This window comes from Typopeltis vanoorti, chromosome 16 (genome assembly GCF_054136105.1).
Source record: "Typopeltis vanoorti isolate ZY-2024b chromosome 16, IOZ_Tvanoo_1.0, whole genome shotgun sequence".
NCBI classification, from domain to species: domain Eukaryota; kingdom Metazoa; phylum Arthropoda; class Arachnida; order Uropygi; family Thelyphonidae; genus Typopeltis; species Typopeltis vanoorti.
The window spans coordinates 64,102,720-64,345,000 of NC_143564.1; the positions used below are offsets into that span (position 1 = coordinate 64,102,720).

Here is a 242,281-nt window from a genome sequence, read left to right on the forward strand (position 1 = left end):
ACTTACAATAAGACACTCCAAGTCTGATAAAATAAAGCGGATTACGAAAAGCATGCAATGGATGATTTTCAGAGAGAGAGAGATGAGAATTTGGCCATAGCAACAAAGTTTTCAGAAACATTGCGAAAACGCGTTGAAGATAATTATAATTGCGCGCTTTCACAAGTACTACAAAACAGAACTCTCATAGAATTCACATTAAATCTTATCTCTTAAGTATGTTACCAGCAGTCTCGCTATGCGAATAGCGCATCAGTAAAAGTCTTTCAGTCTTTCTTCTTTCATGTAAATTTTGTACCGAAGCGAACTGTACAACTACAGAAAAGAAATTCAGGTGGCAAGCGAGGATTTGGATTTAGATCCGTTTGTCATAAAAAGTGGAAAAATCAGTCAAAGAAACGTCATGAGAATAGTTGAGAAAACAGAAAAGGAATGATATTTTCTTAAACTTGATGCTTTCCGCTAGTAAACCAGCGTGAAGATTAAGAAAAACGTCGTTCACATTTCTAAATACAGGAAACGGCACCACCATCACACACACGCAAAAAAGTCAGTGACTTTTTTGTGTGTAATGAGCAGGTCATCGTTGATATGATGTGATCGCGGCTGATTTAACATTTTTGAATAATTCATGTGAGCTTTTGTCTTCATGAGCGCATGACGTACACACGTAGATGAATGTTAGTTTAATGGACAGTGATAATACAGGATATTGATTACATATTCATTTTCCTACCGAAAAGATCATTCACAACTTTTCATGAGTGGTAGTCACATAAAACTGTTCCCATTCTGGAGATGATCATATTTTAATATCGAAAGAATTATAAAACAAAACAAAAATGTTGAATCGTAAATGCAACATTTAAGATGTAAACAATCTAAACTCCCTGTGAACGTTTTACTTTCGCGCATATTATATTCACTCGATAAGTTTGAGTTCACTGACCTTTTGATTATAGTTTTCAGATAGTCGATAACAAGACTGCGATCATGTCTTCTAAATCCCAAGTCCCATAGGATATCGACCATATCAATCCTTCGGACGATGACACTGTTGGAAGCGAGAAAAACATGATATCAAAAGAAAATATCATTTCTGTATCCAGACAATAACATGAAAAGATAGCGTAGTTTTCAGAAGGACAAAATTATAATATTTTAAAAGAGATAAAACTAAACGTGACAGTTGTGTATTTGGAAAGTGAAACGCATTAACTAGCCTTTCACTTTCCGAAACTATTTAAAGCGATGTATTGAAAAATTTGGAACTGAAAAAAGTAGAAGCTTACTTGTATATTCACGGCTCGCACTCGATTTTATGAAACCATTTTGTGATTCAGACAGAAATGATGACTCTCGTTTCTAACTAAATCGAGCGAACAAGAAATAATGTTGAATGAAGATTTTTCATTGAAACTCATAAATTAACAAGATGTCTACGGAAGGGGAAAAAGCTTTTTTTTTTAGGGGAAGGGTTTTTCTATTTTTGAAATGTTCTAAAATTCACTCATTAATTTGATTCTAAATTCAATAATATTGAATTTAGAATCGGAGTTACAACAGATCAAATGACTGCAATGATGATCCTTGTAATAAGAGTATCAGTGATTCGCTACAGTACTTAAGAGTTCATTGCTAGAACTCCTGATCTGTGTAACTGTTGTACGTCGGGGCCTCATTAAATGCAGGGTTGCGATTTTGTTGCTAAACTATCATAGGACTAATTGTTGTGAAAGGAGTTCTGAATTCTTAATTACCAGTAGTTCAGAATTCAATGCGCTTATTTGGATTAGAATATCTCCAGAAATGCGAAGTTAATTAAGTAAATCTTCGAAGGATAAACCTGCCTCTTATATAAGTAAAATATAAACTTCTATCCGAGAAAAGGTATGGCAGAAAAATATTTTAAGCAATCAACTGCTTCTCGGAAAAGGGTTTATTTATTTATTTTTGCTTGGCTTATACTGAATAGGTTTCGTATTGATATCAGTAGTTACAACTATGTATCATTTCATCATTATTTATAACTTTGTTCGTATAAAACTATTCTATCATCTTTCTTATATGATATGCCATGAAGTTGTCTTAGAGTGTCCCCCTGGAGATTTTTGGCAAACGTTTCTGATTTCACAATGACAAACTAGCAGAAGAAAGACGGTCATGGATTCTAGTCACACACGAAAATAACTTTTTCGAGACTTTTCCAGCAGCTTTCAGAGTTGGTCGCTTTTAGCACAGGTAAATACGTTTTTTTTAACTCCAAAGCTGAGGTTTTAACCCAGAAACTCAGAAAAATTAACCACAGGTTAGCCAGCTTCAGACAATAATATACCAGTTAAGGTTTAGAAAAATGGCTGCAGTTGCTTGTAGCATTCCAACAGTTAGATAGAACTAAAACGACCTCGCCTACTCCCTGCAAGAGAATAAAAGGCATCACTAATTTTTCTTTTTCTTTTGTTTTCTTTCTTTCTTTTTTTGTTTTTTTCCCGGAATGCTTGAAATCATCTGCAACCACGATCTCAACTATTGGTGACGGCTAAGAATCGAGACCGGATGTTTGCTGATTTCCAAATATTTAGGACTAAAAGAGTGTAATTTAATCTACACCCTATGTCCAACAAGAAACTGAACTTTTCGAAAATAGACGAAACTAGTGGCGCCACCTGTTGTATCTTTTTGTTGTCGAAAGCGGCAACCTTCATTAGTGCTGTGTCAACTATTTATGACATTTGTTTCATTAGAAGCCGAGGTATAGTACCAAGAGTGACAGTGTGTTTTGACGAACGGTCGGCCGTCACGGTATTCATGCCGTACGCGTCGAATTCTCGCTATCAATCGCTTCAAAACTTCGAGAAAGAACTCATCATTGACCGTTTGGCCAGGCGGAACGAATTCTTTGTGAATAATGCCCTTGGAATCGTGAAACCAAATCAGCATTGTCTTTACTTTTGACTTCTCCAGCGACTTTTTTACGGATGACCCTCTTCTGGTGGTCTCCACTGAGCACTCTGGCGCTTTGTTTCGGACTCATACCAAACACCACGTTTCGTCACCAGTAACAATCGTTTCAAGGAAGTTTGCGTCCTTACGAGCGGTTTCAATGAGGTCCTGGCAGTGTTCAATCCGTTACATTTTTTGGTCGTAGGTCAACTTGTGGGGAACAAATCGCGAATTCAATTTACGAAGGCCCAAACTCGCGGTCACAATGTTGTGCACAGTTGATTTTGGAATCCCCGATTCATCTTCAATCAATCTCACGGACGATTTCGGGTATTTCTTTGATGAAATCACGCACGTTTTGGATGTTAACTTCGCACAGTCCAGTTTTTGGACGGCTAGGCTTTTTGTCGTCCTCAAGCGTCTCACGATCACTTTGAAATCGCTTAAACCACTCGTAAACTTGAGTACGGGATAAGCATTCATCACCGTATGCTTTTTGAAGCATTTGATGCGTCTCGTTAAAACGTTTACCAAGTTTAACACAAAAGGTCAATCGCAACTGTGTTTGAAACTCATTTTCCGATCGTTCGTCAAAGCACACTGTCATTCTTGCCACTACAACTCGGCTTCTAATGAAACAAATGTCATAAACAGTTGACACAACACTAACGAAGGTTGCAGCTTTCGACAACAAAAAGATACAACAGGTGGCGCCACTAGTTTCTTCCATTTTCGAGAGAAACAAAACACCTTCTGTCCAAAAAGAAACAGAACAGAAAAGTTCTGTTTCTTTTTGGACAGAAGGTGTACTACAGCTGGAAATTAAAAAAAAAAAAAACCATTAAAGGATATTTCCGTATGTCGTGTGACACTTGGAATATATGAGGTCACAGTTCTCGCAGTAATAAAGCTAGAGACTGGGTGTCTAATAAGAATTTCACCGTGCTGTTTGATTTTAATGAAATAAAATATAAATGTACGCTATCATAGAGATTGCAGAATACCTATGTACTGTGATGTCATTAAAACACTTAAAGTAATATTCTTTGTACTATCCAAGCTTGAACTTTATCAAGAGATTCCATATTTTATTTAATGAATATTGTTTGCTTTGAATAGTTATTGTTTATGAAGAAAAATTATAAATATTAAATAATATTCATTCAAGTTTGTATTTAGCTCTTCGTGAGATAGAAGAAAATGTAGACAAAATTAGACGCCCATATTATGTGCCGAAATAAATTGAAATTCGTAAGCCGATAAAAAGTAGAGACCAGTCCGATAAAAAAAGTAGTTCATTAAAAAAAAGTTTTTTTTTTTCTTTCAACAATGAACTTTAACTTCCATTTTTAAACTGCTCGCGCAGATTTATTTTTTATAACGGAGATGGTGCGATTCCATCAAAATTATGTTCGACAGCAAAATCCGAAGCCAACCTTTAAACATGCAACGATGAGGATAGATTCGTATCATTCTCCACCACTATCCAGCTAATCACTTCCGAACTGAAGCACCAGAACGATTCGCAGTTGACTACACCAGCAAGAACTCAGTGATGCGGAAGTGTGAAGATACTTTACGATAGCCCATCGGCTAACATAATCACGTTATCTGTTATAGTTGAAGGGCTTCCACCTAATTTGATTATTCTGTCTGATCAAATATATTCAGATCTTTGAGAGCAAGCGGCGTACAATTTACATTTAATATCTGTATTTGGTCGTAATGTTGAGAAGAACGCGCTCTTCAACGTTCGGCACGTTAGTTATGATCTGATGAGAGAAGTCAGGCCCTCCTCCCCCTCTTGCCCAACTAATAAGACAATGCCAGTCTAGGGAATATTTACTGCTAATGAACAGCTGGAAAATAACACTTACAAGGGCAATTAAACCTTTAATTAAATAACTCATACAAATGATAATCTCTCTCTATACAATAATATAGTTTCGTTTGTTTGTTAAGTTGAATGCGATGATATTCCTCCACGGCAATAATAAATTCTGCTTAAGCACTCTCCAACGTATGTCTCCACTCTCATCCGAAATATAAAATAAATAAATAAATAAATATAATCAGTTGTTTTTATTTAGTTGCTCACTATCTGATTTACTAAATAGGAGTAATTAATTCGGTTTGTTATTCTATCGAATAATATTATTCAAAAGTGTGTCAGTGCTTAAAAGAGATGTCCTTTCAGTGTGAGGGTCGCCTTTCGACTTCTTATACGTTGACTATGTCAGCAAAATAACTTTTAAAACAATGACTCACTCAAAATGCAAATATTAACGAAACTCATGCGAATGAGTCATCCAAAATATATTACTTTATTAATTAAGGTTTATACTTAATTAATAATATAATTAAGGGCGTTTAGGAATCCCCTTCTCAATGCAAGAACAACACTGGAATTTATAAGCTGATTAACACAAAAAAATCCACTTGCAAATAAAACCAACCAATTCATCTAAAGTAATAATACGTAAATATATATATCAGTTAAGTAAGTTTGGGCGCGGTTAGTAGTTGGAAGGTGACCAATCGTTCGATGCTGTTGGCACACTCTCCCTCGATGAGTCTTTGGACTCCCTGGAGGTGTCTAATAATAATAATAATAATAATATGGATTCTAGTCAAACATATGACTGCTTTTCTAAAATATCATCTAGTACCTTGACTGCGGAATAACACAATTCGACATTGACGCGGATAAGATCACCTCTTGTAATATTTTTTTCGTTCATCGTCAATGTCGAAGTGCATTATTACCACATGTTGTATTTTATGATACATGGTAATCACTAATCTCGTACACATCACTTTTTTATATAAAAATCAGGAAGCTTTAACCGAAATATGAATATAAATTAATGCAAATAAAGTTTCCGGATGATCAGAGCAGGATGGCACTTTCATAGTTTTAATGATGGAAGGACATAAACCTTTAGAACTTTTTATATTAATCACACGCACACACTCGAGTGGTTGCAAAACTTATAACACAAAGAGTGCCGTGTTGGCAAACAGTCAAGGAGAAAGAAGAAATCTAGTAATGTGATTCTCTAAACAACTAGGGCTCAAAAATCCTTGGGAAAATGCACCAAAGAAGAGGACGATAATGGAATGAAAGAGGAAGATGTAAAGTCAGTTTGAAGATGAATTATATATTGATGCTGAATAGCAACTACTCTGTTTTTGTGTATTTTATATTGAAGTAGAGGAATAATGGTGTACACGTCTGTGAATTAGTACAGACGTGTACTAATCCACAGACAGAAACAGGACGTCTATGAGAAAGGAATTGGGTGAATTTTTGAGATACGTCGTCCAATAATGGGATTACCTCTTCTGGATATCACCGAGCATGTGTATATAGAAGTTTTTGGTACATCAACCCAATGTGATATCATTATTTTTTCAAGGCCACTGAAATTTTATAGAGTGAGAAGCTGGTCATGTGAGAAATAGCATCGCAGAAAACGAAATACACAAAATTTTGTGATGTCGAAGAGGCTGCGTGTGTGATGTCTTAGTTCACTCAAGTGTGGAGATAACATCCCGAAAAGAGGAATCTGATCATGCTTAGGGCTGTCGCCGGATTTACGTAAGGAGGGATGGAACTTTTTCTGATGTATACCCTCAACGGATGTATAAAATATTATGACACTAATATAATAAATTACGTATTACCACATTCCGTCAGCAATCTCCGATTTCATGAACATTCATATTTTTTTCTTTTAAAACACTCCAAACTGAATCTATATTTTAATATTCCTTTCGCTATTTTTATAACCATTGCTTCAAACTCTTGTTCTGATAATCTTTTGCCTCTCATTCTGTCTCAGTGATTGCGCTATCATAGATTAAATCTGCTTAGATATTCTTCGATATTAATAATGTCCAATTCATAACCGATGTCTTCATTTTTCACGTTTCTGACGTTGATGCCATACGATATTCTTACGATTCTCGAAACAAAGATATTTAAATTTCTTCGTTTTTAATCGAATTTGTCGGGAAAAAGTTTAAATACCTTCAATGGTAGAATAAAAACATAGGGTATGTTGGAAATTTCATTTCAAATAGATGAGGGATCGGTTTTCATAGCTGTCTGAACTCACAACGCATCATTTACAAACAGATAGGAAAATATAACAAAAAAAAATAAAAGAAGGAATGAAATTTATAAAGGTAATCAGAAATGTAAAGCTGGTATAGACAGCATTCAAATCCATGGAGCGAAAAGGACGCAAAATATCAAAAGAGAGCTTTGAAGAACGGGAAGATGCATTTGAAAGGTGTCTTAGTAGAAGTAAGAATATTTGAATATGTGCAGAAGGCAACTTCTTCACCATTCATTCTCAGTGGATAACCAAAAAAATATAACGCAAACTAAAATACAACGAGTCTGCATTGATAATTTCATTTTTCAAACAATAGCCTAATGGAACTTAACATCGGTAGACTTTATTCCCTCAGAATAATAGCGGAGAAACCACCATTAACCTTGCAAGAGAAACACTAGTCATTCTATATATACAGATATTCGTTATTCCTCTGGAGTTGCAATATATGCACTGTGAATATATGCAGTACGTTTATAAAGTGTTTAGTCTACTATGATTGCCATGAATGATTGCGTCTCATCTGCATTAAAAATTAACTCACAACTAACTCCAGCAAAACTTATAAATCAAACAAAATTATCCTAAAATTATCCAAAAATATAAACTTTATGGGAAAAAAATCACTCTCATATTGGTTTTTAAATATCTGCGGAATAAATACCAATATAAATGACTTACATCATCACAGACGCACATCTAGACTAGATCCCTATTTTTGAGGTCGTATTTCAATATCTATATTGAATGATGATCAAAGAGAATGAGGTCATATCGAATTGAATTGAATATCCATATCTCAAAAAGTTTAGCTTATTTACACGGACTGAACCGGAAGAGATGTGTAATATTTGTTATAAATAATAATCTAATGCAATTTCAACCCAAAAGCTGACAACCATCTCTATTCTCCAAATACTCTTTATATTTACTTAAACAGTTTTTTTTTTCATCGTGGAGGTCATCCTTTGTCTCACTAACTCAGACCGCAATCTTATACAAGTTTCGTCTCCCACAGAAAGATCTCGTCACAATCCTACTTAACCAAGTGTCCTTTTGCATTATGAAAGCATCATGTGAGACCTATGGAGCTTTAGATCTTCGTTCCCGCGGTCAGATTAATGCTTCAACTCTTCTGATCAAAACACCTACTTCTAACAAGTTACAGAAATTCTTCTCATTCTTCATAAAGACCTTCATCTCTAAATCCGAACATAAGGTGAAGCATTGCGGCTTCATCCAAAATTCTAGTACATTTTCCAATCCATGGTTGGAAATCGTACTGCAGATAGCTTGTGAAAAGACCCGCGATAAAAGCGTGTAGCATGATAAAGCCGATTTCCGGCTTCATACTCAACCTGCAGTAAAAAACGCAACGAATGTAAAACAACCGTTAGCAAATACAAATTTGACTTTGAAAGGACATGAGCAAAGGTTATTGGATGCAATTTCTGCTAACCTGTGCTTCCACTTCTCTCTCTCTCTCTCTTTCATCTAGATGATATCAATGTTGCAGCACCTAAAGATAAATGTGATCTCCTTGGCATAATTCTTCCTATTAAATTTCTGAAGAGGTGAGCAACACAATCACCTCCTATCATACAAGAAACAGTGCTTATGCCTTCTGATATATCTTCAGGTAAAAAATCAGTAGAATCTTAAATAACATATATAACCAATAAAGGTCAATGATTCTGATGGTATCTTCCAGTTGTATTCATATCCAACCTAATTCAAACAGGGCTATTAAAATCTGCAGTCAAATCTGCCCGATCTCCCTCATTTCAGCCTTTAGTAGATAAACTTCTTTCCAACTTCGATGCTTATTAGTTAGTCATTGGACGCCATTATGGATTTCGTCTAAATCCATGGAGAACCCTTAGCCTGCATTATTCGCCACTGGGTGCATGTCATGAAATGGTTTGGAGAAACAGGTTTCGTTGCTCTTGACATTTCTGGAGCATGTATCATATCTGATTCACAACATGCTCACTAAATCGCCATCTTTCGGTCAAACTTCCATCCCTCTGCTATTGGGTGGCAAGTTTTCTCTCTGGTCGATCACTGCGTATCATGGTGGACGACTTTCTCTCCTTCAGCTTCTTCACTAATGCAGTAATAAAATAATCCTATCGACAGTTTAGTAGCTGATGATGTGCACTCCATTTATTCAACACGTTCGACAAACCACAATGCACGAACATCCCATTTTAAGGTCTTCAACTACCAGCACATTAAACAGCGATACTCACACATTCTTCAAAGGGGTAAGAACAACCTAGTCACCTTCAATGCTATCAGAAGGCAGACTTGTTGCCAATTAAAAATAATAAAAATAAAATAAGAAACCTTCTCAGATCGCCTTACCTTCCATAATACACAAATCACCAGATAAAATTATTTCTCCCTTTCCTTGGATTGACATTTACCTCCAGCCTCTCGTATGAATCCCGAATCCATCGCATCGATCTTTCTCGGACACCCTAAAATACTGTCTCTTTTCACACTCATCCAGCTGCTGACTTTAAATAAATCCGAAATCCGATCACCCTTAAAACACTCTTTACATGTTTAGGATAAAGCTCCATAAACTAAAAATTCTTTCATTAAATATTTCACTAAATATTTCAGTCTCCCTCATGAACCTCGACGAGTGAAATCTGTAACTTTTCCAGAAAACTAACAATAGCCTCCTTCTTTGCCAAACCTCGCGTGCACACTGCAAATGTGCTGAACGTTTTTCTTACCTCGCGAGTGCGTAAATGATATTTTAAAAAGGCGTTTATTTATCAGTCACTAATAAATTAAGAGAAAATTAACGAAATAATGGTTAAGTATTAATCCATGCTCCTAGCTTTCTCAAAAAAAATCCCTTTTTGACTAAAACAAATTGAAAAACCACAATATATAATTTCTTTTCACAAATTCGTAATTTTTAATTTTTTGCACACAAATTTAAATTAAGAAACAAAGTTGAATAACATTGAAAATTTTGATTAATAGAAGCATAGGGGTCTTTAAATTTAAATTCACTGCTCAGTTTTATTATGAACGTGCTTCGCCAGAAGGATGTTATCTTCAAGTTCAGATTGTTTGTTACGGTTGGAAGAATCAGTAACGTAACAAGCAGGTTAGGGAGGCATAATGGCAGATATTGTAGCTTAAGGGGATCGCGAGCCGAGCGTGTTAGCGATGAATTTTCATCCATTCGCGTGTTCAGCTGTTAGCACACAAACCTGTTCCATTAAAGGCCTTTCCAAGTTTCCAGGAAGTTTTCACTTTAGAACTGAATTCCGTTTGGATAAAAGTGGATGTCGCTCTTGAAGGACATTTGCGTCATGGATTTGACTCTGAGCAGATTTTCACTATTTCTTTTCAACTGGATGAATTATAGTTTTTCTATAAAAGAACTTGTAAGACGTCATATGCTTAAGAGGTCTATTTACACAGAAGCCATTAGTCACACAATACCGATCATACTTCTTCTTAAACTCATTCATAGACGAAGAAAATATCTTATTTGTATTTATTTGTAATCATAATCACCAATAGTATACTTACATTTTCCCCTTTTTTCAATTAGGATTAGGATTTCGATTCGAATTTTCATTTACAGGCAAACCTACCACAAGTTCACGCACAATTATCATCAACGATAATGCAGGAATTATATACTAGGCTCATAATTTTAGTTAGTTCGGCCGAAATTTGAAATAATCCAACTCATGGCATTCTGTACAACTGAAGTGTTGCTAAAATATGCATTTAATCTGATATTTCAAAAGATGATTTGATTACTTCACTTTATTGCAACTAATACTTTTCCAGTGGTGGTATTACTATCGTAGTCCATACTTACGAACAACCGTTCACTGAGCTTCAAGCATAATCGTAATTATTTTTAAGTTATCCTTATCTAAGAAAATATTCTAATCATAGCAAGCAAACGATGAAAGATCCAGAGAATTTTTTAGGGATAATGAACCATAATATTTTAATAGTGTCTTGAAAATTATAAAGGAAATCATTTATTATTAAAGAAGAGTAGCTCGATTTTATAGAAAGAGGAAAATATATTTTAAATTGCTTGCAATATCATTAAAAGTTTTACTTTGATTTTTCGGGAGGTAACTGCTCTCGTGTGAGTATACCTGTGGATATCAGAGTAGACAATTTTAATATACGAACACAGAATAATGAAAAGAATCCGAACGATTTTAAACGACTACTGTGTGATATTCGTTAATTTTCAATTAAACATCTGTAGACAAAAAATTAAAGGAAAGTGATAGATCATTCTCGTTGAGATATTTCTTCCTTTGCCTCTGTGGTTCAGAAGAGCCATATAAGAAGAACGAGGAGAAGCAAACCCCACAAGAAGAAGAGTTACCAGAAGAAAAGGAAGAAATGCACAAGAAGAAGAAGAAGAAGAAGAAAAACAGGAAGTGGGAGAAGAAGAGAAAGAAGAAAGAAGGGAAGAGGAAGTGTACTATATTAGATGAAGAATTATGCAAGAAGTCTGTATTACTTTCAATCAATCACCCCCTTCCACTAAACCCTAGATCCGCCTCTTTGCCCTTGCAATAACACAAGAGACAGACGAACATGAATCTAGCTAACTGTGCAGCTTTACGGAAGGGTTCAGCGAAACACGCATCGGCTGAATACTCCGTCTAGCGTGCAACCACGTACACTTACTGATCAATATTCCTCATTAGCATAAGCTACCTGCTGTTATGAATTCACCTTCGGTGTTACCTTGAACAAAAATGTGTTGTTATGGTTATCGGAAGCTTCAAAATGCTGAACTATTAAGAGAAATAAAACAGAACGGAACTGCATGTATTGTGTAATGTCTTCAGGAAAACAAGAACGGACAAGGTAGCAACTATTTACGAACTGAGAGAATTTGTAGATGTAATGTTTTAAAGAACGAAATTCTGTTTATTTAGTCTAATAATAATTTTTTTACTGACTCGTAAATCTTTCTTTCTTATAAACATGTGCATTTTGTTTCATGATTCGAGTGCACACTCTCAAAAATAATCTAAATAATCATCAATACAAATATAGCATCAAGAAGTATTTATAATATTTATAATTAAAAAATACGAATATTTTTAAATATTTATAATCATTGACCTATTCCCATGATAATTAAGATCTATAGCGTATGCTTAAAGTTTAAAGAAAGGTATCTCCCTCCTTATACGTATATTAGGCCTAATGGCCTGTTACGTTCGTATTAGCCACAGTCTAATACGATTTGAAACCGCGACCACCTCGAGGATAAGGTGGTTAGTCCTATGCCTCTCGGTGTGTTCTACGTCTGTAGATGAGGGTGTTCACGAGGCCGGTTTGCATGTTCTGAGGGACGGAAAACCCAAGTTTCCGGGTGAAAAAACCTGAGGCCGGTTAACTCACCTTTGGTCGAAAGATACTCGTAAAGTTTCTCACGTCACTGACGGGAATCGAACCCAGGCCTTTCATTCCAAAGGGCTTCATCTTACCGACTGAGCTACGGAAGTTAACATTTATGTTCTCGGATTTCAATTCATGAAAGATTAGTATTTATTTCAGGAGGGCTAAAAGAACAGCGATATAACATTGCAATTGTCAATTTTGAGTAAGTGTGCCCTAGAATGCTATGATTTGAATCTGAAATGATCAACATGATCTGTCCAAGATTTATGTCAATCTTCTTATATGTCCTGTTAACTTCAAGAGAACTTGCTCATCCATATGGAAAATGACTGAACAAGCATTTTAAGTACAAATTGCGATTTGTATTAAAATTAAAGCAAGTCGAGATTTTCTTCATAATTCTATCGTGCAAATTATGTAATTTGCCAAGGGTGTTTTTATGTGCTCCTTAGCTGCAAATTCAAACCGAATCCTTGAATATACCATTGTATTATATAGTGTATAAAATTTATGTGATACTAGACGTTTAATATTGTGCAAGCTATACAGTATGTACTTTAGTTTGTTTGTAACCAACCAGATGTGAGTTTTCCGTTTCAGATTATGTTCCGCGTAGCAAGCTAAGGGTAGGCGAAGATTCTCTGAATGATATTAATAACTGTAGAACGTAGAACGTATTTAATTGATAACTCTGTTTCTTCATTCTTCAGTTCAGTTAGGATACATTTAATTTTCTGAATGTTTATTTTATCTTTTTTACTTTTTACTGAACCATCTCTGAAAGCGTAAAACCCAGAATATACATAGAGATTACTGGAGGAGAAAACTACAGCTGTATCATCAGAATGGCTGATTAGATTTGCTTTCAGGTCATTGAGCAGAGGTCTTTTATGTACATTAGAAATAAGATAGTTTCGGCAACTGCGCCTTGAAGAACACCCGTTTTCACGAGTTGGTTATTTCCACAAGTGCTATTTTTTTAATTGCTTTCTGCCTATTTTATAAGACTAAAACGATTAGTTACCTTCCCCCCTTATTCCTGTCGTTCGTAATACAAATTCATTGATAAAAATTTTCATGGCTTGGCTCTGTTACTTATAGTGTTTCCCAGTCTCCTTTATCAGAAGCATAAGCTGAGTTTTTTTGAAGCATTAAAATTTTCTCTCTTTTTTTTCTTCAAATACTTGAGAGAATATAAATAAATCCGTTAACGCCTCTTATACCTTAAAGGTAGTAAGCGAGGCCATTTAAAGCTAATCAACTTTTGGAAGCGGGAGGGCAGCCAATTTCTACCCTTAGTCGATCACAGGTAGTTTGTCCAAGAGTATCAATGATTTTAATTCGCATCCGGGGAAGAAAGTATGGCAGACAACTACCGCCATCTAGTCGTATTTAATCCTAAAACTATATGTTATTGTTTGAAAGAGCGTGAGTTCTATAGTCTGTTTTCTTGAGTTGCGAGATTAAAAACCAGAATAAAGGCAAAGAGAAGAGAATTAGTTTCAAGTGTCACGTGGGTATTTTTATATAGCTCTACCCACAGATGATTATTTCGGAAAGCTACAGTGCATTCATATTGTGGGTGGGGATTTTTTCCCCTATTTTTATTATATATATATATATATATATATATATATATATATATTAAATTCGTGTTTTACATAGTCCAGAAATTTCTAGAGACCACAAATGGAAAAATTAAATTAATTAACTTCTGAGCTTAGATATTCAATAATAGAAGCAGAAATCGGTCTTTATAAATGAAGAGTACAGTACTAATGTAGATGAATATGCTGAAATCATTATAAATATTTATTTTCTTACTTTATTTGACGGTTTTGTGATTCCTTTTTATTTTAAAAGTAATTTTACTGAATTAGGTGAAGATGTTGGCATTTTATATTCAACGTTTTATTAGGCAATTATTTTTAATAACTATATTCATATGTTATGAATATCGGGTATACAAGGCGGGGATTCTGTAGTTCTGTAGTCTGGGAAGTTCAGATATATATCTAGAATAAAAAACATTGTTTTAAAAATGTTTTTTCAGAAAATATCTTTTCTTTTAAGATATACAAAAAGACGTAAAATAAATTAATTTTGTTTTACATGTTCATCAGAACTTTGCAGATCCTTCCTCGTATACATTATTCATTTTCAAACTCAACTTTTCAAGTTATAATTTCAACATACAGAAGACGTAATCTGCATAAATCAAGAAGAAAACAGCTAAGGATTACACGAAATGTGTCAAGGGAAGAATGTGTTACAGGAAGCAAAGAAAATGTTAATACAAAAGGTGTTTAAGGAAGTAGCGAAGTGTTAAAGCCCTGTTGTTTACGCATTATGTCGCGATGTGCAAATGTAGCCAGCATACGTACTGTGTGATCAAAGAGATACTGTCTGTCTAATCTATTTTCTTCTTTCTTTCTTTTTGGCCCGCATTGCTCTCGGCATTCTCTGTCCGAACTTCAGACATGCTACGGAAGTGGCGCTTCATTTGTAACAGCATTAAACGCGTTGCCATGGAACTGTTAACTGAGTATTTTGGAATCTACACGCTGATTTTGTTCGCTTAACTCCACAAATATGATCGTCGATAATGAAATCTGCCACCTTTTCTGTGTGAGCGCCAAGCTACAGCTTCAGCTGAAACCTTTTTACAAGTATAAAAGGAATTGCAGTAGCTTTTTTATGACGATTTTTAATCTTTCCATAGAATAATGCGCTTTGTGTGCCACGACAGGATAACGTTTTGCATACTGAAGTTTGTGAGCGAAGAGAGGAATCACAGTGTTTTTTTTTTTTTTTTTAGCTGTTCACGATTTTATATCCTTGAAATGAGTAAGAATTTTAGTGTAATGGTAATAAAAATATACTTATTTATTTTTTTTTTTTTTATAGATTTAGAATATGGCTACATAGGGATGATTTTTTCATGATGACTTTCGTGAAAAAAAATAAAATAAAAAGCAGTAACTGGAAGCCTAGACTTCAAAAAGGTTAAGATTAAAACAACGCCGACTAAAATTTCGCTTGTGATGTGAAAATTGTTACATTTTGTATTTCGAATTTCTAATTCCTAACATGACGTTATATGAAACACTGTACCCTAAAGGTTGTGCCAGAAAAAGAGAAAGAATGGCTTTTCTAGATCTTTCTTTCAGGAACGAACTGTAAGAAAGGCATTCGGTTTTTAACCTCGCTTTTCCGAAAAAATAGACTTCAGAAATCGTACTATTTTCAGACATCAGTACCAGTAAGAAGGTTTAGGATTACATATTGACAATAAGTGTCTTCTGTACTCTCTAATACGTCTCTTTGATGCCTCTAAAATTATCAATATATCTATATGGATTAGTTTTCAGCGGCAACTAAGGATGAAGATTAGATGCTTTTCGATTTTCAATAGTTAGAGCTACTTACTAGCTTTGGGAAATATACAGAGCTATTTGGCTTAATAATACAATGATTATTATTCGTATTATTAAATTGCATTTATTATTCCCACTTTTTTGGTATTTTCTGTTTTAAATGGGCAGAGATTTTCGAAGGATTCAGAGTAACATTTTGTGAAGTCTCTTTTGAATTGGTGGTGAGATAACTTCTTTACTCTAGCTAAGTCCGTGAGTTTAATTAAAAACAAAAACAGGTTAAATAAAAGAAAAACAGAGTTTTAAAGAATAGCGAGCAGATCGGAAAAAGAAAAAGGTTCGAATTCCGTCTAAGATTCAGAAACTTTTGTAGGAACTTTTATTTTTTTTATAGATATATATTTATATATATATTCGTTCGTATTTCTTTCTTAAGTGAAATCTTAGAACCCATATTGATTAGGAAGCAGGCTTATTAATTCTTCACTTCTCTTATTTATTGGAAGATAACGGCTCTGAGGAAAGGGATGGCGACAAAGAAGAGTAGTCTGTCTACTTTGATTAAAAAAAAAACTTGCTTAATTCAATTCACCTTTGAAAGGTTTTATAGGCAGATAATGTTACGTGTATAACCACAAAGTTAATATCTTCAAACCGTATTTTACGGTTTTAGCTAAATTTCCACTTTCACGTGATAGCGAAGGACGACTGTACAGAGTTTTCTCATTCTCTCTCTCTCTCTTTCTTTCTTTCGCCGTGTGCCTCGTCAAAACATCTTTTCTTTTTATTTTTCATTTTGTAGTTAAGAGGAAGGAAACCAATTTCGGAAGCTTCAAAGCAAACATCGTTGATCTGCATTTCTAACTGTTCTCTCTCTCTCTCTCTCTTGTAGAAGATCTCGTAATCCGTAAAGAATTTGTTTAGGTGCTGCTCTTGTCGGAAATAAAGATTCCAGTGATTTCCGCCTCCGCCTCGTTTGTTTTTCACGAAACACATGCAAATGAATTGTCTTCAGCTTTTCATCTCAAACCCGCCGCATTCATTCAAGGTCGATTTTCGGTATGTGTGTGTGTGTGTGGGGGGGAATGAATCCGTTTATATTTATTCATTAAGATAAAGCGATTTCTTTCTCTCAGTCACTCTCTCCGGGCAGAGTTCAAGGCTATTTCTAAGTTTTTTTATTCCCCTAAGCCATTATTGGCATGTGCCATTAGTCTCTCTCTCTCTCTGCTTCATCGTTCACATTCGCAATGAAAGACATCCAATAATAATCAACATAAAATACTAACTGCTTAATCGTTAAGGATTCTCGATCATTTCAATTAGACACGTTCTGAAAAAGCTCTGATATTGTTTCTTTTTTTTTTAAGCACAACGCATGGAATCGTTTGGGGCAAAGACAGCTCTAATTAAACCTCCTTAACTTCCTTTTGAAAGGTTATTCTACAATGAAAACGATATTTCATTTAAATCTTTATTTAGCACACACGTTGTGATATTTGAAAAGTATTTATTAGGCACTAAGTCATGAAATGTAAAGAAGAAGATAGGACTGATTTAGTAAATTATGCGAAACGATACTATGTTTTCACAGAAGACAAAATATTTTTCTAGGTACTCTTAAGTAAATTTTAAAAAATGGGTTTTCTTCTTTATAAACTTTAGAATTAAAAACATACCTTTTTCAATTACTCATACAAAAAGTTTTTTTTTTTTAATTTTAGTTCAGTTGAAAATCATTCATGAATTGGTTAACTGTCACAAAAAATAGCTCAAGTGTTCAGTGTCCATTAACGTAAAATAAAATTAATAAGGAATACATCCGCTAGCGGCTTTCTAAATGAATATGAATGTCTTTAATGCATTTAGATGTCTGAAAACGTGCAGAAGTTTACAGGAAACGTTTTTGTTTCCTACATGATTCATGCACCAAATTAGTTTTTACTCTCAATATAAAATATCTATCTACGGATTAAGAGTAAACTAATTTAACTAATTTTAAAACAATAAGTAACTATATTTTGTTCTTTTTATTCATTGACTAGCGGGAACTAAAATAGAAATGTTCTACATGATCCATTTGTCCAAATAAAGCCGATGCAAAAATTCGTTTCCGTTTTATTCTCTATGATACGTTCAATATAATGGTTTCCTGAAAATGGTAAAGACATCAATGGTAGAGTTGTTGGCAAAAATAAGAGTTCAACATGGAAAGAATAATATGATAGAAAAGTATTTAAAGTGAAGACGTATGCGCTCATACAGGAAAACATAATTAAGTATTCTTTCTTGTAAAGGTCTTATAGATTGTACGAATCGCATCACACACGAAAATGCATCCATTAATTCACGTAATTAATTAAAACAGAAACAAAATATTAAATACCTTCCCCATTTTCGTGCATTTTAATTTCACTAAAATCAGCACCTTTCATCTTGACGAACAACAACTTCCGGAAGTTTTTCATTAAACAAAGCCGATGCTGATGAGATTCCATCAAAACAGGCAAGCGAAGTAAAATTAATTCGAGCATTGTTTTTGTTTATTTATTCACGAGACACCATAGCTAATCATCTTTGAGTAGCATGAGTGAGCCTGTGTGTGTGTGAGAGAGAGAGAGAGAGAGAGAGAGAAAGAGAGAGAGAGAGAGAGAGAGAGAGAGAAAGAGAGAGAGAGAGAGAGAGAGAGAAAGAGAGAGAGAGAGAGAGAGAGCTGATGGGAAATTTCGTTCGTTCAGCTGCCAACTAATGTAACACTAGAGAATATTCCATCAGTTTTTTAGCTCTGTTTGGACTCATGAACTCCGCGTTCGCGTGTCACAAGACTACAGGTGCGTGACTTAATGTATTTTATGGTCCAAACAATCATCCCACTCCTTTTGATATTACGATCATCGAATGATACCATCAGTGCAGTCACGCTATATTCTTATCAGAGACCAGGGAGTTATTATTATTTTCTTTTTTTTCTCTTATTTTCCTCCCTCCTCTTCGTGCAACCTTTGCTTTTAGCTTTTAGTGAATAGTCCGTATTTCTTCAACTGTGCCCGAAGGTATCACTAAAAGCTCGTGGTTTACGACTCATTTATAGTTAAGGACGGTTTAGAAATGAAAAACTCAGCACTTTTTCCTATCCGAGAAAGACTACGTGTTTGTTTTTTATTTGTAACTTGATATACTTTTATAACAGAAAGTAACATTTGCGATTTCGGAAATCCCTACAGAAAGTTCTAGATTCCACATTTCTTTATAAGGCTCTCATAGGAATAAGAAAGAAAGACCGAAATGGCACTAGCAACACTTGAAAGATTTTTTTTACCTTCTTATACCTTTAGTTAAGTCCTTTGCATCACTGCGTAAAAGCGAAATGTTTAAAATATGTTTTAACTTATGCGTTCTGCGGTCTTGATTCCAGAAAGTGCAAATATATGCTACACGTAGCTGCTTTCCTAAAACATGCACTTGAGAACATATATCACAACAAGCACTTCTCACATGTATTGCTATATGGGAAATGCACGTAGGACTTCTCATATGTGGCATCATTCAAGCCATTAAGATATTAGATTCTAACTCTTGCTTCTGTATAACGATAAATAACAGGCTTACAATACCAATATCTAAACAGCAGAGGTATAAAAGAAAATTGTCCACATATTGATTCTCTTCACACAATTGCTATGGAGTCCTTTCTGTGTCGAGTGAACATGTTATTTAAGGCAACCTTTCCATCAAAACAGGCAAGCGAAGTGAAATTAATTCAGGCTTTATAGTTTTCTAACTGAGCTATAATATTGAAAGCATACGTTGATGATGTACTAAATGATGGGTGACAAATGGAGAGGCCTGAATGAAGCCACTGGTCTGCAGAGAGGAAACTGCTTGGAAATTCACCTAAGAAACACACTCTTTTATGTAAATGAGAACTGGGTGTACTACATTAGTTCAACGCTTGAAGCAAGCACTAGGAAAATAAGCCGCCTAAGAGTCTTGCTGTCCTTTTCCAAATATCCTTTGGAATACAGTAAAGAATATTTTTACTCTCCCCTCCAAGTTCACTTTATCAAGCGAATACAAATCTTCACATGGATCCATTACTCCAAGTATGTTATTATCTTGAAGAAGGATGCCAAAACTTGAAATTAACTAGTATTAATCACAGAATAACAACATTTTCCCCCTGTTCTTCCTCAATACCCAACAAAAAAACGGGCACATAAACATAATACAATATATATGTTCAACTCTGTCACTAGAGCTTTTTATCTCCAGAATTTTAAGGATGAAATTTATCAAGGAATCTAATTTTATGTTCTTTAAAGACAGAAAAACATAAATCTACAGCACAAAGTGAAGACAGTTCTGTGATCCTTCTGGAACCACTTTTGTCCGCAACAAATCGTAAGAAACCCCAAAATGGTGAGGCATAAGAGTCTCGAGAATATTCTTTTTTCGAGGTTCCCGTGATAGTTTCCTACATTTACTCGCAAATTCGGAATTTGGGAATCAGGTAGAACAGATAGTCCTCACTAAATCTGATATCATGCATTTCAGAGGGTTAGACCTGAGAAAGAACACCGACCTCCTATGGTAGAGGACGCAGTGCCGATCCTTTCCACACAAACTCTTTAGTCTATCCAATGGGACAGTGAGAGTCATTCGCATAAACGAATTAAATATTCAGTATTAAATTTTAACTTTACTCGATCAAAATCTATTCAGTATTCTTTCAGTTTGATGATGTTGTTTGGAATTATATCAAAAGTAACTAAGGCTGTGAGATGTTACGTCTTTCAACTGCTTGTGATCTTCGGTTGTGATTTCAATTGTGCCGGTTTGGGGTACGAGCCATTCAAGTTTTTTCTGTTCTAAGCTGCTAATGTTTATATTATCCCAATCTTGCTAACATAGTAATAAGTTGAGAAATAGAAAAATTGATCAATGTGAAGAACATTTCGCCGATATAACCCCTTTTTTTATCTTTTAAGGATAGTTTTTAAACATTATCAGAAATCTAACTTACTGAAATATTTTAGTTAATTTTATTTAAAAAAATAAAATATTATTTTCTATTAAAAATCTATTAAATGCAGTGATTAAAGACGGAGTTACTTTTTAATTTTTTTTTAGTATTTTTAAATTTTGTTTATTTATTTTCATCAATACAATATTTATTTGTTCTGCGGCTTCCTTCCTTGTCTCTGTTTTTTTTCCCTCTGCATTAAAATGGATTGGTTCAGTATGAGAGCTACTTTAAAAAAGTAATGAAGAACAACATTGATTTCTATTGTCTGAGTATGTGGGCTTACAAGACAAAGGGAAGAAAAATAAGATTTGCAGTACGTCAGAGTAGAGGTGAATGGACCGTTTACCGCCCGCAGCGTTTCACGGCTGTCTAAACTCAACCGAGATTCATTACAATTCTCTTCAGGTAACTGACGGTCCTGACTGCTTTTGCCTTGTAAAGCCTGAGTGAATTTGTAACTCCGTATCCTTTTACTAAGTTAAAGTGATGACATCAAAGGAGAGAAACAGAATACCGTGGTTTATTAATAAAATCTTGGTATCAACTTCCTGTGTAGAAGGCTGTAGATCGCAATATGAATAAATTAAAATCTGATTGCAGATATCCGATATTCAACGCATGCATCTTCTTTGTTTTATATTTCATGTATTAAGCATGTTTATATGATGAGCGTTTTCTCATCTCTTTGAAATATGATTGTAACTTAAAAAGCCATTTTAATTTTTTGTCAACAGCAACATAAAACATTTCCATGTTTTTTATTTTATTTTCGTTATTGTTACTTTACTATCAACTAGAGATTTGAAAAAAAAAGTAATTATTTTTCGTAGCATAGGATGGCAGATATTGGAATTGGAAATATCGAATTAAAATATAGTCACATAAAAATACTGCAGCAGCGATAAACAAGTGGCGACCCCTGTGATAGTCCGGCCTGTGGAATGATCAATCAGATATTCATATAATAATAAAGCAGAGATAAACAAGTGGCGGCCTCTATGCCGGTCTTGCCTAAGGAATATTCTGTGTTCTATTGTATGATTAATTTTTTTTGGAAATTTTTCGATCTGTTTCGTTCATTCAAATATTACTGAACAAAATATTACAAGCACAGCAATAATTTATATATGTGAATGAAAGAAAAACTCACAATAAATTTTCTCGAAGGAAAAAATTATGTGAAAATTTGGTCATTCCAGCCGTTCTGAATTAGTAGGTTTCACTTTCACTTTTAAAATACTGCAATCTTCTGTCTATTTCAATTAAATTACGTGAATCTGTTTAAAACGTTAGACGTCGCTGATATCTAATAAATATACTACAGCATCTGATTGAATAAACCTCTATTATATTACAAGTCTGCTTTGTATCCACTTCCATTCGTGCATACTCATGTAAAAATAAATAACCCAGTAGTAAAATGTGCATGTTCTATAACTAAGATTCTATTTCACTTCTTCTCCTGTGCAATTATTTCGATCCAATGAGACATCAACGTAGAGTGGAGGAATTAGCTTTTCGGCAGGCATAAATAACGCCAGGATCGAGTTTTTACTATTATATTTCCAAACGAATAACATCGGAATAACCATAGTAACGTCAGTAATGATAATGTGTCTCAAAAATGAAACTTGGACTCGAATTCCATCCAGAATAAGAAGAAAATTTGCAATGGCCTTTCAACTTCAGAAGAGTTAGCATCATATGGGGTGGTAGAATTCTTCTATCAGAAACTTGGGTTTTTCATCCATTGAAACAGACAACGGATGAAAATCAATATCATTAACAAAATAATAAACCGACCGCATATCATTAACAAAAATATCTAACAAAATAATATACTGACCTCATATCATTAACAAAATAATAAACTGACCTCATATCATTAACAAAATAATAAACTCACCTCATATCACTAACAAAATAATAAACTGACCTCATGTCATTAACAAAATAATACACGCACCTCATATCATTAACAAAATAATACACACAACTCGTATTATTAACAAAATAATAAACCGACCTCATATCATTAACAAAATAATACACTGACCTCATATTATTAACAAAATAATACACCAACATCATATCATTAACAAAATAATAAACCAACCTCATATCTTTAACAAAATAATAAACCGACCTCATATCCTTAACAAAATAATAAACCGACCTCATATCATTAACAAATTAATACACTCACCTCATATCATTAATAAAATAATACACCGACATCATATCATTAACAAAATAATAAACCGATCTCATATCATTAACAAAATAATACACTGACCTCATATCATTAACAAATTAATACACTCACCTCATATCATTAATAAAATAATACACCGACATCATATCATTAACAAAATAATAAACCGATCTCATATCATTAACAAAATAATACACTGACCTCATATCTTTAACAAAATAATAAACCGACTTCACATCCTTAACAAAATAATAAACCGACCTCATATCATTAACAAAATAATACACCAACTTCATATCAGTAACAAAATAATAAACCGACCTCATATCTTTAACAAAATAATAAACCGACTTCATATCCTTAACAAAATAATAAACCGACCTCATATTATTAACAAAATAATAAACCGACTTCATATCCTTAACAAAATAATAAACCGACCTCATATTATTAACAAAATAATACACCGACATCATATCATTAACAAAATAATAAACCGACCTCATATCTTTAAAAAAATAATAAACCAACCTCATATTATTAACAAAATAATAAACCGACCTCATATCTTTAACAAAATAATAAAGCAACCTCATATCCTTAACAAAATAATAAACCGACCTCATATCATTAACAAATTAATACACTCACCTCATATCATTAATAAAATAATACACCGACATCATATCATTAACAAAATAATAAACCGATCTCATATCATTAACAAAATAATACACTGACCTCATATCTTTAACAAAATAATAAACCGACTTCACATCCTTAACAAAATAATAAACCGACCTCATATCATTAACAAAATAATACACCAACTTCATATCAGTAACAAAATAATAAACCGACCTCATATCTTTAACAAAATAATAAACCGACTTCATATCCTTAACAAAATAATAAACCGACCTCATATTATTAACAAAATAATAAACCGACTTCATATCCTTAACAAAATAATAAACCGACCTCATATTATTAACAAAATAATACACCGACATCATATCATTAACAAAATAATAAACCGACCTCATATCTTTAAAAAAATAATAAACCAACCTCATATTATTAACAAAATAATAAACCGACCTCATATCTTTAACAAAATAATAAAGCAACCTCATATCCTTAACAAAATAATAAACCGACCTCATATCATTAACAAATTAATACACTCACCTCATATCATTAATAAAATAATACACCGACATCATATCATTAACAAAATAATAAACCGATCTCATATCATTAACAAAATAATACACTGACCTCATATTATTAACAAAATAATACACCGACCTCATATCTTTAAAAAAATAATAAACCAACCTCATATTATTAACAAAATAATAAACCGACCTCATATCTTTAACAAAATAATAAAGCAACCTCATATCATTAACAAATTAATACACTCACCTCATATCATTAACCAAATAATACACCGACCTCATATCATTAACAAAATAATAAACCGACCTCATATCATTAACAAAATAATGCACCGACCTCATATCGTTAACAAATTAATACACCGACCTCATATCATTAACAAAATAATACACACAACTCGTATTATTAACAAAATAATGCACCGACCTCATATCATTAACAAAATAATACACGGACCTCATATCATTAACAAAATAATACACACAACTCGTATTATTAACAAAATAATGCACCGACCTCATATCATTAACAAAATAATACACGGACATCATATCATTAACAAAATAATAAACTGATCTGATATCATTAAAAAATAATACACTGACCTCAACAGCATTACACCTCTAGTAATGATTGTCCTACCCATAATTTATTTATAAAATTTTGATTTTTATTACGAAGCTTTGAATTACTGTATGTTATAATTAACAGTAGTGTAACGTTCTTGCATAATAACGCTAATAAATAGCGCTACAATTTAAAAACTTTCGGAGTCGCATTAGTGTTTTAGTGTGGGATACAAACTAGTCGCAGCATTGTGCATCGCTTCGCATAACGGAAGTACTAAATGGCACAGTTTTACAAAAATAATCAGAGAACTTGTAGTAGAAATTCCGAATATCAGTTTCATAGAATGCTTTCCAACCAGAACACAATATAAATAGTTACGTGTATTAAACAGACGTTACTCAGAATCTTATAATCATATAAGTAAAATTATAAAAATGGTTGAATTAACACATATTTCAAATGCAGGACCAAATATCAAATAAGGATATTAAATCAAGTAATCAAGGCAGTGTTTTTGTAACAGCACTTCTAAAAATGTTTACAAACTTATTGATAGCTTACAGAACTGAGTGAGCATCGGTGGGTGCATATTTACTCTACTTAAAGCACACAGTATCAGAAAAGAAAGATACAGATTTGCCTATTATTTGTAGCTTTGAATTATGATTTGATGTTTCGAATTTATTAGGTCTCCTCAAAACTCACGAAGAAACTCAAAACATCTTATGATGTTTGGAAAGTCATGTGATCTGCAAGCGAAATTTCGGCGAACTTGTTGGGAGGGATTCACTTTTATGTGAATCCCTCCCAACCGCTCACGAAGCGCTGTTTGACTATCATGGTAGGCTAATGGTTATATAATCCAAAGTCAGTTTATGTCACCAATAAACAGGGTAGTGTCACATTGGACTACGAAAATCATCTACTCTCTGGAAAACTTTATAAACCTTTGCCTACTGAGAAATTGTAATCCTCAGATTTGAGATCACTCACCCTACCAGACTTTAAACTTGGAAGAGAAATCATAATTATCCAGGAAAGAGCTTCAACCTTAATGTAAAAGTTATTAAACGAACTTATTAAAATATGAAAATATCCTTATTTTCAATCGAACGACACATACCAAAAGCACTAATAAAAGAAAAATACACTGGCTTCCGATATCATCGATTAGTGCAATAAAAGCAACGAATTCTCCGAAATTCATCGATCACTGTCTAGTTTACTTGGTGGTTAGAGGGATAGGTTGGTAATTGTTTTCTTTCGAATAGAATCTTTTCCTGGTCTTGGGATGGCAATGGCAATTGACGTATGCCACGAATACGGAAACTCCTCCTTGATAAGTATTCTCTTACATAACAAGAGAAGGAAATCCATAGAAGATGATGAATTACTTTACCTACCTGGTATGAAACATTAATTATTTATATTTTATTCTTCAGTTTAAATATGTGTAAATGTAAGAAGTTTTTAAATTTAATATTTAAAAATTCTGCTCTACCTAAAGAGATTTTAATAGATCATCTACCATCTCAGTTTTGTTTTAAATCGGATCATTTTGGTAAAAAATTATGTGAAGCGAAGCAAAATTATATCTTATAAATGACAGTAAATGAACTATCTGCATGATATACTCTACAAACGATTGTACATTCCTGTCGTAGTAATTAATGATGTAACTAAAAACGAATATTATTGTTGCAAAATGCATCTGAATAAGATAGTCTCGAATCATTATCTCATTCTTATCATTTCTGATGCTTCAAAGATAATTGTGGAAATTTCTTGTTGGATATATTTATTACACTGATACATACTAAGAAAAAAGCATGCTCGATATTATCAAGTAGTTTTATCATTTTCTTCATTAGCATCCGAATAGATGAATGATTTAATGTTGTTGATGCAGCAGACCTGGATAGCAGCGGATTTCTACGAGCTGATCAACAACAGCCTTCTGAAAGCTTAACTGGTTGCTTTATGTTTAGTTGACACAAATTGCAAGACACCTGCTCAATCTATCTTCTCAATGTTATCACTCCCTCGATAGACGAATGTGGATTTTGCTTCCCTATCGCCTTATCATAAAAACCAGTCAACTATTTAACTAACTGGTGTGTGTGTGTGTGTGTTGAGACACTTAAATGATGGACGAGTAATGATATTCAAACATCTTAATTCTGACTACACCATTACCATACGAGTATATACTCTGTGGATTTATTGATATCGATTCAGTATAAGAATTACTGGTCGATTCATTTTTAACGATGCTTGCATGACTGACTGGGTTCATTAAGCAGCACTGACTATGTTCAAAATTTGTCCTTTACCAAAGAATATTATGGTCGTATTGACGTAATGATAAGATAGATCTAAGAGGTGAAAAGAATTTATCTCTAGGAAATTTCAGTTTCCTATCTTGGAAAACAACACAGTCTTGGATCACTCCTTATCTAACACACCATAGTACCAGATCAATTCCACTTACCAACATTGGTAACGTTTTGTGGATGGGATTGCCATAAAAAAATTCTTGCTTCATGGCTTAACTGTATCCGTCTAATTTTATAATTATATCAGCTGAAAAGGTTATAATTACATTGAGTTGTATTCTGAATGCATCCATGTTATCATGAATTAAACATGGATAACATGGTCTATTTCTAGCCCATCCATATCTTCAATAAGCAAGATGATGATGCTGTCTCATCGTGAAGCCTAATCTGCAATCTGTCTTGTTCGGAATTTTGATTTTGGGAGAAATACACTAGATTGAGACTATAAAATTGAAAATATTTTCTGTTAGATGGAGTTAGGTAGACTCTACTTTCTTTCCAAGAAAGGTAGCAGTTAGCTGTTATAAATATTGATCACTACTCCTCTCTTTCATCTGAGAGGACGGAGAGGAGAAGTGCTCAATATAGTTCTGCGTGAATAATCTTAAATATTCACCCAGAACTATATCAACTTAAATTTTACGGAAGGAATTTCAAGCAACGTAAAATGTTAATAATAATCAGGAAGCCATTATAAACGAATATAGCAAAAAATGCAATATTCGTGTATAATGATAATAGAGTAATCGTGTATTTAAATTGTTTGATTGCTCTATTATCCACTCTGACCAGCAGATGATCAATAGATGACGCACTTCTGGAGTGAGATACACATTTGTTTTTTATTCTGTTATCTTTCATGATAATTTTTAGAAATAACCTTGTCTTGATGACGTATATACGTTGGACGTATACAGAGTGGTTCAAAATTACACGTACAAACTTTGAGGGGGGGGGTAGAGAACATCAAAATCAACCATATTCACATAGGAAAGCATGACCGGAAACGCTACCCGAAAGTGATGGGTGACGCTGTTCGCCAGCGCTCCAGGTGAGCAATTGGAGCTTCCTCATTCAAGCTTTGACGTCGTAAGAACATGCATCGTTTTACGAACGCTGAGATGACAAACATGCACCTCGTTTACGGGTTAACTGACGGTAATGCTCGAGCCGTTGTACGAATGTATCGCGAAAGGTACCCAAACAAACGTGTACCATATCAGCAAATATTTGCGCATTTGCATCATAATTTGTGTGACTATGGATCATTCAGGGATCACAGGCATGATAGTGGGCAGCCAAGATTGACGCAAAATCCCGTCATGAAAGAGGAGGTGTTGCATGCGATGGACAATAATCCAGAGACAAGCACACGTGCCGTTGCCTCTGCTATAGGAGTATCTCGATCCAAGGTAGTGCGCGTTTTGCACTCTGGTTCCTTACATCCATTTCATTTGCAAAGGGTCCAGTTACTGATGACCGAAAATTATCCTCGACGTGTGGAATTCGCGCAGTGGTTTCTGCAGAAAAGTGCCGTAGACCCGGATTTTCCAACTTGTGTATTGTTCACGGGTGAAGCTTCATTTACCCGAGAAGGGGAGGGGGGGTCTTAAATCATCACAATGCTCATGTGTGGGCCCATGAGAACCCACACACACTGTGCGATCACATGCTGCACAATAACGCATCGCAATTAATGTATGGGAAAGTATCGTCGCTGACTGTTTAATCGGTCCATACCGATTACCACTCCAACTGGACTCCCAGAAGTATCGGACCTTTCTGGAAGAAGTTCTGCCGGATTTACTGAACAATGTTCCAATGATTGTGCGTCAGCAGATGTGGTTCCAACACGACGGGGCCCCAGCCCATTTTGGCATTTCTGTGCGTCAGTATTTGGACAGGTCCTTTGGGGCTCGATGGATTGGGCGTGGTGGACTCGTCGCATGGCCTCCACGCTCACCTGATTTATCAAGCATTGATTTCTTTCTTTCTTAAAGCCACGGTGTACGAAACGCCTGTTGCCTCTCGCATGGACTTCGTAGCAAGAATCTCCATCGCCGCTGATAATATCCGGGAAACTCCAGGTATTTTCGAAAATGTAAGACAATCAGTGCATCGTCGGTGCCAGGCATGCATCGCTGCTAATGGTCGTAACTTTGAACACCTGATGTGAAACCATATTATGTATCCAACTACTATTGAACTGTTTAGTTACGTCTAATAAAGCTTTTTACACTACTTACTGCCTTGTGTTATTTTATGTTTTGTGTGCCTGTTAGTACCTTCCGGTGGCGTTTCCAGTAATGCTTTCCTATGTGAATATGGTTGATTTTGATGTTCTCTACCTCCCCTCAAAATTTGTACGTGGGATTTTGAACACCGCCCTGTATGTTATACATAACACAGTCTCTTTTCTGTGCTGATGTGTATTACTGATGGGTTATGCAGTGAAGTGTGTTGTACAGGGGTTTCTAAGTTCATTAACCTTGTTCGTAAGAGGAAAATAGAAAAGTTTTATGGACAGCGAACTAAGGCTGAGATAAACTATTTTTGGGATGAAGCGATGCATGATCATTAAATGTTAATATAATTTGATAATACAATGGCAGGAACTTTTTTTGTGGTGTTAACTTTATTTAAGAACCTGCTGGCTTTCTTACTTTGTTGATTTATGGCATTTGTTTTCATTGATTTTTTAGGTTTATGTTTAGTTTTCTGGTGATTGCCGTTAGCTCTAAAGCTTCTTATCGTTTTAACGCTCTATTGCCTGTAGGCGCGATTATGATATGAACTTCAGCAAGAGTTCGCATAAACTCTTGCAGCGGTAGTTAAAACATTCAACAAAACTATGCAGCAAGCAAATGCCAAGGAAATTCTAGAAAGGGTTTGATGATAACTACTTACTGTGCGAATTTTAGTATTCTCTTTGCTTCCAGAAAAGCAGCCACTAAAATTCATAAGAAAACATCAGTGGAATAATAAACTTGGGGAGATAATCTTTTCTAAAGAATATTTTTTTCTTTCGAAGAGTGCATTTGTGTCTCTCGTGTGCTTATACTTTGAGAAGGAAAAGAAGTTACTTACGGTGGGATACTTCTGCGCGTACTTGTGGATTATATTGTGCATGTTTTATTTAGATTTTCTTACTGAAATGGCACCGATTAAAAATGATCCATTAGAGAGAGAGAGAGAGAGAGAGAGAGAGAGAGATTAGTCCCCATTTATATGGCTGCTAGTCTCATTTTTTTCGATTAAAATACTTATGGTAACCATAGTAAATGAGTTTCATACTGTTTTATTAGGTAATTGGTAACTGATTTTCCAGTTTGTTTTTATTATTAACGTATCTTCAATATTGCTAGTAAAGAATGTTAATAATAAAATAAATAAAACAGATATTGACTTGATATATTGTGTAGATTCATGTCTTGTGTTAACTCCTGTTCTATAGCACATATCGCGAGTAACATTTACTACACAGAAATGTTTGAAAGGAAAATACCCATTAAGAAAGAAATATGTGCAAAATTGAAGCTGTATGGAGAGTACTTGATTTTAAATAACCGTAGTCATAAATATCAAATATTAGGTGCAGCGATTAAGTCATTTTCACTGTTCCAGTATTAACTGCTATGCAAACTTCTCCTTTGGACTTGAGGCCACCACAGTTTGCATGACCTCGCCATTTCACTGGAATTGGCAACGTCTGCATGCTTGATGACATTTTTTATGACGTTATTGAAGGTTTCTCTTCAAAAACGACTGGACTACGATCATTAGCTGTCAGAACAATACTTAAAAAGTTTGTTGTATTGTAGAAGGAGATATATTACAGCGAAGCAGTCGATTTTGTCGACTTCTTCATGAATCATGCGAACATTTTTACACTGACGTTATTATGAGCAACATACCTTGTGATGCTCCGACGAATTTCTGTTCCGCTTTCTCGATGATGGTGCTTAGAGCATGATATGGATCCCGATAGTAGCATGATAGTTCCATTTAATATGCAGGGTTGTGGTATAACACGAGTAATTTCCAATACCCAAAATTTTTCACAAAGATCCATTTGAACCCACAACCAGTTTGTTACCGAGCAGATAAGTGGAATACTTTGCCAACCACGATTCAGCTACTTCTACCGATAACCTCACTAGCATTTAATTTATAATTAATTTTAAAGTAAAAACGATAAGATTATGAAAAAAATGAGTAAAATAACTGAATAAAGCAAGCTTTGTTTTCCAACTGCTGTTTTCCGTGGATATTATTTTAAAAGCGATATCCCATATCGAAAATCAAAACGAAATCGCATTTTTATGATATATATATATATATATATATATATATATAGTGTGTGTGTGTGTGCGTGTGTGTTAGTACTCGAGTAGGCAAAAGCCTAAATAATTCCGAATTCTGCTGTAGTGAACAAACATGAAACCTTTTGAAGCCTTTTCAGGTCTTCGATAAGCAGGGTGGGAATCTCAGTTTCCAGAATTCTATAGCTTGAAATAAAAGAAATTATTATTTTCTGTTCAAGGAATTATATTAATTCAATACATATTAGAGTAGATTATTTTTTATTAATATAAAAAAAACGGTGATAAGCGTTTCGTGCAGGATATAGGATATTAATAACAGACATACATCATGAGAGGGTTATCCGATATGTTGCAAGCAGCTTGCTAAATCCTGTACATTGTGCACTGGCCTGTCCACTCTGATGAGTTATCTATCTAATGGATTGAAGATGGAGCAGTTGAACAAACCATGTCTTTATTGTTATTTCGGTATTCACTCACCTGGAAAATCAACATTATTACCTACTGTCCAACTGAAATGCCTCATTCGACAGGTCTTTAATCTATCTCATTTTTTTTTCCTTTATTGCGACCCACCTAGTCTTACTCAACGAACTTACAACCTATAAGACGTTTATTCTTCCCACGCATGCACTAGCTCTACTGATTGGTCGAATTCTTCCTAGCAGCGTACTATTTTTAGCTATGTACACTCCGTGAAGAGCACACTGGTAAAGCGCTTTCTCGATTATCTTAGTCCTCTTCTTCTTCTTCTTCTTCTTCCCCCAAGCGTACACCAAGGAGAATTTCCGCTCGATATGTGCGACACATTTAGCCTCTTCGAAACTAAACACTTCAATCTCGGCACTGCCCCCTTACACAATTCTCTATGCTCCGAAAACTGACACTGCCAGTGCATACAATTAAACCATCCAACAAGGGTTTGCCTCAGGTCCGAGATAATGAATCCATTTATTCACCCTTTCATGTTTTCCGTTTTATGGGAAGTAAATCTGAGTCTCTGATGTTCTTTCTCTTGCTCGAGGCATCTTTCAAAAATAGAACAATCTTTAAATAATCGATTGCAGTATCGTAGGACGTGATCATCCCCATTCTTCATAAATATACACATAGATTAAAAATACAAAATGGGTGTTCACAGTATATCCGATTAATATAAACACATACATATCATCACTAACACGTGAATCATTCAACACAATAAATTTTCACCTCATGTATCGCGATATTTAGAGTTTTACAGACTCAATAGCATTTTGTTTTTTGTTTATTATAAAAATATCGTTGGCAAAAGACTAATTGCGCTAACAATTGCAATCCTAAACTTGCTTAAAATGTATACACTCTAAATACGGTCATTTTAAAGACATATTCAGGCTCCTAAAGTACTTTTTCATATCAACATGAAGAACTGGATGTTGTCGGTTTACCCTTTTCAATTAATTTTGTTTAAAGTTATTTAATTTGTATACAGCATTTTGCTATTTCACATCCACCTCTTTCTCAGAAGCTAAAGTCTAATGAAGTAGTCCATTATGAATGTCACATGACTTATATATATAGGATTTAAATTAATTAAGATTACTCCTTAATGTGAAAACTTAATCTCTTAAGCTCAAATCACTAACGACACAAATGAAGGGAGTAAAAGATTAAAACATTCCTAATTCAAAACAAGCATAAAATTGGTCCGTCTGCTGACCACTGTCCTAATGTGAGGACTGTTCATAGAGAACAATATACGAAACAGATAGGGCCGCATACATCGAAGGGCCTTCAAGTGATTTCTACACTGAAAGAACGCGATTTAAATGATGGCACTTCTTCTACTAAGTATATAATTGCATAATTTAAATTTAAAGATAATCAGCAAATAACCAAATAAAAAGTATTGGTTACTAAAGATCATACTAAAAAGTATTATTTTATTTAAGTAATAAATTTCGAATATCAGCAGACAAATATATGCAGCTGATGTGTCACAAGCAGAACCTATTGTTGCTATGGGAACATTAAAGAATGACGTCACATCAGTTTTAGTTCACAAACGAAACCAGTTTATTTTACAGTGCGGCATATTTGATAATTTTTATACTGTATAACTGGATAATTAGTAACATATTTGTAAACAAACTAGGTTCAGAAGGATATCTGCTTCTGGGTGGGTGAAATTTAATAATATTATTATAAGGCATCGGTTCCCAACCGGTGGTACGCGTACCCCCCGGGGGGTAGGTGCTGGGCCGTTCAGGGTACACGAAAAATAATCAGTAAGGGTCGAAAAACAAGTAAAGTAAACTATTTTACATTAAGATAGGCACTGAACAAAAGCGTCAGTATTTAAAAACAACTATTTTAAAAACAAGGGGTATAATTTATAGAAATGGGTTTAAAAGGGGTACGCGAGTGGAAAAAGGTTGGGAACCACTGTTATAAGGTAATGATGCATGTATTCTTGTCGTCACAAGAGCCCTATACCGCTATGTAGAAAATATATAGGAATTAACAGACCTTAGAAATTCTAAAGGTATCACAATAGGAAGTCATATCAGTAGTCTATTTCGTGACACTGGTAAAAGGCTTGCGTCACTTAAAATCAATTCTTAGGAGCATTACCGATTAGAGGAAATGGGAGGTTGTCACTTAGCAGAGAAACGTACAGGATTATCACCGTATCACATCAAAGTACGGAAGGGCTGTATAGAAATCTTGGTAGTCCGATATGAAAACGAATCAGCAGAAGTCCAAGAGTGAACATTGTCGTGGTAAGGGAATAGCTTACTGATGACAGAAAATGGTGGAGAGTATACATGGAAGGTTAGAAATTGAAGCCAAGGGAGGACTGTGCAGTTTATGTCTCTCTGAAATATAGTGCTTTCCCACTACTCGTTTCAACACAAATTTTATATAAAATAATCGGATTAATTGTTTACGGTCTCTCCTGCAAGAAGATGTTACTGCTGGCTTAGCAGTATTTTTTTTTTTAAATGAAGACTTTTGTTTGCGAGCATGTTCATCGCATTTGCGCGCGCGCGCGTGTGTGTTAGAGTGTTGGAAATATTAGTTCTGGCTGGGTGAAGCAGAGTACGAGGATGTGCCACTAGAATTAATATTTGTACTTCTCTCTCCTCTCCCTTTCACAAATGCCGTGAACATGCTTATCAAATAAAACCGCGTATATATATTAAAGAAAATACCGCTAAATCAAGTTTGTCCGTTCTTTACTAGGCGTACGTATTCTCTTTGATCTGAAGCACGCAATTGTCATTCTTTCGCTATGCCTGCGGTCTCGTTACAGCAAGATATAAGGAAGAGAGAGAGAGAGAGAGAGAGAGAGAGAGAGAGAGGAATGCACATCTTGATGACAACAGGAACTGAATTTCTCCGGAGGGAAGAAGAAAATTATAGTCATAAAATGATGTGGAATTATGTAACAACTTGTTATGCGTGCATCTACACTTATGAATAAGGGACTGTGATTTTCATCTTATAATATTCTCGTTTATTATGAAGTAGGATAAAATTGGGGTTCCCTTTTAAATTGCATACTGGTGTATAAGGGGTCCTTTAATCTTAGCACCTTTATGGCTGTATGATTTATGTATGATTTTATTTATTTCCTCATCCTATTTTATTCCCACCCTCTTCAGCGTGCGTTATGAGTGAGCATTATCCCTTATTAAACTGTCGTTTATAAATGCTATAGTTTGGAATCGGCATTATAAAACAGTCGAAAGAAACAGGGTCGAAAACAAAAACTCTGTGAGATGGGGATAAATTTCGAAAAATATTAAATAAAAGAATATTTAATTAATACAAAAATAAAGTTATTTTATTTAAAACGTTAATATTATATTGCACACACGGACACACACATATGTATATTAATCCATCTCCAGAGCAAGAACCTATTGATGTCTTGCTCGATGTTATTGAAGCGAGCTTACCCAAAATTGATCCAGTAGCAGTTCAAATGTCTGGTTAGTGGTGTTACCAATATCCATGCTAATATCGAGATATTACCATTTACGGATGAAGTTACGTAAATATAATACTTTAAAACCAATAACTATGGATCGGTGAGTCTACTCTTTATTCTTAGAAAGAAAACTTTCTGAAAACAAAAATTATATTGCAACTATTTCTTTATATTTGAATTCATCATTTTAACTATTGTAACGAGCATATTATGCTTTCGTTTAAAGCCTTCATATTATATTAGAAATTGAGTGTAAAATTAGGATTAATCACAGTTGATGTCAGCGTGAAGAAGATCGATGATCTTGTTTAGAATGCTGTTGACAGTACAGACTGAAGTGTTTATCGAAGAAATCACACTGGGTAATTTAACAAGTTGTGGAACACCGCATCTCTCTCTCTCTCTCTTTCTTTCTTTCTTTATCTCTGTGTGTTTCCCCTTCAAGCAAGATCATTAGCGACTTTCCTTGTGCAGAGTATTTCAGATGTGCGAATGCGAAGAATGTTTTCGATCTGCGGTAGTCACTCATATTGGCAGGGAAGAGCGGAAATGGAGGATTACTGTTCATGATCAATGACTAGGGAGATCGACTAAAACCACAACAATAATTTTAAATTTTCTCTCAATTTATCGATTGACCAGGAGTTAAAGCAATGCAAATAATACTCCTATGTATAAGAATCGGAAGACTAAGAAATGATTAAACAAAGCATATTGAATAATAGTTGCAATTTGTGCAACTGATTCTAAGTTGAATTTAAATACTTTAAAAAGTCTAAAGAAGTTGATGAAAGCTTTATCCAATAGAGGATATTAGCAATGAACATTCAGGGAATTGCTGCTGCAGTAGGTAATGTACGAGTAAAAAGGTCATTTACTGGTACCATTGAGCATTGTCGGACAAGAAGTCACATGCTGTTAACATAGCTTGCTTTTGAGGTCCTTGATTAGCGTGACATGACTTCTACATTCTTCAAAAATGTGGTCTTATCTCGCGAATCGATTATTTTAATAAGTGGCAGAGAGCCCAAAACGTAGAACAACTGCTTCGAGGACTATATCACTCGAAGAGGATTAATTTGCAAGGCCAGAAATTTTTTATTTTAAATCGTCATATTCGGTTTTAAAACAATGTGGGATTTAATATCCCCTTAATTTAAATAAAGTCATAATAAGGATTTCGTAAAACGAAAAAATAAAGAAAATAAACATTCAATTTCCATAATCTTCATAGACTTTAGTATATTACCACGTGCATACGCTACACTTTCCATTGTGCCTGTGTTTCTCAAAAGCACGGTTTGAATCCTAGTCGGGGGTTGAGGGTCTTTTTGCAGATACTGAAGCGAATGAAATAATTTAGAATTTGAGAAATGAGTGTTACATATTATACTGCCGGGTTGTTTATGGAAGAGAGAAACTCAAAACGGTTATGTGAATATGATAATCATTACCATTATCCTATTTATATTTTTAAACATTTTTATATGTTTAAAAATACAAAGAAAATATGTATAAAACATATTTTCATATGTTAATGAATTATGTAAATACAAACCTTTTGGTAAAATGATATCCTTCGCCTAAAACTAAGTAAATAGTTTAGCGATAATGGACTTAACATTAATACCGATAAAACGAGATAGATGTACTTCACGTTAACAGAAAAGCTAGACCACGATATAACCATAAAATGTGTGAAAGGAAATGTAGTGACATCCTAAATTGTAACTGTAGCTTAATCAAAAAAACAAAATCAGTCAAGTATTTGGGCCTCCATATCGATAGCAATATGAAGTGGAACTCCCCCACACCACTTTCTTAACAAATAAGTTTAGGTTCATAATTATTAGAATATATTATGTTAAAAAAATTGTAAATGCAGCATTCTTAAGATGCTTGTGCAATATGGCATCATCTGTTGGGGTGGAGATTATTACAACAAACTGCTTCCATTAATAAAGAATAATTAGAGCCATAACCACTACTGATTTCGCACATTCAACCAACGATCTGTTTGTCATGCATAATATTCTACCACTACAGAAACTATATCTCTACGGTTGTCTATTATACGTAAAAAGGAACGCTGAAAGTTTTTTGGTATATAATGTAGACTAATGGATTAAGATGCGGCTGGAACATGCTGGTAGTAATATACCCAAGGCAAACAAAGAAAGTTTTCATAAATCCTTCGACCTAGCGACAAGCAGTTACAAATAAACTCCAAAATGAAATCAAATCTATAACCTCAACTTATGCATTTATAAAAACATTCAGAGACTAATTCATGGGACTAAACAATGTTTAGTCCTATGAATTGACAATTACTTTAAACGTATAGTATAAGAGATCATTATAACTCACATACAATATCCAATTAAGGTACCAATATACTAACTAGTTCATTCACTTAGGAGACTAATATATTAACATGTACATCAAATCAAACCGTGTAAGGTTAGCCCTAATAGATTCGGTCACTGGACTCGCAGTGACTGTTTCGAACTAATTTAATTCTCTAGTAACCAGTATGGCTACGGCCCTTGGTTACACATAAATACACAAACTAACTTACTTTATCACTAAAACCAGTAACTTATTATAAACTACGAAAACTATCCGAAATGTATTTTACTCTATTTGTATATATAAGGAAACATTTATTAACTGAAACAAAATAATAGCCAAAATAAGTGTAATTACCAACAGAAAATGACAGTAATACTTGAACTGTATTGTATAATATGCACATTGAATTGCAAAACTTGATTTTTATTGTATAATACAGCATAAATATCTTGTAAACGTGATGGGAATGATAATTATGGTAAAAATTAAATAAAAAAAAACACTCGAATGATTCGACCATCATTATCCTTCCTGAACTTAGCACAAAAAGCTCGAAACTATTCTGATGGTTGCCTTCGGGTAAGGAAAAATGCGTGTAGCACGCTTTCTACCTGAGTGTCATGTGGTTTAAAGATCGGAACATTGAAAGGGACAACACAGCAACCCAATAAAAGTGATAAAACGTCTGTGATAAGGAAAGCAGAAAGCCAAAAGAGGGTTAACTTCATTAGAGAAACTTTAAAGAAGAGTAGCACACAATCCTCCAACTTTCCATCAAAAATTAAGTTTTATATAATTCCTCTATAGTATTCTTTCTTAAGAATCTCTACTGTAATTGTAATTGCTGGACTAGTTTGACCGAGTGGTTTCCTATCCACGTGTTCGATTCCCTGGCCCTCGTGGGCACGGATGCTTGTGATTGTCTTTAGGTGGGAGATTAATTTCATCGCCCCTGTATGAGACAACCTTTCCGCTTAAGGGAAACCTGAAGTTCTGTGTTTGGTCTGCTTTCCTGATTATGTAAAAATAAATAAAAAATAAGAAAATCAAACAAAAAATCTTTAACCTTTTTCACGATACCAATGTAACCTTTCTTGGATGGGAGACACATCCAAGAAAATAAAATGAGACTTTAAAATAATTCTAAACTTCAAAGGCAAAGCGTTATTAATTTCCGACAGTAATTAGATGTTTTTTTTTTAATATCTGCATTGCACTCCGTGGCTTCTGGTAGGACAGTGTATATATCTCACATACAGAATAGTAAAGAATGTTAAATGACTAACCGACTTATAAGTAATGGACGTTATTATTCCAACGGAAAAAGTACAGCGTATCTATACATGTGCTCGCATTACACATGACAACATTGCAAAAAAGAGAAATATGAATTAATTGAGAAATAACTTATATAATTTATATATTTCATATAGAATATAAAAGAAAAATTATACTTAAATCTAATTTAAAAATAATAATAATTTATTCAAGATATAATGAATAATAAAATGAGTTTCATAAGTACACCTTTTATTTTTTTATTGATGCCATAATTATAAGATTTCCAAGTAGGTGTTAAGTAATTCAGAGATTGACAAGTAAGATGGCGGCTCGCGTGTTAGTGTTTCGTGTCGTGTATTTTTGATGGTGAATTGTGAATTTGACTGATAAGTTTTTAGAGATTTATGTTTATTCTTTAGTAATATCAGTTATTTGCTGCTGCCATAAACAGGTATTTTATTTTCCATACTGGTTTATCCAGGTAAGTCAACTGACTTCACAAAGGCGATACGCTAGGCCTACTACCATTAATGTCGCCATTGTTGTTGTACTTTAACATCTTATTGCTGGTTGACACGCCTATGCTTGATATTGCAGGCAGTCCTTTGCGGCTGCGGGATATTTTACAAAAATTTTGCTGGCAGGTCTTCAGACCTGCGGGATATTTTATTAACGCACATACGAAGTTAAAATCGATATGAGCGTACCTGACCTAGATGTATTCACTGATTTGCTCGATAAAGAGCCAGCTCTTGAACTCATTGATAAACTCCAAAAGAAGTTCAAGCTGACATGGCCTACTAATATGATTGACCCCGACACTATTATCGAGTCACTCGATAAAAAGCTAGCACTCAGTTTCATTAAAAAGCTCCTCAAAAAGTTTGAACGGGATTGGCCCGGCTACTTAAATTTGTATTCCTCACCTGAAGTCGATGCTGAGGAAAATGAAGACTCCCCTCAAATGGAGGAAAAACTCAATTTAGTTGTCTCTACCTCTAATCCTTCTGATCAAGAAGAAACCCAAGCACGTAAGAAGAGAAAAATTCTTGCTGCTGAGTCAACAAATGTTGTTGGTATGGACGAGGATGTTCCCATTTCAGATCCCTCTGTTTCCCCCAATGAAAAGGTGCCACCGATTATCCTAAGGGAAAAGCAGAGATGGTCATCACTCAGAACCATCATGGCTAATTCACAGATTCGTTACACGTCTGCTAAAAATTCAGACGAGGGAATACGTATCCAGTCCACCACGGTGGCTGACTATAGAAATCTTACAAAGGAACTGGACACTAGAGGAACCCAATATCACACATTTTCACTTGCCTCCGAAAAAAATCTGAAAGTAGTCTTACGTGGAGTCTCCGAGGATATTGACACAGATGAAATAGTTGCTGACCTTAACCTACAGGAACTACCCCCCATAAAGGTTACTAGAATGTTTAGATCAAATAAGACACCTATGCCTTTAGTTTTAGTAGAAATTCATAACATTTACAAAGACATTTATAATTTATAATCAATCTGTGGACTCAAAATCACCCAGAACCATTGAGAAAGAAATCATCTTCTGGGCAGTGCCACCGATGCCAAAAATTTGGCCATGCCCAGAAGCTATGCAAAGCTCAGTTCAAATGCCTAAAATGTGGCGAGAATCACCCCACAAACACCTGCGCCAAGGCAAAATCCACCCCGGCTAAGTGCGCTAATTGTGGGGGTCCTCACCCTGCTAATTATAGAGGGTGTATACATCACCCCAAAAACAGATGGAATGATACAAGTCATCAATCTACCTCGTCATCTAGTGCGAGAGTTCCTGAAGCTCAGGCTACTCAATTCTCCAAGAGTGAATACATGACAACAGGTTCTCGCCCATCATTAACTGAGCCCCTTAAGAAAACGAATCTTCAACATCAAGTAAGAATATATGCTGATGTGGCCCGCTCCAATCAGATAGTACAAACCCAGAACCGGAATAATCCACACTCAAATCTATCAGCTGTTATCACCTCTTCTCTTGCAAACATGCTGCAGGATTTCAGCAAGTCAAATCCATCCTTAAGTGTCACAAAAAGATTCCTACAGTAAACCCAATCCATATTATCGGCACTCTCTGATGCATAGGAAAAAAATCGTCCCAAACTCTCTTAGGATTATCGGTTGGAATGCCAACGGTATAAAAAACAAACTGTTAGAAATCCAGGAATTTAATAATAGATACAACCCAGATATACTGCTAATTAATGAAACTCACCTGAGGCCTGCTGACACCCTGAAAATCAGAGGGTATCAGATTTACAGAAACGACAGGCTTGGGTATAGAGGTGGAGGTACAGCCACCCTTATCAAAAACTATATCAATCATCACTCAATAACCAACCCTACTACCACCAACCTCGAAATCACAGGAATCAATGTTCTCACAAACTCAATTGGAAACCTCAAGATTTTTTCTGCATACAACCCTCCATTAAAGACATTATTGACCTCAGATCTGGATGCCATCCTTGGAGTAAAAGGACCGGTCATCATTGCTGGAGACCTCAATGCAAAGCATCCTGCTTGGAACAGTAAATCTACCAACAAAAATGGTCGCATCCTTTCTAGCTACACAGGATTAAACCATGCTTGTGGCTGGACCTACCGAACCAACTCATCTCAGTACATCTGGCACTGCTGATATCCTGGATATAGCCATCCTGCAAGACATTAATCTACAGTACAGCCTTACATCACTAAACGAGCTGTCGTCGGATCACAACCCAATTCTACTGCAATTGGGAGAACAAGAATGCCTGTCTCCTTCTCATTCAGGCATATCGTGGGAGAGATTGTCTAAAGAACTTCGGGATCAAATAGGACCCGTCCCTCACATATGCACACCAGAAGATGTGGAATCTGCAGTGACTAGCCTCACCCAACAGATTAAGTCCGCTATAATGGTTGCATCCTACCAGAAACCTGTTCCCAAGCCTGATCGTTTGCCTGAGGACATTATGGACCTGATCAGAGAGAAGAGCAGAGCTAGGAAGAGATTTCATAACACTCGCGCACCTCAGGATAAGACAGTGCTTAACAGATCGAATGGAGCGGTAAGAGATGCACTTAAAACACATAGAAACGAAGTTTGGGATAAAAAGTTAGCCTCTATCTCACCTATTGATCACTCTATCTGGGGCCTACTGAGAAATATCAAAAATAAAACTAGATCCCTCCCCCCTATAATCTCAAACCAGGGCCTAGTCCACACAGATGCAGATAAGGCAGAAGCCATACTTAAAAATCTTGAGGATCAGTGCAAACCTTCTTATAACAACATTGATTTCAATCATCTGTACAAAATCTACAGACAGGTTAGGCATGCACTAAACCTCCCGGACACCAGTGCCGATCATATTGCACCCGCATCACCTGTTGAATTATATGATATTATTAAAAAACTTAAGAACAATAAAGCTCCTGGACCAGACAGCATCTCAAACAGGGTGATCAAGCTGCAGCCTCGAAAAGCTATAGTGCATCTAACCAGTATAATAAATGCAATCTTAAGACTTCACTATTTTCCTTCCACCTGGAAAATGGCTGATGTGATTCCTATACATAAGCCAGGCAAAGACCCACACTTACTGCAGAATTATCGTCCAATCAGTCTCATCTCCAATCTGGGTAAGGTCGCAGAGAAGGTCATCCTCTCACGACTCCAAACCTCAGTAAATGACCTAAACATCCTCCCTAAAGAACAGTTTGGATTTCGACAACACCACAGTACTACCCAGCAAATCCACAGAATTGTGGAATATATCACCACCAGCTACAACTGGCGCCAGTGCACAGGAGCGTTATTCCTAGACCTATCTAAAGCATTTGACAAAATCTGGCATTTTGGACTCCTGCACAAACTTATCTCAGCCGGTATCTCACTAAAAATGGTTCATCTAATCCGTTCATATCTTCAGAATAGATCAATGCAAGTTAAAATAAACGGTACTACATCGTCCCAGCGCCATATCTTTGCTGGAGTGCTGCAGGGATCTCTACTGGCTCCATTGCTGTTTTCTGTATACATGTCAGACATCCCACACAATCCGATGACTTCCAATTTAGCACTGTATGCGGACGATACGGCAATACTAACCAGATCTCTCAAACCCCACTTCGTTACCAGAAAGCTTCAAGAAAATCTTCTAAAGCTGGAGGGTTGGTTCTCCAAGTGGAGATTGGAAGTCAACCCCCTGAAAAGCTCAGCGGTTCTCTTCTCAAAAAGGCCAATGTCTCCTGCAGGAGATGTATTACTATTCAATACTAAAATTCCCTGGCAGAAAGAAACAAATCACCTGGGTGTGATTCTCGACAAAAAGCTATCTTTCAACCAACATATCAAGTCTGCATGTGCAAAAGCATCTAAAGCCATAGCTCAGATCTACCCGCTAATTAATAGAAATAGCAAACTCAGCAACAGAATCAAATTGCAGCTATACCAGATGACGATTCGTCCTATAATCACCTATGCCTCTCCAGCCTGGAGCCACACCTCTAATACTAACATTATTAAGATACAGCGAGTGCAGAACAAGTGCTTGAGAATGATTTTGAACGCCCCGTGGTATGTTAGAAACAGCCAACTCCACAGAGACACAAATATTCCCTATATTCTCTCTTATCTACAATCCTTAGCTTCCAAATTTTTTCTAAAGACGTCCACACATCCCAACGATTTGGTTAAACAAGCTGCAGCATACGAGCCAACGGACATATTTAAATATAGAAGACCAAAAACTATATTAGCCTCCTATAGCGATACATAATCTCCATGCCCATTCAGGGCTAGCAAACTGCTCGTAAATTTTACCCTCACTGTGACCACGACAGATAGCTGGGAATATGAAAAGCATTTTGCTTCACCCTTAAAGAATAAATGTCAATTGTCAATTGTTAAGTAATTCAATTGAGAATGGTTGGAGTTGAAAAAATGGCGGCTCGCATTGTAGTCTCGCATGATGGTTGTTGTTGCGAAGAATGTTTTTTGATTTAAGTGGTGATTAGTGAGTTTTAGATATTGTGAATCTGCTTTGTTTGCGAAATACGAGGTAATACTTTGATTTTTGATACAATTTTCTGGCCCTAGCCTGTTCTCTTCGCCATTGTAAATATTTTATACCTATGCAAGAATGAAGAATGTAAACGATATCAAAGACTCCATTCAACAGTTATACAAAGATATGTCACTTGACATTCTCAAATTCCTCCTGAAGAAATTTGAAACAGATTATCCTGGTTGCTTGAATCTCTGCACTCAAGTAAATGACACCGAAGATGATGATTTGGACATTGAAGAGGACATTACACCTGTTCCACCTTCAAAGACTCCCCGACAGTTCGATTGTTCTCATGAAAAACATTCTAATAAAAGACGCAGAACATCGGCAGGTGGATTGGAAGTTGATGTAACAACTCAACAAAATCAGACCACCCAAGACAGAAAAGAAAAGGTCCCTCCAGTCATCCTTCGAGATAAAACAAATGGACCTCAGTCTCAAGATCCCTAGGAGAACAAAATATCAATTTTACCTGGGCAAGAAATACTGAAGAGGGTGTAAAGATTCACCCTACCACTGTCACTGATTATCGCTTGATGACGAAAATGCTTGACAACTCTAAATTGCCCTTCCACACATTTGCTCTAGCTAGCGAGAAGAACTTAAAAATAGTTCTAAGATGAGTTGCTGAGGGTATCACAACTGATGAGATCACAGCTGACCTCATCAATCAAGGATTGATGAGGTCAGCTGTGATGAGGCCAAAGTGAGTAGAATGTTGAGGTCAGATAAAACACCAATGCCACTGGTGTTGGTCGAAATCTCCAACACACAAAAAAACATCTATGAAGTTACGGACATTTGTGAGCTTAAAATTACAACCGAACCTCTAAGGAAGAAGGCATCGGCAGGGCAGTGCCACAGATGCCAGAGGTTCGGGCATGCCCAAAAACTGTGCAGAGCTGCATATAGATGCCTAAAATGCGGTGAGGGTCACCAAACTAACTCCTGCACCAAACCCAGATCCACACCTGCTTGTTGGGCCAACTGTAGAGGACCACATCCCTCTAATTACAAGGGTTGCCTTTTCCATCCAAAAAACCGTGGATCAACAAGAACTAACCACGTTCCTACAAGCAATGACACAACACACAACCGAGCAATTCGCCCTCCAGATCATAATATCTCACATTCGACAACACAGGAAGGCACTCGACCCTCATCCATGTCCAAATCATATGCGGAAGCGGTAAGAACCCAGACTTTTTCATCACAAGAGCGAACAAACTCTAATCTCTCATCAGCTTTAACCTCGTCACTTGCAACAATGCTGCATGAATTCAACAAAGCGAGCACCTCACCATCCTCCAGAAAATGATTCTACCTAGAAACCCAATCCATATTAACAGCTCTCTATAATGTTTAAAAAATTTAAACCAAATTCTCTCATGATAACAGCATGGAATGCCAATGGCTTAACAAATAAAATTCACGAGCTGCAAGAATTTGCAAAAAGATACAATCCAGACATAATCTTGATCAGTGAATCCCACCTCAGACCATCAAACAATCCAAAACTAAGAGGCTATATTTTATACAGGACAGACAAACTTAACTCTAGTGGAGGTGGCACAGCTATTTTTATCAAAAATTATTTAAGCCACAACGCACTGACTAACCCACTCTAAACCTTGAGGTGATGGGTGTGGAGGTGCACACTAATAACGCAGGCAAACTCAAAATCTACGCAGCATACAACCCTCCCAGTATTCCGTTATTGACAGCAGACTTAGACTCCATCCTCGGCTCCACTGATTCCATAATTATAGCAGGAGACCTAAACTCCAAACACACGGCCTGGTTCAGTTCGTCAATCAACTCCAAAGGCCGTACCTTATTCAACTATACGTTACTCAACTCATCAATAGTAGCTGGACCCACTGAGCCCACACACTACAGCCCATCAGGAAGTTCTGATGTATTAGACATAGTTATCCTCAGAAACATCAAATATCAATACCAGCTGGAGACAGTAGAAGAGCTTAACTCAGATCATAATCCCATCCTACTCAGGTTAGGACTTCAAGATCAGCTCTCTCGCCATCATTCTTTCATACCATGGGACAAGCTCTCTAAGGTTCTCCCGGTCCACATCGGTCCGCCTCCTGTCATTCGTAAAAAAGAAGATATAGATCAAGCTGTAAACAATTTAACTAGGCAAATTAACTCAGTAATAGCATCAGTCACTCAAACCACTGTCTTCCACGCTCCTAACTGGATCCCAGAAGAGATGATGGACCTGATCAGGCCAAAAATAAGGCCAGAAAGCGATATCACAATAATAAACGCTTTGAACAGACAGGTTCGAGAAGCCCTCCAGATCCACAGGAACTCCAAATGGGAAACCAAACTCACAGAAAGCAACCCAGAAGATAACTCCATGTGGAAGTTTGTAAAATCTCTTCGTACCAAAAGGCAACCACTTCTCCCTTTAAAGACCAATCTTGGAATTGCACACACAGATGAAGAAAAAGTAGAAGCCCTAATTGACAACCTGGAAAATCAATGCAGCCCATCTTACGCAAATTTAAATGTCAATCTTATTCACAAAGTTCATCGTAAAGTTAGAAATGCACTAAGTCAGCCTAAGGATGATTCAGAAAGCATCACCCCCACATCACCAACAGAAATAATAAATATCATTTCCCATCTGAAGAATAAAAAGGCCCCTAGCCCTGACAGCATTACCAATAGAATAATAAAGCTACTCCCACGGAAAGCCATAATTCATCTAGTTAATATTACCAATTCCATTTTAAGATTCCAGTACTTTCCCACAGATTGGAAAATCGCGGACATTATACCTCTGAAAAAGCCTGGCAATAACCCACAACTTCCCCAAAGCTACAGGCTCATCAGTCTTCTTTCCTGTCTTGGCAAAGTAACAGAAAAAGTCATCCTATGAAGACTACAATCAGCAGTGGACCAACAGAAAATAATCCCAAATGAGCAATTTGGGTTTCGCAAAGTTCACAGCACGGTGCAACAAATTCACCGACTAACAGAACATATCGCTCATGGTTTTTAACTGGCACCTTCACACTGCTGTTGTGTTTTTGGTTGTTGCCAAAGCCTTTGATAAGGTCTGGCATCGAGGCCTTATCTTCAAACTAATTGAAAACAATATCTCAATTAATCTAGTGAAACTCATATATTCATATATCAATGAAAGATACATGCAAGTAAAACTCAACGGAATTGTTTATTCAAGGTGCAAAATTCTGGCGGGAGTACCTCAAGGTTCTCTTCTGGCCCTAATACTTTTCACAACTTACATAGCAGATATTCCTCTCAATCCAAGAACAACTACTACTACCCTTTATGCCGACGACACTGCTATTCTAGCTAGATCACTTAGCCCTCGCCTAGCAATCACTAGACTCCAAGGAAGTATCAATGAGCTAGCAAACTGGTTCACCTACTGGAGGATTCAAGTGAACCCCCCCCCCCCCCTCAAAAGTTCAGCCATAATGTTTTAAAGAAGAAAAATATGACAAAGAAGACATCCTACTCTCTGGTCAAAAGATCCCATGGCAATCAGAGACCAAATATCTTGGAGTATTAATGGATAAGAAACTCATCATCGTCATCAAATTCCTGCCATGTACCCTCAAGGGGTGTACAGGATATGACAGTACTACATGAAAAAATTACATCATTACTAACTTCCTATCTACAATTTTCCTCCAAATCAGTCTGTTACTTGTCAAGACTCCAACATTATCAGATCTTATATTTCTATTCTCTAAGGCACTTTGTACCGTATCAATCCACCTAAATCTTGGTCTTCCTCTGGGTCGTTTTCCTGCCAAACTGGCAGAGACCACTTGTTTCGCTAATCTTTCTTCGCCCATTCTATTTAAGTGACCATGCCACCTGAGATTAGCTCTGCTAATGCATTCCTGGATGCTGACAAGGTCAAGTTCTTTCCTAATATCCTCATTTTTAATATGATATTGCCACTGATGCCATCTGTTCACGCCTCTAATCTTTCTCAGGACTCTCATATCTGCGGTCTCTAGTCTTTGGTGAAGTGTTTTACTTCTGACCCGGCTCTCAGATCCATAAGTTAAAAAGAAACTCCTTTTCAACAAACACATCAATCTTATTTGCTCCAAATCCTCCAAAGTCATAGCTCAGTTCTACCCATTGATCAACCGTAACAGCAAATTGAACCTACATAATAAATTGCTTCTATACCGGATGGTAATACATCCAGTCATTACCTACGCCTCACCAGCATGGAGTCACACTTCAAGATCAAACATTTCAAAATTACAGAGAATCCAAAATAAATGCCTTAGGATGATCCTGGACGCTCCGTGGTTGGTCAGAAATTCATAGATTCACCGAGAAACCGGCACTCCATACATCTCCTCCCTTCTTCGTGATCTTGCAGAAAAATTCTTCGTGAAGTCAAGTTCACATTCAAACCCACTAATAGTACAAGCTGTCAATTATAACGAGACTGATTACTACAAAAACAAAAGACCGAAGGCTATTCTTCTCTCAACCGATCATAGCTAACACAACTGCCCTCAGAGGGCGAGCTTAATTGCTCACAAATCTCCCACTCTCAAACAACTCTCATTACAGATAAAGGGGAATATGAAAAGCACTAATGCTTCACCCATCCTGCCATTAATGTTATTGGTATTGGTTAAGTAATTCGTAGTAGCGCCATTGCTGCACTGACTGCAAAGTATAAGTTCTCTTTTTTCAAAGTAGTTCAGTTACCATATAATTATAATTAGCACATGTTTTGTATCAATTTTGTATCAATATCACATAATTTGAGAAATTGGCAGTAACTTTATTCTTTATTCAGTAGTATAAAGCCACTCTACCATCGAAAGTCTACCAACTCAAATCCTGCAAGAGCGTTGATATTTGTAAAAATATTTAACGGATTTGAAAAGGTGTGAGAGTTTTCTTGAAATAAAATATTGCACTATTAGTCATAGATTTATAAAAAGAAAATATATCTTTAAATCTCAGATCATAAAATTCTATGGATTACTCCAGAGATTCCTCCTCAACTGAAATTACTTTTCGGTTTTATCAGTTCATATTGAAATCCACACGTGTCCTGGGTCAATGATAATAGGTTCAAGCTTTTCGGAATTTCATTAGTCATTAAAAATTCCCGTTACAAAGAAAGTATTGATGCAAAAATGAAAATACAGCTAATAGCATGATTCAATGCTAGTGGAACCGAATCTATGCGTGGTATATTGCACTAAAATGATGGAATTTTCTAAAATCTGTCAACGGTTCAGTTAAATGTTCCTAGAGCATTAAGATGTTCTGTCAGCTTAGATAACCTCGATTTTCGGATTAATCTTGACATTTCAACGTGACAACTTATGAATACAGAGTCTTTGTACTGCATTACCTATCTAAATGTACTTTTTATCGAGATGGAAATGGCTTCATATGGTATTTGTTCTGAAAATGTTTAATTATATGTATTGAACGTGAAGAGAATAAAATGAAATACCTGGTATCTGGTGGAACGTTTGTTCGTCATTGTCAACATAAAATATCGCGAGGTTGGCACCACTAGCATCTTAAATGATGTCTGACAGCTCTTACATAGAGGTATCGATCTACCATCAGAGGCGCATTACTGTGGCAAGGTATACTTGAATGAGTATAAAACATTTTCACTGTCATTTTTATTCCAAGATGAAGAAATGATGAATAGCTAAGGTAGTGCCATTGGAATCTTTCATCCGTGGTTTTCTCCTTTCTCCCGAAAATAAAATTTAAAAAAAAAAGATGAAAGAAGTTCACCTTTCTAGGAATTGAAGTGCAAATAACACGTTTCTCTTCACCATGTTAAAGTTTTCGAGTTTCCTTAAAGCTAATCCATCAAGTAACAGAATTTGTTTTATTACTAAAACATATTTAATCGCATATACAAAAACTTTCTTATCTTAAAGGGGCGAAGCAAGAATACTCTTCATATTCCCCGTTGTCTGTAGAGGACAGTGTAAGGATAAGGTGTTGTGGAGCTATAAAGCTCTGATCATGGCAAGAGGATAACAACAATAGCCGAGCCTCAGTTAGAACTTCATTGGCTACAGCATTGCCATCCATTACCCTCCGTGGGTACCCATTTTAGTCGCCTCGTACGACATGCATGAGCTGCATTGGTGCTATTCTTATCCCGGCAACCACACGGTACAAAAACTTTACTGCTTGTAGGATTATTTCTATTCCCAACTTTTTTTATATTTTATGGTGTGTTTTAAATTTCAAAATTTACTTAATTTAACTAAGAAATAACCATCAGCAATCATAACGTCACAAACTTACAAACAGTAACATAACAATTTTATAGAAATTTGATTGTGCTTTTAGTGTTTTACGAACAATCTGCTGTCTCTGGCAATCTCTAGAGAAATCTTGAGCGAGCTGGTAATTGACACTGACATGCTGTTCCTGACAACAGACGGAAAAGTAGTTTCAGGTTTATTAGGGAAAAAGAAGAAAGATCATGGGTTCTGTCGAAGGGATCGTTAAAGTGAGGAAAATAAAATCATCGCAACCGTTCGCGTTGTCAGAAACGGAGAGGTAACAGTCGAAAAGGAATTTGACAACGGATGGCGCTGCTAAACGTCATACTGCCTTCGAGGTTCTACTTTATGTACAGAGAGAAAGGTACGGGTGTTATCAGTGGTGGACAATCGACAAAACGCAATAGTTTTTTTCTATTTAACAAAGAAAGAGGAAAATTAATTTATACAAAATACAGTAAAAAGAGAACAAAAAAAAATACAGTGTAAGCTAAAACTTTGTTAACTGCTTGTGTTGCACAGTCCAAATAGACTGTTCTACTGGAGAAAATAGCCAACGTTTCGTCGAGATAAAAATCTCTGTTGCATCTGTGTTACTCTATAACTTTATAAAAATTATATAACTATATAAAAAGCCTTTATAAAGGTCTATCAAGACCTGGGCAGGATTAGAAACAGGTGTCATCCTTCCTACTGCATTTTGGAGGACATCGAATAAATAAGCAGATTTGGTCACTGACCTGAAACTTCTCACAGGCGGCAAAAAATAAATAAATAAATAAATAAATAATAATAATAATAATATAATAAAACTGAAAATTTGGTGTCGAATTTTGAGCACGTGGACAGGAGGTCATCATTAATTCTGTAATATATTTATTTTTTTTTAAGTATTTCAAAGTAATCGTTTTATTTTTTAATTTCACATTTGGTATTTTATATTTTATAAAATATATTTTATATTTTTAGAATTTATTTTTATTTTTTTTTTTTTAATTTCAAAATAGTATTACATGACTTTATGCGCAATTAATAAAGTTATGAAAATAGAAATAAATTTCTTTAAAAATGTTAAAAGTAAACAAGCGATGAATTTACGTTTTTAAATTACAACGTGACTTTGAAGGAAAGAGAAAATTTTAACAGAGGGAGAACAAACCGATCAATCCAGGAAAAAATGATTACCTAAGGATAAATTATAACTATATTTCCATTATACAGCACCATATTTAGAATCTTTAAATATATACAAGTTGCAAAGCTTATAATACGAATTTGTGTTAATAAACTTGTTAAAATATCACTTTAATTTTACAGGCCTTTATTGGTCAATTCCTGTTGTGACGTCATTGAGGCTGCTTCATCAACTGTTCTCTTAGCCCATTGAACCGGCTTAATGGGTTTGTTTATAATAAACACCTTGAGCGCAATGTTTGCTGTCGGAAGTTTCTGGCAGCTTCATTTATCGCGCTCTGTTTAGTAGACGTCATCACGCGAACAGGTAATGTCCTCGAGCAGATGTAAGGACCATCATTAGTGTTAGGAAAGTACAGTTGTTTATTCGAATGGGATTAGTACGGGCGATTATTCTCCATTAGCCAAAGCATTCGTCCGACCATAAAAGAGTTGATTTATAAAATGAGATACACTGTGGCGAAAACTTTCGTCATATCAACTGATGCTAGCATAAACGAAGGAAATATTCGTTTCTCTAGTTTAAAATGTTAAATTGTTGCTTCGGGGTTAGCAATTAATAGCGGAATCTCACCAGTATAAGCAGCTCTCAACTTCCAGTCTAGAAGTGAAGGCACAAGGGAATTCATTATCTTCACTAATCTTCCTCGCTAATCAACCAAGATATTAACCTCATGGTTGATATATCAAAGTCGATTTTGTGATTTGTGAAAAGGAGTCGTTGTTGTGACATGATCTGTACAGTAAATAAATAATCCTTCTCGCATAGGAAGACAAATGTAGAATTTTATTTTGCTTTATCATGGTATACACTGATAACCGAAAACATTATGCCCACCTAATCTGTTTCCGGAGAACTAGGCCGCACGGTTAGCCGAACAGGCAGATGGTGGTGGTGGTGGTAGTATCTTGGCATCGGGATTGTTTTCACGGACATCACAGAGTCCTCTCATTTCGCACTGAACAAACGACCACTATTCTTAATGTGAATTGTTTCGAACTATTGTCCTATGTGGTGCCTTACATTGTCTTGAATCACAAGGCTCGCATTGCACAAACACGGTTTGAAGAGCATATCCAAGCATTCCGTGTGCTCTCCTGTCTGACTAGTTCTCTTGATATGAATCTCATTGAACATTTGAAGGATCGTGTGAAACGCAACATCCAGTGATCGATTAGTACTTCGCTTTGTCGCTGAACTCCAGGATGCTAATCTGTCTAGTTGGTTCAAAATACCCCAGGACAGCTTTCTAGTTCTAGTAGAGTCAATACAATGATGGGTGCAAGGGGAGGCCCAACACTACTAGGTAGATGGTCATAATATTTTGGCTCATGATGTAAGAATTGCCTCAATATGATTTAACCTGAAGTCGGTAGTGAAGTAGTGGGGATGTCCAAATATTTGCTGTCCGGTTAAAAACATCTTACTCGAATTTCGTTAATGACGCGAAGAATTTTATAAAGGCTTTTTAATTACTTCTTCTCATGCACAGGCGGTAAATGTTTTTCGCCCGCAAAACAGTTAGACCAACCCAAAGAACACGCGCAATTAGCAGGCATAAGACACTAACTATATAGCGTTAGTTGCTTCTGATATAACGCAAAATTACTTCGTCCATAATTCTAGCGGGCGTACCTCAAAGACAGTTTATTTTATTTTATTTTTTTATGAATTTTCCCTACGAACGGTTGTAAACTCATCATACATTAGTAGTGTGGATGGGCTGAGAGTTAGACATCCGTAAACACTCTCTGGAAACCAAATATTGAAATTTTTCCAAGCCACTTCAGACATCCGGTAAGCAGGGCAATGGTCTCACATAGGATGACGAAATTTTTTTGCTACCCTGAGACATTCACAAACAGCCATTCCCCATAGTGATTCGAATGCATTCGTTCTATTAGCTTGAGAGTGGATGCATTCTCCACTAGAATAACTTGTCTGGCAAAGGTATATCTAGAAATTATATCTGTGGGGTATGCATCCACTCTCAACCATTTTACTCGGTCGATTTTCAAAATACTCATAAATGTAAGAATTATTTCATTTTATATTCATATTCTAACACTGAATTTATTCCATTGAATGCATGAAAACAGGCAAAGCCTCCTTGATACATTCAAAAAAGTAAAAATGTGCTCATCGGTTATAGAGGAAGTTTGAGCTTTGAAAGCTATTAGAGTTTAAAGGATTAAATTCCATTTACTTTATCTCAGCAGCAGGGGAAACTCTGCTTTCCAGTTATCAAAAGAAAAAAAAAGGTCAAAGGTGTACGTATTAGAGTGCATCGAGACAAGTAAGGATATTTATATTAAATCACTAGCTGGAATTCAATATAAATTCATAGAATTCAGCCTTGAGGAACTCCAGTTTTGATGAGCTAGTATCCGCTCAAGGTGCCGTTTATCTGAACTTATTACCATCTCTTTTTCTAAATAAGGTTGAAACCATAGCTGACACTTCCCTCTAATTCCGAGGATGTGCAGTTTTTTTTTTTTTATTTTTTTTATTTAATAGTATAGCATGATCGACAGAGTTAGGTATCTTCTGTACGTCTATGAACAAAAGTTTATACATGAGTTCAGACGCAAGCTTGTTCACTGTTACGTTTTTCAAGGAATTCGTACTAATTCTTACTGAAAAAGAAAAGCTTATTAAATTTAAAAACAGAATTCAAATACTATTTATGGAACATTCGGAAACAGATGCACTAAACCCAACAAGCAAGTTATAATCCATGATAACTGAATCGTTCTACAGCTTTATTTCGAAATTTCTGCCTTTAGAACAGTCCATTCTGGGGAACTCGTGGTTCATAAATTGCATGCCACCAATACTATGCAGGCTAAGGAATGACAAAGTTCAAATTTGTCTGGTGCTTCAATTTATTTACCTTTTGTAACTTCAGAACAGCAGATAATCCAATTTATAACGTAATGTCTCAAGAGGGTGGGGAAGTCCAATGAAACCTTAAACAGAGAAGTCCAACTAGGCGGGCTAGCATCGACTGTGTTCCTACCAAGGTATTAACCCTCCCCCACCTCTGCCCTCTTTCTTTAGGGAGAAGTATTGCAGACCATGGCAGTGCTTCTCTCGAAAGTAAGAGGTGGGAGGAGAGTTATATCAAGAAGGAGATATCAAGAGGTCAAAATTAACGCACGACTGAGGTCTTGGTTATAGACCTATGGTGTTTTTTTTTTTTTTTTTGAAAAAATTCAATTGCCTGCTCTGCAAGGATAACTAACCAATTTGGAACAGCAGTTAGGCCTTTGAAACCTTTATCAAAAGTACTAATAAAAGATACGAATAGGGAATACTAAAGTTTGCTTTATCTTGTAGAAATGCAAATGATTATCGTTTTGTCTTGATATTGTTACTTCATGTCGAGCCATTCAAGGTAACTCTCTTGAAACTCTCATTAGCTTTCATTCATTCCTTAGCATATCTAGAACAAAAATTGTGGGTTCGATTCCTTATGAATCACGCTGTATAATTTAGAATTGTATTATTAATTTTGCGCCTCCGCAGTTCAGTCAGTATAGACGAAGCCCTTTGGTAGGAAAGACCTGGGTTCGATTCCCGTCATTGTTGTGAGCTTTATCTGGTATCTTTCGACTAAAGGTGATTTATTTTTATTATTTTTATTATTATTAGATGTTTAAATTATAATAAAGCAATGGATACTTATTTACATTTCCAGAATGGATAAGATGTATTTTATACAGGAAAAGATTAAGAAATACTCATATCATACGAATAACCATCATCTGTTTTCATGCCAGAACAGAAAGCGGACCTAACCAAGGCTTTCAGAGATTAAACAATATTTTTACTCTCAAGCGTGTTGCGGATTGGTTTCAAAAACCGTAGTGATTGTTAATTCCTAGAAGTCCATAACGTATTGAATCGAGGAGCACACAGAATGTCCATTATGCTGTTCTATTCTGAAATCTATATGAGCAGCCAATAAAGTTTTGCATTTCCGTGTTTCGTTTAAAACTATCTTTTCAAACTGTAATGGCACAAAAGAACTGCGATGTAGAAACTCGAGTACTCCGAGACTTTCATCGATACGATCATTCTAAAGATTTCTTGTTCGTAGAAATGATTGATTACCTTAAAAAAGTCAATTCCAAGAAGTTTGTTCAGAGAAATGAATTGCATTTTTAATGGCGATATTATTGTAGAAAGGGTATTGACCAACTTGATCGGTAAAGAATCTGTTGAATGAGAAATAATTTCCTTCTTCTCCTCTCTCTCTCTCTCTCTCTCTCTCTCCATCTAGCAGCAAACATTTTCGCCTTCGGTATTTATACAAAAATTCTATTGCTATCCTTTGCCTACATTTGAGGTATAAATTTTTCCTGATAATCGGAAAGTTTATATTAAAAAAAAAGTGCATCGTAAGTGCATTATTGAGAGCTTTGAAAGGGAGATTCATATTTCCAATTCTTTTTAACTTTAGAGTTTTATAAATTTTATTCATTAATTTAATTCTAAAATCTGGATATACTCCCCTTGTAACTTAACATTAATACCCCACCTTAAATTCTCAATCTGACAACTAGCAGCGATCTTCACTTCTATAAAACTCTGCATGTAATTATACAAATCTCAAAAACTGAAACGTACCCTTTTTCGAAAAAGTTGAGCAAAAAGCGTCCCTCACTCAGTCTATTTCGATGATTGGAAATTAAGGTTGGAAAGGCGAGCGTTTGAGTCCCTTCTAGGACGTCAATAACCTTTATAACAGCATTTCAACTGAAAGTGAGGTAGTTCGTCTTATATGGTAGCAAAAGCGTTTTTTCTCCGTGAAACAGCCTTGTTGCTTCGGCCTAATTCCAAATACAGATAAAAATTCGTTCATGCTGCAATTTTTCTATATAGTTTTCAATGGGATGAGGATAACTCTCTTTTAGTATTATGATAGAAATTTAAAATATTTTCTCATTGAAAAAAAAAAATCTAATTTGTTGTCCAAATGTTTCTTTTGCAAATATTTTAAAATAATTAAATAACAGATTAAGTTATAACGGTTTAATGACAAAATCTTGTAGTTTGTTTCTGGTGCAGTGCAATTTAAGGAATGGATAAATATCTTATACAATACATTTAGAAATTATCGCAGACATTATTAAAAATGCGTAATACTTAAAAAAATACAAATACACAAATTATAGGTTATAAGTAGTAAAGAATTCTTAAATTGGTTCGGTATGTTTGGAAATGGGCAGTGAACGAATTTTGAAACAGTTGCTCGTGTTCATGAGCTGGAGTGGAGGGATGGTATCAATGAGTTCAGCGAAACTGCTCTTGAAAATAACAGTAAAGCAGGCATAAGGCATACAGAACGTCTGTCAGTAAAATGCGATATTGATGTGAACGATGGGTTATTATTTAACCGGATTGTGCCCTCTTGAGAATAGCGTTCAAATGAGATTCAATTTCATGCACTGTTTGGATATTGCATTGATTAGAATTTCTGCTGACGCAATTCGAATCCAGATCTCTCCATAAGTGCAGGCGGTCTAAATTGAAGTCTAATGCTTAATGTGTCATTTATAGTGTAAAGTTAGCAAATAAACTGATGAACACAACATAAAATATTTATTCATTAAACATGTTCTAAGAAAACTTCAGACTATTTAAGGAGATTTTTAGTTTGAGCTTGGGTAGCAGTCGTATTCTTTTAAGTAGTGCAAGCTAAGGCAACTCCGATGTCGAGGATTGTATTCTCGTAAGCTCTCAATAACTGAATCGTAATTAAACATTTAATATTTAAAATATTGCAGCAATAGTTGTGCAATAAATTTGTTCACATGCTCTGTAAAGTGTGTCCCTCGTTTCCCGAAAAGGCTAACAGGATTCGTATTGCAGGATCTGTGAACCTTTCCGCTTCACTGCTGGTTTTCCATACATCAGTCTTGTCTTCCTCATTGAAGTCAATAGGCCAACATGTAAACAGTTATTATATCATAATTAGGAAATGAGAGCAATGCTCACCGTTCTAACTCTTGAAGAAAAGCCGGAGTTCTGTGAGTTTTTAGAGGAAGTGATCAGTTATTCCCTACCAGCTTATTTGAAAAAATATCATTGAACATCGGATCAAATTAAACCTTGTCTAGTGGTTGAAATTATAATCAAAGCAACCATGTTGTGAGGCTGGTTTACAATGTCTATCATTTGCACGTATATTTCGTCTGTTGTCAGTTTTGCAATTGGAGAAATCTCAATCCGGTAAATTGCCGTATGCAGGAGACAAAACAATTTATCTTCTTCAGACAATTCATGCTCTTTAAGAAAGATAATACTTCAGAAGGTAATTCAATACATTCACTTGAAGTCGCTTTTAACAGCGCATGCTCGCAGAGTACTACTTAACATATTCTGGCACTAAAATAGTTAAACGTTCTATTTAAGTTTTGAAGTTTTTATCTCTGTATTTGGGCCAGTTAGGATTTCATGCAGACTAAATTAAAAGTTAAAAGGCGAGGACAGCTGAAGAGGAAATGGAGGCTTACCTGTGTTGTTTATCCTAGAATAAAAAGAACAGTGAGCATAATGAAGCTCATTATGTCGAACAATTAATAATTAAAATATCGACAGGTGAATTTCCTCGTTGGTTCCACAAAATTAAAAATGCACGACAAATGCTAACAACTCTTAATGCAACCTATTTGAATTATGTTACATCACAGAAAGGAAAAAATAAATAAAAAAATAACTGCTTCATCCAGCATCATGGTCAGGAATGTCAATGGTGAGGAGAATCCTCCAGGGAATATTATAGAAGAAGAGTTGTTGTAAGCATATACCTTACTTATAATAAAAGGCGATGGTTGTTCAACAATTTTGTCACTATTCTTTTTGGAATACTGTCAAGTGAAAATGCCATGGAAGATGGATGTTTGTTTCCATGCTCGAGAAACCAATCAGTGTCATGCGAATTGGGAGATTGTCGTATTGGAGGACAACTTTCTGACATGAAATAAACACTGCATTCTGGAATAAGAATGTTTGTTAAAACAGTTAACAAAGAGTATTGAGTCAATCTTGACATTTTCAGTAGCAATTATGCAGCCACCGTTGTAGATCTCATGTGACTCATTCATTCATAGAAAAACGTGAATGACACCTTTAATACTGTATGACAACCATCCACTATTTAGCAATTCGCTTCGCCACGAGACTCACAAATAGGCAGTAGAAGTAGTTAATTTTAATAGCAATCCCTTCATAATAGTCGTTTCTCCTTTGGTGCGTTCTGCATACAATTTTAGATGACACTTGAATTCTGTTTAGTAGTTGTAATTTATTGCTCTCTTTCATTGTAGACTTGAATGACGTTTTCGCAATACGCGATGTTCAGTGATCTAAAAGCACAAGTATATGCATTACATCAGAAAGTGTCAAAACTCAGCCAAAAATGATGTGAATAAATGAAAGATGCAGACAAGTTAGGAATGCCGATGAACAAGCCAATCTGTAATTAGGCGAGAAACGTTCATTTGGCTACAGTGGTAATTACTCGGCATACAATTCATCTGCTTTTAAATTTTTTTTTCCTTTAAGCATTCGCGTAGTCTCTTATTGGGACTTTGGGGTTGGTTTCTTCCGTGGACACCATTTTTCACCCACAAACATAAAACCGTTTTGAATTCATTTTGGGATCAGTTCATGTACTGTTCGGGTATAAATATAATTTAAATAACTACTGATTTTTATGCAGTTGCCGTCCTAGAATGGATTAAGGTGGAAAGACGATAATAATATTCCTCAAGTATTGGAAAGATAATCAGAATACATACACTTAACGTAAGGAAAAAACCATCAAAATTCTGAAACGTGGAAAGGCAGCTGGAATGGATAATACTCTAGCAGAGATGCTCGAATATGGGGGTATAAACGTTTTGCAGTGGTTGTGCTGCATATTTCAGAAAGCATGATCAGAAGGACTAATTACAGATTGGAGTAGAGCTCACATAGTTCTGATCTATAAAACTGAATACGAAGAATTTCACAGGAATTTTTCTACTTTGTATTCTAGGTAAGATTTAGGCAAGCACTATTGAAAAGAGACTAAGAAAAATTCTGGAAGAGAAACTTAGGAAAGAACATGCCCGATTCAGATTAAGGTGTCAGGATTAGAGATTAAGTTTAATAAATACGTAACACAACGGGGATTTGAATTTAAGATTTGAACATTTGGGGAAAGGTATACAATAAGGGGCTGAGAAAAGATCTTCAGAATTTTACAATTATAATGATGCACATGGGACATCACATCGACCAGTATATATCAAACTATTTGAGTTTATATTTGAGTAGTAAGTCAGCAGTTAGAATTAAAGGAGGTGGAGGAGGATGGCTTGATATTAAATCAGTTGCGATTTAATTATCTCCGCTGTTATTCGTCATCTGTATGGATCACATCATGAAGGAAAGTGGCATCAAACAGTTCCCCAAACGAGAAAATGGCAGTGGCGACTACTTTAGCTTCACGCAGACTCATTTATTTAAATATAGCATCAAGGGTAAGTACCTTTTGACTAAGAGGTCTCTGTTTCCTTTGAATACTATTCGGAACCTGAATATATACTGTATTGGCCATAGGTAAAGGTCACAAAATATGATTTCATAGGATATGCTCTGTATAAGAACACTGTTGAGTACAGTGGTGGTAACGGTTCGTAACCTTTTACGTCAATGACCATGAAAAATTAGTTTTCTTTCTTTCTTTTTTTTTTTTCCCATAGTCATTGACGTAAAAGGTTACGAACCGTTACCACCACTTTTCATTGAAAGAATACTATTAACATGCGCAACCTATTATTGACACAGAGAAAACACTATTTGCAATTTCTGAGATGCTTGCAAAAACTAGATTACATACATAGAGAAAAGGCATACGATTATTAAATTGTATATGTAAATTGTATAAGCCTATCCACGCGTATAAATTGTATATGAGATCTGTTCAAAATCTATCTGAATATATACGAAAATTATTTCTGCACTCTAACCCTCGATATTGTTTGAGACAAACTATACACCATATCAAGTCATAAATACAAAGGATTCCTTGTTGCACCCGTGAACTTATTTCCGTAATAATTGTGAATAATTTGTATGTTTTGGGTGAGCACAAGCCATTATTCAAAATATCTTCATATGAAAAAGGATAACATCCAAGATGGCTACACATTAACAATAGTAACAAAAAAAAAAGCAACAACAATAATGAAAAACATTATTCATTAATAAGAATAACATTCACAAAAATGAAATAATAGTATAAGTACTTTTTCAATAGCTAATATGATAATTTTACCTGATTCCTAACTTATATGTCTAGGCGCTGTGAGAAGAAATCCCCGACTAAAATTGAAATAAAAGCAAGAAAGCAGGATCCACGCTACGCATCTATTTTATCGCCCAGAACCAAATATACTGCTATAAAAACATGCTCTATGTTTTCATGCTGTATGGAACATGACTGGTAACGATGCTTTTATAGTGACAAAGTAGAAACCGAAACATTACTACTGCAATTTAGACTCTTTGACAAATAAAAATAAATTAATGCTGATTATATTTGGTCAAGTCAGATGATGCACAATGGCACAAGGAGAGGAAATGTCATATTCCACCATATCTAAGCTTATAGCAGTAAACAATGTAAGGCAAATCATAAACATTACTGGAGGGTGCTTTTTTATGTGTAATGAAAAATCTTTCTGATGTAATGAAAGGCATAAAGTGCAACTTTTAGATTTCTGCTCTATCACTTTACAGGACATCATTTTTTGGTTGGGGAGGGAAACAAGTACTGCGGCTACATAGACCTTCATATAGAATCAAAATGTATCTATAATACTTGGAGCAAAAATCTAAAAGTTGCACTTCAATTAGCACGACACTTTAGGCAAGTACAAAATATGTCTTGTAGACATACATTTCAGCATCGTAATCAGATAAATGGGAAAATTTTTAATGCGAAAATGCGTTTATTTTCGCATTTCATTATTTAGTAAATAGAAGAAATGATTCGTTAAGAGCTATTTTCTTTAGCAACAAGGTTTTGTGTGCAGTTTCTATTTGACTTCGAAACTTTGCATTTTCGCAGGAGAAGAGAAGAACGGCTACTCTGGACTTGCGCTTTTCAAATGGTGGTTTTGCGTTGTTATCTATACTTGTGTGTTGATTTCCTGAAGATTGAGATCCTTAAAGAATCAAATATCTTAGTAAGCTTCATGTCTAGAAATGAAAGAGAACCGTTTTCTTCAATATCGACTGTAAATTTTATCTTGGTGGAAGTTTTTAAATGATTTAGGAATATGTGAAGATTCTCTACACCATGCAACCAAATAAGGAATATATCGTCAACATAGCAGAGCCATGTTCTAGGTTCTAATGTTGCTTTAGAGATGGCTTTTTCCTCGAAATCCTCGAAGAAAATGTTGGCCAGTATTGGAGACAGGGGGCTACCCATATCCTTTGTTCTGTTTATACATAACAAAGTTTATACTTCCTACAGCAGATGCAAATTTACTTCGTAAGGCGGCAATATTTGCGATTAACAACGCAAAACCACCAGTAGACAACATTTCTCCTTGCCATCAAAAAACTTAAAAGAAATAGAGATATTATTATCCTCCAAGCAAAGGAAATGCAACGGTCGCGAAAAAATCCTGACGTCACTAATCAGATACCTACTCTGAACTAGACCGAGACCAACGAGAGAAATACATAAACGAACAATCTCCTAAAGACGACAACGGAACTTCCAAGAAACACGTCTTTCTCTTCGGTCCTTACATCCACTTATTCCAAGATTATATGACCTTTCAAAGGTGCATAAAGCAAATTGTCCGCTCAGGCCAATAGTTGATAGTATTGATTCACCGACATATAAATTATCAAAATATCTAGCATCCTCCTTAAAAGGTCTAGTAGGAAAATCTTCCTCTTACATTAAAAATTCAACGGACTTCGCTTCTAAAATCAAAGATATAAAGCTGAAGAATTCCGATATTATGGAGAGCTGTGATGTTGTGGCACAAATGTTCCAAAGCAAAATGTTCTCAACATCTTAAAAAACAAGATCTCTAAAAAGATTTTTGCTCTCCTCTCACACTGTCTTAGTTCGGGGTAGTTTAAGTTCGAAGAGAAAATTTATAAACAGAACAAAGGATTATACGGCCTTCCAAAGGTGCATAAAGCAAATTGTCCGCTCAGGCCAATAGTTGATTCACCGACATATAAATTATCAAAATATCTAGCATCCTCCTTAAAAGGTCTAGTAGGAAAAACTTCCTCTTACATTAAAAATTCAACTTTCAATTCAAAATTCAAATTCAACAATAGAACTATGGGTATCCCCCCCCCCTCCATCTCCAATACTGGCCAATATTTTCTTCGAGGAATTCGAGGCATCTCTAAAGCAACATTAAAACATAGAACATGGCTCCGCTATGTGCACGATATAGTCCTTATTTGGGAGCATGGTGTAGAGAAACTTCACATCTTCAAAATCATTAAACAACTTCCACCAAGACATAAAATTTACCGCCGAGATTGAAGAAAATAGAAGAAGATGCTAGATATCAAAATATCTAGCATCCTCCTTAAAAGGTCTAGTAGGAAAATCTTTCTCTTACATTAAAAATTCAACAATAGAACTATGTGTAGCCCCCCCCCCTCCATCTCCAATACTGGCCAATATTTTCTTCGTGGAAAGAGGCATCTCTAAAGCAACATTAAAACATAGAACATGGCTCCGCTATGTGGACGATATAGTCCTTATTTGGGAGCATGGTGTAGAGAATCTTCACATCTTCAAAATCATTAAACAACTTCCACCAAGACATAAAATTTACCGCTGAGATTGAAGAAAATGGTTCCCTTTCATTTCTAGACATGAAGCTTACTAAGATGTCTGATTCTTTAAGGATCTCAATCTTCACACACGGATAGATACCTACATGCATCCTCACATCATTATCCGGCACAAAAGTTGGGCATCATTTCCACATTGGCTCACCGTGTTCGCTCAGTATTGTCCGATGAAGAACTAAAAAATGAATCCAAATATCTATAAAAAACTTTCTTAAATAATGGATTCTCTTCCAAATACATTAAGAGGCAACTATACCAGCGCCCACGAAACAACACAGAGATCCATAACAACCCCAAGGGTTATATTTCTTTACCATACATCACCTCGCTCTCCCGGAAACTAGGAAGAAGTTTGAAAAAATTTTAATATAAAAACGTGTTTTTCAACTTTTCCAAAACTAAGGTCAGTTCTAAGCCACCCAAAACAAGCTCATAACCATCTTCAGTTCGCCGATGTATATAAAATAATATGTGATTATGGGAGGGCATGCTATGGCCAGACTGAGAAGTCAATCCTCCTATGGCTAGAGGAACATCAGAGAGACATTTCATAAAATGGAATCAGAGCAAACGCACTCTCAAGTCACGTCTTATTTTCAGTGAACACAAACGATGAAGGCCGCCAACACGGAGTAGATTGGAACGCAACATCAAACGTTAATATTTGTCACGATGAAGTGGAACGGCGCATAGTTGAATCCAAAGAAATTGTCCTAATCTTCTCACCTCAACAGCAATCTCAGTTACAGTCTACCTGACTCGCATAGTTCTGCCATACGAGTGAACTCATACGCTCTCATTGACACAACAATAGAACTACAGAACGGACTAGAATGACAATTGAAACTTAACTCCAGTTTACAAGTCTGTTATTATAATGACAGTGTTTTTTATGGTATTTTTAATTTGCTTTAAGTGTTACCACACCTGAAGAAGTCGTTTTGACGAAACATGTTGTGTGCTCCATTATATTAAATTATCTATTTTCTCGGTTTCAGTCACTCAAAAAAAAAAAAAAAAAAAAAAAAAAAAAAAAAAAAAAAAAAAAAAGATGAACATATCCAATCACCTAGTCAGTGTAACTAATGATCATATATATATATGATCATTAGTTACATTGACTAGATTACATCTCCTGTTCAGTGGAGAGCATATACAGTTACTGTATTTACTCGGCCACCCAAGCGAGCGTACCAAATATTGAACGTCCCATTTTATTTTTAATGTAATCTAAACTAATACAAAACAAACTGGCATGTTAATATTTTTATTATACCGGCATGCTAGGGACTCATCGAGGAAGGATCCTTGAAAATCATGGAACGCCCTGGTATCTATTATCTCTCTCTCTTTGAAATCATTCACCGGAGACGCACTCACAATATCCACTGACAGCTTATTCCATTCATTTATTTATTACTAATCATGAAAAGAAACTTGACATCGCATGCTTCTTCCAGGAAATTTCCGGGTTCTTCTGCACCTGCCATAAGCTGGTAGGAAAAGAAAATACTCGAGAAACTCTACACTGTCGAGTATAGAATTACGGAATCTAATATACAAAATCCACATCGAAATCTACCCTAAGATAAAGTACTGTAGAGTATCTTACAATATACAGTTCTCGGGGAGTACTTTACATTTCTTTAGTCTGTCTTCATATGCGAAGGCCTGCAGGCCAGATATTACCAGGTGTTAGATCTTTTCGACTGTTTTTTCATCTCCATGGAACTTAGATGAACATATCTGAGCACAGTAGGTCTAGATGAAGACTTATCAAGTCTATAATCTGCGAAAACAACTTCCTTATTCCGACAGGTGAGTATAGGTTTCAACCCTACAGTTGTCCCATGTGATGGCTTAACCAACTCAGCAGTGTGGCCTCAAACCATAACTGACTGCCCACCATCGTCCTTAAGTCACATTCTCGCCATAACATGCATAAAACCTAGTTTCGTATCCATTTCATTTCAAGTTGCCGTAGTATCCCATTGTGTTCAGTGCACTTCCTATTCAGGTGTGTGTAATATACTGCATATTTTATGCAAGTAGCTTAATCCTGAACGCAGCTTAGTCTTCGAAGACATCTGTTTCTTGAGACGCTTGGAAAAAATAAGGATGAAGGCAGTAATGTAATTTCCGCCAAGTGGGATTGGCTGTTCTTAGAGTAGAACAAAAGCGAAGTATTTGGACCAACTGGTAGGAAAGTAAAATCGGAATTACTCCGGTGGGGATTTCAGTTAGGGATTAGAAAGAGATAACACACTGATCACTTAGTGTATTTTTGAATTTCTTGCGTGATAACTGCTTTAGACAGATTGTGATACAAGCGATGAGGTTTTAGTGTAATAGATTTGGTGAGAACCTCAAAGGATGCAATTATGAATGAGACAATCACATTACTCCCGTCTGTGACTATGATTACAAAGTACCGGATTTAGTTAAAACAAGAATGAAACACTATATATCCCTACAATATTCCGGTAGAGAAATGAATTTGGCGAATGGATGAACATGAAGTCATGGAAGAACTGTAAAATGGGAAACATTAACCAGATGCATGTGAATAAGATGACTGAAAAAGTGAAGCGAATGATAAGGAACGAGAAAGTACAGTATGATAAATTTGCCAGTGATGCTAGAGAATATCCAAAAGATTTTTATTGATCGACTTTTGTGTGGTGAGCAGAAACAATCACAGCGCTGCTGTTATCTCTGCAGTGCTCCCTTTGCAAGTAACCACTGCAGGAAAAGTAGCAGAATTATTTGAACTCTTTCTCAGTGTATGTATTTCATATTGGGAGAATTGATGTGTTCATATTATTATTGGACGATATCATAAAAAAGGAGGAAAGTTCCAGATGAACAGAACTATACTGTATAAGAAGTTGAGAAAGCTAGACGTTTATAATGCTATATCAGTGTTTTCAGGAAACATGTGATGCTATCTGTAAACCAATGATGTTTTGCAGTAAGGAGGGTCTCATAGAAGTGAAATGAAAGCAAAATAGTACCACTACTCAGCCTCTCTCCACTATGGCTGAGTTCAGGGATACTGATGGTTTTTACACTTCAGTAGGAGACACTATCAGAATCATTATCTTAAACCTTAATTGTATATTCTTGTCTGAAGTAGTATGAGTTCGATTTTTCTGGGTTGCAAGGTTAAAATCTAGGGTTTCTGAGAGAAAACATCCTGCTGGCAAGTGCCCAAGAATCGATTCGTGGGATGAGCTGAAAAAGGTATAGAAAAAGTTTCTCTAACTAGCAACTAAAATCGAATTCATGTATTTCTTCTGGCAGTTTATCATTACAAATACAGAACACTTATTCACTGCAAAAATATCACTGCACACAAATTTTTCTGAAGAAAAAAAAGTCCAGGTGAGGATGAAGAATGCTTGTTCATGAAAAACTTCCAGATATGCAGGATGTCCTGTCGCTCATCTTGTGATGTAGAAACCATTCAAACTGTAATGGGGAAAAAATGAAATTATCCTGTCATGGCATGCTCCAGAATCAACTGGCTGAAGGTAGTCTTAAAATGACTAATCCCACTGGGCAAATTAATGCCTGATAAGCTCCCAGACTTATTGGGACTTAACTTAAAAGGTTGCAGCACAGTGGTTTTCTTCACTTAATATGGTGCTTTCAGGTCAAACTGAGCTGACCTGCATAATGACAACATATGTATTACACTGGGCTGTCAACAATGAAGATGGTAAACATTTAAGGGGTAGAGTTTGCTGCCTTGGTCAGATTATAAGCATTAGTCAGATCTGGCTATCAGAATCTCACATACTAACTGGTACTGAGTGTAAAGGGTACAGTATTTTAGGAAGGATAGACAAGCCATAGGAGAAGAGGAGCATGCCGCTAATGATTATCGGAAGACTTTTGTGCACTGATATTTTTGCAGTGATGCACTCTTCTGAATCCAGTTAGTGTTGAGACCTATAATTGTAGTACTAGTAACAGTATTTCATTTGGCAGTGATTTTGAAGCCATCTGGTGTGTGGTGGATTCATACAAGATCAAATACATCGTGGGGTGTTGTTACAAACTTGGTGGATCGGTTGCTAGTAATGAAGAAATGCATCACCAAATAAAGACTGTAAGTGCGAAAAGAGTAATCATAATAGGTTACTTTAATTATCCAAATATTGATTGGATATCAGTAAAATCTCATGAGAAAAATGAAACTGAATTTATTGAGCTGTTGTAAGACAACTTCCTGAAGCAGCATATGACCAAAGGAATTCGAGATTAAAGATTAATAGATTTGATTATAGTGTCAGAAGGCGTTTCGGTTTAAGATGTAACTATTCTGCCTCCAGTTGGTGACAGAGATCATGCAGTACTCACTTGGGAAATGACTAAGTTTATGAAATGTTCCATTCAGAAAAGGTCGCAAGCCGAATTAAAAGCAAGAAATTATGATCAACCGAGAAGTATACTGAGATCAGCGGAATTGTATCGGTTGCTGGATGGGAAAATGTCGACAGTGCATAGGAAGCATTTAAAAAATGCTTAAATGATACAATATATCAGATCAGAATGTGTCCTGAGAGTTCTAAGAATAAATAGAAGTCGAATGGATATGCAATATTATCAAGCAAGAAATTCGTAAGAAAAGGATGATGTGGAAGAAATGCTGTGTACATAAGGATGATATCCATTATGAAAATTATAAACAGCAAGCCAGAAGGTCACTGTTATATGGAAATCCAAGTATGAGTATGAAAAGAAACTGGCTCTAAAACTAAAGTGAACTCCAAAAAATTCTATCAATGTGCTATAAGTAAAATAAAAAAAGAAAGAATATGAAAGAATAAATCTACTGAATGAAGATAGTGTGAGAGTGATAGATGCAGAAGAGGTTGTTCAACTAATGAGTGCCTATTTTGAAAAACAATCAATTTGGTGCATGCAACATTCAGTTCACTGTTACCTCTTCACTGGATGAAGAGACATTCAGAAATGGGCTGACAGTGAATCTTTAGTTTGCAATGAACAACATGGGTTTACTAAGGGAAGGTCACGTTTTAGCAACTTGCACACATTCTATAACAATGTTACCATTGAACTAGACAAGGGGAATGGATACACCATGATACTGTGGGATTTTGCTAAGATTTTGACAAAATGCAGCATGGAAGGATGTCGCATAGATTGGAGAATATGGGTTTGGATTATAAAAGATTAATGTGGATAAGAGGATGGCTGACTGACAGATATTAAATAGCCATATATGAATCTGCAAGATTTAAGATAACGAGTGGTATACAAGGGTCATCAACTGTTACTCAATCTGTACATTAATTGAGAAGGATTTGACAGGTGACAAACAGCTATTTGCTGATGATGAAAAGATATGCTGGTTACATGCAGTACTTGCAGAATGATTTGAATAAGCTAGAATCAGAATAGGTTGGACATGGGAAATGGATATTAGCTCATTATTAATAAATATATAAAGTCATGCACTTTGGCATGATTAGAAATCCAATGTTGTATTATATATTGGTGTGATTATGCTAGAAGAAACTGATGAGACTAGGGATCTTGGAGTGTTAGCAGATAGCAAGTTGAAGTTCAAGGTTGGGGGGGGGGTGGATGTAGTAGCAAAGATTGCAAATACAACTCAAAAGGTAATTGCAATGCTGAAATGAAATTTCACATGTAAAGATAAAGATGTCATTTTGCCTCTTTACAAGGCCTTGATAAGACCTTGCAAAGAGGTAAAGACCTTGTAATCGAATACTGATTATGAAGACAAATCGAGAAATTGTTGACTGCAGACACTAACAAACAGGAAAAAAATGTGTGATATGATTGAAACTCACAAACTTCTGAAAAGGTCATACAGGATTTCAGTTGATGGATTTTTCAATTCATCAAGTGCAGAGAAAGGACATTCTTGAAGCTGAGAATGAATGCTGCTAAGAAGGGGGATGAAGACCAGATTTTTCTTCCATAGAGCAGTGTGATTGAATGGATTGCCATTGGATGTTGTGTGCAAGCAGTATGAATGAATTCAAGAAAAGTATGATAGCTGGTATGTGTAGTCTCTCTCGATGAGTCCTTGACTCCCTGGAGGTGTCTTAAGAATAATTTCCAGTTGTGTCAAAGGTTGAGTTTGTCTTCAGGAGAACAAATAAGGGTTGCTAATTTAAGTAAGTTTGTACAACTGTCCTCTTATCCAGAGTATTTAACAATAATGTGATGTACCCACTTTATTTTTTTGCTTGCATATAGAAAATATGACTTCTGTATTGATTTAACCTTGGATCTGGCTCTCACTGATAATATCTCAATAACGGCTGAAACCAGTCTGGATAGTGCCCTTACCCATAACACACAGCAATATATATCAAAGGACGTGTGTGCTTTGCATTATGAGATACTTAGGCAGATCGATGTGAAGTCGACAGCCTCTCTATATACAAGTAGACTAGTCATGAAGTTACTTTGTGCTTATGCATACACTAGGATATAGGATGAAAACAGGAATATAATTTCAAGTATACCTTGTAACCAAGTGTAAAAACTGTTCACAACTAATATGACATGCGGTTTCCAAGTAGTGTGAATATTGTACTTAACTAGTCTGATTCAGATAGACCCAAGATATGTCTTTTGAAGCTTTGCTATGCTGCTGCTGTAGGCCATAGAATGATTAATTTTATCAATTTTCAAGATATTGTGTTCACTGACTAATGAAGTTTAATATACATTGGGTTGAATAGTTTTGAATTAAAGGCAAACAAGTAATCTTATCAAGTTGATAAGTTAAGTGGCAAGAGTAGTATTATTAGTACAAACATCATAGCTAAATGAAAGTATAAAAATATCGGATAAATGGAAAGACTGTTTTCGAAATTTGTATACAGAAAACAAAGATAACATAACCAAAGAGGTTCAAGAAGAGAATGATTTGTAAATAATAGAAAAAGATGTTGAATAAACCATTAAAGATTAAAAAGTAAAAAAAAAATCAGTTGAAAATCATGTGATATTCTAGATACAGTACTTAAAAAAAAAAAAAAAAAAAAAAAAAAAAAAATGTGAGAAAAGCATAACATCAATTTTCAAGAAGACCAGAAAAATTCAGAGAACTACAGAGGAATAAATCTGCTTTGCACAAAATTAAAATTATGTACTAAAATAATTGGAAATAGAATGATTATCTGATGAACAAGAAATTAGGAAAAAAATACACTATCTGATCAAAAATATCCAGATAACACTTCATAGTGGCAGATATGACTCACACACAGGTATTATAAAAAGGAAGCGGATGGTCCTTGCAATCTTCATAGACAGTAACAGTAAGATGGACTGTACTAAAGAGCTCAGTGATTTTTGATCTGGCACTATTGCAGGATGTCACATTTGCAACAACTCCATTCAGAAATGTATGCCGTTGCTGCTGCTGCACTGAGCAACTGTAAGAGACGCTACTGTGAAGTTGAAATGCCTAACAGAAACAGCAGCAAAATCACAACCTGGAAAGTCACATTAAACAGATGACAGAGTGCTGAAGCACATGGTGCAAAAAAAAATCATCTGTTCTCAGGTGAAACACCAAGTTTTGAAATTTCAGTGAAACCACACATTACAAGCTGTTGTTTATTAATTTAAAAGATTACACTTAAGTTCAGTGTCTATGAGAAGCTTTTTGATTTATTTACAAAGGCAGATAAAATCATTTTATACATTTTTCATTATAAAATTAAAAGCATGACATCTTTAAATAATAAATTATACAAAAAAAACATCATTTGAAAGTTACAGTACAGTTCGTTAAATGAATAAAACACAATAGCATGCTTTATCTTTTAATATATTCATTTATAAATATTCTGTGAAAATTGGTCAGGTAATTGCAGCAGCTGCCACATTTTTTTTTCATTTTACAAAAATAATGTTACCTCATGTATCATATACTATGAAAATACATGTAAAGAAAACTATTTCTAATTCTGTAATAACTGTACTGAAAAGTTGATTAATTTGAAAACACAAAGCAAACAGATCATTGCATTAAGGCAGGTACTAATATCAAGATATGTTAAGTTTATTTCAAAGTGGTTTTGTAGGTCATGGGACATTGCTAAATGTCCAAGAGCCAACAGTGCATATGATTTGACATCACTTAGGTCCACAAGAATTTTCTTCTAAATGTAACAGCTATTTGTCATGGATTTAATCATTGTGACAATCCATATAAGTTTTATATTTTAATAGGTAGCAATTTTTCTTACTGCTCTTTAATTTTGGATGCTTTAATATGAATTTATTACTGTTATAATTTTAGTTGACATTACCCTTATTCTGCTATGTGATGATAATGCATATTTCCTAAATCAGTTACATGTGCAGGTATTCTTTATTTAATGAAGGTTCACTTAATGATATTTGTCACAAAATTTTTGAATTAGAATCCAATAGAACATGAAATTTAAAGTCAAAGATGTTTCATTTGTGAAGCATGCCATTACGAATTGCTTTCTCCCACCTCTAGATGTAATTAGCTATTTATTCATTTTAAAGTTAAGATTTACGTCTCTCTCTCTCTCTCTCTAGTTCATAAAACAGTTCTTCCTGAACATTCTTCATAAGGAAGTAAACCATAATCAAGAAATGGGAGAATCAAATCTGGTTTGAATTTCATCACAGATTTTAATTTCTGATTGGCTGTTATGGAAATGACAGTTAATGATAGGCTATGGCATTATTTAAAAATGTTAATACCCATTCATCTGTCTCATTCAGCAGTATAAAATGTTCTACATTTTGAACAATATTTTAGCCTTCCTACATTTTACAGTTTGTTATTTAGGACAAAACTTCATGATAATGTTAAGATGATATTTGGTAAAACATCATAATGGAACTTGTATATTATGAACATTATGATGGTGTAAAAGCATTGCTGTAAAACATATCAGCATATGAAATGCAAAATGCCTTAATTATGTTGTTTTTAAAATGGATCATTGAAATTACTGAAGTAAACTTCAGGTTTCAAATTATTGAGGCTACTTGAAAAGTTTCCATTCATTCATTTATAAGAGAGTTGGGAGATAGCTCTTGAACATTTTTTTGGATGAAATGGATGTGTTCATTTTAGAGCCACAAGATGGCAGCAGTTGTCTGTCATACTCTCTATCTCTCTCTTGAAAAGCCTTGATTCAATAACTTCAGCTCACTATAAGTGATGATAAAGGACGGAGACTGCTGCCTTCCTATCTTTAAAAATTTAGGGCTAACAAGCTATGCCATTTATACCCCTGAAAAGTATAAAGGAATAGTTCCTCTATTTATTTATTTTAAATTTAGGATTTGTTCTTGGGGATGATTTAAAATGAGCTCAAATAAATTATCACACAATAAAAGAAGCACTCAAACAGTGCTGCATTATGAAATCATTTGGAAAGCACAATTGTTTATGATTAGCATAAGGTCAAATAAGTTATAATACATGCTGAATTACATCTGTAAATTAGACATTCTACATATTATTTTGTCTAATAGGAAATGAAAGTCTAGTCTTTTATAGCTTAGCAGATCAGTTACTGCCATTAGTAATTTTGCATTCTAAATCACTCACAGTAAGCAAAACAACGTATTCACAAAAAATAAAAGCTATTTAAGACACATTCTAAATTCATGAGTTCATCTTAAAATGAACCAAACAAGTACAATGGCTGGCATAAAAATAAACCTTAAGCAGAAACTTATAGCTCTTCACATAATTAAATGCATGAGTACAAGGATACAGGTAAATAATAAGTTTGACCATATAAATATCAGTGTAAAATTGTTTCAAAGAGAAAGGTTTAAAGCCTAATAATTTAAGGCTGTTACACTTAGATATAAATGATACTGTCAAATCTATTCTATGGCATCACACGCACACACACTTTTTAAAACTTGCATTTCTGTATTAAAATATAATTTATACAAATGTTTGTTAGCTCAATATTTATGTTCTGCACAGCAGTAATGACAGTAACAGACTAAGAAGAATAATAATATCAAGATAATGACGGTTATATCATGTTATTTAAGTGTTATTAGGTATAAAATAAGTAGTAAAACATTTGCTTGAGTTGCAAGAGAATAACATGTTACAACAATGGTATGAGTAGGTGACATATAATTTATTATTAAATTCAAGAAAAACTTGCAGAATGAGAAGGCTTTTCTTTATGAGCCTACATTATCATGTTAAGAGCACAATTTATTCAGATTTTTTAGTTGTGTTCCTGGTTTTTCATTATTAAAAATGCCATCAAAAATATAAAGCTAATAAAGCAATAAATTATAGAAATATTTATAATTTCTGTATCATTTCTAAAGTATGAATTTACTAGAAGTCACTTAAAAACTCATTGCGAATTCATGTAAAACCAACAAATTTTTTTTTTTTTTTTTGAGATTTGCTGATATTTAATGCTTATGAGCCAGGTCAATAAAATTTACAGATGGTAGGAAATTAAAATGCAGCACAATTAAATTCATACAATTAAAATACTTATACTTGAATGCGTATTTTATTTGATATATTTAATTTTTCTTAAAATTAGCTAGTAAACTTTTTTTTTTGTTATAAATGGCTTATAATTATGGTATGTTAGTAGTCTGGGTACCTCAGAGGTTAGATAAACTGGGAACACTACTCTACAAATCAAGGCACACAAAGTAGTCAATTTTCATTCCTTCTGCAAGTCTATTAGCAAGGTGCTTTCACATTAGATAGTAAAAATTGTCCATCACCTAAACACTTATAGAAACATTTGTACTATGGTAGCAATTAAAAACACAGACTACTGACAGTTAAGGAAGAAAACTTTATCCACTCAACCACCTAAGCTAGAAAAATTCTTTGCATGATTCTGGTTCCAAACAAAGAGAATTATGAGTTATGCAATGTTGGAAGTTTTTTTCACTTGGTTAGACTATAATAAATTTATTTTAATCCTTTATCCAAGTGTAAGCAAACAAAGTTTGCACCTGAAGTATATTCAGGACTGAGGCAACTTGTGGTAAAGGTGGATCAAGCTCTCATCACGCCTTATCTCAGTATCTCCTATAATGCAAAGCACATCTCCTTGTGGACATGTATAATGCTATGCATTAAGGGAGGGGCCACTACCCAGACTGGTTTGACGTTTATTGAGGTCTCGTCAGCTTCTGCCTGAGTATCAACCACTTCTGGGTCTGGCTCCCACTGACGAGACCTCCATAAAGGTCGAAACCGGTCTGGGTAGTGGCCCTTCCCTCAATGCATAGCATCATACATGTCCACAAGGAGATGTGCTTTGCATTATGGAAGATACTGAGACAAGGAGTGATGAGAGCTTGGTCCACCTTTACCACTAGTTGCCTCAGTCCTGAAGATACTTCGGGCACAAACTCTGTTTGCTTACACTTGGATTAAGGATTAAACTAAATTTATTATAGTCTAACCAAGTGAAAAAACTTCCAACATCTTTCTCTAAATCCAGAGTAATTTAATAATAAGGTGGTACATCTTTTGGCAACTCGTATAGGTTAATATGACTTCGCCATTACTTCTGCCTTAGTATCACCACTTCTGGGTCTGGCTCCCACTGATGAGACCTCAATAAAGGTCGAAACCGGTCTGGGTAGTGACCCTTCCCTTAATGCATAGCAATATACATGTCTGCAAGGAGATGTGCTTTGCATTATGGGAGATACTGAGACAAGGAGTGATGAGAGCTTGGTCCACCTTTACCACGAGTTGCTTCAGTCCTGAAGATACTTCAGGTGCAAACTTTGTTTGCTTGCACTTGGATAAAGGATTAAACTAAATTTATTATAGTTATGCAACATTCAAGTAAAATTGTGCTAAGAGACTACTACATAATCTCAGATGAATTTTGTATTTCAGAAGAATTCATAATATTCTGCAATCTCATGCCACACAACCTTGTGTTTAAGATAATACAATTATCTGTTTACATAGTGATTTTTATAGTACTTATTAAATTCAAAAACTAGTCACAATTTGAAGAGTATGATCCACTTGACAGATACTATTGGAAATAACCATAAAATATGACAAATAGTATGGCTTCGTATTAAATCGAACCCCCATTATTCCCAAAAAACTTTGTTTATATAATATTTGGCATGCAATTATGATTAACAGTCACTTAAACTAATAATGGAAATCATTAAAATGAATTTCTAAAGGTTATATTGCATGAAAAGTTCAAATTCCATTCTAAGGAGTATAATTTTGTTTAAAGACTAGCCATTTTGCACATGTTAGGTTTGTTAAAGATATAAGTTTTTCCAATTTGAAAGAATATTTCTGAGGGGAGAAACTCAAATGTATTACATGAAAGAAATATGAGCATTTTGCCACTAATCTATGACACTTCATCCACAACTGAAAATAAAACATACACTGATTCCTGCAATGTAAGCAGAATCTATTGTTGCCATGGCTACATTGTCATGTCTTAATGGTTAGCTACCCCCCCCCTTTTTTTTTTACTCCACACTCTCATTAATTCAAAAATTAAAAAACTACTAAAAAACTACTCAGAAACTACTAAACTAATGAATAAATTAAACTAGTTATTCAATTATGTCAAACTAGCTCTACAGGAGTGAAACTCTGATACCTCCACATGAGAAGAGTTACTGAAACTCAGCTGGTACTGATCTCCTCTGGTTGGAAAAACCTGACTTATTATTGGCTTTTATAAAAGCTTTGCAAAAAAGTGAATTAGTCTGTCTTATACACAGGTGCCAGGGTTTTCCTCTGAGAAACTCGGGTCTTTCATCCTGCAATACAGTCTAAAATAGTCAGAGAATAACAGCAATTCACAGACACAGCAGATTGCATTAACCACTTTATCAGAGCATTAATCACATTTTTATAAAGCAATGTTATTTTATCTGTGACAGTGGGCCCAATACATTATGTGAATGATGAAATAACATGATAGTCAAAAAAGTCCATTTAGTCAAAAAAAAAAAAAAGTCCATAAAGATTCCATTAATTGAAGACTAGATTCAAGCTCAGGTATTTTTCGAGTCAGACAGAGGAAAGCTTTTATATCTGGATTTAAAATAAATATAATTGTTATTTTATTCATTTCTTTAATTTTTTTAATGAACAATCCCAAGCACGAAAAGTTGAAAACAATCAGAAAATTACATTTAGAAACTCAATTCTTACTGAATTTTACTTGATAACTGAAGGTATTTGCTCTATCAAAAATCAGCTATGCTAACTCATTAAAGGATTGCTTAATTGAAGGTTTGTTCATTTAAAGATTCAATAATTGCAAAATTACTGTACTAAAAATGTGCTAGCAATTATTTTGTCTAATAACACCACTAAAAATGGTCCAGGACATACATATTATAGTAAAAATCTTAAACATCAACTTTCACAGAATCCCATCTAGCTAGAGTAGAATTAGTATTATCTATCATTTTGCCAATAAAAACAGTCTTACTAAAACGAAAACTGATTAAGTTGACAAATTTTAGCATACATTCTAAATCCTAAATATAAACTTTAATTCCACAGAAATGAAGTAGTTTTTTTGTTTTTTTTTGTATAATTTCAAAGTGTTTGACAAATTTTTCATGTGCAAATCATCTGATTGCAACAAATACCGAGACAGTTCAACAAAATTTGGTAAGGATATTAAATAATAAAGTTCAATAAAATTGTGATGCCGGACCAAGGAATGTGTATATCAATGGACAGACAAATGAATCTAACAGGATCCAACTCATTTTGTCAAACATCTAAAAACTAAAGGAATCTTTCAGAGATAAATTCACAAGAAAATGCCAAGTATATTTTAGAAGCAGGCTTTCAGATCATCTTAAAACAACTATTGAGATTAAACACTTTAGGAAATCAAGGAAAGCTTATTTCTGAAATCAAACATGGTATTTTATTTTTTCCAAACTATTAGGTCTAATAAGTGAAATGGTCTCATATTTGAAAAATACTGTTATCTATGTTAGTTTCCTCAAATATTTTTAATACTGATTTAAGTTATGCAGTTTCTATTTATTTATAAATAATTTTCAATGAATATCATTAAAACAGGAAGACTGTTCAAAATTTTCCTGCTCACTGCTGCATGCATCTAGTTATATCAAAGAACAAAAATATTTAGTACAACTTTAAATATTAAGTGGCATAAAACAGGAGTTAATACAATGACTAGATCCTAAATCAGATTTCAGATGGATAGTAACATTTATAAAAATTTTACTAAACATTACTAATATAAAATTTTTTACATATTTTATTACTTTTTTTGAACCATATTAATAATGGATTTCATACAAATAATGAACAATGAGCTTTGAATAACTTAACAAAAAGAGCAAACTTCATTTCATTAACAGGTCCCCAAAATCCTTTGATAGTATTGCATTATATGTATACTAAGAATAATAAAGAATGGAGAAAGACAAAATAAGGGATAGATGGGTAGAGTATTCAAAGGAACTCTACAACCATGATAGAATAGATAGGCCATTGCAAGAAAATTTGGAGGGGCCTACTATTCTTACCTGGGAAGTAACAAATGCCATTAGGAAACTGAAACCAGGAGAAGCTCCAGGAATGGATGGAATTATGGCAGAATATCTGAAGGCTTTAAATGATAACTCTATAAAGATCACTGAGTGACATATGTAACAACATATACAAAACTGGACACCTGCCTAAAAGATTTTGAACACTCGCCATTCCTAACAATAGCTAAAAAAAAAAAAAATCTAAGGCAATCAAATGTGAAGAGTACAGAACAATCAGTCAGATAGCAAAAGTTATGTTATATATCATTCTAGAAAGAAATAAGCATAAAATCAAATTGGAAATTAATAAAACACAATCTGATTTTCAGGAAAATAAAGGTACTAGAGAAGGACTCTTTAACATTAGAACTATTATAAAAAGATATCTGGAGAAGAAGAAAGAAGTCTACTTATGTTTTATTGACTACACAAAGGCCTTTGACAATATACAATATGAACAACTAATAAAGATTAATCTGGTAAAGATATACCAGATTACTGATAAATCTATACTGGGAGCAAATTGCCTCAATAAAAATATCAGCAGAAACACCGAAACAATTCCCAGTAAAGAAGGTCAGACAAGGCTATATTCTTTCTCCTATACTGTTTAACCTCTATACCAAAAATATCTTTCAGTAATTAGCAGAATTTAAAGGAGTCAGCGTAGGAGGCAGAAATATAAACAACTTTAGATATGCAGACAATATGGTACTGCTGACTGAAAATAAAAAAGATCTTCAAACCTACTAGAAGAGAATGTTGAAACTAAGTGAAAAAAATATGGACTTAATTTCAACTTCAAAAAAAAAACCAAAACCATGCTGGTAACAAGAGAAAAAAAGGAAAATACCCAATATAAATATTAAGATTAGAGGAAACACATTACATCAGCAGAGTGTTAGATATATATATATATATATATATATATATATATATATATATATATATATATATATATATTTGGGCCAACTAATTACAGAGAATGGAAAGTGTGATAAGGAAATATTAAGAAGGATAGATATTGCTAGATTAACGTTCATTAACATGAAAAACATTCTGACCTCAAGGGAAATTCACACAAAAACAAGAATTAGGCTGTCCAAGTGCTACGTATGGTCAACACTGCTATATGGAGCAGAAACCTGGACAATATCAAAATATTGTGAAAATAAACTAAAAGCCTTTGAAATGTGGATCCTCAGAAGAATCCTTAGAGTCCCATGGACTGTCAAAAAAAACTAATTTAGAGATATTAGAGATGATTGGAGAAGATGGGACTCTGTTGAAAACCATTAAGAAAAGGAAAACTGCCTACCTTGGTCACATAGCAAGGCTTGAATCCCTACATTTTAGAAGGAATGATACAAGGAAAAAGAAGAAGAGGAAGACAAAGAACAGATTGGAAGGGAAATATTAAGGACTGGACCTTTTTGTCTTATGAAGAATGTATAAGAGAGAAGCACAAAACTGTACATGGTGGAAGCTCAGTAGTCAATCTCTTGGAAGGAGATGACACCTGACAAGACGAGAATAATAATAGCTGCCTCTTATTTATTTTCCTCCAAAATAGTAACATGGATAAATCATTATGCCTTGAATTAATTAACCATATATTATGATATTACTAAAAAATAATATTTCTGTTTGATAATGCTACAGTGCCTTAGAAGAAAGTCTGCTATAAGTTCAATTCCAGTAGCTGACTATAGGAATGTTTACAAAAGGACTATCTTGCCTTCTTTCCTCTTCTCTGGAACTCTGCCAGTGCAGAGTTCCAGAGAAGAGGAAACTTAAGCAGTTTGATCAGGAGAATTGTCAATGGGCTTGCTAATCACATTCTCTCTATATTCCCACCACAGATTTTTTTTCTTCTTCTCAGCTCTTGCATAATGACAATACTCATCCATTCTTCATTCACCCCTTGACTATTTACACACACATTACTTCACGCTATTTCTTCCATCATTTGTCATAAACAATGGATCTGCAGTAATTTTACATATCCCCCCCCCCTCAACTGAAAATTCTACATGTCACCCCCTTCCCACAAGTCAAGACTGCATGTACACTCTTCCCAAACAGAGGCAAAATGATCACCTTGATTATGGGCAAATCCTCTGATGCTATGACCTGATCCATTGCTCTTAAATTCTGAGTTCCTTTATTCACATACTTTTCAGATGATTAACTCACTTTATAGCTGCATGAATTTCATTTCCATCTCCCCATATGTCATTTTCTCCTTCCAATCTGTCCCCATAATAATTACTGGTCCTGTGCTGATCTGCTGATGCATGCTACATGCATCTTCCTGAATTTAGAATTCTACCTTATGAGCAGTAGCTAACTATATCCTGTTCTTGTCTTTTACTACTATTACCACTACTAGAAGTTCAGTAGTAAGACAAGAACAGTGGTAAAAGCTAACTATATACTGTTCTTGTCTTTTACTAGTGCACTTCTAATTCCTGATAGCCGTAATTATTCTGTCCTTATCAGCAACATTCCTCTCTCCCATCCTGTTTCCTCTGTCCTCCTTGAAAATACAGTATCCTATACATAAGCTAAATATTCTGTTGTTCATTAATAAGTAGCATAACGAGTATTGACTGGCATCATCAATCCACGATCTGAAAAACTATATTTGGAATTCTTTTATCACCACCATTCTCATACTCACTCATCATTAAGTGTCTCCCCCCCACACACACACATACTTGATTGCATTACTCACTAATAATTCTAGTTTCTCTGAGTCTGTACATTATACTCTATCATTGAAAAAACACTTACTCCAAAGACCTAACTCCAAAGCTATTTACGTGCAAGCCACCAATCATATGTAAATCCAATGAATGAATGAATCAATCAATTATATTAAGATTTAATTTATGAATTCAATTTTGGAACAGATTGATTTACCACTATACACAATCTTATTAGGTGAATAATATTTATATAAAAAACAGATTACTATAAGTTGTAAACATACAATTCTTTTGGCAAGTTAGCATTTAATTGTTACAATAACAGAACATACCTTTAGCATGATGCCAAAGTGCCTACTGCTACTCAACTTTTAGAATAATGCTGAAGTGGTTAGTTGAGTGTCACTTATATGCTTTTTCATATTTTCTATGTTTTATGTAAATAGTCTCAAACGTTATATGAGTGAAGAGTTTATTCTAGAGAAAGTTTTATATAATTACAACTATTAAAGAATACATAAATCAAAAAAATGTGGAAAGGCAGCAGGAGTAGATGATATTCGACAGAAATGCTGAAGTATGGTGGTATAAAAGTCTTACAGTGGCTACACTGCATAGTTCAGAAAGCCTGGACAGAGGGACAAATTCCCGATGATTGGAGTAGAGCTCTCATAGTACCCATATATAAAAAGGGAAATAAAACTGAATGTGAGAATTACAGAGGTATTTCCCTACTGAGTGTTCCTGGCAAGATCTATGCAAGCATACTTGAGAAACGGTTGAGAAGAATTGTGGAAGAAAAGCTTGGTGAAGAACAAGCTGGATTCAGGCCAAATAGAGGCTGTCAGGATCAGATCGTCACTTTAGGACAAATAGTTGAGAAAGCATGGATATATAACAAAGATCTGCATTTAAGTTTTGTCGATCTGGAAAAGGCATATGACAAGGTGTCAAGAGAGAAGCTATTCAATACGTTACAGTTATATGGTGTCAATGGGGCATTATATCAAGCAATACTTAGTCTTTATTTGAGTTGTAAGTCAGCAGTTAGAACTGAAGGAAGCACAGGAAGCTGGTTTAATGTTAAATCTGGTGTGAGACAAGGATGTACATTATACCCTCTGTTATTCATTATCTATATGGATCACATTATGAAGGAAAGTGGTATTAAACATGATATCAGAATTGGAGATGTTAATGTCAGCTCTTTGCTTTGTGCAGACAATATTATACTTTTAAATAAATCTGCTACAAGTTTGCAAGATTCCCTGACTAAATTGAATAACGGTTGTAATAGATATGGTATGAAGGTCAGCAATAAAAAGACCAAGACAATGAAAATAGGCAGAATCATTGAAAATATCAACTGCATTGTGAATGGAGAACCTGTGGAACAAGTAAAACATTTCAGCTACTTAGGCACGATTTTTACTGAAGATGGTAAATTAAATGTGGAAATATACAACAGAATCAACAAAGCTGGTATGGTAGGCAGTCAATTGAATAAATTCATATGGAATAAGAGAGAAATTAGTCGGAACACTAAATTAGCTGTATACAAGACAGTGTTCAAACCAGTTTTAACCTATGGATCTGAGAGCTGGGTCAGAAGTAAAACACTTGACCAAAGACTAGAGACTGCATATATGAGAGTCCTGAGAAAGATTAGAGGCATGAATAGATGGCATCAATGGCAATATCATATTAAAAATGAGGATATTAGGGAAGAACTTGACATTGTCAGCATCCAGGAATGCATTAGCAGAGCTAATCTCATGTGGTATGGTCACTTAAACAGAATGGGTGAGGAAAGATTAGCAAAACAAGTGTTTTCTGTCAGGTTGGCAGCAAAATGACCCAGAGGAAGACCAAGATATTGGTGGATTGATACGGTACAAAGTGCCTTAAATGATAGAAATATAAGATCTGATAATGTTGGAGTCTTGACAAGTAACAGACTGATTTGGAGGAAAATTGTAGATAGGAAGTTAGTAATGATGTAAATTTTTTATGTATTACTATCATATCCTGTACACCCCTTGAGGGTATATGTCAGGAATTTGATGATGATAAATCAAACAAGGTTATGTGAGCTTTATGATTTAAAGACATTTTTTCAAAGTACACCATGCTTTCCAGAGCATTGAGATTAGAATTTTTTTACTTTATATATAATCTCTGGGCAACTGAGTGTCACACATGCCAGAGTATTCTGTGAGTCAATCAACAGGTAAAAATTTATTTTCTTAAAGTTGGTAACACTTGGCTAAATGTCACAGGTTAACGTGGTTAGCTGAAAAGGATGACGAGGTAGACGGTTTTCGGATGTGGGTTTCAGTCCTTATGGATGAAAATCAGCAACTGAAAGAATCTTTTAAAGGTGACAAAGGAATTAAAAGCTCTTCATGCAAATCTTTTAAAGATGACAAAGGAATTAAAAGCTCTTCAGGCAAATCTTTTAAAGGTCAGAAAGGAATTAAAAGCTATTCGTACGAATCATGAGGCCCTCATATCTGTCATGACATTGATGCCAAAAAACACCGATCATTGTCTAGAAGAGACATTTACGACTAAATCATCTTCTCTGGTGCGCAGCGAAAGACCAATGCGATAGGTTGGATGACATTTCAATTGTGCCACTTCCACAGGCTAAGTTGTCAATAAGTGCAGAAAATGTGGGGAGGAAGTCCCCTGGGGTACGATGTACAATTTATAATTCTCAAGTTCCAGCAATCCAATTGAATATTAATTCTCCCACTCTACTCAGTATTAAAATGTAACGCAATGAGAAACTAAAGGCAGTCAATTCAGTTAGCTATACTTCATGGGAGAAGATAAATACGTGACTCACTTGCATGTAGAAAGAAAGGTAAAGTGCTAAATTTTAGTATTTATGCATAAAATACATGAATAATGAATTGAACATTGCGAAAACTGTCACTTTCTTTGTGGTCTTCTACCTGTGGCATGGAGGGGATTTCTCCTTGGTAGTGTTTAGACCACTTGAAAAAATATGGATCGGCTTTTAATATTTTTGTAAATTTACCTTTATTTTAATATGGAAGAATATTATAATAAATTATTCCTGGCCTGATTGACCAAGTGGCTAGCGTATCCGCTCTCCAGCCAAAAAGGTTCAGGGTTCAAAACCCACCATGGGCATTTATGTTTGTGAATGTCTGTGGAAATACTATTATTATTATTATTATTATTATTATTATTATTCAGGCCTCCAAGGAGTCAAAAGACTCATCGAGGGAGGTCCTTTCTAAGACAAAGTCTGTCAAGACTCATCGAGGGGAAGTCCCCCCCTGAGAAACACAAAGTTTATCATACCACTCCTTAAACCCACTGACCGTTCTCGCTCCCACCACTCCATCAGGCAATGCATTCCACGGCTCAACCACCCTCCACACAAAGAAACCACTCCTTACCCTCTTGCTCACAGTTTCCTTTCGTAACTTCCAGGGATGGCCTCTTGTCATCACTCCTTCCCGCTGATCAACCAAGCGAAAGAACTCCCCAGTGTCAACCCTGTAACCACCTCTCAACAGTTTAAAAGTCTCAATCATATCACCTCTCCTTCTTCTATCCACCAAACTCTGCAGTCCACATTCTCTAAGCCGATCCTCATAACTATCCTTGTACAGCCCTGAAACCATCTTTGTCATCCGTCTTTGTATCCTTTCCACGGTTAATTTATCCCCTTCAAATCCTGGGGACCAAATCTGAGAACAATAGTCCAAGTGTGGTCTGATCAGAGACTTATACAACGGAATGATAACCCTCTTATCTCTGCAGGTCAGTGTCCTTCTCATAATAGCAGCAATCCTCTGTGTTACCTTCACCACCTTTGCAATATGTCCCCTAAACTTCAGGTTTCTATCAATCATCAACCCCAGATCTCTTGTCTCCCCTACTTCCTCCAGTATAACTCCTCCCATAGAGTATGCAGCATCCCATCGATGTTTCCCAAACCTCAAGACCTTACATTTTGCTGCATTAAACTGACACCCCCATTCATTTGCCCATCTATCTAGCTTATTTAAATCCTCTTGCAGGGCTACCACATCTGCACTATTACTAATAATCCTTCCAAGCTTCGCATCATCCGCAAACAACTGAATATCCCCCTGCAATCCACTGGCTATGTCATTGATATAAAGGTTAAACAATATAGGTCCTAGTACTGAGCCCTGTGGGACCCCACTTGTAACCCTCTGCCTCCTGGAAACTGCTCCACCATACACAACTCTCTGATACCTATCAGACAGCCAATCCTGAATCCAGTTGACCAATCTGACATCCAGACCCATGTGCTGCAACTTAAATATCAGCTTATCATGTGGCACCCTGTCAAATGCCTTCGCCAAGTCTAAGAAAATTGCAGTATATGCCTTTCCCTCATCTAATGCTCTTGTAACTTTATTATAAAAGGCTAGCATATTGCTAAAACAAGAGCGTCCTTTCACAAATCCATGTTGATTCTCACAGATAACATTACCCTCATCTGCCCAATGCTGTACACGGTCCCTCACTACTTTCTCCAAGATCTTAACAACTACTGATGACACACAGACTGGCCTATAATTAGACACTTCCAGTCTGTTACCACCCTTATGCAATGGCACTATCTTACCTTCCTTCCATTCCCTGGGCACCTTTGCCAAAGCCAGACTTTCATTGAAAAGCCACGTTAAAGGTATTGTCAATTCCCTAGCACATTCTCTCAAAACTCGTGGCAAAATACCATCCAGTCCCACAGCTTTACTGACATCCAGAGTACTCAGTATCTGAAACACACTCTCCTCCTGTACCTCCAGACCTCGTACCAGTCCTATCCCTCTAGCATTAAAACTGACTCCTCTAGGATGAAATACTCCAATAAAGTGTTCATTGAACAATTCCACTATGTCCTCTGCATCAGTCACTCTATTCCCATTTTTATCCCACAATATCATTCTTCCACAGTCATTTCTCCTCCTACTGGCCACATAGCTAAAAAATTCCCTAGGATTTTCTTTGGATCTTAGGGCCAATCTCCTCTCATATTCCAGTTTCGCTTTCCTTACCACACGAGTCACTCTTCTGGCCTGTGTCTTATATTCCTCATGCATCTCTTCACCTGTCTCCTTATATCTCTTCCATAGCCTCTTTTTCGCATGCAATTCCTGTTTAATATTGTTTGTCATCCACTTTACTCCAAATTGCGCCCTCTTCTTCACTCGTGGTATACAACTTACCATTGCTGATAACAAATATTCTTTCACAATTTCCCACGCACTGGTGATATCCCGGCCTTCCAATTCCTCCCTCCATGAAACTTCCCGAAGTTGACGTCTAAGACTATTATAATCACCTGCCTTATAATTCCACATAAGTTCCCATCTCTTTGATACTCCTGCATGTCTATTCATTTTCCAAGTCAAAACCATATGGTCACTCTCTCCAACTGGTGGGAGAGACGTCAACTCAGTTATTATCAACTCTTCTGATGCTATAACCAAATCCAAAATTTTTGAACCTCTTGTTCCCTCTGTTACATGTTGCCTAAGACATTTGTCCCTCAAGAATTCTAGAAATTCCATTCCCCTATTGTTACATGCATCTTCCTCTCTCCAATTTATACTACTGAAGTTAAAATCTCCCATAACAATCATTCTTCTTGCACTTGCCAAACTTAGCTGTCTAAACATCTCCTGGTCCCCATCCTCTGTGCTCCTGGGTCTGTAGCAACACCCCACTAAATATCCTGTCTTGCCTACCTCTACCTCACACCATACGCTCTCAAAATCATTTGTCTCACTACCTTCCAAATTTTCCACTCTTAGAGAACATTGGTCATCACTTATCATAAGCAGCACCCCACCACCACGCTTTCCCCTCCTATCCTGGCGAAAAATGCTATACCCAGTGACTTCTATTCCTGTTTTTATATCCAATTCTGTCAACCACGTCTCAGTGATCGCAATAATTTTTGGCCAGGCTGATGCTATCTGCACCACCAATTCCTCTCCCTTATTCCAGATACTCCTGGCATTAGTATACAGCATATAAATGCCATTGTTTCTATACCCAGCATTATCCCTTCTAGACTCCACTGGGCTCAGTCTTACCTGACATTGTCTCCCTTCTCCCAAGTATCCATTCCCACAAGAGGCCACCCCTGCTATCATCCTCCCTGGGACACACTGACTCGTTCAGAACAGCAATCTCTCCAGATGCCTACGTCCTTCCTCATTCAAATGCAAACGGTCTCTCGCAAACAACTCCTCTCTTTCCTCAAACGCACTCCAAGCATCCACATATACCAGTCCTCTCTTGTCACACATTCTCGCTATTATGCCATTCAATATCACCGCTCTTCTGCTCAGCTCATCATTATCATACCTAGGCAACACGCACACTATTTTTCCTCTCTCTGTCTTCTTCCGTACAGTCTCAAGCAAAAATCTCATATCTCTCGCTGCCCGACTTACATTACCACTCAAGTCATTCGTTCCTACCATCACAATCATCTCATCCACCCTTTCACTTCTCTTAATTGCCATAGCCACCCTTTCTATTGTTCCTCCTGGCAAACACTCCTCACGCATCCTATCCTGAACACCACGGATCATTGAGTCACCATACATTATACCTCTTACCATTCCATCGCTCCTATTGTTTCCATTCTCTCCTCTTCTTTCATTCCCATACCTCTCTCTTCTACTGTTTCCATTCTCTCCTCTTCTAGCACTCCCATACATCTCTCTCATTCCCTCTCTCCTACTGTTTCCATTTTCTCCACTTCTAGCACTTCCATATCCCTCTCTCATTCTGTCTCTCCTACTAGTGTTTCCATCCGCTCGTCTTCTAGCATTCCCATACCTCTCTCTCATTCCATCTCTCCTACCGTTTCCATTCTCTCCTCTTCTAGCACTTCCATATCTCTCTCTCATTCCGTCTCTCCTACTGTTTTCATCCTCTCGTCTGCTAGCATTCCCATACCTCTCTCATTCCTTCTCTTCTACTGTTTCCAATCTCTCCTCTTCTAGCACCCCCATACCTCTCACTCATACTCCTTAAATTCTCTCTCTCTCCTACTCTGATTCGCCTTGCATTCATCTCTTCCATTCTCCTAATCTTATCTTTCATACTTCTGCTCTCATTCACTAGACATTCCACCTCCTCTTTCAACTCATCTATCTCCCGCTGCAGGTCAGTCACTCTTAATCTAAATTCACTCTCCCAAACAAAACCATCTCCTAAACTTCCACAGTCACTCACACCTTCCACACTATCAACCATTATTTTCTCATTCTCTCCTATCATACTACTCGTCTTCCTACTTTCATTCTCCGTTCCTGGAGCAACAAAGTCGGATATCGATATATCTAATGTAGTTATTTCCTCCAACTGCCTGCATTTTGCGCACATACGCTCTCCACTCTCTTTAACAAACCACATATGTAATTCCTTAGAAGCATACATGCCGCAAGTACTGCATGCCACAAAGTCTCTTATGATATTGCTAATAATCGAGTTCTTAAATGGCGGAGGACTTGGCGTTACGTCACTTGCGACTGCTGCTGAATCCACCATCATTCCTTACTGCCGAGTAGCGTAATCCTTAATAATTATTCAATTAATAAATAAGAGGGGAAAAAAGTACAAACATCAGAACATTTAAGTACTAATATAATTAAATAAAATGAAATATAACTAAATACAAAGTAACTTAGCTTCGTTTTGTCTTCCACCGTTACGCGTTCGATTCTGACGGTACCAACATATATTATATCGCGACAGCAACTAACTTCCGAAAAACAACCACTGAAGTACACTCGTATTCAGAGAAACAATTCAGCACTCAAAAACGTATAAAAACGGGAAAAAAACGGACTATTCACCGATTAAAAATCACTTTCTTCTGCACAGCTCAAATTCACCGCCACGTGCTACGGCGACGCTAGCGCCACTAGCGCTACTAGTATTGGTGCAGGCAGTAGATGGCGTTGGTGTAGTTGGTAGATGCAAATCTGCCAACTACAATATATATACATATATATATATATACAATACCAACTACTCTGCAATGCACAGGAATAAAAATACCATAATTTTGTATTAATATCATTCTCTAGTAATGCTTTCTAGTTATACCACATTTTTGTTTACTCTGAAGAATATTATATAGGGATGAAAATAGAAAGAGACCTACATTTAAATCTCATCTCTGATGGAAACTTTGTTTGCTAGAAATAGGAGTTTCCCTTCTCAACTCAAACCAACTCATGAACTTGCATACAGACATGCCTCTCTGATAGTTCTGCAATAGAGTAGCAAACAGTGACATAAAATACTATAACTCGTCTAAAAAAAAGTTTAAGTAGGCCCAATGACAGCTTGTTAAAAAAAAAAAACTTTTTCTAGAACATGGTCAGGTTCAAACACCATAGTTATGGCAGTGATGAAAAAATACATATAATTTCCCATATTATACAAAAAAAAAAAAAAAAAAAAAAAAAAAAAAAAAAAAAAAAAAAATGCTGCTGCTGAAAACAGTAGTAATACACATAGTCACAGCAGTTCACTTTTCATATATGTTTATCACACTTCACAGCAAGATATCTAGTAAAAGCATGTTAAGTGTTGTTCATTATTTCTATCATGAGTGGAAAGCATAAAGTGATATGTATGCATTTCAAGTTAGAAGCACAGAAAAGCATTTATATGACAAAGAAGAAAAACTTTAATGATTATGTAATAAACAGAAAACATGAATGCAAGTAACATCTCTTGCACCACAAATATTCAAGTCTTACATACGTATATGAACATACATGTGCAATCTGTGCCTAAGCTGAGAAAAGTTAAAATGCTGAATAGGTTATTCTTACAATTTAAACTAATGAAAAATATGGAGAAGCAATTATTTATGTAGAGTGAAGAACAAACAATGAATAATGCTGATAAGCTTAGCTGCTATTAAACTATCTCAAAACAAGTGTTTAACAGGATTAAACAGGATTTTATTGAAGTATACCTGCCTTTTAAGGAGGTTTAAATATGGCAAATGATTTTACTGTGTTCTCATGTGTCACTGCTTCTAAGGATCACAAACTTGTACTGGTTTATCATTTAGCCTTTGCTAGCGCATTAGTCAGATAGCCAAAGAATCATCTTCCTGTTATCTGAAGATCTACTATAATTAGATAAATAATGACAAACACTTCACAAACTATTTTTGAAAATGTCAAACTGCTAGTGGAAGACTACTATTTGCAAGAAAAGCTTCTTTTTTCAATATGTTACTTGTTCTAGATAATGCAACAGGCCTTCCTCCTAACCATAATGATATTTTAGAAAGCATTTGAGTCTTAGTCTTTCCAAAATATGACTTTGTTAATATATCCTAATAAATAAGGAGTAACAACTACTTTCCCTTATGGAGAGAGATATGAGAAGAAGCATAAACTCAAAGCATAATGGCAAAAAATAACAAAAAGACCTGATTACAAAGGTTTGGGCAGAAGTTTTATTGAGTAGACTTTTTAGGTTTAGTGCTTATATGGGCTGCATGTGTTGATGAGTTCATGGGATTTGAGGGGGGGAAAAAGCTCATAGCAGAGATGCTATCAGCATTCAAGAGCTGTTCAACCCTCATGGAAAGGAGTTGTCTATTGAAAACTGAAGCAACCAAGATTAGCAAAGAGTGGAAAAAGAAAAAATATTTCAAGATAAGAAAGTCCATATCTTGTCATAGCAACTTTACAATGAGAAACAAAAACTTTTTTTTTTCTGAGTTGATCTAGAAAATTTCAGCTGAGAAAAAAAAAGAGAGTACTGTTCCATTAATATCATCTACTGCTGACTTCACCACCACCTTTCAATGGCTTAGCATTACAGTCAGCTACACCAAGTAATTTAAGATTAGTAAAAATACCTTTCTAAATTTTGTTCATTCTTTATTTCCATATTAGAGCAACATATACTTTCTTTAACTTCTACTCACATTTTCAGGCATAATTTAATAATAACATTCACCCATTTATATGCACTGAAAGACATGTATGTACAAATAAGCAAAAACACTACATTATTGCCAAAACAGAAATATAACACATTAATCTGTATATATTTATACACACAGAATATTTTCATTATTGAACTACATAATGAAAATATATAGTACTTGTACTGTACATATTAAGGTGTGAAAAGACAGTTGAAAATGCTAACTGCCTCCGAACTTTTCCATTATTTTTAATGGAAAAATTTCCCACAGACAGCAAGTTTTCACTTATTTTAACAATCACATCTACTATGTTAAATGAGTGACTGCTGGGCAGTTACCCATGCAAACAGAAGATAAGAAAGCTCTCTATATTTACAACGTGCATGATATCAGCAACTTATTTACAGATCATTTACACTGATAAAATCCCCTCATTAACTTAAACATCTATCATATCATCTCTTTTCCACCTATCCACTAAACTCTACAATTTACATTAAAGTGTAAACCCCCCCCCCCACACACACACCTCCCATGACTAACATTCCAAAGTACTGATACTGACTTGGCCAAATGACCTTCTCCAAGGTTTTCTCATCACAATGAAAACTAGATGTCCAAAACTGATTACAATAGTTCATGTGTGGCTTGACTAACCAATGCTTTATACTGTGGCACCACCATATTACGATGTACTCCTTATCATAGTAGCTATGCAATGTGCCCTCAAAACTTCAGCCCGCTCTCAATCATCACTCCCAGATCTTAAATCTCATCCATACACATGTATCAATGGTAAAGTGTTTTCTCTTCTATAGTTGTGCTTTTTAAACCTAATAAATTTGTTGGAAGTTTATTTTGCACTTGGTTAGACTATAATATATTTAGTTTAATCCTTTATCCAAGTGTAGATAAAGTCCTTTATCCAAATTTACACTTGGATAAAGGATTAAACTAAATTTATTATAATCTAATAAATTATTTATTAAGAATGGGAGAGAAAAAAAAAATATATATATATATATATATATATATAAAATCATATTATACAAACTATATCTGTTATGCCTATTTAAAAAAATGCTGAAACAATCATATCTTTATGAATATAAAATTCTTTAGCAAAAACCAAAACTAGTAAACAAGTTGTGTCAAAGGAAATTACTAGTTTTGAAGTATTTAATTCAATCAAAAATAACTACACAATCTTTTAAGAAAAAATGAAGTTTTATGTGACTATCATTTTAACAAAATTTGACATATCTCACAAAAGTTGTTTAATCACTTCTTTAATTTGTTACTACTAAACAAAAAATCCATCAAGTAATTCTATTAGACAAGTGTATAAGTGAAATTTATAGAATAGATTATTATTATGCAGTTATCTTTTACACTATGTTTATTTTATCTGTATTATGATACTTTTAATCTTGAATGTTTCATAGAATTTGGTGGAACAGGATCACTTCTTCAGAATATACATGGAGATAACAGAAGCAATGTAAAAAATGTATGAGGATATTAATAATACAAATTAGTATTACTAAACAGTTTTGACAACATATATTTTTGAAGCATTTGCTTGGAAGCTATAATCATATATTTCTAACACATCTTATATGCAATATATCTGAATATACAAATAAAAATTCTATGTTTCTTGGCATTTCTCTGCTTGGTCTGCAATATTTACTTCATTACTAATTTTTTGAAGAAGAAAATAGGATTTTAGGATGTTTCTTTTTCTTTCTTTCATTTTTTTTTGAGAGCAGATTTTGATCTAATCATGTGTGTTTATGCGAGATAAGAGACCAGATACTGGAGCAAGGTAGTGATATGAAGAAAACTCTCTCTCTCTCTCTCTCTCTTTCTCCCTCTCTCTAAACAGAAGAGACTTTGCTCACTTTATATGAAATTTGCTTAATCTTTCTAATAAATGAGCTTTCTTACTCTTCTTTAAAAACAAAGAAAGTAGGGCAAGATAATTTATGACTAATAAATAACTAGACATTTATAACTAATAAATATGAAAGAATAAATATTTTGTATGCTTCTTATTTCTATAATAGTAAAAAGAACGGTTTGTGACTTATTTTACAAATTCAAAAGTTTCCTCTCAGATATATGATATATATATATAAATAAACAGAAGTTATTGCTGTTCCTTTTTCTTTGCAATATGTTCCCTATGAACATACTGTAAATAGCAATCTGCTAAGAGCAATAGCATTTTCATTTTCACATAGCTAGTGTTTACTTGCAATGATGAAAGAAAAAAAAATTCTAAAATACTTATGTATAAGTCATGCCTATCAGTGATGTTCCAAATACCCTAACTTTTAAAAGCTACTACCTTACCAATTTGGCAATCTAATATAAAATATCTGTTCAATATCATTACTCATATTTAAAGTTCTGATTACTGATAAATGTTTAGTTTTCATAATGTGATTATATATATATAAATATAATTTTTCTTTTATCGTTCTGAACTGTGTAAATGAAGTATCGGGTAAAATAAAGCGTAGTTTCACATTACAGCACTACCATGCTCTATACAAGGTGCACTGAAACTGATTTGTGAGAGAAATAAAAGTATCTTAATTAATACATCAATAAATTAGATCAGAAACAAAAATAGTGGGCATTGAATTACATTACTTTAGTCATCACTATGATTACGTTTGTCTTCAAGCTGGAATACTTGTGCTTGCACATATGGTAAAGTCTTTTACTGCAAGTCCATGATAGGTAAAAATCTGGAACTTCACCAGTTACTTCTTTTTACCAAAAATCAATCAACCGATCACACCACATTCTTCTCTTTTGGAATCAGCTATTTGTTTGAAATGATTATTGGAACTGTAAAGTAATTAAAACAATCAAACTTTTTCACTATACTTTGTTATATTCTTTAAGAGATTTGTTTATGAGCAATAAAAATAAAATATTTTTAATTCCTCCAAGTTTTGCAAGAATCAAAATTACGTATTAATATACTAACAACATTTAATACAAACCTCAAGTAATGCATAATATAAATTCACTTACAGTAGTCTTTTGTTATATCTGGCATCTAGTTTCTATAAGAACCAGCAAGTATACTAGAATTTCACTTACCTGATGGAATTATTTAGCATTTTCTAATAAATTATAACTAATAAATATGAAAACTATAAATATTTTATACATTTCCTTCTATATCATTAAAAAGAATGGTTTGTGACTTATTTTACAAATTCAAGTTTCTTCTCTCTCTGACACACACACACATTACAGAAGTTATTTCTGCCCTTTCCCAAGTCAAGAGGAAAAAAATTCCAAATTATGCTCAATTAACATGCCAACAAAAAAAACTGTACTTCATTAAGTGTTTGAATCTATAGGCTAATAAAGATGACTTCAATAATATTTGTATCACTTATTCTTGGGAACTAATCCTTTAAACAGGAAAACACCACCATTCTAATTTAAAGTCTGAATATAATTTTTCATTATAGAGGATTTATTGTGGAGTAGTGGTAAGAGAATTTTTTCAGGTTATTTTCAGGTGAAATTAGTGCAGGCTAGTTGCATGCTCATTAAAAGTGCTAACACTTTCAGCTAACTGCAAGTGTTCCATATTCATTGCAATTAACAAAAAGTTCATTCCTTTATAAGGAGAGAGTAGGACACTGGATATAGTCGAATAGAAGGATGCTTATTTATCATTTACAGGGCCATCTAGGCTTGGTTTGAAGATAATGTTTCTACACATGAAAAATAAATAGTGTACAGGTAGTACCGTTCATAAATTGGGAATTCGTAAAGCAGGAGTTTATTTGCCTTAGAAATAATGCCATAAGTGAGAGTTACATTCATAAGAAGGAATATATAAAATATAAAATGAATACTAAATGATAAGAAAATACTTTGCTGGCCAAAGATTTACATATTTAAAAAATAACATAAGAAAAATTTTAAATTAAAAAAGATTCTTTGGAAAAAATAAAAAAGCTCATTTCTATATTACCAGGTGAATTGGCAGCCATCAAAGTAGTAGGAGATATATTAGGAAGCTTTGGTGCCTTTTGTTTTCAAAGGAGTCCTCAAGTATCATCTGCTACATTTAAAATAGCTCGATAGCAAGCAGAAACATTATTCATTTTGCAGAAAATTTACTGAGTCGTTGAAAGCCTGAATCTCGTGATTCAAAGATTGCTTGAGCTTTTCGAGAAGTTTAAATGCTTCTTCTAGGCCTTTTAAAGTGAAGAACTAAGTTGGAGTCTCATATTCGTTATCTTCTTTGTCTTTTTCTTCTTCATTTCTTTCTTGTTCCTCAAAACTCAAGGAGATTACTGGGTGAGAGTTCCATAGTGTGAGATTGAAGCAGCTCGTTAACATCACCTTCCGAAACTTCCATTTGCAACTGGTTAGCCATACCTAAGATCGCTTGAGTTTCAGAATTCACAATCTCTGTTGGGTCCTCAAAGCCTTCAAAATTATCATTAAATTGAGGACAAAGTTTATGCCATACTCCTTTCATAGTTTTTTCGGAAACTTTATACCAGACACTCTGCGGTACCTGAATTGCATCTAAAATGTTGAATCTTTTCTATCAAAAAGTTTCCATCTTTATCATTTGCTTCTATTAACATTTCAAAAGTCTCTTTGAGATAATGCACTTTAAATGTCATAATGACACCCTGGTCGTAAAAGAGAAGTTGTATTTGGAGTAAAAAGACTATTTTTACTGAGATAAGAGCCAACAGACTTCACTTCGGCGAAGTAAAAATTATTCAAATTAAGTAGATATTGAATCCCAAGTTATTTCTTAGTTGAATAAAAAACTCAAAGATAGGAAATCTGATCTAAGAGTTTCATGTCGAATATAGAAAACTATAAAAGTTCGGCGAGTCCAAGCATAAGCCAACACGTGGTACATGCTAGGGCAACTCGTAGTAAAGGTGGAGTAAGATCCAATCACTGTCCTTAGTATTTTCCCATAATGTAAAACACAACTCCTAGGAGATGTATGCTGTTATACATTATAAGAGAAGATTATTACCCAGACCGGTTTCGATCTTTTTTGAGGTCTCATCAGTGAGTAGGTAGAACAAGATGTAAATACTTAGCTGAATAAGAAACTCTTGGACCAGATTTCCTATCTTTGAGTTTCTTATTCAGCTAAGAAATAATGTGGGAATTCAATATCCACTTAATTTGAATACTATTTTTATATTAGGGCAAATGTAAGCTACTGATGAGAGATGGCCAGGTGCATTGTCAATTATCTGAAGCACTTTAAATGGAATTTGTTTTTTCTCACAATAGTTTCACTTCGGGAACAAAGTGATGCATAAGCCAGTTTTCGAACACAGAGCCTGTGAGCCAAGCCTTCTTATTTGCCTTCCACATTACTGGGAGAGTATCTTTATTAATTCCTTTTAAGCTTCTTGGATTTTATGATCGATACACAAATAAGAGTTTTAACTTGCAATCACCAGAAGCATTTCCTCCTTATAGTAGAGTGATGCAATCTTTTGATGCTTTAAAACCTGGTACCGAGGATTCTTTTTTTGTGATGTAAGTTCTTGAAGGCATCCGCTTCCAAAAAGGGTCCATCTCATTGACATTAAAAATCTTCAATGGCGACTAATTTCCTTCTTTAATAATTTCTTCTCATATTTCTGGATAAGATTTTGCAGCCTCATTATCGGTGCTTGCAGCTTCACCTTATATTTTAATGTTATGCCAACCAGTCCTTTTTTTTTATAGCAGTCAAACCACCCACTGCTTGCAGCGGGTGGTTTGACTGCTATTAAAAAAAAGTCTCTTTGCAGTCACCCCCCTTTTTGGTCTTTCAGCATTTTAAAAATGGCTAATGTTTTAGTACAAATCGTTGTCTAGGTAATAATAAGCATGTTTAATCGTTGAGTTTGGTCCTTATCCAAGCAGTTAACAGTTTTTCCATATGATGGATTCTGCCTGTTTCTTTATTACGCAACTGTGTAAGACTGCATAGATTGTGCATTTTTTACTTCTTTCAAAAATTTTTCTTTATCCTTTAAAATGGCGCAAACTGTAGAAGAGACAAGAGAAAATTTCTCAGAAAGTGCTTTAACAGTGCTACCCACTTGATGGCTGGTAATAATTTCATATTTCTTCTCAAACGTAATTACATTTCTTTGTTTCTTTTGCTCATTTTCTAGTTTTGCACTGTTGCTTCTTTTTGACACTGCTGGAAAAGTGAAGGGGGTTATAGTTAAAAAGAAAACAAGAAAAAAATCAAGGGTAATTGAAGAAAATGAATAACACACTCGCGTCGTCAAGGCTGGTGAGTGACTAAGGCTCGTTCTAACTGATCGGTACGTCATTACATACTGCTTAGTTCCCCATACATGCCCTTAACCGCCTTCAACACATACAATTTAAAATAAAAATTTCGATCCAAAAAATTCATAAAAATAAAAATTCGAAAAGCAGGAATTCGTAAAGTGAGAACTACCTGTATGAACATGTTCTTCACAGTGTTTCCATTACATCTGTTAACAACTAATTATTATTATTATAAAATGAGTTTGGAATATATAACATTAGCATCGATAAGAGATGGTAGACTGACATATCAAAAAGTGGCACATGGGGTATGTGAGTTAGCAAGATTTAAGGTAACCAATGGTGTATCATAAGAGTCAGTCCTTGGTCCACTGTTATTCGATCTGTACATTAATGACATAATATTTGTATATGAAAATATGACTAATCTGATCAAAGCTTGACTTATAAGTCAAGCACTTTGATCAGATTAGATATCCAATGTCATATTATATTGGTTGGATTATGCTAGAAGAAACTAATCAGGCTAGGGATCTTGGAGTTTTAGTAGACAGGAAGTTGAAGTTCAAGGGCCATAAAGCAAAGACAAATACAACTCAAACGTTAATTGCAATTGCTGAAACAAATGCTGACATGTTAAAATAAGGATTCATTTTGCCACTTCACAAGACCTCAATAAGACCTCACTTGAATTATTATGCACAGGTCTCCTTGTTTCCATGGTGATTCTGATACAGCAGAGAGAGAGAGTGTGTGTGTGCAAAGGAGTCTATTAAAAATGATATTAAGATTGTTGAATACTGATTATAAGACAGTTTGAGAATTTGTAAACTGCAGATGCCAGCAAATAGGAGAAAGAGGGGTGATATGATTGAGAGTCACAAACTTCTGAAATGGTAATACAGGATATCAGCAAATGGAATTTTTCATTTTATGGAAGGTAAAGAAAGGATGAGAGGGCATTCTTGGAAGCTGAGAATAAATGCAATCAAAAAAAAGGAGTGAGAGCTAGATTTTTCTCTCATAGAGTGGTGGATCCAATGGATTGCCACTGCATGTTGTGTGTGCAAGTAGTGTGAATGAATTCAAGAAAAACTATGACAGCTAGTAGATGCAGTATGTGGCACCCCTGATGAGTCACTGACTCCCTGGAGATGATAATAATAATCATTGTTTCAAATTAAATAAACATATCTGATTTTTATATAAACATAAGTAGCAATCACCAGCCTCTTTCCATATCAGTGGGATAAGAAATGTCATTGACAAATGCATACTCTTTAAATGCACTTTTACATACTATTCTCACCTGCTGCAACACATAATGGGAAGTCCAGATCCAGTCCCAATCTTCCACTTTACTTCCAAAACGCAACTTACATGCTTTCAAGATCACAGGAGTGAAGGATTGTTTCACAACTTTTAATATTAACTTCACCAGATGCATAGCAGAATAAGTCCGCACTGTTCTTACAACACAATGTGCCATTGCATGTCCAGATGGCAATCAAAATCGTGAGTGTGTGTTTGTGTGTGTGTGTGCCTTTGATGCAACAATACCTACATGCATTCTGCAGTAACTTTAAGAACAACATTAGGTTGAGAGAGAACAAATTCCAAATTACATGGGGGAAAAAAAATGATGCTTAGTGCAACTGCCATGTCATCTGCTCTCACTCTTCATGATATTGAAAGTTTATTTTTCACTTGGTTAGAATATAATAAATTTAGTTTAATCCTTTATCCAAGTGTGAGAAACAAAGTTTGCACCTGAAAGTATCTTCAGGACTGGGGTAGGGTGGTGCAACACCAAGGCAACTCCTTGCAAAGGTGGAGCAAGCGACTATCACTCCTATCTCAGTATCTCCCATAATGCAAAACACATCTCCTTGCGGATATGTCTAATGTTATGCATTAAGGGAAGGGCCACTACCCAGACTAGTTTTGACCTTTATTGAGGTCTCTTCAGTGGGAGCCAGGCCCAAGTGGAAATGCCAGCCAGAAGTGTTAGCAAGGTCATCTCTACCTATAGGAGTTGCCAAATGGTGTGCCACCCTTTTTTTAATAAATTACTCTGGATTTAGAGAAAGATGTTGAAAGTTTATTTTTCACTTGGTTAGAGTATAATAAAATTAGTTTAATCCTTTATCCAAGTGTGAGCAAACAAAGTTTGCACCTGAAAGTATCTTCAGGACTGGGGTAAGGTGGTGCAACACCAAGCGACTCCTTGCAAAGGTGGAGCAAGCTACTATCACTCCTATCTCAGTATCTCCCATAATGCAAAACACATCTCCTTGTGGATATGTCTAATGTTATGCATTAAGGGAAGGGCCACTACCCAGACTAGTTTTGACCTTTATTGAGGTCTCTTCAGTGGGAGCCAGTCCCAAGTGGAGATACCAGCCAGAAGTGTTAGCAAGGTCATCTCTACCTATAGGAGTTGCCAAATAGTGTGCCACCTTTTTAATAAATTACTCTGGATTTAGAGAAAGATGTTGAAAGTTTATTTTTCACTTGGTTAGAGTATAATAAATTTAGTTTAATCCTTTATCCAAGTGTGAGCAAACAAAGTTTGCGCCTGAAAGTATCTTCAGGACTGGGGTAAGGTGGTGCAACACCAGGGCAACTCCTTGCAAATAATCTCCTTTGCAAGGAGTCTCCCTGGTGTTGCACCACCTTACCCCAGTCCTGAAGATACTTTCAGGCGCAAACTTTGTTTGCTCACACTTGGATAAAGGATTAAACTAAATTTATTATACTCTAACCAAGTGAAAAATAAACTTTCAACATCTTTCTCTAAATCCAGAGTAATTTATTAAAAAGGTGGCACACTATTTGGCAACTCCTATAGGTAGAGATGACCTTGCTAACACTTCTGGCTGGTATCTCCACTTGGGCCTGGCTCCCACTGACGATACCCCGACAACTAGGACCTAAAGGAGAGCTCCAGTTCCAGATCGAAGAGAAAGAGCGTTTTGATGTTGCACTACCCAAAGAATCAGCTAGACAGCCTGTTGTGCCTCCCAGTCCAAAAGAAGATCCAGTTCCAGGAGCCAGAATAGAGAGCGCCATGCTCAGGTTCTACCGTGGTACCCCAGTAAGACCTCTTTTTTCTTTATTTGTTGTTTTATCTATCCCTTCCGGTATCTTTTTGCTTGCCGCGAGGAACGCTGGGCATTCCTCGATTTTGCCCTCCTTTACATCCCCTTTCTACAGCCAGTAGTTAGAAATTTCTTTAACAATGCCGCTTTTTTTGCCCAGAACTAGGACGCTCAGTATCGAGGTCAAGCAGCCCGTAAACGAGCGGGCGTTAGTGAAAGCTCTGACAGAGACAGTAGGGGTGGTAAACATATACGGTTTCACACCGTACTCGATGGAGAGATTTCAAATCGTGGTCAAAAACGACCAAACAAGAAGAAAATTATTAGATGGTTTCCCTTGTTTGGGACAAACAATCAAGCCTTTTTTAGCAGGGAGTCTATGCATAACATTAAAAATAACCAGATTTCCCCTAGAATACCTGGAGAACGAAGCTGGCATTAAGAAATTCTTTAGTCAATGGGGTGAAATTCATGATATCAAAGCGAGTGAACACGCAGAATACAAAGGCTGGAAAACAGGAGAAGTAGAAATTCAGATGGATATGAAAACAGATGTTCCCAACTTCATTAAGTTGGGCCAAACAAGGGTTATGGCCAACTACCCGGGTGTCAAAAGATCGTGCTTTCGATGTGACTCTGCTGAACACCTCGGGGCAGATTGCCCGAGAATACAATGTAGAAACTGCAAATCAACGAAGCACAAATTAGAAAGCTGCACAGAACCTTGTCTTAAATGTGGGGACTTGATCCACAAAGTTGACACATGCTCGCACAAGACGCATTCAGAAGTAATTGGAGGGACCATAATGCCGGTCAGGGATACACCGACGGGAAAACCTAAGGCATTACCAAGGAGCGATTTTCCGGAGCTCCGCCATCAAGCTGAAAAAGGGGCAACAGCGGAAAACATAACCTCCACAAAAACCTCAATGGGTAAGATACCCAAGGCAACTCGCCACACGGAGGACAAAACCGCCAACATCGAGATTGCAAACATCGAAACGTGCAGGAAAGAGGAAGAAGTTGTCACAACCAGCGCTCCAACAAAGCGCACAAGAGAAATAGAAACAGAGGAAAAGAAAAAAAGCTAAACAAAGCAGCCTACTGTCATCGGAGGACGAATCAGATAACACCCAAATTACAGGCCAATGTGGAGCAACAGGCACAAAGCCCCTCGACCAAACACATAACCACGGAACAGACATTGCCAGTGACACAAATATGGAATATGAAGGCAACCTTGTTATTGATAAGGACGCAAACAGCTCTGATGAAGAACCAGACGTGGTTCACGTAGACCCACAAACAGATGAAACCCCCCCCCCTTCTTCTAAACACCAACATGGAATTTAAAATTGCCACTCTAACACTAACGGTTTACGCAACCCTTTTGCACAAAGCGCTGTCTGGAAGCTAATGTTAACGCACAAAATTAATATCCTGATCCAAGAAACCCATTTCTATAAGCATTGGGGGGGGGGGAAGCCCCTTCTAAGTTTTTTCTTTTGGTTTTGTTTCTGTGTATTCACACTTAGTCCACATAGGAGGGGGCAGACCTGAGAACCCGAGCGGCAAAGGCCTACAGCGAGGCTGTGCAGCTCCTTGTGGGCTGCATCACTCGGGCCGGGCTCTTCCCCCAACTCTCGGTTCTCTGGTTGCTAAAATCCACCTCAATACAGATCCCGCTATCGCAGTTTTTTTTTTATTATTTTTTATTTTTTTTTCAGATGTAAGGCATAGTTTAAGAATAATCTAAGTTCCAAATTTTAACAAACATTTTTCTTTAGAGGTTACGAGATGACGTCTCCAGACACCTAGATTAATGTAATCTAAAGTTATGTTTTTTCGAGTAAAATGAAATGTAAATTTTTTTTTCAAATAGGTGTAAGGAGATTATGTTTTACAGACCTTTTAGCCACAACCTCTGGGTTATACAGCTAAACAGGTTGACGAAGGCCTCTTTTTACCTCCTACTATCCTACTTTACCTTTCTTTAACTTCCCCTATTACTACCTGCTGACCCTCAGCAATCTTTATACTCCAAAGGCCGATGATGAAAGACATGAACTCCCATTCTACCTCAATAAAGGTCGAAACTAGTCTGGGTAGTGGCCCTTCCCTTAATGCATAACATTAGACATATCCGCAAGGAGATGTGTTTTGCATTATGGGAGATACTGAGATAGGAGTGATAGTTGCTTGCTCCACCTTTGCAAGGAGTCGCCCTGGTGTTGCACCACCTTACCCCAGTCCTGAAGATACTTTCAGGTGCAAACTTTGTTTGCTCACACTTGGATAAAGGATTAAATTAAATTTATTATACTCTTCATGATAATATAATCATGACATATTAAAAAAAAGCTATCTCATTGGGAAGCGACATATACATGTTAAAGAATATGAATATGCAATTTCTATGCATGCTGAAGAGTGGCGACAGATTCAATGTAACAATGCTGCTGATGCCAAATAAAATCCATTTCCTTAAGAAAATTGTAAATGACAATGGATGTCATGTATTTAATTATGTTTAGTTTACTTAATTATGTTACAAATAATCTAATTTTGCCTAAAAGCAAATTTCAGTGTTGTCCAGCATTATCATTCAGTTTACTATTTAGCTATTAGTAACATCAGTAAAATTTCCAATAAGAAATTTAATTTTATCTTTCCAAAAAATATCCTGATATAATATAAAAATATAAGAAATCTAACAAACATTGTGTATCCCATTTTTAGGCATTTGATACAGCGATGTCCATGTACACACACACACACACACAAAGCATTTCAAATTAAAGTACCCTTATTTAGAACAATCTGTACAGAGAATTAGTAGAACCAGATCATATTTTTTTTATTGTCAAAATCTTTATGACAAATAAAAAAAAATTAGATAAAAAATGACTGATAGGGGAAATATGGTACTGTAGGCAGGAGAAAATTACTGTGAACTGGATGGTACGTGACTGTGAAATTCAGAGTTAATGACAAAGTTTTTGGATGATGTTTATTTCACTCATTTCATAAATCATTTCCCTATGCTGAAAACCAAGACCTGGTACATCTATTGTAGGAAGAACGCCACATCATACCAAAATTTAGCTTTGCAATTGTGTCCTTTAACACGTTCGCTGCCACGCTACTTTGGCATGGTCTGTTCCCCTACGCTTCCCCTACGCCGAGCAGTTTTACTTCTTCAAGGTCAGTACGATAATCTCGTTACCGGAGGTAAACGACCTACGAGTATACTCGTAGTTGGCTTGTACAGAGCATATACGGTCTATGAGAATACATAGTTTTGAAGCTAGCCCCACAAGCCAAGCATTTTCACTTCTTCAAGGTCACTACAATAATCTCGTTCCCGGCGGTAAGCGTCCTACGAGTATACTCGTAGCTGGCTTGTGAAGCAGGTTTACCCACTACGAGTATACTCGTAGTTGGCAGCGAATGTGTTAAAGATGTATGGTGTCAGCATAGTTGTATGACTTATAAGACTTACAAAGCTTTGGATTCTCTTTGTCTCTTGGGGTGGGTGATTTCAAGATACTTGCTTTGTGTGCCTTGCAGGGCATACTGGTGGCATGGAGGACTTACTAGAGAATGACTTCTCAAATCCCCAGGTCCAGAGTTGGATAGCATAGGATATTGTTGGGACCTAGGCCTCTTCTGGTCCTGCATTAGTGGGACCGCACATACTAAGGTCTCATAATAAAAATCTCTGATAAGTAGTGCTGTAGTTCCACAATGATTTGGACAACAGTAAGATGATCCAATTGTTAAAACTGTCATGAGTTATTTGTAATTTGATTTGATTGATTTTCTATTTTATGTTTATTATTGTTAATTTTTCTCTATGAAGAATATTTGTTGAAGAGAAGCTATTTCACAATATTAGTAACTTGAGTTCATATGCACTCACTTATTCCAAATATAGCACAAAATATAAAGAAAAAAAAAAGTTTTTTCAGAACCAATGGAAGTGGAATGTGTAAAGATTTCTAATTCATGTAAATGCAGCAAATTATTTAAGATAACTGACAGATAAGAATACTTACTAATTATGATGAGTAAGATGACTATTACTAACACAGATATAAAGATCTTCATCTAAAAAATATAAAAAAATCCTGAAATTCAAATTCTAATACTGAGATTAGACTTTACAAAACTGTTTTAATAGTGTAATAAACAATTATCATATAGTAATGAGTACAAAAGTAATGCTTCATAAATTTACTTTTAAATAAAAGAAAAGTAAACAGCATCTCAATAAAATATTCTATTTTTAGGTGAGCAGTGCCAAGACTAGAATTACAGTTCATGAAAAAACACGAAAACATTACCTTTGCAATGATTCTCGTATCATTACATTATTAGGTTGTTACACTGTCTATTAGGATAGTGAAGACTATTTAAAAAATACATAATACAAACTCACTCCTTTTTTTAGGTGCATTCATAACAATTTAAAAATTCTTTATATATTCAGCAGCCACTCAGTCTAGAGAAAGCTGAATTTGATATAAAGAACTTGACTAAAATGGATCATTTCAATTTAAATTTAAAATAGGAGACAACTTACCATACATGAGAAAAAAAGCTTTCTATGCTGAACTTTATTTCCAGATTATTTTAATAATGTTGTGATATACTGTTTTCACACCGCTGATATTAATTCCCTTCAGGAAGATTCAATAGACTTTTGACTTGGACAAAGGAGTGAGTTTTAATTTTGTATATGAAAGGGAATTATAAGTCACACTGCTGATATTAATTCCCTTCAGGAAGATTTCAATAGACTTTTGACTTCGACAAAGGAGTGGGATTGTAGTTTTAGTTTTGTATATGAAAGGGTATTTGAAATTTGTATATTGTAAGGGTAGGTGTTGTTTTAGCAATATACTTGAATTTATGACAATGTGATGAGTGTGTTAGATAAGGAAGAATGATAGCATTTGATAGACTACAACACGATAAGTTGATGTACAAGCTGCAAACAATGGGAATAAATAGTATATTAGTTAGATGGATCAGAGTTTGGCTCTCTGAACAATACCAGCAAGTAATATGTAATGGAGCAATATCTCAAAAAAGGAGAGCAACAAGTGGTATGCCCCAAGGTGTTCTGTTCTTGGGCTGCTTCTGTTTAACTTGTTTGTAAATAATGTATCATGTAGAATGGGAATGTCAACTGTTTGCTGATGATGCAAAGTTGGGAAGAATTATAAGTTGCACCGCTGATATCAATTCCCTTCAGGAAGATTTCAAAAGACTTTTGACTTGGACAAAGGAGTGGGGTTGTAGTTTTAATATTAATAAGTGCAAGGTGTTGCATTTTGGAGTGCAGAAATACATAAGGCTGTGTACTATATTGATGGTGCAGGACTGCAGGAAGTGGATGAGATTCCAGATTTGAAAATGATGGTTGACAGCAGACTGAAGTTTAAAGGGCATATCATAAGTGTTGCAAAGACTGCACAACGTAATGCTGCTGCTGCTATGATGTCAAGTACTTTGAAGTAGGGATAAGGAGGTGGTTGTGCTACTGTAATAAACACTAGTCCGACCAAACTTGGACTACTGTGCTCAGATTTGGTCACCTGGTTTTCACTGTGATGTAGAAACATTGGAGAGCATCTAGAGAAGAGTGACTAAGACAAGAGTTTGGTGGATGGAAGGAAAAGAGATGATATGATAGAGACATTTAAGTTAGTGAGAGGATTTTATTGGATTAATCCAGAGCAGATTATAAAAGGAGTAAAAGGTGAGAGAGGAAGAACCAGAGGCCATGCATGAAAGTTGTAAGAGTATGGTGATGAGGGAGTGTAAGGAGTAGATTTTTTTATATGGAAAACTGTCAGTGAATGGAATGCATTACTGGAATATGTTGTTAATGCATAGAATGTTAAGGATTTTAAGATTCAGTATGAGAGATTTATTGTCAGTTGAGAAAACCTCACACAATGAGTCTGTTAACACCATGGAGAGTGTAATAATAATATTCTTAGCAATTTAACATCCTTTGCATTAATTTCTAGACTCAGTGACTCATGAAGACTGACAATTTTCTGATTTTTAATTGTACTTTCAGACTTTATTCTGTCAAATTAATGGAAGACTGAAGGCCATAAATTCTCCCAGGTTTCATTGAGGCACCAAGAAGAAATCTCATCAAAGAATTCGCAATAATTTTTACACAAACTAATGTTAAACTTAACCCAGAATCCTTTCATCTCAAACATTTTCTTCATGAAAATTTTCAAGAGATGGAAATTGCTTGTTGGTCCATTGGTGGGAGCATAGAGACAGTATCAGGAGGGAGAAATTTAACTATAATAAATTCAAATTGAGTCCCCAAAAACAGACAAGTTAGGGATCATGATGGTGCATTATCCAAGAGCAGCAGTGCCTTTAAAGGAAGTTTGTTCTTCCCCAGATAAGTCTTGAAGGGAAAAAAATGCTTCAATGGACCATTTATGGAATAGATGTCTTGCGACCCAGGCTTTCTTGCTCACAACTCGCTTATATATACAGAGTAGACAACTTCATATCAAATTGCCCTACTATCTCATAATTCACAGCACACTTCTTTTCAGATGTGTATATTGGCATGCATGTTTTAAAGGAAGTGTTCTGTGCATTATAAGATACTATCGCAATGTGATGTGAAGTCATCTGCTATCTAATACAAACAAGAGGTCTATTCATGAAGTTACTTTGTGTGAAAATTACTTCTTGTTCATGCTTGAGTAAACTATAAACTGGGTTTGCATTCAGGCACAGATTTAACATGCAATTATTTAACTGTCTGCATGGACTTTTTTTAAGCATTCTTTGTGTAAATATATAAAATACTAATACCTTTAATAAAATAGAATTATAAAATATATAAAATAGAATACCTTTATATTTCGCCACCACATTCTTGAGTGCATTTTCTTGGCTGTATACCTAAAATGATCAGAACTGTCTGCTAGCATTTCTGTAAATAAATATGAGAAATTTTAATAATTATATGAAAAATTGCATTATTCATAATTATAAATCATGTACAAAAATGTAAATCAAAGCTATTTTCATTTCAAGAAAGAACAGTCTGCAGGCATTCTAAGAAACATTAATAACTTTCTAATCTTTTCCCCACATACTTACAGTGTATATACAGTTTTCAGTCTTTTCACTACTATTATTATTATTATTATTGGACTCCATGGAGGGGGGGCTTAAGGGTCAAAGCTGTATAACTGAGAGGAGACCTCCACATAGCCTTTAAAGGAATGTGGAGAACCGACCAGGGCTTTTGACCTAATGTCCAATCCTCACCTCGTGGTGCACCCTGTTGGGTATCTACTTTGATACTGAACGAACGAGGATGGGCTGGCATTTGGGATTTAGCCAACCAAATTGTATTCTTATTGGTTAAACCAAAATAAAAAATGATGGTACAACATGACAAAATTTCATGCCGGCTGGGGCGTCGCCCGGTAAAACAAGGCCCCCATTGTTTTCGCCAGGGAACCAGGGTGAGCAGCGAAAAGTCAGCTACTGGAACAAATCTGAAAACAAACCCCAACTCAACATCACCAGAATTAAAGATCGGTACTATCAACATAAGAAGCCTGAATGGCAAAGAAATGGAGCTAGCCGAGGAATTAGATAAGTACTAGATCGAAATAATAGGGGTGACTGAACAAAAAAGACCAAAACTGGTGAGATCTTTCGAGCAATAAATACAAAATGTTATATTCAGGCAATGACAATCAAGAAAAAGAAGGAGTAGCCATAGTATTCAACACAAAATACGAGGCTAATCTTCTTGAATGGCAGTCAGTCAGTCTCAAGTAGAGTCATGTGGGCAAATATGAGAATGGAGAACTGGACAATGAGACTTATTTGTGCCTATGGTCCCACAGAAGGTTCTACTAAGGTAGAAGTGGAGGAATTTTTTGACGCTTTAGAAAAAGCAACTGACACAATGAAAAATGAAAAGTTGGTCCTTGTTGGGGATCTAAATAGCAGAGTAGGAAATGATTGTGAGACATACAAAAATATTTAGCGAACATTTGGAGAAAAGAGCAAAGCTAATAATAATGGCAAATATCTGTTGGATTTCTGCTCAGGACATGGACTGGTTATTACTAACACCATGTTCCAACATAAAAATGTGAACAAATTCACATGGAGAGAAGAGGCAAGGAATAAGAAAAGTCTCATTGACTATGTTATTGTTGATAGTGATGTTTTCTCCCTGGTGCAGGACACCAGAGTGTACAGAGGATTTGAAATTGGAAGTGATCACTATTTAGTCTTGAGCAGGATAAAATTGAATTTCATATTGAAAAGAATAGCATGTAAGAAAGTTTTAAAGCGAATAAAAGTTGATCAGCTCTCAGATGTGAATTGTAGACTAAAATACAGAAAGATTATTGAAAAGAAAATGAAAGAGTGTGAGAACAGGAATCAAACCTTGGAGATTCAGTGGCAAACTCTGAAGAAAACATTGATTGATTCTGCCAGAGAGGCATGTGGTGAGGTTGTGTGCAAGGATAAAAAAATCAGAACTCCCTGGTGGACACAGGAAGTTAAAGAGGCAGTGAAGGAAAAGAAGAAAGCATATCAAAAGTTCCTGGCAAATAAGTCAGCTTTTACTCTTACAGAATACAGAGACAAATGTAAGAAAGCTAAACAGTGTGTAAAACTAGCTAAACAAAAGTCATGGGAGGACTTTGGCAAGAATATAGAAAATAAATATCAAGAAGGTGGGAAAATATTCTGGAGGTTGTTGAAGAAGCTTAGGAATGGAGGAAAGAGTGCTGTAAAAGGAGTTAGAGATGATAAAGGTGACATGAAAATGGGAGAAAAAGATATCCTTGAAGTATGGAGTAAATACTTTGAAAAACTGCTAAATGAAACAAGCAGTGATGACAGCACAGTGATAAAAAACACTGACCAGGCATGCAGTCAGGAATACACATCCATACTTGAAGTTGAAAAAGCCATCAAAGGCTTGAAATGTGGAAAGGCAGCAGGAGTAGATGATATTCAACCAGAAATGCTGAAGTATAGTGGTATGAAAGTCTTACAGTGGCTGCACTGCATAGTTCATAAAGCCTGGAGAGAGGGACGAATTCCCGATGATTGGAGTAGAGCTCTCATAGTACCCATATATAAAAAGGGAAATAAAACTGAATGTGAGAATTACAGAGGTATTTCCCTACTGAGTGTTCCTGGCAAGATCTATGCAAGTATACTTGAGAAACGGTTGAGAAGAATTGTGGAAGAAAAGCTTGGTGAAGAACAAGCTGGATTCAGGCCAAATAGAGGCTGTCAGGATCAGATCTTCACTTTACGACAAATAGTCGAGAAAGCATGGGAATATAACAAAGATCTGTATTTAAGTTTTGTCGATCTGGAAAAGGCATATGACAAGGTGCCAAGAGAGAAGCTATTCAATACGCTACAGTTATATGGTGTCAATGGGGCATTATATCAAACAATACTTAGTCTTTATTTGAGTTGTAAGTCAGCAGTTAGAATTGAAGGAAGTATAGGAAGATGGTTTAATGTTAAATCTGGTGTGAGACAAGAATGTACATTATCCCCTCTGTTATTCATTATCTATATGGATCACATTATGAAGGAAAGTGGTATTAAACATGATATCAGAATTGGAGATGCTAATGTTAGCTCTTTGCTTTATGCGGATGATGTTATACTTCTAAATAAATCCGCTACAAGTCTGCAAGATTCTCTGACTAAATTGAATAGCTATTGTAATAGATATGGTATGAAGGTCAGCAATAAAAAGACAAAGACAATGAAAATAGGCAGAATCATTGAAAATGTCAACTGTGTTGTGAATGGAGAACCTGTGGAACAAGTAAAACATTTCAGCTACTTAGGCACGATTTTTACTGAAGATGGTACATTAAATATAGAAATAGACAACAGAATCAGCAAAACTGGTATGGTGGGAAGTCAACTGAATAAATTCATATGGAATAAGAGAGAAATTAGTCGAACACTAAATTAGCTGTATACAAGACAGTGTTCAAACCAGTTTTAACTTATGGATCCGAGAGCTGCATCAGAAGACCAAAGACTAGAGATCGCAGATATGAGAGTCCTGAGAAAGATTAGAGGCGTGAACAGATGGCATCAATGGCAATATCATATTAAAAATGAGGATATTAGGAAAGAACTTGACATTGTCAGCATCCAGGAATGCGTTAGCAGAGCTAATCTCAGGTGGTATGGTCACTTAAATAGAATGGGAGAGGAAAGATTAGCAAAACAAGTGTTCTCTGCCAGGTTGGCAGGAAAACGACCCAGAGGAAGACCAAGATATAGGTGGATTGATACGGTACAAAGTGCCTTAGAGAATAGAAATATAAGATCTGATAATGTTGGAGTCTTGACAAGTAACAGACTGATTTGGAGGAAAATTGTAGATAGGAAGTTAGTAATGATGTAATTTTTTCATGTAGTACTGTCATATCCTGTATACCCCTTGAGGGTACATGGCAGGAATTTGATGATGATGATGATGACTCCATGGAGTCCAAAGAGTTATTACAGAAGGCGCATGTTAACCATTTTTGATATATCTATTGTCTTGCTCCTTAAAATCATTTATTGACAATGAGACTATTCCATTCATCTACTAATCCCCAAGTAAAAAATAGTCCTTTTACTCTTGATGACCATACCCTTACATAATTTCCATGGCTGAGCTCTTGTTCATTTGATCCAGTCATGTATTGGAAAATTTATTTAACATCTCTTCTATAAAACCTCTTTCATAACCCATATAAGCTCTCATAGATGTTATGGTCTACTTTCCATTTAAACAATATGAAGGATGGTGAACAAATTTTAGGATGATAGTAGTGATTGCTCAGGTAGACACGTGGAAGGAGGAGGTGTTTCCTGTATTTAGGAAGGAGACTTATTGAGTAGATGCTCCACAACTCCTCTGATGTTAGTTTTCACACTACCCTACTGAGTACTTTGGCCATTTAAGTTCTTCCCATTAAGGTGACACTGTAATATGAGGTCAACAAAATCATTCTATAAATTAACAATGCTAAAAAATTATATTCTTGGTTTAATCTTTTATCCAAGTGGATAATTGTATATAGAGGCTAATGACTTCACATCAATTGCTTTAGTATCTCACAATGCAAATACACACACACACTTTTAGATGTGTATAATACTATGCATTATGGGAAGGACCACTACCTAGACTGATTTCAACCTTCACTGAGGTCTCGTCGGTGGGAACTATACCCAGAAGAGATAAAGGTCGAAGTAATATCATCAGTACAATTATTGAACAACAATAGAAAATTAGTTAAAAACAGTAGTGCACATGCTTAAATTGGAATCTCTCCCTACATATAATTGCGTGCTAATGGATTAAAACTAATGGGCTGAAATTAAAAGTAATTAAATTCAAATATAACAAATTTATTTAATACAATTAAGGATAACAATTTCACAAACTTTTGGAATAGTAAGACAGTCATTCCGATTGAGAATAGGCTATGCTGTAAGGCTTCAGCACTTTCTTTATATAATCGTTCATATTTATACATGGATCTTTTTATATATATATATATATATATATATATATACATATATATATCTTTATCTATCTTGGTATCTCTTCTGGATCTGGCTCCACTAATGAGACTTCAATAAAAGTGAAATCCAGTCTGGATAATGGCCCTTCCCATAATGCATAGCATTATACATGTCTGAAAGGCGGTGTGTGTGTTGACGACACTTTGCATTATGGGATATACTAAGGCAACTGATGCGAAGTCTTTAGCCCTCTATATACAAGTAGCCAGTCAAGAAGATATTTCCCACACAAACATTGGTTGCTTACACTTGGATAAAGGATTAAACCAAGAATATAATTTCTTGGCATCTTTAATTTATAGTAAAGTCATCCCTCAACTTACGTCCATTCGAAGATACATCTGTCATCCTATAAATAAATAAATAACATTTTAGACTATATTTTCAAACAAGACGCAAGCGAGCATAAAGTAAAAAAGTTTCCATTCAGCAACATCGCATCATACACAGTGGCAACCTTCCCTGGCAGTCGGCAATTGGCATGTGTCTTCAACCGTTGCTCTATTAATACTATTTCTGCATTTATCACTAAATATTTTTTGATATTTTGAGCAACATGGCCCCTACATGCCCAATCAAAAAACCTTATGAAGAATCACAGAAAAAGAGGTTAGAAATTGATTTTGAATTGAAGTTGCAAGTTATAATGCAACATGAAGCTGGTAAGCCTGTCAATGCGATAGCAAATGACTTTGGAGGTCTCATACTACATTGATGACCATTTTGATAATAAATAAAATTAAATATAAAAATAAAATTATAAAAATGAAATATAAATATAAAATAAAAATAAGGATAAAATCGTAGAGGCTGTGAAAGGATCTACTTCCATTAAATTGACGATAATGACGAAGCAACAAAAAGATCCAATGTGATATGGAAACGCTACTTGCATCATGGATTGAGGACCTGAACCAAAAGCGCATACCCCCTTAGCACTAGGACCATAACTGCTAAGGTATTAAGTCTCTCCAACATGTTGAAGGAGAAAGCAGGGCCTGATTACGACTATGAATTCAACACGTCTTCTATTGGTCCACAAGATTCAAGCAGCATTTTGTGCTACATAATGTGAAAATGTATGGTGAATCTGTAAGTGCCAATGAGAAGGCTGCTAAGGAGTTTGTGGAGAAATTGGATAAAATTATTACAGAGGAAAATTATTTGCTACAGCAATCAGTTAATATGGACGAGACTCCTTGTTTTGGAAAAAAATGCCCAAGTGGACATTCATCTGTAAAAAGCTAAAATCTATGCCTGGTTTCAAAGCTCTTAAAGACCATATTACGATTCTGTTGGGGGGGGGGGGAGATAACGTGTCTGAATATAAAGTGAAACCATTTGTGATATGGCACAGTGAGAATCCATGAGCCTTCAAAAACATTAGGAAGCATACTCTTCCAGTTCATTATCAGAGCAATAAGTCATTTATTAATTCTAGGTAATGCTCCAGGTAATCTGCCTTACATCACAACGAAGAGTTGGTCAACTCTTGGAGGAACAATGCATTGCAGAAGAGGAAGAACGAGAAAAGGAAGAGGGAAAAGAGAAACAAGAAGAGGTAGTTAAACAATTCACAGTGAAGGGTCTTGCAGAAATGTTCTCTGCAGTTAGTGATGTTCTCAAAATGGCTGAAGACATGGACCCCAATATTGAATGCTACTTATTAGTAGAAAGGAAAGTACATTACGTGAAGTACATTTGCTTGCTATAAACAAATTTAAGATGAAAAGAAGAGGAATAAGCAAAGCACATTGAACATTTTCATCAAAAAAAAAAAAAGTTACACCAGAAGAGCCACAGTGTGGTCCTTCACATAGGGAAGCTAATGAAGATGTGACTGTGGAGGAAGATTTCGGTGATTATTCTCCTGTTTTATAGTGGCAGTAATGCCCAGTACAGTTTTATAAGGTTTAAAAATTAAAATGACAGTGTACTTATTACGATTAAGTCCTTAACCCTATAACTCTGTTGATTTAATGTACCGACTTACATCTGACTGACTTACATCATTCCTTGACATACATCATCCGTTCCATCCTGCTGGATGGAACGGATGATGTATGTCAAGGAATGACTGTATAACCAAGTGAAAAATCTTTCAAACATCTATCTCTAATCCAAAGTCATTCTAGGTCATACCTACATTGGGTACAGCATGCTGTAATAAGAGATCCAATTGAGAAGTAATTGGCAATTGCTTTTATGTTAGTACTGAGTGAGACTTGTTGCAAAGGTGGATGTGGCTACCCAAGAAGATGACTTATCCATGGGCAGGTCTATCCCTTTTTCTGTCCTTACAGATGACAGAAATATACTGTAACACAGGATCCTCACTAGGATTCAAATACAGCTCTTGCAGACAGGAGCACAGTGACTTATGTTTCTAAAAGCAAGTAAGAGAGAAGAGAAGAAGGAGAGCTGAAATAAAGTCCTCTAGTAGAAAGTTAGAGAATAAAATGACTGATTATTTGTTAATTTAGAACCAAAGCAGTTTCTTAGCCTACCCACTATACTACTTGTGCAAAAGGTTACCCAACTGTAAGGGGTGGAATTAACATAAAATAAAAGTATACATAGATAAACTAATTCACAAAGAACTGTAAATGAATAAATAACTAGAGGAATGAAATTTAACATAATAATGTGCCTTTATAGAAGTATGTCAAATATACTCGAACTTAATATACGTGAGCTGTTCAATAAGTAATAAGACTAATTTTACTGTCGCAAAACCACTCATCACAATATTAATTTCTGTGGAATAAAGAAATGTTGCTGTCTGTATTAACAAAAGAGGTTGATAGATGGCATATACGGGCTGATGTGCCAGAGTGTCACGTGACTAAACGCAAGCTTGTTTTGGCACGCCTACGAGGCGCGACCAGTCTTCGAAATGGAAGCGTCCTTGGAACAGTGTTATACGATTAAATTTTGTGTGCGTTTGCAAAAATCAGCATCAGACACTTTTAACATGATACACAAAGCTTTCCACGATGAAGCAATGTCGAGGGCAAGTGTTTTTCGCTGGCATAAAACTTTCAAGGAAGGCAGGCAAAATGTGGAAGGCCTTGAATGTGAGGGAAGACCTTCAACGTCCATCACAGAGACAATGATCAACACAGCAGTGATTATCATCAAGCGCATCAAAAGGAAGTGTCCATTGCTGAAGAATGGCTTCTTACTGCACCACGATAATGCAAGGCCACATATTGCTGGTTGTGTAGTGGACGTTTTGCAGAAGAACAACACAGATATCTTACCACACCCTCCATACAGTCCTGATCTCGCACCGTGCGATTTCTGGCTGTTTCCACAGCTCAAGAAACCACTAAGAGGCCGCCATTTCTAAAGCAACAAAGCATGTGTAAAAGCTGCAGAGGCAGTTTTGAAAGAACTCTCAAAAACCGGACTTTCACATGTGTTTAAGAAGTGGACGCAACGTTGGGACAAATGCATCGCGTCTCACAGTAGTTACCATGAAAAATACCATGTAAATGATGACGATTAAAAGTAATCTGTTTTCTGTATAAATATAGTCTTATTACTTATTGAACAGCCTACGTATATAGGTTACTAATTATATGATAAAGTAATATAATTTTCTTAATATAGTAATTAAATTTTCTAAATATGAAATTCACAGGAAATTTCCTGGTTAGAAACAGGCAAAAAAAAAAAATAAAATAAAAAATAAATAAATAACATTGTTACTAAATATAACAAAACAGTGACAAAAATTAAAGAAAAGTTCTCTCTGCTATGTCTCTTTGCATTATTTTACCTAACAGAAGCAAATAACCTGGAATTTGTCACCACAGGCATTGATAGAATTATTTAGAACACTAAATAGTTCTAAACACAATTGAATTTAAAGAGCGACAGCTACAATATATTTCTTTTTACCCCTTTCTCTAACTTGTTCATGTAAGATACCAAAAGGTTTGACAGATTTTAATGTCAAAAAGGTTCACGCAACAATAATTATCATTACTACTACTGTCTTTGATATTCCTAGTACACTTTTTTGTTTGTGTCACTTGTTACCCTCCATTTGACTGTAAATGAATAGATAACTAAAGAAATGAAACTCATAATAACATGCTTTATAGCACATTATTACAAGTTTTTACTGCTTCAAATTTTTATCATTCCTTTTCAGTGCTCTTTTCCAGGACGAAGATTTTGTATACCACAGAGAGATATTTTTAATTTAAATAAAAATCAACTTTTTAAAGCAGTCATTTTGTCACTGAGAAGTTTTATCATTCTTTTTCAGAGCTCTTTTCCAGTATGAAGATTTTGCATACTGCAGAGAGATATTTTTAATTAAATAAAAATCAAGCTTTTTAAAGCAGTCATCTTGTCACTGAGATTCAAAGTGAAACTCAGTAATGGGCATGTGAATAAGTTGTGAGTTTTCAAACAACTAATAGGAATGCTAGTGAAGGCAAAAATCAAACAAGAGAAAAAGGAGAGCTGGAAAGGGAGAAAAAGTTCATCATCATCATCATCAAATCCCTGCCATGTACCCTTAAGGGGTGTACAGGATATGATAGTACAACATGAAAAAATTACATCATTACTAACTTCCTATCTACAATTTTCCTCCAAATCAGTCTGTTACTTGTCAAGACTCCAACATTATCAGATCTTATATTTCTATTGTCTAAGGCACTTTGTACCGGATCAATCCACGTCTATCTTAGTCTTCCTCTGGGTCGCTTTGCTGCCAACCTGGCAGAGAAGAATTGTTTTGCTAATCTTTCTTTGCCCATTCTGTTTAAGTGACCATACTAGCTGAGATTAGCTCTGCTAACGCATTCCTGGATGTTGACAATGTCAAGTTCTTTCCTAACATCCTCGTTTTTAATATGATATTGCCATTGATGCATTCTGTTCACTCCTCTAATCTTTCTCAGGACTCTCATATCTCCGGTCTCTAGTCTCTGGTCAAGTGTTTTACTTCTGACCCAGCTCTCAGATCCATAAGTTAAAACTGGTTTGAACACTGTCTTGTATACAGCTAATTTAGTGCTCCGACTAATTTCTCTCTTATTCCATATGAATTTATTCAATTGACTTCCAACCATACCAGCCTTGCTGATCCTGTTGTCTATTTCTATATTTAATTTACCATCTTCACTAAAAATCATGCCTAAGTAGCTGAAATGTTTTACTTGTTCTATAGGTTCTCCATTCACAACACAGTTGACATTTTCAATGATTCTGCCAATTTTCATTGTCTTTGTCTTTTTATTGCTGACCTTCATACCATATCTATTACAACAGCTATTCAATTTAGTCAGAGAATCTTGCAGACTTGTAATGGATTTATTTAGAAGTATAAGATCATCCGCATAAAGCAAAGAGCTGACATTAACATCTCCAATTTTGATATCATGTTTAATACCACTTTCCTTCATAATGTGATCCATATAGATAATGAATCACAGAGGGGATAATGTACATCCTTGTCTCACACCAGATTTAACATTAAACCATCTTCCTGTACTATTTTAAATCCAAACTGCTGATTTACAACTCAAATAACGACTAAGTATTGCTTGATATAATGCCCCATTGACACCATATATCTGTAGCGTATTGAATAGCTTCTCTCTTAGTACCTTGTCATATGCCTTTTCCAAATCGACAAAACTTAAATACAGATCTCTGTTATATTCCCATGCTTTCTTGACTATTTGTCGTAAAGTAAAGATCTGATCCTGACAGCCTCTATTTGGCCTGAATCCAGCTTGTTCTTCACCAAGCTTTTCTTCCACAATTCTTCTCAACTGTTTCTCAAGTATACTTGCATAGATCTTGCCAGGAACACTCAGTAGGGAAATAGCTCTGTAATTCTCACATTCAGTTTTATTTCCCTTTTTATATATGAGTACTATGAGAGCTCTACTCCAATCATCGGGAATTTGTCCCTCTGTCCAGGCTTTATGAACTATGCAGTGCAGCCACTGTAAGACTCTTATACCACCATACTTCAGCATTTCTTGTCAAATATCATCTACTCCTGCTGCCTTTCCACATTTCAAGCCTTTGATGGCTTTTTCTACTTCAAGTATGGATATGTATTCCTGACTGCATGTCTGGTCAGTGTTTTTTACCACCGTGCTGTCATCACTGCTTGCTTCATTTAGCAGTTTTTCAAAGTAATTACTTCATACTTCAAGGATATCTTTTTCTCCCGTTTTCCTGTCACATTTATCATCTCTAACTCCTTTTACAGCACTCTTTCCTCCATTCCTTCTTCAACAACCTCCTGAATATTTTGCCACTTCTTGATATTTATTTTCTATTTTCTTGCCAAAGTCTTCCCATGACTTTTGTTTAGCTAGTTCTTGCATTTGTCTCTGTATTCTCTAAGAGCACAATCTGACTTATTTGACAGGAACTTTTGTATGCTTTCTTCTTTTCCTTCACTGCCTCTTTAACTTCCTGTATCCACCAGGGAGTTCTGATTTTTTTTATCCTTGCAGACAACCTCACTGTTTTCAATGTTTTCTTCAGAGTTTGCCACTGAATCCCCAAGGTTTGATTCCTGTTCTCAAACTGTTTCATTTTTTCTTCAATAATCTTTGTGTATATAGTTCACATCTGAGAGCTGCTCAAATTTTATTCTCTTTAAAACTTTCTTACATGTTATTCTTTTCAATATGAAATTCAATTTTATCCTGCTCAAGACTAAATAGTGATCACTTCCGATTTCAAATCCTCTGTACACTTTGGTGTCCTGTACCAGGGAGAAAACATCACTATCAACAATAATATAGTCAATGAGACTTTTCTTATTCCTTGCCTCTTCACTCCATGTGAATTTGTGCACATTTTTATGTTGGAACATGGTGTTAGTAATAACCAGTCCATGTCCTGAGCAGAAATCCAACAGATATTTGCCATTATTATTAGCTTTGCTCTTTTCTCCAAATTTTCCCAAAATATTTTTCTGTCTGACAATCACTTCCTACTCTGCTATTTAGATCCCCAACAAGGAGGACCACCTTTTCCTTTTTCATTGTGTCAGTTGCTTTTTCTAAAGCCTCAAAAAATTCCTCCACTTCTACCTAAGTAAAACCTTCTGTGGGACCATAGGCAGTCTCATTGTCCAGTTCCCCATTCTCATATTTGCCCACATTACTCAACTTGAGACTGACTGCCATTCAAGAAAATTAGCATTGCCTAAATATAACATTTTGTATTTATTGCTCAGAAAGATCTCACCAGTTTTGTCTTTTTTGTTTCAGTCACCGCTATTATGTCGATCTGGTACTTATCTAATTCCTCATCTAGCTCCATTTCTTTGCCATTCAGGCTTCTTATGTTGATAGTACCGATCTTTAACTCTGGTGATGTTGAGTTGGGGTTTGTTTTCAGATTTGTTCCAGTAGCTGATTTTTCGCCGTTCACCCTGGTTCCCTGGTGAAAACAACGGGGGCCTTGTTTAACCAGGCGACGCCCCAGCCGGCATGAAATTTTGTCATGTCATACCATAATTTTTTTTTTTATTTTGGTTTAACCAATAAGAATACAATTTGGTCGGCTAAATCCCAAATTGCCAGCCCATCCTCGTTCGTTCAGTATCCAAGTAGATACCCAACAGGGTGCACCACAAGAAGGAGAGAATTTTACATTAGGTTAGAAGCCCTGGTCGGTTCTCCGCATTCCTTTAAAGGCTATGTGGAGGTCTCCTCTCAGTTATACAGCAAAGTTACCAAGTTAAATTTTATGATATTGAAAAGGTTTTCACATGCATCTTTATCTACTCTCCAATGAGGATCCATGAAGTCCATACTATATCAAGCCTTCGTATATTAGCGAGAATGTTATATTCAAAGTTTTTTTTCCACTTAGTTATAAATTAAAGATGTCAAGAAATTATATTCTTATTTAATTCTTTATCCACGTCCTTTAATCCTTTTTCCAAGGATAAAGGATTAAACAAGAATATAATTTCTTTGCATCTTTAATTTAATTGAGAATGTTATGTGCTTTATGGGAAGTAATTGATATATGTTCCATGAAGTGAAATGTAATCTTCAGTAAAGTTCCTTCTATGCCTTTAAAACAACTCAATTAAATGCATTCTTATTGCCAGAGGAAATGATTCTTCATGCCTACTTTAGCATTTGATGGAAAGATGTTTTTGAAGAAACTATTTTAAAAGAAGATACATGTAAGTATATTAGTTGAGTTTTTTTAACCTCTTTTAATGTGATTAAGGGATGTGAGAGGTAAGACAAACTGAACAAATGAGTAAAAAACAATAAAACATAATAAAATAAACAAAACAAAGAAAGATCAAAGAGAACAATGAGATAAAATTCTACTTAGAAAGTTCCCATATAGTCAAGTGAAAATATAAAACTTTTAATTAAATGTTGCATTAATTTATTTTATATCGTATTTGATGTCCATCTCAGAATTGAATTTAACTGTGAAAGTCAGAGTGAAAATACGGAACTTTTTCAAGTCACTTCTGGGCTCCAATAAATGTCTCACACCAGGGTTATTACTATATCAATAATAATAATAATACAGTGGCTGGTATTATTTGCAAAGTAGATGAAAATGAAAATCTGGAGTTTCCATCTAAAATTACAGCAATTTACAGATAAAAAAACACTGTTCTGGTGATAGCAAGCAGTATATGGAATTACGGTTTCATAGCAGTAGTGTCATTGTAGTACTAGTTTGAGGAGGATTAAGTAGGGGAGATGGTGAGTTGTTTGTATATATTGTGGATTAGTGCTCTCCTGCAATGAGTCCTTGAATTCCTTTGAGGTGTCACACAATAATTCTTTGAGCTCTCACTGTAATCTGTAGAATGGCCATATAAACAGATACACAGAATATTAGAAATTATTAATTGTAAAATCTACAGAGAATATAATTTGTCAGATTATTTTTAGGATAAAGAGAATAATTTAACATAATGAATTGCATTTATTGTATATATTTAAATGTTTAGACTAAATATTTTAATTTCTTTATACTTGAGCTTCATTCTCTGAAATTCACACGTCAGTCTTTGAAGTCAATGAACTATAAAATGCATGAATCTCAAACATTCTAACCAACCAATAAACAAAATAAAATAATAAATATAGTTAATTTACTCTCTACGGCTGATAACTAACTCAAAGGTTAGAAACAGACTGTCTTTTTTTTTTTTATGTTACTCCTGCCTGCAAAAGGTTATTTGAAAAAATATATATTCTTACCCCACCCACATTGTACTGTGGGTGGGGTAAGAATTTTTTTTCTATTTTTCTCAATTTTACATATATATATATATATATATATATATATATATATATTGTATTTTTAATTTAATTTATTTTTTGCATAGTCTGGAAACCCTGCTCTAGAGACCTAATAAGGAACTTTTTCAAACCACTTCTGGCCTCCAATAAATGTCTCATACCAGGGTTATTACTATATTTATTATAATAATAATAATAATAATAATAATAATAATAATAATAATAATACAGTGGCTGGTATTATTTGCAAAGTAGATGAAAATGAAAAGCTGGAGTTTCCATCTAAAATTACAGCTCCAAGTAGCTCATGACAAAATTTATTGGCTTTTTTTTTTTTTTTGGCATGCTACATATTCCACTGAAAGCAGTAGCCATTCAAATTTGTGCTTGTCTAAAAGTGACAATTTTCTGTTGAAAACTATATGTTTGAGATTAACAACTGAAAAGAAGTGAGAAATGTTTCAGCCAATATGGAAAATCCAAAGAAGAAAATACTTCTGAGTAGCTACGGTCAGGGACGGTTTTATCATTAGGTGACTCTTGACAATTGCCTAGGGTCGCTAAGACTTTGGAGCGCCAGATTTTGTTACATAGTTCGGGGGAAAATAACAATTTCAAAAAAAAATTAGTAAAACCTTGATTAATAATAAAAAACTGAAATAAGTCAAGCCGTCCTGGTGCTTGCTGATGATCCTACATTATTTTTGCCTTTCTCTATTTCTTCCACTCCACTGCTCTCTGTATACTTAACCTCAAGTGCAGAGATTTTTCCTTCTTCTGGCATCTGTCCCAAGATGATGAAAAATAGAGAGACAATGTATAGGGGCGTCTGAATTTTCTTTACCTTGGGGCATCAGATATTCTCAGACCAGCCCTGGCCACAGTACTGGAAATTTTGAAATAATCAAAACTTCATGATGAGTGGAAATACAGCTTTATTTAAATTAAAAATTAGGTATATTTTAAAATAAACTAAAAAGCACAATATATTCTATTATTCAGTTAGCAGGTGAAGGAATCCACATTGTATTACAGACCAAGCATCAAGCAAAACTGGATTCACTGTATACTGAAGAAAATAGATAGGCTTAAAATAAATTAAAAACAATGATTCACTGATAAAAGGATCCCAATTTTCAGTTGTAACTAAATTTCAACTGCTTTACATAAGTACACAATTTTTTAATTTTCTTTTTACCTCAGTCAAACATAAAAACAAAGTAAAAACAGCATTTTTACTTTGAGCAAAAGAATGATGCATTATGCAAATTAAGTACTAATATATATAACATCTTAATTACCTGATCTGTCTTCTAAATCTTCTAACTTTGCTCCTCTTTCTGCTATCTTGCCTATATTATCTCTCATCAAATTAGACACCTCTCCAACTTGAATTTGAACCCTTGATGCATACACAAATATTAAGAGAAATCTGATAAATTTAACTAATCCTGCTTTTATCTGCAGATATAAGAGCAGCAGAATTTTGGAAAGCAGCTTTAGTTTCTGATATAATTAACTCTTAAGTAATAATTCTTAACTAATAATCAGCACTTTTATTCACAAAAAATTGCTATTTTGAAGTTTCAAATTATATACTAGAGCAATACCTTCCTACTGTCAAAAGATTCATTTTTAACAGGTTGACTACCATGTCAATCATTGTGAGTGAGGGGGGGGGGATATCAAACTAGACAACAGTCCTACATCACTCCCCAGTGATGTAAAACTGTTAAAGAACAGCTTATAAGTGATGATATACTAAAGTTGACTTCCAACAGAAACAAGCTATTGAAGAATCTATCTCTTCAAAGATAGCTCTATAGCAATCAAAAAACTCTATAGCAATCAATGTGCTAAGTGTTTAGTCTCAGAAAAATCAGAATTTATGAATTATTTATCAATGGGAAATAATAGTGTGTGTGTGTGTGTATTCATAATCAAACCACTTTCTTCTATTTTTTACTATCTTCATACATGTCTATATAGCAACTAAGAAAATTAAATTTAATAGAACACAATATAATTACTTATAAAATATCCAGACAGACATATCACATAAATGAGGAAATTTATAGGATTAGATGCCTCTTTAAATGCTAGTGTTATAAACTATAGCAATTCTGTGATACAACAAGTAGAAAATATTTCATGCAGGTGAAATCATAGGAATGTTTACTTAAGTTCAAGTAAGAAAAATTATATATTCTGAGATGTATATGCTAGTGGGGATGAATGGGAGGATTCTTTGGCACTCATATTAGCTGCTTAATCAGAAATTTATTAATACAATAGATTCTGGTTAATTGGGATACATCGTAACTAGAACATTTTGGTGCAATTAAGTGACTACCCAATTATGCAAACTTTCATGTTAATACTAAAAAAGATATAAAAAGACAAACTAACATTTCATTCAGCAACAATTCATTTATTCAAATGAATTATAATAGTGAAATACATATTTAAATTTAAATGTCGATATTGAGAATATTGACAGAAACAATGATCTGCTGTCCTTAAAGTCTTTCAATATAAGCCTGTTTGAAATCATCATGACCCTAGCTTCTTAGTTAGCTCCTAACTTCATAGGAGCTAGCTAAGAATGAATTTAGGGCATCCTCAACATCAGGATCATTGCCTTCATGCTTCCATTTTTTGAGATGTTCCATGTTTTCCATGGCATGTCCATTCTTCTTGCAGTTATTTTATTGTTGTATCAAGCATGTAATCATAGATTTTGGTTTTCCAGTTATCTTTGCCAGACGACAATGACTGGTATTGGGCAAATGGCCTTTGATTTGGCAGTTTTTTGGCTAGTGAAATCATGATAGAGTTCTATAATTTATAAAATTAAAAATAAAATTATCCAAAAACAGAGCACTGAAAAATTTCTAGATTTTTCCGATTGGGTGCTGGCTCAGCATGAAAGATGGCAAGTGCACGTAACTGATGCTATGTTAGAAACTGTTCCCCTTAGAAGGTTGTTAATCATATTACACTGTATAACTTGAGTCATTGAGAGAAATGATGAGTCATTCACATGCATTATCTAAAACACGTGTGGAACAAAGCTGGTGAGTCATTTACAAGCTGCAGTCTAGAATGGTATGACCTTTGCTCTCCTCAGGCCAATAATCCTTAAACCACTGACCATTTACAAGCAATTACCTCAGAGGGATAATCTTGAGTGCTTTGATCTCCTGTTCCAAATAAGCAAAGAAAACTCTGCCAATTTTCTTGATTTGGTTTTATTTTTTAAGATTTGTCCCAAATAACTGGCTGCCCCAATTAACCAGATTCTACTATATATTATCCAGGTTTAGCATCAAGGAATCCATGGTCAAAGCAGTGGATTTATCACACTTTATGAGATTAGTTTGTTTATAATTGGAAGTGGTTTGATGATAATGATAGCCATCTAAATAAATCCATTAAGCTAAGTAAAGGCATAAAATTCAAGTTTAAAATGATTCAGAAATGACAAATGAAATTTGTGGCAACTGGCTGGAAGAAGAGGTAAAAGGAATTCCAAGTAATAATATGAGGAGAAATAATGGAGGAGAAAGTCAGCAAAGTGTATTTTAAATGTATCACATTCTTATATACCAAGACACAGAGCTGAGAGAATAATTCCACGTAGTTTGAATTATTAACTGGAGAAATTAAATTACATACTGTGAGATTTTTGAGTCATGGCTTCAGGACATTCTTGAGGTCAAACACATAATAGCAATTATAATGTTGTTAGAAGAGACTGAATAAGGAAAAGAGGAAGGATATCACTGCTTATTAGCTGTTACTTTCTTCTGTAATGAGATTAAAGAATTTCTATTTCAGACAAGAAGTTGAGATAGTGTGATGCATACAATCATTGAATCCATACAGCTGCACATGGAAGTGCGTTAATACAGTGCAAGAAATAATGAAGATGAATGAATGAATAAAGAAATGATACTTAGTGTTAAGGAAAAGAAAAAAAAATTATTAATGAGGAATTTTAATATGGAGATACAGACCAGGAGAGTGAAACAAATGATAATATGATAGCTCGAAAATTTTTCAAGTAACTTCATAACATTTATATGAATATGTATACCTAGGAGGAGGATAAATAATGAACTTTCTAATAATATATTAGGTTCATAATATAATGATATTAAGATCCTTCTGTGATAGCAACCATTTGCCATTAGAATGGAAATTAAGACAAAGAAGGGAATAATATGGATAACACTGAGTGAATAACATTAATGTCTAAGTTTATTCTGAAAAGTAAATTTCATAATAAATCTACTGGAAGAATAATCAAGTTCTTAAAGAAATATGCTGGGAAAAAACTACAGAAAGTATATAGACCTGATAAATCAACTTTTATTATTATTATTACACATTTCTAAACACTATCATTTGCACAATACCTGTCAGGATTCATTTTAAATTCAATCACAGACAGCACTCACAACCTACTCTGGAAACTCAGAGTAGGTTGTCTGCCATTCTCCAAGTAAAGAATCTAGTCCTCACATCATTGTTAACCACACCCCTACTCAATTTCCAGGGATGCCCCAAGTTCTCCTGTTACCACTAGTCATGTATTGAAAAATTTCCTCTGCATCAATCCTATAAAAACCCTTTTAATAACCAATCTCCTATATGATGAGCTGTGTGTATGACATTATCTTATATGTGTTGTCAGATGTGATTAAAGTGGTGGAGAGGCTGGTGAGAACCAGGATCCAGAACTGGTTTAACAATAATGGTATTATCTTTGATGAACAGCATGGATTTGCTAAAGGGATATCATGCTTAATAATCTACTTACTTATTACAATAAGGTGATGGCTTCATTGGACAGAGGAAAGGGAAACACAGTAGATTACTTATATTTTTCAAAGGCTTTTGATACATTACCACATAAGTTGATAGTCAAACTAGAGTGGATTGGATATTAGATTAGTGCATTGAATTGCAGATTAGTTATCTGATTGGTATCAGCAAGTTGTGTATGTGGGGAGCAATTTCCCAGAAGAGGAAAGTCACTAGTGGTGTGCGTGAGGGATCTGTTTTAGGGCCATTGCTGTTTAACCTGTATGTTAATCATATTGGCAAAGATATTCATATTGGGATATTCAGCTGTTTGAAGATGATGCAAAGTTGGGACGAACTATGAAGAGTAGAGCTGATGTTGTGGACTTACAAGAAGACTTGAATACATTCAGTGAATGGGCACAGGAGTGAGGATTCCAGTTCTATGTTGCAAAATGTAAGGTTTTAAAATTTGGGAAACAAAGATGGGATGTAGAATTTATGCTTGGTGGGGGATATATTGTTGGAGATACAGGAAATAAGAGATCTTGGGGTGATGGTGGATAAGGATCTAAAATTTAGAGGACACATTGCCAAAATTGTGAGGACAACACAACAAATTCTGGGAATGATGCAGAGGACACTGACTTGTAGAAGTAAGGAGATTCTTGTTCCATTATATAAGGCTCTGATTAGGCTACACATTGACTACTGTGCACAGATTTGGTCATCTGGTTTTCAAAAGGATGAAGATATGTCAGAAAGAGTCCAGACACAGCTAAGGTAGTTTTGAATATGAGGAAAGATTGATAAGATGATGCAATCTACAGAGTCTAGTGGATAGAAGGAAGAAACGTGTTATGATAGAGACCTACAAATTGATAATGGGTTGTTGTAGGATCAATGTTGAAGAGGTTTTACAGAAAACGGTGGAAGATCAGGGGAGAACAAGAGGTCATCCCTGGAAGCTGTATAAGGAGGGTGTGAACAAGGGAGTGAGCAGCAGGTTTTTTGCATACAGAGTTGTGAATGATTGGAATGAATGCCTTGCCTGAGAGTGTGGTATCTGCAGAGAATTTGAGTGTATTTAAGGTGCAGTATGATGAGCTGTGCATATGACAAAAGGACTTCCTAGATGAGTCTTTGACTACAAGGGATCTCAGGGTAATAATAATGCAATATATGTCTTCATAAAAACTACTGTTATAGAATTTTGCACAAAAATAATAGAGCCTGTGAAAAAAAAATAGGATCAAAACACTCTAAACCTGTATAGTGCTGAAGAGGAACTTACCACATTCCTACAACAGATAAATAGCCTTCACCCACACATTCAGTTCACCATGGAAAAAGAAAAGGCTGGTAGTTTACCATTCTTGGACATCCTCCTTACTCGCACATCCTCTGGTACTTTATCAACAGGTGTCTATCGAAAACCTACCTTTACTGGTAGATACATTCATCAAAAGTCTGCTCATCACACCTCTCAAAAAATTGGTGTTATCAAATCTTTAATTAATAGAGAACATAAAGTGTGCTCCTCACCCTTAAGCTTGCAACAAGAACTTTTCACTATAAAAGAGTTAATAGAATCTAATGGTTACAACCCTAATCAAATCCAGCAGATAATTGACTCCTATGTTCCAACACCTCAGGATTCTTCAACAGACCACAGAGTTCTAATCCCTTATATTTCAGGCATCTCAGAAACTATTGGCAGAATTTTGAAGAAGTATCATCTTATTCTCACATATTTTCCTATCAACAAATATTTCTCACTCGTTGCCATCTACAAAAGACAAACTGGATCCTCTATCATTAGCTGGTGTTTACCAGATACCGTGTGAATGTAATTTATCATACTTTGGACAAACAGGCATGTCTGTGGAAAAAAGTATTATATCGAATACATGAAACCTCATTAGTCTGGTCTAGCACAACATAGTATTGACACTAAACATAATACCCAGTGAGATAAAGCTTGTCTTCTCCACAGAATGCAAGTTTAAATATGAACACCTTTTTAAAGAAAATTGCGAAGCCCTTTTACATTGGCCAAATTTGAATCAAAATGACTGTCTCTCCCCCCCCCAAAAAAAGTTTGGGAGATTCTTATCTTATGCAACCATCAATGAAATAGTTTTTAAGAATTATTTAATAATATTTTATTAATAGTAATTTTCTGGCATGCAGCAACAATTTTAATTGGTAATCCACCGACTGTTCTGTACTTTGTATTCCATTCCTTTAACTGTTTGTTCTACACTAATGATGTACTGTTACTTTCAGTATGAAATATTTGTACCTTTAATTCATTAAAGTTATTACTGTTGGTTTTATACGTGGTAAGTTATTAAGTTTCAACAAATTAACAAATGTATGCATTACAGACACGTGTTATAGAATAAATGATAGTACCGACAACTCTTCAATTTATTTTTGTAATGAACATTCACAAATTTACCACCATCCTGGTCATTAACTTCTGGATCCTCTACACCTCTTCTTTAATCCCAAGAAAGCCAGGTGACCATATATGTGAGCAGTATTCCAGAAGAATTAAAAGCTTATAAAGAGGGCTAATCTTTAATGGCACCTGTGGCATAGTGATCAAGAGAACAAAACACATTAAACACAGTAACCAACTTTAATTAAAAACAGTAACCAACTTTAATTAAAATGGCACAAATATTTTTTACTGACGTAACATCCTCAGTGTGTGGAACAAATAAATATTCAAAGAGACAGAATACAAGGTAAATACAGCAATCTGTTAAGCACCAAAATAGCTCTGTGTGCTAGAAGAATTGTATTAAAAAGAAAATAAAGGCAAGCCTCATTTCATACGTGTTAAGTTATTAATTCCACCAAATAGTGGGGTTAAGTTATTAACCCCACTATTTCTAGAGGATACTGCATTTAGTATCAATACTATGTGCAAGACCAGGGAATTTGGAAAATACAAGGCATTTGGTAACACAGCAGCTACAGACAGAGGCAAAAGTTTATTTTTTGTCAATGGCAGGAGATTAGAAACTTTGTTGATCGGAAAATATGTGGGTATGAGTGGAACCACTTCAAGATTCTGCCTACAAGTTTGGAGATGCCAATATTTAAATTGGAATGATTGCCTCTCTCTTCTGCAAGTCTGAGAGATTCTCATCCTGTGAAAACATCAGATTTTTTTTATTTTAACCATCCTCTCAACAAGCTGCTACTGTTTCAATGATTAGCCAATTGCTGTATTTACCTTGTAAATACAGGGAAATGCTGGTAGGCCATTCACCTCTCTATCAGTAGGCGAACATAACTGGTGAAGCATATTAGGGCCAATCACCTGATATGTGGATAACTTTAGATTATGAAAGGAAACAACAATACAAAATGAAACCACAGAGCAAACTTCAATCCTCCCCCTATGGTGGCTGGAGGTCAAAACCCACAGGGAAGCCTTCAGCCTGATGAAAGAAAGAAGCGCTCTAAACTCATCTAAACACTATTTCTGGAAGAAACCCATAATCATCTCAACATACGATGTTTGTCCTCCTAAAATGTGGAAAATTTTAAGAACTTTGCAGGAGAGCAGAGGCAGAACACGTAGATGCAATCTGCATATAGGAGCATCGATGGAAAACCCACCTGGCATTCAATGAAATCAGGTCCCATAATCATAAATGGACCTTTGTGTACTCATCTGCAGATCAATCTGGATATGGCAGTCGGAATCCTGGTAAACAACAGAGTCTACAAAAATATTCTATCAATAGAAAGTGTTTCAAAAAGAATAATAGCTATTATAATAAATGTAAACCCAAAAATAACAATTACATGTGCACCTACAGAAGCAGCAGAGGATAAAGACAAAGAAATCTTCTATCAAAACCTAGCCGACTACATTATCAAAATACCTGCACAGAATATGCACATAATTGGAGGGGATTTCAATGCACAAATCGGAAAAGATGTAGCTGGAAACACAAAAAACATAGGACATATACTTACCATGACTCGACCAATGGAAATGGCTATCTTCTTGTGGACTTTTGCAACTCTCAGAACTTGATATCTCTTCAATCAAAATTCCCAAATAAATTAGAAAGAAAATGGACCTGGCAACATCCCAATGGAACTAAGGCTCAAATTGATCATATCTTAATAAATGGCACATGGATAAGGTCAGCCCAAAACTGTAGAGCATACAACAACATAGAATTAAACTGTGATCACAGAATTGTAAGTGCACGATTAAAACTACGACTAAGAGCATCTAAATCACAAAAAACACCTCAGATACAATTGGGAAGAATTAAGTGACTCTACCAAGGCAAATCAATTCCAGCAATTCACAAAGTACAACCACCCATAAGCAGTATCGAATGATAACGCAGACAACATATTTAAAGCAATAGCTAGCATCATTCATCAAGCAGCCTCCCAAACATTTCTTCAATCAAACACAAAAAGTGTAGATAAAGACTGGGTAACCAAAGAAACAAACTCACTGATTGACAAGTGCAATAATATAAAATGCAAAGTAAAAACCCAAGATTCCCTTTGATATAAAAATGAACTAAAGCAATTAAACACAGAGGTATATGAAGCTCTCTCAAAAGATAAAGAAGCATACATCCAGAACATCTGTCAAGAGCTAGAAACTGTCAAAAATTGCACAAAACAAGAGGAACTTACAAAATGGAGAAGTCCCTGAGCACAACAGAAAGAAAACCCAGAGTACTGAGAATCAAGAAAAAGATGGAACCTCGTTTGAAAACAAGACCAAAGAACTTGATGAATGGAAGGCACACTTCCAAACACGCAAATCCCAAACATTGATTTCATCTTGAAAACCATAGTACCGGAAACTCCTAGCATCAACTGCGATGATTTCACCATGCAGGAGTTCACAACGGCCCTTGAACAACAAAAAGCATGAAAATCACCAGGAACAGATGGCATCACAGTTGAGGCTTTAAAGCACTGCTCTACAGATATCAAACAACTTCTATACATATATAACTTTGCACTTTCCTCTGAGAAGGTTTCTGAACTGTGGAAAGAGGGTCTAATAATACCAATTCCAAAAAAGGGTAACCTAAACAAACCTGAAAACTACAGAGGAATCACACTCCTCTCTACTCGACTAAAAATCTACAATAGAATGATATTAAATAGAACTGAACCACATAACTCCATTACTTCGTACAAACCAGGCAGAATTCCTCAAAAAACGTGGTAGTCTAGAACACACTCACTGCATCAGAAGATTAATAGAAGGTTCAAAGGACAAGAATCTACCATTGGTTTTGAACTTTATTGACTTTACTAAAGCATTTGATTCTGTTGACAGGGAATGGCTATGGGAACTGCTCAAACTTTATGGCATTCCACCTAAACTTATCAGGGCAATCAAGGCACAGTAATAGTTAACGGAGACAAAACAGACAGTTTTTCCATCAACACAGGAGTCCTACAGGGAGATATTCTGGACCCATATCTCTTCATCATAGTGATTGACTATATTTTTAAATTAATGCAAGTTAAAATATATACAGACCCATATATACAGATGCACCTTGAAGACCTGAGCTTTGCAGATGATATAGTCCTCATCGACTCCAACATTACAGATGCCCAAAACCATTTCAACAGCCTTAGGAGAACCGCAGAAATATTTGGACTAAAAATAAACTCCCAAAAAATATTAAACATCAGATAGATGGGCACATCTATATAAATCAAAATCATCACCTTGCAGAAGTAGAGGACTTTGTTTACCTTGGATCACACATCTCAGACTCCTTAATAGACATTAAGGCAAGAAAACAGAAAGCACTGTAGTTCCACAGAAGTCCTAATAAAGTATGGAAGTCGAGCCTCATCACAAAGGAGACAAAGATTCGTTTTTACAAGTGCACCAGCCAGTCTATCTTTTTATAAGGCTCCCAGACCTGGAACATCTCAACAAAAGCAGCAACCAATATTATAAATAGCTTTGAAACTACTTGTCTAAGAAATATCCTGGATTACTCCTGGGAAGACCACATTCCCAACTCTACTATATTAGATGAAACCCAGCAAGATCCTCTAGTCAGCATTGTTCAAAGAAACCAAATAAAATGGCTTGGCCACCAACTCAGACATCCACCCTCTGTACCCTTTGATGCTCTGGTCCTCTATGCCCCTACAGATGGAAAAAAGAAAAAGAGGCAGACCCCGAACTCCATATTGGAAATACATCAGCAATATTCTCCCCCAACTCTCTGTATCAGAGATCCGTCAATTATACAGAGAAGCCAGGTTTTCCTTCACGTCATAACTTCCAAGTCCTATCTTAGTGTACACAGGCTACTTATTTGTTTTGATTGGTTTCCCTATTCATAATTGTAAAATTATAAATAAATGATGATGACCTTGTATTTTATCTGAATTGCTTGTTTGTTCTATACACTGATGATGTAATGTTAATTTCAGTGCAAAATATATGTGCTATTTGCATTAAATTTATTTACTGTGTTTAATATATTTTGCTCTCTTATAAAAAAGGTAAAGCTCCTTATCACTGCTTGTCAATGCTGATGTATTTAAATCATCTTGCAAAGTCCCTACATCTTTATTAATTATTGCTTGGCTCAGTTCTGCACCAACAAACAATTGAATATTTTTCTGAGATCATTTTCTAGATGACTAATGTATAAATTAAATAGCAGTGGGCTGAGTATGGAGCCCTGTAGCACACTGTTAGTCACAGGCATTCTCTTGGCCTTAACCCCTCCATAAACTACTCTATCCATCAGCCACTACTTACTTATCCACATCACCAGTTTTTCACATCCATGCCCATGTGCTCCAATTTATGTAAATGTTTCATGCGGTATCCCCCCCAAATGCCTCTGTGAAGTCCAACAGACCTTTCCTTTATCTAATATCAATTAGATAAAGGAAATGTAGCAATTTCCTTTATCTAATTGAGTTTCCACTTTATTATGAAAAATGAGTAAATTACTGATGCATGACATATGCCTCATGAAACCGTGCTATGTCCCACCACTGACAGTAGAGTATCCTATTCTGAATCATCCATTCCTGAATTTTGTATATAACCAACATTTCCAATATTACTGACTACCATTCCTGAGATGCTGAATGGCCAACAAATTCTGCCTCTGTCTTGGAGCTTCCTTTATGCAACCCCCCCCCTCTTTCCACTCTTTTTGGACCAACCTGGAGCTGAGAATTGAATAAAACAATCTGATCAAAAGCATTGACAATTCCCTAGCACATTCACATAATACAAGAGCTGATATCCTATCTAATACCATATATTCACATTAAGGTTTTCTGCAAGAATTAAGCAATTTCTTACATCTACTTCTATTTCTACATCAGATCTTGCCCCATCTTTTATTGCAACATTTCCAACAGATGGATGATACACCTTTTCAAAGTGATCATTAGTAATTCAACTATTTTATCTGCTTCAGTCACCTCTCTACTGTCAGCATTCATCAAAATTATTCACACTCTGATTTTGTATTCCTTACCATACTGGTTATCCGCTTCTGACTTGTACTGCTCAAGGACTTGATCACCTTTCTCTTTGAATTTCTTCAACAAACTTTTTTCTCTCTCAATTTTTTTTTTTCCAGTCTTGCTTAATGATGCTGCTCATCCATTTAATTCTCACTTGATTTATCCTCGTGACTAGGGATGCAGTCCACTACTACTTCCTTCAAATACCCTTTAGACTATATCCCATGCTCTATAATTCCCCTGCAGTTTCTTTTGCCATAACAATGTTCTTAGATTCTCCCAAGTTTATTGTAATTATCTATAATTCCATATATACCATTCTTAACTGAAATTTCATTATGTTCCATTTCCACTTCCCAAGTCAAGATTGCATGATCATCCTCATCCACTGGCAGCAGTGTGGCTACTTTCATTACAGACAACTCTTCTGATGCAGGCACCAGATCTAATGCTCTTAAACCACTGCCACTTTCCATCACATGCTGTCTCAGATAATTTCTGCACAAATTCAAATTCAATTTCCTTCTGCAATGACTTTTTCTTTGTGATATCCTTTCCTTCTTTTAATCTATGTCTCTGCAACGGTGAAGTCTCCAGTAATAATTACTCATTCTCCACTCATTGAGTTTACAAGAACTTTGTAAGTAATAGCTATTTAGATAACACTAGTTGCATATCTAATTAAATATTGTAAAGGAAAATTGAATTACAGCCAACTGGGTATGCTAAGATAAATTAAAGTGCTTTTACAGATATGTAAAAAAAAGAATAAAGATTAAAGAATCAAAATGAGCATAACCAACTCTTCAGGAAAAGAAAACTTAGGTGATGTAAACTATTGAGGATATCCTGGATTTCTATTTAATTTTTCCTTTACTTTGTAACACTAATAAGACTGTCTAGAGTTCTTCACTTTATTGCAGTGACCCATTTCAATAAGGATGGGTCACTGCGATAAAATGAAGAACTCTAGACAGCCTTATTAGTGTTACAAAGTAAAGGAAAAATTAAATAGAAATCCAGGATATCCTCAATAGTTTACATCACCTAAGTTTACATGAGAAGCAAACTTACAGTTTACTTCTCATGAAGAGGTCATGAAGAACTAGAACCAGGTGAACTCTCTGACATAGTTTATTTGAATTTTAGCAAAGCCTTTAATGGAATTCCACATAACTGGCAGATTAAAATATGCCAGATGGTAATGACTGTGCCTAGTGAGATGGGTAAGGTGTGATATGACAAAAACACAAAGAAGCAGCATTTAGAGGTAAAATATTTAAGAGAAGGTAGTTAGGAATGGGGTGTCCCAGAGGATTTGGTATTAGGGCATTTGGATTGTGGGTCACAATCTACTATTGTGGCCTATTGGCTATATAATCTAATATTGTAAAGTGCTTAAAGAAGAACTAAATGTATGGATGGACTGCATTATTATATCCTAAAAATATATATTTTTAGGTGAATCCATCTCCCCACTTCCAACAAAAGATTGAAAATCTATGGTATATTAACCATAGGTTAACCAATTGTGACAGAACTTTTTTCATGTCACTTCATGCCTATAATAAATAGTGTGGTGGTTTCATACTAACAGATGAAATAAATCTACCAGCTAAAGACATTCACAAACATCCTTGTGCATGGTAGGAATGAAGAGCCTAATGGATAGTGTGTGGATACATTATATCCACTTGGCCCACCAGGCTGGCTAATTGTAATTTGCTGAATTTATCTAATAGGAGTTCAATCTGAAGTTAAAGTTCAAGACATATATACGATATCAGAACAGTTACTTAAGTTGAACAAAATGTTAATTCTTAGGTTTTGAAGAAGTCTGTTGCACTTAGTAGAAACCAAGCTCTACAAGAGGACATAACACAATGCTTGTGAAGAAGAGAGAGAGCATATAGACAAAGTTAATATTTTCATGTGGAATGGCTTTCAGCAACAAGTTCTAGAATCTGCAGATACATGTAGATTAAGGATAAACAGTTATTCCTGGAAGAATAACTGTTTATTTAATTAAAAATTAAACAAAAAAGGAGATAAGAGCATGAAAAGTAAGTTATGTGCAATTAAGCACATGCTTACCGACATGTAAAACAGTGGTTAAAGGAAGGTAAAATTAGATTATGATAAGAGATTAACCAAACAGGTGAAAGGGAATCCCAAAGAAATTTTTTGTTATGTGGCAAGTAGGAGGAAGAATGAATATGGAAGGATAACGTTAATGAGTACAGATGGTAGAGAAGTAACAGAGGCAAACAAAATTGTTGAGCTACTGAGTGATCATTATGCAAGGGTATAACATCCAAGTGAAGATACTGTCATAACAGAAGTTAAAGAATTGGAAATACTTAGTATATTGCAGAATTTCAGTACAAATAAAGCTGTGGAATTTAATGGGATATTGGCTTGCATTTGAGAGGGCAACATGGTGTGTAGTGTTTGCAGAGAGCTCCTGAAAAGATAAGTATTGAATTTATTTTGAGAATAAATTGGCAATATTGATTCAATCTTGATTGTTTGTTTTTGGTAGCTTGGTGTGTCTGTGTGATTTTTGGGTTGATTTCCACTTTAATTAAACTAGTAGTTTAAAGATATAATTGATAGTGTAGCTCATGGCGCCAATGCGATGAAAAACAACGGTGATCAAGACTTCATCGTCTTTGTTCAAAAACTTTAATGTAAGGAATTCGTCCAGTGTGACATGTGTGGTATGTATGCATTCCCAAAAGAGGCTGGAGTTTGGCTGTGCCAAAAGTGAAAGGAAAGTGAGGAATTGAAGTGTGGGTCAGGTCATGAGATAGTTGTTGTAGAAGAAAGCCAGAATGTGAAAGAAAATAGTGGTTTGACAGTAAATTGTGATGTTGTACAAGATAGCAATGAGAGCGGTGATGAAAGAGAGAGTGGAAATAATTATAGAGAGAGAAAATGGTTTGAATGATGAAAAAAATGAGAAATTAGCTGTGATGGGTGAGATCGCACGATTATGCAGAGTAATACACAGGGCAAAGCGACAGTTGGAGAGACTGCAAAACTCTTTCCCGAGCACCTCGGCAAATGGAAATAAGCAAGTGTACGAAAGGAATGATAAGCGTATGATCGGGAGTGTTTCAGAAATGAAGGAAAGAACATTGTATGACTCGTTAGTAAGAGGTGTGATTGATGAGAGTTTAACTAAATCGTACTTACCAGGTGCAAAAATTAAGGATGTAAGTGAGAGTATTAGAGCGCAGAAGAAGAGGGTGAAAGAAATGATAGTCGTAGCAGGAACGAATGATTTGATATGAGAGAGGACGTGAAGGAATTATTGGAGGTAGCAAAAGAAAAGAGTGACAGAGTTAGGATGGTGAGTCTGTTGCCGCAGTATGACAAAGAAGAGTTTAGAAGGAGGGCCATAATTGCAAATGACTTTATGCTCAGGTTATGCAGACATTGTGGTGTGGAGTTTGTGGATGTGTGGAGTGAGTTTGATGGGTGAAAGGATTTGTGCAAGATGGATGGCTTACATTTCAATAGATTTGGTGTGTGAAGACTGGAAAAAGTGTTGCTGAGTGAAGTGAGAGTGGATGTGCAAAATCAGGGAAACTAGAACTATAAAGGAGGGGAGGAAGTGGATTTGCAGACATCAGTGAGGCAGTTGAGTGTAACAATGTTTATAATGTGCCCGAGCCAGCACAAAGGACATGAAATCAGAATGGGATAGTTAGTATAACACATCAATATAGGGGTGGGACAAATGGACCTCGGCATTTCATGTATACTAATGCCAGGAGTATTAGGAACAAGGAGGAAGAATTTTTGGCCTTGATTGGCACTTCCTGGCCACATGTTATTGGCATTAGTGAAACATGGCTGACAGAAGATGATATAGCTAATGGGATTGAATGTGAGGGGTATGGTGTGTTCGGGAGTGATAGGGAGAATAAAATGGAGGGAGGAGAGTTATTGATGATAGCTGATGAACTGCAACAAAGGAGAATAGACGTTGTATTGCAGGATAGTGAAAAGAGCTCATTTGAGGCTATTTGGTGTGAGATTGAGACTAACGGAACAAAATGTACAGTTGGGTGCTCCTATAGTACCAGGTGATGGAATAGATGGTGAAGATAGTATATGCATAGGCAAATTGATGAAATGAGTGGAAGGAGGGTAATTATTATGGGGGATTTCAATTATGGTAACACTGATTGGAAGGAGGAGAGGACACATGTGAGGAAAGAACTGGATTTTATCCAATTACTGAGGGATAACTATCTGAGACAGCATGTAATGGAAAATACTAGGGGTTCGAGAGTGCTTGACCTAGTAATAGCATCTGGGATTTTGACTGTAATCAATATGACCATGTTGCCACCTATTGGTGAGAGAGATCATAGGGTCTTGACCTGAGAGGTGGCTAAATGGGTGAAACTTTCGATTAAGACAGGGTACATGTCGAATTACCATGCTGGCAAGTATGACAAGCTTAGGAGATTGCTTTGTTCAGTGCCATGGCATGTAAAACTGCAAGGGTTGGATGTTGATAGGGCATGGGAAGTGGTCAGGGAGCATTTGCAGGAGGTTATGGCTGACTGTATACCTAGAGTCCGAATAGTAAATCAAGTAGGGGTTAAATGGATGAATAACACCATTAAACTGAGATGGATAGGAGGGTGGTTGATGGAGAGATACCAGAGAGTAGTTTACTCAGGAGTAGAGTCCAAAAGACGGCCTGTGACTAGTGGTGGCTGCAGTGTTCTTGGACTGCTGCTGTTTAATTTGTTCATTAACGATACAGGGAAGGATCTGAGAGGAACGGTTCATTTGTTCACTGATGATGCTAAGTTGGGTAGGGCAATAGTGAATGCAGATGTCAAAATTTTGCAGGATGATTTGGATAGATTGGAGGTCTGGGCTAAGGAGAATGGATGTCAATTTAATGTGGCAAAATGTAAGGTTATGCATTTTGGGGTGAAAAGATTAGCAGCAGTATATCACATTGGTGGAACTGCACTCCAGGAGATTGATGAGGCCAGGGACTTGGGAGTGTTGGTGGATAGGGAGTTGAAGTTTAGGGGGAACATCGCAAAAGTGGCTAAATCAGCTCATCAAATCGCTTTGATGCTGAAGAATACTTTGACGAGCAGAGTTAAGCAAGTTATTGTTCCGCTGTATCGAGCCTTGATAAGTTCCCATCTTGATTACTGTGCCCAGATCTGGTCACCTAGGTTTCTTCTTGATGGGGAGGAGGTTGAGAGGATCCAAAGGCGAGTGACCAAGATGATAGTAGGTCTATGGAATGAACCTCATGAGAATAGGTTGAAGATTTGTGGGTTGCAAAAATTGGTTGATAGGCGGAAAAGGGGAGATAGGATTGAGACATTCAAATTGCTGAAGGGTTTCTACAGGATTAATTCAGAGGGTATTTTTGAGAACAGGACTGGTGGTGGGAGGACTAGGGGACATCCATGGAAATTGGGCAAGAGTGTAGTTAGTAAGGGTGTTAGAGCTAGGTTTTTTACTTTTAGAGTGGTGAATGAGCGGAATAAGCTGCCAGAGTCTGTTGTGGGTGCTATGACAGTGAATGAGTTCAAGGCAAAGTATGATAGATACTGTGTGAATGTCAAATAGTTGTGATGGACATGATGTTTAGGGCCTCCCTCGATGAGTCTAAGGACTCCTTGGAGTCGCCCGTAATAATAATAATAATTTTACAAGCATGTGTAGGGGAACTGGTGATGCTTTTGACTAGACTATTTAATTTAAGTCTAAGCTCTGCTAAAGTCCCTAAGTCTGTGGTAGCAAATGATAGACCAATTAATATCACAGGAGTGGTGATAAAAGTTAGTCAAAAAGAGAATTAGGAATGGTGGATAACAGTATGATATGCTATGAGGGAAAGCATGGTTTTGTGAAGGGTCAGTCATGACGTAGTAATCTAACTTTTTATAATAGTGACAGCTGAGTTGGATAAAGGGAATGGCTACATGATGCTGCTGGATTTTGCAAAGGTACTTGACAGGATACCACGTGGAACTCTAGTACGTAAACTGCAACAAATGGGGATGGATATGAAACTGGTGGTATGGATAAAAGGGTGGCTGATGGACAGATACCAAAATAGGTATGGAGGAGCAGAATCCATAACAGATGTCAATTTAATGTGGAAAGTGGAAAGATGCATTTTGGGATACAAAGATTACAAGCTGCATACCACATTGGAACCAGGGATCTGGGGATAGTAGTAGTACATAGAGAGCTGAAGTTTAGAGGATATGCTACTCAAGTAGCCAGGGTAGATAACAGGATTACTTGGTTACTGAAGAACACACTGACAAACAGAAATAAGGGAGTTATCATGCCATTTATAAAGCCTTGATATGACCACATTTGGATTACTGTATTCAGGTTTGGTCACCTGGGTTTCTTGGGAATGAGGAAGTGATATGAGGGTATGAATCTCTCTTTCCAACCAAGGTAAAAATGTTGCACTGTCTTTATTTTACCTAGTAAAACTTGAAGTAACCCTTATTTGACTTAATAAAGCCCCCAAGCACAAGAGTAGTGCTTTGGGGCTTTATTGCTGGCAATTTGGATATGCCAAAGAGAAGCTGTAAAGCTTCCTTTAAGTGAAAAGGTGAAAGTACTTGACTTTATAAAGAAAGAAAAATAATCATATGCAGAGGTTGCTAAATTTCTATTCAAAACTTTTATTGCAGTATAGTGTTATAATTGTTCTATTTTATTATTAGTTATTATTGTTAATATCTTACTGTGCCTAATTTATGAATTAAATTTTATTGTAGGTATGTAAGTATAGGAAAAAATATAGTATATATAAGGGTTCAGTACTATCTACGATACCAAGCATCCACTAAGGGTCTTGGAACATATTCCTCATCGATAAGGGGGAGGAGGGAACTGCTGTAGAGGCTAATGACGGCATATCGAATGCCTTAGTATCCAATAATGCAATGCACATATCCTTATGGATATGTATAATGTTATACATTATAGGAAGGGTCACCAACCCAGACTAGTTTTGACCTTTATTGAGGTACGTTTAAGTTCAAGAATACCTCTCCAAAAACTCATGCAATCCCTCAGATTACCAAACAATGAGTGACCCAAAGGATCATTTAACTCAGTGGTAGTTCCGCCCTGCCACCGAGAAGATGGCAGGGTGGAACTACAGTGATGGCTCCGCCGATAGCATTTCAAACTTTAGGACCTCCTCTTTCAAATGTTATGTAGATCATTCACATATGATGTACAGTTCAGGAAATATAGCCATATGAAATTGAGTCCATCTTTTTAAATCACCCTGTATAACAAGGAAAAAACATTCAACATCTATTTCTAATCCAGAGTATTTTAGTAATAAGGTGCAAGACCATTTGACTATTTATATATGGAAATATGACTTCTGTATTACTTCAACCTTGGTATCACTTCTGGGTCTGGTTCCCAGTGGTGAGACCTGAAAGGTCAAAACTGATCTAGATTAGTGGCCCTTCCCATAATGCATAGTATTAAACATGTCCATAAGGATGTGTGTGTTACATTATGGGATACTAAGGCAAGTGATGTGAAGTTATTAGCCTCTATATACCAGTTGCCCAGTCATGAAGCTACTTCGTGTGTTACACTTGGATAAAGGATTAAAAGAAGAATATCATTTCTTGGCATCTTTAATTTATGCTAACATGGTAATATTCTTCAAAGTTTTTATATAATGAATACAGATATATTTCAATATTAAAATATATATAAATTATATAATTTTGATAATGAAATTCACAGTAAAGAACTGCAATGTAAAGCAGTATTTTTGCAGTAAGGTACAAAAAAAAATCTATTAATATGTTATAATCAAATGTCAAAAAACGTATACTTACTGCTTAACTTTATCAGACTGAAAGGTCAATGTCCTTGAACTGGATGATGGCCCACTAAATGAAGAAAAAATACATTTTTTGTGTGTGAGCACACACAAAAAAGGACATTATACATAAATGTTATCTGTTACTGGAATCAAATGGCTAATATAGTTATTTAGTCCAGTGCATGTTACTGCTAGTTTAAGTAGTGGTGACAATCTCAAATATTAGCATGACTAGACTGGAAAACTTTTAATATGAAGAATTATTTTGTTTTGAAATTAATTAAAAGGTAGAAAAATCAAATCAGTGCAGTGTATTTCATTACATAAAATAAAAACTGTTATGAAGATAAAACTTGTGAAAAAAAATTACCAAATTTATAAAATATAGTGAAACTATCCTTTGCAATTGCCAGCAAAAATAAAATAACACAAAAAAAAAAAAATAAATAAAATGAAATAAAATCAGGTAAGTAAAAAAGTTTTTGTAATTGTCTATGTACGCCATATATATAATTTAAATAATCATCATTATTAGACCTCCTGGGAGTCAAGGATTGATTGAGGGAGGCCATACATCATCCATACCAGCTGTCATATTTTCTCTTAAACTCATTCATACCAGATGCACTCACTACTTCAAAAGGACGAACTCTCTTCAGCTGTCTTACCATCAACACCTGACATGTGGAAACACTGGTCCAACAATCTTCCAACAAATGGTTTCCTGGTTGAACATCCCTGTGCTCTGCAGCCTGATTTTCCCTTCCTAGGAAGATTTGGTCATCTATCAACAGGATCAGAACTAACCAGGGAAGATGTGGCTACCTACTGCATAAATGGAGACTGTCAGATCACCCTTATTGTGAATGACTGCCCAAGGTGCCAATTTCATGGTAGTGGCCTTCAGGGCATCCATGAAGTGACAGATGAGGCCCTGGATTGGCTTTCTGGTCTGAACAATGACCTGTTGCTGCTTTTGCCATAAGAATAAATAAATAAACAATTCTATGAGAGAAAAATCTAACTTTTAACCCTCTCTTAACTGCACACAAACTTAACTTCTACGGATGCCTGCTTGTTCTCTCCTCACTTCCATATAATGAAAAATTTTATCAGCCAATATCCTATAATGCCCTCTCAAAAGTTTATAGATCTCTATGATATCACCCCTCTTGCTTCTGTCTACCAGTATCTGCAGTCCACGTATTTTCATTCTATTGTCAATAATCTACATTCCATAATCCCAATATTATCTTTGTAATTATTCTTTACAGCCTTTCCATAGCTTCTTTAGCCCTTTGGAGCCCAGGAGACAAAATCTGCACATAGTAGTTCAGGTGCAGTTGTATCAAAGCCTGTAAAGAGGCAAAATCACTTCTATATCCTTACATGTCAATGTTTGTTTCAACATCGCAATTGTCCTCCGAGTTGTATTTGTAATATTTGTTATGTGACTTCTGAACTTCAACTCTCTATCAACCATAACTCCAAGTTCTCTAGCCTCATCAACTCTAAACATATCCCACCAATATAATATGCTGTTGAATATTGTATCATAAATGCCATTTAATCATCAATTAATTGCTCTCTCTCTCTCACACACATACACTTTAAGGGGATAGAAAACATGAAAGAATTCTTATAGCCCTGTTATGTTTTTATACAACTCAGACATCTAATGTGCAAAGCAGTTGCAGTGGAAAATGAAAATCATCCACCCCAATACAGGGTATTTTTTAGCATGTCCTCTAACTAGGAAAGTGCTTTTAAAATGGCAGTACATGTTTCAAGCAGGGATGCGAGGTTATTCCAGTAGCTGACTGAATTATTTCCTGCTTCTCTTATTTCTTCAATAAAAACAAAGGAAGGGGGTTTAAGGGGTGGTGAAGTACAATATACAGCCGGTGGCGACCAGGTATGGGCAGTATAACCTTAACAGAGCAAATGCAGTTAGAACTGCCTGCCCAGAGTCAATAGGTAGCAATCCTACCACAACACTTAGCCTGCAAAGAGCTAGTAACTTCCTGGAGAAAATTTATTATACTTTCTCAGCCAACAAAAATCCAGACAGACTATCAGGGAAAAGGAACATGTAATGAAAATCACAACTTTGAATGTAAGGAGCATCGCACACAACTTGATGAACAACTAAACCAAGCCAACATAAAATAATTGTTGAATAGAGATCATCTCTAGAGACAGGATAATATTAAAAAATAATTAAACATCTAAATATTAACAATGGTGCAGTCAACAGGATTAATATTATATAAACATCTCTAAATATTAACAAGGCCATATTAAGAGGGAAAAGAAGAAGGCAGTGAAACCTTTTACAAAGAGCTGCAGAAAGTCACAGATAAAACAGACTATTTATATTTACTACTAGCAGGAGATTTAAATGTGAGAACAGGAAACAGAAAATAAAAAAACAAACACAGGGAGATTTGGTGAAGATACATGTAATCAAAATAGACACACACCATGAGATTTTATCATTTATAATAATATTAGAATAATGAACTTGGTATTTAAAAAAAGAAATACATAAATATACATGGTAAGGGAGAGGATGTAGGTCAGTTTTTGGCTATGTTATCACAAATTTTAAGTAGCTGAGTTAATCCTAGATGTGAAAGTATATCGAGGCTGAGAATTAAACTCTGATTATTATATGGTATTGGCAAAAAATTTTATTTAAACCACAATGGCTAAAAATAATTTAAGCAGAAAATAACTATCAACCGAGTTACAAAATTTTTTCATGGCAGGATCTCCATACTACAAACAATACCAGAAATACACTAATTTAAAAACAAAAACCATACATGAATCAAATGACACAGAAGAGAAAGGGGGAAAATCTGAAACAAATCCTGACAAAAGCAGCTACAGAAAGCTCAGGGATGAAGATTAAATGGAATAGAAAAAAGAGGACTATGAAACTAGGACAAAGAAATATAAAAGATAATAAAAACAAAAAAGAGAGTTACCAGAAATGGTTAAATTCCAAGACAGTCAAAGCAAAAATAGAGTACAAAAGAAACAGTACAATTGCAAAATGAAAAGTAAGGAAAAAACAGAGAGATTGAGCAATTTTGTAACTGAACCAGAAAAGGCTATAATTAAGCCTCAACCAAACACCTGTAAAATAATAAAATACTCGAACAAAGAAATAAAATAAAACATAAAAATACAAACAATAGATTTTGAAAAATGGATAACTTATTTTCAAAATCTTTAGACTGATGATAATAAAGAAGTAAAATATTATACAAGGAATGATCTAACAGAAAATATTACAATGTCAAAACTAAAAAAATACAATAAATAAAACAAAAAAATAGGAAAACACCAGGAAAAGACAATATAAACATGGAACTGTACAAAAAAAAATGCAGGTGAACAATTTAATGAAAAACTTCTGAAATTCTTTAACGTGGTCTGGATTGCTGGGAAAACTCCACTCTTGGAAAAAAGAACTGGTTACACAAATTTATAAATAAGGAAATAAAGATGACTGCATTAACTATGGAGGGGGGGGAATTAGTCTGCTAAATGCAGAGTACAAAATATATGCAAGAATATTAAAAGAGAAACTAAACAGTATTATAGAGGACAAACCTCTAGAACAGAATGGATTCCAAAAGGGCCGATCTTGCATAGACCCAATTTTCACTCTAAAAATATTAATCAAAAAGCAAAGAGAATTTCAAAAAGAAACACACATGGCCTTCACTGATTATGAAAAAGTCTTTGATAAGATTAACAGACAAAAGTTATTTAAAATATTAACTGATCTAAATACACCAAACCAGCTCTTACACTCTACTCAAGAAATATACACAGCAAATAAAATATTCAAATTAGAACACACATCAGAATGGAAAGACATATCAAGAGGAGTACAGCAAGGATGTACCCTATCATCTCTGCTTTAATATATATATATATAAAATTATAACAATCTGGAAACAGCATAACCCATCGTATACAAATAAACCCACGAATAATGATAAATACACTATTATTTGTAGATGATCAAATTGTATTAGCTACATCAGAAAGTGATCTACAGAGATCAGTAAAATCATTAAATGAAATTTCAGAACAATATAATCAGAGAATATCAAAAGTAATGGCTTTTAAAGGAGAAACCCAATAAGAAGTAAAACAGTGATAGATAATCAAAATATTACAAGTAAATACTTTCATATACCTGGGATGTGACTTATCATACGAAGATGAGAAAGATATAGATACTAAAATATCAAATTTTGCTAAAAGTAAATGGCATATTAAATAATATATTTAAGGCATTCTTGGTACAAAAATACACCAGAATCAGATTCTATAACATTCTGTCTAAAACCGACTTTATTATATGGAAGTGAAACATGGACCATAAAAAAAAAGAAGAATGAAAAACAGATTCAAACAGCAGAAATTAATTTCTCAAAAAAAAAAAAACAAATAAAGAAATTTTGCAATCCCTGAATATAAAAAATCAGTTTACCACTACAGAAGTAAATACACAAAAATGGCTAGAACATCTAAATTGAATGGACAATAGCAGACTATGAAAAATACTCTATAGATATAAAATAAATGGGAAAAGAATTGGAAGACCAAGAAAGTGATGGCATGAGACTGGAACAGGCCACTTGGCCTAAAATCCATGACAGGAAGAAGAAGAAGAAATAAGAAAGGGAGAATGGCCTATCTAACCAAAAAGTAATCCAGTAAGAATGACTTGGATTATCACCAAATTACAATTTATTCCAGTTACTAAACTCAACCAGCTTATCTTTGATGATTTATTTTCATGCATTTTTTAAAATATCTGTGGATTAGAAATGATAAATGCATGTGTAGAATAATGAAAAAAACTGCAATTAGCTTATTGTAATTAAAATATTTTTGGAATGAATAAATATTTCCATCTTAAGACAAAAAATCTACAATCAGGAAACTATTTAATGCAAGTGCTGGATGTGTTTCACTGTTGGAAGCATTTCAAATGGAAGACTTATATAATAAGCCTTCCATTTGAAATGCCTTCCAACCTCATATTCATTATTGTGTTTTTTAACATTCCACTGATCATTTGTGCTACTTTGTCCACTTTTGCAACAAGTCACCTGAACCCTATCTCCCTGTCCATTACCATTGCAAAGTGTGTGAAGTCTAATCAATTTCTTTAATTATAAGTACCACCAATTAATACACAGAAACTGAATACAAAATGAAGAACCTTATACTTTGCAACATGAACTGGAACCATTCTTGCCCACAATGTAAGTCTATTAAATCATCCTGGCTCATTTACCCTTGTCCTTGCAAGCTTAGCATCATCAGAGAACAATATTTTATCTTCAAATATCTCCAGTATTAACATACAAATTAAATAGCACTGATCTAAGCACAGAGCTTTGTCACCTGCATTCTTCTGGATTAGGTCCTGCCATATACTATGGTGGAGGACATGTCTATGATGATTATCAAGAGTCTTATCTCTTGTTAGCTTCATATAAAGCCCCAATTTCTCCAATTTACATAACTATTTCTATGCAGTAATTTGCAGAATTCTTTTGCAGTCTAATAATATCATGGGATAGCTATTTCCCCTATCTAACTCACCTGTCACTTTATTATAAAAAGTGAGCAAATTACTAATGCAAGACTATTACAAATCCGTGATGTTCCTTGCAGGTATCATATTCTTATATATCCATACTTGCATTCAAGCCTTAGCCAAGTTTCTCTCTAGAAGTACTGACTGATCTATAATTTGCAACCTTGGCTTTGGAGCCTTTTTTGTCCTCTTTCCACTCTATAGGACTGGTTTATATGCTGAAATAACAAGTTTACCTTTGCTATTCAGACTTACAGAATTGCATGTATAGAATATCAAGCAGCTAATTCAAGTCCATATAAACTGATATATGGAAACTTCTTTTACAGTTATTAAATGTGAATTAAATTTATATTTATTAACATTCATGAAACAATTATTGAAAGTGTAGAGACAAACCATGAATAATTTTTGCATCGAAGTTATTACATATCCAAACGTATACCAGACCCAGCTGAAAAATATAAATAGTTTTATTAAGACCAACTGATTAATCAATAAACTAATTTAGTATCAAGTTACTTACTGAAGAAAGAAGTCATCATCATCAGTATCTCGCAGAAGCTTTTCCTACATTAGTAAATAATATTTTTTATAAAGAGATATTTAGAAAACCAAGAAATAATTAACAGATATCTAAAAATTATGCAAGCAATAAAAGTATATATTATGGATTAACACTCAGTGTATTCTTTTTACTAGCTACTTTAAATGAAATTTGTTCCCCCCTTTCAAGGAAAGACTGTTCCTTACTAAGATGGCAGCAAACCTGATGTTTAATTAGCAGATATGGATCATTCTCATATCTGGCATGTGAACAATTCGTATAAGGTCATTTGTGATAGCATATGTATCAGCATCTCTACTCACTTAGGCTGTGCAACTGAAGAAGGAAAGGTAATGTGGAATTGTGAACATTAAATCTCTGAGGAAGATAACCTCAACTGTTAGGAAATTAGACTGAAAGACATCAATGTTTAAGAAAAGGAAATCAAAAATTTCAGTGGCTGGTGGCATTGGGAGAATAATAGAGACAGCATATAAAATTGACAAAGTAAGGTAGAGAGGTTTTCAACCAAAGCTGATCATATTGGGAAGATTCTAAAGTTAAATACTGTTGTTTCAAGGATACTTGCGACATAAGGCTGAATGATATAATCACGTAATCACAAGAAAGATGTTTATTTATTTAACCAATATTTATTTCTTGTGATTATGTGATTATATCATTCAGCCTTATGTCGCAAGTATCCTTGAAACAACAGATTCTTATCCTTCACGGGGAAAATGCTACCAAAATAACTGGTAAATTAGGAAAACTTTCAGTTATACAAGGTAGGTTACGAGCAAAGATTAATTTCTTAAAAATGTGCCGTGACAACAAGATTATTCCCAATTTCGCTAAGATTAAAGAAACAATAAAATCTCCTAGCTCATAATATTTACCGGAACACTAGTTTATCTCTAATCCGTAATCAACTTAAAGCTGCTAAACGTGACCTTGCTTTTCACAGTCATCATATTTCTGATTGCGCAGCTATATATCCACAAATATGAATCCACATCTTTCTCACATAGTTCTAAACGTGGCTAAACGTTCTTCTCAACGTGCTTATAATAAACTAAGTCAACATCTTAACCGTAAATATGAAGCTCTTTCGTCTAGACAATCCAAGCCATTCATAACTCCAGATAATTGGATTGTAAATATATCCGGATGTCCTTTGACTAAAAGCGAAACCCTCATCCTGTCAAAAGGACATGATTTTTCTATTGTTCCAAATAAAATACCATATCTAGATTTCCTAGTTAATATTGAGAGGAATCTTAATCATCTAACTAGTGATAAAGCATGCTCTTCGCCTAGAAGTCGCTTCGTCTCTACTTAAGGCTAAACTTCCTCCTTCCAACATATCTCCTTCTGAAATGAAATCTTTACAGTCCTTGAGGAAAAATAATTACCTCATTATCACTAAAGCTGACAAGGGAAAAGCAACAGTAGTTATGGACTCAGCAAATTACAGAAGAAAACTTTCTCTTTTGCTTCGAGATCGCTCCACATATCAAGAAATTGATTATAATCCAACCAACAGACAACTAAGGAAATTAAATTCTCTCCTTGATGAAGTCATCAGTTTGGATAAAGACACAACTGAAAGACTTAAAACTCATTTTGCAAGATCTCCTAGATTTTATGGCCTTCCAAAAATCCATAACATTGACTATCCTCTTCGTCCAATAGTAGATTGTATTGATTCTCCTACTTACCGTATAGCCAAATATCTAGCTAAATTATTGAAATCTCACATTGGCAACTCTAATTCTTTTATAAAAAACTCCTCAGATTTCTTAGAAAAATTAAAAAATGTCTCATTACAACCTACAGATCTTATGGTTAGTTTTGATATAGAATCTTTATATACCAATGTACCTCTCAAGGAAACTTTAAAATTACTTGCTGACATCTTTCCTCAAGATATTATAAAACTATTCAATTTCGTAATACATTCTGGATATTTCGTATATCAAAACAAATTTTATAGCCAAGTAGAAGGAACGGCCATGGGAAGTCCTCTTTCTCCGGCTTTAGCCAACTTTTATTTAGAACATTTAGAAAAAGTCCTCTTCGCATCTATTTTCCCTCAACCATCTTTTTGGGTAAGATATATAGATGACATATTTACTATTTGGCCTCACAGCAAAAACGCTTTACCTTCCTTTTTAAACAGTATTAATTCCTTGAATCATCACATAAAGTTTACTATGGAATTAGAAGAAAACAACCAGTTATCTTTTTTAGACGTTCTCCTCATCCGATCACCTTCAAATATTCTTACAATTACAGTATACAGGAAACCAACATTCACAGGTCGTTATATTCTTAAAGAATCAGCCCATCATCCATTTCAAAAAACAGGAATTTTAAAATGCCTCATCAGAAGAGCCAAAACTAATTGTTCTACTTTTGATCATCTACAGAAAGAACTTTTTACTATCCAACAACACATGAAACTCAATGGCTTTTCTGAAAAAAGTACTCAACGTCTTCTCAATTCTTATAATCCTCTATAAAACAACAAAGTTTCAACACATCGAGTGCCTAATCCTTATATATCCGGTATTTCAGAACCTATCGCAAGAATTTTAAAGAAATATGATTTAACAACTACGTATTTACCTATTAACAAATTGTCTTCTCATTTTCCTTCTCCTAAAGACAAACGCTCAACTTTATCTCTTCCTGGAGTTTATCAAATTCCATGCAACTGTGATCTCTTTTATTTTGGAGAAACCGGACGTTCTCTTGAAAAAAGAATCCAAGAACATCAATCATCCATTCTTCACAACAAACCTGAAAAGTCTGGATTGGCTCAACACGGGATTGAAACTAACCACAGCATCCTTTGGTCCAAGACTCGCCTCTTACATAGATCCCGTTATAGGTTCGAACGTTTGTTCAAGGAAAGCGTGGAGGCCTTGCTCCATCGCCCCAACCTAAATCGTAATGACTGTATATCTATATCAAAAATCTGGGAAAGTCTAATCAAGATTACTCATTAATTTTTTTTTTTTTTTTTTTTTTTTTTAAATAGCAAATTCAATCATGTTTGTACTTCAAAATATTCCGTTTCATACTTAGTGATTTAACATCATGTGGCGTGTTATAATTTTAACGATCTATTGTTAGTATTCTAGCTTGTATTTTTTTAAACAGTTCTTGTATTACCACTGACGATGGTCTGCTATTTCCAGACCGAAATATTTGGTTAAATAAATATCTTTCTTGTGATTACATGATTATATCATTCAAAGTTAAATACTGTCTAACATATCATGTTTGAGTGAATGTATGCACAAACATCACTTGAACCAAAAGAAGTTGTGGAATGTGTACTTGCACCATTAACTCGGCAAAGAAGGCGAGATTGTTAGTGCTTTGAGAAAATTTGGATTTCTGTCAGGAAAAGTAGGTGAGGTTTTGCAGACTGGAGATGGAAATGGACAACTGGGGTTAAGCTGAGACCACGTATATTTGTAAAATGGATCTGGAAGGCTCTGAGGTTAATTTTTAACCATCTGGGCTATACATATTCCCTACTTAGTACTTGTGCATCGATTTCGAGATGGCTATTAGCAGCACTCAATTTCTGAACTAGTATTCCTATTTTATTATTATTATTAGACACCTCCAGGGAGTCAGTCCAAAGACTCATCAAGGGAGGGCACCTGCTCTACAACTGTCTCCGCCACTCAATCCACTAACTGACCGCAACTACACCAACGGCATCTACCATCACCCACCACCACTAGTATTTCCAAGGACAATCACAAACATCCATGCCCACGGCAGGATTCGAACCCGCAGCCTTTTGGCTGGAGAGTGGATACACTAACCACTCGGCCAGCCAGACTGGCTTCGACCATTTTGTAGTCAATATTCCAGGTTTTGTTGCTGCCTTGTCACTTTCTTCCAGCTGTTGGTGAATTTGACACCCTAATTGACTGAAGATAAGGTAAGGCCAGGCTCTTATACATGACTGAGGAGAAGCTAAGTCATTTGCAGCCACCAATAGTTATGATGCACTCACCAATGTGCAACAAGTTACTTTCACCAGTCACGGGAAGTTTGCTCATCCCTTTTTTTTTTTGTTTATTGGTCTGAAGACATGTGGCATCTGGTAATTTTTCTGGGATCCAAAGTGGACTTTTTTTTTTGGTTAGGCTGGTGACATCATCATACAGTGTTTTGTCACTTTCAGTGTGACAGTTTAGGATAATGGTGTTGTTGTTGTTTTTTTTTTTTCAGCCTCAATCAAGTCATGCACCATTAACTTGATGAAACAACAGAGTTGGTTGATATCAGTGGCAGGTGATTTTTTGTCAAGCCACTGATCATGGAACTGTTCTAGCTTAGCTTCAACTGAGTTGAATTTGAGGGAGACAGTTTCATAGATAACAAAAAAGTGCTGCTCCAGGCTTTCAATGTGTTTTCCTACAATGAGGAACTATTTTACCAAGGGGAAGCACAGTGAAACAGATGAAAGGCTGGTTCAGATTGATTCATATGAGAAGTTTAGAGATTGAATCATGAGAAGTGTATATGCTGATTCATCAATTTTTATGCAGTAGGCATAAAATTGGATTAAAATTTCATTTCTTGCATAATTTATTCCAAATTTAGGTGAGATAAATGATAAATAAAAAGGGTCTTTCCAACTAAATTATAAATGATGTGATTTTACACTGCAGCAAACAATATAACGACCAAGCATATTTTGTAGAAAAACAGTTTCCATTTCATCTTCCTCAATATAAGAGGCACTATTGTAATGGCATGTTATAGCCAAATATCTTGGTTTATTAACATAATCTTGGTGGTGTATGAATACTGTCTCCATGACTACCAAATTGTCAACATATGCATGTTATGGTTGGTCTGTGTGTTCTGCAGGAGAAAAACCTTTGCTGCCTCATATTGAGGCAACAAAAATAACGCTCTGACAGTTGAAAGCTCTGTATAACCCCCCTCCCTCTCAAGTCCTTGGAAGGATTCAAAGTCAGGTTTTTCTAATACTTTTTTTGATGATGATGACGACCAATGATGTTATGATGGTACTAGTTCAAAAATGTAATTTAATTTACAACGTACATTCTTGAATTCTTATTTTTAGCCGTAGTCATGGTATTTATCGAAAAATTTTGCTGCTTGAGAATAACCAGATAAAAATTATTATTATTTTCATTAGGACCCAAATCATGGAGTCAAGGACTCGTTGCAGGTAGCCTCACTCTCACACACACAGCTCATCATATCTTAACTTAACGCATTCACTGTTTCTGCACCCACCACACTTTCAAACAATACATTCCAATCCCCCATCACTCTCTATGTAAAAAAAATTACTCTTCACCTGCTTGCTCTCACCCTCAGCTTCCAGGGATGGCCCTTGTTCTCCCCCTGTCTCCAATCATTCTACTAAAAATCTCATCCACATTAATCTGGTAATAACTCCTTATCTATCATGTCTACCCCTCCTTCTATCTACCAGGATCTGCAATTTGCATTCTCTCGATCTGTCCTTATACTCAACATTCCAGAGACCCAAAACTAACTTAGTTGATCACTTCTGCACCTTCTCCAAAAAATTATCCATTTGAAAAACAGGCAACCAAATCTGTGCACAGTAATCCATGTGCAGTTTAATGAAAGAATGGAATCAAAGCATCCTTACCTCTACATCTAAATTCTCTCTACATCATTGCTATAATCTGCTATGATGTTCTCACAGTTTTAGCAAAATGTCTCTGAAATTTCAGAAACATTTGGAAATTTCCAAGACATTTCAGTGGCTTGGAAACCTAGCGGCCATTACGTTTCCAAGCCACTAAACATGAAATTACTTGACAATTTAATGATACACAAATGAATAATAATTATTCAGTAGTTCATCAATTAGCTAAAGAACTGTTATGTACTGTGCATAATTACAGAGAAACTATTCCTATATGTTTGGTGTTGATTTCATTCACAATAAACCTCTACTTCAATCTACACTAAATATAAATGCTTTAAATTAAAATACTCAAAATAGTACATACTTTTTCTGCATCTTTTGCATTTAAAAGGTCTTCATCTGATAAATTCCTTATGAATTTAGGTGGCATGATGGTGTTTTACTAAATAAATACATAAACACATACATATAACTTATTATCACACTACATAAGATTCTGTTAAATATTGCAACTACTCAATAAGATAGAATATTTTATGGTAATGTTGCTAAGAAAAAGTATTTACTTGAGTTTATGAACTCATGTATATACATGGAGACTGGTGTAAAGGCTAGCAGGTGAAAAGACATACTGTCAGAGAGCTCCTGAAAGATTTGTGATTTTTGTTGATTTATTAAGTGTTTTCTTAGATTTAATTGTGCATTTTTAATATATTACTATAGTTTTTTAGTGTAATTATTGTTCTAAAGCATTTTATAACATAATTTCAGAAATATTATTAGTTTTTACTACTCTTAAAAATGGCGCCAAAAACTTGTCGTAACAAGACAGTGACTAAAGCTAAAGTTGTTGTTACAGAGGAGAGCGTTTGTCCTGAACAAAAGCACTGGTGCAGTGATGATAATAATTTTATCTGAGGATAAATTGACATTAGAAATAGCTCGGTTTTAAGAAATTATTAGGAAATCGACCAGGGAACTGGAAAAGGTGGAAAAACGTTTGTCTAAACTTCGACAGGATAAGAAAAAGGATGAGAAGAACAGGAAGGAAAATACTGAACATGGAAACCAAAATATTAATAACAACAAGGTAAGTCAGTTAATATCTAAGAAAAAAGAGGTAATATGGTATGGTGACTCAATTTTAAAATTTGCACTTGCCGAGGGAGGTCACCACTTCTAGTTTCCCTGGAGCGAAAATTAAAAATATGACAAACATAATTGAAAACCAAAAAAGAAATGTAAAAGAAATGGTAGTGTTGGTAGGTACTAATAATTTAAGTGGTGACAAACATAGTATGAGAGAAGATATAAAAAGGTCTGTTGGAAGAAGCGAGAAAGAAATCAGACAGAGTAAAAATTGTAGGATTACTAATTAGATATGATAGTACTGAGTTAAGAAGGAGGGCGATGATAGCAAATGATTTCACATGCAGGCTATGTGGATGATTTGATGTGAGTTTTTAGATGTGTGGGGTGTGTTTGATGGCAGAAAAGATTTGTATAAGAATGATGACCTGCACTTGAATTAATTTGGCGTCAGAAACCTGGAGAAATTACTTCTTGGTATGAGACCCAATGCAGAGTTGATGATCCAATCCCTTGATGATCTAGTTTCTCAGGGAAACTAGATCATCAAGGGAGGAATAGGAAAAATGTGTGTGAAAGTTCAGCTATGGTATACAAACGTGATAAACATGGTTGAACATGGTTATGTATGTGGCAAAGGAGTGGAAAAAGGTTTTGGGTTCGGACCTTTTAAGTATGTCTGGGAAGGGAAAAGAGAAAATTCTACAGCAAGACCAAATAGATTGCATATCTAATTATAAGAATAGGCTAGGTCGTAATTTGTTATGTCTATACACAAATGCCAGGAGCATTAGAAACAAAGGGGTTGAGTTTGTTGCTTTATTGAATACGATGTGGCCTAAGATTGTTGGCATTAGTGAAACCTGACTATCAGAATCAGATATGGTAAGTGGGATCGAGTGTAACAGATATACTATTTTTAGAAATGACAGAAGAGATAGGGGAGGAGGAGGAGTGCTACTAATGATATCAAATGACTTAAGTCCGGTTAAGGTAGAAATACAAGAAAACAATGATGGTAACAATGTCCAATGTAGCAATGAGTTTGAGTGTATCTGGTGTAAAGTTCAGGTTAACAGAATGAAATATATGGTGGGGTGTTGCTACAGACCTGGCAGCTCAGTTGTAGTGGACGAAGAAATGCATCGCCAATTTAGCCTTATGGGTACCAAGTGAATGATCTTTATGGGTGACTTTAATTTTTCAAACATTGACTGGGTAGAAGAGAAATCTCATGATAAGAAAGAACAGGAATTTATTGAACTGTTGTGAGACAACTTTATCAAGCAGCATGTGAAAGAAGGAACTAGAGGTCAAAGAGTGTTGGATTTGCTCACAGCTTCAGAAGGGATCTCTGTCAAGAATATGGCTATTTTCCACCAATTGGTGATAATGTTCGTGCGGTTCCTTCTTGGGAAGTATCTACTTGTATTGAAGTTCCAATTAAAACAGGTTACATGCTGAACTACAAAGCGGGAAATTATGATCAACTTAGAAGAATACTATCTTTGGTCCCATGGTATCAGTTACTGAATGGAAAAAATGTCAGCAATGCATGGAAATCTTTGAAAAAGTGCTTGAATGAGGTGGTATCTCAATGTATCCCAGTGTTCAAAGAATAAATAGGTAGGGAGTGAAATGGATGTGCAGCCTTATTAAACAAGAGATCCACAAGAAGAAGATGATGTAAAAAGAATATCATGAGAAACGCTAAAACAGAATATAAAAAGAAATTGGCTATGGAAGCTAAAATTAATCCAAAAGAATTTTATCGTTATGCCGCAAGCAAAAGAAAGAATGAATGTGGAAAAATAACTTTATTGAATGCAGATGGTACACGAGTGTTGGAAAATAAGGAGATTGTTCAGTTAATGAGTGCTCACTTTGCTAAGATATAGCAATCAGGTGTATGTAGCATGTTGGATGAGGAGTTAGAGGTTCATGAAAATGAGGTTGAAGAGCTCTTGCATAAATTGGATAAAAATTTGCCAATAGGAATAGATGACACATCAGCCTGTCTGCTAAAGGAATGTTCAGCTGAATTGGCTAGGCCTTTCACACATTTGTATAACTTGAGTCTCAGCTCAGGAATGATACCACAGGAATGGAAGGGATGTATGATAGTTCCATTTCACAAGGGTGGTGCAAAAACTGATGTGTCTAACTACCACCTTATTAGTATCTCTGGTGTGGTAGTGAAGATTTTAGAGAAGTTGGGTAAGAATTTGCATACAGAAATGGGTAGACAAGCATTCTATACCCTCAGGGAACAGCATGGCTTTACTAAAGGAAGGTCATGTTTTAGCAATTTGCTCATATTTTATAACAATGTTACAGCCGAGTTAGATAAAGGGAATGGATACACTATGAAAATGTTGGATTTTTCTAAGGCATTTGATAGGATACCACACGACAGGTTGTTGCATAAACTGGAGAATATGGGATTGGAATATAATCTATTCACTTGGATCAGGGGATGGTTGACAAACAGATATCAAAAAGTTGTTGAAAGTTTATTTTTCACTTGGTTAGAGTATAATAAAATTAGTTTAATCCTTTATCCAAGTGTGAGCAAACAAAGTTTGCGCCTGAAAGTATCTTCAGGACTGGGTTAAGGTGGTACAACACCAGGGCAACTCGTTGCAAAGGTGGAGCAAGCTACCAACACTCCTATAATGCAAAACACACCTCCTTGCAGATATGTCTAACGTATGCATTAAGGGAAGGGCCACTACCCAGACTAGTTTCCAACTTTACTGAGGTCTCTTCAGTGGGAGCCAGGCCCAAGTAGAGACAAGTAGAGACACCAGGCAGAAGTATTAGCAGGTCATCTCTACCTATAGGAGTTGCCAAGTGGTGTGCCACCCTTTTTTTAATAAATTACTCTGGATTTAGAGAAAGATGTTGAAAGTTTATTTTTCACTTGGTTAGAGTATAATAAAATTAGTTTAATCCTTTATCCAAGTGTGAGCAAACAAAGTTTGCGCCTGAAAGTATCTTCAGGACTGGGTTAAGGTGGTACAACACCAGGGCAACTCGTTGCAATGGTGGTAGCTTGAAGTCCTGAAGATACTTTCAGGTGCAAACTTTGTTTGCTCACACTTGGATAAAGGATTAAACTAATTTTATTATACTCTAACCAAGTGAAAAATAAACTTTCAACATCTTTCTCTAAATCCAGAGTAATTTATTAAAACAAGGGTGGCACACCATTTGGCAACTCCTATAGGTAGAGATGACCTGCTAAAACTTCTGCCTGGCGTCTCTACTTGGGCCTGGCTCCCACTGAAGAGACCTCTCCCCCACCCCAGGAAAAAGAATAACCACTCTGTCTCCCCTAGCCACAAAGCTTTTGCTGGCACGGTTTCTTTACTCCAAACAAGGGGGGGGGGAGCTGAGAACCCGGGCGGCGAAGGCTTACTGCGAGGCGGTGCCGCTCCTCGTGAGCGGCATCTCCCGGGCCAGTCTCTTCCCCATTCTAAGTCCCAGTGGTACCAGGTATACACGTTCCTCAGTAAGTTCCTCTTCATTCCTACTTACCGGACCTTAAGTCCTGTTATTTTAGATTTAAAATAAATATTTAAATAAGTCCTATTATTTACATCTTGTTTAAAAAAAAAAAAAAAAATAAATAAATAAATAAAAAAAAAAAAATTATTTAACTGGAATAAAAATAAGGATATTATATCTAGTAACATAAAAAGAACCTCCATTAATACTGGAGTAAATCATTACTTTAGATAAAATTCTCCAAAGGCCAATGATGAGAGACATGAACTCCCATTCTACCTCAATAAAGGTCGAAACTAGTCTGGGTAGTGGCCCTTCCCTTAATGCATAACATTAGACATATCCGCAAGGAGATGTGTTTTGCATTATAGGAGATACTGAGATAGGAGTGTTGGTAGCTTGCTCCACCTTTGCAACGAGTTGCCCTGGTGTTGTACCACCTTAACCCAGTCCTGAAGATACTTTCAGGTGCAAACTTTGTTTGCTCACACTTGGATAAAGGATTAAACTAATTTTAAGATATCAAAAAGTGGTATACAGTGGGTGTGAATCTGCCAGATTTAAGGTAACCAGTGGTGTACCTCAGGGTTTAGTCCTTGGCCATTATTGTTCAATGTATACATTAATGACATCAAACAGGGTCTATCATCAGATGTGCAATTGTTTGCTGATGATGTGAAGATAGGCAGGCAATCAGGGATGCTACTGATATTCAGCAATTACAAAAAGTTTTGAATAGACTGGAAATCTGGGCAAATGAAAATGGCTATCAGTTTAATGTTAGTAAATGTAAAGTTATGCGCTTTGGCATGATTAGAGTTCCAGTGGCATATTATATTAATGGGGTTATGCTACAAGAAACTGAAGAAGCAAGGGATCTTGGTGTATTGGTGGATAAGAATTTAAAGTTCAAAGGTCACATAGTAAAAGTTGTAAATACAACTCAGAGGATAATCTATGTTGAAGTGAACCTTGACATGTAAGGATAAGTAATTTTGCCTCATTATAAGGCTTTGATAAGGCCACACCTGGATTACTGTGCGCAGATATGATCTCTTGGGTTCCAAGGGGATAAAGAGGCTGTGGAAAGGGTGCAAAGAAGAGTTACAAAGATTATATCTGGATTATGGGATTTAGATTATGAGGACAGATTGCAAGTATGTGGATTGTGGACTTTGGTTAACAGGAGAAAGAGGGGTGATATGACAGAGGTCTATAAACTTTTGAATTGGTGGTATAGCATTTCAAATGATGAAATTTTTCGTTATATGGAAGGCGGGGAGAGAACATGGGGGCATCCATGGAAGTTAAGGTTGTTCTCAGTCAAGAAAGGGGTAAGAGCTAGGTTTTTCTCCCAGAGAGCAGTGAGTGAGTGGAATAATTTGCCCTTAGGGATAGTGAGTGCATCTAGTGTAAATAAATTTAAGGGAAGGTATGATAGCTGGGTTGGTTAATTTACAGCCACTCTCGATGAGTCCTTGACTCCCTGGAGGTCTCAGATAATAATAATAATATACATTTTTTTTCAATGAAATTTCTGGATTTATTAAAGTTATGAGACTGTCAGTCTAACAGATTAAGGAGATTTAGGAAAGCAGGATTAGGCTGTTTACATCAGTTTACTGCTTGCCTGCCTTTGTATTCACATGCATATGTGATGCCTTAGTGACCAAAGTAAAGCACTGTCTTAATAAAATATATTAATCATATACTTGCTTCTTTCCATTATACAAAAATATAAGAACAAAACTGTTCCTATGTTTAAAAGGGATGGGACAAGTGTTGCTTTAAATTACAGGGTGGTAATTCAGAAACTTCTCCAACTTAAAGAGTTGGAGAAGTTTCTGAAAGTTGATCCAGCTATCCATGATTGGGACTAACCCAATCATGGATAGCTGGATCAGCATAGACAAAGTAGTGGGACATGAAATAAATTTTACAAAAAAAAAAAATTGACTAATAGTGCAAAAATTTCTACCTTGCTAATGGCATCTACACTGAATACGTGACAGTATACCTATCTAGGATAAATAATATCTTTCAAAAACAGACAAGATCTAGAAATACAGTCTAGTGCAGGGGTCGCCAAACTTCTTTGACCGTTGACCCCTTCAAGAGTTTGACTTTTTATTGACCCCCTCTATTTTACTATTACGTAATTATAATAGGATAAGCAATAAAGATGCTTGTTGGTAAATACGTCATTTTGGTGCCTACTTGATTGGCCTCCATAACTATTTTCATGACCTTGCTCCATCTTACAGGTCCTATTCATGTCACTGTTCTCACGATTCACTCTTAATTGCGTTGTCATTCAGGATGGAGATAATTCAAGTTAACCGAATTAAATATTACCCATACAATGATGTCTTATATTTTTCTATCGACCCCCAATTGACCCCTATCAATGTTATATCGACCCCTGGGGGTCGATATCGACCACTTTGGCGACCACTGGTCTAGTGTAACCAAAGCATGAAATAATTAGTGAAGATAGTTGAAGGATAATTTGCCCATATCTCTTCAAGATGCTAGTGGATTCCATTATGTTGCCAATATTAAAATAAGCTATCCAAACTTTGACCCTGATAAAGAAAATAGCAAAAACTTAACAGAATGCTCATAAGCAATGGAAAGAAGTGTTTTAGGGATTAAAAAAGCAGAGATGGTAAACTAAAAAATTCAGGCATCAATCAGGTCACAAAAATTGATGTCTTTCAAAAGGCAAAGCAATTAAAATGGAACTAGTCATATAGCCAGGATAAAAGATGACAAGTGAATAGTCCTTACTACAATTTGGATTCCCAGAGAGAGAAAGAGAGAGAGATACACACAGCTAGAGGAAGGAAGATGTGGTAGAGAGATGATATTCGAAAGTTGAGTTGGGTAAGGTGAGGCAAGAGATAAAATGGATGCAGAATGAAGTTGAGAGAATTCGAGATATGTATGGAAGACTGAAATTGATGAAAACAAATAATGTTGGTATAAAAAAGGTAATGAAAGACTCGCAAATGGCATTGTACGGTGATTCAATTATTAAAGGTGTGCTGGATGAGAGGATGCATAAAGTATGTTTTACTGGAACTAGAATGAGTAGAGCGATTGAGACATTAGAAATAAGCGAGCAAAAGAGTTGGAAGTTGTAATAGGTACAAATGACTTGACTACAAACAAAGAACATATCAGATTGGATATCAGGAGGTTGTTGAGATGGATAAAAGAGAATAGTGTGATAGGAAAGGTAGTAAGCGCGTTGCCCAGGTATGACAGTGGAGAGATGAGGCAGAGAGCAAAAAATTGTGAATGATATGTTAGCAGAAATGTGTGAGGAGAAAGGAGTGAAGTTTGTTAATGTGTGGAATGAGTTTGAAGAACAAAGTGAACTGTATAGGAGCAATGGACTGCATTTGGTGGTTTTGGTGAGTTGCTTGGAGAGACTGCTGCTGAAAGGTAGAGAAGTGAGTGCAGAGAATGAATCTGATTAAGTGGAAAGCGATGTGGAAGAATGGGAGGGATTGAAGAGGTGGTTGTAAATGAAGAAGTCAGCAGTATGAGTATAGAGAATGAGAGAACAGGTGTGCAAGACAGACAGGGAAACATGGAGGCTAAGGGTGGAGGAACAGAGGAACGTGGCCTGAGAAAGGTCGATGCCCAAAGAGAGTGTGAATGCATGTGTAGACAAAAAGGGAAGGAGATGACCTGGGATCAAGGGAAAACAGTTGGATCTGAAGAAGGTTCAAAGATGAATAAGGAGAAAAAGAAATTACTCGAGTTAAGCATGGAGAACATCACATAAGTGGTGTCGGTGGAAACAGCTATAGATCCAGAAATAAGCTGCTGTGTTTTTGTACAAATGCTAGAAGTGTAAGAAACAAGGCAAATGAAATGGTTGCATTAATTGAGTCTGTTCACTCAAAAATTGTTGGAATAAGTGAGACATGGTTGGATGAGGATGACATCCTGACAGGAATAGAGATAGAAGGGTATGATGTGTTTCGTGAGGATAGAAAGTTTAAAAAAGGGTGGGGAAGTGCTATTGATGATAGAGAAAAAATTAAGTCCATACAAAATAGAGATGCAAGGAGGAAATAGTGTGAGATAGAAGTGAACAGAATGAAATAGTTCGTAGGATGTTGTTATAGACCTGGTAATGTGGATGGTAGTGATTATGTAATGTATAATCAAATTAGCCAAGTAAATAAGAAAAGGGTTATTATAACTATGGCAATATAGACTGGGATGATAAGATAGCAACTGGAAGTAAAGAAAATGAGTTTCTTGAGTTTTTGAGGGACAACTACCTCAGACAGCATGTAACAGAGGGCACACAAGGATTGAGAGTATTGGATATGATCATCTCATCAGAGGATGTAATTATAAATGAGTTGTCAAATCACCCTCCAGTTGGTGAGAGTGATTACCTAGATGGTTGCTAGCAGTGTGAAGACCTCTGTGAGAAAAGAGTATATGTGAAACTACAAGGCTGGTGATTATGAAGAGCTCAGGAGACAGCTTGCAAGTATATCATGAAATGAGGAGTTAGTCGGAAAAGAGATCAATGTAGCTTGGAGGATATTCAAGAACTATCTAGTAGAAGCAATGTCTAAATGTATTCCAAAAGTAAGAAAATGAAATAAGGTGGGTGCGAAATGGATGAATGAAGAGATTAAGCATGTGATACATAGAAAAAGATACATAGAATATTATGGAAGCAGCATAAGAGAAGTAGTAATAACTAATTCCATGAGTATTACAAAGACCAGGCAAGGAGGGTGATTGGGTTGCTAAGGATAGTAAAAGTAAAGTATGAGCACTAATGAATCCAAAAAAGAATCCTAGGGAGTTCATTTTTGAAATTATGGATTCTACAACCGTGTTAAAATAACTCTTTTTATTATCCTGATGTTTCGATCTTCATATCAAGATCATCATCTGGATGATCATACATAAATATATATGACAAGCTGCGTTACATTTCAAACCGTAAGCTAGAGAAACAATGATTTGATCACATGCTACTCACTGGCATGACCTCTAGTGGGAAAAAAAAAAAAAAATCAAGCTAATTTAATTTTTGATTACATGAATAAACATTCTTGCTTACATATAGTTCTCCTTCCAGTAACAGTGATGTCCTATTTATATTATTACAATTGTTATTTTTGATTTTTTAAAAAAAAAAAATTATTTATAAATTACAACATGAATAAACTTTCTTATAGATTTTTTTTTTTTTTCTTTTCTTTTCCTTAACAGGGATGACCTATTTTTCAGTATTAAAGTTATTTTAAATTTAGGATCTTGGATTTTCTAGAGTGCTGTTTATAGCTGTTCTTAGAGAGGAAGGATTCGTGGGATGAATATATGCCTTCCATATCTATGGGATTTTTAGACAATCATTATTGTTTAGATTGGGCTGGTTGATAATGATCTCACAAGCTTCCTTAAATTTGCATTCATACCATGTTTTGGTGATGTAGACAACTGGTGCTTTTCCAGTGAATTCTATGTAAGGTGTTCAGATCATGATCAGAAAGGTCAGCTTCACCATAATTATTATATTTGATGTGTCGTTTATGTTCTTTTTGTCTGATCAGAATTGTGCGACCTGTTTCTCCTATGTATATGATATGTTGCAGGTGCAGTAAATACGGTATACTCCAGGGTGGGCCAGCAGAGAAAGTGAGTCTTTGGATGAGTTGAATAAGCTTTTTAATTTTTCAGGAGGTTTAAAGGTGGCTTTGAGGTTGTATTTAATGTTTTAATGTCCCTTTAAAACTTTGGGTTTTAAAGGGGAGGAACCTAGAGCAAGTTGTTCAAAATGTTCTATATAAAAGTTAGCAATCATGGGGAATAATGGCGAACCGTGGCTGTGCCTTCTTTTTGTGGGTAGAAAGTGTTTTGTCATACAAAATAACCAGAATGTAATAAATGCACAAAGAGCGCCGTGATATCTGGAGGAAATTTGTTCTGTAAAAAGAAGAATTGTGTCATTGACTGGGAATTCGTAACGAGGGCAGAGACGTCAAAACTGACTAATAGATAATTTTTTCTAATATAATCTTTGATGATGTTTATGAAGTGTTGTGTGTTTTTGATATAGGAGGGGCAATGACCTACCGACTCCTTGGTTGTTGCCGCTAATTTTTTGGCTAAGTGATAAGTCGGGCTAACAATTCCTTCGACAATAGGCCTTAACGGTGTGTTTTCTTTGTGAATTTTCGGTAGCCCGTAAATTCTCGGGGAACGAGCGTAGTGTGGAAATAGTTTTTTGACCGTATCTTCGGGCCATGTGGTAATTGACTTACCATATATTTTTGCATATAATGTGATACATAATGTGAACTAGAAATTTTGTTTGAAAACTAGCCCTAAAATGCCATGTCCACGTATAATGCGATCTGTTAATCTTGTTCCCTAACATTATAAACAAAACAATATGAATTAACGAAAGAAATATTTATTTTAAAACAAAATGTCAAAATCCTTTAAATTCTTCTTCATCTTTTGAGTCATCAAACATTTCATTTATAAATTCATCTGTTGGCATTGCGTCATAAGTGTAGTAGCTGTCGTCATCATCAAAAGTCAAGACTGTCTTTCTGCTTATGCCAAAGTCTAATATTACTGTCTGCTACACCAAATTCTCTCATAGCAACACTGTTATTATGTTCTTCTGTTTCAAATGACAAACGTTTACGTTTCTGTTGGCTCATTTTCAGGCTAGGTTTGTTTAACGAATAATATTTAAAATGAACTGTGGTTAAACCGATATAATTGTGCTAATATCCTGCCAAGGGGGGGGGGGGATATTAGCACTACTTACATTACTGGCTTTATGCGCAGATACGATGCACGCTCGGTCGCCGAATATGAGTGGGTCAAGTAGATTTGATTGCATAGGCATTAGGAAGTATATATATTGAGTGCAAGTCTTATTAGATGTTATATTTTTTAAGATCCACATATAATGCGAAACCATAACATTAGACAATAAATTTTAACCATAAATTTTTCACATTATATGCGATAATATACGGTAAGCAGATTCTCTGTTTTCTTTTTGATTCTATATGTTGGGTTATAGTTAACTAATTTGTATGTGTTATTGTCCACGACCAGCAGATTCATTTTTTCCACATAAGTGGCTTGGTTTAAGATAACGGTGGCACTTCCTTTATCTGCTGTGGTTATTAAGATGTTCGGATTTGACTTTAGTGATTTTAGCGCTGTTATTTCGTGTTGAGTTAGGTTGCTTGTTATAGTTTTGTTATGATTTAAATTGCTGGTGGTTTCTAAACGTATTTTTTTTTCTGCTATGTTATTTGGGATGAATCTTAGGCCTCTTTCAATATTACAAATAAATTCAAGTTTGTTTATCGATTTGGGTGCTAAGGCATAATTTAAACCTTTGTTAAGTATCGCGATTTCGTCTTTGTTTAAAGCATGGTTGGATAGGTTAACTATATTATTGTTAACTGTTGGTGATTGGTGGCTCCCTGTTGTTTCTTGCTTCTGGTTGGTTGTTATTGTTAATTGTGGAGAAATTTGAATATGGCGGCAGGTTCTTTCGATCTTTTAGTCTTTGGAATTTGGAAATTAGATTTTCTTTCTTCGTTTGGAGGATGTGGTTCGCCATGTATATCTTTCCAGGATTTTTTCCAGGATCATCCAGATATCTGCGTTTACATAGCTTGAAAGTTCCATTTTTTTCTTTTGTAGCTGGTTTTGTGTAGCGGCTAAGTCCTTTCTGGAAGCTTGGATTTGTTCTCTGAGAAGTGCTTTCTCCATGCAGAAATATATACGTTGTGCTTTTGCTGAGGTGAATTTTCTTTTTAGCCTGATGCCATTTGGAATGATATTGCTGTCCCTACATCATTTTAAAAAAGCCAGTCGATTGATCAAATTAGAAACTTGATACTTTAGCTTACCATATCGATTGCATTGTTTGGGGGTCGAATCTCCATGAATTATCACAATCCTTTCTTTTAGTGTTACACGGTGATCAGCATTCATTTTTGAAATTATGGATTCTACAACCGTGTTAAAATAACTCTTTTTATTATTGCGACATTTCGATCTTCATATCAAGATCATCATCTGGAGCATACATAAATATACAAGACAAGCTGCGTTACATTTCAAACCGTAAGCTAGAGTAACAATGATTTGATCACATGCTACTCACTGGTGACCTCTAGTGAAAAAAAAAAAAATATTATTTATAAATTACAAGATGAACAAACTTTCTTATAGATTTATTTATTTTTTCTTTTCTTCGCCTTAACAGTATTAAAGTTGTTATTTTAGATTTAGATTTTCTTCGCCTATTTTTCAGTATTAAAGTTGTTATTTTAGATTTAGGATCCTGGATTTTCAAGAGACCTGTTTATAGTTGTTCTTAGAGAGGAAGGATTCCTTCCTCTCTAAGAACCCATACATATGAAAGGATATATTCGTCCCACGAATCCTTCCTCTCTAAGAACAACTATAAACAGGACTCTAGAAAATGCAGGATCCTAAATCTAAAATAACAACTTTAATACTGAAAAACAGGACATCACTGTTAAGGAGAAGGAAAAAAAAAAAAAATGTATAAAAAAGTTTATTCATGTTGTAATTTATAAATAATTTTTTTTTTTTTAAATCAAAAATAACAATTGTAATAATATAAATAGGACATCACTGTTACTGGAAGGAAAATCATCTATAAACAAGAATGTTTATTCATGTAATCAAAAATTAAATTAGCTTGATGTAATTTATTTATTTATTTATTTATTTTTTTTTTTTCACTAGAGGTCATGCCAGTGCATGTCATCAAATCATTGTTTCTCTAGCTTACGGTTTGAAATGTAACGCAACTTGTCTTGTATATTTATGTATGCTCAGATGATGATCTTGATATGAAGATCGAAATGTCGGGATAATAAAAATTTATTTTAACACGGTTGTAGAATCCATAATTTCAAAAATGAATGCTGATCACTGTGTAACACTAAAAGAAAGGATTATGATAATTCATGGAGATTCAACCCCCAAACAATGCAATCAATATGGTAAGCTAAAGGATCAGGTTTCTAATTTGATCAATCGACTGGCTTTTTTAAAATGATGTAGGGACAGCAATATCATTCCAAATGGCATCAGGCTAAAAAGAAAATTCACCTCAGCAAAAGTGCAACGTATATACTTCTGCATGGAGAAAGCACTTCTCAGAGAACAAATCCAAGCTTCTAGAAAGAATTTAGCTGCTACACAAAACCAGCTACAAAAGAAAAAAGCGGAACTTTCAAGCTATGTAAAAGCAGATATCTGGATGATCCTGGAAAAGATTACTGTTGTCAGTAATCTTTTCCAGGATCCACCAATCACCGACAGGTAACAATAATATAGTTAACTTATCAACCACGCTTTAAACAAAGACGAAATCGCGATACTTAAAGGTTTAAATTATGCCATAGCACCCAAATCGATAAACAAACTTGAATTTATTTGTAATATTGAAAGAGGCCTAAGATTCATCCCAAATAACATAGCAGAAAAAAAAATACGTTTAGAAACCACCAGCATTTTATATCATAACAAACCAATAACAAGCAACCTAACTCAACACGAAATAACAGCAATAAAATCACTAAAGTCAAATCCAAACATCTTAATAACTAGAGCAGATAAAGGAAGTGCCACTGTTATTTTAAACCGAACCACTTATGTGGAAAAAATGAATCTGCTGGTCTCGGACAACAACACATAGAAATTAGTTAACTATAACCCAACTAATAGAATCAAAAAGAAAACAGAGAATCTACTTAATTCAATTACCACATGGCCTGAAGATATGGTCAAAAAATTATTTCCACACTACGCTCGTTCCCTGAGAATTTACGGGCTACCAAAAATTCACAAAGAAAACACACCGTTAAGGCCTATTGTTGAAGGGATTGATAGCCCGACTTATCACTTAGCCAAAAAATTAGCGGCAACACTCAAGGAGTTGGTAGGTCATTCCCCCTCCTATATCAAAAATACACAACATTTCATAAACATCATCAAAGACATTACATTAGAAAAAATTATCTATTAGTCAGTTTTGACGTCTCTGCCCTCCTTATGAATGTCCCAATCAATGATACAATTCTTCTTTTACAGAACAAATTTCCTCCATATATCACGGCGCTCTTTGCGCATGTATTACATTCTGGTTATTTTGTATGGCAAAATGCTTTCTACCTACAAAAAGGAAGCACAGCCATGGGCTTGCCATTATCCCCCCCCGATTACTAACTTTTATATGGAACATTTTGAACAACTTGCTCTAGGTTCCTTCCCTTTAAAACCCAAAGTTTGGCTCAGATACATTGACGATGTTTTCGCGATTTGGTCTCATGGCCGCCAGACATTAGACACTTTCCTTAGCCACCTAAACAAGCAACACAAATGTATACAGTTCACAACTGAGTTTGAAAAACATAACGCACTGCCGTTTCTAGATACATTTGTCACACGTCTTCCCTCGGGCAATCTTTCCTTCATTGTTTACCGGAAACCAACACGCACTGGCCAATATATACACATAAACTCCTACCACCACCCAACACAAAAACAAGGTGTCATCAATACCCTAAAAAACAGGGCTCTGAAGATCTGCTCCAGTGAACAGGCACTGAAAAACAAATTTAAAGTGATCAGTAATACTTTTAAAAAAAAAATGGATACAGCCAAAACACTATTAACAAAATTCTCTACAAGACCTCAATAAAAAACAAAGACAAACGAGACTACAGTAAAACTATAACCATTCCTTACATTAAAGGAACATCAGACAAAATAAACAGAGTACTACAAAAATACAACCTCAAAGCCACCTTTAAACCTCCTGCAAAATTAAAATGCTTACTCAGCTCATCCAAAGACCCACTCCCTGAGTTGGCCCACCCTGGAGTATACTGTATTTACTGCACCTGCAACACATCATACATAGGAGAAACAGGACGCACAATTCCGATCAGACAAAAAGAACATAAATGACACATCAAATATAATAATTATGGTGAAGCTAACCTTTCTGATCATGATCTGAACACCTTACATAGAATTCACTGGAAAAGCACCAGTTGTCTACATCACACCAAAACATGGTATGAACGCAAATTTAAGGAAGCCTGTGAAATCATTATCAACCACCCCCAAAAGCCATCAAAGGCTTGAAATGTGGAAAGGCAGCAGGAGTAGACGATATTCGACCAGAAACGCTGAAGTATGGTGGTATAAAAGTCTTACAGTGACTGCACTGCATAGTTTAGAATGCCTGGACAGAGGGACGAATTCCCAATGATTGGAGTAGAGTTCAAATAGTACCCATATATAATTGCCGGCCTGGTTGGACGAGTGATTATGGTATCCGCTCTCCAGCCAAAAGGCTACGGGTTCGAATCCCGCCGTGGGCATGGATGTTTGTGATTGTCTGTGGAAATACTAGTGGTGGTGGTGGTTAATGCGGTAGATGGCGTTGGTGGATTTGAGTGGTGGAGACAGAGTTGTAGAGTAGATGCCCTCCCTCGATGAGTCTTTGGACTCCCTGGAGGTGTCAAGTAATAATAATAATAAAAAGGGAAATAAAACTGAATGACACAATTACAGAGGTATATCCCTACTGAGTATTCCTGGTAAGATATATGCAAGTATACTTGAGAAACGGTTGAGAAGAATTGTGGAAGAAAAGCTGGGTGAAGAACAAGCTGGATTCAGATCAAATAGAGGCTGTCAGGATCAGATCTTCACTTTACAACAAATGGTGGAGAAATCATGGGAATATAACAAAGATCTGTGTTTAAGTTTTGTCGATTTGGAAAAGGCATATGACAAGGTACCAAGAGAGAAGCTATTCAATAGGCTACAGTTATATGGTGTCAATGGGACATTATATCAAGCAATACTTAGTCTTTATTTGAGTTGTAAGTCAGCAGTTAGAATTGAAGGAAGTACAGGAAGATGGTTTAATGTTAAATCTGGTGTGAGACAAGCATGTACATTATCCCCTCTGTTATTCATTATCTATATGGATCACATTATGAAGGAAAGTGATATTAAACATGATATTAAAATTGGAGATGTTAATGTCAGCTCTTTGCTTTATGCAGACGATGTTATACTTCTAAATAAATCTGCTACAAGTCTGCAAGATTCTCTGACTAAATTGAATAACGGTTGTAATAGATATGGTATGAAGGTCAGCAATAAAAAGACCAAGACAATGAAAATAGGCAGAATCATTGAAAATGTCAACTGTGTTGTGAATGGAGAACCTGTGGAACAAGTAAAACATTTCAGCTACTTAAGCATGATTTTTAGTGAAGATGGTACATTAAATATGGAAATAGACAACAGAATCAACAAAGCTGGTATGGTAGGAAGTCAAATGAATAAATTCATATGGAATAAGAGAGAAATTAGTCGGAACACTGTATACAAGACAGTGTTCAAACCAATTTTAACTTATGGGTCTGAGAGCTGGGTCAGAAGTAAAACAATTGACCAAAGACTAGAGACCGCAGTTATGAGAGTCCTGAGAAAGATCAGAGGCGTGAACACATGGCATCAATGGCAATATCATATTAAAAATGAGGATATTAGGAAAGAACTTGACATTTTCAGCATCCAGGAAAGCGTTAGCAGAGCTAATCTCAGGTGGTATGGTCACTTAAACAAAATGGACAAGGAAACATTAGCAAAACAAGTGTTCTCTGTCAAGTTGGCAGGAAATCGACCCAGAGGAAGACCAAGATATAGGTGGATTGATACGGTACAAAGTGCCTTAGACGATAGAAATATAAGATCTGGTAATGTTGGAGTCTTGACAAGTAACAGACTGATTTGGAGGAAAATTGTAGATAGGAAGTTAGTAATGATGTAAATTTTTTCCTATCATACATCCTCAAGGGGTGTATGGCTGGAATGATTTCCTGCCATACACCCCTTGAGGGTACATGGCAGGAATTTGATGATGATGATCTAAACAATAATGATTGTCTAAAAATCCCATACATATGGAAGGTATATGTATGGGACTTTAATACTGAAAAATAGGACTTTAACACTGAAAAATAGGATATCACTGTTAAGGAAAAGGAAAGGGAAAAAAAAAAAACATATATGAAAGTTTATTCATGTTGTAATTTATAAATTTTTTTTTTTTTTAAATAAAAAATAACAATTGTAATAATAGGACATCACTGTTACTGGAAGGAAAACCATCTGTAAGCAAGAATGTTTATTCATGTAATCAAAAATTAAATTAGCTTGATGGAATTATTATTTTTTTTTTTCCCGGTAGAGGTCATGCCAGTGAGTAGCATGTGATCAAATCATTGTTTCTCCAGCTTACGGTTTGAAATGTAATGCAGCTTGTCATATATATTTATGTATGCTCCAGATGATGATTTTGATATGAAGATCGAAACGTCGGGATAATAAAAAGAGTTATTTTAACACGGTTGCAGAATCCATAATTTCAAAAATAAATGCTGATCACCGTGTAACATTAAAAGAAAGAATCCTAGGGAGTTCTTTCGATATGTAGCCAGCAAAAAAAAGAATGATTATGGAAAGATTACACTGACTGGAGAAAATGGTATAAGGACAATACTGTGGAAGATATAGTGGAGATATTTAATGAGCAGTTCATAATGGTATTTCATTCTTGTGAATGTGACATCATGGAGAGATTGAAAGCAGTTGATGTGATAAGTGAGCAAGAGGTGTATGGGGAATTGAGCAAACATGATATTAATAAATCTGTCGGACTTGAAATACATCGCCACATATTCTGAAGGAACGTGCCAGGGAGTTGACATCTGCCTTGGCATATTTTTTAATGAGTCTTGCACTGAGTTGGATTCCAAAGGAGTGGAAGGACTGTACCACTTCATAAGGGAGGTGACAGAACTCAGGCATCAAATTATAGGCTTATCTGTGTGTCAGGTGTTATGGTTAAGTTGTTGGAGAAGCTGTTGATAACTAGGATCCAGAATGGAGTTGACAACAATGGTATTATCTTTGATGGATAGGATGGATTTGCTAAAGGGAGGTCATGTTTAAGTACTCTAATTACTTATTACAATAAGGAGATAGCTTCCTTAAAAAAAGGAGAGGGATAACCAGTAGTATACTTGGATTTCGCAAAGACTTTTGATAGATTATCACATGATAAGTTGACAGTCAAATTAGAGCAGATGGGGTTGATATTAGTGCATTGGATCAGAGACTTGCTATCTGATAGGTATCAGCAAGTTGTGTATGGGGGAAGCAATATCCATGAAGAGGAAAGTCGCTAGTGGTGTGTCTCAGGGATTTGTTTTAGAGCCATTGCTGTTTAATTTGTATGATAATGATATTAGCAAAGATTTGGATGGGGATATTCAGTTGTTTGCAGATGATTCAAAGTTGGGACGAACTATGAAGAGTAGAGAAGATGTTGTGGCCTTACAAGAAGACCTGAATAAATTGAGCGAATGAAAACAGAAATGGGGATGCAAGTTCGATGTTGCAAAATGTAAGATTTTAAAATTTGGGAAACAAAGATGGAATGTAGAATTTATGCTTGGTGGGGATATACTGTTGGAGGTGGAGGAAATAAGGGATCTTGGGGTTATAGTTCGCCACCTAATTTAATGCCTCCATTCCACTTTTCTAGAGATCTTTTCTACACATACCAGCAAGATTAATACACATTATTAAAGAGAGATTACAAAGTTTTATAGACCATCAGATCCCAGAAGAACAAGCAGGATTCAGAAAAGGTCGAGGGACTAGAGATCATATATCTAACATCAGACAAATAATTGAAAAAGCAAGGAATTCAACTTAAATCTTTATCTATGCTTTATAGATTACTCCAAGGCCTTTGACAGCATGAGGTGGGATATCTTATGGGATATCATGCAAGAATCAGGAATACCAAACCATCTAATAACCCTCATAAAGAACTTATATCAAGGAATCAGGCAACAGTAAGAATTTAAAACTCACTGTCCCCTGCATTTCAATTTGAAAAAGGATCAAGACAAGGATGCATATTCTCACCATTACTATTCAACCTTTACAGTGAAACTATAATGAAAAGATCTGTAGAAAAGTGGAATGGAGGCATTAAATTAGGTGGGCAAACAATCACTAACCTACGATATGCAGATGACACAGTCATAATAGCAACAAGCGAACAGGAATTAAAATCCATCCTGAATCGATTAGAATGGGAAAGCCTAAGCCACGGTTTAAGAATAAATCAGGATAAAATGAAAATAATGATTTTAAACAATGCAGAAGAGATAGATGTAGAAGGAATTGAAATTGTCGACCATTTCAACTACCTTCGAGTGATGATAACAAAAAAAATGGATGTAAAAAAGAGATAAGAAAAAGAATAGCACTAGCTAAAAAAGCAATGACTGATTTAACCAAGATCTGGAAAGACAGGCACATCTCCAAAAAGACAAAAATTAAGCTTGTAGAAACCTTAGTTTTTTCAATCTTTCTCTATGCTTCTGAGTCTTGGACTATGACAAAAGATGACAGAAGAAGAATTGGGGCATTCAAGTTCTGGTACTGGAGATTGTTAAGAATGTCTTGGGCAGAAAAGAGAACAAACAAAAGTATTCTAGAAGAACTGAATATCCATACAAGACTGATAAACATAATCAAAAAGAGAATACTGTAATATTTTGGACACATATGTAGAAGGGAAGGCAACTGCCTAGAAAAAGTAATCATCCAAGGTAAACCGTGTGGGAAAAGAAAAAGAGGAAAACCCCCAAACAGGTGGATTGACCAAATATCAAGAATCACTGAACTAAAACTAGAACAAGCAATAAGAGAGGCACAGGAGAGAAAGAAATGGCGAAGCATCATCAGGAAGGTCACAAGTCCTCAGACATGAAGAGATCCGAGAGAGAGAGAGAGAGAGGGGTTACAGTGTGTAAGGTCTGAAATTTAGGGGACACATTGCCAAAATTGTGAGGACAATACAAAGAATTCTGGGAATGATGCAGAGGAGAGGAGACTGACTTGTAGAAGTAAGGAGATTCTTGTTCCATTATATAAGGCTTTGATTAGGCCACACATGGACTACTGTGCCCAGATTTGGTTACCTGGTTTTCAAAAGGATGAAGAGATGTTGGAAAGGGTCCAGAGGTGACTGACTGACTAAGGTAGTTTCTGGTCTCTAGAATGTCGAATATGAGGAAAGATTGAGAAGATGCAATTTGCAGTCTAGTGGGTAGGAGGAGGGATGATATAATAGAGACCTACAAGTTGGTAAGGAGTTGTTATAGGATCAATGTTGGAGAGGTTTTACAGAAGACAGTGGGAGATCAGAGGAGAACTAGAGGTCATCCCTGAAAGCTGTATAAGGAGGGTGTGAGCATAGAGGTTAGAAGCAGGTTTTTTGCATGCAGAGTTGTGAATGATAGGAATGCCTTGCCTGAGAGTGTGGTGTCTGCAGAGAATTTGAGTGTGTTTAAGGTGCAGTATTCTCCAGCCTACTGCCAGCATGTTCAGTGAATGATTAAATATCTTCTTAAAACACTTCTAGGAGGAATTAAGGACTGAATTTCTGGAAGATAGAGAGATAATCCTCTTAGGTAGCATATAATGGAAAGAAACAAGAGCATCAAGATTTCTGAATTTAATTATATGAAAGAATGTTATCATAAACAACATATCAGTATTGCCTCCAGTTAAGGAGAAAACATACGGAGACTTCAAGTAGAAAGATATATGTGGAATTATACAATGAATGATTATGATTGATTTAGGAGATGGCTTGGATAAATACTATGAATAGACGCAAATATCCTGAATATCATTCTCAGAAGGAAAGTAAAAGTTCTTAGGAGTAGTTTAAGCAACATGGGAAGTTGAAACTGAGAAATTGTATACCTAAGGTTTAGATGGATGAAATTTACATTCAGAAACCCAAACTATGACTATAACATGTTGAGTACATATCTGCCATTTGACCTGACAACCACCAAATTTTAAACAATTTTCTCAACCACCTAAAAAAGCAACACAGATGCGATCAAATTCACCATTGAAATTGGAAACAATAGCAAACTTCCTTTTCTGAATAGGTTCTGCTCTGATGTAATCACAAGGTGATTACATCCGAGCATCAGTGTAATCACAAGGTGAAGCTAGACAAAGAATGTTAATCCTATTTACAGAGCTAAGCCATGTGCTAAGAATGTCACTTACAGATGGTTACAAAATAAATAAGATAATTAAAATAGCTCAAATTAAAATTAATGATTTGGAGAAAAAATAAAAATAAATGAAATAATAAAATAAAGATAAACAGTAAAAAATAAAAATTAAATTAGATAATTAATTGAATGATAGCATGTTATTAAAAAAAAGGGGGGGGGAGACACTATTGCATAAAAATGTGGGATTTTTATGGCCTACCAAAAATCTATAAGGAAGGAGTCCCACTCAGATCCATAGTTGACTGCATAAACACCCTGACCTATCGCTTAGCCAAATTACTAGTTCATCTTTTAAGTTCCTGTACTGACCACACACACACAAGCCTCTGTGAAAAATTCATCACAACTCATGATAAAAATAAAAATTCTAACCATTCATCGTACAGACATCATGGTCAGCTTTGATATCCAGTGCATCTCTGGCTGACACTCTGTAACTATTATCAAAGAGGTTCCCTCTAGACATAGTTGAACTATTCGACTTTGTCATGCACTCAGGCTATTTCATCTACAGAAACCAATTCAACAAACAGATTAAAGGAAATGGAAGCCCCTTGTCACCCACACCTGCCAATCTCTACTTACAGCATCTTGAGGAATCTCTATTCTCTTCAATACAATGCCAACATTACTTTTGAGTGCGATATGTGGATGCAACATGTGCGTGTCATCTGGTCACACTCAGAATTATCTTAGCCTAACTTGTTAACCAAAATCATCAGCCTTCACCAATACATCAACTTTACCATGAAAAAAAGAAAAGGATGGAAAATTAGACTCCCTTTCACATATAGCCTGGCCGGCCGAGTGGTTAGCGTATCCACTCTCCAGCCAAAAGGCTGCAGGCTCGAATCCTGCCATGGGCATGGATGTTTATGATGGTCTATGGAAATACTAGTGGTGGTTGTCAGCGGTAGATGGCGTTCGTGTAGTTGCGGTTCATTGCAGTTGGTGGATACAGAGCTGTAGAATAGATGCCCTCCCTCGATGAGTCTTTGGCCTCCCTGGAGGTGTCACGTAATAATAATAATAATAATATTCCTTCTGGAATACTTGCTGCATCTGTTCACTGTAAATCTACCTTCACTGGGCACTATATATAGCAAGATTCTGCATATCATCCATCTCGAAAAGTAAGCATCGTCAAATCTTCACTTAACAGAACATTTATCTGCAGCAATTTCCAAGCTCTCCAACAAAAACTGAGCAGCATCCAATGCATCTTACTACAGAATGGCTTCACCTCAAGGAAGATTAAACACATCCTGGACACTTACAGCCTGTCCCCGAAGAACTCTGAACATGTACAGCAAGACCCTATTCCATACATCACAATCATCTCTGAGATGATTGCTAGGATCCTGAAAAGATAAAATTTAGTTTCTACATTTTTCCCTATCAAAAAAAATCTTCTCTTGGTTACCATTCACAAAAGATAACAGCCCTCTTTTCCACTCAATAATGTTTACCAAGTTCAGTGCGAGTGCCTCCACTTGTAGTTTGGACAAACGGGATGTTCTGTTGAAAAAACACCTATCCTATATCAACAACAATCAACCTAAAAGTGTGGCCTTATTGTTGTTTACTATTGCATAAAAATGTTGGACCTGACCACCTGAGGATACTGTGGTCAGGTCCAATATTTGCCTTTTGCATTGCTGCAGGTTTAGGTTTGAGTAGATATTTAAAGAATGCTGAGATGCTTCTTACACCACCCACATTTAAATGGGAATGACTGCCTCTCTAATGCGAATATCTAGGAGAGTCTCATCCTCATAAATGGCAAACACTGGAAGCTAAATAAAATGCTGTGTCATTCAATTAATTATGTAATTTAATTATTATTATTAATTTTGGCTTTAATTATTATTTGGTAACCTCTATGAAGTCAATAGACTCATTGTGGGAGGCCCACTCAACCAGCAACATGTCTATCGTAATGCACTTTGAAGTTATTTACACTATCTGCACTCACAATGCTCAGGCAATGCATTCCACTCTAACAACTCTCCATGTAAATAATCTCCTCCTCAATCCCTTCTTCATCACATCCCTATACAACTTCCAGAGATGGCCTCTTGTTCTTCCCATCCACTCCTTTTATAATTTCTTCTGATCAATCTGATAGAATCCCATAACTTTAAAGTCTCTACCATATCTTCTTTATTCCTCCTATCCACCAAACTCTGTAATCCACATTCTCTCAAAACACTTTTCATAACCAAAACTCCAGAGTCCTGATATAACTTTGGTTATTAATCTTTGGACCCTCTCACAACAAAAAACTAGGTGACCATATATGAGCATAATAGTCCACAATCCACATGTGGTCTAACTAATGCCTTATATAGATGCACCACCTCCTTATCCTTACATGTCAATTTACTTTTCATTATAGCAGCAAAACGATGTGCAGTCTTTGCAATATGTGCAATGTACCCTTGGAACTTCATTCCACTATCCACCATCACTCCAAGATCCCAAATCTCATCTGCTTCCTGAAGTACAGCCTCACCAATACAGTATACAGCTTTATGTCTCTCTATATCCCAAACTGTAATACCTTGCATTTATTAACATTAAAACTGCAACCCCACTCATTTGTCCAACCTAAAAGTCGATTCAAATCTTCCTGTAGAGAATTAACATCAGCGCTACTCCTGATAATTCTACCTAAATTTGCAAACATTTGAAGATCCCGTGAATCCACAAGAAATATTAACAAACAAGTTAAACAGCAGGGTCCTAAGAACAGAACAATGAGGTACGCCACTGGTCACCTACCTTTTCTGAGACACAGCTCATCATACACAACTTGCTGGTATCATTCAGAGAACCAATCTCCGATCCATCTAACCAATATAATATCCATTCCTATCTTCTGCAGCTTGTACACTAACTTATCATTTGGTAATCTATTGAATGCTTTTGCAAAGTCCAAGAATATCATTGTATATGATTCTCACTTATCCAACACATTTGTCACCTTATCATAAAACATAAGCAGATTGCTAAAACAGGATATGCCCTTCACAAATCCATGCTGACCATCACAGAGAATCTTATTGTCAACTCAATCCTGTATTCTATTTTTAACCAAATTTTCCAGCACTTTGATCACAACTGCAGACACAGACTGGTCTATAACTGGAAACTTCTGTTCTCAAAAGATGCTTGTGGAGAGGTATTATTTTGCCTTCTTTCAATACCTTAGGAACTTTACCGACTGCAAGACTCACATTAAATAACCAGGCCAAGGGCATGGCTAACTCTTTCACACATTCTTTAAAAATATGTGATGATATGTCATCATTCCCACAGCCTTATTAACATTTAACTCAAGCAATACTTGATACACCTCAGATTCTTTCCCCTCTTAATTCTCCTAATTCTTGCCTCCCTTCTACATGTTGCACAGCATCATTCACATCACTATGATATACACCGATGAAGTGCTTGTTAAATAATTCCACTATATCATTTGCTATGGTTACTCTGTTACCATAACTATCCATCAGCAGCACCTGCCATAATTATTTTTCCTCCTGTTTGTCACATAGCAGAAAAATTCCTCAAATTAGTTATGACTTGACTGGCCAATCTCCTCTCATATGCTACTTTTCCTTTTCTAACGATGTTTCTCACTTTTTTGGCATGCAATTTATATTCTTCATGCATCTATTCAATGCAAACTGTCTTGTACTTCCTCCATAATAATTTCTTTTGTAATATTGCTTGCTTGATTTCACTGTTCATCCTACTCTATTTATTCACTTAACTCTTGGTATACAGTTATGCTTGTATTAGATACTGCCTTGTCATTTCCCATGCACTGTCAACTTCTTTTCTACATGATTCATTAACCTAATGCATTGATGTTAGTTGACTACAGAGATTCTGATAATCACCCACCTTATAGTTCTGCATACAGACATTATTGATAACTTTTTCCTATTTGACTACCTTCCAAACCAATCCCTCATGATCATCTTATTTATCTCATTATAATCCTATTTATTTTGTAACTACCAGCAAAGTGGAATTCTGGCACGTGGCTCAACTCTGTAAACAAGAATAACATTCTTTGTTCTAGCTTCACCTTGTGATTATGCTCTTGCACTGATGATGACCAGATGGTTTCTGGTCGAAATATCTGTAATAATATTAAATAAATAGATAAAAATCATTATTTATTCTTGTGAATATGTGTGTCTAATAAACTATCCTTCACTGTCTAAAGTCATCCACCCTACATAAACTAGGTGTTATTAGCACCCTCAGAAACAGAGCCTTGACAATTTGCTCTGAAAAGCAGGCACTGAACAATGAATTTAAAATAACAAGAAAAACATTTATAAAAAATGTCTATAACAAGAAAACGATAGATCAGAAATAAAGGGAATGAAATGGTTTCAATGATTGAGTTTATTTGCCCCAAAATCATTGGAATAAGTAAAACATGGTTGAATGGAGATGATATCATAACAGGAACAGAAATGGAAGGATATAGTATTTTTTGTGAGGATAGAAAGGGCAAGAAGGGAGGGGAAGTACTACTGATGATAGCAGGGGAATTAAGTCCACATAAGGTAGACATGAAAGAGGGAAATAGTCGCACTGGTTATGAGGCAGTGTGATGTGATGTGGAAGTTGACAGGAAGACATATTTAGTTGGATGTTGCTATAAGCCAGGAAATATGGAGAGGGGTGATGAAGAAATGCATAAACAACTTGGATTAGTGAACAAAGGAAGGGTAATTATTATATTTTAATTATGGTGGTATTGATTAGAATGAAGAAATGGCATTTGGAAATAAGGAAAATGAATTTCTTGAGAGATAACTATCTCAGGCAGCTTGTAAAAGAGGGCATGCGAGGATCGAGAGTTTCAGAACTGATCATATGGTCAGAGAATGTAATTGTGAGTGATCATGATATGTGGACTAGCCATATGTGGACTTCTGTGAGGAAAGGATATATGTGGAATTATAAGGCTGGTGATTATGACAAGCTTAGGAGATAGCTTGGAGCTATAGCATGGAATGAGGAGTTGAGCAGTAAGGAAATAAATGCTGCTTGGGAACTGACAAAGAAATACATAAGCATCAATGTGTAAATGTATTCCAGACAGATGAATAATGGTAATAATCAGTTTTATGAAAAGTATAAAGAACAAGCCAGGAGAATGACTCAATGAGTAAGGGGAAAAAAAGTGCAGTATGAGCAGAAACTGATAAATCAAGCAAAGAAAAACCCTAGGGAATTTAGATATGTGGAAAGTAGAATGAAGAATGATTATGGTAAGATGATGTTAATCGAAGAAAATGGTAGAATGGTAACTGCTGCAGAAGACATTGTTGAGGTATTCAGTGATCATTTTATAAGGGTGTTTCATCCTGATCAGGGTGAAATCATGAAGAAATTAAGTGTAGAGGACATAGGAGAGGATGGCTTAATTATGATTGTGCAGGAGGTATTTGAGGAAATAAATAACCTTGATGCCAATAAGGCAACAGGATTTGATGACATATCACTACACATCTTAAGGGAATGTTCCAGGGAATTGGCAGTAGAATTGGTATACTTGTTTAATAAGTCTTGCAACAGCACAGGTTCCAAGGGAATTGGTAGAATTGGTATACTTGTTTAATAAGTCTTGCAACAGCACAGGTTCCAAGGGAATGGAAAGAAAGTAAAATTGTTCCACTGCATAAATGTGGTGATAAGGCTGTGGCTTCAAATTATCGGTCAATTTGTATATCTGGAGTTGTAGCGAAAATGCTAGAGAGAATCTCTAGTATTTTCGCTACAACTCCGCTTTTGATATGGAAGCCTATCAAAAGCTTTTGCAGAATCCAAGTACACTGCTGTATATTCCAAGTACAACTCCAAGTACACTGCTGTATATTCATCTTCCCTATCCAGGGAAGATGAATATACAGCAGTGTACTTGGATTCTGCAAAAGCTTTCGATAGGCTTCCATATGACAAACTATTAAATAAATTGAAACATAAGATTAGATAACAGCCTTTTCAGTTGGATCAGTGACTGGCTGTCAGATAGGTATCAGAAAGTTGTATATTGGAGTGTGGTATCCTGTAAGAGAAAGGTCACTAGTGGTGTCCCACAGAGGTCAGTTTTGAGACCATTGTTGTTCAATTTGTATATTAATGATATTGGGATGGATTTAACTAGTGATATGCAGCTGTCTGCAAACAATGCAAAAGTAGGGAAAGCAATGCAGAGTCAAACAGATGTTATGGCCTTGCAGGAGGACTTGAACAGATTGCATGAATGGGCAGGTAAGTAAAACTATCAGTTCAATGTTGCAAAGTGTAAGGTTTTGAAATTTTATTATTATTATTATTTGACACCTCCAGTGAGTCCAAAGACTCATTGAGGGAGGGCACCTGCTCTACAGCTCTATCTCTACCACTCAATCCTCCAACTAACCACAACTACACCAACGCCATCTACTGCCGACCACCACCACCACTAGTATTTCGAATCCTGCCCACGGCAGGATTCGAACCCGAGCCTGTTGGCTGTAGAGTGGATATGCTAACCACTCAGCCAGCCAGGCTGGCCAAAATAATTAATGCCAGCAGCACCCAGGGTTCCCAGGTGGTCACCCTCCCAGTACTAACTGGGCTTAGGTTTGCTTAACTTCGGTGAGTAGAACTGGTGCTTTCAAACTGATCTGGCCACTGAAATTTGGTGAGCAATGATAGGATGCAAAGTATACATTTGGTGTGGAAACTATAAAGGAGGTAGAGAAAATGAGATCTGGGAGTGATGGTGGACAAGGACTTGAAATTTGGGGGCCATATTGCACAAGTTGTGAAGACATCACATCGGATAATGATAATGATGCAGAGGACCCTGACATGCAGAAATAAAGAAGTTATGATGCCACTGAATAAGGCCTTGATCAGGCCTCAAATAATATTGTTAATAGATCTGGTTCTTGGGTTTCATGGTGACAAAAATGTCTGGAAAGAGTCCAGAGAAGATTCACAAAGGTTGTCAATGGTCTTTAGAATGGAGAGTATGAGGACAGATTGAGAGAATGTAAATTGAAAAACCTTGTAAATAGTAGGAAGTGGGGAAGACATGATTGAGACACACAAGCTAGTCAGGAGTTGTTATCAGGTTGACATGGAAGAGATTTTTCATAGAATGAGAGAGGGGGGAGGGTAGAACAAGAGGCCATTGCTGGAAAGTATAAAGAGGGTGTGAGCAGAGGAGTGAGGAGCAGGTTCTTTGAATGGAGAATGGTTTGTGAGTGGAATGCACTGCCTAAGTGTGTTGTGAATGTAGACACATTGAAGCATTTTAAAGCACAGTTTGGATGAGCATCGTGTGCAATAGTGTCTCTCTCCCATGATGAGTCTCTGACTCCATGGAAGTCGGATGTTAATAATAATAATACAGAGAATCCATCGAAAAAATATAACCAAAAAAAAGATTACAGTGAGTCCATAGCCATCTCCTATATATGAAAACTGTCCAAGAGACAATACACTGCAAAAACAGAACATTAAGGCAACATTTGAAAACCACCCATGAAAATAAAAAACATACTAAGCTCTTCTAACGAACCCTTTTTCTGATCTTGGCCACCCAGGTGTATGCCATGTCCATTGCACCTGTTGCCTAGCCTATATGGGTGAAATCATACAATTCCTAAATGGAAAGAACATAAAAAATACATTAAGTATCTTTGTCATGGAAAAACAAGTCTTTCTTATCCTACGCTTGAAACATGCCACCAGATTGACTGGAAAGACACCTAATCCTCACACTGGACCAAAACATGGTACAAACACAAATTCAAGGAAGCCTATGAAATACTTATCAACCAACCAAATCTTAAAAAATAAAAAAATTGCCTGGAAGTCCCAACAATTTGAATGGCTCATCTATAATCCATGTAACATCTGCAAAATAGAAGAATAACTCATGTAATAAACACCAGAAGAAAAGAAATCTAATAGGATAACAACACAGTAACTCTCAGGAGTTACTGTGTTGTTATCCTATAATTTAAAGTAACAAAAATTTAAAGTAACAGGACTACAAGAAAAAATTAATGCTCATGTATTTATAATAATGCTTAACAGTATAAACAACATTAAGAGGAAAATATATATTTATTAAATCTCTAATATTTTGCTGGTTTTTTACCCAACATCAACAGAGCACAATAACTGTAATAGGCACACAGCACTAAACTAAGTAATTGTGGCAACAATTTAAATTGTAACTGACACTAATGAGGGGGGGAAAAAAGAAAAAAAAAAACATCTATATTACAGTCATCATAGGTCTGAGAGACTGTTCTTAGAATCAGCATCGGCTATAAAATGCTCTCCCAATCTTGATAAGTATGGGTGCATTAATTTACCAAAGATCTGGAAGACTATCATTTTAAGATCTAATTGCCAGACTTTTCTAAAATAATTTTGTAGTTAGCTGACCCATAGAATGCATGCTGTAAGGATATAAAATGTCAGTTACAATTTAAATTATTGCCACAATTACTTAGTTTAGTGCTGTGTGTGTCTATTACAGTTATCATTGTGCTCTGATACTGGATAGAAAATCAATGGAATATTATTGTTTTAAAAAACATATTTCTTCCTCTTGGTGTTGTTTATACAGTTAAATATTATTATGAATAATGAACAACCCATAAGCCTTTTTTTACATAATCCTCATGTAGTTTAACTAATATGTTTGTTTGTTTTTATCTTTATTTCATATTATTAATTTATTTAACTTATTTTTCACCTGAGGTCAGACTATAATCAAAAGCTGACCAAACAATTATTCTCAGTATGTAATATGTATGCAGTATGTACTAATACATTAGTACATGTGTGTGTGTGTGTATACATATACTATGTTGACAAAAGTATTTTGACACCTTACATGCCATGCAAATTTAAGATCCTACCACATGAAAATATTCAGGGAGTGCCTGCATAAATCTGGTAATAAATTGCTGCATGTTTTGCACTGTACATAATATCAAAATGCTACTAGCTGAACTGACAGACTTTCAATGTGGGATGGTAGATGGGTGTCACATTAGTGGTCTTTCTGTCAGTGACTTTCTTATCCATCTCAGTATACCAAAATCCACCATTGTTTATGTCATTCATACATGAAAAATTGATGGTGTTATCTCAGCAGGAAAATGCCCTGGGAGGCTAACGATACTCACTGACCAAGACTGACAAGCTGTCAGCACTAGAACTGTCTGCAGAAAGTTGCATGCCTTAGGTTACCACAGTAGAGCTGCTGCAAACAAGCAACATGTCATCCCACCATCAATGCCAAATGACATTTGGACTGCTGTCTTTCACAGTGTTCCTGGATCGTAGATGACTGGAAAAGAGTTCTGTGGAGTGATAAATTATGCTTCCAAATGTTTCACTCTGATGGTTGTGTTTGGATCTGGAGATTACCTGGGGAACAGTTCTGGCAGGACTGCATCACACCAACTGTCAAGTCTGGTGGAGGCTTGCTAATGGTATAGAGAAGTTGCAGTTGGATAGAGCTTGGTTTATTGGTGGATGTGCCCAGAGTCATTATGTCTGATGGCTACCTGGACATCCAACAACTTCATGTTTCCGATGCTGTGGAAATACTTCGGCAGTGATCCTAGCATGTTTCAGCATAACAATGCTATATGCTATACTGCACTGCATGTCTTAGACTGGTTTTCACAAAACAATTTTGAAGTGTTGGACTGGCTGGCAGGCTCAGAGACCTCAATCCCATCAAGCATCTTTGGGATGAATTAGAATGCCGAATTCGCTCCAGACCATAGCGGCCATCATCAGCATCAGCAATAGGGGTAGCTTTCCATGTGAGGAATGAAGAATATTCCTGTTGCGACATATCAGAAATTGGCTAAAAGCAAATCCTGAAGGATAGCTGCTGTCATTCAGGCCAAAGGTGGTTCCCCACTCGGTACTAGAAATGTATTCAAATGATTTTTTTTTTTTTTGCCACAACTAGGTGTCCACTTTTGTCAACATAGTATATGTGTTCCTGAAGATGACCTTCATATAAAGGTCAAAACATCAAATTTTATTTTAATTTAATTAAAGTAAGTTCTTAAAAGAAAGTGGAGTCTCCATAATTATTCATAATGATTGCTGAACACTGTGGTACCCAGAAAGTAAAATATGATAGTTATGTATGGAGAAGTGTACCTGAAAGGAGAAGAGTGACAAGAATAGGTACTGTAGTGCTCTGAGCAGTGTCCACACAATTCATGGGAAACTTGCCAATCAGTAAAATAGAAAATATCAATTTCACTTTATACAAAATAAAAACAACAAAAAATAAAACTAAATCAAATAATACATAAAAAGTATATTTTCTAAAATATTTCTTGTTTTTCATATATGTGCGTACCATTACAATTTTTAATTCAATCTTCTCTTGAAGAAATTATTCATAACAGTTCTCTAGAATGAATTTTCCTTGTGAAAAATATTCCCATGATGAAAGGTTAGCAAAGAATTTCCTATAAATCACTCTGAGCTAGGACAGAGAAACATATAAACGATGGTTTTTTTTTTTTTTTTTTTTTTTTTTTTGAGAAGATGATTCAGTTTCTAGGAAGTTTATTTTCCACTTGGTTAGACTATAATAAATTTAGTTTAATCCTTTATCCAAGTGTAAGCAAACAAAGTTTGCACCTGAAGTGATGAGAGCTTGGTCCAACTTTACTACGAGTTGCTGCAGTCCTAAAGATACTTCAGGCACAAACTATGTTTGCTTACACTTGGATAAAGGATTAAACTAAATTTATTATATTCAGTTTCTAAGTTTGATGATGATGCAAAGCAGAGAAAATTATCAGAATGTCATAATTATTCGTGACAGCCTTTCCAGGGAATTTACACTGGCTGGAAATGGAAATTTCTACAAATATATATAAATAAAGCTGCACTGCTGGGGACTATACTAGCAGAAGTAAAGGAGACAAGTGATCTTGGAGTGACAGCACCAAGCATCGAATTTCTCAGGGCTACACATGGTTGACTGAGTGGTTAATGTGTCCAGTACTGCACTTGATGTAAAAGTAACCCAATTATTGGAGGTCTGAAGGGTTTTTTTTTAATTCATTTTCTAATGCATGTTCTAGGTTTATCAACATTCAACCTCTCTGCAGTTGTATTTGGTCTCTAATGCAGGTTCTAGGTTTACCTAACATCAGATATATCCATGGTACTGATGTGGTAAAGGTTTACAATAAATATAAATAAATAAATAATAAATAAAAAAAAAAGTGAACCCAACTCAGGATTGCTGATATCAGGCAGAGGATGCTGTTCACAGGGAAGCAGCTGTTCCCTTATATCAGACTTTGATTAGAATGCACAGATTTGATCACTTTAGGGTACAGATGTACACAATTAAGAATCCACTACAAGAGACATTTATCAAGGAGTGGAAGGGACAAGGACAAATGATTAACTCCAGAAACTGAATAAAGATATGATAAATTAGGATGCGAGGTCATAGTTTTTGCATGGAGAATGAGTGACTGAAATGCATATAGAGGGAAAATGAGTTGCATACAGATACTGTGGTATTTATAGTGAACCTCCAGTGATGAGACTTGATCTCATGGAGATGTTATAATAACACAAATGGACAAAATAACTATTTCCACTTGGTACTATGACTAACAAAACTGACTTTTTGTTATTTAACACATCACTAGACTTAAGAATAAAACTAACAAAGCCATATTATCTAGCAGTGCTTACATGATGAGTCATGACAAATTCTAAGCTCATCAAAATACCATTGAAATAGATTCCTTTCTTTCAAAAGATGGAATTCCTTCTTGATATATAAACTGATTCCGAATTCATTCTCATTAAATTCATCAAAACCTTTGTTATATAGTAGCTTTAACATGGTCTTCAGATTCCTATCTTAAATAATAATTTCAGACCTGAGAAGAAATCCGCCAGTAAATATAATCAACAACAAATAAAGAATCTCGTTACAAAGTTGTGTGTCTCCTCCTGCTTCTTTATCTTTTCAAGATGATTAAAAATTATGGATGAATGAAATGCAGTTCTAGAGGATGAATGAGTTTAACAAGTATAGTGCTATGGTAGTCCTCCAGTTCAGTCCTGCCTCCAAATCTTTAACTTATGGACCCAAGTTATTCCTAACCCAGTTCTCAGAGTCATAACTTAAAACTGCTTTGAGTATTTGAGTACTATCTTGTATACAATTATATTAGTGTTTTAACTAATTTCTATCTTATTCCATATAAATGTATTCAGTTATTATTATTACATAACACCTCCAGGGAGTCCGAAGACTCATCAAGGGAGGGAACCTCCTCCACAACTCTCTGTTTCCACTAACCTCAACTACCTTCATCATCTACCACCACTACAACTTTCACAGACAATCATAAACATCCATGCCCACAGCGGGATTCGAACCTGCAGCCTTTTGGTTGGAGAGCGGATACGCTAACCACTTGGCCAACCAGGCTGGCAGTTACCACAAACAATGCCAGGTTTGATTATTGTCTATTTGCATATTTAATTTGCCATCTTCACTACTTGTGCCTGAATAGCCAAAATGTTTTGCTTGCTTTATAGGTTTACAAATTTGGGATGCATCTGATGTTTTCAATGTTACAGCTCATTTTATAGTAATTTTATTGCTAATTTTCATACTCTATTTGTTGCAGTGCTATTCAATTCAGTTAAAGAATCCTGAAGACTTGTACTGGATTTATTTAAGAGTATAAAAAATAACAATCTGCAAGCTGTAATTAACACCTTCAATTTTGATATCAGGATTACTGGATTACTGCCAATTTCCTTCATAATATGATCCATACAGATGACATGTAGCAGCAGAAAATGTGTGTATTCTTGATTTTACATCAATCTTCCTATATCTAGTTCAATTCTGACCACTAACAACTCAAATACTGATTAAGTACTGCTTGATATAATGTCCTATTTACACCACATAACTGTAGTGTTTTGAATTACTTTTTCTCTTTGCACCTTGTCATATGCCTTTTTTTTTTTTAATTTTTTTTTTTTTTCAAAATCTGCAACTTAAATACAATTTCTTGTTATATTCCCATGATTTCTAACTATCTGTTTAAAATTGACAAGCTGATCCTGATAACCTATACTTGAACCCAGCTCTTCCTTCTCCAAGTTTCTCTTCACAATTTTCCTTAGTCTTTTTCTCAAGTATGTATTTGCATAAATCTTACAGTACAGCAATTCCTCTGACATTGTTTCCTTTCCCTTTACACAGACAGATACAACAAAAGATCTACTCTAATTATCTGGAATATGAGCTTCTGCCTAGTCCTTCTGAATTATGCAATGCAGGCACTGCAAGTCTTTTACACCTTCATATTTGTTCTGGTTGAATATCATCTACTCCAACTGCTTTTCATATTTCAGGTTTTTGATTTCTTTCTACCTCAAGTATTGATATGTACTGCTTATTGCGTTCCTCTTGAATAATTTTTGCCACTGTCACTTCCAATGTTTTTATTATTATTATGTGACACCTCCAAGGAGTCCAAAGACTCATCAAAGGAGGGCACCTACTCTACAACTCTCCACCTCGACTACTCAATCCACCAACTACAACAAACCACAACTACCATCATCATCTATACCAGGCATGGCCAACTTCATTCTATATGAGGGCCAATATATTGAGTGGTAGAGTCATGGGCCGTACACTTTTAGACAGAACTAAATTAAAAATAAACTCTGCATTTTTTCAAGGCAATAGTTATATGTATTGAATTACTATATTTGTTAAATCATTTTACTACTGGAAGAACAATATAAAATACTTGATTGATTTAAATAAGTTGTTAAATTAAATTTTATTATATATTTCTGTTTTTTATACATGTAACACAACTTAATGAGAACACTATGGGCGTTCATGTGCGGCAACAAATTCAAAGTCGATTTTCAATGATGATGATGATATTCGTAAGAAATCCTAAAGGTGGTCTTCAGTCAGTCAGCTTCTTTATGACGATTTAACCGCCCTCATAGTTGAGAAAGTGCATTCACATATGTATGTATGTGCTTCCAAACAAGATGCAATTCTCAAGCTGAAATCACTCAGTGCAGGATATTTTTCCTTTGATACTAGTTTCCAAAAGTCAATGCCTATCTCCACCCTTGACTGGAAAAAGGGGTCATTTTGAAGGTCACACAACTCCAACTGAATAGAGTCATGCTGCTCTGAAATGTTGCATTTCATTGGGTTATTAACTAATGTCAGTTGTGGTCGCATGTCACTGAAGTCAGAAAATCATTAGTGAATTGCTCCAAAAGCGGTCTAACACTGTCACAGAAAACTTGAAATCAATGTCATGGCTCTCCTCCAACTCTCTGCAGGAAGGGAAATTCATCAAGTTTCCTCTTCTAGGGTAAATTTAAAAACCTTCAGTCGACTTATGAACCCATCTAGGTGTCCAACTAAATCTGAGATTGTTTGGTTACGTTCCTGTAACTTCATGTTGAGTTCATTCATTGATGTCTGTTAGAAAGACGAATAAGAACAATAACACTGTTAACTGTGAAACTGATCACTGTAACGAGAGCAGAGCAAGTGACTTTCAATGATGCGTTACTCTGGAGCACATAGAAATCTATCACTACCAAAACTCGCACAGAGAAGCAGATTTTATAAATTGAGTAATCATTTTGAAGCAATTTTGATTCCGTGTTGAGAATATAAATTGTTTCCATCATCAGAAATAATGAATATAATTAGTATATCAATCAGAAAATCTATGGTCGAAACTAATAGCTAAATTGATAATACATATCATTTAATATAGTTTTTATCCTGCCGGGGCCACACAAAATCATGTTATGGGCCGCATGCAGCCTGCTGTTAGCCTATGATCTATACCATCTACTGTCCACCACCACTAGTATTTTCATAGACAATCACAAACATCCATGCCCATGTCGGATTCAAACCTGCTGCCTTTTGGCTGGAGAGTGGATAAGCTAATCACTTGGCCAACATTATTATTATTATCATTATTTTTTTAACCTACGACCACCTCTAACTTCTTGAGCCATCCGCAAGTTCTCATTTTTCTCTCCTTGTAGACAAATTTACTACATACTTCTCTGCTGAACCAATCTTTCTTCAGTCTGCCAAATAATCTCAAGGTTTGGTTTTTGTTTTCAAACTTCAATATTTTCCTTGAATACTACTTGCCGGCCTGGTTGGCCGAGTGGTTAGCACATCTGCTCCCCAGCCAAAAGGCTGCAGGTTCGAATCCTACCGTGGGCATGGATGTTTCTTTGTGAAAATACTAGTGGTGGTGATCGGCAGTAGATGCCGTTGGTGTAGATGATGAAGGCAGTTGGTGAAGATAGAGAGCTGTAGAGTAGGTACCCTCCCTTGACGTGTCTTTGGACTCCTTGGAGGTATTATGTAATAATAATAATATTTATGGTCTGCAGCTCATGAGTGAAAGCTGTTGAACTTTATTCTTAAACTTTTTCACACGCTTTTCTTTTCAACATGATGCTCAATTTCACTCTGCTTAAAACCAAATTTCAATGATGACCACTTCCTAATTCAAATCCTCTGATGCTTATGTTCTGTACCAACATAAAGATATAGCTATCAAAAATGACATTCCATGAGACTTGGTGTTCTATGTGAATCTTTATGTGGAACGTGGTATTAGTAATGGCTGATATATGTCCTAAGCAGAAACACAGCAGGTGCTCAGCATTATTATTAGCTTCTTTTTCTTCAGAGTTACCTAAAGCATTTTTACATATACTGATATTCATTTCCTACTGTGCTATTTAGATCAACAACAAGAACCAACTTTTCCTTTTTATGCATAAGTGTCTTTTGGTTTAAGTCAATACTGAATACAATTTGGTTAGTTATATCCCAAACTGCCAGTCTATCCCTGTTCATTCAGCATGCAAGTAGATACCTACTAATGGGGGATGTACCATGACAAGGTGTGGATCAGATGTTGTCATAAGCTCCAGCCAATTCTGCATTTTCCATAAAAGGCTACATAGAAGTCTCCTCCCAGTTATCTAGCTTTGATCCTTTACATGGCCTCAATTTACATTTTTTTCAGTTTGGTCATAAAATTAACAATTCTCAGCACGAATATGTTCTAAGCAGCAGCAGCAAAGTACTTCAGGTGAATTCCCCCCCCCCCATATACTATGAAAATAATGTATGATTTCATTATCTTAACTAAATGTTATTATTATTGTGGAATTTTCTTGAATTCAAAGACTTACTAACGAGTAAGTTTTCATATCAGTAATATTAAAATATTACAACTGAAGAATAATTATGTAATATATGTAATGTTTAATGGGATTATTATTATATTTATTTTCTTTATGTTCATTAGTAATTTTTAGATACTGCTAGAAGAACAAATGAAGTGTCTACTAAATTTCTTGTCTAGAACGTATTTTAATACTTAGAGAGGAGAGAGAGGAAAAAAAAAAAAAAAAAACACTAAGTAATACAGCAAACCCATCGAATTTCAGATCAGATAACCAAAACAGGAAATCAATATGCTTTAGAAAAGCCTTTTAGTTTTTGACAGCGTTTATTTCACACTATATAATACACCTAATAAGGTTAAATTCTGTACCTGCCAAAGTAATCACAGCAATCGTGCCTTAATAACATTCAATATTCCTAAACACAAAATGTAACATTTTCATATGGATTCGTTTAAGAAATTCAAGCAGAATCTTTAGATAGGTCAACTTAAAAGTAAAGGTAAACAAAATACACTATGACATAAAATGAATGCCTTTTTTCTGGAAAAAAATATTACGAAATCATGATATTTTAAGCGACAACAAAAGTATTGTGCCACATACGCTTCTATTCCACAAAACAGAAACAAATCAGCTGACTCTCACTAGCACCATGCAACCATCTTCAAGAATCACTACACTGCTGCCACCTCTTCAAAATTATCGAGAATTTCAAAACTATTATTCATTTATTTATTATTTTTATTCCATAACCAAGAGAGAACAACTTTACCCAATGTATTTTGGAGTAATCAAAAATTTAACTTTATTTTAAATCAATATGTAGCGAAGTGTAAATAATTATAACGGGAAAGATGAGATACAGACTTTAGAAAAGTCGAGGGGGGGGGGGGGGAGATGTTCTGAGTTTGGCGCAAATATTGGAATGGCAATGAGACCCGCTAGGTTTTAACACGTTATTAACAGATATATTGTTGTGTTATTACACTTCTAATTTCATTATGTTTATTTATTATTTTATGTAAATCCTACCCAAGAAACGTTATGAACATATAGTCTGTTCTTACTCCGTGGAGATACCGTCTTAATAGTAATAATATTTAAGTTAAGGGATATTATATCCCTTAACTTAAGTTCATGTCGCCGAATGGAAGCCTTTGGCTCTTCATTATTATTAAAAAAAAAAAAATCAGCTAACGCCTTTTAATTCCCGTATACGGGAGTAGGCGAGGCCATTTAGCCCTATCTAACTTTTGGAGACTGAGTGGGCAGTTCAATCTCCACTGGTACCCAATCAGAGACAGATGGCCCAAGGCTATCACTAATTAAGCGGTACGCAGTGAAGAGAGACGGCTCAAATGTGCCGCCATCTCGTGGTCCCTAACCCTAACACAAATATATTTAATGTCTGAAATAATGTGGGTTCTACGGTCGATTTTCTTGAGTTTACAGGACGAAAAACCCGAGTTTCCGGGAGGAAAAACCTGCTTGCCCGTGCCAGAGATCGACTAACTCGGGAACCGGTCGAAAAAAGGCTTAGAAAAATTTCCTCTAGTCGCCGACTAGACTCGAAACCAAGACTTCCTTCGTGCGGCCAAGCGCGGTGGTATGCAAACGCCACATCCACTGAGCTACACAGGCTCTTTGATTATATAAAATTAAATAAAATAAAATAAGATAATAATAATAATAATAATAATAATAATAATAATAATAATAATAATAATAATATTTTTTATTTTATTTTATTTTTTTTATTGTTCTTTCAAATATTTACATATGTACTATGATCATCTATTCAGTATATTATTTTACAAGGTTCAGTACTTTGTGCTACATATAATGAGATTTAAATAGTAATGATGATAACATAGTTTTTTAAAAAAAAAAAAAAAATCAGCTAAAGCCTTTTTATTCCCGTATGCGGGAGTAGGCGAGGCCATTTAGCCCTATCTAACTTTTGGAGACAATCTCCACTGGTACCAATCAGAGATAGATGACCCAAGGCTATCACTAATTAAGCGGTACACAGTGAAGAGAGACGGCTCAAATGTGCCGCCATCTCGTGGTCCCTAACCCTAACACAATATATTTAATGTCTGAAATAATGTGGGTTCTACGGTCGATTTTCTTGAGTTTACGGGACGAAAAACCCGAGTTTCCGGGAGGAAAAACCCGCTTGCCCGTGCCAGAGATCGACTAACTCGGGAACCGGTCGAAAAAAGGCTTAGAAAAATTTCCTCTAGTCAACAATCACAATAATAATTTACAATTATATTGTTCAGAGTTACAAAAGTTGTATAATATTACATGTTGTAGTTTACTATTTTTTTTTTTTCAAGTTTGCAAAGGTGTGATTATACATCAGTATTTACACATATGCAATCAAAATATTATATTTCCTAATTCTCACAAACATACAGTGTAAACTCATGATTTACATTTTTTTATTACATTGCATACATTTGTTAGTTATTACATATATTACATACATTTGATTACATATGATACATTACATATACATTTGTTTACATATAATATTTACATTACATGCATTTGTTTACATATAATACATACATTACATATATTGGTTTACATATGATACATCTTGGATGAGAAGTAATTTCTTTGCTTTCATCCTCGAAGCTTTTATGTAAACTTATCTGAGGATGATACCAGTTGGGTATTATTTATTGTTTTTTTTTTTGCTGTGTTGGGAAGCTACGAAATCTATGATTAAGAAATTCGCGCGCATGCACGCACACACACACACACATACATACAATAAATTGGAATGTATTGATGCGTTGCTGAACTGGAAGCTTGAACGAATATATTGTGTTTCATTAAGTTTGTATGGTATTTTGGGTGCGTGTTTCTTGTTCGTAGTATGTCCTTAGAGCTCTTTTCAGGCTATTGTAGTTTGTAAGGTTTCTGTATTCAAAAGGTAATTTGTTTATCATGTCTGGGATGTAGAAGTTTCGCGTGGCCTTTCCGTAGTGATTATTGTATTTACATGTGATATAATTAGTTGTCGACCTCAGACAACTAATTCTGACAACTAACTTTGCTAAAACATTATTTCGATGATAACTACAGGACAGTCAGAAATACATACCATATAACAAGACCTCAGTTATATGGTATGTATTTCTGACTGTCCTGTAGTTATCATCGAAATAATGTTTTAGCAAAGTTGCACAGTGACATAAATGTTTTGCTGTCAGTATTTTGTGTTCTGACATTGCAGTGTATATAAAGTCGTTATTGTCATTTTGTTCTGAAAAGATCAGTTTTATGATTTTGTACTGTAACGAGATTAATCTATTTAGTTTGTAGGGTGCACCAAAAGCATACGTTGTTATAGGTATCTTAGTATATTTTGGAATAGTGCTTTGTATATTAGTGTTTTTAGACGTATGGGAACTATGTCTTTTAACCTGTAGAGTTTGCCAGTTATTGTTCGGAGTTTGCTGTATAGATGGTTTATGTCGCTATTCCAGTTCATATCTGCATCGAAGTAAATTCCAAGGTATTGTATTGTTTCAATCTGAGTGATTATAGTGGTTTCGCTGTTCTGTGTGTTTTTTATGTTGGAGAGTGGATGTTGGAGTAGACAAGAAATAATAATAATAATAATAATAATAATAATAATAATAATAATAATAATAATAATAATAATAATAATCTTGGTACCGATAGTGGCTTTAGCGATAATAAAGAAATCATGCTCAAATCCTACTCAAGAAATCTTGACCAAATGTAGACCATTTGGTCTACATTTGGTCAATTGTACATTTGGCTTTACAACCGAGGAGAATGTTTGTCGTGATGAGCAAAAGCGTTGCTGTAGTAATCAAAAAAAAAAAAAATCAGCTAACGCCTTTTTATTCCTGTATACGGGGAGTAGGCGAGGCCATTTAGCCCTATTTAACTTTTGGAGACTGAGTGGGCAGTTCAATCTCCACTGGTACCAATCAGAGATAGATGGCCCAAGGCTATCACTAATTAAGCGGTACTCAGTGAAGAGAGACGGCTCAAATGTGCCGCCATCTCGTGGTCCCTAACCCTAACACAATATATTTAATGTCTGAAATAATGTGAGTTCTACGGTCAATTTTCTTGAGTTTACAGGACGAAAAACCCGAGTTTCCGGGAGGAAAAACCTGCTTGCCCGTGCCAGAGATCGACTAACTCGGGAACCGGTCGAAAAAAGGCTTAGAAAAATATCCTCTAGTCGCCGACTAGACTCGAAACCAAGTCTTCCTTCGTGCGGTCAAGCGCCGTGGTTGGCAAACGCCACATCCACTGAGCTACACAGGCTCTTATGTTGCTGTAGTAGTGATGGTAATTTATCTGAGGATAATCTGACATTGGAAATATCCCAATTAAATTATTAAAAAAACCTCCAAAGAATTAGAAAAAGTGAAAAAACGTTTAACGAAACAGACAGGATAAGAAAAAGAATATGACCAAGAAGAGGCAGAAAAGCACTGAACTTTGTAATCATAATACTAATAACAACAAGGTAAGTCAATTAAAATCTAAGAAAAAAGAGCAAGGGCGGCTTGTGCATAGGCACTGCAGAACTGCAGCAACCCCAATTTTTCTCTCTATATAAATATATTTATTAATTTATTTATATTTGCTTGTAATATTTAATTTTATCATCAACAATACTATAGAATTCTCTTATTTTGTATAAAAATCCATCTTGTAGCACTTAGGTGGGCGGAGGACGCTAGCAGCACTATGACACTGTGGTAAACACAGTGTCATATTGCTATGCGCCAGCATATGCACGTCATAGTGAGAGATGCGAGCTATTATAGTTCACCCACAGTTTGTAGATCTCTGCTTAGCGACTTGCCAAGAATAGTCGATTCATGCTGAAGGGGAGAAAGAAATGAAGGACGTACGAATTGGTTGTCAACTCGCGAAATCACGTTTATAGGTAAAATTTTCCAACTGTTATACAAGCAACATAGTTAACTAGAATGATCATAAAAGAGAAGTTAATTTTCCGACGTGTAATAATAAACAACTCATCTCACAATACGGACTGATTACCCTATCGGAATATATTATCGGAATGGATTCTGCTCCTGTTGACATGCGCAGAAGTGTCGAAGAGTCTCGAATCTGTGGGCGTACTATAGCTAAGGCTCTAAATAGCTATTTAGAGCCTTACTATTAGTAATGCGGCACTGTCCGTCGCGCAGTGCCACTGTTGTTTATATGCAGTTTGCGCCAGTAGCGGAGTGTTCATAGTGCTTATCGAGTTTACTCCGTCTCTTTAAATATTTGGACAATACAATTAAAGACGTAAAATTTGTTATAGTTTTTATTTTAGAACATTATTGGGGTTATGATAATGGATTTTATTTTAAAGTAATTTTGATTTATACTAAATGTATAATTTTATCGATAATAAACAATATTTTTTCATGTTTAATTTTTTTTTTTTAATTTTTACCATAATTTTGACATTTTATCCAAACACGTATACACTGTACTTGCAGTGTATATATATATTTTGAAAGTTGCAGCATCCCCACGATTTCAAACCATAAGATGCCACCGAAAAAGAGGTAATATGGTAGTGATTCAATCTTAAAATTTCCGCTAGCTAAGGGAGTCACTACTTCTCGTTTCCCGAAAGCGAAAATTAAAAACATGACAAACGTAATTGAAAAACAGAAAAGAAAAGCAAAACAGATAGTAGTTCCAGTAGGAACATTATTTTAGTAGCAACAAATATGGTAGCAACAAATACAAATCGCTTTCAGATTATGAAAGGTCTGTTGGAAGAAGCGAGAAAGAAATGTAAGAGAGACAGAATAAAAACCGCAGGTTTGCTACCTAGATACAGCAGTAACGAGTTAAGAAAGAGGACAGTGATAGCAAATGATTCTATGCGCAGGCTGTGTAGAAGAAACAGATGAGAGTTTTCAGATGTGAATGATGGCAGAAAAGGCTTGTATAAGAGGGATGGCCTGCACTTGAATTCATTTGGTACAAGGAGCCTGGAAAACTTACTTTATGAGATCTAATGTAGAGAGTCAGGAAAACTAAATCATCAAGGAAGGAATGGGAGAAAATATGAATGGCTCCGAACATGGTTATGCATCTGGTGAAGGGGGTGCAAAATATGCATTGGGTTCAAACTTTTGAGTAGATCAAGGGAGGGAAAAGAGAAAGTTCTACAAGGACAAAGAGAATGCATATCTAATTATAAGAACAAGCTAGGTGGTAATCTGTTATGTCTGTACACGAATGCCAGGAGCATCAGAAACAAAGAGTATGAATTCATTTCTTTATTGAATACGATGTAGACTAATATTATTGGCATTAGTGAAACTTGGCTATCAGAATCAGATATGGTAATGGGATTGAGTGTAATGCGTATACTATTTTTAGGAATGTCAGAAGAGATAGGAAAGGAGGGAAAACACTACTAATATCAGACGACTTAAGCCCAGTTAGGGTACAAACTGAAGAAAACAATGATTGTAACAATGACCCATGTAGCAGTGATTTGAGTCTATCTGGTGTGAAGTGGAGGCTAACAAAATGAAATATATGGTGGGGTGTTGCTACAGACCTGGCGGCTCAGTTGTACGGGGCAAAGAAATGCGTCACAAATTTAGCCTTACGGGTACTAAACGAATGATCATTATGGGTGACTGTACTTAACCAAACATTGATTGGGTAAAAGATAAATCTCATATAAGAATGAAGAAGAATTTATTGAATTGTTGCGAGACAACTTTCTCAAGCATCATGAGAAAGTATAAAACTCGAGGTCAAAGAGTTGGTTTTGTTTACAGCTTTAAAAGGGGTCAACTGGTGGTAAATGAATCAAAATGGTGGTGGTATATGAATATGCTTTATTAATTGTTAAATAAAAATGGTTTGAGAAAATTCCCTTCTATTAATTAATTCAAGAAGATTATCTATTTATTTGTTTTGTGCATGATTGCAATATGTTGCTGGCAAAAATCACGCACAGGTAATTGTGACTGTATCTTAGCATCATTATAACACGAATGCCAGGATATGAAGTTAAAGTTCAGAGGGCATATTGCAAAAGTGGCTAAAGGTCTTGTCTTAAGCTTTTCACAAACCACCGAGGTTCTCTAGATGTCTAGGGAACTTCGGTAGAGGATAAGGTAGATGAAATCAGTGATTTCGGCATGTGAGCGGATATAAAGTTCAAGTTCAGAGGGCATATTGCTAAAGTGGCTAAAGCAGCTCATCGAATTACTTGGTTACTGAGAAATATTCTGATAAGCAGAGACAAGTAGGTTATTATAATCCTTTATCGAGCCTTAATAAGACACTACTTGACTACTACGCGCCGATCTCAAGGATTGGCTCTATGCCTTCAGGTGTGTCCTATGTCTGTAAAAACGGGGACGACAGTTTGCTGTTCTGGGGGACGAAAAATCCGAGTTTCCGGCTCAAAAAACCCCCTACCTTCGTATGAGACCGGATAACTCACCTTTCGTCGAAAGAGACCACATAAAGGTTCTTCACATCTTTAATGGGAATTCGAACCCAGATCTTTCGACCAAAGGGCTTTTTCTATAGCGACTGAGCTACAGAAGCTCTACTAACTTCCAATCAATGCATCATTATATGTTATTTATATCTTGTTTGAAATATACTAATAGCGCTGTGTGCCTCTTCTGTAGTTCATACTGTTAAAACCTTTGTAGGACTATTCCTACACCGTCTTCTAATCATGTAAGAACTAGAGCAGCCACTGGCCAATAACCTTATGCTGTCCAGCTCCAAACAAATCAAACAAATTTCCCACCATATTCCTTAATTCGATCCACCTCCATTCTTTGGAACAATCTCCGTATACACTTTGTAAGAGTGTGTCATCCAGGTGGATATATTGCAGTAACGAGTTTTATTTATTCATATGGAGTTTCCTTCCTTTTCTCCCCGTCCCTATTGGGACGAGTTGAGCTCTCCTCATGGGGGGTTAAGCATTTATGGCTGTTGATCGGTGTGTTCACGGGGCTGGTTTGTCTATTTGCGTGATGAAAAACCCCAGAAAAACTGAGAGGAAAAAACCATGCTGTTCACGCTCAAGACCGACTAACTTGGCTATGGCTAAGGAAGATCCTTAAGCTCTTCACGTCGGCGACGAGAAGCGAACTCAGAACACTCCTTCCCCAAGCATATGGTTGCAAAGCGCATAGTCACTAGGCTAACCGCGCGGGCAGTAATGAGTGAGACAAAGGGTTATATGGAAACTGTGGTAAATGTGGTTTTGTCTTCCTTGCTATACCAAGCAAGGAAGACAAAAACAGAGAAAAACTACAAGTTCCTGTGGACAAAGAATTCCCAGATATTTTTGAGAAAGAATGAAAACACTCGAGTATACATAATTACAAGTGAATCCGACTTACACACCCTACCAATATAAAACACCAACTTTTCACATCCTTAAGAATAAGATCAGAACTCATTTAAAAACTACATGATGGAGATCTCAAACATAAGCGAACATATCCAGTCAGACAACATAAACTTCAAGGTCTTTGACTCTTTGAAGAAATGGTCAGACAACATTTCCACCAACACCAATTTCACAATCATACACACAAGCATAAGAAGTATAAAAAAACACTGGCTTACATTGATAACACAGCTCAATTATACCATGATAAACATAGCTGCGCTTATACTGACCGAAGTTGCAATAAACGACACAGAAATTTACGCATACAACATAAATAATTATCAAACCTACAACTTATGCAGACCAAACAAAACAGGAGGTGGCATTGTGGCATTTATCAAAGAAAAATACAATGTGACAGAAAAACAATCTCACTCCGAACATGCGGAAACACTAATTTTGGAACTCACAAATAGCCACAATAGTATCAAATACACAATAAACACAATATACAGTCCCCCAGATAATAATCCACTCAATTTTCTTCACGAGTTAGAAACATGGCTAAGCTTCATCGAACCGCGTACAACACACAGGTTCATCCTAATAGGAGACATTAACATAAATACTCTTGACCACGCTTCTTCAACCACTAACACATATCTTGATATATTAAGTCAGTACAACATAAACCCTACCATTAACTCCCAAACAAGAGAAGAAATACTCAATAACTCACTAACATAATCATGCATTGATCATATCAATATACGGGCCCTATCCATACATATACATCATCAGTAATTAACGTAAAAATTGCCGATTGCTACTTTGTCTCAACTTCGTTTTATTACGTTTCCTACTCCCCCCCCTCTCCCACAACCACAAAAGTCGACAAAACTCGATCATACTAAAGAGCATTGTCGATAACCAAGTAAAAAATACAGACTTGAATTCCCTACTTAAAATAAACGATCCGTAACATTATAAGAGAATTTTCAACTAAAGTTCACAGAAATATACAAAAAAGCAACAAAACGTTTACACAAACGAGACGACAAACAGACAACAATCCATGGATAAATGACGACATACTAAATATTATTACTGTAAAAGAAAATCTATCGAAAAAACTTAAAAAGCCACCCAGTAACACACATTTACAAACCGTATACAAAAACAGAAGAAATAAAATAACAACAAAAATTCGTAGGGCAAAAAGACACTACTACTTCCAAAAATTCATGGAATATAACAACAAAATTAAGCAAACATGGGCTGCACTCAACGAATTAGTAACCCGAAAAAAGAAAACTTCAGCACAAGATTTTATTGCAAAGAGTTTCGGTCAGGACCCAAACCAAGAGGAACTAGCAGACTCATTCAACTATGCTTTCACAAACAACATCACACAACTCAAAAAAGACCAACTACCAACGATCAACAAAAAATTACCGACACAAAGTCAACAACAAACGATGTATTTTCCACCCATAACAAAACAGGAACTGAAAGAAGCAATCCTACAACTGAAACCAAAGACCACTCCAGAAATAGACAAAATAAGACTCACAGACCTTATAACACACTTTGAAAAAATGAATCCAATACTTTTGAGACTTGTGAACATAATATTCTACACATACTATTCCACATTATTCCACAACAACAAAAAACTGCAGTAATTACGCCAATATACAAGCACGACAAAAGAAACGATACTTAGAACTGCAGACCAATAGCTACACTACCATTCATCTCAAACATTTTAGAAAACATAACACACACCAGACTACAGAACTATTTACAGAAGTACACCATCATCTCACAAAACTAATATTGCTTTCAGAAAACAAAAAGCACCATTACTTTATTAGAAGACATCGCCGACACAATAAACAAAGCTCTCGACAAAAACAAATACGCCATAGTTATGCTGCTGGACCTAACCAAAGCATTTGACACGCTTGAACATGACATAATACTCACCAAACTATACTCAATAGGTATAAGAGGAACACTGCATACATGGTTCAAGAACTACCTCTCAAACAGAACACAGGTAACAAAAATAGTTACATGTCACAGTCGGAGTATACAAGTAAAATACGATGTACCTCAAAGTGCCATATTATCACCCACTCTATTCAACATATACATTAACGATGTTCATAACATATCCATAAGAAGTCAAATATTTCAATACGCAGATGACACTGCACTACTAGCAATCCACACAGACATTAACACAACTCTCTGCAAAGCACAACAAGACCTAAACGAAATCACAACATACTTCTACCAAAACGCAACTCTAATCAACGGCACAAAAACACAGATGTTGATAATACACAACCCAAGAATCATACGCCCTGCATCACTATTGATACATTGTCACACATACCGCTGCATTAACAACAAAAATACCTGCCAATGTATCGAAATCAAACCTGTAACACACGCAAAATACCTTGGTCTCTATATAGATTCCCACCTTAAATGGACAAAACATATAGAATACCTACACACCAAAATCCAGATCATCGCAGCAAAACTCTTCCAAGTTAAAGACATTATTCCACCCAACATAAAAAGACTCCTATATCACGGAATCTGCGAATCCCTACTCAGATACGGAATAACAATCTATGCAAATACATCAAACAGCCACCTAACAAAATTAGAAACACTACACAGGAAAATCGTGTCAGCATTGATCTGGACACCTTACACGCAACAACTAATATCCGACAAGCACATGGTGATACACAGAATTCTGAGCATTAAAAACCTGAAACACCCAAATGCATTAACAATGAATTACTTCAACATCACATATCGAAACAACAGAGACACATATCGTATAACACGACCTACAACAACTGTCTACATCCCCGCACCCTTCAACAACTCATACGGTTCTTTTGTGAGATCACATCAGATACCCACGCAACTCAACAACCTACCAAGAAAGTTAAAACACGTAGATAACTACAGAACATTAAAAAACGAACTCTGGAAAATATACCAACAAAGTTAAGAAACCATTAACAATAATATACACATCACAAATCACTAGCATCCAAAGCCTACATCCCATGCATAAACAGTATCAACAACATAAATAGTGAAGGCTAAATCCCACTCTCTTCATAAAAGCTAACCCAAGCTTCGAAGTATGTGGAATTAACACGCCTCACTCATCTACAAGTAACCCTTATAAGCAAATGCAGAAATTTGTATGTATAATCATTCTTTCTCAAACTTAAAAAAAAATAAAACAAATAAAATAAAATAAAAAAATAAAAAAATATTCAAAAAATTCTGTATAATATTCGTTGTTAATATTAGTAGAACATGTGTTGTAAATACATAATATAAAGGCAAAAAAGTATTATTAAAAATTTTAATTGAAATCCAATGTAGGAATTGCAGCACTTAGTTCTGAACTCTGTAAAATTATAAGGTGCAATGTCACACAAGATGTTTATTGTATGTATAAATATTTTAGCAATCAATAAAAAATATATCATTATTATTGTTAAAAAATATTATAAATAATAATTATTATAAATAATAATAATAATAATAATAATAATAATAATAATAATAATAATAATAATAATAATAATAATAATTATTATTATTATTATTATTATTATTATTATTATTATTAACAGAGAACTCCTGAGAGTCAGAGACTCATCGAGGGATGCTACATTCTATGCACACCAGCTATCATACTTATTCTTGAATTCATTCACACTGCTTGCACTCACAACATTCAAATACAATCCATCCAACCATGCACCACCCTCTGAGAGAAAAATCTAGCCCTCATACCCTTCTTGGAGGCCTTCATTCTCAGCTTCCAAGGATGTCTCTCGTCCTTTCCCCATCCTCCATACATTGAAAAATTCCACCAATTGAAATCCTGTATGACCCTTTCAGAAGTTTGTAAGTCTCAATCATATCACCCCTCTTTCTCATGTTTGCTAGAGTCTGCAGTCTACAAATTCTCAATCTGTCTTCATAATCAGTATTCCACAATATCCTGATATCATTTTTAACACTTCTAACATTTTAACATTTTTTTAACATTTCTCCAATATATCAGAATCACAACGGAAACCAGAAGACCAGACCTGCACACAATGGTCCAAGTGAGGTGTTATCAAGACCTTGTAAAGAGGCAAAATAACATCCTTATCTTTACATGTGAACGTTCGTTTCAGCATTGCAATTATCTTTTGAGTTGTATTCGCAATCTTTGCTACACGGTCCTTGAACTTCAACTTCCTATATACTAACACTCCAAGATCCTTACCTCATCAGTTTCTTCTTCTGGCATAATCCCACCAATATAATACGACGCTGGATATCTAATCATACCTAAGTGAATGGCTTTACATTTACTCACATTGTACTAAGACCCATTTTCCCATGCCCACAATTCCATCCTATTGAAATTATTCTGAAAGACTGCATATCAGCAGCATTCCAGATTACCCTACCTATCTTTGCATCATCAGCAAATAACTGTATGTCGCTTGTAAAATCCTTCCCAATATCATTAATGTACAGATTGAATAACAGTGGACCAAGCACTGATCCTTGTGGTACACCACTTGTTACCTTAACCCCTTGCAGACTCAGATCCCCCGTATACCACTTTTTGATATCTGTTATTTAGCCATCCTCTTATCCATGCTAATATTGTATAACCCAAACTCATTTTCTTCAATTTATGCAACAGTCTACCATGCTGTATTCTGTCAAAAGCCTTAGCAAAATCCAAAAAGTATCATGGTGTATCCATTCCCCTTTTCTAATTCAATGGTAACATTGTTATGGAATGTTAGCAAATTGCTAAAAATATCTGAGTATATTAGAGAGAAAGCCCATTTCCTGGTTTATCTCTCCGATAAACTCGGTTGTTTCACCCCAAAGAACAGTATGCTAGCCAGAAGAACAGTGATCATAATTTACAGTCATAGAAGACAATGCAAATAGGATTAGCAATCCTATTAAAGGTGTCAAGTTACTTGTTTTTGAGTGTCCATTGAGTTTAATATGAAAAAGGAATATGGGATAGATTTATGTTAAGAACAATTTGCTGGTTTTTCTTTCTTATATGCAGGGGATAATTACTTCGAATTATCCCCTGCATATAAGTCTAGACAGTTACTTTTTAGTGAAAAGTGAAGAGAATTTTGAGGTAAGCAACAGAAGATGTGCAGAGTTTAGAATATTCTGACATCTGCTTTCATCTTTTGATAATGATGAACACGCACATTTTCATTTCTTCTTGGAGAACCTAGTTTAGCTGCAAATCTATCAGCACTTTTGGGAGGATCTGCTTCAATAGTTTGGAATATATTTCTTTATAACATTCTCCCGTTCTGTTTTTCAAGTGCGTGCAAAATTGTTTTGAATGCAATATGTTATCTTTCAGACTTTAGCTAATTATTCTCAAAATTCTCTAACACCTTTTATTCACAAACGAAGTAAGCTGATCATGTTTATTCCTAAGAATTTTAAGATCTGTCAGAAGCCATACTATACCTCTCTCTCTCTTATCATTTAGTAAGAGCATGCTATCAATAATTATCAACACTTTCTCTGAGAAATGATGGTCGACAAGTGCCTCCATCCTGCGATCTTGTATCTCTAACCTCAATAGGTATATATTAGGTCTAAAAGAGTGTGAGTTCTACGTAAGATATATTCGATCTCCAGAGTTAAAATTCCGAAATTCATCAAAGAAACTCTACTTTGTCCTTGGCAAGATCAATGAACACCTGGTAACATTCTGAAAGAAAAAAAAAAGGTTTAAAGAAAGTTCTTAGAGTCAGAATGTTGAATCAAACATGACTGTCTTTCTTTGGGCGGTCTATAGATATGGAAGAATATTTTATATTGGAGGCGTGAAGTAGCTTGAGAAAGCTTCATCTTCGGTCTCCAGCAAGGTTTCCAAACTGTGTAAGTATAAATTAAAAAAAATGGAAAAAAAATTGATAAAAATGAAACAAAAAAAATCCTTATTCCATCCATGATACAAGTGAGCTATAGGTTTACTAATAGGTTTATGATTTTTACCTTTCATGGGCAAAAATCATAAACATTTCCCAAGGGCAATAAAATATATCCGCTAATGCCTTTTATTCCTATAGGAAATAGGCAGGAAAGTTTTAGCCCTGTCTAATTTTTGGGGACTTAGGGGAAGTTGATCTTCACCATTAGCCAATCAGAAGTAGCTGGCTTAAGAGTATCGTTAATTTTAAATCGCATTTGATGTAGAGACTAAGGTAGAGTGCTGTCCTTTAGCCGTTCTTAACTCAGACGCCGTATCTTATTGTCTGGAAGAGTATGGATTTTACAGTCGATTTTCCTGAGTTTACAGGATAACAAACCTGTGTATCTAGGAGGAAAACCCGCTTTCACTTGCCACAGGTCGACTAACTCGTGAACAACCGGTTGGAGAAAGGACAGAAAAGTTTCTCTGTTGGTGATTAGAATCCAAGTCTTTCTTCGGGTGGTCTAGTGCTATAGATGTGAACGCCGTTTCTACAAGGCTACACAAGATTTTATACAGGCAAATATTTTTGGGAAAAAATAGCATTAAATATAGGACATATTGTTTTTATTCTGAAAATATGCTTTTTTTACTTAGTTATATATTATATATCTGTTTTATAACTTAAGCACCAAAGAGAAAAATTAACCCAAAAACTTAACCCAAAGGATGAATTTTCATGCAATTCAGTAAAAAGCAGTTGATATGAGATGTAAAAGAAACACTCACAGAAATTGTTAATACATATTTTAATTCAGTAACAAGTGGGTATATGAAGATAGACAAAAACAAGACGTGAAATTTAGATCCTCAGAGTGTCTCAATATGGAACGCGGTCATCATCCCTCACAGCAATACAGCACTCAAAACGATGTTTCATGTTGTTTATAACGGTGTAAATGAGTTCAGTTGGTAATGACAGCCATTGTTCCTGCAAAGCTCCTAATTTTCCAAGGTTTTGGGGAGATGGGAAGGGATATACAGCAGGAACATATCTACTTACAGCATTCAGATCATTCTCAATAGGATTAAGGTCAGGAGACCACTCACACGTAAGATAGTCTTTTGAAGATATTAGTTCGCGAGCTTTTCTCAATGAAGAAGATCATCATCATCATCTTGTAGGATTAGGATAAACGTCTCTCCGTATCAGGGCCGGCTCTACCGACGGTGCAAGACGCGCATTTGCACGGGGCGACAAAGTTGGCATAAACTATACGAAAAATAAGGGAGAAGGGGCGGCAAAATATGCTACTGCACGGGGCGACTATACGAAAAATAAGGGAGGAGGGGCGGCAAAATTCCTACGGGCGACCCTGCCCCGTATTGCACTCAAACGGACGAATACAGCAGTCCAGAAATTCTTTTTTATAAGTTGCAGCATTTGTGGTTCTGTTAGGAAGCACAGACAGGTCGTTGCATCCAGCGGTGAATGCTGGTCTGAAATTCACGCTTGCTCTTGTTATCATTCAGGGAGTGAGAGGTGTGATTGAAGTCTGATTAGCGGAATAACGAATTACTGTCCATTTAAAACTATATATTTAGAAATTTATGTACATTTAATCATACAAATACAACATTTATTTTACAAATGATACTCTATCTTTTTCAATTTAGCTACTTGAATACAAATTCTACCCTACAGTTCTTCTTTATGAACTGGCCAATAACATCGTCATAAAAAGTTGGTTGTAACTTAATTTTCCAATGAAACACGCACACTTGTAATGGCTGGCTGAAGCTCACTGGCTACAGCTACTTGGACTTGTGTTTAAGACGACGTGAAGGGAGCGGAAATGGCTATGTGCGCGCATGAAATCGCAGTGCTGCAGCGAGAACCTGGAAGCTCCGAAAACCGAACAAGCCAAGGTAGCTTTGACTAGACGAGCAAGCATCTGCCTTTCAATACACAACGCAAAGCTCAATTATTGCCGCGCAAACTTAAGACGTCTTCTGTCTACAAAAATAAAAGCCTAAATGAAATGCTTACAAATGCATGCATTTATTAACAAATAAATAGTACTTCTTTCTCAATTAATGAGCTTGCGTAGCAAGCATGGAGAATTCGTCACTGGTTGCATCTACTCAACGACATGCCTCAGAAACCATCACACTTCCTCCTCCATAAATGTCCTTTCACGGATATTTGAAGGATGACAACGTGTCCGTAATAGCGCTTTGTAGAGCAAATCGGGGCATATCTGTTCATCTTCTCCTGACTGACTAAAAACTGACTAAAAGAATACACGCTTAACAGACATAACACTGGCCTCACAGACTTTGCTGCTTAATCCGTAATCTCAAACAATAACAAGAACAGTATATTTTCTGCTATAACATCAGCAAATGTGTAGTTCTCTAACCTAAAAAATTCTCTGCTAGGATCAATCAATCATATAATAAATATGATTGATTGATCTATTCACTATTATTATATAAATATAATAACAGTGAAGCTCAGAAGTCGTTTCGTGACATCACATTTCTGATCTGATACACGTGCCCTTATTTCTTTCTTATTCTTTTTTAAATCTATTAATACAGTGATATAGCTACACAGAAGCGAAACACACGAGTACATCTGAACTTTATTTTTATTTTTACAATTTATCTTCAGCGTTCCTCCGGTAGATGGCAGCACGTTTTGACTGATTATTGGTTTCCAAACATTCTCTTTCTTATTCAGAGATATAAACGCAAATGTTATTTTAATAAAATCTTCAATGAACCTATTATTTAGATACTTTATAACATATTTGAAAGAATTTTATTCATTAAACCACAAAACGAAGAGCAAATTAAGAATTATGTATGCTTTAAAAATAAACATACGCAAATTACAAATTTGTTTAAAATGAAGTAAACCAACACCACCTAATAAATATAATGCAGAATATTTATGTGTTGTATTACTTATAGGCAACTGTATTTACTTATAAATACATAGAGTTCTTTTGATGAATCTGATTTCAGAAGATATTTGAGAAATAGTAAAATAATAGTAACCATACGAAACTTCCGTTACAGTCACATTATAACGTTTCAAATTACGTAGAATCAGATATTTATGCCATTCAATTTTAATTTCATATAAGGACATCGAACTGTCCGCTTTTTTTTTATAATAAGTATTATTACTGATAATGTATGCTATATAATCTCACGTTTGATTCGTATCAGATATTGTTTTTAGTCGTTATTTTTTTATAAAAATAGGTTGTTTTGGAGATACTTGTGCCCATAAGGTTACCATAAATAAACACAATAACACAAAGAGAGAGACTGAATTACGGATCATCATCAGTGGCATGACGCAGTTGATTTCAAAATAGAACTTGAACGACGGATTAGTTTAAAACAGTGAGAGACATGTGAGCAACGCAAACTAATAATAAAGTATATATTGTAGTAAATAACGCATTTTAAAGTGTAATACGTGCTGTTTACTTTATACAAAATTCATGCGAATGTTACATCATATATTTTAGTCTAATGTAACACACGTTTGAGGTTTGTTACTTCCTGGATTGTCGGGCAAGGGCATGTTATTATTTGCTTTAAGCAATGTGAGTTATGACATTGCAGTGATATGTGTGAAGATCTATTATCACCCAAGGGTTCTAAAGATGATGAGCTGAGAATTGTTTCTGTTTACTATCGCAGAACTGTGTATAAACTAATCAGTAATTAGGTTAAAGTCTGTCTATAAATGATGTAATGATCCTGATGTATTTTTGTGCATGAATACGAGTAATATGTCATTTACGGAACTGATAGATATGATTGTATAACTTTGGGTTGGTTAAATCGTTTACTGAATGTTGAATGAGCATAGTGAATAAAGTAGCCCTTTTAGAACCATAATTATTCGCAGTTTTGGTGCTGTGTGTTATTTTGGTAATATGAATTCGGTGTTTCACATGCCAGTTGCTTCTTACGATTATTGATGGTTCTATGGAGTCAAACACTCAGGGTCTGAGTTATTAATGTCATCATCTAATAAGGTAATGGTTCCTTTATTTTTACGAAATCCGAATTGTGTGTTCGATATTACACTAATTTTTTTCTGGATATGTAGATATGTCATCATTAACAATTTTTTCCCTAATTTGTCTGTTATCGACAGTGCACGATATTCTTCTATAATTATTAATTTTATCGGTTATTCCTTTAATTTAATGAAGTTATTGATAAAGTTTTTAGGTTTAGTGGTATTTTGATAAAATTCTATCTGCATTATTCTAAAAATTAAATTTAACAGTCTGATAATGAACAGCGATAAGACGCAGTAGAATTTTGATATACTTGGAAGTAGTATTCACATCTAGGGAATGTTTAAAATTAATTTTTGAAATAGTCGTATCCAAATCTTTTTGTATATTAATAATATTACTGTTCGTCTTTCTAATATCTGATATAATTCGTTCCCTGAAATTGTCATTAATCTGTCTAATAGTTGCATGCTTGTTAAACCACGTTTAGCAAAGTTCTGCCAGCCTGATTGGCTGAGTGGTTAGCATATCCGCTCTCTCCAGCCAAGAGGCTGCTGGTTCGAATCCCGCTAGGGGCATGGATGTTTGTGATTGTCCTATTAACTCTTTGTGGAAAGGGCATCTACAACCCTACCACTACATCTAGAAGGAGGCTTCACCCCCCCCTCCACAAAAAGCTCAGTGAAGCGGGAATGACCATACAGCATCAAAATGACGTCACATATGAATACTAATTAATTATCAAAGTTATAGACAGCAAAGTCGGAAAACTAGAGGCCATCGCGTACTTCGATTGGAAAAGGCCCGAGTTTGTTTCGATTCTTTTCGTGACTAGAGGAGTCTTTATAAGGTGAAGTTAGTGATCGCCGTGGTAATAGGGTTTTCTCTCTGGGAAACTCGGGTTTTTTCAATTTCGCATGCATCCAGTCAAGCGATTTTTCTAAGTATAATAGACAATGTAACAACAACAACAACAACTACAAAAAAAACCTTAGGAATTGTGTTCAGTACATTCTTCATGATTGGGATGTTGAGCATGGAACGGAATGTTTCGTTAAGGAGAGCCTGGTTATAACAATTCTGCTTACTTTTATGATACACAAGACTACTGATCAAAACGTTCCAAATAAGTTGATGGTCACCAATGAGAAGAGCAAGAAATTGGCTGGCTGATGAACGAAAGGGAGCAGGGTTCTGAGGAAAGCCTTCAGAGAGCTGTTTAATATATTGTTATGTGATTTAGGATCAAATATTAAAGGTAAAAATAATTCTCTCCTTGCTAATATGTAAAGTTGGGGAGAGTAGTCAATTATTCTGATGATGTAATTTCTTTAAGGATGATCTTATACTATAAAATGATCGAGAAAGCAGAGTCTTAAATTTAATGTGAAAAAAGCAGAAATCTATTTGATTCGGTGAGAAGATAAGATTAAATTGACATAAGCTTCAGAAAAAGTTAATGAATAGAAAGATTTGTATTTGGTCGAGTGAACAAAATTTTAATTCTGGGATCACAGCAACTAAAAACGTTCAGTAGATTGTAGGAGAAAGTTACGCTGGTATACAAGTTTTTCTTCATCTTAATTACTCACCAAGATTTTTAATGACTGTTAAGAAAATCGTGGATATTCCGTGACGATTGATCAGGTGTGTAAAGGGAATGTATCATGATAATTATGATACTCGGTTGGTTAGTTAATCTGATGAAGTTATTTAACAGGAGACGGAGATGAGAGGTAGTTGAAGTTTATAAGTTAGTTCAGGGCGGGTATATATAATATAGATAGAAAGTCTTCTGCATTTGGCTTAACCAGACTCTGTTTGACTTCGCAATACAACAAGTGAATAAAGTCCTAAACAGACGGTAAGTTTCGGAATTCGCGTGTCGGTTTGGCCACAGTGGTGATTATTCAGTATGTGGTTAACTGGTGGCCTTTTTTATTTCTTTTTTCTTCGGCATTGGGTTCATCAGTCTCACCCTGTGGCTGTTCGATTGCCTTTCCTCTGTATGATTCGGTTTACCCTCACAAACATAAAACCAACCAGGAACACATTTGGTAACAGTTACATTAATATTCTGGAATAGAACACATATGAATTCTTGTAATTGGTGGATTTCATGCTGTTTCCATCCTGGATAGACTTGTGTCTTCCAGTGGAAGGTTTTTTTTTTCTACATAAATAAATAAAATAGGTTTATTATAAAGGAAACAAATACACAGTCTTCTCATTCAAATATTTACAGAAGGATGTATCAGCTTATGGTATATAATAATATACCATGAGCTGATATTTTCAGTTTAATTATTTAATAATAATAATAATAATAAAAGGCTTTCAAAAAATTTATGAAGCATTCCAAATTCTGATCAAAATGGATTTTTATAATTAATGCTAAATTCCAGTATTGAAGGGATTAATTCTCTTTTATGCACTACACTGGAAAATACATTCCTACTTAACAGCTTTGAAGGAGAATACAATCCATTTATCTCTTACAAAAGCAACTGTTAAAAATTCTATATCAATAAAATAATCTTTGAAGAGTATAAATAATATTATATCATCCAAATGAAGCATTAGCAATTAAGTATATCCTGAAAGGAATTTCCTGCTAAACTAATTACACAAAATAGTATATAAAAGAATAAATATGAAAAGCATATTAAGAACTGTCAAAATCATTAAAAGTGTGGAACTCAACTTTAGGAATATTCAATTCGTTAACATTATTAATAATAGTTTTTTTATTGATCTCTCAAATATTTGCATATATACAATTATTATCTTGAGTAGCATTCATTATAATAATTAAGGGATACAAATCCCTTGTTGTTCAACTGCCAGTAAGCAAAACTCTAAGATCGGGGACTACGAATCTATGAGTTTCATATATATATATATATATATATATATATATATATATATATATATATATATATATATATATATATATATATATATATATATATATATATATATACCGAAAAACTATCGGCGAATCCAAGTATAAATGACCACTTGGTAGTACAACGCCAAGTCAACTCGAAGCAAAGGTGGAGCAAGCTCCCTCACTGTCCTTGATATTTTCTCATAATGTAAACATCGTTAATGTATATGTTGAATAGAGTGGGTGATAATATGGCACCTTGAGGAACACCGTGTTTTATTTGTATACCCCGGCTGTGATATGTACCTATTTTTGTTACGTGTGTTCTGTTTGAGAGGTAGTTCCTGAACCATGTATGCAGTGTTCCTCTTATACCTATTGAGTATAGTTTGGTGAGTAGTATGTCATGTTCAAGTGTATCAAATGCTTTGATGCGTGTCAAAAGTTAAGTCAAGCGGTATAAGGACGTCGTACTTGTTTTTGTCGAGAGCTTTGTTTATTGTGTCGGCGATGTCTTCTAATAAAGTAATGGTGCTTTTTGGTTTCTGAAAGCCGTATTGGTTTTGTGAGATGATGGTGTACTTCTGTAAATAATTCTGTAGTCTGTTGTGTGTTATATTTTCTAGGATTTTTGAAATGACGGGTAGGATAGCTATTGGTCTGTAGTTCTGAGTATCGTTTCTTTTACCGTGTTTGTATATTGGCGTAATTACTGCAGTTTTTTGTTGTTGTGGAATAATGCCTGTGTCGAATATTATGTTCACGATTTCAAACGTATTGGATTTATTTGTTCAAAGTGTGTTATAAGATCTGCGAGTCTTATTTTGTCTATTCCTGGAGTGGTCTTTGGTTTTAGTTGTAGGAGTGCTTCTTTCAGTTCCTGTTTTGTTACGGGTGGAAAATACATCGTTTGTTGTTGACTTTGTGTCGGTAGTTTTTTGTTAATCGTTGGTAGATTGTCTTTTTTGAGTTGTGTGATATTGTTTGTGAAGGCATGGTTGAATGAGTCTGCTAGTTCCTCTTGGTTTGTGTCCTGACCGAAACTTTTTGCAATAAAATCTTGTGCTGAAGTTTTCTTTTTTCGAGTTACTAATTCGTTGAGTGTAGCCCATGTTTGCTTCATGTTGTCGTTATATTCCATGAATTTTTGGAAGTAGTAGTGTCTTTTTGCCCTACGAATTTTTGTTTATTTCTTGTGTTTTTGTATAAGGTTGGTAATTTTGTGTTACTGAGTGACTTTTTGAGTTTTTTCCATAGATTTTCTTTTTCAGTAATAGTATTTAGTATGTCGTCATTTATCCATGGATTGTTGTCTGTTTGTCGCCTCGTTTGTGTAGGTTTTGTTGCTTTTTTGTATATTTTGTGAACTTTAGTTGAAAATTCTCGTATAATGTTACAGGATCATTTATTTTAAGTAGGGAATTCAAGTCTGTATTTTTTCCTTGATTATCGACAGTGCTCTTTAGTATGATCGAGTTTTGTCAACTTTGGTGGTAGTGAGAGGGGGGCGGGATAGGTAACGTAATAAAACGAAGTTGAGACAAAGTAGTGATCGGCAATTATCATAACTAACACAATCATGCATTGATATGATCAATGCATGATTGTGTTAGTGAGTTATTGAGTATTTCTACTATTGTTGGGGAGTTAATGGTAGGGTTTATGTTGTACTGACTTAGTATATCAAGATATGTGTTAGTGTTTTAATAATAATAATAATAATAATAATAATAATAATAATAATTTTTTTTTTTAATAATTTTATTATGTCTCAGTATAAATTACATACAATAATAATATTTACACTATTTACAATAAGGTTCATACAGAATTTTTGAATTTAGAATATAATAATAATGATAATAATAATAATAATAATAATTATTATTATTATTTTTTTTTTTTTTTTTTATAAACGACTTATTTGTTTTTGTTTTTACAATGAAAATGATGAGGTTTACTATCACACAGAGTATCTGCACACACACAATGAAAAACATATTATCTTTTCTGTACAGTACGAAAATTCGATATACAAAATGCAGAGTACATTTTATAAATATGAATATACATTTTTTTAAACTAGCTAAATATGGATTGGCATCAATGTGCACACAATTCACGATACAATGCAGTAATGCAGCATACACACACAATTCGATTATAATAATAATAATTTTTTTTTTTTTTTTTTACATTTTATTATGTCTCAGTATAAGTTACATACAATAATAATATTTACAGTATTTACAATAAGGATTGTACAGAATTTTTTATTTTTTATTTTTTTTATGTCTCAGATGAATTGCATACATAGTTGCTGTAGTAATTATATGTATATAATATTTATAACGCATTACAAGTGTGTATAACAGATACTTGCAAGTTAGTAATTTTCTTCCTCGAAGCTTAGCAGAGCTTATCTGAGGAAAATAATAGATGACAGAGGGTGGTGGTTTCATGGTTGTGGTCACAAGCCAGGTGTTGATTTTACTGTTTGTTGGTACGTGCTTGAAAGACTTCGACTGCTATTACAGTTTAACTTTTTTTTTTTTTTTTTTTTTTGTGAAAATGGGGTTGGATTTAGACATGGTGTGTTTGTTTCTTTGTGTTCTTGTAGTGGTAGTTTTTTGAGAGGGGGGGTTGTCGTAGGTTTGTGTGTGTGTGTGTATGTGTGTTGGGGGAGAGAGAAACAGGAATTTCTCTAATTTTTATTCTCGCTGTAATATTTATATAGTGCCTGTTTCAGCTCTCTGTATGTTCCTAGGTTTCTGTTGTCGAACGGCAGTTTGTTTATCATGTCAGGTACGTAGAAGTTTCGGGTGGCTTTGCGGTAATCATTGTTGTACTTATATGTTATGTAGTTTGTTGACTGGGGTCTTGTTATTTGATATGTTGTTCTGGTTACTCTATATGTTGGGCTGTAGTAGTGTTTTAACATGACTGTGTAGTGGCGTAATTGTTTCACCTTAAATATTTTGTGTTTTGTCCATGCTTCCTGCATAAGAGTGGGTTGTTCCCAGAATATCAGTTTTATCATTTTATCTTGCAACCATTGTAGCCTGTTAAGTCTGTAGTCTGCGCAGAATGCTTATAATGTGATTACATATCTTAAAATGTTTTCACATAATGCTTTATAGATTAGTATTTTTATGTGGGTTGGGGCAATGTCTTTTAATCTGTATAGTTTGCTTGCTATTATCCTAAGCTTGGTATGTAGGTAGTTTGTATGGCTATTCCAACTTTGATCTGCATCGAAGTGAAGTCCAAGGTAGCGTGTTGTTTTCACCTGTGTGATGGTTGTGATTTTAGGTTCTGCACTTTGTGTATAGGAGGATGAATGTTTGATAGTGAGATATTTAGTTTCTATGGGCAGGGTTTGGGGTTTTTTGAATATCATTAGCTTTGTTTTGCCAGGGTTTATATATATGCCATTTTCGGTTAACCAGTTAGTAATTTGATTGATGTCGTATTGCATATTTTTGTAAGCGATTTTTGCAGTGTTGTGAATGGATACTATGGCAGTGTCGTCTGCATACTGGAAGATTTTACTTTTTAGGGGGAGTTGGCTTATCTCGTGTGTGTATATGTTAAATAGAATGGGAGATAGGACAGCTCCTTGCGGTACTCCACAGGTTACATGTACCTCTTTGCTGTGTGCTGATCCTATACGTGTGATGTGCTTTCTGTTTTTCGTGTATGCTTTAAACCACTGGAGTAGACGACCTCCAATTCCGATATGGGTAAGTTTCGTTAACAAGGTTTTATGTGTTAGTGTGTCAAATGCTTTTGTTAGGTCAATGAATACCACTAATGTTATTCTGTTTTTATCCAATGCAGCGTTTATTAGATCTGTGAAATCTTCCAGGAGTGTGGCTGTTCCTTTATTTTTTTGAAAGCCATATTGTGTTTTGGGTATGATTTGAAATTTTTCAACGTATGTGGAGAGTTTCTGATGTACAATGCGCTCCATGATTTGGTTGATTACAGGCAGCGTGGCGATAGGTCTGTAATTACTTATTATGTTTCTTTTTCCCTGTTTGTGTATGGGTGTGATTAATGCAGTCTTCAGTGTTTCAGGTATGTGTCCCGTTTCGAAGATTTTATTTAACAGTTTTTGTATAACTGGAAGTAGGTCGGTTGAGTGTTTCTTGATGTCTTTTGGTCTGATTCCGTCTATCCCCGGTCCTTTGTTAGGATTAATTTGTTGAATTGCCAGTGATAGTTCTTCTTTTGTTACTGTGGGGAACCACATCGACTGGGTTGCTCGTGGACCTAGTGGAGAATGTTCGTATGTGTGAGGAAAGGTTGTTTCTTGTAGCTTTTGGACAGAGTTCACGAAGTGCTGATTAAAGTTGTTTGCCAACTGTTTGAGGGATTTGGGGTCGCAGGCAAAGCTGTGTTTTATTGTTTCTGTGGCAGTGGTTCTGTGTATATTGTCCAGCATTTCATTAATCAGGTGCCAGGTTTCCTTTATGTCGTTCTGTGCTGTTGTTAATTTGTTGCTGTAATAGTTTCTTTTTGCCGTTCGAATCTGGGTTGTTAGGAGATTCCGTTTTCTTTTGTATTCAGCTTTTAAAGCGATATTGTTCGGTGACTTCTTAAGTTGTTTCCATAGGGCATCTTTTCTTTGTATGTCTGTTAGTATGTTGTCTGTTATCCATGGATTTTGTTTCGTTTGGGGGCGTATTTTTATTTTTGTTAATGCTTTGTTGTATATTTTGTTAAATGCAAGTTTAAGATTATTATATACAGCTTCAGCAGAGTCTAAAGATGCTATCTGCATCCAGTCTGTTTTTCTGATTTCATCTTTCACTATTGCTTCGTTTACAATGCTATGATACTGTTTTGTAGTCTCAGTGATTTTTATGGGTTCTGGTTCAGTGTGTAACTGCAATGCTGTGAAATAATGGTCTGCTAGTTTGCATGTTATGACGGCTGCTGTGTGGCTGTTTGGAGGGGCCCTTATATTTATATGATCAATGCAGGTTGAGGTTGTTGTGTTTCCGACTATCTCTTCTCGTGTATACGACTGTATGGATGGGGTTATGTTATATGCCGATAATAGGTCTAGGTATTGTTCTGTGTTGTTATTTATGTTCCTAATGTTTATATTAATGTCTCCTATTATTATCAAGTATTTTGAGGTGCCTACTTTCGTGGCTGAAAGCCATCTGTTTAGTTCTTCTAGGAATTTTGTGGTGCTTAAGTTGGGTGGTCTGTATATTGTGTTTAATATCAGGGAGTTTTCTTGTTTGATGTTTTTAATTTCGATGCATATGTTTTCTGCGTATTCTAGTTTATAGTTTATATCTGTTACTTCTAGTTTATGTTTGGTAAATATTATTATACCACCGCCTCGTTTTGTTTGTCTGCAGTGTTTGTGTTGTTGGAAGTGTGGCATTTGGTAGGAGGATGCCTCTTCGTTTGTCGTAGATACTTCAGTCAGTATTAAAATGTCTATTTCGTCTATATCTTCCTTCAGATAAGCTTGCAGGGTCAGCCAGTATTTTTGAATGCTTCTGATGTTGATGTGGAGAATAGATAGTCCTTTTTTGGGGATTGTCAGTTGTTTCCATTCTGATATTGATTTCAGAATGTGGCAATTATCATGTTCCGGGGTGATTACGTCTGCTTGATGGTGTGCATTCATGTTGGTTGGGGTGCTGGTCCTTCTTTACGAGTTGTCAATATTCCTTTCAATGTGACAGCCTGTTGAGGTCATCTACGGATTTTATTTCGATTGGTTTTGAGTCTTGTGTCTTTCTAAGGAATATTTTGCTGTCTCTTATCCATATAAACTGGTAATTGTTTTCTGTTTTTACTTTCCTTGCTTGGTAGAATATTTTCTGATAGTGTGGAGTAAGGTATTCAGACAAGTATATTAGGGTGTTGTCGTGGTCTCCTTTCAGATCCTTTACTACTGGATTTTTAATCTTGCTAGCTTTTATAAGTGTAGTTTTTGTTAGGCTGTTGGTGAGTCGCACTACAACGGGAGAAGGACGGGTATTATTTTCTCTTTTCCTTTTTTGTGGTAACCCATGCACTGACTGGATGTCTCTTGGTTCAATGGGGGAGCCGATTTTTTGGCTTAGTTGTAGTACAGTGTCTCTTAGAGGTTCCATAGCTATTTCTGGGAGACCATTTATGAGGAGGTCATTTTTGTGCTGCTGTTGGTTTGAGAGCTCGTACTGTTGCTTTAGAGAGTTTAGTTCTTGCCGTAGGTCCGTTGTCTCTTTAATTAAATTATGCTGTCTTTCAGTTAGCTCTTTGATGCAGTTTTTAATTTCTCTAACGGTCTGTAACATATCTTCTATCGAGTTATTATTAAATTTAATAAATGCCTCGTATTGGTTAAATTTTTCTGTAATTTGTGCGGTATGTTTTTTAAATAGTTCTCCAACAAAATCGATTAAACAGTCTTTTAGGTTTTGTAATCTATTTTCTAGTAATGCATTTAAAGATGGCTCACCTGGGTTTCCGTTGTTGTTTTCTTTGTTTTTAATTCCCTCTGTTGTTGATAGCTGTTTACTGCCTGCGGTTGTTTTCTGCGTTGGCTGTTTTCCGCCTGCGGTCGAAGGCGACGTTCCTTTGTTATCTCTGCAATGGGGACACTTCCACTCGTCACGATTCTTGTTTGATTTTCGCTGCCAGGTAGTCTCGGACAATCCTGAACATAAAAAATGCATGTTTCTTTGGCAGTTCCTACATGTTACGTGGTTTTCTTCGCCCGTTAGGTCTTCTTGGCATTTGTAGCACTTCATACTTCTTGTTTGACGATCTTGCTGTATTTTCTAATATGGCGTCCTCCTTTGTTCTCTTCTCGCGTAGTTGACCAACGTATACTTCGAACTTTGAATACTTATATTTTACTTATTACTTAACAGATACTTACAGTTTTTACATCTATATGTTCGTCTTGAAGAACGGAGTTTACTGATGTACTTTAAATTTTAATTCACAAGAAAAGATCTACTTTGCAACTTAAAATATGGGAGCATCGAAATAGCGTGCTTGCGACTGCTTGCTGCTAAAGCGCCCTCTGCTTTAGTAATAATAATGATAATAATAATAATAATAATACTTTTCAATCAATCAATCAATTTTTATTATTCATACATAATATTTACAATATGTATGACTGTAAAAAATCTTAGTAATAAAAAGAGCTTTTGTTAACTTCAGCCTGTTTTGTAATGCGTTTAGTTTTTTCATTTAGTATTGCGGTGCAGAACCATAGTAAACTATACCATATCTCAGTATAGATTCTCCTAGGGATTTATAGATGATTTTCCTATTTGAAGGTAATATGTCTTGTAAGCAGTAGATTTTAAAGAGTAATATCTGCAGTTTTTTTTGTATACAATTAACATGTTTGTTCCATCGCATATTGTAGTCAAAGTGCAGGCCTAAGTATTTGAGATTTTTAACTTCCTGGATTGTTAGGAAAGGACAGGTTTTTTGTTTTCTTTGGGCAATATGAAGTATGACATTTCAATGATATGTGTTAGAGATCTCTAGTCCTCCGATAGTTTCGAAATATTATGAGTTGAGATTTGCTGCTGTTTATTAAAAACAAAATCGAAATTCCACAACTGGTTCGAAGACTTTCTGAAAAACAGAACCAACATTACAAAAATAAATCGTACAGAACTGAGATTAACTGATAGAATTGCGCATGAGCCAATCAGTGATTATGTTGAAGTCTGTTTGTAAATGTTGTAAGCCTATTGATGGGTCTTTGTGTATTGATAGGAGTAGTGTATCAAATGCGTACTGGTAGATATGAATGTATACCTGTAGGCTGGATGCATTCTTTACAAAAATATTGAAACTTCATGGCGATAGGATTGCCCCTTGTGGAATGCCACAATTAATCTCAGTTCTTTTGCTGTAAGCACGAGTTATGTTTGTAAAGTTGGTTCTGTTTTTCAGAAAGTCTTCGAACCAGTTCTGGAGTTTTCCTCTTTTAAAGATTTGTGTGCTCTATGATGTCAAAAGGTTTAGAGAAGTCAAGCGTAAGTGGATGAGTTCATTATATCACAATGATTTTCCAATAAGATACCGGTTCCTTTATTTTTACGAAATGTAGTAAATATTGGATATTATTTCGAATTTCTCTAGATATGTAAATATTTTTTCATTCACTATTCTTTCCATGAAATTTTTCTATTACTGACAGCGAAGATATTGGCCTGTAATTGTTAATTTCATCAGATTTTCCTTTTTTATCTAGTGGAGTTATCATTGCTGTTTATAGATCTGGTGGTATTTTATATTTCTGAAAAATGAAGTTTAATAATTTGAGTATAACTAACGATACGACGGAGTAGTTCAATTTGATGTCTTGGTCGTTTTTGATCAAATCAAGGGGATGTTTTAAAGTTGATTTTTGAGATAACTGTATCCAAATCTTTTTGTGTCATCTACAGGTACCAAAGAGTCTTATTTTGTGTCTGGATGGTGTTGGTGTCTGACTTTCTATGACTGAGAATAGTTCACTTAAATCTGTAATTTGTTCCTTGCAGGACTTTGCCGTGTTTGGCAAATTTCTGGATAACAGTCGTTGAGGGGCAGGTGGGGGTGCTATTTTATTGAGTACTTCGTTTATTGCTATCCATTTTCCTTTAATTTTTCCTTCATTGAATTTAATTTCATTGGTATAATAATTACGAGAGGGGTCTGAAAAGTTCTGATAAACACCTAGATCACACATGATATTAAAGCAACTGATATAATCACCAGAAAGAACAATCTAGGATATATAAAAATATAAGACCATACGTTACCTTAACTCTGCTACTAGTATGTTCTTTCTTGTGGTTATATCAGTCTTTAATATAATTTTTGTTCTAGGTGTTATCAAAACTCCCCCCCCCTCGTAAATTTAATTCGGTGTATGTCTGAGTGTAGTTTGTTTCTGTATGCTCTATCTTTTTTAAGTCTTTGTAAGTATTTGTAAGCTCTGATTACATGGATTTATTTTTAGATGGCCATAAATGGTATTTTTTGCATATTTTAAGTAATATATTATCGTTTTTTAGCCATTCAGGTGAATCATTTCTGGTTCTAATCTTTAATTTATAATCTTACGATTTGCATTATAAGATAGCATAGGGTTTTCCTAATTTTTTAATCAAAATTGCTATCGCCAATTAGGTTTTTAAAGTGGTTTGAGTTGGAATTTTGTTTCTTCAAAAGTGGGTTGTAAAATGAAGTGTTGTTTATTTTTTATGTATTTATTTATTTTTTTATTTTCTTTTTTAATTTTTAAACTGATCTTTATTGAGGTGTAACGTATCCGCTTGCATCTTCAAAGCTGTGTTTAGATTTCTAAGAAGAGACAGGTAAGTTATTGCTTACATTAATTACACACACACACACACACACACACACACACACACACACACACACACACACACACACACACACACACACACACACACACACACACACACACACACACACACACACACACACACACACACACACACACACACAGAAAATTCACAAATTCCTAGGTGTCTAGGAATGCTTTAATGCGGTACTGAAATGCATATTATAATATCCAGGTTCAGTATAGCATCAAGGTTTTTTTAAACTTCAAGGCAAATATACTTATTATAATAATAATCATCATCATCATCATAATAATAAAGATCAATCTTTATTGTAACGGAGGGGACATTACAGTTCAAAAATTTCCGATGATACAGGATTCAGTTTAAAAAGTGTTGAATCTGTAAGTCTAATTTTGACTATTTTTTACTGCTGTTTAGTGTTAATTGAATTGGAAAATACATAAGTTGAAATTTGGTTTCGAATTTTGTTGAAAAATTATATTTTTTTTTGAGTCTGTATCTGTGTTTTCTGGTTGTTTATGAAGGCACAGCTGAATTTTTCTTCTAGATTCTTTTGGTTCATCTGACCGAAGCTTTTGGCGATGAAGTCATACGGAAAAGTTTTCTTTTTCGAGTTAATAATTCTTTAAAGTGTGAACAGCGTTTGCTTCATGTTGGTACTATATCCGGAGAAATTTTGAAAATAGCTTTTAGCTACTTTCAAAAAAGCTAAAAAGCTCAGAAAGCTTTTGAAAGTAGCTTTTAGCTACTTTTAAAAAGCTATTTAAAACACATTTGAAAGTGTCTTTTAGCATATGCAAAATGGTTTTTACTTGGTTTCTTGCGTTTTTGTTTGTCTGTAGCTAAATATTGTTGGGTGGCTTATTCGTTTTTATTATTTTTTTAAATGTTTTTTATAGATTATCATTTAGAGTGATTACACTGGCCAACAAAAAAATTTTTTTTCTGCTGATTATGATCTGACACATGTTTTTTACTAATTTGGGAGCGCTGATTTCAAATATCAAACCCATTTTTCTCTATCACGTCAGGTTTTTTCTCTATGGCATTTTCTTTTTGCTAATTTGTAACTTTTTGATAGTTTTAAGGAGGCAGTACTATTTAGAGGATCAAAACAAAATCGATTTTTTTAATATTATTTTCTGAAAGTATGTACTTTTAAAAATCTGTTCCTAACTTTTTATCAAGAAATTCGAAAAATTCCCGAAGATATGGCCTATTATTCAAAGCGGTGCGCAGATCAGAATCGGAGCGCTCACCGCTCTCGCTTGTTAGTAAACGAATAAATGCGTAAGAACCTGCAAGGGCACGTGCTAGCGCTTTGAATGCGAGAGAGGCCGATAAACGACCTAATACATTTAGGTGATGAAAAGTAGGTGATGACCACTGCCTAAAACAAATGAATGCTATATGCGTCATAGCGGACAAAGAACGATCGAAATCAGTCAATCGTTAATCGATCGTGAAAGTATGATGAGCGCTTATAACGTTTCAATAAATCCTCTGGTTTTTTTTGTCTTGTTAATTGCATGTTAGTCGGCAGTGAAGAAAATACATCATGTCTACTACTCGAAATTGTGTCAATAGTGTAGATTCCTTCTGCTACATTTGTGGCAGCTTTACTGTTCCCAGTCAAAGGACAAATATCACTGATTTCGTTAAGAAAGTGTACTTTGCATATTTTGACGTAAAATTGCAGATCAGGACAAGTCATGGGCTTCAAATAAAGTGTGTAAGTCATGTGTAGAAAATTTACGACAGTGGAGCAAGGGAAAACGCCAAAAATTAGCTTTTGGCATTCCAATGATTTGGCGTGAACCGAAAAATCACGTAGATGATTGCTATTTTTCTTTAATTCAGACTTCTGGTTATAATAAGAAGAATAAGAAAAAAATTGTGTATCCAAATCTCGACTCAGCAATTCGGCCAGTTGCTCATTCCAATGAAATAGCCGTGCCAATTTATAAAGGACTTCCTTTACTTGAGAACGAGCATGATCGGGATATGCCAGATGTTCTTGAGGAGCAAGACCCGGATGTTGATTTAGACAATGAAAATTTAATTTCTAGTTCTGGACCGCAACGTTTTACTCAAGCGGAATTGAATGACTTAGTAAGAGATTTGGGCCAAAGGAATCATCGGAATTGTTAGCTTCAAGATTAAATGAAAAAGCTTACCGGAGCAAGATACGAAGATAACTTTTTATCGTAGCAGGGAAAGTAATCTTGTACAATATTTTAAACACGAGTGTGGGTTTGTTTACTGTAACAATGTGTCAGGTTTACTAACTGTAATGAGTGTTGTAAAATATTATCCAAATGAGTGGCGTTTATTTATCGACAGTTCAAGCAGAAGTCTCAAGTGTGTCTTACTACACAACGGGAATATATATGGGTCAATTTCTATTGGCTATTCAGTCCACTTAAAGGAAACATATGAGGACATTAAAAAGGTTCTGAAGTTATTAAAATATACAGACTATAACTGGATCATCTGTGCGGATCTTAAAATGGTGAACTTTTTGCTTGGCTTTCAAAGAGGATATACAAAGTTTCGGTGTTTTCTATGCTTCTGGCATAGTCGAGCTAGAAACCAACACTGGAGTCAGAAACATTGGCCTCTTAGAATATCCTTAAATGTTGGAGAACAGAATGTTATAAATCAACCTTTAATCGACAGAGAAAAAATCATTTTTTCACCTCTACACATCAAACTAGGTCTTATGAAGCAGAATGTTAAAGCTTTAGATTTACAATGTGACTGTTTCCACTACATATGTGAAAAATTTCCACGACTTAGTTATGAAAAAATTAAAGCCGGTGTATTTGGTGGACCGCAAATTAGAACTTTAATGAGAGACCCAAATTTCATCAACTCTATGAACGAAATTGAGAAAGACGCCTGGACTTCATTTACGATGGTTGCGAATAATTTTCTTGGAAACAAAAAAGCGTGCAATTACAAAGATCTAGTGGAAACAATGCTTGAAAATTTCCAACGCCTAGGTTACAACATGAGCATAAAGCTTCATTTCCTATACAGTCATCTTGATAGATTTCTCGAGAATTTAGGTGCTGTAAGCGATGAACAAGGCGAAAGATTTCATCAAGAGTTAAAAACTATGGAAGATCGGTACCAAGGAAGATGGGATTTTCACATGATGGCCGACTACTGTTGGAGTATTCAAAGGGATTGCCAAAACAGAACACACAGCAGAAATTGCTACAAACAAAAATTTATTCCCTGAAACTCATGTGTAAGTAAAATTGTTATTTTTTTATAAATATTCTTGCAATTTTTAATGAATATTGTTAAGTAGTTATGTATCTAATTATCGGCCTCTCTCGCATTTAAAGCGCCAGTACGTACCGTTGCAGGTTCTTACGCATTTATTCGTTTATTAACAAGCGAGAGCGGTGAGCGCTCCGATTCTGATCTGCGCACCGCTTTGAATAATAGGCCATATCTTCGGGAATTTTTCGAATTTCTTGATAAAAAGTTAGGAACAGATTTTTAAAGTACATACTTTCAGAAAATAATATCAAAAAATCGATTTTTGTGATCCTCTAAATAGTACTGCCTCCTTAAAACTATCAAAAACTTACAAATTAGCAAAAAGAAAATGCCATAGAGGAAAAACCTGACGTGATAGAGAAAAATGGGTTTGATATTTGAAATCAACGCATCCAAATAAGTAAAAAACAAGTCTCATATAAAAGTCAGCAAAAATTGTGTTGGACTGTATTATCATCGCTCTAACTGATTACTAGTAGTCTGCCTCCTCTGTTTTTTGAATTTTTTAAAATATTTCTCGAGGCTTTCATATGTTCAGTTTTTGTAAGGTTATGAAGAAGGCATTTTACTATGATTATAGAGCGGGATTATCTGGCAGTGTTGTTTTGCAGCATATGAGGAAGAAGAGGTATCGTAATTGAACAAAATTACTTTTATATCGTGATTTTAGTGGTTATTTTTGGTGAAAACGTGCATCTATTGTTAGAATTCGTATGTTGGTGATATACAAGTATATGTATAAATGTCTTAGTGAAATGCTATTTATTCTCTGTTTATTATTTTAATGATTATTAAATGAATATTCAGTGTATCAAAAAAGAAGGCATTTGCAAGTATCCATAGGGAAAAATTCAAAATTAATTTTAAACGTAAGTAATCTAAAACTTTTCTGAGACTACAGCCTCATTTTTCTCCTGTAATGATGATAATAGCAAAACTTATTGGGTGATGGAGCTACCCTTACCGATCAAAAGGCAAATTTACATTTAATATAAAATTTACATCATATTAAGGGTAGTTAAAAGAACATACCTTAGTGCAAGTTCAGAAAGTAGGGATGACGAGATATTTGCAGCTGAACCTGATGAGCCGAAACGTATAGTATGGTGTTAAGAAAGAAGCTAAGCTGTGTGAAATTTAGATAAGTACATTAAATAATCGAAAACAAAACATTAATACAAACATTAAAGAAAATGAATTAAAGAACTATAGATTTCGAACCTAAAATTAGGAAGCCTAATATTTGCAACTGAAATTAAAGAATAAAAGAAAACAAAAACTAGTCAAGTATATACAGACCAGCGACATGAGGGTGCGACTACCCTTTCGAAGGGAAAAAACACGTCATCAGATGAAGATGAACAACACAAAACCGACTGTGAGTTTGCCACGTGGTTGAAATTATGTAAATAATTAATTATAAAATAATTAATAAATAATTAATTACGAAAGCAATTCTTATCTAAAATATAATGTGTATATTGAATTCTATTTTAAATAATTAATTTCAGACTATTTAGACATTATTGCCATTATTCTGCATGAGATTTTGCACAAAAATGGTGATTCCTTAACATGTTTTGATTTTTAGGCTTCATAGAATCTTTTTGTCTTTTGTTTTATAAACAAATTGGTCAAAATATGCAAACATTTTTTACTAGTTTGGGAATTTTTTCAATTATTAATATAAATAAGCTTATCCATCGTTATTTATATAATACTGATTTACTTACATAAGCTGTCTGAACTCGCATTCGTTCTGTATGTGTGCAGTTGGAACTTATTATACAAAAAATAGTACGAAAACACTTCTACACTTCGCGATATTAATCTCTAACTTGCAAGCGCTTGAGAAAAATCGGGTTCACTCTTCTTAGATCCTCGAAATTTAATAAGTTAATTTGCTTATTAACTAAGGCACTTACTAAAGATCACACTACAGTTACCATATGTGGCATAGTCACATTTTAAGTGAACTACTAGACAACACTCCAACCATTCCTTCGTAATCTTAGTTAACGTTTAGAAGAAGAAATATGTGGGATTTTCAGATAACAACATTAAACGGAAGCTTTCTTTTCAGTAAAAATTCCCATCTAGTTATTTGAAGAGGAACTTCATTATCTTCAACTACAACACTGACATTTCAAAAGCTACTTCATTCGTCAGTTTAGATAAGTAAGATGGACAAGCAAACACACCACCTCATATCTGGAGATACTGAGTCATCGGCTAATTAATTGCCACTGCTGTAGCTGAAGGAAAGACAGGGAAGCAAGCGCCTTCTACAGGATACTGATTGAATATTGCACGCTAACAAAACAGGGCACTCTTACCAGTCACGTTAGCGATTTGGATGATTTTAAGCAATCAGTAGAAACTGTGTTTTTCCCCTACTTTTAAGGTAAGCCGAATTATTACTAATAGTCATATGATGTTGTTTTAAAGTCAGTTTTATGTTTTCAGTCAAATGTTGTCTTAAAAAATATGATAAATAATATTAAGAAAATTATGCCTACATTGTAAAGTCCAGTGCATGTATTAGTTCTAATAAAATCCTGTAATGTCATGTATTTCTCATATCCAAACATAACATTATAGCGGAGAATAACACAAACTTTAGTTAGTTTTTATTGTGGAAGGATTGAGAAATATTAGGAGTGATTTTCGATACCTAAGAACTGATTAAGAATATCTATTATTTAAACATTTTTATTAAAATAGTTTACTTCATTTTTTTTAACCAGTAAACATTTATTTTATTTCTTTATTTGACATTTAAATATTCTGATTCTCAAATACAGTCGTAATTCGCTAGCGTGACGTCCAGAGTGTGCAGTAAAACTGATGGGAGTGCTCGCTAATGTGTGTGTCAATAAAGGCAGCTTTCAAAACTAAAAAAAGTGATTGGTATTGAGAGCAATCATACAACCAGAAGAATAATTCCAACTGAAAGAGATGCTTACTGACAGAAAGAGAAATACTCAAAATTCGATGGGCAATGATGGAAAATCACTGCCGATTTCAGTATGAGACGCGACATATCAGAAGAAATAATACTGTGCGGAATTAGGTTCACAAATACTTAGAATGCGACAGCTTGAAGAATCAAGGCATAGCCTATTCGACTGAGACGTCAACGTAAGAATGTAAAGAATTTAGAATGGATCACTGCAAACATATTCCGGACCGGGATTAAAGGAATGATTACGCAAAATGGGGATCGCATCATTCGCTAGAGACGGATGAATGCTACAGTTTACGAAAGTAGTTCTAACTCATGATCAATGAATTTTCTTGGCATCTTTTATTACAAGGAAGGTTGAACTGGTTTGAGACCAAGTATTGCATTTTGTGATAAAACTATTTAACAGATATTAAAATTGTGAATATTTTCCGCAAAGTTTCTATTCTATCCTGTAACGAAGAGCAATCAAGCTGTAAACAGAACAGACCCATCTCTCACCACTTGAATATAGATATTCAATTTCACTCATAATTCCATGGCCACTGTTCACCAGAATTTGCATTCACCCACTTTTCTTTTCGTATGGTTAAAGCACGCTCAACGATCATTCATCATCCCTCAAGTACAATTATAAACTCGTAGGATTTTTTCCCTCCTTAATCCAGCTGCTCTTTGGAATAGATTTTCTGATGAGCCCATTCACATCTAACATAGATTAGGTTGAACAGATTCTCTTATGTGGAATAACCCTAAAATTATAATCACTAATTCTACATTTTTTGAAAAGTTCACGATAAATACAATCAATAATCTTAGACAAACTCATGTATTGTCATATCTATGGCTGCGTTAAAATTTTGCTTGCCTGTTTATACGATACTTTATTTTTGGTATTTATTTTACACTAAAAATAATAAATTATTAGTTAAAATAAAAGTATTAAAATTATTATGGTTTGATGAATAAATTTTTGTTATTTATCCGATTATCATAATTTAATCCATTAACTACTAATTATTATAATTTTAATAAGATAATTAATTATTAAAATACAATCTGTATAACCTCACATTCGGTTTCTCTATGGTGATTAGATCACAAAACTCATTAATTTGGAATTAAACAAAATGATCATTAGCAATGAGCTGTAGTGTTCATCATATTTGTAGTAACTTAACAAGAAAAATCAAAATACTGATCATGTGTTTTATCTTCCTGCGAAAAATTCAGAAAACTAAACATCGGTGTTTGCAGACGAAAGGACTCGCAATGTCTTAGACTTGTATTAAAAATTCAGAAAACTAAACATCGGTGTTTTCAGACGAAAGGACTCGCAATGTCTTAGACTTGCATTATAATACTCTTTACTCTTTCCTCCTCCCTCCTAAAATGGCGAGATGACGCAAGATGACTCTTACAAGGGATATCGACAGGCATTCCATACACAGTAGAGCTCCATAAACCTCACCACTATAGTCTATATGCAAGCGAGACAAGACGTTAGAAATGCTTGGTGAATTAAACCAGCACAATAAAAGGCCACCACTGGCTAACTTAAAAGTTAGTACAACCCAAATCAGAATTCTTTTTCCTAATTTCCTCGCTCCCCCCTCCCCATCGTTCAGAAACTCTTGCTTCTTTACGTCACTGTTGTATCCTAGAACAGCACTCTGGCTTACAAACTGATCATAAAACGAATCAAACATACACAGTCACCCTGCTTTGTAGCTAAGTAGTTGTAGAAAAGCCTTGGGTAATAATTTCTTTACCCTTTCACTCCTTGTGGAATGTAACTAGTATCTTCAGAATCCCAGACAACTATTAGTGTCGTAGTTGAAGAAAATAAAATAAAGAAACAAAAAATGATAAACCATTCTCTAGAAGCGTAGTCACATTTTGTTATATTATTTATAATAGACCTCTCAGGGGACCCTGTAACTTCTAGACAGCGCGTCCCCTGGGTGGCGGATAGGGGAGCCCACCATGTGTGTGTGTGTGTGTGTACATGCGCGTGCGTGTGTGTATATATATATATATATATATATATATATATATGTGTGTGTTAGGATGGTCCGAATATACCGAATAAAGACTCGTGGACCAACAGGGCCATAAGGGGCAATCATCTTGATTGTAAGGGAAGCGGCACTCCCATGGACCCCTAGCTGGATCTATCCTCTCCTTCTTCTACTCTGAGGAAGATCCACTTACTTTAATCTTTCCTATAAGGCCTTATCAGCCAACTCTTCTTACTTTATGACCCTTATGCTATTAGAGTACTCGAGGGCCATGGGGTCTTTTCATTTCTGGCCTTACAACTATGCCCTCTCTATAAACCATATTATATTTCTTCTATAATCTACTCTTTCTCCTTCAATATACCCTATTTCTCCTATGGGTTTAAATTCGGAAGAAGGCTAGTTCAGAAGCCTTAAGGTAGCAGCCCTACCACTGAACTATTCCATCGTCAGGCTAGTCCCCTGACATGGAGAACATAATCCTACTTATAAGCTGAACAGAAAAAGATAATCGGATTGAATTTATGGAAAACGACCCTGGAATGGAAAAGGGAAAACGAAAATGGAAACGACAAAATATAATACAATAGCAAACTGGAATGTAGGAGGAATAGCATATGAAGAAATAGAATTAGACCAGTTATTAAATGAAAGAAGTTTTAAAATAGCAGTAATCACTGAAACAAAAAGAAATTAAAAGGAACTATGAGAACTGAAAATTTTAATGTGATATACAGTGGAGTCGACCGAGACCAAAGAGGCAGGAGTCATGATTTTGAGTCATAACTCCCTTTCAAAACAGTTAAAACATTATAAATTATGGAATGAAAGAATAATAGAGGCTAGAATAAAAATAGATAGAGGCTATTTAACAATAATTGGTTTATATGCCCCACAAGAAGGAAGACAACAGGATAATATTGATTTTTATAATCAGCTACAAAGCATATATAATAAGATAAATAAAAATGATTACATAATTTTAGTAGGAGACTTAAATTCAAGAATCGGAAACACGAAAATTAATAATAATATAGGAATACATGGAGAACACACTGTAAACAGGAATGGTAAAAATTGATTTACTTTGTAGTTTATAATAACCTAAAAATAATGAATTCCTTCTATAAACATAAAGACATACATAAATATACTTGGGAAGCAAGAGGATATAAATCAATATTAGATTATTTCATATTAAATGAAAGGACATCAGAATTTTCACTAGATGTTAGAGTTCACAGAGGATATGAAATAAGCAGTGACCACTTCCTTGTTAAAATAAAATTAAGATTACCACCTAAATGGCTACAAGTAACAAGAACAGAAAGAAAAATTGAAACATTTGTTTATAAAACTAGACTATTGAATGACAGAAATGTACAATGGCTATATGAACAAAGAATTAACCAATATCTAGATAAAATAAAACAAAATGAAGAAATAGAAATAGAATGGCTTAATATAAAAACGATACTAAATGCAGCAGCAAATGAAAGTTTAGGAAAGACCAAAAAATTCAATAAAAGAAAAAACTGAAGATCTGGGATGATGCAATCAAAGAAATAATCAAAAAGAAAAAAGAAGCCTATCACAAATGGTTAAGAAGTAAAAGATTAGAAGATGAAATAGAATATAAAAGAATAAGAGCCATAGCTAAAAGAGAAGTCAGAAAAAGACATAGAGAATCATGGAATAAATTTGTTTCTAATTTAGAACATGACTTATATAAAATAAGAATCAATGTATATAAGATTTTGAAACACCTAAATGCAGATACCAAAGAAAACATAAAATTAAACACTGAATTGAAATTAGAAGAATTTCTACATTACTACACAGAACTGTGGACAGACAAATTTTTTAAAAAAGACAACTGGCAAACAATTAACGAAAATGAAAAGGAAATAACTGAAGAAGAATTAGAAATCAGCCTGAAAGAAACAAGAAACGGAAAATCACCTGGAGAAGATAAGCTAGGTTCAGAACTATATAAATACGCAGGAACAAGATTCAAAAAAAGACTCTTATTATTTTAAAATAAAATTTACTCAACTGGTATCCCCCAATAGAATGGAAAAAAGCAATTGTGATTCCTATGTTTAAGAAAGGTAATAGAGACGACCCTAAAAACTATAGAGGTATCAGTATATTAAATTCCTGTTACAAAATATATAGCAGAATCTTAAATAGCAAACTAATGAAATATTCCGAAAACTTTATTCTAGAGGTACAGAATGGATTTAGAAAAGGACGATCATGTATGGACCCAGCGTTTTGCCTAAAATTAATAAGAGAGAAAAGAAGAGAATATAATTTAGAAACACATATTGCATTTATTGACTTTGAAAATGCTTTTGACAAAGTTAAAAGAAACATATTATTTAACATATTAAAAGAAAGACAAATACCAAATAATATCCTAAAAGCTATCACAAGTATATATGAAAATAATCAAATACCAATAAGATTAAATCATGAGCTATCATATACAAGAGAGATAAACCAAGGGGTCCGACAGGGATGTCCCCTCTCAGCAAATCTTTTTAATATCTACTTAAATGAAGTAATAATAAAATGGAGTAAAAATTTACATCAAGGAATTAAACTTTCACCTACAGTTAACTTAAACACTCTCCTCTTTGCAGACGACCAAATAATAATTACAAATTCTGAAGATAACTTACAGAAAGCTATTTTAAATCTAAATGAGATATCCAAAGATTATGGTATGATAATATCAACGGAAAAATCAAAAACTATGGCCTTTAAAGGACAAGATCCAGCAAGAACTAAAATAGTATTAGATAACAAGATCTTAGAACAGGTGAATTCATTTAACTACCTAGGATGTACGATCACATATGAAAATGAAAATGATATAAACTTAAAAATTGCAAAATATTTAAAAATAACAGGTGTAATTAACTCTATATTTAAACCAAACCTAGTTCAAAAACAAACCAGGCTAAAAGTATACAATACATTAGCCTTACCGGTCTTAATGTATGGAAGCGAAATCTGGACAATAAAACAAAAAGACAAACAAAGATTAGTAAGAGCAGAAATGAAGTTTATGAGAAAAGCTGCAAAGTATACCCTATTTGATCACAAAAGAAACGAAGATATTATGAAAGAATTAAACCAAGAACCAGTAATAGAAAAAATTAAAAAATATAAACATAAATGGATGGAACACGTTCAAAGAATGGAAACAGAAAGATTACCAAAACAATTCTTAAAGTACAAGCCATTAGGAAAAAGAAAACCAGGACGTCCTCTTAAACAATTCAACGATGACTTCTAAGGCCGGAATAGGCCATGCTACGCCTAAATCCTTGATACGTATGATGATGATGATGATGATGATAATGATTTATAGTAGACGAAATTTGATTGAAAGCAAAGCAATATAATTCAATATGAAAATATCGAATTAAATTGCTTAATTAATTATATTATTCTAATAATTTTATTATTGTGCAAAGAATGTACACCAGGTTGAAAATTAATCTCTGATATTGTGATCCTGAAAAAGTCGTTTTTGAGGTTCGACTTTTATAAAGTTCTTAACATCGGATGCTATATTAGTCATCACATCATTTAGTTCACTTATTTAATTAAAAGACAAAGAAAACCTCGTCCACAGTTGTAGAAGTTTATGTCAGAACATTATTACTATTATTACTATTATTACGGGCAACTCCAGGGAGTCATTAGACTCATCGAGGGAAGCCCCAAATCATATTCATCACAACTATTTGACATTCATACAGTATCTATCATACCTCACCTTAAACTCATTCACTGCCACAGCATCCACCACAGACTCAGGGAGCGCATTCCACTCATTCACTACTCTAAAAGTAAAGAACCCAGCTCTAACACCTTTACTAACCACACTTTTGCCCAGTTTCCATGGATGTCCCCTAGTCCTCCCACAACCAGCCCTGTTCTCAAAAATATCTTCTGAATTAATTTTATAGAAACCCTTCAGTAATTTGAATGTCTCAATCATATCTCCCCTCCTCCGCCTATCAACCAATTTTTGCAACCCACAAATCTTCAACCTGTTCTCATACGGTTCATTCCACAGACCTGCTATCATCTTGGTCACTCGCCTCTGGATCCTCTCCACCTCCATCCCATCAAGAAGAAACCTAGGTGACCAAATCTGAGCACAATGGGGTCTTATCAAGGCTCGATACAGAGGAACAATAACCTTCTTGTCTCTGCTTGTCAACGTATTCTTCAGCAACCAAGTGATTTGATGAGCTGTTTTGGCCACTTTTGCAATGTGTCCCCTAAATTTCAATTCCTTATCTACCAACACTCCTAAATCTCGTGCCTCATCAATTTCCTGGAGCACGGTTCCACCAATGCAGTAAACTGCCGCCAATCTTTTCACCCCAAAATGCATAACCTTACATTTTGCCACATTAAACTGACATCCATTCTCCTTAGCCCAGACCTCCAATCTATCCAAATCATCCTGCAAAATTTTGACGTCATCTGCATTCACTATTGCCCTACCCAACTTCGCATCATCCGCAAACAAATGAACTGTTCCTCTCAGATCATATCCTATATCATTTATGAACAAATTAAACAGCCTAAATTAAACTGTCCAAGAACAGATCCTTGTGGCACACCACTAGTCACAGGCCGTCTTGTGGACTCTACTCCCGAGTACTCCGTCAACCACCCTCCTATCCATCTCACCAACCCTATGTCCATTCCCATATGCTGCAATTTACTGATTAGAATTCCATGTGGAATCCTGTCAAAGGCGTTGGCAAGGTCCAGTAGAATCACCGTAAACCCATTACCCTTATCCAGTTCAGCCGTCACTGTGTTATAATACGTGAGCAAGTTACTGAGGCATGACCTACCCTTCACAAAACCATGCTGTCCCCGATACAGTATCCCATTTTCTTCTATCCAATCTTGTATTTTCCTCTTGACTATTTTCTCTAAGACCTTGACAGTGATTACTGATATGCTAATCGGTCGGTAATTTACAACAGCAGTCTTGGAACCACCTTTATGCAGTGGAACTATTTTCCCCTCTTTCCACCCGCTCGGGACTAACCCAGACCCGAGACTCAAAATTAAACAATATGGTCAAGAGTACTGACAATTCTTTAGCTGCTTCTCGTACAACACGAGCTGGTATACCATCCAATCCCACAGATGTATTGACATTGAGGTTATGCAATAGACTACTCACCTCCACTTCATTAACCACAATTCCCGTATAATCTACTGGTTTATTCGTTTCTGCAATGTCACCACCTGGATGATATACTTTTGCAAAGTGCTCACTCAGTAACTCAACTATCTCAACTGATTCAGTTACCTCCCTATCATCGGCATTCTTTAAAATCAATCTGCCATGTACATTTTTCCTTTTACTTGCTACATATCTAAAAACTGTTTAGGATTCTCTTTAGCCTGCATGGCCAATGTTCTTTCGTAATCCTTTTTTGCTTTTCTTACCACACTCGTCACCCTTCTGACCTGCGCTTTATACCGTTCATGTGCCTGCCGGTCACCCTTCTCCTTAAATTCCCTCCATAGTTGTTTCTTTTTTTGCAACTCAAGCTTAATGGTGTTATTCATCCATTTAACCCCTACTTGATTTATTATTCGGACTCTAGGTATACAGTCAGCCATTGCTTCATGCAAGCACTACTTACCTACCTCCCATGCACTATCAACTTCTAGTCCTTGCAGTTGTACATGCCATGGCACTGAACCAATCAAACTCCTAAGCTTGTCATACTTTCCAGCCCGATAATTCCACATGTACCCTGTCTTAATTGAAAATTCTACACCTTTAGCCACCTCCCAAGTTAAGACCCTATGATCACTCTCACCGATTGGTGGCAATGTGGTCATATTTGTTACAGCCAAATCCTCAGATGTAATTACTAGGTCAAGCACTCTCTGACCCCTAGTATTTTCCATTACATGCTGTCGCAGATAGTTATCCCTTAATAACCGCATAAAATCCAGTTCCTTCCTCCCGTGTGTCCTCTTCTCACTCCAATCAATGCGACCATAGTTGAAATCTCCCATAATAATTACCCTCCTTCCACCCATTTCTTCTATTTGCTTGTGCATACTGTCACCACCATCTTTTCCATCACCTGGTCTATAGCAGCACCCAATTGTATATTTAGTTCTGCTAGCCACAATCTCACACCAAATGGCCTCAAATGTGCTCCTTTCTCTATCCTGCAATTCAACTTCTATTCTCCTTGGCTGGAGCTCATCAGCTATCATCAACAATACTCCTCCCCCCATTTTATTCTCTCTGTCATTCCTGAACGCACTATACCCATCACATTCAATCCCACTAGTTATATCATCTAGAGTCAGCCATGTTTCACTAATACCTATAACCTGTGGTCTGGAAGTGCCAACCATGGCCAAAAATTCTTCCTTCTTGTTATTAATACTCCTAGTATTAGTGTACATGAATTTAAGACCCCCATTAGCCCCAACCCTACCTTGATGCCTTATATTAACTGTCCCACTCAGATTTGTTGTCCTTATTTGCTCTGGCATATTATATTCGTTCTTACATTCAACTGCCTCCATAAGGACTGTATCTCTACTCCCCCCCCTAACAAATCTAGTTTCCCTGAATTTGCACATCCACTACATTCAGCAACACTTTCTCAAGTTTTCTTACACCATAACCATTCAAATGCAAGCCATCCATCTTATATAGATCCTTTCGCCCATCAAACTCACTCCGCACATCCACAAATTCCACACCACTCGTCATACATAACCCACGCATAAAGTCATTTGCAATTATAGCCCTCCTTTTAAACATTTCACTGTCATACCGTGGCAAAAGACTAATCATTCTAACTCTCTCACTCTTTTCTTTTGCTACCTCAAACAATTCATTCAGGTCTTCTATCATTTCCATTTTATCTCCTTTCAAATCATTCGTACCTGCCACAACAATCATTTCTTTCACCCTTTCCTTTTGCTCTCTAATAGACGCAGTTACGTCCTTTATGGTAGCACCAGGTTGGTACGATTTTGTCAAATCCTCTACTAACACACCTCGTACTAACGAGTCTCCATACAGCACTCTATCCTTCATTTTGTTCATGTTCACATTCATACGTCTATTTTTCCTGTCATACCTTTTATTATTGGTTTGTTCATTCAGTCTACTTTTGTTCGACATTGTGTGTGTGTGTTGAACTCTATAGTGTACACTTCTGGGTAAGAATTCTGAGTTTTTAAAATCGGGTTCAAGTTGCGACACAGAGATTACTTTGATCCAAAATGGGACTGACCGCTGAATATGGTAGTTTCCAAAAGAATTGTTTATCAGAAAGAATAATCCTATCAGATGAATGTGGTACAAATTATAGTGCGTGGATATTTCTCTTAGTTTGGCCCATGATCCTTTGTCACAATGGCCGAACAATGACAGAAACATATAATAAAATCATACTCCTACCAGAACGTATTACACTGACCAGAAGGGACATTCATGGGTTCAACGAAATTTATTATTATTATTTGATAGAAATTATGTTATGGAAAAAAAAAAACAGAACAGGAAGCTAGAAGGGAAAATATTCAACTCTCCAGGAACGAGATCATCAGTTGATTTAATTCTCTAGCGGATATAATTTTGGATATGAGACCAATCAAAGACTTCAATTACTCACAGTAAGACGAAGAAGTGGATCTAAGTCTCTCGCTCTCATTTACCAAGAAAGGCTAATAAATGCGATGTAGAACTCCCTATAATTTTATTAAAATATTTTTATTCGAAAATATCTTAGTACAGCTTATTAAAATATGCTTATCTTCGAGTATTAAGATGTACATGGAAACGATTATGCGTTGTAATTTAATAACAGTTGAACACACGAAAATATTGGCATTGCTTTATATTTTATGTCGGTAAATTATGCATGTGTTTGTACGTATATGTGTCTAATCTATTTAGCTGCTCTTTTCTATAGAGAATCAGTAATTATTAAGGAGTTTTAGATGTACTACACAATTATGACAATGCAATCCTAACGACAGATGGATTTTGCGATGCACAAGTCGTTATTCAGGATGGAAGTAACAGCTGAAAGCATAAAAGAAAGCCAAGTCTTGCATGAGCAAATGTTACTGAGAATTATTTTGCTGCCGCTGAGATCATGAGGGAAACGCATTATATCCGACTGTTGTATTCTGTACTAGGTGGTTTGTATGTTTTGTAGGATAATAAAACTCTGACCTTTCAGGAGAAAAACTGCTTAACGTCAGCGTCGGAGATCGGCTAATTCAGCCTTGAGAAGGGAAACACGCTCATTGGTGCAACTAATGGACAATGACATTCCTGCGAAGAGTCGTTTCTTAGATACCCAAATCAACCACAGGCGTGATATATGACGCCAGAAGTGATTGTTAATCCGGAAGGGGATATTTAATCTTGTAATAGGATCTGGATATTATTTTTAGTATAAAAAGGTGAAGAAGAATTTTTTTTCCTTCTAATTTAGTTGTATTGCGGATGCCTACGTTCTCTTATCCTGTTGAACTCTTGCTTGCAGGTTGGTATTTAGGGTACTGGTTGTAAATGTTCTTGGTCGTTAAAGTGTCTGAATGCTAGAAATTATTTAAATCAGAACATTTAGATGGATCATCCATAGTTCAGTTGCTTGGAAAGACCTGGGATCGAATCCTGTCTGGAACGCAAAGGACTTTTATGAGGACTTGTCAGCTGACTTTGGGTTAGTCGGTCTCACACAGTTTACACAAAAGAATACATTTGGTTATAATGCTAACTATTTTAGCCTAAAATTATGGTTAAAATTATCAGATAATCTGAGCAGATTGCGGCCTTAAAGGCGTGTGTGTTATTTATTATTAAGAAAACTTAGGTAGTATTGAATTATTAGCGAGGAAGTTAATGCAAAAGGCGAGTATCGTGTCCGTATTTTGTCAGGCTAACTGTGGAAAAGAGCTTAAAAAGAAATAATAGGTACGCTTAATTCTAGAGCAGAACACATTTTCGCACGCTTGAGTTAGGGATATCAACAAAAAATACAAGCATATTTGATACTTCTAATCAAGATATTTTCTGGTTTCTATGATCTCTCTCTCTCTCTCTCTCTCTCTCTCTGGCAAAAGATCAAAGAAAACATGGAGGACCATCTTTAGTTTAGTAACGAAGTGTTTTGCGTAAATTGTTATACACCAGTTGTAGAAGAATAACGATGACAATAAAGGAAGCTTTGACCACTGCACCAAATGGATCTGTTGTGAACCATAAACTCAACTACGAACTCAACCATCAGTGGCAATTGAGGGTGGAGTCAGGAGATCTTTCTATTCTTCATTTTTTTTTTTGACTAATTTACTAAAGTTAGTTAAGATAAAATGGCTCTGCTGTCCTTCCTGGGGATGAAATAGCTTTATGTGAATCTACCCAAGAAAAGCTATTAACCTATTGCACATTAATATTAATATTAACATTACTATCGTCGTAGGTTAGGAGTGACGTAATCCGGCTTTGTTGCTCTAAGGACTAAGCATGGAAGCTTTGAAAGCTACCTCAGCTTTCATTAAGCATGCGAGAGGTTTTACATTTTACACAAGATGATGAAATTGATCCACTACCTAAATACTTTCCTAAAATAGCTATCTATACATTTTACTAAGAGATTCGAATTCACGAGTTATTCATCAGAGTGGACATACTAACCAACAAGCCAGCTGGACCAGTTAGTGAATTATTTATTTCAGTTTAATAATAAACAGCCATTTAAACATGAGAATAAGGTGCATTTTTCCCGATATCTTCTTCTGCAGCTTATCCCACTTAAGTAGGGTCGCTGTTTTTAATGAGTCTCCTCCATATCCTCCTGTCTTGGACTGTAACCACAACCAAGTTCTTCATCCTCAAGTCCTCCTTCACCAGCTCCCTCCATCTCTTCTTTGGCCGCTCGGTCTTCCTCCTCCTCCCCTGCACATCCATCTGCATAACCTTTCTTCCCACAAACTTGTCCTCCCACCTCGTCATGTGACGAGGAGGGAGCTAAGTTGGTAAATTTCACCGTTCCCATTACATAGTCATTTTTCAGACGATCCTTTCTGGTCACACCACATATCCAGCTAAGCATTCTCATCTCCGCTACCTCCATACCTCCATCCTGGTAATGTTATTTTTCCTCAGGGCTAGAGTTTCCATAGCATACGTCACAGCTGGTCTCATCAATGTCCTGTAGATTTTTCCCTTTAGATTGACTGGCACCCTCTTATCACATAGCACTCCGGCCATCTCTCTCTCTCCAGTTCCTCCATCCCGCTTGTATCCTGCATTCCACTTCCTTCTCACCCTCTCCATCTTCTTTCACTATTGAACTAAGTATCTAAAGTCCCTAACTTTCCTGATAACATTTCCTTCCAGCTCCACATCTGTCTCTTGGCTCTCTCCCAGTACTTTTCTCCATCTTTCCAGTTTAGCTGCCACTTCTTCTCTTGATTCTGCACACAGCGCCATGTCATCCGCATGCAATGTTGTATGCGGATGACATGGCGCGTCTGCTCTCACATTCTCCGTCACCACCTCCATCACAATATTAAATAGGAACGGACTTAATGCTGTCCCTTGATGCAAACCAACTGTCACTTGAAAACTTTCTGTCTCTCCAAGGTAGGTCCGAACTCTTGTCTTCACATTTCTGTACATATCCTGCACCAACCAGACATATTTCTCCGTCACCTTCTTCTACATCCTCACCCACCATCAGAATTCTTGCCTTGGCACTCTATCGTACGCTTTCTCCAGATCAATAAACACCAGATGTAGCTCCCGTTGTTTCTCACGAAACTTTTCCATCCTCTGCCGTAACCCAAATATAGCATGTGTCGTCGATCGACCAGGCATGAAGCCGAATTGTTCCTTTGCAATCTCTACCTCCTGCCTCAGTCTTCTATCAAGAACCCCTTCTAGGATTTTTATTGTTTGGGACATCAATTTTATTCCTCTATAATTCTTACAGTCTTGTGCATCCCCTTTATCCTTGTAGATAGGGACGAGTACTTTCCCTGCACTCCTCGGGCATATTTTCCTGTTGGCAAACTTTTATGAACAGGACCCACAGTAAATCAATTTCCTCCCCCCCCCCCCAGTGTCTTCCATGCCTCCACTGGAATCCTCTCAGGGCCCACCGATTTTCCATTCTTCATTCTTTTAATAGCCCCCTTCACTTTTTTCACTTCACTAAAAGATCTTTTATCGAATCTTATCCCTCACAAATAATGATGATGATATAGTCATCATTGTAATAAGTGTAATTTTTTCCCGATATCTAAAAAAATTATTTTTAGATCTCAATAACTTGATGAAAGGAACTAACGACGTTTCTTAAGTTTGACTAGAGATTTATGGATTTTTGTTAATTAAAAATACATAAAATATTTTATCATCTCTGTTTAACTAAAAATGAAATAAAAATGATTTAATACATTATTAGTACTACACTTTGGGATAATTTCTGGAAATCTAGAGCTCTCTGCATTGTTAAAAGCTCTTCTTACAGATGCATGTGCGCATGTAAACACAAATATTAATAGAAATTATGAGTTGCTATTAGTTAACGTAATGATAAACCAACCACCTTCCTTCTGATCGCACTGA

The 242,281-nt window shown here is 35.3% G+C and overlaps 1 protein-coding gene and 1 pseudogene across 1 annotated transcript; both read right to left on the bottom strand.

Annotated features, from left to right (window-relative positions):
- Nucleotides 1-92,110: 92,110 nt before the first annotated feature.
- On the bottom strand, nucleotides 92,111-192,251 carry LOC150098077 (vesicle-associated membrane protein 4-like). The gene is made up of 8 exons (XM_090406380.1): nucleotides 192,186-192,251; nucleotides 153,737-153,814; nucleotides 147,663-147,706; nucleotides 141,515-141,568; nucleotides 122,591-122,691; nucleotides 107,262-107,341; nucleotides 104,415-104,466; nucleotides 92,111-93,799 (listed from the first exon to the last, which is right to left on the bottom strand). The coding sequence occupies exons 2-8, from the start codon at nucleotides 153,800-153,802 to the stop codon at nucleotides 93,774-93,776; spliced, it is 423 nt and encodes a 140-aa protein (XP_090262506.1). The 5' UTR covers nucleotides 153,803-153,814; nucleotides 192,186-192,251; the 3' UTR covers nucleotides 92,111-93,773.
- Nucleotides 181,839-181,951, bottom strand: LOC150098078 (5S ribosomal RNA; annotated as a pseudogene).
- Nucleotides 192,252-242,281: the final 50,030 nt, after the last annotated feature.

What these genes read in the sequence shown, in the direction of transcription:
- LOC150098077 (XM_090406380.1), bottom strand. Translation starts at nt 153,802, where the DNA reads ATGCCACCTAAATTCATAAGGAATTTATCAGATGAAGACCTTTTAAAT. An exon ending in GATGATGACTTCTTTCTTCA is followed by an intron (nt 141,569 to 147,662) that starts GTAAGTAACTTG and finishes TTCTTCATTTAG; the next exon opens with TGGGCCATCATCCAGTTCAA. An exon ending in TGTGGTGGCGAAATATAAAG is followed by an intron (nt 104,467 to 107,261) that starts GTATTCTATTTT and finishes TATATTTTTTAG; the next exon opens with ATGAAGATCTTTATATCTGT.